At 35.9% G+C, this 204,891-nt stretch overlaps 6 protein-coding genes and 1 long non-coding RNA gene across 23 annotated transcripts; 6 read left to right on the forward strand and 1 right to left on the reverse strand.

Annotated features, from left to right (window-relative positions):
- Positions 1-1,241: 1,241 nt before the first annotated feature.
- On the forward strand, positions 1,242-57,109 carry LOC138715064 (zinc finger protein 436-like). Of its 4 annotated transcripts, none has more exons than XM_069847554.1 (11): positions 1,242-1,522; positions 2,859-2,991; positions 3,080-3,217; positions 6,062-6,135; positions 39,912-40,051; positions 40,137-40,274; positions 42,784-42,866; positions 43,988-45,141; positions 47,202-47,293; positions 47,387-47,524; positions 50,548-53,925. In XM_069847554.1, exons 5-11 carry the CDS (start codon positions 39,962-39,964, stop codon positions 51,130-51,132), a joined length of 2,280 nt encoding a protein of 759 aa, XP_069703655.1. In that variant the 5' UTR covers positions 1,242-1,522; positions 2,859-2,991; positions 3,080-3,217; positions 6,062-6,135; positions 39,912-39,961; the 3' UTR covers positions 51,133-53,925. The 4 variants fall into 4 exon arrangements, with proteins under 4 accessions (XP_069703655.1, XP_069703647.1, XP_069703674.1 ...); XM_069847546.1 differs by having other exon boundaries at positions 1,243-1,659; XM_069847573.1 differs by lacking the exon at positions 50,548-53,925 and adding an exon at positions 54,950-57,109 and having other exon boundaries at positions 1,244-1,659.
- A 2,584-nt stretch (positions 57,110-59,693) lies between these two features.
- On the forward strand, positions 59,694-90,125 carry LOC138715082 (uncharacterized). 6 transcript variants are annotated; one of them, XM_069847630.1, is made up of 8 exons: positions 59,694-59,969; positions 60,640-60,727; positions 60,829-60,964; positions 62,735-62,776; positions 62,901-63,038; positions 76,058-76,195; positions 77,491-77,567; positions 87,092-90,125. In XM_069847630.1, the coding sequence occupies exons 3-8, from the start codon at positions 60,905-60,907 to the stop codon at positions 87,744-87,746; spliced, it is 1,110 nt and encodes a 369-aa protein (XP_069703731.1). In that variant the 5' UTR covers positions 59,694-59,969; positions 60,640-60,727; positions 60,829-60,904; the 3' UTR covers positions 87,747-90,125. The 6 variants fall into 6 exon arrangements, with proteins under 6 accessions (XP_069703731.1, XP_069703696.1, XP_069703688.1 ...); XM_069847595.1 differs by lacking the exons at positions 76,058-76,195; positions 77,491-77,567; positions 87,092-90,125 and adding an exon at positions 70,208-72,150 and having other exon boundaries at positions 59,694-59,964; XM_069847587.1 differs by lacking the exons at positions 76,058-76,195; positions 77,491-77,567; positions 87,092-90,125 and adding an exon at positions 70,208-72,150 and having other exon boundaries at positions 59,695-59,969.
- A 3,377-nt stretch (positions 90,126-93,502) lies between these two features.
- On the forward strand, positions 93,503-122,255 carry LOC138715112 (zinc finger protein 83-like). Of its 3 annotated transcripts, XM_069847650.1 has the most exons (8): positions 93,720-94,104; positions 94,581-94,703; positions 97,158-97,237; positions 108,494-108,573; positions 108,770-108,808; positions 111,530-111,652; positions 113,454-113,533; positions 117,157-122,255. In XM_069847650.1, exons 4-8 carry the CDS (start codon positions 108,499-108,501, stop codon positions 118,553-118,555), a joined length of 1,716 nt encoding a protein of 571 aa, XP_069703751.1. In that variant the 5' UTR covers positions 93,720-94,104; positions 94,581-94,703; positions 97,158-97,237; positions 108,494-108,498; the 3' UTR covers positions 118,556-122,255. The 3 variants fall into 3 exon arrangements, with proteins under 3 accessions (XP_069703760.1, XP_069703751.1, XP_069703743.1); XM_069847642.1 differs by lacking the exons at positions 93,720-94,104; positions 94,581-94,703; positions 97,158-97,237 and adding an exon at positions 106,401-106,747; XM_069847659.1 differs by lacking the exons at positions 108,494-108,573; positions 108,770-108,808; positions 111,530-111,652; positions 113,454-113,533; positions 117,157-122,255 and adding an exon at positions 100,072-104,940 and having other exon boundaries at positions 93,503-94,104.
- A 2,299-nt stretch (positions 122,256-124,554) lies between these two features.
- On the forward strand, positions 124,555-135,739 carry LOC138715128 (zinc finger protein 888-like). Its single transcript, XM_069847671.1, has 5 exons — positions 124,555-124,829; positions 126,892-126,980; positions 127,071-127,208; positions 128,561-128,640; positions 133,376-135,739. The coding sequence occupies exons 2-5, from the start codon at positions 126,894-126,896 to the stop codon at positions 134,616-134,618; spliced, it is 1,548 nt and encodes a 515-aa protein (XP_069703772.1). The 5' UTR covers positions 124,555-124,829; positions 126,892-126,893; the 3' UTR covers positions 134,619-135,739.
- Positions 135,740-142,034: 6,295 nt separating this feature from the next.
- LOC138715137 (ankyrin repeat and death domain-containing protein 1A-like) lies at positions 142,035-148,504 on the forward strand. 2 transcript variants are annotated; one of them, XM_069847691.1, is made up of 7 exons: positions 142,035-142,303; positions 142,393-142,480; positions 144,490-144,763; positions 145,065-145,127; positions 146,927-147,001; positions 147,221-147,325; positions 147,691-148,504. In XM_069847691.1, exons 3-7 carry the CDS (start codon positions 144,491-144,493, stop codon positions 148,213-148,215), a joined length of 1,041 nt encoding a protein of 346 aa, XP_069703792.1. In that variant the 5' UTR covers positions 142,035-142,303; positions 142,393-142,480; position 144,490; the 3' UTR covers positions 148,216-148,504. The 2 variants fall into 2 exon arrangements, with proteins under 2 accessions (XP_069703792.1, XP_069703783.1); XM_069847682.1 differs by having other exon boundaries at positions 142,035-142,480.
- Positions 148,505-153,819: 5,315 nt separating this feature from the next.
- On the forward strand, positions 153,820-178,449 carry LOC138715146 (uncharacterized). Of its 4 annotated transcripts, none has more exons than XR_011336168.1 (7): positions 153,820-154,066; positions 154,651-154,749; positions 155,099-155,227; positions 165,493-165,560; positions 165,720-165,901; positions 174,037-174,134; positions 178,283-178,449. It is a non-coding gene; the product is annotated as an uncharacterized lncRNA (long non-coding RNA). The 4 variants fall into 4 exon arrangements; XR_011336169.1 differs by having other exon boundaries at positions 153,820-153,960; XR_011336173.1 differs by lacking the exon at positions 153,820-154,066 and adding an exon at positions 154,124-154,187.
- Positions 178,450-179,075: 626 nt separating this feature from the next.
- Positions 179,076-196,151, reverse strand: LOC138715159 (protein starmaker-like). 3 transcript variants are annotated; one of them, XR_011336175.1, is made up of 5 exons: positions 195,866-196,104; positions 191,407-191,627; positions 189,939-190,091; positions 186,375-186,521; positions 179,076-179,206 (listed from the first exon to the last, which is right to left on the reverse strand). XR_011336175.1 is itself a non-coding variant. In XM_069847721.1 (4 exons), the coding sequence occupies exon 4, from the start codon at positions 183,839-183,841 to the stop codon at positions 183,170-183,172; it is 672 nt and encodes a 223-aa protein (XP_069703822.1). In that variant the 5' UTR covers positions 183,842-186,521; positions 189,939-190,091; positions 191,407-191,627; positions 195,866-196,151; the 3' UTR covers positions 180,272-183,169. The 3 variants fall into 3 exon arrangements, 1 of the variants encoding a protein (XP_069703822.1); XR_011336176.1 differs by having other exon boundaries at positions 179,082-179,206; positions 186,421-186,521; positions 195,866-196,102; XM_069847721.1 differs by lacking the exon at positions 179,076-179,206 and having other exon boundaries at positions 180,272-186,521; positions 195,866-196,151.
- Positions 196,152-204,891: the final 8,740 nt, after the last annotated feature.

The raw sequence follows: 204,891 nt of genomic DNA on the forward strand, positions 1-204,891 counted from the left end.
CTCAGTTTATTATAGAAGGAACAGATTCTAAGAAGTGAAGAGTACTTTTCGTTTGGCTGTGTTTACTTCTTTAAAATTTAAAAGCAATTCTAATCTAACATTTTTTTTTTAACATTGTTAATGAGCCAAATACAAAAACGTCAAAATTTATGGCGTTGGAAACAACAGGATGGTCAGCTGGTAATGTAGGCCTTATAATATATCTAGCCTTTGTTATTTAAATCTTTCAAATTTCTCCACTAAGATCCTGATATGACATGCAGCATGTGTCAGCACCATGATACACGAGACTTGCATAAGTCAGACACTGAGTCTCACTGCATGTCTTGAAGGAAGTCTCATGATGTGTAGCCTGCTTAAGACACGTCTGCGGAACTACTGAGGTATTGAGACAGATGTGGAATGAGGAAAAATAAATCTACGTTATGTAATCTCGAGCAACGGGTAGCAAATGAAGCAAGAGGAGCTGAGGTAGGAAAACTCGCGCTTGAATCGAGTTATCTTTTTGTGTCCGGCGTGTTATAATGTTAAATGTGATGTTTTATTTAACGACGCTCGCAACTGCAGAAGTTATATCAGCGTCGCCGGATGTGCCGGAATTTTGTCCCGCAGGAGTTCTTTTACATGCCAGTAAATCTACTGACATGAGCCTTTCGCATTTAAGCACACTTAAATGCCATCAACCTGGCCCGGGATCGAACCCGCAACCTTTGGCATAGAAGGCCAGCGCTATACCAACTCGCCAACTAGGTCGACTCAATCAAAGGATCGTTGATTAAACAGAAAATAGAGACCATACCTGCATTTCTTTTTGCAATTTAGCAGTAACAACTCAACAAAAAAAGACGGTAAAAATAAAGTCAGGAGCATGGCTTACTTGCTAGTAATTGCAAGTGTCCAACATGTGGGAAAACGATTAAATTAACGGAACGCAAAAAATAATAGTAATGGATACATTGGCTGTGGAAAGATAAGGACAGTGACAATGCGAATCTTGTGAGTCGTTCAATAAGGAATGGAATCTGGTTGTCATTTCAAACTACGATGTCCAAACCTATTTTATCGACGTAATAGGCCTACTGGTTTACGAAAGTTCCTCATCACATGATAGGTACTGAACAAAGCAAATAAGGCCTTGGTATCGAATGCGTATTACTGATGTGTGAGAGAAACTGTTAATTTTATCAGAGAGGAGTGAGCCCTGCGTAATTTTGAATCTCGCGCGGCTTTTCAGCTGTCATGTCGGGAGTGAAACAGGGGCGTGTGCAGTGAGAGCAAGAGCACCAGCTAGCAGGAGAGAGAGATACTACCGAAAGTGGTTGTAGCCTTTAGGGGAATTGGGCGCAGAATCATAATATTTTCAGTTTATACCGAAAATTCATATATGTTTTGGAAAAAGAGTAGATTTGTCTGTGTTTGTAGAATGTGCATTATCATGCTTACGTAAATACACATACATTTTTCAGTGCCAATTTATTTTGTGTGCACGAGGTTACAATTTTGGAGGAAGAGAGGAAACACGGTAACCGTGTTCTGAAGTTTATCACATTTTATTAGAACTTATAACCAAAATCACAAAAGTATATTTGAGTTCGCTCTACCATAAGTCATAATGTGTCAGAGTGTCTGTGATTGTTGGATGGAAGTTCCAAATCGAAGGTATTAGAAACGTATTATAATGTTCTGTCTTAATACTGTAGTGCACTGTCAATGTACAGATGTATTGTATTGTCTTGTCTTTTAGTAATAATTGAATTTACAGAACGTTCATTAGAGGCTTTGGGTCTGTTTACTTATGCATAGAGGCCACCGGCGTGATTCAGTCGGTTTAGGCGCGTGCCTGCAGGTCTGAAGTTGCGCTCCGGCACGGGTTCGATCCCCGCTTGGACTGATAACCTGGTTGGGTTTTTTCCGAGGTTTTCCCCAACCGTAAGGTAATCTGTGGCGAATCCTCGGCCTCATCTCGCCAAATACCATCTGGCTGTCACCAAATTTCATCGAAGCTAAATAACCTAGTAGTTTATGCTCGCGTCGTTAAATAACCAACTGAAAAAAAAGAAAAAAAAAACCTACGCATAGAAAGAAATCCAACTTAACAAATAATCCGATGGGATTTTTAAAGTCTTGAACAAACAACACTTTAGCACGAGTACGGCCATTGATGTAGTTACGTAATCAGAGTAATTAAAAATATTATTTTCACATTCGCTGATTGATAATTTGTCATTGGTTCCGAGGGTTGCGGGTTCAAACCCAGCGGAGGGCATGGCTTCGTTTGGAAGGGAAATAAAGCTGGCAATATAGTGTTTACGATTTACGGTACGTACTACCTACTGCCACTATCACCACCACTACTTCTAGGCTACTACTACTACTACTACTACTACTACTACTACTACTACTACTACTACTACTGCTGCTGCTGCTGCCGTCGCTGGCTAGCTCAGCAGTTTTCTGCTTGCATTCATTGGGCAGTTAAATAATCTACACTATATAGAACATTGTTCCTAAATTGATATTAGAGGAGAAAACTTCGCTCTGGCACCGGGGATCGAACACGGGCCTTTGGTTCTACGTACAAAGCGCTCTAACCATTGAGCTACGCCGAAGTTCAATCCACAGCACTGGATCGAATCCCTCTCCTCCAGTGTTTTTCCCTTTGTAGCCTGACTCCAATTTCGACAATTAAATAAAGAATATGTCTTCTATATACAGAATTCCTGGCAACCTTAATTAATTGCAGTCTTATCTCTATGTACGAGAAATGTCATACTTACTGAACTGTAAGGCTTGGCTACTAGTATATTGTCACAAAGAAAACTGTCCAGCAAGCTTAATTCATGTTGTATTTGTTGCAGCTGTTACTTGTAGATGGATAGATTTTGGGCATGGATGTGAATTGTCATGGATGAGATTAAGAAAGAAGACCCAGTGGACACTTTTACTCCACAGTTTGGTGATACAAATGGAGAAGACAAATTCCTCTGTAAGGTAAACATCTACTTTTTTTGCATTCATACGAAACCTTATGTATTTATATTTGGGAATATGGAACTTTTTTGTTTTATTTTATTCACAGGAAGAGAATTTGTTGAAAATAGAAGTTGATGACATCAAACTGGAACCTTCTGAGCCAACCTTTGACTTCGTATCAGATGTGAAATACGAAGAAAATGATGCCCTTGCTACATTTCCAGTAGTGAAGTCCGAAGTTGAGGTAAATTACATTTCTTTACAAGTGGTTTGCATTGTCTTTGGTTCTCGCACACTATTTAAAGTATTGCCAGCCATGTACCTCAATTGGTAATAAGTCAGGCTTGTAATCCAATGCTACACTTAGGCCGTGTCTCAAAGCTACATTTTCAGCTGAAGTGAACTAGATTGTTGACTCAATAGCCGGATGTGACGTCAGAAGTTATGATCCAAAGCTACATAGTGAATAGCAATCAAGTCCGTAGTAGCTAGTAAACGAAAATGCTTGCTTGATTGTGACTTGTTCACTAAACAAACATGGATACCTCATCAGCAATTGGGGTTATGAAATCTGAAAATGCTTTGGAAGTGAAATAATGTAAATATAATGTAGAATAACACGTTAACTTTGAACACTGACATTGTTAGTACCTTCTGTACAATGTGTTAAACATTATTGTAATATATTAAGCCCTTATATTTTCCACATAATTCGTAATGAAACTGCATTAGGACACTGCCTTCTTAATTTAGTACTGCACCGTGATGCCATGATTTTTAGAAAAATAGTCTATAAAGAAGGCCATGTTTCAAGCATACATGTTCAAAGCTCCCTGGTGTGTAGTTTACAAGTCACCTAGTTGCTACTCATTAGTGTGTAGTATGGACTTGAGCTTTGAGACACAGTCTAAGTGTGGTGCACTAACCTATGGTTGGGATAAATGTATTTTATACTATAAGGACTTTAAGCCAATCGTCTCATTTGACAAGCTGCGGTTGCACGAGATATACCACACAAAAATATATTAGTAAGACATTTTAATCAGTAAGCACATACTTTGGGCTATAACCTCTGATAAAATGTGCATAAAAATCTTGTATGATTACTTTTTCATCAAGTTTTTTTACAACACTGAGCAAGTCGTACAAAAAACTGGGCATTCATTCCAAGCGCAGAGAATCTAAGTAACTTAAATATGAAACCAAAATGTATTTAAACAAAATATTATATTAGAAAAGTAAGCTAAATAAAGCTAATGGATTCATACCCCATTTCCATTGAGTTAAAGGATGTTTTACTTCAATAATACACATTATACCTTAATTTCCCCATTCATGGGATAAATTGAGTATAGTTAAACTTAGGGTTATTATTATGATAAGAAGAGGTCAGCATATTTGAAAATGCAATAGAACATTCTACAACGTTACAGTGCAAACATATAAAAACTGACTGGAAAGTGTTATTATGATAACAGGTTATGGGTCTCTAAACTTAAAGAAGACCTTTTATACCCAAATTACCTCAACCCACTCTGTATGTGCGGGAACACTGTGATTACAGGCCAGCATACACTTGGGTTTCGCCATATACGGAAACTAGGAATGCCTATCATAATATTTTACAATTCATTTTGTTTTTAATGATCTTGTAAGCCAATTACTACTCTTACTTATATCGTTATTTTGAGATAATCAACCTTTATGGCTTAACAAAATGTACAGAAAACAAGTTACATATCACTGTGTTTTATTAAATAAAAAAATTAATAAAAAGTAAATATATAAAAAACAGTGATATGTAACTTGTTTTTTGTACATTTTTTTAAGCCATAAAGATTGATTATTTCAAAATAACGATATAAGTAAGACATATCATAATACGTTTCTGTATTTAAGAGAGTTCGAGTACATTTTTAATTATACCTTTAGCTTTTGCCATTATCATTAATATACATCAAATTATATAACCCAATTCATTTCTAAAGAATGAACTGGGAGTATTTGTGTTTTAGTATTCGAGGAATTACTTCTGTGGCCGGGAGGAATTATTTGTTTATATTTCTTCTAAAATAGGTAATGTTGCTCATTTAACAATTTGCTTGATTATTTCCAAAAATAGCCGCACTTAAACCCTTTCAAGACCAGAACCCAAACTGTGTAGAAGGGACTATGTAAACATAAGAACTTTTTCATGTCAAAATAAATGAGAAATGTAAATTATTAGGAATGCAAAAGGTCTTAAACATTTATAGGACTGTTTACCTGGTGCTTAAATTTTTAAAAGGAAAGGGCATCAGTATGTGATAAAATGGCTAAAATACAAGTTAGACCTTTTTAATAGGGAAGCATGGAAAGTAAACATGTGATGGTTTTTAAGGAATACAGTATTAAATAGTCTTGAGTCCTTTATTCTGTGTGTGCTCGATTCAAAAAGTACTTAGGACATTTGGTAACGCTCTATAAATCCAGTCAGGAGTCTTATTTTACTTTAGCCGTTTTACCAGATTGTAGACAATTGTTTCCGCTTTCAGAATATATAAAAATCTCATTTTCACAAAAAATTGACTTAAGACCTTTTTCCTCCTGGGCACAGACTTGTAAATTATCAATGAAAGAACTGTTAATAAATTATATCATTTTTCTCTCACCATCACTTTGACAGCTTTCCTTTCTGATCTCCTTCATCCTATACTAACCCATTATGAATTTCGATGCATTCTGGAAGTAGATGTTCCTATGCTGAATACATGTTAAGTTTATTATTCTCCACATAATTCTATAATTAACTATGTTGTTGGTCATTCTGCCAGCTGTGTTTTAATATGTAATCTTTTTCAAATTATTTTCCTCTTTTCGAAATATTGTGTTGTCAGTTCCATATATGTGATATTTCAAATCTTCACTTTTGTTGTTTTCTTGCACTGTTGTAAATGTAGAAACAGTAAACATTTCGAAATCACATTCTCTAGTACTGCTTGTCGAATGAAATAAAAACAAACTTAGTGTCTGGCAGTATGACACATTACAGAACTCTGCAATCTTGTCACACAACGTGAAAGTCTTCAGGGACATTTATGTTTTCCAGGAGGAATCGTGGGACGTGGATGAAGTAAAAGAGCTGCCAGACGAGACGAAATATGATGAATGGACTGGTGATAGGTAGGTAAGAATAAAGGTCTTTAAACTTACTTTTATTTCTTCTTTTTAAAACTAAAGAAAGTTGTGATGTGTTATTTCAGTTGTCTTTTTAGAAGAATACATTGGAATGATAAGTTTTGAACTATTGACGGGTGGATAATTGCAAGTGGTTCAGAATGTTATCTCAAATTTTTTTTTAATTAACTTATTTATTCAGTCTGGCCCAAATTGGGCTTGCCATTTCACACTGAATAACTGACAGTTTATCAATTCATATAAAAATTTGTGACTGAATAATTTACAAATTTTGATTTTAATAAATACAAATTATGGAATACGTCATAAATTTCTCGTCTCAAGTTTCGCCTAGCAATCTTGAATACCATACAAATGATTTCATAATATAGCAACTGAATGCTTTATAATACATGTTAAAATTTTTTTCTCTAAATCTTCTCTAATTTATAAGTTCACTTCCATTCAACAGAAAAGTTTAGAAATGGTACCATGGGGACCAAAAAAGAATCAGATCCTTTTGATAAAATTTGGATTATTCTTGTCTAAAAAGTATGATATTGTAAGTTCGTATGTCATTTTCTTCTTTGTCGACTTGCTGGTTGTCCACTTGATATTTCGAATCGAAAGTAGCATAATTTGAGCTTCAGCTCTTGGTCGATTAATTGGATAATGTCAATTCGATGACTGCTACCATTTTATCAGTAACACAGTGGATCTTCTCGTGAACCTCTAGCTGTTTTTCGAAGAGCACTGGACAGCATTGTTCATATGGTGTTGTGTCTTTTGATTCTCAGCAGTTTTCCCCCGAGGACAACTTAGTATTCTTTAATTTCCATATGCGTATTTTTTACTTTTTCGGCATGAATAATAACCTGGCTACTGGGTTGCATATCTGAGCGATGTTTATAATAATCAGCATCCACAGTCAAGAAAGTCACATTCCTTCCGCATGTCTTCTCCTGAGTAACCAATATCTTCTGTCATACATGAAATAGGAATTATATTGCATTTTTGGCTACAATATTTCGGATCTTACTGCACTGGAAAATTGTTCATTGTTTCTCAAAGATAAGAATGATACTCTAATATTAACTTTTAACTTACTAGCTCCATTTCACATACACGCCAAAAAAAGATAATGGTTTGATCTGCATTTATTTATTAGCGGAAAGAACTTTCTAGTGATTTAATCAATTATTTAGCATCTCAAGAATGTTGTTATATTTTCATTGTGTAAAGTGTTGTAGTACTCTTCAGCAGTGGCGTCACTAGAAGCTTGGAAGCTCCTGCAAAATTTTTAAGGTGCCCCCCCCCCTCCACCACCACTTTTGGGTTCTACAAAGTGACACCCTTAAGCTACATGTTTTATAATACCGGTACCTGAATCTATACTATGCTTATTAGAAATACGTAACTCTTAATACAATTGAAATACAAAATAAACATTTAGACTTTATTTCTAGTTAAATTTTATGAGTATATGTAAGCATTTTTCGTACCTTAAAACTCGTTCCTTCTTGATTTGACCTCGACAGAGTTGTCTATTACTTCTTCTAAATCTATTTTCCTAGCAACGGACTGCTCAGTGGGCAGAAGTGCTAAACCTTTCCAATTTTCCTGATCTGTGGTGCTTCTCAGATGACTTTTTATTATTATGAGTTTGGAAAATGAAAACTCCGCACTGGCACTTACCAGGAAAAGTGAGAAACAACATCAAAGCTGGACAGGCTTCTGGGAAACTGGATGAAAGGATGTGATTTTTCACTACTGATATATGAAGAGATGCTAGTTCACTTTATGTTGTCACTTTTGAGATCTCATTACTCAATACTAATCACATATAGAAATTTTTCGCGGTAATGCCGAGGAAATGTCTTTGCTATACGTGTCTCCAAACTCTTAGCACAATGCAGGAGATCAGTATTACTTAAATTTTGTATTATATTGTTAATTCAAGTCATAAATCTTAGTGTCAGTCTATTACTTATCAAAGCATTGCATACACAGAAATTAATGCCACGTATTTAATATATTTGTCCCGCGCTGTGGCGTCGCGGTCTAAGGCATCCTGCCTAGGACACACGTTACGGAATGCGCGCTGGTTCGAGTCCTCATGGGGGAAGAAATTTTCTCATGAAATTTCGGCCAGTGTATGGGACCGGTGCCCACCCAGCATCGTGATGCACTTGGGGAGCTACGATAGGCACCGAAATCCGGTTGCGAATACCAGCTATAACGGCTGGGGGGATCATTGTGCTAACCACACGATACCTCCATTCTGATTGGATGATCGTCCACCTCTGCTTCGGCATGTGGGCGTGAGGCCAGCAGCCGGCTGGTCGGTCTATGCCCTTCACGGGCTGTAGCGCCACGGATTATTATTGTTATTATTATTATTTAATATATTTAATGATTCCTACTGTAACAAACAAAAGAAATAGATAAAATTATGATGAAGAAGAAAATAATGACTACAAATAATAACGGGTGGACCCACTGCTCCTTGTAGGCCCTTGGACATTCGCCAGTTCAGTCACCCTGTAGTTTCGCCCCTACTTTTCAGATTTCAGAATATTAAACTATCAATTTACAGGTCTGTGCTGCAGCATTGCGAAGGGGTTGTCAGAAGCAATGAGACTAACCCATGTGAGGAGTCTCTAGATCATTGTGACATGGTGATGCAAACAGAAACAGAGTCGAAGCAAATGCATCAGGATTCTGGGTTAGGAGATAACCCTTCAACATCGAGAAAATTGAATTGTGAATTTTGCAACAAAGATTTCACTGCACCACATCTCCTGAAACAACACAAATGTAATCACTCGCTACAACAAACTTTCAAATGTGATATTTGTGCGAAAACTTTTGCAAAAATGGAATATCTTCGAACTCACGCATTGATTCACACAGACACAAAGAATTTCAAGTGCGACATTTGTCAGAAGTGTTTCAGACACAAGCATCATCTTTTAAACCATATATCATCTCATACGGGTGATAAGACGTTCAAGTGCGACTTTTGTGATAGATGTTTTAGGCGAAAAGAACATCTACAAACACATTCATTGATTCACACAGGAGATAAGCCTTTCAAATGTGATATTTGTGGGAAGGGTTTTGCACGGCTTGATTACTTTAAAAAACACACACCAACTCATACAGGTGAAAGGAATTTCAAATGCGACATTTGTGGAAAGCATTTTAGACAAAAGTCATATTTAACAAACCATACTTTAACTCACACTCCTTTCCAATGCAAATTATGTGGGCAGAGTTTTCAATATCTTTATCGCCTTGAAGAACATGCTTCTACCCATACTGATGCCAAGCGCATCACATAGATATTTTGTGTAGGCCTAAGATTTTTGTGTAATTACATAAGCTCTCTCAGCTTGCAGTATTTGTAGGTGAAACATTTGTATTAATATAATTATCATTGCTTTTTTTTAGTCCGAACATCAACTTCTTTCAAGGAAGAGACTGTTTATCTCTTCTCCAGTCAACCCATTTTTGTAACATAGAAGGGCAAGAAGGGTTTGTCACACTATATTATTTTAATACATCGACATAAGGAAAACACTGTACAGAATATTAAACTAGTTTAATAGTAATATATAATACAGAGCGTTCGCCTACGGGTGGGGCCAGGAAAGCGGCCTGCCTGTGGTGTTGCTTGCGGGAATCATCTATCCGTAAGCTTCCGCTTTCTATACTATACTCTGTAGAGTTTTAATTTTAAAAGTTTAGCAGCAGTAAAGACTGATGTTTTTTAAACACTACCTTCCTGTGAAACACGTCTTAGAGATGTATTAGGAGAGCGTGTAAATGATGCACTGATTTCATCAATTTTTTCTCCCGTCAATACTCTTCGTTTTCGCTTAGGAATTGTAGCATTTATCGACCCTGTTGTCCTTAATTTGTTAGCAAGACGTCTAACAGTTTCTCTACCCGGAATTGGAGCACCCGAATATTTCACTTCAAATTGCCTACGCACCTCTCTACATGACTCTGTTTTCACATATGCATCATACATAAAAACTCTCTGTTCAAGCGTGAATTCTGCGTTTTGCATTGTTAACAAATTTTACACACACGCTGAATATTTATGCAACTGTGTCAAGAAACTGCACTGTACGTGTTAAATACTGCAACATCTGGCTCAGAACTGATAACTTGTCGATGTTTATGTCCTTGATTGTCAAGCGTGTCTCAACAACTGCGCGCACAAAGCGGCGTATCAATACATGCCGCTTTCCTGGCCCCACCCGTAGGCGAACGCTCTGTAGTATAATCATATACAAGGTGTTTCAAAAGTGACGCATAATTATAATTAAAATTAAATGACGGGATTTTGGGCACAAAACTCAGTCACGTCAAATCTGTTGAATACATCGTTAAATGAAATAGTACACCTGGTCAGAGATACAAACTCATATTATTATTATTATTATTATTATTATTATTATTATTATTATTATTATTATTATTATTATTATTATTGTTATTATTATTATTATTATTGTTATTATTATTATTATTATTATTATTATCATTACTACTACTACTACTACTACTACTACTACTACTACTACTACTACTACTACCACCACCACCACCACCATCATCATCATCATCATCATCATCATCATCATCAGTTATGAAAGTTCTTGGCTGCTGAGTTTACATTATAATATCACTGCTCCCTATCCTGACAAACAATTTTCTGGTTGTTATAAATTTCTAAAATTTAAGGTGCTCATTCAAATATTCAAATACCTAAGCCTAGATCTTCCCAGTGGTTTATTCCCTAAAGGAATTTTTGTAAATACCCTTTTTACTCTATCTTCTAAAGCTCTTAGCAAATGTCCATTCCACCGCAGACGTCTAACTTTAATTCTGGCTCCAATATCAGCTTCATTCTATAAACCATAAATTTATTTATTGTGTAGTTTCCTCCATTACAAATGTCTGCATCTCGAACTGCTTCCAGTATTTTTTTCATAATTTTTCGACAAAAAATTGTCAATTTATTCTCATCTGTTTTTGTGTGTGTCCATATTTCAGATGCATAGACTATAACAAGCATAATTGAAGAATTGTATACATACAATTTTGCTTTTTTTTTTTTTTTTATTTTAATTAATTTATGTATCAGATAATGCATAATTTCACTTATTTGCTTTCTGTTTATGGACATTAATTTCTCATTTTACATTATTATCATAAGTAATTAATATTCCTAAATAGTTAAACTCATTAAGTCGTTTACTATACATATTATCTGCAAGTATAAATATCAATTAACTTAAGAAGTAACTGAATATCGTGAAACAATAGGACACTAAGAAGAAAGATATTTCATGTCAGTGTTTCCTGAGTGAAAAAAGGATATAATGATCAGTAAAATACGTTATTTTGTTGTTTTCTAATGCCAGGCATTTGACAGTAAAATCATCTGACCTCTTGCACTCCAATATTTTTCAAAGATATTGTCATGGTCAGCCACTGAAGCACAGATTTTGAGAGATCAGTAAAATATAAATAAAGAAAACAAGAAGCGATGAACTTTATGTAAATGCATGTGCTGTAATGACGATTTTCGATTAGATGACTAGAAAATAAAATCAACATGTAGACATCATCTTCCCATTGGAAACCATGAGCTACTATGCTATTTTTAATTTGGTTAATACACCTTATACGAAGTTTTCCTCTGAGAAGGCTTTACTGCTTGATCAAAATAGGTCCATGAAATGTGCAGAGAGAACAGTTGAAGATGAAGTTATATATTCAATCGACTTAGAAAAAGCAATCAGTTTGCCACAAAGTGAAATGCTTAAATCAGTGATATTTTCTCAATGGCTGATTGTACAATGACATCAAAAACTTTTTCCTTACATTTTTATTGTACCTTGTTTTTTGACTATAAGTCTACTATATACAGTCGCGAAGCTCAATATGTAGTAAAAATGCAAACATGGGTAGTTGCCCACCACTAGGATCGCTATTATCACCTCATCATCGCAGATCTCTCTCCTAGTAGACGACAAAATATGTTACATTTTCGTTGTTTTCTTTTGGAAAAATTAACACCTTCCTTCCATTATTGAAATATTAAATGCATAAAGTTAATTTATTATTCTAATGAAGTATATTAAATTCCACCATAAACTCGAAGATACCTGCAAGAAATAGGTTAATATTATTTTTGTTTGTGCAAAACGAACTGAAATTTACTATAATCGCTTCACTCATTCAAGATTATAGCTATAATTAACTATGAAACCAATAAATATTAATTTTCATTTCCCTTTACAACAATAATAATGGAAATATGAATTAATGGAGTAACTTACGTGTACCGGTACTTGTAGTGTAGGCTTACGTAGTTAACAAAGTGGTATGAGGTTAAGCAATAATAATCACACCAGAATTGGAAATAAAACGTGATCAATAAATTTTATTGTAACAGACTTTTTCTACGTCTCTAGTAAAGTAACGAATAAAAATAACAACAAAATTAACAGCTATAATTAAAAACATATCCTTTGAAAAAAAAAAAGTAGGCCTTAGCAATAATAATCCCACCAGAATTGAAAATAAAACGTGATCAATAAATTTCATTAAAGCAAACTTAATTTTTCTACGTATCTAGTAAAATATTATTATTCCAATTATTGTATTTTAGCCATTAACATTTTCATTACAACCAATAACGAACATTTCACAAGCATCAATGTGAAATACGCAACGAGCTAGCACTCGATGGAAATACGACACAGTCCAAAGTCGACCGTGGACAGTCTATTGTTTCTAGTTGCTAACCGCTTGGAGCGCTTTATCACGAGATTTGCAAAAAATCACCTCAAGCTTCGCGACTGTATATAGTAGACTGTGACTATACCATGCAGGTTTTGTTTAATGGTAAGTTTTAGTTGCCATGGTAATATTTTACACTGCATAGGTACAATGAGAACATAAATGCAAGGAAAAAAGTTTGTGATGTCACTTTATATAATATAATGGAAGTTATGTTTCTGTAGGTAAACAACATGAGGTTACAGTTTTCCATTGGTATATGCTGATATAATAGAGATACACTACTTTGAGTGTGGGCACTCATTTGTGAGTGTAGTAGATTCATTCCATCTTCAAGTGTGGATGATAATTGTCAAGACTGAGAAACGTGAAAACGCTTTATGATTTTTCAGATTTCAAAACTGTTGTTCAGGATGCAAATTCAGGCAGAGTGAATATTCTTGAACTGCAATTGAAAGAATTTTTATTTTGAAATGATGATTCATCTCTTCATAAAATCAATAGGAACCATTCTAAAAGTGCTTATATAGATGATATGGTTCAAGTACAAGCTCAAAAAACATCAATTCTATTGTTGTACAAGGAAGACTTTAATGGTCCCCAGTTACCGCTTAATAGATTTACTTCAAAAATTGCAAAATCAAGCACAACATCTCCAAACAGAGTTGAAAAAAAACGGAAGGTATTCCAGTATCGAGATGTTACAAACTAATTTGAAAATTACTTGAAGCTGATAATGCTCAAAATACCAAGAAATAGACTTCGGTTTTCGAAAGAATTACTAGTTTCTGAAAAAATGGAGGTGATTAATGACTGCATTGACATATTATTGATTGTGTATTGAGAGTAATGCAGTATATTGTGTAAGTTATAAAGAATTAAATAAAACTTTTTTTCTTTCAGTAATTGAAGACGATGATTAGGGACTGCACTGGTTGTTAGGAAGTAATGCAGTATATTATGTATGTGACAAAATTAATAAAACTTGCTTCTCTCAATATTATTGTTATTTTGAACCTACCAACCATCATTACGATATATTTAAGCTTATATGTTCATTAATTACTCCATAGATGAAACGGAAAAATGTTTTTTTTTAATAATTAATAATCTATTTATTTAATCTGGCAGAGCTAAGGCCAGTAGGCCTTCTCTTCCGCCCAGCCAGACTCTAATTCTGATTAAATACATTTGCTTACATAGTTATTACATTAATATCTAGATCATAAAACAACATGAAAGTAAATAATGAAAATTGGATAACTAATGTTGGTGTGACAATAATAAACATTGGTAAGAAATGGTTATAATAATAATAATAATAATAATAATAATAATAATAATAATAATAATAATAATGAGATAATTTAGATATTTATCTGTGATATATATAACCATCAAACATTGAGAAACCTGAAACAGCTATTATTGTTAACAAGAATTGTTGGAAAAATATCTCGTTAGCCTATTCTTAAATTGGTTTGATATCTGACAGTCCCTGACATTACTCGGCAGGGAATTCCAAAATCGAGGAACAGCCACAGTGAAAGAAGATGAGTATGAGGATGTTCGGTGGGAGGGAATGGATAATATTGAGGAGTGTTGTGATCGCGTGTCTAGGTTATGATGGGTGGATAAATTTTGAAAACGAGACGCAAGATAGACAGGAGTGGAGAAATGCAAAATGTGAAAGAGAAGGGAAAGACAGTGGATTTTCCTACGATCTTCTAGAGGGAGCCAGGACAACATTTCGAGGGATGGTGTTACGTGATCAGCCTGGCGAATATTACAGACGAAACGGACGCACATATTATGAACACATTGTAGTCTCTGCGCCGAAGTAACGCTTAGGTCAGTAAGCAGAATATCACAGTAATCGAAGTGGGGCATCACGAGTGTTTGCACTAACATTTTTTTCATGGAAAAGGGTAGAAAATTCTTCAATCGTCTAAACGAGTGGATTAATGAGAATACTTTTTTGCAGGTTTCTGCAACTTGAATGTTCCAATTTAAACTTTTATCCATATAAATACCTAGATTGTTTACTGATTCACTGAACGGAATTTCGGTGCCATGTATTTTAATTGGGGACAAATTTGGTATGGTAATAGTGCTTAACAAGCGTGAATGGCCGACAATGATTGACTGTGATTTTTCTGGATTTAGTTGAAGTCGGTAGTAGTTACCACCCACTTTTTGGCTTCATAAATTTATTAATTTAAATACAAAATAAAGGAGTAACTACATTTTTTTTAACTAAAGGGCACTATGATCATATATTTTTGAAACAAAAATAAAACAGGACATAAAATGCATATACAGATAAAAAAAATTCAATATGTCGCCAGAAACAATGGGATCATTCAGTTATATGTAAAAGTGCAATTACCCGAAGACACTACATTATCAGTTACCCCTCTGTGCTTAGTAGGACTGTATAAAGGCAGCATGTTAAGAAACTATGGCAATAAATATTTAGATTGGTATAAACGACAGACATCGTTCCTTGATACCTTCTGTCGTATCTGTAACAAATCCATATTTATCCATCAGTGTTCATGTGATATGTTTTAAAGTATAAAATACGATGCATAATGACCTCCATAGACTGGACAAAAAGTGGATATGAACTAAGACATTCGGTAACCTGTTTCGCAGTGCACGGATTCCATTATAAAGTATGTTCAGCAAAGAGTTATCACTAGACCTCGGATTTTAGGTAAAAGCCTATTTTGTTCCTCATGATATATACAAAAGAAAAGTTGTATATATACGAATTACGGAAATATATGTTCGAAAATGGTGGTCCTATACAACCTAAAAATACCTAATTTCACGTTAGAAACTATTTTTACCTAATTTTACATTTTCCAATTTCTACAGTTGGTAATATGGAAACGCTGTGTAATTCTGTGTGCCAGTTGTGCATTGACAACAATTGCAGCATAGTTCGTCTCTGTTCATTACAGTGTGAGATTTCAGAGCGAAGACATTGTATTTAGTGGAAAGCAAGCATTTGGAGGACATCAAGAACTTTGTTTTGAAACTGGGGGAGGATGCAGTGAGCATTACTTCAGCTAAAAAACTTCTGCAGGACCCAACAATTGCCCGGTATATTGCATTCATCAAATCACATTATGTATTTCCGGTCCCCATTATTAATGCTCTAGAGTCTTCAGGCAAACCGGTCTACACGCAACTGGGATTGATTGAAGAGGTGACAGAAAAAATCAACTTGGTTCCTGGTTATGTTGGTGAAAAAGTTTCTGAAAAACACAAATCAGTGCTTCAAAAAAAGCCAGGACTGACAGTTCTCCGCACAGTTGCTGACATCTTGGCTGGCAAAACACCTGAACATGAATGTGCTGTTCCCTTGCATCTAATACAACATTTAGATTGCTCTGGTGTCATCAGTTGATGTGGAACGCTCATTTTCAGCATATAAAATGCTGTTATGTGAGAAGCGATGCAGTTTCTCAATAGAAAACTTAGGCTCTAATTATGGACATGTACAATGAAATAATGTCAAATGTTTCGGCTGATTTGTAATGGGAAATGAAATGTCATTTTTTGTTCACCTATTTTTGTAATTTTAGAACCTATTTTGATTTGTGATAGAACCTATTTTAGGTACCTAATTTAAGATTTTTAGGACCTAAAAGTCCGAGGTCTAGTTATCACGAACCAAACTCAGAATGTGTATGTGATTAGTGCGGAAAACCGTGTGGTAGATATCATGTTCTACAGTGTAGCAACAGAAACATATCTTTGACCACGCTGAGCACAGAGTTATAAACGCACTCTTGCACATTGTGCGATTTTCCTATTATTATAAAATACGATGCATATGATTAAGGTGCATATTATGGGGAAAAATCTCTTTACGTACGTACATAATTATTGTCACTAGAATAGGATCTTATCGAAATATTAGTTTCGGGAATGGTAAACTTTAGCAGTCCCTGCTTACGTCGTTCTTGCACGCATGCAAGTACAACGGGATTCAAAAGCACTGCCATAATAAAATAAGGCTGACGGTTTTATGTATGCAATTGACGGCGTAGTTTACGAAGCCGACACTAGAGTCGCATGAACGTCTGTCACTTTAACTTCTCCTTTAAATGTCAGTCGACAGTTCGAACCCCAAAATTAAATTATTCTCTATTATAGATATAATACAATTGCTCGAAATATCTAAAAAAAAAAATGTATACACAATGAACCTCTCCCTTTGAATCTCAGTTTACAGTTTGAACCCAGTGACGGCTATATTTTCCGAGTTTGGGCCTCGAAAATTAATTACTTTTATTGGAGGTATAATTCAATTGCTGTAAAAATCTAAAACCTTGTATACACAATGAATCTCGCCCTTTAAATCTATAATTTTAACCCAGTAACGACATTATTTCCTGAGTTGTAGCCCCGAAATTTGAAGTTTTATATTAATAATAAGATTTATTAAACACAATGTTACAGTTTAGTCAAAAGTTGTCTTCTTTTGCGTAGAACGTTAGTGTGTTTGTCCTTGCTTGGCAGGTGAGTATATGGTACTGACTGCAGCTGTGCCCACAGAGGATGCAGATGCACTGCTCTGAGGCCGAGTGGGGAGTTATAATTTATTAATAGCAATAAGAACGATTTTCAAGAAAAATGTCAAAAATAGCACAAACAACGAGTCTGTAACACACAATATCACTACACACTTCTCATCTTCTGCTCTTTAATATTATAATTATGTTGGCTCCGAAAAGAGCCTTGTTTCTGCTGCATTGGATTACACAGGGTAGAAAGCTGTAATTTGATCCAGCAACTACCAAGGTAAAGCAGTAGTTACCAGTACACAGACTAGTAATATTGGTCAATTTCACCAGTTCATAAGTGATTCTGTTTCTTAAATTAGTTTATTATACTAGTATTCAACGGGAATATTGCTACAAGACTCTAAAGATTGGTGGTTTCTATATCATCAGTAAAGCGCAGACCTCGTTGCCTTTTCATTGCCTGCTGCCGCGATACAAGTTGTCTGCACAAGGGCTATACCGAGAGTCTGACATCACGTCCACATCACTCGCGATGGGTATGGCGTACAGCAGTCGGTCGGGCACCTGTAGACCGTGCAGAGTTGTAAACAAGAGTGCCAGTAATGTCAGACGTAAAGAAACAGAAGTTGTTACAATATGTGGAGGAATTTGGCCGTGAGTATTTCACTATACAAGGAGTAAATATATTTTGCAAAGTATGCCATATACAGTTTAAAGGCCACAGAAAAATTTTCATCCAGAAGCACTGTAAGTCTAAGCAATATAAAGTATAACGTTGTTTGGCAGACATGATACACCATCGAGTTCAAATTCATATAAGCCTACTCAGGGAGAGTTTTGTAATGACCTCTGCAATATGATGGTAAGTTGCAATATTCCGTTACACAAGTTACAAAATGCTACTTTCAAATCATTTCTGCAGAAATATACTGGGCGAAACGTTCCATGCGAGTCAACTCTACGCAAAAGATATTTATCTCCGTGCTATGATCATGTCATCAACGGCATTAGGAAATCTGTCGCAAATAATAAAATATGGGTTTATATAGACGAAACAGCAGATGTGGAAGGAAGGTCTATTGGCAATGTTATTGTTGGAATATTATCTCCAGACAAACCTTCACAAAAATACTTGTTAACAACCGAGGTGCTTACTGCAGTAAACAGTTCCACAATTGATACTCTCTTTGAGACTGCTATGAATCTTTTGTGACCTGATGGAATACAAAGAGAAAATGTCCTTCTTTTTGTGACCGATGCTGCAGCATACATGTTAAAAGCAGCCAAATCCAGACTAGATATCCAAACCTACTACATTTAACTTGCTTGGCCCATGGTCTGCATAGGGTAGCTGAAGAAATTAGATCGTTATTCCCTGATATTGACAGCTTAATCTCCAACGGAAAGAAAATCTTTTTGAAGTCCCCGTCTCGAAAACAGTAATTCAAAGATATCACACTAGGAATTTCTTTGCCACCACAGCCCATTTTAACTCGGTGGGTAACTTGGTTGAAGGCGGCATTGTACTATTGTGAACACTATAAGGAAGTCCGTGGTGTAATACAAACATTTGATGATGAAGCGAGTACGTCAATAAAGGTTGCAAAGTCGTTGTTTTCGGAAGCACTATGAAGATCTGTTGTACATAAAAGATGTTTACAAAGATATTCCCACAACAATAAAACAACTAGAATCGTCAACCCTCGAAATGTCCAGTGGCCTCCAACTCATAGAACATTTCTGCGTTGTTTGGGTAAAGGGAGATAAGTCATAAAATTGAAAATGAAAATTAAACTTGGAACCCTTATTACAAATAATTTTCTACACAAATAAAACACATCAACTGCTAGCATTCTTTGATTTTTGCACACCCACTTGTATAATTTAACTTGTGTGTTCATCTGGGGAACAAAATTCCACCTAGACAAAAAAATAACATACCCCTTTACCCGAACACCACAGATTTTGTACCAAAGTCTGTGTGAAGCAAAACCACATCCAAGTTTGGAACCAGTTAAGACGAAATTTGGGACTGTGTTGAAAAAGAACTGGATTTTCAGCAATGTGTGCAATAAGAGATATTTTGTCGGTGAATGGCAAGCCCTCAGATGATACGTGTGACAGCTCATATTTTCGTTTCGCACCACTCACGTCTTGCGATGTGGAACGCACATTGTCTCAGTTCAAAATGTTTCTAAGTGATATGCGAAGAGGTTTTTCTTTCGACACTTTACGAAAATGTATTGTTCTATATTGTAATGGAAGTGTGGACGCATCAATAGGTGAATCATAAATGAAAACTGTTGTACAGTATTGCATTCTATTAATAATATAATGTTATTAAAGTTCTAAGGATGTGTTACAATGCATTTATTTACAACAACGCTGTCATGTAAAGAAGGTGCAACTTTGTCCTTCACCGCACTGAGCCTGTACAACGGAGGAACGTCCGTTTCTTCCCCTCCCATCACACATCAAGCTAGGCATACACCACACTATCCAAGCGCAGGTAACTTATGAACGTGGGCAACGAAGACCGTGCTTTAATTATCAGTTACCAGTGACAACCTTTCTCAGATAATCAAAATATAATATTGTAGTTATTTTTTTTTAATATGTGGTTTACTGTTTCCGATGGAAGTTGAAGAAGTTGTTGTGAGAAGAGATAAAACTATATCGAGAAAAAAACAATTATTCCTTTATGAGAGCACTGTTTGAATATAATGAACGGTTTAGGTAAAGTGCCTAAAAGCTTGAAGAGTTGTTAAATATAGTCGGACCTGCCATAATAAGACAAACAAATAGAAGTCATGCATTATCAACAAAGCTTCAAATACAAATTGCTCTACAAATTGGGATGTTGATTATTTTCCAATGCCATCAGATCTTTCTGTCCTAGGCCAACAACACTTGCAGAATTTTTTCCTAATAATCTAATACCAATTCATCAACTGCAGTAATTTTTGCTGGCTTTCCTCCGACACTGCCAGTTGTTCTGACACTGTCAACTTTAGCCTACAAATTAAATATAAAACTACACTAGTTTATGAATAGATCAAATGTAAAACTGGAAAAAAAATAGCGAATTTTTCATCAAGTCATATTAAGTGGCAATCATGACGGCAGTAGACCCACTAGCCACATAATACGTTCATATTATGATACTAACTGTGAACTTGAATTTGTACTTATCAAAGTTCAACACAACTTGAACCTTCTCCACATTGGTAGCCATTTTCACATTTTCTGCTGCCAACACCATTACTTGCAGTTATTACGTGAAGTAAAAAAAAAAATCACTTTAACATGGAGAGTTACTTCACCATTTGCCACCTGGAAAAGAGAAGACTACAGCCACAATAATTTATTACTAAAATTTGAAATCAGGACAATACAAATGGAACAGTCTGTATTTTTCCTTTTCTAATTCAGAATCTTTAGATACTTGACAACTTAGACAAGTATCTACATTTAATTACAGAATCGGTCGGAGCTAAAAGGAACTAAGTCAAAATATGCAGTTTTTGGTTATGCGACAATTTGAACAACGGATGTCATGCGCATCGAACGGTGGAAGAAGGAACTAAGTCAGACTTTTAAATATTCTTTTGTCTTCTATAACATAAAAATATTAATATAAAAATAAAAATATATATACATTTGTGTTACTAGTGGAACGTTTTTTGCTTCTCCTGAAAAGTTGTGAAAAGTGACTTAGTTCCTTTTAGCTCCGACTGAATTATTTATCCTGTTTGGCCAAAGAAGGATGCATGAATATATATATATATATATATATATATATATATATATATATATAAAATAGGAATCATTTCTTTAGTTTCGTTGGTTTCCTTGACAACAAAGCCACCTACGCTTTTCGATTTATTTCGGTTTAATACTTTCAATTTATAGACCTTGTGTAAGTACCACATTGGCAGCTATCAGACAACTGTGGACAAATGAAATTGAATTTTACATCGCATTCGTACAAATTGGTTCTTTAACTGCATAATGTTTGAAGAAATTTATTATTCTAACTCTTTTATGCTTGTTATTATTTGCAAATGATATCAAACTTGGGTCTTATACTTATAATTTGCGTTCTGATGTTGTCTTCAGACCTCTGACTGGTATTGCTTAGCAACGAATTTCATACTTTTAATTCATGATTGGTATTCATGTTTTAAATCGCTTTCTTCTTTTAATGGACAATAAATTAGAGTGGAAGCGATATAACCCTCCGCATTTAAAGAAGGTATAGATTACACGAAAATAAACAAATACATCTATTATACTTTTTGAGATTAAGTGTGTGGTTAATTACATACGTAATTGCATCGAAAGTTTAAGCACGCTGGATACATCGTAATGCCCAAGCGCGTGATCGATCGTCATTTGTTTGATGTGTCAGCTGTTTTACAAAAACAGCGAGCTCAATTACGCACTATATGTTGAAAAGGCGTGTTGTAACACATGATATTTTGTATTTTCCTGGAAGCCATTATTACCATTCTTCATTAACAACCAGAATATTAACTTTTCATGCGTCTTATTAAGAAAACTCTTTAATGTTTATAGCTATGGCCTACAGACCAACATGCTAACATGACGATGAGAACACAATTACTTTCCATCGTTAATCTCCGTATTCAGATCGTTCAATACGTGTTGAAAATTGCATGAAAACAGGGATCGGGGAAATCGTATTCAATACGGAAACTGTATTCAAATCGATCTGAATATTCCAGGAAAACAGTAATTTTAACTAACACTTCCATGAATACTAACTTTACCATTTACACTGTTAACTAGCAATTTCGCAAACACTGATTTACTATTTACAATATCTTTATTGATGTTTAAGTGAGGGGTTTGGACTTTTTCCATTGCTGGTTGTCACAATCAAAAATTAAGACACAACGTTTCGAAGGGTGGTTCTCCCTTCGTCTTCAGGTGGAAGGAAGGAGAGAAAGGAAAAAAACCTACTGTTGGGATCGTTACGTACAGCTATTCTGTATGACTGAATTGGCATTTTCACAAAAAATCACTTTACTATTTACAATATTTTGATACGTATGTTTGCTATTTTCAACTAACATTTTCAAAATCACTGAATTTACTATCTACAATATTTAGGCTTAATATCCTGACAGAAACCAAGCGTAGAACGGCACTGGGGCAAGACGACCTTGAATACCGGTACCAACTCATGTGGAGCAAGAACAGCTGATCACGATTGCTGCGTCTAGTTTTGTCAGTCAGGCAACAAATTGTAATACGTTTTATTTAATTTACACGAAAATAGTTCATTTTATCGAAATACGACAAAGGAAAAAAAATATTCTTTACTAGCCGTACCCGTGCGCTCCGCTGCACCCGTTAGAAATAAATATAAAGTAATTACATAATTAAAATAGGACATTTGATCCAGGGAACATTCGTGTTTGATATAAGGATAAATCGTTTATTATGTTACTTAATTTAAATTGTATTTGCATAATTAAAATGCGATCATTTTGATCCAGAGACCACCTCATTTGGTCATAAAAATTATTTTATGAAATACAGAAAACGAATGTACAGAATAGCCTATCAAGTTTTCTGTGCATAAGAAGCTATTTTCATCTTACCTGTCCTCGATTCACTCAGAAGTTACTGTAATAACATTACAGAATTATGTCCATCTAGAGAAACTACACTTTCCAATGGTGAATTAATAATTAATTATACAAATCGGTTAATTTAGCTTCCGATATCACTTCATACCAACACAGAAACATTATCTGTAGGCTATCTTTCATAGCTTTCGATTGTTGCTGTCCAAGGCCCCTTATAGACGAAGTCATTTGTTTTTTAATTCATTACACGGCCTTAGATGGCAGTTATTTTAATTTTAAAACTCATTTATCTAATTAAATATCAGTCCTATCAAAATTTTGTAGAGAATAAAACTTAACGAAAATCATTTTTAAAGAAACTTTTGTTATGTAACATTTTTCACAAACATCAATAATAAGCGAGATATTTCGATTTATTTAATTCAGGCCCCTTATAACCCCCCTTTTAAATAAAGTATTTTGAATGCCATATAGCCTAAAATCCAAGTTACAACGAACTTAATTTATATTCCAATTTTCATATAAATCGGTTCAGCCATTATCAAATGAAAAGGTAACAAACATACAGACAGACATACAAACAAAAATTTCAAAAATGCGATTTTCGGTTTTAGGGTGGTTAATTATATATGTTAGGACCAATTATTTTTGGAAAATCGAAAATTACCAGAAAAATTTCGGCTACAGATTTATTATTAGTATAGATATAGATGAACAATTCGCTCTGCAAATTAGAAGGTTTATTTCACTTCCACGCTGTATAAAGGATGAAAGGGAACTTATTACAAGATAATAGATGAAGTCAATGCGAACAAGTTTTTTCAAATAGTTTTTTTTATACGTCCAATAGTTCTGTAACGTGTTGCAACGCACCTTGAGGTCATTACTCAGACGTGGGGGTGAGTGTAACTCCAATCATTCACTCTGCAAGACTAGCGAGAGGAGAATGTAAACAAAAACGCTTCATTAGATACCTGAAGTACTTACTTAATTACTTACTTACTGGCTTTTAAGGAACCCGGAGGTTCATTGCCGCTCTCACATAAGCCCGCCATTGGTCCCTATCCTGAGCAAGATTAATCCAGTCTCTACCATCATATCCTACCTCCCTCAAATCCATTTTAATATTATCTTCCCACCTACGTCTCGGCCTCCCCAAAGGTCTTTTTCCCTCCGGCCTCCCAACTAACACTCTATATGCATTTCTGGATTCGCCCCTACGTGCTACATGTCCTGCCCATCTCAAACGTCTGGATTTTATGTTCCTAATTATGTCAGGTGAAGTATACAATGCGTGCAGCTCTGCGTTGTGTAACTTTCTCCATTCTCCTGTAACTTCATCCCGCTTAGCCCCAAATATTTTCCTAAGAACCTTATTTTCAGACACCCTTAATCTCTGTTCCTCTCTCAAAGTGAGAGTCCAAGTTTCACAACCATACAGAACAACCGGTAATATAACTGTTTTACAAATTCTAACTTTCAGATTTTTTGACAGAAGACTAGATGACAAAAGCTTCTCAACCGAATAATAACACGCATTTCCCATATTTATTCTGTGTTTAATTTCCTCCCGAGTGTCATTTATATTTGTTACTGTTGCTCCAAGATATTTGAATTTTTCCACGTCTTCGAAAGATAAATCTCCAATTTTTATAGTTCCATTTCGTACAATATTCTGGTCACGAGACATAATCATATACTTAGTCTTTTCGGGAAGTACTAGTACAAAAAATATACTTTTTACAATCGCTTTGTAACCTAGCGTGGCATTTAAAACTCTTTGACACGCGGCAGTTTAAAGGCAACCAGGAGCATTTAAAAATGTCAGAACATAATTATATACCTATATATAATACCATTCAGAATTTAATACGGAATTTTAGTTTAAGAAAACCTCAAAAATGGTTTTTGGTCAATTTTAACAAAGTAGGCCTAAGTTATATAACTTAGCACATTGATATTTAAATAACGTTGAATGATTCCTATTTCTAACAAAAAAAAAATCCAAAAGTAAGCACATGCATCATTCTTTGTTACACCTGCTCGCCACGTTGAGGCACAGGATAAGAGCAGGGACCTGAAACAAAAGAAACAAACAAAAAGGACAAAAATTAGAAACAGTTCAGGTAAGGAAGTGAAAAATCTTCATCAATTCAATACTGTATCACACTTACCATGATTTCATATCTTCATTTCATCTCCCTCTTTCAGCGATTCTAACGAATTGTCAATTATTTCTCAAAAGCGACAAAAATACGGTTCACAATTCAACATAGGCCTAATAAACTTTTAAAAATGTTACATACTGTAAAGCGATAGTTAAATTCAAATCCATGCTTAGTGAATGAAGGAGAAATTAAAAACAAAATGTCGTCATATCCTATCAGTACAATATAAAACAAATGAAATCCCTAATTAATCAGAAACAGTTGAAGTCGAATAATTTTAATATGTAAACAAACTCAGAAACCTAACTCTTATCTCTCCATTGTAAAAGAATTTCAAACAAAATCATAAAAATCGCAAATTTTAATGAGTGTTAACTAATGTTATCATATTCATTTTCTCCATCTAGATAAATGCCTAATAGAGCTTTCTAAAGTGAATTTAGGGTCATTAAGCTCTCCCCATCACGCATTTCAGCGACAATAGTGACAAAACCGTGTAGTATTGAAAAATAATACACATATAACGCACAATGTATTGACCGCATGCTGAAAAAAACACACATACAGAAATCTAATTTTATACAAAATGGCTTATACTAAGTACTCACGCTATACTGCAAAAGAAAAACATAAATAACAAGCAATAAACACAGAGAATGACAAACACACAATTCAAATCTCTAGTTCAATAACCTTTCCGCTTACAGAGGCCAAACATACATAGGCCTAATAAAATCTAACTACACAAAACATAAAATCAGAAAAGGATACGCTGGCCTTTATGATGCGAAGATCTGATGATATCAGCACGTAAGTCGACTGCAGAATGGTAATCCATGTGGTATAATCCAATAATCCAGTAATCCAGAGGGCAAATGGTAATCCATGCGATATAATCCAATAATCCAGTAATCCAGAGGGGCACACTTCGCTATCACACGAGTAAAATTCACTGATCACATTAGTACAATTCATTAATCACACGAGTATTTGAATTTTAAAAATGCCTGCGTTACCTATGTATAAAAAATAAAAAATTGGAAAAAATCCTACATTTTAAAAATATCTGATTGGATGTTCCACAAAAATTTTGTGATTATAATTCAAAACATTATATTTCAATCAGAAAACAATGTAAACTTCGTAAAATACAAAACTATCCTATACGCATATTAGAATATAGTAGAATCACACAGGCTAAAAATATCCTAGAAATCCGCCATGTAACCACTACAAATATCCATATCGATTAAAGTTAAACCCAATAAACAAATTAAAAATTTTAAAGCTACATTACTAAAGAATTTATATTTTCAGAATTATGACAATTTATCCTACGTCACAGCTCTTGCGTAGAGGGATTCAAATTTTCCAAAAATAATTTCAGCTAAATGTAATTTTGAAAGTAAGCAAGATTTATATTATTACAGGTAAAATATACTCCCGTATATTAAACAATTCAGTTATTTAAATAAGTATTATAAACAATTATTTATAAATTTAATAAAAATATTTTTATTTTATTATATTCTCTCCACAATTAATCCTTCATTTATATAGAAATTTAGAGAGGAAGTATAATATTTCTAGCATGAATGCAGGATCTCAACAAAGCCGTGTCCTATTTATTAAATTACAAATAATTAGCACATATCTGCATTATTGCAGCACCCCAAAAAAGGGCGTGTTCTAATTATTAAATTTTAACTAATTAACAATTAACTGCATGATTGCAGAACCCCTATAAGGGCGTATTCTAATTATTACATGTAACTAATTAACACTTAACTGCAAGATTGCAGAACCCCAATGAGGACGTGTTCTGATTATTAAATTTTAACTAATTAACACTTAACTGCAAGACTGCAGAACCACAATGAGGGCGTGTTCTAATTATTAAATTTTCACTAATTAACATCTAACTGCATCATTGCAGAAAACCAACATGGGCGTGTTCTAATTATTAAATTTTAACTAATTAATACTTAACTGCATGATTGCAGAACCCCAATAAGGGCGTTTTCTAATTATTAAATATTAACTAATTAACACTCAACTGCATGATTGCAGAACCCAAATAAGGGCGTGTTCTAATTATTAAATTTTAACTAATTAACACTTAACTGCATGATTGCAGAACCCCAATAAGGGCGTGTTCTAATTATTAAATTTTAACTAATTAACACTTAACTGCATGATGGCAGAACCCCAATAAGAGCGTGTTTTAATTATTAAATTTTAACTAATTAACACTTAACTGCATGATGGCAGAACCCCAATAAGGGCGTGTTCTAATTATTAAATTTTAACTAATTAACACTCAACTGCATGATTGCAGAACCCCAATAAGGGCGTGTTCTAATTATTAAATTTTAACTAATTAACACTCAACTGCATGATTGCAGAACCCCAATAAGGGCGTGTTCTAATTATTAAATTTTAACTAATTAACACTCACCTGCATGATTGCAGAACCCCAATAAGGGCGTGTTCTAATTATTAAATTTTAACTAATTAACACTTAACTGCATGATTGCAGAACCCCAATAAGGGCGTGTTCTAATTATTAAATTTTAACTAATTAACACTTAACTGCATGATGGCAGTACCCCAATAAGAGCGTGTTTTAATTATTAAATTTTAACTAATTAACACTTAACTGCATGATGGCAGAACCCCAATAAGGGCGTGTTCTAATTATTAAATTTTAACTAATTAACACTCAACTGCATGATTGCAGAACCCCAATAAGGGCGTGTTCTAATTATTAAATTTTAACTAATTAACACTCAACTGCATGATTGCAGAACCCCAATAAGGGCGTGTTCTAATTATTAAATTTTAACTAATTAACACTCAACTGCATGATTGCAGAACCCCAATAAGGGCGTGTTCTAATTATTAAATTTTAACTAATTAACATTTAACTGCATGATTGCAGAACCCCAATAAGGGCGTGTTCTAATTATTAAATTTTAACTAATTAACACTCAACTGCATGATTGCAGAACCCCAATAAGGGCGTGTTCTAATTATTAAATTTTAACTAATTAACACTTAACTGCATGATTGCAGAACCCCAATAAGGGCGTGATCTAATTATTAAATTTTAATAAATTAACACTTAACTGCAAGATTGCAGAACCCCAATAAAGGCGTCTTCTAATTAAGAAAATTGAACTAATTAACACTTAACTGCACGATGACAGATCCCCAATGAGGGCGTGTTCTAATTATGAAATTTCAACTAATTAACACTTAACTGCATGATTGCAGAACCCCAATAAGGGCGTGTTCTAATTATTAAATTTTAACTAATTAACACTCAACTGCATGATTGCAGAACCCAAATAAGGGCGTGTTCTAATTATTAAATTTCAACTAATTAACACTCAACTGCAAGATTGCAGAACCCCAATAAAGGCGTCTTCTAATTAAGAAATTTGAACTAATTAACACTTAACTGCATGATTGCAGAACCCCAATAAGGGCGTGATCTAATTATTAAATTTTCACTAATTAACACTTAACTGCATGATTGCAGAACCCCAATAAAGGCGTGTTCTAATTATTAAATTGTAACTAATTAACACATCATCTGCATGTTTGGAGAAATCGAAAAGTGCGTGTTCTAATTATCATAATTTAACTAATTAACACTTAACTGCAAGATTGCAGAACCCCAATGAGGGCGTATTATAATTATCAAATATTAAATAATTAAAACTTAACTGCATGATGGCAGAACCCCAATAAGGGCGTGTTCTAATCAGGGGCGTATTTTGCGGGCTACCGGGGCTACTGGCGGTAGCCCAAGGAAATTACAAAAGAAAAAGTTTATAATATAACATAATGTAATAATTTTGTAGTATTAGTTTTACTACAGTAATTAAAATTAAAGTAATTCTTAGATATATTTTGTGTAATAATAGGGTCAGCGGTAGCCCAAACCCTTTAACCAGTATACGCCACTGGTTCTAATTATTAAATTTTAACTAATTAACACATCATCTGCATATTTGGAGAAATCGAAAAGGGCCTGTACTAATTTCCTATAATTTAATTAATTAACACTTAATTGCAAAATTGCAGAACCCCAATGAGGGCGTGTTCTAATTATTAAATTTTAACTAATTAACACTTAACTGCATGATTGCAGAACCCCAATAAGGGCGTGTTCTAATTATTAAATTTAAACTAATTAACACATAACTGCATGATTGCAGAACCCCAATAAGGGCGTGTTCTAATAATTAAATTTTAACTAATTAACACTTAACTGCATGATGACAGAACCCCAATCAAGGCGTGTTCTAATTATTAAATTTTAACTACTTAACACTTAACTGCAATATGGCAGAACCCCAATAAGGGCGTGTTCTAATTATTAAATTTTGACTAATTAACACTTAACTGCAAAATTGCAGAACCCCAATAAAGGCGTGTTCTAATTATTAAATTTTAACTAATTAACACTTAACTGCGTGATTTCAGAACCCCAATAAGGGCGTGATCTAATTATTAAATTTTAACTAATTAACACTTAACTGTAAGATTGCAAAACCCCAATAAAGGCTTCTTCTAATTATGAAATTTCAACTAATTAACACTTAACTGCATGATGGCAGAACCCCAATAAGGGCGTGATATAATTATTATATTTTCACTAATTAACACTTAACTGCATGATTGCAGAACCTCAATAAAGGCGTGTTCTAATTATTAAATTGTAACTAATTAACACATCATCTGCATGTTTGGAGAAACCGAAAAGTGCGTGTTCTAATTATCATAATTTAACTAATTAACACTTAACTGCAATATTGCAGAACACCAATGAGGGCGAGTTATAATTATCAAATATTAAATAATTAGCACTTAACTGCATGATGGCAGAACCCCAATAAGGGCGTGTTCTAATTATTAAATTTTAACTAATTAACACATCATCTGCATATTTGGAGAAATCGAAAAGGCCGTGTAGTAATTTCCTATAATGTAATTAATTAACACTTAACTGCAAAATTGCAGAACTCCAATGAGGGAGTGTTTTAATTATTAAATGTTAACTAATTAACACTTAACTGCATGATTGCAGAACCCCAATAAGGGCGTGTCCTAATTATTAAATTTTAACTAATTAACACTTAACTGCATGATTGCAGAACCCCAATAAATGCGTGTTCTAATTATTAAATTTTAACTAATTAACACTTAACTGCATGATGGCAGAACCCCAATAAGGGCGTGTTCTAATTATTAAATTTTAACTAATTAACTCTTAACTGCATGATTGCAGAACCCCAATAAGGGCGTGTTCTAATTATTAAATTTTAACTAATGAACACTCAACTGCTTGATTGCAGCACCCCAATAAGGGCGTGTTCTAATTATTAAATTTAAACTAAATAACACATAACTGCATGATTGCAGAACCCCAATAAGGGCGTGTTCTAATAATTAAATTTTAACTAATTAACACTTAACTGCATGATGACAGAACCCCAATCAAGGCGTGTTCTAATTATTAAATTTTAACTACTTAACACTTAACTGCAATATGGCAGAACCCCAATAAGGGCGTGTTCTAATTATTAAATTTTGACTAATTAACACTTAACTGCAAAATTGCAGAACCCCAATAAAGGCGTGTTCTAATTATTAAATTTTAACTAATTAACACTTAACTGCGTGATTTCAGAACCCCAATAAGGGCGTGATCTAATTATTAAATTTTAACTAATTAACACTTAACTGTAAGATTGCAAAACCCCAATAAAGGCTTCTTCTAATTGTGAAATTTCAACTAATTAACACTTAACTGCATGATGGCAGAACCCCAATAAGGGCGTGATATAATTATTATATTTTCACTAATTAACACTTAACTGCATGATTGCAGAACCTCAATAAAGGCGTGTTCTAATTATTAAATTGTAACTAATTAACACATCATCTGCATGTTTGGAGAAACCGAAAAGTGCGTGTTCTAATTATCATAATTTAACTAATTAACACTTAACTGCAATATTGCAGAACACCAATGAGGGCGAGTTATAATTATCAAATATTAAATAATTAGCACTTAACTGCATGATGGCAGAACCCCAATAAGGGCGTGTTATAATTATTAAATTTTAACTAATTAACACATCATCTGCATATTTGGAGAAATCGAAAAGGCCGTGTAGTAATTTCCTATAATGTAATTAATTAACACTTAACTGCAAAATTGCAGAACTCCAATGAGTGAGTGTTTTAATTATTAAATGTTAACTAATTAACACTTAACTGCATGATTGCAGAACCCCAATAAGGGCGTGTTCTAATTATTAAATTTTAACTAATTAACACTTAACTGCATGATTGCAGAACCCCAATAAATGCGTGTTCTAATTATTAAATTTTAACTAATTAACACTTAACTGCATGATGGCAGAACCCCAATAAGGGCGTGTTCTATTTATTAAATTTTAACTAATTAACTCTTAACTGCATGATTGCAGAACCCCAATAAGGGCGTGTTCTAATTATTAAATTTTAACTAATGAACACTCAACTGCTTGATTGCAGCATCCCAATAAGGGCGTGTTCTAATTATTCAATTTTAACTAATTAACACTTAACTACATGATTGCAGAATCCCAGTAAGGGCGTGATCTAATTATTAAATTTTAACTAATTAACAGTTAACTGCAAGATTGCAGAACCCCAATAAGGGCGTGTTCTAATTATTCAATTTTAACTAATTAACACTTAACTGCATGATTGCAGAACCCCAATAAGGGCGTGTTCTAATTATTCAATTTTAACTAATTAACACTTAACTACATGATTGCAGAATCCCAGTAAGGGCGTGATCCAATTATTAAATTTTAACTAATTAACACTTAACTGCAAGATTGCAGAACCCCAACAAAGGCGTCTTCTAATTATGAAATTTCAACTAACTAACACTTAACTGCATGATGGCAGAACCCCAATGAGGGCGTGTTCTAATTATGAAATTTCAACTAATTAACACTTAACTGCATGATTGCAGAACTCCAATGAGGGCGTGTTCTAATTATGAAATTTTAACTAATTAACACTTAACTGCATGATTGCAGAACCCCAATAATTGCGTGTTCTAATTATGAAATTTTAACTAATTAACACTTTACCGCATGATTGCAGAACCCCAATAAGGGCGTGATCTAATTATTAAATTTTCACTAATTAACACTTAACTGCATGATTGCAGAACCCCAATAAAGGCGTGTTCCAATTATTAAATTATAACTAATTAATACATCATCTGCATGTTTGGAGAAATCGAAAAGTGCGTGTTCTAATTATCATAATTTAACTAATTAACACTTAACTCAAGATTGCAGAACCCCAATGAGGGCGTGTATAATTATCAAATATTAAATAATTAGCACTTATCTGCATGATGGCAGAACCCCAATAAGGGTGTTTTCTAATTATTAAATTTTAACTAATTAACACATCATCTGCATATTTGGAGAAATCGAAAAGGGCGTGTACTAATTTCCTATAATTTAATTAATTAACACTTAACTGCAAAATTGCAGAACCAAATGAGGGCGTGTTCTAATTATTATATATTAACTAATTAGCACTTAACTGCATTATTGTAGGACCCCCAATAAGGGCGTGTTATAATTATTACATTTTAACTAATTAACACTTAACTGCATGATTGCAGAACCCCAATAAGGGCGTGTTATAATTATTAAATTTTAACTAATTAACACTTAACTGCATGATTGCAAAACACCAATAAGGGCGTGTTCTAATTATTAAATTTTAACTAATTAACACTTAACTGCATGATTACAGAACCCCAATAAGGGCGTGTTCTAATTATTAAATTTAAACTAATTAACATTTAACTGCATGATGGCAGAACCCCAATAAGGGCGTGTTCTAATTATTAAATTTTAACTAATTAACACTCACCTGCATGATTGCAGAACCCTAATAAGGGCGTGATCTAATTATTAAATTTTAACTAATTAACACTTAACTGCAAGATTGCAGAACCCCAATAAGAGCGTGTTCTAATTATTAAATTTATCTAATTAACACTCAACTGCATGATGGCAGAACCCCAATGAAGGCGTGTTCTAATTATTAAATTTTAACTAATTAACACTTAACTGCATGATGGCAGAACCCCAATAAAAGGGTGTTCTAATTATTAAATTTTAACTAATTAACACTTAACTGCATGATTACAGAACCCCAATAAGAGCGTGTTCTAATTATTAAATTTAAACTAATTAACATTTAACTGCATGATGGCAGAACCCCAATAAGGGCGTGTTCTAATTATTAAATTTTAACTAATTAACACTCACCTGCATGATTGCAGAACCCTAATAAGGGCGTGATCTAATTATTAAATTTTAACTAATTAACACTTAACTGCAAGATTGCAGAACCCCAATAACAGCGTGTTCTAATTATTAAATTTATCTAATTAACACTCAACTGCATGATGGCAGAACCCCAATGAAGGCGTGTTCTAATTATTAAATTTTAACTAATTAACACTTAACTGCATGATGGCAGAACTCCAATAAAAGGGTGTTCTAATTATTAAATTTTAACTAATTAACACTTAACTGCATGATTGCAGAACCCCTATAAGGGCGTGTTCAAATTATTAAATTTTAACTATTTAACACTTAACTGCATGATTGCAGAACCCCAATAAGGGCGTGTTATAATAATTAAATTTTAACTAATTAACACTTAACTGCATGATTGCAGAACCCCAATAAGGGCGTGATCTAATTATTAAATTTTAACTAATTAACACTTAACTGCAAGATTGCAGAACCCCAATAAAGGCGTGTTCTAATTATTAAATTTTCACTAATTAACACTTAACTGCATGATTGCAGAACCCCAATAAAGCGTGTTCTAATTATTAAATTGTAACTGTTTAACACATCATCTGCATGTTTGGATAAATCGAAAAGTGCGTGTTCTAATTATCATAATTTAACTAATTAACACTTAACTGCAAGATTGCAGAACCCCAATGAGGGCGTGTATAATTATCAAATATTAACTAATTAACACTTAACTGCATGATTGCAGAACCCCTATAAAGGCGACTTCTAATTATTAAATTTTAACTAAATAACAAGGGCGTATTCTAATTATTAAATTTTAACTAATTAACACATCATCTGCATATTTGGAGAAATCGAAAAGGGCGTGTACTAATTTCCTATAATTTAATTAATTAACACTTAACTGCAAAATTGCAGAACCCAATGAGGGCGTTTTCTGATTATTAAATTTTAACTAATTAATACTTAACTGCATAATTGTAGGACCCCCAATAAGGGCGTGTTATAATTATTAAATTTTAACTAATTAACACTTAACTGCATGATTGCAGAACCCCAATAAGGGCGTGTTCTAATTATTAAATTTTAACTAATTAACACTTAACTGCATGATTGCAAAACCGCAATAAGAGCGTGTTCTAATTATTAAATTTTAACTAATTAACACTTAACTGCATGATGGCCGAACCCCAATAAGGGCGTGCTCTAATTATTAAATTTTAACTAATTAACACTCACCTGCAAGATTGCAGAACCCCAATAAGGGCGTGATCTAATTATTGAATTTTAACTAATTAACACTTAACTGCAAGATTGCAGAACCCCAATAAGAGCGTGTTCTAATTATTAAATTTTAACTGATTAACACTCAACTGCATGATGGCAGAACCCCAATAAGGGCGTGTTCTAATTATTAAATTTTAACTAATTATCACTTAACTGCATGATGGCAGAACCCCAATAAGGGCGTGTTCTAATTATTAAATTTTAACTAATTAACACTTAACTGCATGATTGCAGAACCTCAATAAAGGCATATTGTAATTATTAAATTTTAACTAATTAACACATTAACTGCATGTTTGCGGAAATCGAAAAGGGCGTGTTCTAATTATTATGATTTAACTAATTAACACTTAACTGCATGATAGCAGAACCCCAATATGGGCGTGTTCTAATTATTATATTTTAACTAACTAATAATTAACTGCATGATTGCAGAACCCCAATAAGGGCGAGTTCTAATTATTAAATTTCAACTAATTAACACTGAACTGCATGATTGTAGAACCCCAATAAGGGCGTGTTCTAATTATTAAATTTGAACTAATTAACAGTTATCTGGTCGACATGGTTGGCGTGTTGGTATAGCTGTTGCCTTCTGTGCCCAAGGTAACGAGTTCGATCCGGGTGCAGGTCGATGGCATATAAATGTGCTTAAATGCGACAAGCTTATGTCAGTAGTGTTACTGCCATGTAAAATAACTCCTACGGGATAGATTTGCGACGCATCCGGCGATGCTGATATAACCTCTGCAGTTGCGAGCGTCGTTAAATAAAACATATCATTTTAACACTTTTCTGCATGACTGCAGAATCCCAATAAGGGCGAGTTTTAATTATTAAATTTCTACTAATTTACACATATGAACTTCGTTATTCCAGGATCCCTTTATGAAGTGTTTTAATTATTATAATAATACGTGGTTTGTTGCAGTAGACCTAGTTAAGAAGTTTATCTTCTTCATGATTGCATTCCTACTGAAGTGTGTTTCGTCGTATTGTTAAATAATTAAATATTTCTAGTGCATTTTGAATGCTTAGAGAGTAGTTTTTCTCATCATTCATAATGTGTGTATTGTAATAAATTAGTGTAATGAATTTGACTTCTTTTTGTGTTTGTGTGTTACTGTTTATTATTTTATTATAAAATAAGTATTTCTTCTGCTTGATACAGTCTCAGAGAGTATTTTTTCCGCATCATGCAGGTTTTCTGTAATGTTTGTTTTGTGATAAATTATTGTAATGAATTTGACTTCTTTTTGTGTTTGTGTGTTATTGTTTATTATTTTATTATAAAATAAATATTTCTTCTGCAAGATTCAGGCTCAGAGAGTATTTTTTCCGCATCATGCAGGTTTTCTGTAATGTTTGTTTTGTGATAAATTAGTGTAATGAATTTGACTTCTTTTTGTGTTTGTGTGTTATTGTTTATTATTTTATTATAAAATAAGTATTTCTTCTGCATGATGCAGGCTCAGAGATTATTTTTTCCGCATCATGCAGGTTTTCTGTAATGTTTGTTTTGTGATAAATTATTGTAATGTATTTGACTTCTTTTTGTGTTTGTGTGTTATTGTTTATTATTTTATTATAAAATAAGTATTTCTTCTGCAAGATGCAGGCTCAGAGAGTATTTTTTCCGCATCATGCAGGTTTTCTGTAATGTTTGTTTTGTGATAAATTATTGTAATGAATTTGACTTCTTTTTGTGTTTGTGTGTTATTGTTTATTATTTTATTATAAAATAAGTATTTCTTCTGCATGATGCAGGCTCAGAGAGTATTTTTTCCGCATCATGCAGGTTTTCTGTAATGTTTGTTTTGTGATAAATTATTGTAATGAATTTGACTTCTTTGTGTGTGTGTGCGTGTGTGTGTGTGTGCGTGTGTGTGTGTGTGTATTATTGTTTATTACATTATTATAAAATAAGTATTTCTTCTACATGATGCAGACTCAGATTGTACTTTTCCGCATTCATGCAGGTTTTCGGTAATGTGTGTGTGTTGTGATAAATTAGTGTAATGAGTATGACTTGTTTTTGTGTTTGTGTGTCAGTGTTTATTACTTTATTATGTTTAAGTTCCACTTTTTTTTTACTAAGTTACTATTGGATTACATTCGTTTTTTTTTGGTCTGTGTATTTTATAGTATTTAGTTTAACGTTGTAAGGATTAAGGTCAATTAATGTGTGTACCGTTGATCTAAATGCTACAATATGTGTGTTGTAGATAGTCGTTTGATGTACTGTATAGGTGTGATATTTGTTATTATTATTCTGTATGACGAAGCCTGTGACATTTGTGAATGTTTTTCTGTTCTTAAAGATTATTGTTATTATTATTATTATTATTATTATTATTATTATTATTATTATTAGGCTGTGTAATTACATATGGCACCTACGTAGTTTAATACACTGAGAATTGCCATGCAAACCGGTTCTAGGTAGTGACGTCCCGTTTGTTTAATGATGGTAGTGCACCGAACATTCTATTTTCAAAGACAACGGTACTTCATAAAAAAAAATGATCCTACGCATGCGCTACACGGACAGCTACGTTCCTGTTCTTGAGTATACAAGTAAATACGGAATCCATTTTTTGTAGTACTTTCTAGAGATTTCATAAACTTATCTGCAAACATACTTTAAATTCGAATGATTTCTGCAAAAGAAAACATGTAAATTATGTCCGCATACCTAATATTATGATTTTATTTTCGACACAACAATGACAATAATGCTACAGTAAAAGTTATCCGAAGTTGTCTCTAGATAGCAAGGCCTAAGATCATTTCAATATAGAATTAAAAAATAACTATTTAAAAGTATTTTAATGTAGAAAATTAAATAAAAATGCAATTAATAAATCAAAATAGAACAATAACACTATATTTGTACCTGAATTTGCACCGACGCTAGGCAAGCACGAATAATCTTGAGCTCCGTAATAACACATCCACACTCGAACACCGTACGCGGAAAACTGGAAGAGAAATGGCGCTATCTTCAAATTTACGTAAACCGAATTTGTTAATTAAAATAAGTATAAAATATATAATGTTTAATGATATTTCATAACAAAATAATTTCGATTTTATTTGTGGATTAATTGCAATAGTAAAAATTATTTACTGCAGTTTCGATGCATAGAAATGTATTATACCTACTATGTAATGAGCATGAGGAGCGGTACGAAACAAGGCGCGAGTTGCTATGCAGTACGAAATAATTCCCCGCGCGTACATATAGGGTAATATAACACTAAAATTCCATTGTTATTTTTATGCGTGCAAGAACGACCTAAGCAGGGACCGCTAAAGTTTATATTGTCCAAGTTTCTAGTCGGAAATTCGCTCATTTAACCAGTCTCAGTGGCTGTGACCAATAGAATGAAAGTAAAAAGTATTTAGCGTAGCTTCTTCTGTAATATTTTATAGTCTTAGTAGCGCACCGTAATTTTAAATATGTGTTGTGTTTAACCCATGTTTTGTGTGAAACAATTTTCATTATTCCTATACCCTGTAATATATTTATATTTAAGGGGAATGTGTTTGATGTGAGTAATGTTTCTGCTGACCTTAATATTTTATGCTTTCTCGCACGCTAATTAGAAATTGTAGTTGCAATTTAATACCTCTTTTACAGTGTTAAATATTAATCGAAGTAACTATATGGTTTCCCAGTATACTTTGTCCTTTCATATTAGGTAGCATTTATTTACATATTCACAGGTATGTTAAACAGCACTTTAAATACGATTTAAGTGCGTTAAAATACTTAGAATGACCTCCTAGGAGGGTAAAGTAAAGTTGGGGGTCCCATGTTGTAGATTTATGGTAGGTACAACATTTCTGTTCCTGATAGAATGCTTCCGAAGAATAATTTGTTGGTGATTTGTTACCTACATTGAATTTAGATCCCGTGTAGGCTCTAATATTTGCGGTAATTTACTACTTAGTGTCATACTACTACCATACACTACTGGTAATAATAATAATAATAATAATAATAATAATAATAATAATAATAATAATCCATTGTTTGTTGCAAGTTTACTACACTACCAGCAGACCTATAAGGCAACCTGAGTAGTGTTACCGAACAAGAGTGCCCACAGGATCCAATCTCAGTGGTAGTAAGATGATTAGAAAATTAGAGGAAATTGATGGACAAGGAGAGAGAAAACTGAACATGAAAAATAACTAGGCCTAAAGCAGTCCCTTTTGTTGAATTGTTTACCGAAGGTTTGAGAAACATATATCGAGCACGTAGAGAATAAAAAAAAAATAAAAATCTCACTGACTCCCCCCGTGGGCCCCCTTGTTACCGAACGTCAGTAATTTTACGAAATAAATTTCAAAATATAATTCTGAACTGCGAATAAAACTTTAGTTTTCTTCCATATATTTTATTCAGAAATGAACGCTCTTCAGCAATACCTTGGAAATTTAGAAACACTTTAGCAAGTGAGCAATTTTGAAGTAATCCTCGACTGAATTTCCGGAAGTAAAACAACGTTGATTTTGAAATTGTGGGTTAGACACTTTTGACTCCATGCTACTCGACCTTTTAGTGTCAGAGTTTATATCAGCCACAGTTTCAAAATTTTTTCATCTGAAAATAAGCTGTGTAGTGAAGACCTAAGAATTTCTTTCACTCATTTATCAACAAATATATGGGGAGTGTATTAGTTTTTATAACTACATATAAATGTCGTTAAAAAAAACTTGCACGCTTCTATATATAGTGCTGGCACTCAAATTCATCATGGTGCTGGTTAGGCATTTGTCTCATTGGCCCTAATCTCATGAAAAAGTGTTCCTCCATGAAGATCCAAACCTGTGCTCATTCTGTAATTCTGATCCAAGACATGATGCCTTAGACCACGCAGTGCCATGAGACAGTAGTGGCAATAATAATATTTAGTAATAAGTTAATAGCTAATAATCATTTGTCATGAATGATGTTATGTCTTGCAGTTCTGCTGTTAGTTTCTGGCTGATAAATTGTGACTTGGCTGTATGTTGTCATGGAAGGGATTAAAAAGGAAGTCGAGATGGAACCACTTGATCCACAGTTCGATGATGGGAGTGGAGAAGAAGAAAAGAATATGTCGACGGTAAAAATGAAATTTGAATTTGTTTTACTTAAAAGAGCTATGTTCGGAAATGTATCTCGTAGTTATTTGTAATATTTTTTTACAGGAAGAAATTTCGTTGAATGTGGATGGTAGTGGAGTCAAAGTGGAACTTTTAGAATCCATCAGTGGTCTTGCATCAGACTTGAAATATGAAGAAAGCGAAGTTTCTCCCATATTTCCAACAGTTAAGTCTGAAATTCAGGTAAGTTTTCTTAATTTGGAAATGATGTGTATTGTCTTGCGTCTTTACGCACTAATATTTTATGTAGCCAGTAATACAATGCGGTCGCTTCATGCTTGAGCCGAAGAACATGGAAAGATCCCAACCACTGATTGTTTCAATGCTTGAAGGCAGTGCGGGCCTGTATGTTACTAGTCATTGCCACAGCTTAGTATAGTCTGCGATGTTAGTGATAGAAGATATGTGTGCTTGTGTACTTCTTTTAAATAAGTTTGAAGTGTGTGTGTTATGCATTAAATTAGTCGTTTAGATAATTGAAATGCCGGCTGAAAAGTTTACTATACAACAGCGAATATTTATGTACGAAACTTACGTCAAAACAGATTCATGCCGACAAGTGTGTAGGTAATTTGTAGAGAAATTCCCCGATATTTGACCTCCAAGTAGAGGCACAGTACGAAACCCTGTCATGAAAGTAAGAGAAATGGAATCGCTGAACTCTAAAATTCATAGGCCAAAACGAAGGGTTCTAACAGAAGCAAAACTTCAAGATGTTGATGCATCAATTGAACGTTCTCCAAATAAATCTTTACGGTGTGTTGCACAAGAAGTAGGCATATCAAAACTTCAGCCCAAACAGCTACTAAACTTTTAAAATTTAAACCTTATAGACTAGTTGAAGAATTACGGCCACATGAGAACAAATGTGAAAGTGAAAGTCGAGTGAATTTCGGGAATGTCTGAATGCTAATGGACACTACTGTAACACAGGTTAGTGAAATAAAATGATTGTGTGCTTATATGAGTGCAGTCCGTCAGAGATTACGGATCTAAAATGCTGTGTGTCACTTCGTGCTCTACAGGCTTGCTCCCACCTGCATTCTTTGGACTAAGCGTGATGCGACTGCACTGTGTTATCACCTAATCTTTTGAACATTCTACACACCAAAATTTGCTTCATTTTATTAATGTTTTATTTCCATTAACGATACTCGATAGTCAAAAGACTGCTTCTAGAGCTTGTAAATTAGTTATTTTAAACATTTGTATTCTAATACTGCTGAAGTTAATTTAATGAAAGTTCACACCATAATGTAAAGCAGTTTAAGAATCATTTAATGTATATAACGAACAATATTTTTTTTTCACAGGTTTATTTATTTAAAAAATTCAGTGGCTAAGTTTTGAATGGTTTGTTTGTTAGTTTGTTTGCGTATATTTATGCGGACTTTCCTCATAAATCATTTCATATACCTCAGTGAAACTCATACAGTAGGCTACAATTTTAAGTAGAAATCCTACGATTTATAGCTAACATTATAAATTAAAATCATTCAGTTTTTAATTTTAAAATTATTATTTTATTACAAAATGTTAATGATCCCTGAACAAGAAATTATAATTATTTTTCCTTCAACTAATGTGTATTTCATCAAATTACAGGTTTATGTTATAAAAAATGTTGTTTACCACAAAATATAAAAATGTTACAGTCATAAGTCAAACAGTAGTCGAACGAAGTGTACATAAATGTATGATAGTGAACACAAAATCAGAATTCGCCCCCCCCCCCCAAATCCTTGTTCCCATAAATAAACCTATGAAAAAGATATTGCTTACTATATGGGTAATTCCTGTGTTATGGCAAAGTTTCATTTCATTATCTTTAGTAGTATTAAAATTCCAAAGATTCAAAATATTCTAATTCAAACCCACTTTAAGTAGCCCTCTAACTACTCAATGTCCTTAAACCACTCAATCTAGAAGCAAGACATCCTTATGGAGGATACGTGATTATGTAATTTCCTATAAAGCATAACATGTCGTAAGGTTAGGGTACATAGTTTTGAGTCATTGTTAACTGTTGAAAAATATATATATTTCTTCATGCATGATTATACTTTTTTACACTTATATATCATTACAGAACTGTTATGTTACTTAAATACACTACTATATATTTAATGTTACTATGTTGGTATTTTACCTCAAGAATTCAGATGATGACCACACCACACTGAAACTAGTCAATAAAAGTAAACTACCAACATAGTTTAACATAAACACAGTGAAGTAGTTGTTTAAGTAACTTAACAGTTCTGTAGTGATATAAATCTTGGTTACAGATCTTGTATTATATCTCTGCCTCTGTGTTTGTGGGGAGGGGGGGGGAAGAGAGAGGGAGAGAAGTTCGCAATGCTTTTTAATGCTCTGACACCCATGACTAAGTAAACAATATGAAATTATTTACCAGTCACTCACTGGCAGAGATATAATAAAAGAATTATATCAATGTGGAAGCTATGGTATTGTATCTCATGCTTTTTCTCATTTATATATCTCTGTTGTTGATATATCTCCATATTCTTACTCTTGGTACTGACATTTTTATGTATGACATTTTTTAATTCTTGCACCATGTCACAAATGCAAAAATAGCCAATGCTTCAAGCTAAAAAAGGGAGCAGATTATTTTCAATCCATGGCCATGAGGTTTCTCTGGCTCTAAAGTTACATTTTTATATTTCAGGAAAAATGTTGGCAGGTGGATACTATAAAAGATGAAGAAGTGATGACAGATACAATGAAAGAGGACGTTGAGCTGGCTGACAGGTGAAAATACTGGTTTTACGTCTTCCTTTTTAGTTTTATTTATTGATCTATAAGGCTGAGAAATGATCCAAAAGTATAACCGTTTTAATTTAGGTACAGTACCATATTTATATGTTGTGGCAGTTATACCATCTACGTGCAACCTCCAAACTGTTTGGAAGCCACACCTCCTGCCTCTTTGGCTGCTCTATATGACCTAGCAGGGAGGATTGTCAGACAACTCCACCGACTATATTTTTTATTGGGTTATTTTACGACGCTGTATCAACATCTAGGTTATTTAGCGTCTGAATGAAATGAAGGTGATAATGCTGGTGAAATGAGTCTGGAGTCCAGCACCGAAAGTTACCCAGCATTTGCTCGTATTGGGTTGAGGGAAAACCCCGAAAAAACCTTCCACCGACTATATCCCCTCTTTGCCATTTAGGGGACGCTTATGAATGCCATTGCAGGTCAACATGCTTAAATGATATTTCCTCCGTTTTTGATGGAACAGTCATACCGCTGTGACTCGGTCCCCAGAGTCTCGATTTGTTAAGAACAGGTTGTACCACAGAAAAGTGAGGATGTGACTTGAATACAACAGGTTATGAAATGTACTTCATTACCCACAAGTGGGATATGGATATTCACTTTAAATTTTAATATTAATAACAGTCATGTTGTTGAAGTGTAGAGTGGCATGATGTTTTATTTATATGAAGAGTTCGCGGGAAAAACGATGAATGTCACAGTTTTGTTAAGGTTGATGTCATTATCTAATTCAATGGATGACTACGAAATTTAATGTTGTTCTTATGAAAAGTGGTAAAAAGGAGAATTATCACCACGAATACAGTAATCCTTTCCTTTATTTTCTATAGAAACATCACTATATCTTGCAGTTATAGACTCAATTAGATCATTATCTAATCCTTAACAGAAGTGTGACATTCGTTTTTCCCGCGAACTCTTCATATGTATTCCTTTTGTGTCTGGTTTCTTAAAAAAAAATGATAGTTTTTTTTTTCTCCATTTTCATATCAATGGTAGCCAATTAACAACTCATCAGGATTTCATTTCCCTTTATCTGAAATGTGCTAGTAAACTACAAATTTGTGAACAAAAACTGTGGATTCCAGGTCCATGCAGCAGCATCAGAATGGAGATTTCAGAAGCCATGACGAGAGTGACGCATGTGAGAATCCTGAACATCCTTCTGACATGGTGGTGGATAGAGAAACACATTCAATGAACATACATCCGGGTGTTGAAATTCGGGATGAAACTGTAACAATTTTTAAGTGCGAATTTTGCACCAAAGACTTCCTTACGTCACAGCTTCTGACGAGGCATTCATTAACTCACATAGGTGATAAGCCTTTCAAATGCGACATTTGTGAGATGAGTTTTAGACAAAGACATCATCTTATAAGGCATAATTTAACTCATACAGGCGATAAACCTTTCAAATGTGATAAGTGTGAGAAGACGTTTGCACGACTTGATTATCTTACCCATCATGCATTGTTACATACAGGATTTAAGGCTTTTAAATGCGAGATTTGTGACAAAGGCTTCAACACTCGACGAGATATTGATGGTCATATAGCTGTACACAAAGGTGAGAGGCCATTCAAGTGCAATATTTGTCAGAAGAGTTTTGTACGACGTCGTCAATGTCGGCAGCATGAAGAAACCCATATACATGATAAAACTTTCAAATGTGGAACTTGTGAGAAAAGCTTTACAAGACTTGATTATCTTCGACAGCATGAATTGTGTCACACAGATAATAAGTCCTTCAAATGCGAGACTTGTGACAAGAGTTTTGCAACTCTTCGTTATCTTAGACAACACGCATCAACTCACACAAAAGATAAGTGTTACAGGTGTGAAACTTGCGACAAAACATATGTACGGCTTGAACACCTCCGACTGCACATTCTAAGTCACACCGGTGATAAACCTTTCAAATGCCAGTCTTGTGAGAAGAGTTTCGTACGTCAAGATTATCTCCTACGACACATACTGATTCACACAGGTGATAAACCGTACAAATGCGAAACTTGTGAGAAGGGTTTTGGAAGACTTAGTCATCTTCAACAACACTTGCTAATACACACGCGTGACAAACCCTTCAAATGCGAAACTTGTGAGAAGAGTTTCGCAAGACGTGGTTCTCTTCGGCAGCATGTATTAACACACACTCGTGATAAGATTTTCAAATGTGAAAATTGTGAGAAGAGTTTTGTTCGGCTTGATTCTCTTAGAAATCACGCTTTAACTCATGCAGGTAATTTTTCTCCAATAATCTTTTTCGATTCTTCACATCTTCAAATATCATAAGTGCCAGCATGTAACACATCATATTTCTTTTAGTACCCCCAATGTTTCAGCTATTTTTAATTCTGCTATTTTAATGCCAGGCCTAAGACTCGCGTTACAGAATGCGCGCTGGTTCGAGTCCTCATGGGTTAAGAAATTTTCTCATGAAATTTCGGCCAGTGTATGGGACTGGTGCTCACCCAGCATCGTGATGCACTTGGGGAGATACGATAGGTAGCGGAATCTGGTTGCGAATACCAGCTATAACAGCTGGGGGGATCATCGTGCTAACCACACGATACTTCCATTCTGGTTGGATGATCGTCCACCTCTGCTTCGGCATGTGGGCGTGAGGCCAGCAGCCGGCTTGTCGTTCTAGGCCCTTCACGGGCTGTAGCGCCACGGATTATTATTATTATTATTATTATTATTATTATTATTATTTTAATGCCAGACAAACAGTATTAATTCTTTGATGCTGTTTGAGCAGAAAAATTGTCAGATGTGTCCGAGCTAGCTGGCATATATGATAAAACTGGTTTACAGTATTAGAAAGAAATTTTGTCACACAGATATTTTAAAAATCCCAGAAAGGAAGCAGTGCGCATGATCAGAGGACGAACGACCTGGTTCACAAGAGAACGACTAGTTGAGGTAATAAAATTTGTTTTGTTTCGTTGTATGTCTGATTATGCGCACTGCCTCCTTTATGGGGCTTACAAAAGTATCTGTGCGACAAAACTTTTTTCTAAGACTACATATTCTCATCTAAGTAGATAACTTTGTTTTGTCTGTCTATGATACATTATAAATTACTACATTGGACTATAGTGGACTTTATGTTGTCAGCAAATAGCTGGATACATTAAGAAGATTGATTGATACATTATAAATTACCATTTTGTGGTAGTATGATTAGGCTATTCAGTTGCATTTCTCAAGTACTGGTGTAATATGGAGCATTTAAGGAATTTCTTTTTCGAGTGTAATGAATAATATAATACTAATAATAATAATAATAATAATAATAATAATAATTTATTTTATTTTATTTTACCTGGCAGAGTTAAGGCCTTAAGACCTTCTCTTCCACTCAACCAGATCTACAATTAATACAAGTGCATAAATAATAGTGTGTGTGTGTGTTTTTTTTTTTTTGCCTACCCAGCATGTTTTCCATGAAATGTTCGAAAATATACAACAGGTTTTGTTTTCAGACATGGAACTGGTTATCATTGCGTTCAGCCACCAGCTTAACTCAGTTGGCTGAGGCACTTGCCTGTCGATTTGAAGTTGCGCTTGGGCGCGGGTTTGATTCCCGCTTGGACTGATTACCTTGTTGGATTTTTTCCAGCCAGTAGGGTGGGCTTTGGACACCTGCATTTGTTTACATGCAGAATCTTCTTATATGGAATAAGGATTACAGTGCAGGTTGTTTTTTTTTTTAAGATAAGCAATATTCTTTCTCGTGCCATTGTCCTAACTACCTAATCACTGTTGTGAAGAGCTGAAAGAGTGTTTATCATTGGCAATGTATTTCGAACCACTAATTTCTTAATTAAATTTTATTAACTTTGTTCAACAGTTCACATATTAGTTTGTTTATATTTTGTGTGTTCAGTTTTACATTGCTTCAGAATACGAGACCAGTATATTTTTATTGGGTCTTTTTTTATTATTTATTTGAAATTTTGTACTTGTACCAGTATGTTTGACATGTATTTCTGTCATTTTGAAGATCTGATATCTTTTTGGGAATTCGTGTAATGAAAGAGAAAGCCTTGTAATATGACAATTCTTTTAAAAGTAACTCTGTCTTATCAAAGAACTTTGGTATAGATATGATGAGTGGTCATTGAATAATAAATGAGTTGAACAGAACTTAAATTCTTAAACGTTATAAAGAAAAAATTCTTTGTATGGTTTATAACTCTGTAATTGGCATTTCAAACTTCCATTCTTTTCTGTCTTCTGTGTGTTGTAAGCTTATATTGGGAGAGTTACACTTTCTGTTGGACATTTTTTCAGCTTTGGATATGATAAAAATGGAACCTGATACCGACCCATTAGCTCCAGAGCACAATGACAGCAATGCAGAAGACAGACAGACCCTGTCCGAGGTAAATGAATAAATTGTAGCATTTCTACACGTGCATGAAAAAATCTAGATATAACAATGTACAGTTTCCAATTATTTCATGTTTCATATACAGGAAGGAAATTTCTTGGAAGTAAATGTAAATGAAATCAAGATTGAACCTTCTGACCTGGGCTATGGTGATGCTTTAGATGTCAAATGTGAGGATAAAGAAGATTGCAAACCATTTCCAGCGACTGAATTTGAAGATGAGGTGAGTTGTTTTCATTTAGATTTGGCTCTCTGACTCATTGATCCACAGAATGAATTGTCATTGAAATTGTCTTGTGACTATAATAAAAAGCGGAACTCGGTATGTGAAATTTAACAAAAAGTGAACCAAGACAGAAGAAGGTATTGTCTGAGAAACAGAGAATGACCCTGGGTTTTTCCTGATACGTATGACATGATACACCATCAAGATTTACCTTATTTTCTTACACCAGGAGAGACACTTGCGCCTTATTTATACAAAGTTCTGCAATTCTGTAAACAGAGTGCTTGTAATTATGTCTTAAATGCAAAAGGGATTAGTGTGCCTGTTACATACTAGAGCAGGTGAAATACGTGTGGCTGATATTGCTTTGCACTATGTATGTTGCTTAATGCTCTTCCTTTTAATGTCGGAAGTGTAGTTATAAAATAATTGTGCTTTCAACACTAATTCCTTAGATACTTTAGTTCTGATACCTGTAGGCAAAAAGGTTGTAACATGCATTTTTTTCTAAAAGTGTAATTTTTTCATGCACGATTATGTGCATCATAGAAAGTATGTCTATTGAATTCACGTCGACAAACCTGATATTTTGCTAGTCACATCTGAGTTATCAATACTTGTGCGATCTGTAGCTATGTTTGATGTTGCATGCTTGAAACTGAGTCCAAAGTTTTGTATTGATTGAAATAAAGATACAAAACGAAAATAGAAGATGTCAGAGTGGAAGAGGAACCAAAACAAACGAAAAAGAAATACAGGACAGCCATTTAGGACTCATGGAAACAAACCAATATTGGGAGAATTACCCTGTGATGAGTTGGGCACATAAATATGTTGTAAGGTTATAAATAAATAGGTTGGATTGTACAGTGTCTGTCTTTTGGATTATTATCAATCAATAAATCAATTTTCTTAATGTATCCAGCTGTTTGCTGACAACATAAAGTCCACTAAAGTCCACTGTAGTCTATTCAGTTGTTTTTCACGAGAAATGGGGGGTATTTTGATTAGTGTTCATTATAGATGCCAGTTACTAGTAGCCAGAGTTGGGGTGTAGTCAATATATACTGCAGGGCTGTGTCTTCTGCAACTGGTACTGATGAATTTAATTTACTTCTTTTGTGGTTTATGGATGGACAGTATAGAAGAATGTGTTCCAGATCTCCATCATGAATATTACACCACAGACAAGTAGGATTATCAAAAATATGAAATCGGTGTAGGTACAATTGAGTGACAATGTGACCTGTTCTGGCTCTTGTTAAAAATGTTTGAACATGTCTGGGCAAGATTTTGTACACTTTCAGGTCATTTGATTTCCTTTGTACAGACTGTAAAATTTTTCCTTTGTCAGAAGGGAGCCAATTGTTGATCCATAGGTTTGTGGGTACTCACCTTGTGTTGAGGGGGCTTAAACTTGTTGTTTAAGCTAACAAGTAACAAAGAGATACCCACATAAGCTTCATTAACAACAAAGCAGTCTCACTATATTTTTCACTGCTTATGATTCATGGAGTCCCTCAGTGTAAAATTCTCCGGAGGTAAAATAGTCCCTCAATCGGATCTCCGGGTAGGGTCTGCACTAAGAGATGCTAAGAATCGTACTGAAGTACTTATTTGGAACACCAAAAGTCACACCGTCCAGTCAATCAGAGCCAAGTTTTTTGGATTATTATGACACATAACAAATAACAGTATATATAGTAAACATTAACAAAACAATAAAAATTAACCCAAATAATGAATAATAAACTTAAGTATCGTTTGTTACTCACGAGATGAATAGCAGGAGATGAAGTAGCAGGGGGAAAGACATTAGTGATATGAATGCTTACATTATGTGACGTAGTACTGATACTACGGCGGCCGGGTAGCTCAGTTGGTAGAGCAGCTGGCTACAGACTGGAAGGTCCGTGGTTCGATCCCAGGTGGTGACAGGATTTTTTCTCGTTGCCAAACTTTCAGAACGGCCCCAAGGTTCACTCAGCCTCCTATAAAAATTGAGTACCGGGTCTTTCCCGGTGGTAAAAGGCGGTCAGAGCGTGGTGCCGACCACACCACCTCAGTCTAGTGCTGAGGTCATGGAAAGCATGGAGCTCTACCTCCATGCCCCCCAAGTGCCTTCATGGCAAGTTACGGGGATACCTTTACCTTTTAGTACTGATACTACTACTTCTGTTTTGCAGTATTGGGCGACTTACCCATAATGCAACCACATAAAAATTGGTTCTTCTGTCTATGGTAGGGTCTTCCTAAATCCCTCCTTCCGTGGGTTAACAATGTATTGCTTTTAAAGGTAGCTGTTTCCTAGATATTCTTAGAACATGTCGGTTCCATTTCAATTGATCATTTTTTATGCCATTATAATTGTGTCATGTCTTCTACTTTCCATTGATCAGCAAATCAAATGAAGTAACGACTCTATTCATTAAAAATTATGCAGTCTTCAGTTGTTGGTGATAGCTCTTGTGCTCAGAAAGGAAGAAGTTAAGCTATTAATTACAATTCATAATAGATTAAGCAATTAGTCCACACCTGTGGAGTAACGGGCAGCGCGTCTGGCCGCGAAACCAGGTGGCCCGGGTTCGAATCCCGGTTGGGGCAAGTTACCTGGTTGAGGTTTTTTCTGGGGTTTTTCCTCAACCCAACACGAGCAAATGCTGGGTAACTTTCGGTGCTGGACCCCGGACTCATTTCACCGGCATTATCACCTTCACTTCATTCAGACACTAAATAACCTGAGATGTTGATACAGCGTCGTAAAATAACCCAATTAAGCAATTATTAATAGTTATTTTATTAAAATAAGTAGTATTCTTTAATTTCCATATCTATATCCCGTAATTTCCATATCCACATTCTTACTAATGTTTTTGGCATGAGTGATAATTGGGATGCTTATCTCAGTGATGTTTATGCTAACACCCACAGTCAAGAATGCCATATTCCTTCTGCTTGTCTTCTCCTGAGTAACTAATAATACTAGGCCTACATAAGCTTTGAATTCCTTACAATTTCAGGTAGCCACATGCAAATGCGGCCATCAGTGTAGAAGTTTAACTATGGAGGATAACAAAATCCTGTTCTACAAATTTTACCAGATGGATTACAATGAACAAACTCACCACCTAGCTCATGAATGTGTGGAGCTGGTAGATATCAGGAGAAGGAGTATCCCTGAGGAGACTTCTAGAAGACATTGCTCTTTCAAGTATTTTGTAAGACTGAGTGCAAAAAAAATTCAAGTGTGTCGACAAACATTGTGCAGAGTGTATGAAATTACACCCAGACGTTTGCAAAAGCTTCAAGAAAAGATTAAGTATGGTAAACCTCTAGATGATGGTAGAGGAAAGCATGAAAACCGTCCGAATAAACTTAAAGATAATATTAAAGATGCCATAAAGAGACATATAAATCAGCTACCAAAGCAAGAAAGTCATTACGCTAGGAACAAAAGTGCGAAGATGTGTTTGAGACCAGATTTAAATATTAGCAAGTTGTATCAACTCTTTAAAGAAGCAAATCCAGAATTCGAATGTAGTGAATGGGCATACAGAGACACTTTTAAAAGCGAATTTAATTTGTCGTTTGGTCTGCCACACTGAGATTTCTGTGGTTATTGTGATAAACTATGCTCATTTATGTGCCTGTGAAACATAGAAGATAAATCGAGACCGTACACATCATCATTTGTAAGCAGGATGGTCATAAACAGCTGCAAAGATATGCAAACAATGCAAAGGTCAATATAGATTATGTAGTTCTTTGCATTGACATGCAGCAGGTTCTTTAGTGTCCTACTGTCTGTCGTTAAACTCTGTACTGTCAGTGACAACTTTCAGTACCGGTATACAATCAAGCTGTACATCACATTGGTAACGATTGTTCCATGTTTGTGTGGTCAGAAACTGTAGCCAAACAGGGATCAAGGGAGGTAACTTCATTCTTATTGAAATAAGTTAGGCCCGTAACACACTTGAGGAATTTTTGCTAGCGAGAAATGTGTTGCGAGAAAATTAAAAGATTGATAACATGGATTCAAATGGACATCCACACAGTGGAAGAGATTCTCGTTCGAGGCAAAAACCTCGCGCGAGTTTCTCGCTGGAATCGGTAGCTCAGCAAATTTTCTTGACACATTTATCAAAGATGTTTGACATTTGTACTCTTTATGACGATTGAAGGTAGAAAAAGATATCACAGGTGGCGATGAATTGTATTGTTTTTTTATTTTGAAAATGAGGAAAGATGGCTGATAATTGCAGTTAGAAACTTATCGAATTTCTACGATGTCACCCGTAGGCCTATTTATATGATACACGGAATGAAAACGATAAAAACACGAAACTTAAAGAAGAAACCTGGAGACAAATATCAGATTATCTGAACATAAATAGGGCTATATTTTATTTTGATGAAATTTAATAGTATTAATTAAACATTTGAAATAATGTATCTATAGGCCTATGTCTTAATAGTTTACATAATTTTAATCAGAACATAGCAAAGAATCCTCTATCATATCATGAATGGCAAAAAACTGTGGTCCATTGAACCTGAAATAACACCTAAACGTATCATCATTCCAATCGAAACCAGTGTCCAAAACTCGCCCTTATTTTCGTAAGATACAATGTGATTTTCAGATATTTCTGGCTTTAATTTAGGCCTACTTCTTTTCATTAACATAATATGTTCATGTAACTCCATTTTCTCATCATCTGAATACTCAGATTCAACATAGCGTTCGTACGTAATTTGTAAAGTACGACAATATACTTACAGGTTATATATATTTAAGTACGACAATATACGTAAGTACATAACCTATAATATTTTCCCCAACGAGTGATTACTATAATCAGAAAAACGCTTTCTGCTTGAAGGCAGTGCATAGATGATCATTGTGAGATGTGATCTGTGATAACGAGAACTCGCCAAGTGTGTGGAGGAAGGCTCTTCTCCTCTTTCGCGCAACACATTTCTCGCTAGCGAAAACTCTTCAAGTGTGTTACGAGCCTTACAGGCAGAACCTACAAACCAGAATAATAATTGGAAAGTAAAATAACATTGTATTAGTATCTCCTGAGCCTTAATGACTTCATTTTCGTTGAGCAAAAATGTTTAGTCACACAACATGGTTTCTTATGCTGTGACAGGGATTTTGATCTCATCGAAAGAAACAAGAAAATCAATATGGTGTATGAATCATTTGAGTGGGTTCGAGTAATTACAACCACTCAACTGAATAATATTTTGTTCTTACGTTCATGAGTCAGGAAGATTCCCAGATATTAGTATTACTGAAACAGACCTTTGAAAACTATTATCGTTTAAACTGACAGATTATATTACATTCAAAATGTTATCAGATTTTCCTACAGTTCTACATTGTCGATACAGTCATAATATCTTACAGCTATGGCATTCAAAGAACGTGGTCACACTTTTCTGAAGGGGAACTAGAGTAACACTTGCACTATAGTTCCAAGTTTAAACAATCTGCCGAGTGTGTATGAAAAGGAACAGAGTGTATACATGGAAAAGAAACGGGATCTCATTACTATGTATCAATAGATTCCAGAAAGGTACGAGGGTTTTATGAAAACTGAAAAACAGATAAGTGATATTTGCTGTGGTGAAACATATAAAATATCAGAAAATACTGTTGATTTATAGTTTTCAGAAGTAATTGATTAATTTTGGTAATTATAATATTTTTTATTGATTTCTTTGGAAAGAAAATAAAAACAAACTGCATAAAATAGTCAAAAGGTTGTAAATTACAATGTAAGCATCTGTTACAACCTTTTTGCACTGGGAAACACTTAGGTTTGTTTGTTTTATAAAATGAAGTACTTCCTGCAATTTTTTTTTCCTCCATTTCAACATATTGTTGTACATGTACTATGGAATACAAGGAAAAACATAAAATATTTTGAAGTAAAATTGTAATCTGCTCTAAAATGTTGAAACCTATTTGTCAATTTTAACAATTTTTTGACCAGGGGCGTTAGAACCCCTAAATATGACCATACTCAAGTGTTCTTAGAACTTAACTCACATTGTTTTCGAATATTAATGTTAAGAATGACGAGTGGATTACTTATTTAACCTTCTATTCTGATTGTGCCTGCTTGGATTCTTTTATTTCTGCAATAAATATTTTGTACAGTAATGTCAAAATAGCTAAGTATGTAATGTATTTCAGACCTTACAGAATACTGTTTTTTTGCAAACCAAAGTCAAAAGATGTAAGTCAAAAGGCAAAGCAATAGCGTTTGTGGAGGTGTATCAAACTCTACAATTTGGAATTTCTTACGCCTTTTGACTTTGCTTTTGCAATATTTCTGACAAGATTACCATTCCATGACTTCTTCGTCGTGCTGATGAAAACTGAATAGTTCGAAATCAGACATTCGCAAACTGGGTAAAAGAATATCGTCCCATTTTGTGTATCACAGGTCAAAGCCTTTGAAAGATCTAGAGATTGCAAAGAATAATACCAAATGCAATCAAAGGATTAAACCTTTGGCAAAGATCTGTGAAAACACAAACTTGTATTTTCAAGAGTGTAAACTCTATTTGTTGTTTTGCGTTTTCTCTGTTTCGGCTTCAATTCGCCTCTTCAATTAGAGAAGTGTCATGACAAAAATCTGTCGATCACTACTCTAGGACAGAGTGGAGAAGGAAAAATCTCTAACGAGAAATTCCAAATTGTAGAAACTGTTTTTTAGTTGGTTATTTAATGACGCTATATCAATTACTAGGTTATTAAGTGTCGATAATACTGTTTTTGGGAAAGTATACATAATAAACTGCTGTACCTTCCTTTCTACAAATCAGTCTATTACTCCTCGGTAGACATTCTTTAATGCAGTACATAATATTTCCAACTGATATCTTTTGCCCCGAACTTGTCTCGTGTTCACTATTCCTTCCAGTGCATCCTCCAGAAAGCTGTTTCTTCTCAGCCAGTGACCTAAACAATTCCTTTTTTTCTTTCTGATCAGTTTCAGCATTATTATTTCTTCACCAAGTCTTTCTAGTATGGCTTCATTTCATATTTTGTCTGTCTATTTCATACTCTCCATTCTTTTTCATATCCACATTTCAAATGGTTCTATTCGTTTCTCTTCACTTCGTCGTAATGTCCATGTTTCTGCCCATAAAATGCCACACTCCACACAAACCACTTGTAGTCTCTTCCTTGGTTATTTTTCCAGAGGTCTGCAGAAGATGCTCCTTTTCTTTTAAAAGCTTCCATTCTTCATTTCTATCCTCCTTTTGACTTCCTGGCAGCAGTTCATGTTACTACTCATAGTACACCCCAAGTATTTGAACCTGTCCACTTGTATATTTGAAAGAAATTGATTTGTTTTTGATAGTACTGTTTGTGAATGTAAAACTATGAACTTACAGGTCCATGCAGTGCCTTGCCAAGAAGACACTAGAGGCCATGAGAAGAATGACGCACGTTAGAATTCTGTACATCATTGTAACTTGGTGATTCACACTCAGTCACATTCTAAGCTAAGGCATCAAGATTCTGGATTTGGACATAGCCCTTCAGCCCAGAAAAATGTTAAATGTAAATTTTACACAAAAAGGCAAGATAAAATTAATCACTAATGTACTCACTTGAGAGGAAGACTTTTTAAACATCTTTTCAAATATGTCATTTGCTGGAAAACTTTTGCAAGAATTCATTACCTTCCAATTCACACCTTAACTCAGAAAGGCACTAAGACTTTCAAGTGTGATATTTGTGAGAAGTGTTTTACATAAGATTTGCAACTTAGAAAGTATATTGTTGATTTTATGAAACCTCCTGTGTGACAATACAGACATAATATTTTTAGAAGGAAGAAAAAAGCAATTAAGTGTTAGTAGGCCTACATAAGAATATTACATAATTCCATAGAAAACGTTGGTGAATATGATGGACAGCAATGACATCAGTGTAGGCCTATTGATATTTAATTCATTTTTTCTTCCTCCTGGAAAATTATGGTCTGTACTATTACATAGGAGGTTTTGTAAAATCAACGACGGTATGTGAGCTCGCATGCAATAGACTTTCATGTACTATATTTGTGAGAAGATTTCCGTAGGACTTCATTATATTCGATAGTACAACATCTGATAAGTTCTCAAATACGAAACTTATTAATTATCTTCGACAACACATAATAACTCACACAATCAATAAGCTATGAAATGCAAGATTTGTGAGAAGAACATTGCAAAAACTCGTAATCTTAAAAATAAATATGCATCAACCCACAAAGATGTTATACAGGTGCAAGAGTCACCTTTGATAAAATGTATTGAATGATGACAGATACATTCTTTGAAATTGCAGTATTTTTATGAAGCTCTTTCATGGTTAGAATGTCTTCCACCTAATACTATAAACATACAAGTTAGGATCTGTTAAACTTTCATAATTCATGCGAAAAATACCCCAAGAAATAACAGTGTTAAATATGATATTAAAGTGTATAATTATTTTACATAGAAATAATTTTTTTTTTTTAATTATGGTTTATTTAACGACGCAACTGCAGTCGTTATATCAGCGTTGCCGATGTGCCGGAATTTTGTCCCGCAGGAATTCTTTTACATGCCAATAAATCTACTGACATGAGTCTGACGCATTTAAGCACACTTAAATGCCATCGACCTCAGCCGGCATCGAACCCGCAACCTTGAGCATAGAAAGCCAGTGATATACCAACTACGCTACCGAGGGCGACTGCATAGAAATATGTTTTTGTCAAAAAAGTCTTGTGTTTAAGGATATAAAGTATTACATATTGATTCATTGAGAGCTTAAGTCTTTTTAAGTCATGATACAACGAGTTGTTTCAAACTGCATTCTTAATTTTGGTCGTCAACAAAAGACACTATACAACTTGCTGCTTTTTCTTTTTCTTCTGCTTCTTCAAATTTTAACCTTGTCAATTGCATGCTTAGTGCTAAAAGGTAAATTAATACTACTGTAGAATTCGAAGCAACCGTATTGGAAGGTGAAAAAGGATTTTCTGCAACATCATTAAGAATAGAAACATTTAAAAATTCGTATTGGAGGGATTCGCTGCAAGTGTACTCTTTGCAATGAAAACTTGAAGTTTGAGATTACTTGCTCGTCATCTTATTTTTTTATGTTGAAATACGGCGATCTTCTCACTAATATGGAGGTAACTCGGGAATTGATCGTCACTTAAAAAAATGCAACTCCTCCTTGCTCTCCATGTATTCTCCTTGGCTTCCCCTTTTTGTATTCCCCATGTTATCGTTGTTTTCCTTTTAATTTTCTTGTATTTGCCTTGTTATCCTTTTATTCACCTCGTTCTCCTTATATTCCCCTTGTTTTCTTTGTATTCACTTTAATTATTTACCTTGCCTTCTCCTTGTTCTCTTTGTATTCACCTTGATCACCTTGTCTTCCCTTTAATTATCTTGTCTTCACTTTCTCCTTGAATTCCCTAGTTATCCTTGTTGTCCTTGTATTCACCTTGATCATCTTGTCTTCCCTTGTATTCTTTTTGTTGACCTTGTATTGACCTTGAGCATCTTGTCTTCTTGTTCTTCTTTTATTCCCCTTGTTCTTCTTGTATCTCCCTTGTTCTTGTATTTCCATTGTTCTGATTGTGTTCCCTTTGTCTTCCACTTGTTCTCTTTGCATTCTCCTTGCTCTTCTTTTATTCCACCTGGTCTCCTTGTCTTCCCCTTGTTCTCCTTAAATCTCTCTTTTTCTTCTTGTCTTCCACAGGCTGGCGTCATATTTCACACGTTGTTTATCAACAAACCTTTCTACATCAAGGTATGAAGCATCGTAAAGTTAAATATGCATCTCTTGACAGGTGATCAAACTCTTATGTAGTTCCACGTAAAGATATACAGCATAGTGAGCATATACACCTGCAGATTTTTTTTTGTGTTCCTTTCAAAGAGTTTGTATGTGTGTTGGGGGAGTATTTTGACGAAATGTTAATTTTGTTATTATATTCTGCAGTTCATCTTGCTGAATTTAGGTTATATATATTTTAGTTATATTTGTGTTCAATTTTATGCAAGTGATTATAAAATTAAGTTACATATTATATTTACTCTAAATAATTTCATATAATAAGCTAATAACTTCTTCTCGTTTCTGATTACAACAATGTGTCATTCACATAGCAATACTCTGTACGAAATATGTGCAGAACTATATATGCGCGTATGAACATGAATTCGTTAAATACATACCATAATAACTACAGTAGGCAGTTAAGGAAAAAAGTAAAAATATACTAGGCAAAGTGTCTCCTAATTAAATATGACAGGAAAGGCCAGTGATGGAAATACTATCTCTGTGGCATTATGATTAGCATTTTTCCTTTCACCATTGTGACTTGGGTTTTATCTCTGTCTGAATCAAGGTGAAATTTGTGAACGACAAAGCTAGTGTTGACGGGATTTCTTGACATTGTTTCTCCCATCACTATTCCATTAACTATCCACTAGTCCACTGCTGTAGAGTAGAGTAATGGTTAGCTTGCTTGACCGTGAAACGAGTGAGCCCGAGTTAAAATTCTGGTAAGGACAAGTTACCTGGTTAAGATATTATACGGGGTTTTCCCTCGAATCATTAAGATCGAAGTCTGGGTAACTTTCGGCACTGAGCCCTGCACTCATTTCGCAGATATCACTTTCATCTCACTCAGACGCTAAATAACTATAACAGTTGATGAATCATCGTAAAATAACCAATTAAAAAAAAGTCCACTATATTCTTTGGCCTTGCAAGGTTCAGGGCCAGGTCTCCAGAACGAATAAAAAAAAATGGATAGAAAAATAAACAAGTTGTATACAGTGTTTTTAGTAGATAATTTTAAAAAAGGAAACTGGAGGAAGCAGTAGCCTAATGGATTTACAACATCTATGAATGGATTCATGGGTGTAAAGTTAGAAATTCTTTTATTTTCCATGCCTTCTTTTCAGGCATGATTTGCCTAATACCAGGAATAAAATATCTTGGACATCTCAAAGCACATAATAAATAGCACGACAAGAATAAAACACACATCCACTGTAGCCTATATTGAAAGTTTCTGCATCTATATAATGATGTTATGCATGTCTGCAGGATGCGATTCAGTGGGGGTGATGGGGGGTGGATTTCCCCCTCTATTCGAAAGTTATCCCCCCTCATAAATTTATATTAACATCCCTACCAGGGATAACTTCTATCCCTCCTCACAAAATATAATTGTTTTAATATGAGTATACTTTGTAAAGTACAGTATAAAGTAAGCAAAGAAAATAATATAGATGTATTATAATCACTGGCAAGTGAACAATCAATAACTTAGGAATTACACATCTTATCTTAAGCTGCTCATGGATATAATTATTATTATTATGATCAGGATGCAAGACAAGCAACTCAGTACGACCAAGCGTTGAGCCGTAACAAATGAGGATAATAATAATTTTATGTATGGTATTCTCTATCTAGGATTCTATCCCCCCTCATCAGAAATCTTAATATGCACCCTGCATGTCTGTAATAGCAAAGCAGAACAGAAGACATACTGTATCTATTAGTAGATTATAGATTGCATTGAGGTTTGTTGTACATTTGAATTTGCATTAAAGGAACCCAAAGGTACTGAGATAATTCAGAATCTTAACGTTTCCTTGGGTCATGTCGATTTTTTAGCACTTTCACAACAACGTAAAAAAAATTCAAAACAAATTACTGCTACGGTACTGGCTTATACTGTATGCAACAAGTGTGCTGCTAGAAAATATCGAAGGAAATGAAGGGTGCTGGCTGTGATGTTATCATGCCAGATTTAACTAGAAATAACTCTTAACAGTAGGCCTACTACCGTTAGTGATAGTATTTTGGTACCTACGATACGAGAAGAAATGTATTCTTTGTAAAAGATTTTGGGGATTTGTCAATCCGAAGGAACAGAATCCCATAGCCAGTTCATCTTTCATTTTGAGAGTAATTTAGAATTACTGCAAAACGTATGATGATATATCTCTGTACTGAATGGTGGAGGAGGTAGGGTTTACGCAAGAAATAACTGTCCGAATCTTAATTTGGTGATGGAAATAGCACCATCGCAAAAACTGAAAATATGACATTTAGACTATTTATCTGAAACTTGTATGTCCCTCCCTCCACCCCACCCCTTCAGGATTCCATTTGTTGAGTGATCCTAGTGCAGTGATTTCTATATTCGATAACTACAATTCGTCACAAGCTCTTGGCGGAGTAGTAACGGTATTGGTTGAGGAAGAATGGTAGAATAAGGAAAGCATATAGTTAATTTGTTTTATTCGCATCTTTCCTTTTAAAATACTGTGTACTTCGTAGCGTGCTATGCTATAATTGCTCACTGTGTAGTGTGCTATGCTATAATTGCTCACGTGTAAGGTATTATATTTACTACACTTTATTAATTCAATAATTGGTATATCCAATAGTTTGACAACGTTTAAACGAAATTTATTTAGATTTGCTTGTATTATATGGGTACCTGCATAATAAATCGTACCGATGTGGATTCTGTTACGAACATAACCTCAGTTCTGCTATTCCTTCTGAGTATGCCTATTTTTGTATTCTTATAAATGATGTAGTGGATTTTAGAGGTTTTTAGCCATTTCTTTATTAAATAGACGAAATAATAATGTGTAAGAAAGTGGTTATAAGCGGAATGTTCTTAAGTTGATGGACGTTAGGCCTACCCTAGTGTCATTCAATTTCGAAATTACTCAGTACACTTGCATTAAAATGTGTATAAATATATTTAACTAAAACCTCAATCTAATACTATGTAATTCTAATACAAATAACCGCTACACAAATGTAGGTATGGTGAGGTCAGTCCCTAAAAACTGGACTTCAGTTTTTAAACATAGGCCCTAAAACTAGAAATGTTCTGTACATGTGGTACTTCAGTTCTGAAATCGTAGTTTATAATAACTGGTATTTTAGTCCTGCACTGCTCTTATAATCTATCATGAGTACGATATCAATTGTAATATGTCTATGTATTTTGGAACCCGAGTCGTTGCTTACTTTTCACAATTTCTTTTTTCAGTTGTCATAGATGTGATCGAAAGGAAGGAACCTGGGTGAAACGGACCAATTAACTCAATAATTCAGAAACCAGAAAAACCCTGTGTTTGGTAAGCGAGAAGGCCTACGTCTTACTTTTTAGAATTGAATTATGATAGAAAGGATTTCTTTCGGAAATCTACATAATCATTATTTCATATTTGAAACACAGGAAGATGATTCATTGGAAGTAGATTTAAGTGGACAAGGTGGAGCCTCCCAGCTTGAGCAGTGGTGACGTAACACACATGAAATGTGAAGAAAACGTCGATATAAAGTCATTTACAGTGATGAAATTTGAAGTTGAGGTGAGTTAATGTTTATTTTGATGTAGCTTTCGGTAATTATATTTTTTTCTCTGCCAAATTTATATGGGAACGGCCAAGGTATGTGACAAGATTAGTGGGTTAAGAGGATGTATAAGTAACTAGCCTACTAATCTTGTCACAGACCTCGTCTCATGTCACTTAATTATCTTACAGTTACTTAGGCCTGTATTTCCTTTCAACTACGGTAACTCACAAACCTTGTCACATACCGGTACCCCTGCCACTTGAAGGATAGTTAAGTGACATGAGGGCGAGCTTTTTTATTTTTCGTGTTTTACATTTTTGTTTTCTTTGTTAATTTCCTAGGAGACGACGTTGCATATAGACCACGGTTAAACGAAATATTTTCCTTGGACCAAAAATACAAGATGCGTTGCTCGTTTCACCTTATTATGAATAAGTTAAGTGTCGGGGAAAGTGTCTTATTTTAGGCTATAATTCAGATCTTGTTCAATATTTAATAAGATGTTTAGGAGTCCACACCTGTGGAGTAACGGTTAGCGCGTCTAGCCGCGAAACCAGGTGGCCCGGGTTCGATTTCCGGTCGGGGCAAGTTACCTGGTTGAGGTTTTTTCCGAGGTTTTTCCTCAACCCAATATGAGCAAATGCTGGGTAACTTTCGGTGTTGGATCCCGGACTCATTTCACCAGCATTATCACCTTCATCTCATTCAGACGCTAAATAACCTAAGCTGTTGATAAAGCGTCGTAAAATAACCTACTAAAATAAAAAATAAAAAGGTGTTTAGGATTAGTGTAAAACTGGTCTATGTGCAACGACATCTCCTAGCAAATTACCTTTTATTTTTCAACATGTTGTAAAACCTCTAAGATTGGGGATTTTGAAGAAAAAAAAATAATTCTATAAATATGTCATAGAAGAAAATAATTACCTGGTTTTCTTTGTGACAAACTGTTGTACCCTATTTCCTACGCAAAAGGAAGAAACAATATTTTTTTTTTTCCGTGTACTTTTTGGTCACAAAATATCATAGTTCTTGTTTATGTTGAAATTGACGACAAATAGTATGAGGAGTCATGCAATACTATGGTCGCATTCAGGATGCCAGAGCCACAATATTTGAAGAATACCAAGTGTTTTGTTGACTTCTGTTGCACGAAAGTGCCTTTAAGTACAGTCTCATGTTGCTTCTTTACCAGTGCAACTATTCTCCTGCAGCAGAATTCATATGTTGTGTTTACATATAATCCATAAGTAGTATGCAGTGCAGCACTTTCTGTGCTGCATAACCTGAGAGCTGCAGAAGTTACGACACCAGGTTGCATACCTTTTAGCATACAAGGCGTTGTTTTTGCAGTTGTAATTTAGCTACAGAGTTTTATATGGCCTATGTTGATTGATCATACACTTTGTTGGTATGTTCGTGATACGTTATTTCTTTTTGTAAATGGTCTTCCTGTAAGCACTCTACAGTCTAAATTAGTACTCTGTGCTGATGACACAAATATGTTTTTGTTTATATTTTAACATCTTCAAAATATGTTGCAATCTCATCCTTTCTTACAAAATAACAAATAATGAAGTGTATTTTTTTTATTATTATATATCATATAAGTTGTAAGATAATATTTCCATTTGCTGTCTTCTTTTCCTTTCATGGGTACCGAATACAAGATTAACAGTGCCACATATAACTAACCAGTGAGTGTCTTTGTAGCTGAGTGACAGCAGTAAATGATCATGGAAGTAATTAAAGAGGAATACAACGCAGACCCTTTGGCTCCACAGGTTGATGACGGAAATGGAGAAAAGAGAAATCTCTTCATGATGGTAAGTGTGTAATCTATGTATTCTTACGTTTCTGTGCGTCCATAACGAAAATTGACTTCCTTTTTCTTAGAAAACGATAGTTTCGCGAATTGTAGCTTAATTGTTTGTAATAATTTGTTAACAGGAAGAGAATATTTTGGAAATAGATGTCAACGAAATCAAAGTGGAACCTTCTGAGGAGATTTATGATCATGTAACAGACATAAAATGCGAAGAAAATGATGTTCCCATGATGTTCTCAAAGTCGAAACCTGAAAATGAGGTGAGTTGTTTTGCTGTTCATGTAGTCTGCATACTTATTGTTTTTCTTTTTGTTATGTTACGACAGTGATGCCAAAGAAAGTGCATTTTCCTTACAAATATTTTCTATGCGAATATTTTCAAAATTTTCAATACACTAACTTCAGTAACACGTATTTACGATATATTAGATTTACGAAAACATTGTTTCAATACCTATAAGACTACTAAATAAACATCTGAAAAAATCACTTTTCTGTAAAAAAAAGTTGAGAAAAATATTCCTTTTGAATAAAAAAGCAAACTTGTGAAATATGAGCATTAAAATTACATTCTTATACTTCTTAGAAAAAATTAACATGGATACAGTTTTAAAAAGTTCTGTTCCTTCCGTCCATTGAATCAGTGCTGGCCATTCCTGCATATAGCTCGACCAAGCAGCATATACTACCTCACTCGTCTGTCTCTTTCGTTTCCATTGTAAAGCGCTCAGGCTCTCCTGAGCTCTAAAGCGCGTGCTTGCACCTATCGGCATCAGTTGACATGACTGTGTTACGATATTAAATGTTTACTTGAATTTTCTAGTCATGAAGAAATTCTAATATCCCATTGTTTTTAATTATTTTAAAGAAGTATTATCATACCTGTATGAATACAGATGTCAGAATCAGAAGTAATGGTAAATGTTGAGAATTACACTTCATAGATCTGTAATATTTTCTTCAAGTTGTAATTGTTTACTTTTGCGCTCCTTGTCCCATATACTATACTTTCGAAGCAATATCAAATATAATTGAATCGGTCGGAGCGAAAAGGAACTAAGTCAAAATATGCAGTTTTTGAGTTATGCACAATTTGAACAATGGATGTCATGCGCATCGAATGGTGGAAGAAGGAACTAGGTCAGATTTTTAAATGTTCTTTGGTCGTCTATAATATAAAAATATATAGATTTATGTTATTAGTGGAATTTTTTTGCTTCTCCTGAAAAGTTGTAAAAAGTGACTTTGTTCCTTTTAGCTCCGACTGAGCCAATTATGTTGGTGATTTAATTTTTCCAGATTACAGTTAGAATATGTTAGGAGAAAATCCACAAACGATTAGGGAAAACACGGAAATTTTACTGGAAACAAGTAAAGAGATAGGTTTGGAAGTAAATCCCGAAAAGACAAAGTATATGATTATGTCTTGTGACGAGAATATTGTACGAAATGGAAATATAAAAATTGGAAATTTATCCTTCGAAGAAGTGAAGAAGTTCAAATATCTTGGAGCAACAGTAACAAATATAAATGATACTCTGGAGGAAATTAAACACAGAATAAATATGGGAAATGCCTGTTATTATTCTGTTGAGAAGCTTTTATCATCCAGTCTGCTATCAAAAAATATAAAAGTTAGAATTTATAAAACAGTTATATTACCGGTTGTTCTGTATGGTTGTGAAACTTGGACTCTCACTTTGAGAGAGAAACATAGGTTAAGGGTTTTTGAGAATAAGGTTCTCAGGAAAATATTTGGGGCTAAGAGAGATGAAGTTACAGGAGAATGGAGAAAGTTACACAACACAGAACTGCACGCATTGTATTCTTCACCTGACATAATTAGGAACATTACATCCAGACGTTTGAGATGGGCAGGACATGTAGCACATATGGGCGAATCCAGAAATGCATATAGACAGTGGCGTATACTGGTTAAAGGGTTTGGGCTACCACTGACTCTATTATTACATAAAATATATTTTAAAATCCCTATAATAAAATTCCTTACATATTTATGTGAATTCCAGACGTCTTGATTGGGACGAAAATACGTTGATGACTTCGTCCTTGAAACTACAGTTGGGCCACTTGCAAAGTTTCTGTACAAATGACTTTTCAATGGATATTAGTGCCAAACCGGATAAACGTTCTTGTGTATGAGTTGATCTACAGTAGGATTTTATTCTCTTCAACGCAGAAAATGTTCTTTCTACCGATGCTGACATAGCTGGTATTGTCACAATGTTGCCAATTTAAGGACTTCAGGAATAACTTGGTTCAGCTACTTTTCATATATGGCAGATAATATTTCATGGATAGGTTTGTTCGAAAAATCAAAGACTTCTGCTGAATATATTACACTTAATTCATTTTTCAAACGTACTTGATCAAAGTGACTGTTATAGGACTGAAATAATTTGTTTAGTGCCTCATTCGGGAAGTTTTCTCTATAAGCAGAAAATTTTTGAGATTCTAGAAGATGTGTGAACTGAAGCTTTCCATAATCAGAAAATCTGTCAGTAATTTCCATGTGCATACGATCTAGTATGCTGCCTGTATTTCAATTCATCATCTCCTTTTCTTCGCTTTAATGGCGGTTCCATTGTATTGGCTGAAGAATTTTCATTTTCCATATTACTCCATATGGACGGAAACCCACTACGTCTGAACTCTGATATAGTATTTTTTTTTTTTAACTTTGATACCTCTTGCAAGTAGTATGCTACGTCTAGACTTTTTGTCTGAAGAATATTGTAGAGCACATCTGTATGTGCGAACACTCTAGCATAGACTTCAAGAAGAAATATATTCTGAAACTGTGTGAAAAAATTCAAATATCCTTGAGCCTGCACATTTACAGCATCATCCCAGTTTTCTTCAGAGTCATTACAAATGATATTTTTAAAGAAAGCAGTCCGTTTTTCTCTGTATTCCTTTACTGTATTTACAAGCCGAGATGTAAAATTCAATCTAGTTGGTGCTACTTTTGGGAGTTTCTTGTTCATAAATTCCTTGAGTTTTCTGATCTTTTAGGAGATGATGAGAAAAATGCAGCTAAACCCGACAGTGTTTTGAAAAAAAAATGCGGCATTCTGGAATAGATGAAGTAGTTTGTTGCAAAAATAAATTGAGAACATGGCTGTAACAATGGACAAATAGTGCGTGAGGATACTTTTCTTGAACTTTTGTTTTTAAGCCATTAATATTTCCCGCCATAACTGAAGCACCATCGTATGCCTGTGCAATTAACTTATTGCCGACATTGTATTCTGCTATAACACCTTCCACACGCTGAAACAAAGCAGCAGCAGTTTTGTCCGAACTGACATTTGTGAATCCTATAAACCGTTCTTGAACATTGGCAGTACTGTCGACGTATCTTAAAACAGTGGACAATTGACTCTGATTAGAGCAGTAACTTGTTTCATCAACAACAATGGCCACAAAAGGTTTTATGTTCTTTATCATAACCCCACTTATAGCAAATATTAAGTCATTCTGAATTGCGAGAGAAGTACCACGAAATACTGTTGAACTCTCAAGATGATTGGCCAGTAAATGGTCAAATTCACTTAAGGAACTTAAATATTCAATATAATTTCCTATATTGTCTGATTCCACACTCTCGTTATGACCCCGAAAAGCCAATTCTTGTTTTCCTAGAAAGCAGACTGCGTTAATAAGATGCAGTAAAATCTCCCGATTTTTTTTTTCACAAGAGCATTGTGTTGGTTGATATGTAGAGCTTTTCGCTTATCTAGCTGTAAATCAATTCTTGTCTTCCCAAAGTTTGCAAAGTTCATGCTACTACAAATATGAGCTTTTGATTTGTCGTATTCTAGGACTGCCGTTCGAAAGGAGTACATATTAGAAAGCCCCTCTTTTGACCACACGTTAGTTTCGCGGCTAAATAACAAACATGGCCAGCAAAATAGTTTAGACAGTTTAGAAGTACCACACAACCAATTCCACTTACCATATGATGTTGAAGTGAAATGGCGTGTGTACTCTCGCTGTTTTTCTTTTACGTCCATGGACAAATTTAGCTCTGGAGTTGGTCTTTCCATTTTCACAATTTCAACTTTCTCGTTGTTATGTACGACGGTTAAAAGGCACTTTTAATAAACCTTCTATTACACAGTCATTTTCAACACAAACCTCTCCAGAAACTTGTTCTGCCATATTTTTCACAATATCACTTAACTGGGAAATTAAAAACTTAATAATTCACAATTAATATAACTCTTAGACACTCGAACAAATCACAGATTTAAAATAATGCACTGCAAGAACACAATCACATTCAATTGCTAGCGTACTAAGCGTACTGCTGCTTCGCGCCTGCGAAGAAACCGATCACGAGAGCAGCAACTCGCCCAGCCTACAGTGCACGATGGAAACAGAAGGGAGAAGGGGGAACGGGCAGTTGTGCGAAGGACAGCGTAAGCGAAACGGTCACAGGCTACCTCACGTAGCAAGCGGTTTCTCCAGTGATGCCGCCTTGACAACTTGTTTCTTTTCGAGAGCAGAGAGCGCATATAAATCTAACAATTACTTTAATTTTAATTACTATGGTAAAACTAATAATACAAAATTATTACATTATGATATATTATAAACTTTTTCTTTTGTAATTTCCTTGGGCTACCGCCGGTAGCCCCGGTAGTCCGCAAAATACGCCCCTGCATATAGAGTGTTAGTTGGGAGGCCGAAGGGAAAAAGACCTCTAGGGAGGCTGAGATGTAGATGGGAAGATCATATTAAAATAGATTTGAGGGAGGTGGGATATGATGGTAGAGACCTGATTAATCTTGCTCTGGATAGGGACCAATGGCGGGCTTATGTGAGGGCGACAATGAACCTCCGGGTTCCTTAAAAGCCAGTAAGTAAGTAAGTACAGTTAGATATTGATTTCTTGCTTTATGGAATTAATTTCATAGAGGAATGCTTGCTGCCCATTTTAAATAGGACTTAAAGTTATGCCTACCCTCCCCGCCCCTCCCCCTCCCTCACACATGCGCGCGCACGGACGCACACACAGTAGATGTATCTTCAGTTGTCCCTGAAAAGAATTGCTGTAAATTTTAATATTTCAGTCCCTACCACCTCAATTGTCTTTCTCCTTCTATCCATTCTTATTCTCGTCATTACTATTCCAGCTCCATATAGATTTGCTTACCTGATTTCTTCATGATATTTACTTCATGCTTAAATTCCTGTGATTTTGAGTAGTCAAGTGTTATTTATATGTGATAAAAACATATAAGCCTATATGGTATGTCTTTTTCTTCCATGTGTCTTCTACTGCCATCAAGCATCTCCACACTGTTTAGTATCACAAAGTCAAACAATATGCTTTGTAATAATGGTGATCCAGGTGGCCCGGGTTCGAATCTCAGTCGGGGCAAGTTACCTGGTTGAGGTTTTTTCTGAGGTTTTCCCTCAACCCAATACGAGCAAATGCTGGGTAACTTTCGGTGCTGGACCCCGGACTCATTTCACCGGCATTATCACCTTCATTTCATTCAGACGCTAAATAACGTAGATGTTGATACAGCGTCGTAAAATAACCCATTAAAATAAATAAATAATGGTGATCAAATACAGTAGTTACATTTACTATGATATGGTTACTGATGTACTTATAAACTTACTCAATCTGAAGTATTGACACAAGGAAACTTAAGTAGTTGAATAACTCGAGCCAATTTGTAACAGGTCACGTGTGATAAATGACAGAAGTTGATGGTAGTGGCAATAATTATGATGATAATGATTATGGTAGTTATTACGATGTTGATGGTATTACTGATGACAGCAATAAAAATAAAGGTGGCTAATGTAACTTTAAATTCCAATTGCTTTTGAGCTAATTTAATGTGATTTTGTAAGAACTTCCTCTTTAGGTTCTGCATTGTATATAATCACCAACATTTTTTTCACTTAAGTAATCTCTGAATCTCACAACCGGAGAAAAAAATGTTTTTAATTCACTAATATAACCAGTTCCGAAATGAAATAGAGCAGTGTGGACCTTTTTTTTTTTTTGTAGGTTATTTTAGGATGCTTTATCAATGTCTCAGGTTATTTAGCGTCTGAATGAGATGAAGGTGATAATGCCGGTGAAATGAGTCCGAGGCATTTGCTCATATTGGGTTGAAGGAAAACCCCCGGATAAAACCTCAACCAGGTAACTTGGCCCGACCGGGAATCGAACCCAGGCCACCTGGTTTCGCGGCTAGATGTGCTAACCGTTATTCCACAGGTGTAGTGTGGACCTATATGATCTTAAGAGGTATACCATGTATTCATTTCAAAACTTCCAACCTTGAATTACAGGGGACACGATTTTAAAGAAAAACCCATCAATTTAGTTTTCTAGGAAGAAATTCAAACCCACTGATGAAATTTTTTATCTTATCTCCCCACGCCTTCACTTCCAATCCCTGCTCTCAAATATCAAACTGCATCCCCAATTTCCAGACATTATTAGGATAACTTAGTCTGGGTCAACAGATGAGTCGGGTCATTTTCAAAACTATGCTTTCCATACAAAAAATAAGCAACATCATAAATATAGTGCCATCTTTTGCTGAACATTGCAACTTCTTTTATGTATTCAACGCCAAAGTTTGTGGTTGCTGCTTGTGTTACAGTTGTGGAAAATAAAAGAAAGAAGAGTGGTTAAAGGTAAGGGCTGTTGGTTTCATGTGTGGAAAATAAATCTTCGAAATCTTCAGTTATTTTACAATATATAGTGGATCCCGGCCCACTGTGGACTGAACGGTAACGAGAAAGCAGATATGTTAGGAAAGAAAGGAACTAAAATCAACTTAAAAACAAATTTCAAGTTCCCATATGAATCAATAAAACGAGTCATAAAAAGAATAAGTAACAGCGAACAGGCAAAACATCAAAATTCAAAATGGAAAGAATCTTTCAAAGATCCAAAACTAATTCCTGATCTACCTCGAAAATCTGCCGTGGCCATGTTTAGATTGATTGCCTCAGTAAACACCTCCATCGTATTGGAGTACTGAATTCACCTAAATGCTTACTGTGCACCAGAGAAGAGGACATGGAGATGGAGCACCTGGCTAATTGTGAAACTCTTAGGAAATTTGTGGACCTTCCATCAAAATATTGGGAAGCAAGAAGGATGATGACTTCATTGTTAAATCCAGAGCATTAGATACACACACAATATATGGTGTGCAGGATTTGCTCTACTGTGCTTAAAAACAAGTGCAATTCTTGTGAAAAGGTTATGGCATTGCAACATCTATATCGCGTGTGTCAATGCTACCAACGTATGTTTCTAAACTTCACTACGTTTAGCATGATTAGGGTTAGTAAATTACCAGTGAATTGGGTCAATTCCTCTACAAGAGTTTTAAGTCTCTTTACATATTTTCTTTTGTCACAGATGCCTAATAACGCTCACAGAAACCGCAAGTATCGTGTATGGACTGAAGACGAAATGCAGAAAGCCATTAAGGCATTCCGGGAGGGGAGGAGTCAACGCCGTGCCGCAGAATTGTATGGAGTTCCTCACTCGTGTCTACAACGCCGATTGCGAAGTGGTCAAGACAAGCCATTAAAAAATAAAGGTGGCCAGACAACGTTCACCAAAGAACAAGAACAAGCACTTGTTTCCAGACTGTTAAAGTTCAGTGCTTGTGGCTTTGGTATGGACTCTATCACTGTGCGCAGGGTAGCGTTTGATTTTGCCGAGTCAAATAAAATCAAACACAATTTTTCAAAGGTGAAGCAGATGGCTGGGAATGATTGGTTAATCGGTTTCCGCAAACGAAATCCAGTAGTGACATTAAGGAAGCCAGAAGGTCTCTCACTCCTTCATTTCAAGGGCCTTAATAGACAGGATGCGACTGATTATTTTAATCTTTTGAAAGAAACTTTGGAGACATGTGACTTAGTTAATAAACCTCATCTAATATATAATGCACATGAAACAAGTTGTCAGATGAACAATAAGCCAACAAGAAAACTTTTTGCTGAAAAAGGCACCAGGACAGTGTATTTACAAACTTGTGTTGAGAGTGGGGAGGTCGTCACCATACTGGCTTGTACAAATGCAACAGGAAATTTTATTCCACCAATGGCAATTTTTAAAGGGAAAAAATTCCACAAAGAATTTGCAGATGGTTTCCCGAATGGATCATTGGTAACAATGTCTGAATCTGGATGGATTAACGATGAGAAGTTCTTGTGTTGGCTGCATCACTTCCAAACTCACCGGGTTCCAGGAACATGTATGTTGCTTGTAGATGGCCATGCGTCCCATAAGAGTTTGTCTGCACTGCAGTTTTGTGAAGAACACGACATCCATATGGTGTGTCTACCAAGTCACACTGCTCATAGGCTCCACCCCTTAGATAGACCGTTTTTCAAACATCTGAAGTCATATTACGATGACGAATGTAATAAATTCTTGTGTAACACAGAGGAGGAAAGAAAGATAAGTAAACTTTCCTTTGGAAGAATTTTTAAGGAAGCTTGGCTGAAATCAACAACACCGGCAAATGCTGAGGCTGGGTTCAGGTCAACAGGAGTCTATCCCCTGAATGGAAATGCAGTTTCGGAACACGACTATCTACCTGGGAAATATCTGGTGAGTCGATCTGAAGCATCAACTTCAGAAGAACAAAGCACAGCTATGGAGTATGGGGCTGATGTTCCTGAACTCCACTCAGGACATACATCAACATCCAGTGTGACCTTTCTTCTGCCTTCTCCAATAAAAAGAGGTCAGCAAAAGGAGTCAACAAGGAAACAGAAGGCAGTTCTTTTAACTTCTGCACAGAATACTGAAGAAAGAGAAACACTGGAGCGGAAACGAAGACCTGCAAATGAAAGAAAAGAGAGCAGTCTCTTGCCTAAGGTAAACAGGCGTAGAGGTGCAAGAAAACGATTGTTGGCAGAGTCGTCATCTTCTGAGAATGAGAATAAGGACGAAGGTCAGGAGGAAGAGGAAAATAACAGCATGTGTGGATTCTGTTTGGTAAAGTATAGCGATCCTCGCTCAAAAAAACTAGGTGACTGGGTACAATGTCAAGGAAATGGGAAAGAGTGGTATCACGAAGACTGTGTTGGTGCCAAAGGAAAGAAGAAGTTTATTTGTGGAAAATGCAGGTTGTTTGACTAAACTTCAGATGCTTAAAAGTCTGTAAAAAATGACCCCAATCATCCTGTTGGGTTGCCTGATTCAGACTGACTTCATTGGATGAACAGAGACATGCAGTGCATTTAAATAAACATAAATATTATATATATCATTGTTGTTAATCAAAATATAACTAGTGGTATGTGTTACTTCAAGACCACTATAAAGAGAGATATATTCTCAGAGATTCCCGTACATTTTCCCGAATCTGCATTCCCGAACATCCATTTTCCCGAATACAAAATTCCTGAATCACATTCCCGACAGACATTTTTCTGATTTCTTTCATTTTCATTTTCCTGAGTACAAAATTCCCTAATACACATTTCCGATTTCTTTAATTTCCATTTTCCCGATAATACAGTAGTGTATATTACCCTAAATCATATATACCCAGATTGCTCGGCATTATAGGTTTCGACGGTAACAACTTTTGTCAAGTTTACTATGCTGCCATCTAGTTGTTACATAAGGAGTCACGTCATAACTCCCATTTGAATTGCATTAGCAACTGTACTGCCATTTCGTGTTAGTTTATGGCACACGGGTGGCGATCCTGGCGGTTCTCTTCAAAGTGCAACTGATTTTAACATAAGAATGAGCAATCTACCAGATGTTTCAGACCACCCGTATCAGCCTTTTTTCTCGAAAACTATATGATACTGGTTGTTCATAAAAAAATTTTGATAACCAAAACCTATGTAAGGAATCGATTAGTGGCAGTATCATTTCCCATAACAAACCGGAAGTAGGTGTACTTGTGGTCAACTTTGAAATTTCAAATGACAACATGGGTCATTGAAGGTGCCATTGGAAACTACTTTTAAAAAGAAACAACTTTTACTGAAACTTTTTTTTTCTAACTATTATTGTTTACTCAAAATGCAACAAAAATGGTATTTTCTGAGAAATGTTGTAAGATCAGAACATTGTTTAGCACAGGGTGGCGGACATTTTGAACACTTACTATGAAGAGTGTAGGTACATTAACAACATTTAACATTTCTCAGAATGTACCATTTTTGTTGCTTTGTAAGTAAACAATAAAAGTTAAAAAAAAAAAGTTTCAGTAAAAGTTCTTTCTTTTTAAAAGTAGTTTCCAATGGCTCCTTCAATGATCCATGTTCTCATTTGAAATTTCAAGGTTGATCACAGGTACCCCTACTTCCGGTTTGTTACGGGAAATGATACTGCCACCAATCGATTCTTTACATAGGTTTCAGTTATCAAAATTTTTTTATGAACAACCATATCATATAGTTTTCGAGAAAAAAGGCTGATGCGGGTGGTCTGAAACACCCTGTATATGTGATCTGGGATATTACCACACAAATGTATGTAATATAATTATGATATAATTAATTACACTTTCTCTTTACAAAGTGAAATAATGTCCAAGTTTCCTCAGCAGTGAGGGGAGTGAGACGGTATGCAAAGATATGGAATACCGCCACTGGTTTCTACGGCCAGAAAACATACCATTAGTAAAAATGACATACCATCACTGAAAAAATGTGGACCATAAAAATTGTTTATACATTCTTTACAGCAAAGAGTGCTATCTGTTTGCCTCTTAGATCTAAACCATACCCTTCTGGAACTGTATTCAACTCGTATTTAGACACGTCATTTATTTGATAAGTCAACCTCTGGAACGCTTAACAATGGTAGCATTTTAAGTATAGAAGGCTGTGATCTGGACCTTGAGGTGGCCATTGTTGCCAATTTATGACTGTGTCATCAGATTTTATTCTTTTAAAATATTTATCAGTGACAAATATGTTGTTGTTTTCTAATGCCAGGCGTTTGACAATAAAGTCATTTGACCTCTTGCACTCCAATATTTTTCAAAGATATTATCATGGCCAGCCACTGAAGCACAGATTTTGAGGTGTTCCGAATCCATTTCTTGGTTTGAGTTGCACAATGGGCAGTTAGGGGACTGATATATTCCAATTCTATGCAGGTGTTTGGCCAAACAATCATGGCCTGTTGCCAATCTAAATGCAGCTACAGACGATTTGCGTGGTAAATCGGGAATTAACTGTGGATTTTGATGCAGGGAGTTCCATTTTTTCCCTTGGGATTGTGTTATCAAATTTTGTTTGTTGAAGTCTAAGTATGTAGATTTAATAAATCTTTTCACAGAGTAATACGTGGATTTAGTAACAGGTCTGTAAGTAGCAGTGCTGCCCTTCTTTGCTAATGCATCCACATTCTCGTTTCCCAGGATTCCACAATTGGATGGTATCCATTGGAATACAATTCTTTTATTGAGTGATATTAATTGAGAGAGCATTTTAGTTATTTCTGCTGTTTGAGATGAAGGTGTGTGTTTAGAGACTATTGATAGAATAGCTGCTTTGGAGTCTGACAATATAACTGCATTTCTAAATTTATTGATGTGGCATAGAAGATTCCTGAGACTTTCACTTATTGCAATGATTTCTCCATCAAAACTTGTTGTTCCATACCCAAGAGATCTATAAAGTGAGAAGAGACAGCACGTAACACCTGCACCGGCACCTTGTTCTCTGGAGATCAAGGATCCGTCAGTGTCATATTTTGTTTTTGTTCTGTTTTTGTTGTGTCACAAGCACATGTTTAGAAACTTGTCATTTAACGTTTACAAAAGGTGCTCAATGTGTCCCCCTCCATTGTTTACACATGCCTGAGCACGGTGTACACAGGACTGGCGAGTTCGCTCAAACACCATGTTGTCATCACGGATCAATTAGCATGCATTTTCAACAAGTTGCAATAGCTCCTCTGCTTCATTCGCTGGTGTTGCATAGACGACAGCCTTCAAGTGACCCCAAAGGTAAAAATCTAATGGGATGAACTGGGTGGCCAAGGCACTGGACCACCGCGTCCAATCAAAAGAAAAACAATGTACCTACTACTGTCTTGTCACTGTGTTGTTTGTAATCAAACACTGGTACAACATCAAAACAAAAACAACACAATAATATGGTCAGATACTTACGAAAACAAACGTCACTATTACTCCAGTAAATAAGCATTTTCTGTCAAATTTTCATATAAGGAATTGTTCCTATTTTTGATCCAGGAGCACGCACGTTCACAATCTTTCAAACATACTTATGACTCACCTATATACAGTATCATGTACGTGTACGTTTTATATTAAAACTCTTTCCAGCTTCTACCTACGCTATGTATAATTCTGATCTATAGTCTTCGTGTGGAGACTTTAACTGTTCTTACAATTTATTTTCAGCATCTTCAGTTTTACTTGATTAATTTGAATATATATTTCCGTCTAAATGACTTATCAAAGCACATTAACAAATTATAATAGGCCATATTTCTTTTTGTAAAAACTTTGATAAGTCATTTAGACGGAAATATATATTTCAATTAATCAAGTATTATAGGAGACTTATCAGAATACCAGCACAATGATCTTCAGTTTTATTAATGTATTTTCTTTTCTCCCTATGTTTCACTCTTGTAAAATGATTTTGGGAGAGCTATGGCATAATACCATAGTTGGGTTTCCTTTCGGACTTTGTTCTTCAAGTTTTACTTTATTTACTTACAAATGCCTTTTAAGGAACTCGGAGGTTCATTGCCACCTTCACACAAGCCTGCCATCAGTCCCTATCCTGAGCAAGATCAATCCAGTCTCCACCATCACATCCTACCTCCCTCAAATCCATTTTATATTATCCCCCCACTTACGTCTCGGCCTCCTCAAAGGTCTTTTTCCCTGCAGCCTTCCAACTAACACACTATGTGCATTTCTGGATGTAATTCGTTATTTCTAAATATTGGTCATAGATAATGTCTTTGCAATAGGTATTTTAAAACTATAATCATTTTTAAGGTAATTAAGTTATTAAAATTCGATCAATGGAGATTATTTTTATAATCTTAGATGGTCACTTTATGCTCTCCATACAGTACAATGAGGAGATAATCCCTTAATATCTTGGTCATTATAAAATGGTAAACTTATGTAGAGCCCTCTGTGTTCATTACGATTTTATTCTTACATGTTGAATTTCTGGAATAGTAACTCATGTGCAACAAAATATATTTTACACGTTTATTATATTTGGTACACAGGTGGGGAACTTCTTGGAAGTGAATCTGAACAAAATCAAGGTGGAACATTCAGACCAGAGTTATGACGATGTATCAAGCATCAAGTTTGAAGAAAATGGTGGTCCCACTTCATTATCAGTTTTAAAATTAGAAGTGGAGGTGAGTTGGTATCCTGGGTGTTTGGGAACTTGCTCATCAGGAAGCAAGAATACCATATTTAAAACGCTCAGTTGCTAGCTTTAATTATTTTACTTTCATAATTCTTTTACTCCCTCTTTATTTATATTTTCTTTAAACCCATGGTGTTTTTTCTAAACACGATCAATAGAATATTGTCTAATTTATGTCACCAAAATCATGAGAGATAGGAGAAGAAAATATTTGGTGTTTAACAGAAAAGTTCCTCAATGAATTTCTGTATATTCGTGTTTTTTAAACTCCTAATGTGTAACAAATTCCTGAAGTTATTTAATTTTAAGTTTAAAAAATTCAAATTAAATACTGTTCCTATTCTTAAAGGAAAGGTTTCATAAAATACTTTTTTGAAAATGCAAAAGGCACCTCAGTTGCTAGAGTAATTGACTCTGGACTAGTATATCATGGGTTCAATTCCAGATGCCAGCGATCAGAGTGTGGTGTCCATACTAAATCATTCTAGTGCCAAGGTCATGAAAGCATGTACAGTTTTACCTCCTTGCACCTCTTGTGCTTACCTGATATGAAAAAAAAGCATACTTTTACCAAGAAAGACAAAGAATTTCAGATTAAATTATAGCCTGACAGGTAAATCAGTGAACATTACAGCAACTTTTGATTTCTGCATAAAGTCCATCTTATTACTGATAACTGTTAGAAAACAGCCGAAACCTATTTTCCGTTCACAGGTAATAGCTGATGAATGTCTGCAAATTGCTAGAACACTGCTGGAATTTACCTGCTTCAGAATTAAAGAAAATGAGTTCTGATTTTACTGTAAAGAATAATGTATGGAAGTTTTCCTCTAATTGAAAGCCTCAATGCATGTAGCTCATAAAATACAGAATTGCAGTAATTTGTAAGTTTTGGTGAAATAGAGCATAATAACAATACATTATGTTCTCTAAAAATATTACTTTCAAGAAAAGAAACTAATAGAGTTAGTGTCTGGAACTGTGTCTTTTAAATAGTGATTTCAGAAGCTGACCGAAGCATTATCTGCAGTCGGTATTTTTTTTTTAAGTATCATCTTCTATTTAAAACATCATTGTCTAATTCTGATTGGCTGATCGGCCTTTGCCCTTCATGGGCTGTTACATCACAGAACTATTTCACAACATAAAAAAGAAGAGATAGAGGCAAGGAAATCTTTCCCATTGTTATCAGTGTGTTATTAAAATCAGAAATTGGCTCGATATTTATCAATAATGAACCAGTTCTTTTTAACTTACTCTATGTAAAAGGAATTTTATTTTCAGGATCAATCATGCAATGTGGAATGTGTGAAGGAGGAGACTGCAGGTATAACGATAGAAGAAAATGATGCATTGGATCAGTGAGTATAGTAGTATAGTGTAAGGGCTCATTCACATGAAAATTAAACATAACGTAAGCGTTAACTTAACGTTACAGTAAAATCAAGACGTCATACCATCATTCACGATGGGAACATAAACATAACTGCAAACATACTTGGTAACCATGGAAACATAATAATGACGCCATTTCTTCATATTCTGTTGTATACTTCAGTGCTCCACGATTGTGTTCTGTTTGCAAATCATGTAAGCATAAGCATGAAAGTTTGGAGTTTGCAAACTTCCATGTTAACATCTTACGGTAATGTTTATGTCATTGCTTATGTGAATCATTGTGAATGATCCCATTTGGTAGCCTGGGCGCAAACTTCTGTGTTTATGTTAAGGTTTTGTTTAATTTTCATTGTGAATGGGCCTTAAGAGTTTCCATCTTTGTTGAATTACAAGGAGACAGATTATGACAGGACTTGTGTTAACTCATTTTTATGCTTGTAAGCAGAACAGGTTTAATTTATAATTATTTTTAAGTACTCTGTGATATCGTTTTATTATTTAAAGTGTTGGAGATTGTATTATACAGGGTGATTCACGAGGAAAGGTAAAAAATTTAGGATACGATATCTTAGGCCATTTTGAGTGAACGTAGGTCCGTTTTCGAACAATGACAGAGCTAGATGCATTTTTTTATTTTTGGTAAAACGTCACGCCCCAATGTGAATCAGACGTTACCATATGGGCTGATGTGAGATGTGAGACAAGGTCACCGATCGCAATGAATGACGTAACATTGGAATCTGCATTGTGAGTGATGTAGATAAGAGAAGTTCATCTCACAAACCGGATGGTGGGGCATTACAAATGGCCAATCGCCTGCCCTTGTCTGATGTAATGACACAGAACCAGCACATAACGCAAATACACTATCACTTATCAGTACACAGCAGTTCAGTCAGCTACCTGCAGTACAGTAGTTATACAGATACAGTTATCGGAAGTGTTAAGTTGTCTTTTTCAAGATGCCTTATAAATTTTCGACTACAGAATACGCCGATATTGTGTATGTTTATGGTTTGTGTGATGTAAGTTCCTTGCATACCGTCGCTGAATATGAACGATGCTTTCCGAACAGAAGGGTACCATATCGAAGAGTACTTACTGTCTATGGGGTTGGATGAAAGACTTGGTATAGCAAAGGAAGGTGGAAACGAGAGAGGCGCTAATCGACCATATTTTGGATGCTGCACACCGCATAAAGAATGGCCACGAGCGAGAGCGCGATTCACATCCGAGCGCAACAGTGTGTTGAAGCAGAAGGAAGTACTTTTGAAAATGTGCGAAAACATCGACTCCGATGTCTGGAATATTAGAAATGTATGCATACGTAAATATAAACTCTAAATTTGACCGTTATCTGTCTCTAAATGCGAGTTAGTACAATTGAATCTCAGAAGTTTTTGTGAAATCAAGGAGCCATATCTCCGTAATCGTTCCAAAACAGACCCATATTCATATGAACTTTTTGACTCAGAATAACTTCAGAATTCACATCCTAAATTTTTTGCCTTTCCTCGTGAATCACTCTGTAGAAATGTCATAAAATTGTACTATTCATAAATAATAATAATATAATAATAATAATAATAATAATAATAATAATAATAATAATAATAATAATAACAACTTCAAATCCCTATAACATACAGAATTTGAAGTATATTACAAACTTTGAGAATATAACTTATTTAAAGCATACAAATTGTATGTAGTATTCCTGTTAAATGATTGTATTCGTAATATAAAGCTAATATATAAATAGATCCTCCTGTGCGTGAAACTATGTTTCTAGAAAACAAAAATAAGGAATCATAAATCCGTTGGAATAAAAAGGTTTGGTTTTTTTTTTCAGATTATTCTTCACACTTCAGTTTTTATGCTCAACATAATTATTTCTTCAGTTCATATACATTCTTGTAAAAAATACTATTTATTACGTTATGCATTTTATACACTATTTTCTTTATAATAATACGGTAGCAATATTCACTTACCCATCCGTTTAACATTCACTCACTCTTCTATCAACTGCTCACTCTCCACATACAAAGACACAACGCACATTATTACGAAACCTCTATAAGACAAGCGTTAAACATATTTACACAGAATATCAAAAGTCACTAAATGAAGAAATTTGGAAAACGATCCTCTCATACTTCACTATTGCGACAACTATTGTAGTGATAACAGCAAACACTTACATTAACAATCAATAATGTGTCCTAAAGGTACAGTCACACATCGCTACTTTTGCAGCGCTGCAGTACAAAAAACTGGGTAACTCTTGTACTGCGACGTGTGAACAACGGTGCAACCTGAAAAGTAGCAGCTGCCGAACCTGCTGCCCGCTACTTTCCCATGCTGCGCGCAACTTAAAAGTAGCGACGTGTGAACAGGGTTCTCAGGGTTGTAGCCGCAGCATTTTTGATATCGGTTTTGTTGAAACTTTTGCTGCGGTTGCAACCAGTGTTACCATCCAAATGTGCCAATCATACTTTTATTGCTTGGATATATTTTAATGTTAAATGTGATGAAAATAAATTATTTGTAACAGTTATTAAATACACAACACAGCCTGAGCATAATTGCTGACGATATAATTCATTTTTTAAATTTTCCGTAGTGTAGTTCCAACATTGATTACATGAATATACTGTTGGTTATCATTTAAGTATATAGACTTTTTAAAAGCTTTATAGTAAAATTAATGTCAATTTCTGAATACTGGATACGACAGAAAAGCAAATAATAGATAAGGAAGCTTTCGCATGAGTTTCTTAATAATACGAACATAACCACAAAATGTATATTGAGAAGTCAACACGGAGATGGAAACCTGCAGCTTGACTGCGGCTGCAAAAGTAGCGACTTGTGTGTGAACAGACTCGCAACCTCCAGTTGCAACTTTTGCAGCACTCGGGTTGCACAGCACGAAAAGTAGCATGCAGCATGCTACTTTTGGCTTACGTGTGAACACGACACGCAACTTTTGCAGCTGCAGTACAAAAGTAGCGACGTGTGACCGTACCTTAAGATCCTTGTATTTACAGGTCCATGCAGCCGCAAAATGAAATTAACTTAGAAGAGAAGGGCTTCAAGTGCGACATTTGTGAGAAACTTTTAAACCAAGCATAGTCTTCTAATACACAAAACAACGCACACAGGGGAGAGGCCCTACAAATGTAATATGTGTGAAAGGAGTTTCAGACAACGACCACATCTCATAGAACACAAAGTAACTCATACTGGCGAGAAAGCTTTCAAATGCGACATTTGTGAGAAGTTTACTAGGAGACAGACTCTTGCTTCTCACACATTAATACACACAGGAGAGAAGAGATATGATGTGACATTTGCAACAGGCGTTTCAGACAAAAACAGCTCCTGGTTTCACATTCATCAGTACACATGAGAGAAGCGTTTCAAATGCCAAATTTGTGAGAAGAGTTTCAGGCAATGACCAACCCTTACAGCACACATTAGGTTCGTTCCAACAAGCGGTTCATGGATCAGTTCATGTACGGTTCCTGTACCATCTTATGCGCATGTGCTAGTTAAACATCTGCTATGGGATTGAAACTGGACTGGACGCTGTTGGAACGCTTTCGCGGATCGTTATGTACTAAATCCAGAGATGCTATAACTGTGATCATCTTTGCTAAGAACGGGATGCTTATTATTATCATTTCGCAGCTAATTCTAATTGCAGAAAATAAAATTTCTATCATTTTCTATTAAAAGATGACAAAAAATATGGAAGGCAAGAATTCCGCTAATTCAATGTTGTGTACTGTGGGACTCTCATTTAAAAATAGTTCTTTTTTTTAATTATTAATTTATGTACGTTATTTATTATACTTTTAATCAAAGCTGCATGTTGAAATTGTAATTAACTATTTCAATACCCAAATAATTTCCATTCCCTTTCTTTTTGGCGAAAATATAAATTAAATCTCTAGTTTTATTATTCATCTGTACTGTCACTTTTCATCTTTAATCTCATTGATGTGAACAGTCGATCATGTCTTTCTTCAGTATCCAGGAGACGTTGGTGAGCTAATGCACATGCTCGTCTCGTGTACACTTCCGTACATGCCTCAATCCGCGGACTATTTCTGACCGTTCCGAACCCGTGTCAAAAGCTTGTTGGAACACCCGACTGCAGTACATGTTTCTAGTTCAGGACTGGTTCGGATTGTGTTGGAATGCTTTTTCTGTACTGCGCATGCTCACGATGGTTACGGACGGTTCCTGACTGTTGTTGGAACGAACCTATTGTTACCCACTCATGCAAGAAACAACCTTACAAATGTGGGTTTTGTGACAAGAGCTATACCCAGCGACAATCACTCAGTTCTCATACAGGCCAGAAGCCTTACAAGTGCAACATGTGTGATCGATGTTTTACCCATCGTGAGTCTCTTGTTTCACACATTCTAACCCATAATCACGGGAAGTCGTACAAATGCGACGTTTGTGGGAAGCGTTTTGCATTGCCTCACTATCTGCAAAGACTCAGCATCCCCATATATAAATATAAATCCCACAAGGGTAGCTGCCCTTCAGTAAGGGTTGCCAGAAGACACAGCATACTAAACAAATAAAATAAAAATAAACATTTGTGTTATCAGTATTTACGATTTTCATTTTCAAATGGAAGCTACCCTCGGGAAAGTAGCCTACTTTTATTCAATAATTACTAGTAATCAGATAGAATATAAGGCAATCTAGGTGTACAGGTGATTACGTAAAATCTGAACAGAATATTTCATTACGTCTATAGCAATAATTTTCAAAATTTTTAAAGGAATTCCAAAAGACTTCAAACATTCAACTGAGAATTTTGGAATTGTTCCCCTTGCTCCGAACAATAGGCCAAATACTTCAGTCCGTCCTTGTATATGATAATAATCCCTAAAGTATTGAATTGTAGAGTCATAGATGGTCTTCTTTTCTTCATGTACTGCTACAGGTTGTTCAACTGCAGTTTCAAAGTGCATGGTGGAATCGATGATAATTGCTCTGTCATTCCTTCTATCAATGGCAATGATGTCAACTCGTCGAGAACTTCCATCTTTTGCAAGGCAGTGGACTTCTTGGTGAACCTCGTAGAAGGAAGGAAGGAAGGAAGATTTTTAGCAATAAGTTCTCGTATTGCATGGTGTCTAGTATTCCGGATGAGAGTTGCATGTTGGCAGAATCCCAGGATGTGGGGTAAGGTTTCTATCTCAGTGCATTTTCTGCACTGGAAGCCATCCTGAGACCGACCTGGCATGGCACTCACGTTTCCACTCGGATACTGAGAGACCATCCCTTGTTTTTATCCAACTGTTAGCTGGCGTGTATTTTCGTCAAATAATGCCACACCTCTGCCTTTCTGTTTGAGTGTGCACCATTTTTTGTATTCCTCATCTCTTAATATATTTCTCAGCGTTGTACTAGTTATTTTTTTAGTCTCTGCAAGCAGTTGTCCTCTTTTTTATGCTCAATTTATTAAGACAGTTATTAGCCTCGACTTCTAGATTTCTTGATGCATTAACATGACAGTTATTGATTGTTTGCAATGTAAGGCAGTAATTATACCGTTGAATGTGGGCTCGAAATAATCCCAAGCCTTTAACTTTAGGGGAACTGTATATCATGTGATATGGTATGTCATGCGGCAGATCTAAAATTTGTTTCAAAGAAGATGTCAGAAGCATATCAGTATCCTTTAAAAATACTTTAGGCATCTTATCCTTACCTGATTTAGTTTATACAGGATCTGGCAGTTGGTTCTGATGAATTTCAGCATGCTGTTGTAAGGTTGACTATAAAGTATTTGAATACCATAATAATAAAGATTATGTTTTCAAGAATGCAATTTATTGGCATATTTTTATTTTTTTGAAATGATACTCTCGGTATCTTATGCTTTGTTGCAATCTTACCCGCAAATTGTTCATGATACATAGCAATAAATGGCATTTAAATGTGCTTAAATACGACAGGCTCATGTCAGTAGATTTACTGGCATGTAAAAGAAGAACTACGGGACAAAATTCCGGCACATCCGGCAACGCTGATATAACCTCTGCAGTTGCGAGCGTTGTTAAATAAAACATAACATTTACATAGCAATAATCCTGAGACTTCTGCCTGTATCGTACTCTTCAGATCCTGGACACAGTGTGGTCTGGTTTGAAACATCCTTTCTTTGAATTATGACCACAGGTAAAAATCATCAACTGCTGTAAGGTCTAAGGATTGAGGTGACCAGTTGATATCACCAAAGCAAGAAATTATGTGTCAAATCTTGTGGGGTTTTGTTTAACTGTAAGGAGTAGCATAACTACTTATCGATACAAAATAGTTGATTGCAAAAACAATTCATGCTTTGTCTCTGTTATCTTCATCGTCATTGGATACCGAAGATATACATTCATAGTTAGAAGAAGAGAAAAAAGTCTTTCGATTCTGTTTGGTAATTTTTAATGTACTGATTAAATTAGCTGCTGAAAGTGTACATTTTCTCAGTGTAGAAAAAAGAAAATAAAGATGTTTCGTATGCATTTAACTTAGTGACCACAATTTTTTTAATGAGAAAAAAAAAGCATTTTTTATTTGTTTCCTTTTCTGTTACGTAACTAGTGACCACAGACCAGGGATTAATTACGCAAACCATCTACAAAATTTGAATTAACATTTGGTTCAGAGTAACCATTTCATACTAGACATTGCCTGCCGACATTTGTCGTGTTTCCAAGTCCTAAAATAGAACTTGACTTCTACAAGTCCTTATGAAAATGAAGTTCCCTGATTTGTTATCTCACGCCCAGAAAGTTTGAATTTTCGTAGGTAATGTGAAAAAGTGTTTTTACATTGAAATTTCGGGGGGGGGGGGGGAAAGAACATCATATTGTTACAAACAGACGGATATTCAGCTTCACTTCTGAGAATCACCTCTTCCAATTGCAACCAGACTATTAAAAGCATTTGCTAGCACATTGACAATTCCACTTATCACACACTCCTTCATAACTTTTTTTTATGTAATAATAGAAACATAGGACAACATTACAATAGTTTTGTTAAATGTACCATTGCAACTTTTCAATAAACTTTCAATGTTAACCTACCTCATGTATTTATTTCTTTAAGCCAACTCCCATAAAAGTTTGCCCACCACTGTTCTGAACAGAAGATATACATGATTTTAGTAGTACTACTGGGATCATACGAAAAAATTTATCAGAATAGAGTATTCTCAAATCATAAATAGTCTCCTTTTCAGATATAGTTAACCAGTCAATACTGTGATGATAACGATGTTAATATTGATTATTATGATGATATCTTCAGCCTTAGTTTAGTACAGGACTTCCCAAACTTTTTGAGACTATGTCTTCCTTCACATGTTACATTTTCCTTATAGTGCCCCGCCCCTGCACAAAAAAAAAAAACAAATTCGATTTGGTAATATTTTTTTTAAAGAATGTAATGTGTGTATTTATTCACACTGCAATGGGTATATACCCGGTGGCAGTGGTAACTAATTACACTCAATAATGACAATAATAAACTTATTAATTAAAATAATACTAATAATTAATATTAACAATAATTTATAACAATAATAATAATAACAGGGAATATCCTAAATTAAATGAAGCACGATCACTTAAAATAACATTTAAAATAAATCTAATTTGTATCTTAAACCTAAGTTCGAACTAAAACCCACGAGTATGATACGTTCATATCTGCACAAGTACCTTTCAACACTACACTCATTTCGCTGTCAACTCACTCACTGCACTGGAACTACGACACATTTCACTGATTCTATCCTGATTTCACTAACACTTCAAAAACATTTCACTGTTCAAATACTTTGCACTGCCACTATAAACTATAAAGCTTCCCTGACAGGAACACGTTTCACTTACACAGCACACTTCACTGACACAACACAAATTCTTCACTGATACAACACTTCAATAACAAAATATCATTTACACCCTTTAAATACTGTGTATAATTATCGTCTATTAGTAAGGTCCTTAAGCCTATTTTTAAATACATGTTTGGTTGTTGGTAAAACCTTTAGTAGGTCTGCAGGTAAAGCATTCCAGTCCCTGATAGTACGATTGAGAAAAGAAAACTTTCCAGTGTCCGTCCTCTGTCTTTTTTCCCTCAATTTATATGAGTGGTCGTTCCTTGAATAGTAATTTGGCTGCTGCAACCTATTTTTTATTTCTCTCCAGGCAGGCTCACCTCTATATGTTTTACATTACTAGTTTGTATTCTTTCGAATTGAAAGTACAACATTAGAATAAAATAGATATGTACACGTACTGTAAAGTTGCGTGTTGCACTTCATTATAAGTACAGTCTTAGAAAAAAGTTTTATCGCACAGATGCTTTATAAAGTACCAGAAAGGAGGCAGTGCGCATGATCAGACATACAATGAAACAAAACTAAATTTATTCCTCAATTATCATTCTGTTATTAACCAGGTCGCTCGTCCTCTGATCATGCGCACTGCTTCCTTTCTGGGAAGTATAAAGTGTTTGTGCGATGAAACCTTTTTTCTAAGACTGTACAGTAGTAGCAAAAAAAAAAAAAAAACGGACCAACCCTTGTAGCTAATTTCAGAGCCTTGTTCACCCAGAGCACGATAGACTGGTAACTAAGACTTTCGTGGTTCGAATACTGTCTGGAAGGGAAACTTTTTTTTTGTTCCTTATTCAAATTTATCCCCAGTACTTTTCGATCACTGGTAAAATTCATGTTCTGGGAATAATAAGTTAATTAAGTAGCACAACATCGCTGCAATCGAAGTAATGGCATAATACTGGGTGTTCATTTCAAAGTGTGTCATGACGTCACTGTTGATGAGTCAGTGATTTGAAGCGAGTTTCAGCTTTTGTGTCAGAGAAGTTGCCTATTAATCAAGGCGTTCAATCTGAACTTGAGAACGTGTATGGTAAACTTGAACGTCGTAGAAACAGATGGCGGCCTGTACAGTCTGTGTGCTACCATAACCTCTTTCGAACTGTGTTTTGCGCGGCCAAGTCGTACACAGGGTATTTGTTATCATCGGTTGCGTACGGAAACATTCCACAACACAAATCAAATGCTCCGTGTCCATGTTGACCGTCGAAGTTAATGTCAACAAATACATAAGTAATCGTCTTAACCCTCTCCACATATCCCGACAGTACGAAAAAAACTCACCTCAGTACGTGTTTCCAAACAGTTCACATTCCTGCCACTACAGGCATAACCGTACGTATCGGTAAGTACTCTTTTGAATGAACGCCGTAGTTGCTAGGGAACTTCTCTGGCACATAAGTAAGACACCTCTGCAGAAGTGTAGGAAGATTGAATTCTCTAGGCTCATCGACTAGCCACATGACGGCATACAGTGAGCCATGACACACTTTGAACTGAACACCCAGTAGTTTCCAGTTATGTCACTACATATCTATGTACTTACAGGTCTGTGCACCCATACTGTGAAGAAAGTGTGCGTAGCCAAGATGTTGGCATGTCCGAGGAGCCCATGCAACACTCTGACATAGGGACCAACACGAAAACAAATGAGAATCAAACGCATGAAGTTTGTGGATGTGGAGAAAACCCTAGCACACAGAAGGAAGCCAACATCTTGGAGCAACGGGACAGTTTAACAGAACAGTTACATATTAATTCCGTGTTGCAAACAGACTCCGAAGTGTGTGGAAAAGAATCTAATGGTTCCAAATGTTCGAAATATTCTATCTTGCGAGACAAATTCTTTTCACTAAAGTCAGAGTTGAAAGACAGACGCTTAGTTGTATTAGCTCTTGTGAATGATGGTTATTCTGCCAGAGAAGCATCTCGTGTAACAGGTGTTCCAATCTCTACAGGGTGTCGGTGGACTAAACTTTTCCGAGAAACTTCACAGGTTGCGAAGAAGCATTCTAAGGGTCGCCCACGCATCTCCACAAAGGAGCAAGATAAGGCTCTTCTATCACGCGTTGAAGACAACCCTTCACAGCATGCTGCTGATCTCAAGGTTGCGGCTTCATTTCCAGGAAGTCTACAGACAATTCGCAACCGTCGTAAAGAAGCTAGAGTTAAGGGTCGCTATGTAGCAAAGAAGAACTGTTGACAGCAAATCTGTCTGTCAGCTGAAAACATACACAGAAGAGTGTGGGACTTTGGACTGCACAAGGGTTATTTCGTTTACAAAGTCAGTAGTGCCTGCTGAGTCCTTCGTAGTATATACTGTTTTCGCTGTAAGAAAAATCCTAATGTAAACATAATCACTTTGCTGTCATATCTGTGATTGGCTCCCAGTCGAAACACTCACATGACGCAGGAAAATATAGTTCGTATTTGGCAACCACAATCTTGTATTATTTGAAAATAAAAAATTGAATTCTAGTTGTTCAATACAATGAAACATTTAACTTCACTCATGTGTAAAACGCTATGTAAAAGAAAAGCTACTTTTATATTTTGTTATGTACTATGAACGCGGATGAATACCAACAGAAATACCGAGGTAGTCTGTTTTTGTAACAAGCTGGCGTCACTTGAGCTCGTAGTTGTTCACGTAAGCTAGTATTGAAGTATGGCTTCGGTATCCTCAACTGTCCATTATGAGGACATAAGACTTAAAAATAATTTAATTGTAGTAATTATAAAGTAAATGTTTCCCAAACAAATGAATGCATAGTAGTGAGGTTAGGCCTACTTGACGAGTAACGGAAATTATTTAACATGAAACAGAATGTACAACACTTACTGAGAATCTATGGCGCCAAACAGCGGCCAATGAAGCCTCACTTCAGTCACGTGCTATTGTTTACATTAGGATTTTTCTTACAGCGAAAAGATTATAGTATTTACTAAGCTTGCATTTGGATTCAAAGGTTACAAGCCCAAACCTAAAAAGGGTAATAAAAATTCAGAGCATGCCCAATGGCATTATGTACAATACGCGATTGGGCCAGGAGGAATTTCATCCAACGTAAAATTCGTCCAGTGGTCTTTCTGGTCATTGTCACTTTGTCCAAAACAGTAAAGACCAGCAAAATCTTAGTCCAGTTTTGTCCATGAAGGTATTCGTTCAAGGGAATTGATTCATTTACATTTTGATTAAATGAAGTGAAACAACATGATTATGGCTGACATTTGTAGTTTGTGTTACTTTAATGATTTTTTTTTTTCTCATAGGTAGTCGTTATGCACCTCGCCACACATTACTTACTGGGTGACATAATTTTTTTTTCCTCTTTAATACATTATGGAAATACATAATACCCTAGATCATAAATACCCCAGATAGGTCGGCCTTATAGGTTTTGAAGTTAACAACTTTTCTCAGGTTTACTACGCTGCCATCTAGTTGTTACATAAGGAGTCACGTCATAATTCCTATTTGAATTACATTAGCGACTGTACTGCCATCTCGTGCTCGTTTACGGTAGACGGTTGGCGATCCTGGCGGTTGTTCTCTTCAAAGTGCAAACGATCTTAACATAGCGATGATCTATCTGTTATATATATATATATATGATCTAAGATAATACATACATTAAATAGTATTGAATATGTTAAATGAATTTACCCCAGTGTTCAGGGGTTCAAAATCTTTGCTTATCTTTTTTTTTTTTTTTTTTTACACCACCATCACTTTAGGATATTTTCACTACTCGTCGAATGGAAATGATACATGTAACCGTAATTTTCTTAGATTTAACGTCTTTTCGTACATTGTATTAATCATGGCATTTTTACTGTACAATTTAAAAACAATTATTATTCCCAGGGATCCAATTTGCAAGAATGTTGTTAACAGAGTAACAAATAACAACGATGTTCATGGAAGTGCTAGTATAGCTAAATTTCAAAATGTAAGTAAGAAACGTATTGCTAAAGAACGTTTAAGTAATTTTGTAATTTATTATTCATAATTAATTGTGTAATATGATTTATGAAACAACCTATACCAGAAATAACAAATTGCATAATCATAAAATACCAGTACCATCTTGTTTACACATATTGTTAAAGGTAAACAATTTTTTTAATTGACGAAACTGCTTGACGAAAATGTCTTGGACCAAATATCCATGGTCTATTTATTATTTTGGACGTCTTACGATTTGTCCAAATCGTCTTTTGACAAAATATCTTTGGACAGGATATTCTGCAAGCATCTCATTGCTTTATGACACATGAATGAATCAAATCATGCCCCTTCCCTTATTGTGGGAGGTCTCTATGAACAGTTCATCGGCAATTTCTTGTAGGTCTTAGATGTAGAACTACTCTTTTGTATTCAGCACTATATTTAAAACTTCACATATTCTGTCCTGAAGAGCATCAAGAGTTCTAGAGTGAATCTCGTAAAGTTTATTGGCCCAGTGCCATAAGAAAAGATCACAAGTATAAGATCTGGGCTTCTAGCATGCCGCTCTGTTGGTCCATGACATGATTTTTTAAAATTGCATATGGCGGTCACAGCCCTCAGGAAAGATTTGCTGGACGGCTTCTACGGACGAAATTAATATATATATATATATATATATATTTTTTTTTTTTTCAAAACTCTCTCAGTGGCATAGCGTGTTGACCTGCTTTCTCTGGATGCCTGACAGATGGACTTCTTAGGGCTTCTTCCAAACATACCCTAAACAATATAGCATCATCATCAGTTAGAACTACAACCCCGGGGTGGGTTTTGGCCTCCTTAACAGCAGCCTTCCATCTTACTGTGTCCTTTACCATGTTAATCCATCCTCTCACTCCCATAATTTCAAGATCTTTGGATACCCCATCCATCCACCTTAACTTTGGTCTACCCTTTCTCCTCCTGTTATATTATAGTCTACCCTTTAACATTTTAATAGGAGTGCGTGTTTCAGGCATCCTGTTTACATGTCCTAGCCATCTCAGTCTTTGAGCTTTCATAAATTTTACAACATCTTGACCTCCTATCAGGTTAAGAAGTTCATTGTTGGAGCGTATCCTCCATCCTTGATGATCACTGACTGGGCCAAAGATTCTACACAGAATCTTCTGTTCAAAACTTCTTAAAGAGTTCTCGTCTTTCTTTGTAAATGTCCATGTCTCTGAAAAACAATATAGCAACATTTTCTGTATATCACGGCATTGACGGTCGACCCAAGTGTTTGTTGCATATTCAACACACAATCTGTTCTCATTAGTTTACAGGGGCAGTTTCTGAAGGTTTTGGGGTTGAGAGTCGGATTTATTCTATTTTTAGCCCTCCTCCAATGCTGAACTCGACATAATTCGTGATGTAATGTTTAACTTACCACAACTAATAGCAACTAAGTCTTAACATTACAATTAGACAACATTAGACGTAAGTGCTAATGGCTAGTTCTGTTTTGAATGGATAAAGTCATGATCTCCATGAACTAACAAGGAGAGAACACGCTCTGTATATCACCGAATTAAATCAGATTTTGTGACATGAAAGTACAAGACACACTGTTTAGAGTCATACCTGGTATGGGTGGCCAATGACCCCTCCTTTTGGAAATATTGGCTATTGTGTGTGACATACTTCCGTTACATGCCTAATAGGGAAGCATTAGACTGTGTAACGGCGTAGCTCATGTGGTTGGATGCTGAGTTGTCATCCAGGCAACCCGAGTTCGAATCCTAATGCCTTCTCATTTTTTAAAGCTTGATATTATTATTATTATTATTATTATTATTATTATTATTATTATTATTATTATTATTATTATTTTTATTTTTATTTTTATTCACTTTCAGTTGTCAGTTTCTATATTCAAAGCCATGTTGAAATATGCGTGGTATGCATCAAAATTAATAAACCAATGAGAAGTGTTTGTGAATGTGAAGGATATGTGTGTAACTGTGGACAACCTTCTTTCATTTGCTGTGCATGGTGCAGGAAATATGTATGTTTCATGTCTTTTTATGACATCATAATGAATCGGGTACAAAATGAAATGGAATAACTGCTACAGAAATAGAACAGACACCAGTGACACATCTTACCTTCCGACGTGAGCAGTATTTCATTGTTTATCCTTTTCAATACAATGTTAGTTAATTAGTAATTTGTTTAAAACATGATGAAGCATTCAATACATTGAGAAATATGATATAGGTATGTAAATAGATAACTGTGATCACAATATTAATCACTATTAAAAGAAGAAAATATAGGACCAGTTAAGATTCGAACTCAAGTTGCCTGGATAACAACTCAGCATCCAACCATATGGGCTACGCTGTTACACAGTGTAATGCTTCCCTACTGAGCACCTAACGGGAGTATGTCACAAACAATAGCCAATATTTTCAAAATTAGGGGTCATTGGCTACCCATACCAGGTATGACTTTAAACAGTGCGTCTTGTACTTTCATCTCACACAATCTTATTCCATTCGGTGATATACAGAGCATGTCCTCTCATTGTTAGTTCATGGAAATCATGACTTTATCCATTCAGAACAGAACTAGCCATTAGCACTTATGCAACGTTGTCTAATAAAATTGTAATGTTAAGACTTAGTTGCTATTAGTTGTGGTAAGTTAAACATTACATGTGTCCTGACAAAAAATGAAGCTCTGAAGAAGATGAAATGTATGAATTAAGTCGCGTGAAAAACATTATAGTTGTTCAACTTCGTCAAAAGCTATGAGTACTTTATAGTGGACAGGTACTGAGACACAAGAGAGATGAAGAACCTCGTCTGAAACATTAATAAATTAGCACGGATAATGATTGACCTTTAATTTAATATTTGTCTTCTGTGATGTTATGTTTTATTGTCATCTGGGTAATTGAGGACCGTTTTTGCAAAACTTGCTAACTGCAAAATTTTCAAAATTGAGATTTTGGTGGATTAGTTAGCATAAGACAGGCCTCTACATGATGCTAAAGGCTTCTTAGGAAAATCTTATTATTTCCTTCACAGTAATGTGTCAAACCGTGATCGTTTTTTCAAAACATGCTTTCTGCTACGTGAGAGCTATACCAAAACTTGCAGTTATTTCAGTTTTTTGTGTTTCCTATAAAATTTAGTTTTTACAGTGAGCAAGTTTTGCAAAAACGGTCCTCAATTGTTCTCAGGCTAATGATAGCTTTCAACAGACTCTGAATTTAATAACTAAAATAATACTTTTATCTGTAAGTAAAATAAAAATAAACTTCAGTGGACAAAATTGTTTTTAATAGAAAAGAATGGGGACATTTTTCTTCTTCTTTTTCTTCTGGAACAATAATTGAAAATGAGGAATTGACCCAGGAAATAAGGAACGTCTGGCCATTCTATAAAAAACACACACACAGACACATATGTACATACATATATGCACACACTCACACAAGACATACACATGCATATGGCTATTGTTTCTTGCTAGTTTTCGCATTTTAATACTTTAACAGTTAACTTAAGTATTCCCTATTTAAGACATTTAAGCTTTAAATTATGATGGTCGTTAATTAAGAAAATTTGGTGCAAAATCAGTATAGAAAATGTTAAATGTTATGTTTTATTTAATGACGCTCACAACTGCCGAGGTTATATCAGCATCGCCTGTGTGCTAGAATTTTGTCCCACACGAGTTCTTTTACATGCCTGTAAATCTACTGACATGAGCCTGTCGCACTTAAGCACACTTAAATGCCATCGACCTGGCCCGGGATCGAACCCGCAACATTGGGCATAGAATTCCAGCGCTATACCAACTGCGCCAACCAGGCCGACATCAGTACAGATTCGAGCCTTACATCTGAGATTGGTTTCTAACAATTGGGGTCGAATGACTAGTCTCAATGATCTGATTAATTTCTCCTACTTTGTCTTGTAATGAAATTGTGACATATGATTTTCAAAGAGGAGCAATGAAAACTCAGTCAATCACAGAAGCAGTGGCAAATGCTTGAAATACATTTATATGAATTTTATTTCTTTTCGACATCAGATAACTCAATTCCTCGAATTTATGAAAATGTGTGGTATAGAAGTCATATTAATGAACACACTATCTTCATATAGTGACAAAATGTTTTGTTTAATATACTAGTGTAAAAGAAACTATCTACTAAGAATTTTATTATTATTATTACTACTGTTATTATTATTATTATTATTATTATTATTATTATTATTATTATTATTATTATTATTATAACAACAACTTCGGACTCACTGCAATTGGATTACTATATACATTGTTCATTTCACAGATTAGGCCTAATTCATGTCTTCTGACAGGAAGAATTTAGTAAATCCCTTCATACTTTCAGTCTCTTTCCTTTCGTGGAACATGTAGTAACTACACCAGTCTTGATTATATTGTTGAATGACTGTTATTTTCTGTCAAATATACAGATTTTAGTTTTATTTCAGTTATCATGGATGTGATTAAAACAGAATCTGATATCGACCCACTGGCTGTAGAGTGTGATGATAGAATTTGGGAAGAGGAAAAGTCGCTATGTATGGTAATCGAATGAATGTTTGTTCTTTGATTCCATGATGTTCAGAGGAAAATGTGGTAATTTGCTACGAGACGTCGTTGCATGTAGACCACTTGTACACTAAACCTAAAATTTGTTTTTGCAAGATATACTAAAACCCTAAACTAACCTAACCTAACCTAACCTAACCTAACCTTTTCCTTAATCTATGACAGGTTACGTTACGTGAGGTTAGGTTAGTGTTTTAGTATACGTTGTATACACTAAGGTTAGGTTTAGAGTAAAATTGGTCTATATGCAACGGCATTTCCTAGCAAATTACCGAAAATGTAAATAGATTGTATGATATGATTTATGTGAAGGGACATCATAACTTGTATTGTAGTTGTTGACATTAAAATATTAGATATCAAAGATTCCATGATAAACTAAGAATTTGTCCCTCTGGAATCGTGCAAGTGATATAGTTTAATTTTACCCGTTTTACATTTTATACACAGAAAGGAAATTCCTTGAATGAAATCAAGATTGAACCTTCCGAGCTGAGCAATGATTTCATATCAGACATAAAGTATGAAGATGAAGTTCCCGTTACATTTCCACTGTTGGAGCCTGATATGAAGGTAAGTTTACTTTTAATATTGCCCTCTTTTTCTCGCACAAGAACTCAGATTATTTCAGAATATATAGTTTCATTGGATTATACCCCACACTGTTACCACAGTTGTGATGTCCAGAAATGCGATGATATTAACTTAGATCGAAATAAATTTGAAGGTAGAATGGACCATGATGTTCAATCTTCATCATCGTCATTGATGATGATAATAGTATATTAGGCCTGTAACAAGAAAATTGCTAGACTCCAGAATACAAATAAGCAAACTGTTGTGGTTGTTTAAAAATATGTTGAAATGAGTAGTAATGTGTTTGATCAGCAGTTAATAGAGACAAATATTTTCCCTGTACCAAAAAAAAATTGGCAGTAAAGTCAACTCTGCATGGACACAAGACACCCATTGGTCTTTGATACGTTTCTCTTTATGGTAGTTTATTTCCCAAACTTGAATTCATTAATTTCCACAAAGTGATATCCATCACTTACCTTAATATTCGAATCATGCATGATTACTTAACAAACGTTTCTGTATACTTGGCTATAATTTCAACCAATGTTACAGCATGGTATTTAGTTACTTATATTTTAGATAATTCCCTAGAAAATATATATTTTTTTTCATTCATGTTTATTTAAAATGAATGAAATCGGGGTGACCCAGAATGCTGCAACATAACTAAAAAAAAAAAAAACAAACAAACAGACATGGCTCAGGCTTTAGGCTTGTTTACTCACTGATACGGATCTGTACTTGGACGTGGATTTAATTCTCATTTGGTCTCTTATTACTTGGCATTGTTTTACCCAACTATAAGAAGAATATCAGGTAATCCTATGGTGAGTCCTCGGCCACATCTCGCGAAATTCCATGTCTCTGTCACCAATTCCATCAGTGCTAAATAGTCTAATAGTTGATTCAGGATAGTAAAATAGAAGACTAAAAATAGACTGGAATTATTAAATTCTTTGAATTGTGTAAAACGTCTTTATTCTTGGTTTTTAATTTTTATGTTAGATAAGAATGGCGTTAAGGATTAAATAAATATTTCCACAGGCAAGATGAATACATCCTATCCAATAATTACATACTGAAGTGAGACTGACCATATAGAATGATACAATGAAAGAAGGGGAAATGGGAGAATAAAATAATTGAAGGATATGTGATTGTGTGTCCTTAGAAGGGAATATGGGGTGTGAGAAAGAATATGTGAGTCCCAAGCCTGTTGCCCACTTGTCTCAGTCTATTTTACACTGTTCCTTTGAAGTAACTATGTGGAAACCTTGCCTAAAGGCCACATATCTCACTTTCTTCACACTGTCCTAAGTAAAGGATTTAAGTAAGTTTTGCTGAAAGACATACAGTAGCCGAAAAAATCGTTAACTAACAACACTGTTAAATTTAACGTATGCATAATTAAGTCATAGACATCCAAAAGAGAAACTACCATCACATTCCACAGTAGCCCCAATTCAGCAGTTGAGTTGAGGTAGCAAAAAGCAACAGGTTTTTTAACATAAAAACGGATGTGTCGACACCCACCATAGGCAGAACCTGTTGGTAAAGCTTATCCTCACAATCCATCAAGAACTGTATCACTTCTTGGAGCTTTTCTTTTAATGGCTGGTGTCCACACCTGTGGAGTAACGGTTAGCGCATCTGGCCGCGAAACCAGGTGGTCCGGGTTCGATTCCTCGGCGGGGCAAGTTACCTGGTTGAGGTTTTTTCCGGCGTTTTCCCTCAACCCAATATAAGCAAATGCTGGGTAACTTTCGGTGCTGGACCCCGGACTCATTTCACCGGCATTATCACCTTCATCCCATTCAGACGCCAAATAACCTTAGATGTTAATAAAGCATCGTAAAATAACCTACTAAAATAAAATAAAAATTTAATGGCTGGTAAACAATACATTACAAATATGCATAAATGGCGATATCAGAGTGCGAAACAAAAAGAAAAGATAATAATAATAATGATGATCATATAGTAATAATTTATGTACATAGTTCTGTTTTGAGTCGACCTGGTTGGCGAGTTGGTATAGCGCTGGCTTTCTATGCCCAAGGTTGCGGGTTCGATCCCGGGCCAGGTCGATGGCATTTAAGTGTGCTTAAATGCGACAGGCTCATGTCAGTAGATTTACTAGCATGTAATAGAACTCCTGCGGGACAAAATTCTGGCACATCCGGCGATGTTGAAATAACCTCTGCAGTTGCGAGCGTCGTTAAATAAACCATAACATTAACATTCTGTTTTGAACATGGGATATGATTTGAAGAGACTTCTCAAGTTAATTGTCTTCTATATTTCGCTATAATATAATAATGAGTTTGGTTTTCAGCCATGGTTTCATATTGCATGAATTTGAGTGCTGTTGTCTCAATTCATGAACTATTTCTTTAACTCTTCTTCGTATTATATTTACTATAGGGAAATGGCATTTTTCTTTTTCAGGAAGAGCCATGGAATGAGGATGCAATAAAAGAAGAGTCAATGGCAGACATAATTGAAAAAGATGTTGACTTAACACAAAGGTGAGAATAGTACAAGGCGTCTATTAGCAATGAAAGTAACCAAAAAGTAGGCCTAACTAATTTAAGCAATTGGTAACGAAAGTAATGAAACGAATTTCAAACACTGGAATGATCGTGGGTAACGAAATTACGACTATTATTCTGCTTCACTTATTAAAACCTTGGCACCAATGCCTGAGTTGTGGTGGTCAGTAGTCATCGATTGCATATGCAAGTCTGATACAGTCTAGAATGCTGGGAGAGAAGTTGACTGCTCATTCATTGAACTGAAGATGAGAGACTTCAAAAACAAGTATGAGGATAGATTTTAAGGTGACTAAAATATTACTTACTCACTCACTCACTCACTGATTTACTTACTTTTAAGGAACCCGGAGGTTCATTGCCGCCATCACATAAGCCCGCCATTGGTCCCTATCCTGAGCAAGATTAATCCAGTCTCTATCATCATATCCCACCTCCCTCAAATCCATTTTAATATTATCCTCCCATCTACGTCTCGGCCTCCCCAAAGATCTTTTTCCCTCCGGCCTCCCAACTAACACTCTATATGCATTTGTGGATTCGCCCATACGTGGTACATTCCCTGCCCATCTCAAACGTCTGGATTTGATCAATGAAATATTATTAATTTTTTTTTCATTGTGCTTATAGGTAATTATTAAGTTGCGGTAATTAAGATGTAACTAATTTTTGTTTTATATTTTCGAAGAAACCCTGATATTGGTAATAGATCTTGTCCCTTTCTTCATTTATGATATATTCAATTCAATTCAATTTATTTGGCCATTAGAAATACACTTTTAGGCTTCGTCAGAATACATTGAAAAACATATAAATACATAAGAAAAAACGCTAATAAAAGAAACAGTAAAATTTAAATAACACAATGAAAACATGAAATAATTTGAAACTTTTAAATTGAAGAAATTAACTAAATTACAATTAAACTTATTTATTAAAATACAATTTCAGACAAATTCGTGTTGAAAAACTCAACAACAGAATAAAAAGGATTATTTAACAACCAATTGTAGGAGATGTAAAGTCATTTTCATCTGGGGTCCACTCAGTGTCTTGTCATGAATACTGGATCTTTCCTAGCCTTAGGCGATCAAAGCATGGTGCCAACCATATCATTTCAGTCTGGTGCTGAAGTCGTGAAAGCATGGTACTCTACCTCCATGCGCCTTCATGACGTGTAAATAGGATATGTTTTACTCTTCTAAAAAGAGGAACTTGACGAAGTTGAACAGAAACACATGCCGGTTTTCAAGATGAAATAAAATATAAATCACTTATTACCAATGAACTTTTAATACAAAAGAAACTATTTACAAAGAATGGAGATTTATGCTTAATACAAAATTATAGTCACACATTTTTAGTTTACCGTTTTACTACAATTACAGTCTTTCAAATGCTTTCTATTAGTTTGAAACCACTGCTGGAACAGATTCCGAAAGATTAGCATTGCATTCTGACGTCTGTTTACTTGTAGATTTTGAACTTCTCATGTTTTACATAGCTTGAGATCGGTCAATGTTGCCGGTTTCGTAGAGTATAGGGTGCAACGTTTTGAAATAGGCCCAAAAAAATTAGCAGAGAAAAATCAGAAGAACAGGATGGCTAATTAAAATATCCAAACCATGAACTAACATGACCAACTGATTGCAAAAATGTATCAAAATCCTCGCATAGCTACCACGGAAGAACTCAAGATGGAGCCAGTACTAGACTGCATTGCTAATTAGGACAGAAATGGAGAAAACGTGTCAACAGAATGGCAACCCTACAATACCTGGACTGAGGAAGCAGATATGTGGGATCCATGTATGAAATGGAATGTTACTTGGTTAGAAAATTATATGATGATATACGGCAATTAAATAGACTTATTGTTAATTTAGGATCTTAGTTTTCAGGAATAAGGTTGTAATTAGATTGAATTTAGTAATAATAATCTCTGCATTTTTATACGATAAAAGTGTCGCTACTCACCAAAATTCACGAGTTAAATAAATTTATAATAGCAATCGAGTTTGGCATATATTGGCAACTTCTTCTTCATGGAAACATAGTTTCAAGTTTGTTTCCACTGTTTATTATTATTATTATTATTATTATTATTATTATTATTATTATTAGTCCACACCTGTGGAGTAACGGTCAGTACATCTGGCTGCGAAACCAGGTGGCCCGGGTTCGAATCCCGGTCGGGGCAAGTTACCTGGTTGAGATTTTTTCCGGGGTTTTCCCTCAACCCAATACGAGCAAATGCTGGGTAACTTTAGGTGCTGGACCCCGGACTCATTTCACCGGCATTATCACCTTCATATCATTCAGACGCTAAATAACCTAGATGTTGATACAGCGTCGTAAAATAACCCAATAAAAATTATTATTATTATTATTATTATTATTATTATTATTATTATTATTATTATTACTATTATTATTATTATTATTATTATTATTATTATTATTATTATTATTATTATTATACTTGCATTTTGGATGCGAATAAAGGATTTTATGTACAAGGTAGGTATGTACACTAAATGAAATGTTACTCTTTTTAATCTCCAAGAGATTTCATACTAAATTTGAAAAATAACATAGCCTAACCTCTGGAATCTGTCTGCATCAACTCACTAGCCACATCGAATGTTCTTGTGATGGTATGATGATGATTCAATCTGTATTTTTCGGATGAATGAAGAGTTTTGTGTAAAGAAAATTATTTACCTCGCAGTACACACAATTACATACTTGATTGTGTTATATGTGCCTGTGGTCTGAAGTATTGTGAACAACAATGTATGGATTTACAGGTGTATGCAACTTCAATCCAAAGAAGACGTCAGAAATCAAGAGATTGACGCATGCAGGAATTCAGGACAGCAATTTGACATAGTCACACACTCACAAGAACATACAGAACACTCGTTTGAGAACTGTGGATTTCGGAATGACCCTTCACCTCAAAAGGACTTGGAATATGAATCCTTTGTCAGTGAACTGAATTCATCACAACATATAAAGCAACATGTCTGCATTCCTTCGGGGCAGGAACCTTTCAAATGTGGCATTTGTGCGAAAGATTTGGCAAGACTTGATATTTCTCAAGAGAATAGATCAGCTTACGCAGATCATAATAATTTCAGATGTAAAGTTTGTTGTAAAACTTTTGCAAGTCTTCATAGTCTTAGAACGCATGCATCAACTCACTCAGATGATAAATCTTTGGACTGTGAAATTTGTGGTAAGAGCTTTTCTCGACTGGATAATCTTCGTGCACATAAATCAATTCATACGGGTTACAAACCTTTCAAGTGCGACTTTTGTGATATGAGTTTCAGACATCTTCAGCATCTTAAAAATCACGGAACAGTTCACACAGGGATGAAGCCTTTCAAGTGCAAAATTTGTAATAAAACCTTTGCAAGACTAAATTATCTTCGTCAGCATACTTCAACCCACACGGGCGACAAGCCTTTCAAATGCAACATTTGTGAGAAGTATTTTAGACAACTTGGTCATCTCCGAATACACACATTAACTCACACAGGAAATAAGAATTTCAAATGCACCATTTGTGGTCGGACATTTTCGCGTCTTGGTTACCTTAAAAACCATGCATCAACTCATACAGGTGATAGGCCTTTCGAATGCAACATTTGTTCAAAGTCTTTTACTAGATTACATAATCTGAAAAGTCATATACTCACTCATTCAGGAGACAACCTTGTCAAATGTCCAATTTGTGGGAAGAGATTTACCGCAAATGATATTACACATCATATGAGTGAGCACAATGGAGAAGACACGTATAAATGCAATGCTTGTTCCAAAACTTTATGCAGTAAGAAGAGCTTAGAGTATCATATCATGCAGGCGCACATGGAGGACAAACCTTTTAAATGCGAATTCTGTGATAAGGGTTTCTTACAAGCTAGCAGTTTGAAAGATCACTTACGCATTCATACAAAGGACACGCCTTTCGTATGCGATTTCTGTGGTAAGGGATTCACAACTCAAGGTAATTTGAAAGCACATACTGCTATTCATACAGGTCAGAAACCCTTCGTATGTGATCTCTGTGGTAAGGGTTTCAGATTGCCGAGTCGTTTAAAAGAACACACGCTCTCACACACAGGGCAGAAGCCCTTCAAATGCATCACTTGTGGTAGGGCCTTTTTAAGGCCAAGTCGTTTAAAAGACCATGAACGAATTCACAATGGGGAGTAACCATTAAAAAATTAGATGCTTCTAGAGTCAACGGCAATTCGGAAGGCGGTAGTCTGCTAGCGTTTGCGTCGAGAGAGACAGATAGAGAGAGCAAGGCAGCATACAACATTGCACATCGTACTTCATGCGCACGTGCAATGCAAATAGCGCAGGAGAGAATTTAAATTATCGAAACACAATAATGATCTTAGCCATTGATTGCTGTAAGTATATCAAACAAACCCTCTTTACTTCACTAACAATATTTTTTAGACTGTTCCCAATCTCACACCACATGCTTCTGCAGTCATTCCTTGCGCATCAAGATGGCTGGCAGCGTTCTGCTCATCAATGTTTTTAAAATAATTATACACCTTAAACACTATTTTCCACGCCTGCCTGTGCAATATTTGTCTTTTTACAGTCTCTTCTTCCATTTATTTATCTTACACTTACTTACTGGCTTTTAAGGATCCCAGAGGTTCATTGCCGCCCTCACATAAGCCCGCCGTTGGTCCCTATCCTGAGCAAGATTAATCCAGTCTCTATCATCATATCCCACCTCCCTCAAATCCATTTTAATATTATCTTCCCATCTACGTCTCGGCCTCCCCCCCAAGGGGTCTTTTCCTCTCTGGCCTCCCAACTAACACTCTATATGCATTTCTGGATTCGCCCATACGTGCTACATGCCCTGCCCATCTCAAACGTCTGGATTTAATGTTCCTAATTATGTCAGGTGAAGGATACAATGCGTGCTGTTCTGCGTTGTGTTACTATCTCCATTCTCCTGTAACTTCATCCCTCTTAGCCCCAAATATTTTCCTAAGCACCTTATTCTCAAAAACCCTTATCTTACACACACACAGAAAATATTAGTTTTACTTATTCAATGTATTGAAACATTCACTCGTGAACAAACTCGGGAAGTACTTGTTACAAACTGATTCCGATTGGTTCTACTGGACAAGCTTGTGACGTCACATACCAGAAATGCTACGGCGCTTACAGCAGCTGACTACCTTCCGAAATGCCATCTAGTCTAGTGGTTATCAATGCTGAGATCATCTCATATAAATTGTATTATATTTTACATGATGGTGATTTATTGAACATTTCATCAATCAGAAACTGTAATATATATTGTTGAAATAATGTGGGCTTCTTGTGTTTCCAAATAAAAACCTACACACAACTATAAAATAAGCAAAAGAAAGCTTGATATCCCAGGTGAGAGTTCATAGTGAAACGCATCTGCATTAACAAAGATGAACGCTTTAAGAATGGGTGTTAGCAAGTTTTATGGCAATTGCTTCCCCCTTCCAGAGTCATAGTTCTTTCTTCATTACGAATGTTACATTTATCTTAGTCTTAAATGTTTCATATGATTATGCTATGATATTTATTCATGTCTGTATTGGCCCATCGGGGGGGAAAACCACTGTCCTCTAAATTCTGCCACTGTCTACCATAGGTAAATATTAGTGGCGAAGCTAAAGTGTAAATACTGAATAGGCTAAAAAAAATCTGCTTGCCTTATATCTTTTTATACAGCAGATGTTTCTCGGCTTTTCTGTCAACATTTTTTGTTACAGGCCCTACACGAAGGTGATTACCACTCATTTTAACCTCCAAACAGAATTCGGGTATAACAATATAATTTAATCGTCTTAGGCCATCCTGTTAGCCAAGAATATTTCTTATACATGAAAATTTAAAATTTCTGTTTTGTCTTCCTCTATCCGCTATCTTAATATGTAAATGTGGTGTCGATCTCCTATCTTCGTAAGCACATTTCGTTTCATACACCCCATCCAACTTGAAAATGGTTTCTCTTTTAATTCTACAAATAATGACTTTAATGTTCTCTCAACATGAGCCATTTTACACAAAATTAGTATGTAACACAAACATGCATGCAGTTTTTAATATACTAACGCTCAGCAATGCAGCGCATTTAATGAAAACCCTGCCCCGCATCCTGCTACTGAGTCATAGTGAATCAATACCCCTTTCTCCCAGGCCACCCTCAAGCTTGTGAGTGCCACTGCCTGTGAGTGAGGCCGTCGCACGTTGCTACAAGGCTTCTGCCACAAGCCTCTCACAGTGGAATGACTGCCAACAGTGAATTTAATATATGGAAGAATCAGAATGAAACCAGGTGTTACGATACATCGTTATTACGAACTTACACTATTACTATATATATAATAACTGGAAATTTTTGAGTAGGCTAAGTCTCAAAAGCCTCTTAAGGGCTTCGCCACTGGTAAATATGGGCCTGAAGATAGCCACTGCTGTCTTTGTTGGAGACTTAGAAATCCTATTTTTAATGTTTACAATTTCATTTCATATTTCATTTCCATTAACTATATTATTATTATTATTAATATTATTATTATTATATTGTGTAAATTATATAATAAATTAAGGAAAGGTGTTTAGCTTGAATTTTAATGGATATTCAATGGTTAATAGTAATCACGTCAGTTAGAAGTTTTGTGGGCTATAAACAATAACTTAAGCAACGAAAGGTTAGGAAGTTGGAGTCGAGAATGGAGGCTGTGTTGGGCGTAGATTTGAATCCCATTTAGGTTGATTTCTTTTTCAAAGTTTTCCTAGCTGTCGAATGTTCGATATCCATTGATGAATCATCGAACCCAGCTTACGATCACCAATTTATTCTACTGACAAGCACATTGTGCCTTCAGGCTGTGGTGCATTTACAACATAAGAAACAAGAACCTGGTATCTATTGTAATCACTCACAATAGATAGTTCAGTACTTATTGTAATACCTAAAATAAAATAAATGTTTTTTTTTATATAAATATAGTTTATTTCTTATCACACAAACTTTTTTTATTAATGGTGGGTACTTGACTGTTCGTCGTTCATCCATATGAAGCGAATTATATAGACAAATTTATCGATAGAGTCATTGCCTAGGGTGTGCCATAGGAGGCTAGTCTACGCTACACCTGCGATGAGATGAGATGTTGATGGAGATTTTTTGGGATGCCACAAGGGAACCGGAGCTCCCTGTAAAAACCCCTGTGTTACCTGGGCTACGAGCTTGCCCAACAAAAGTTATAAATCAGGATGTATTGGGGATTGAAATGGGTCCACAAGATATCATACAAACGTAAATTTAATATCATCATCATCATCATCATCATCATTTTAAGGTTTAGACTATTAAGTCAGTTCCAGCTTCACATCTCTTCCAGGTTTCTCTCTCTGTCTAATTATTGGTCTGAGGGGTAGTAATCTAGTGCTTATTTTGGGATCACTTCCCACGCATTCTGTCTGTGATTTATCCGATCATCCCTGTATTGGATTAGTTTGTAATACCCTCTACATTCAGGTAATTTCTTATATCAGTATTTGAAACTTGATTAAACAATCTACAGTCTTTCACAGTTCTTAGGATACTCATTTCGGCTGCTTCTATTATTCGTAGTTCTCATATATTTACGACCCATGATTTGCTTCCATAAAGTAATGTTGGTGCAGTCATCACATTGTAAAACTTACGTTGTGTGTCCTTCCTAGTTTTAAAATTGATATATATTTTTTAATTTTGATGCACTGTCCACAGCTTGCCTGGCTCATCTCTCAGCCATTCCTAGAACTAGAGAAAATGTTCTAATTTTGACAGTTTTGCCATCAGGAACCTCGATGAAAAAACAGACTTTATAAACATACTGATATATAGATATTATGTTATTATTTGGGGGGTCATGACATAGCACTGACGATCTGTTAGATCTTTTGTATTAATTTCCCATCTACTCATCTAGACGCAGTGTCAGTTCACACCAGCTAATTACTCTAAGGTTCACTGAATATCTGTGTTTCCAGCAGACAACCCCTCTCGTCCCTAGTCCAATCACGTCCGTATATTATGAGCTGGTAGATATTAACATGGGGGAATGAAAGTACTCCGAAAAAACAAACTGGAATCTTATCCGTCATGAATGTCCATTATGGACTTGTAATGAAGAATCCTAGCCTAACCGAGACTCTGCATAACAGGCTGATGATCTAGATCATGCAGCCACCTCGATACACAGTTAAGGGGACACTCAACTTAAAAATTGGAGAAAAAGTGTCATAGAAATGAAAAATTATATTTCTACACTAATTTACGTGACAGAACTAAATCAATACGCACAATTCTTCCCCTATTCATTGAGAAGTCACAGTTAAATGCACAAAGCCAAAAAATAAAAAATGATAATTAAAAGTGATATTTCAATTAATGATTGATTAAAAATTGAAATATTTTTTTATTTTGAAAAGTATTGGATCTAATGAGCTGAGATTTTGTATGTTACTTTCCATGTGTACGGTATATTAAACTTTTTCTCCAAATTTGAAAAAGATTGGTCAAATAGGAAAAAAGTTCCAAAATATAGTTGAGTGTCCCCTTAAGTAAATTTGACTAGTTGTTGACCACTTTCATAAGCTGCTTTGGATCTCGACAGAAAATTAACAATTTCCTACAGTTTTTATTAAGATTTCTCCAGGGCACCACATAATCATTTGTTTCATGGGTGCAGACTCTACAGTGGACAGTTTAGTTGGGTGGCTTGCAGACCCGTTTTTACGCATGAGCCCAGGGCTGCAAAATTTTGAAAATGAAAAAGAAATCGAGCTGGAAATAAATGTGGGATATAGTCCTACTTCGTAGATGCCTGCTTTATGTAGTAGCATTATGTTAAATTGTTACATGCCACTTTCTTTTACAGTTTGACTGCTAAATGTTTAAGTTTAGGGTGCGCAAAATTATTCATATTGTTGTAAAATTATGATTGTATATGAACGATGATTGTGTAACAAATTTGGGAATAATTGCATTTGAATTTGGCATGTGAAAAATCGCCAGATTTCTCCCTAAAATATTCGACATCACTAAAAAAAAAGTCACTAATCCCAAATATGAATTTTAGTCGCTAATGTTTCTCAAATATTCTAGATTTATCGACTTTTTCCCCATATTGGCCACTGGTGAGATCTTACATCGACTCACTGCAATAGGATCTCTAAACGGATTCAAAATAAATTTCCGTTTTCGAAATTATACACGTATGTGCTTTGTGTATTCCGTACAATAGAGATATCGTATGTAAAAGGATTTAAGATGTTTGTTCACTTTAGAAAAGCATGTACATTCGAGGGGACTGTTGATTTAATAAACACATTTTAAAACGAAGAAGTTGACATTAACTTGATTTGTTGGATTTTTATCAGAAGAATCGAATTTTGGAATGATAGGTATCCCCTTCTTATTAGCTTTTATTTGTTGACTCGATACCGTTTCTTAGTTGTTTTGTTTTCATTTATGTTGTATATTATACTTCAGTGTGTTTAATCGAATTCATAGTTTTTTTTTCTGAGTTCATCTTTATAATAGATTCAGAGGTTTTGAGTGAAATTCACATGAAAAATTCTTTGTCTTATCCAGGGTGCGAATTAAGATTTCTAATGAGGGGGAATAGAATCCTAGATAGAGAATACCATACATAAAATTATTATTATCCTTATTTTATACGGCTCAACGCTTGGTCGCACTGAGTTGCTTGTCTTGCATCTTGATTATAATAATAATTATATCCATGAGCAGGCTTAAGATAAGATGTGTAATTCCTAAGTTATTGATTGTTGTCAGCTTGCTGGTGATGATAATACATCAATATTATTTTCTTTGCTTATTTTATACTTTATGAAGTACATGTACGGTACTCATATTAAAACAATTATATTTTGTAAGGAGGGATAGAAGTTATCCCTGGCAGGGATGTTAATATGAATTTATGAGAGGGGGATAACTTTCCAGCGGGGTGGGGGAGAATCTCCCCATCCCCACCCGTTAATTCGCACCCTGGTCTTGTCGTCTTAACGTGATTCTTGGTGTAAAGTACAAATATTCATAGATTCAAGATGTAACTTATCTTCATTGCATTCAAATAAATTACCCTGATGACTAAAGAAGCAACTTCTAGATTATTTTGTCCAAGGGCCATTCATTCTTTGTTGAGAATCAGTCGACAATTTGCGCCAAAAATTCAAGGAATAACTTCTTTTCAGTGCATTAAAATACATTACCCTGGGCAGTGGTTTTAAGGTTCTGGTCCTCGTTCTTACCTTGTCTTAAGTTCCGATTTTCGTAAATAGAAATGCAATATCAAAAATACACGAATGACTTTATGTGATTTTGTGTAAAATTAGTTATTTACGCCGACATCTTACACCGTAGATTTTTTAAAATATCTTACTGTTTAAAATTATAATAAGTGTCTTCTATGTGTTGTGTAGGAAACGAAAATTTATACTTATTTTCTGCGTATGTATAAATGATTTCATTAATGTCCGTATTGAGTAATATTGAAGGCAGTGAACTAGAAATTGTAATATAATTGGCAGTATGACAAAATAACTGAATTTTTGTGAAACATTTGTCATGTGTCTATACCTAATAAAAAGTTTGTTTCATTTTGGTGACACCGATTTTTTTTTAATCAGGAAAGGAATACTCCAGTCTAACCTTATTTTTAGGTTGCTCCTTTGGAACTTACCTAGTCATCCCTTTGTATGTTTACATATTTTATGTGAATAGGCTATATCTTATGTTACTCATTCAGTACAGAACGGATAGCCTATGCTTAATTATTTGATGCTAAGTGGTACACAGAAGCGAATAAGCAGTGGCGTATACTGGTTAAAGGGTTTGGGCTACCGCTGACCCTATTATTACACAAAATATATCTAACAATTACTTTAATTTTAATTACTATGGTAAAACTAATAATACAAAATTATTACATTATGTTATATTATAAACTTTCTCTTTTGTAATTTCCTTGGGCTACCGCCGGTAGCCCGCAAAATACGTCCCTGCGAATAAGTAATCTTGCTATTACGCAGGAAATAGGCTACTCACGAGTGTAATTCTGATTTTGTCTTGTTGTGGAAATACTGTTACATGTCGTGGTATAACTAAATTTTAGATTTTCTTTGCAGTTGCAATGGATATGATTAAAACAGAACCTGATGTAACCATCTGCGACAGTAATGAAGAAGAGGAAAACACGCTATCGACAGTAAGTATATTGGGATATCCAAGTTATAACTATAATAGTTACAGGAGTGAAATTGTTAGTAATTCCTAAACAATTACAGTTCACTTTTGTCACTAACCTGGAAAAATAGCAGTTTCTCAATTACTGAAATGCCTCATTAGTTTGCTGTTATTGTGTTGTTTATATTTGTGTTAAAAATAAATCTTTGTTTTTATAGGTGTGGCGGGAAAGGGACATCACTTTTGTTTCTGTTATGGTCAGTATTAGATTTCTGTGATTTTTTTTTCTTTCGAGTTACGGCAATTTTCATATACTATACAGCCCTACTCTAATATTGCCTGTTAGGTTACTCACAAATAGTCAGTTTCTAATTAGACAATTTTTTGAAATACACGCATTTTGTATTGTATAATTATTACCTGCATGACATTAGTTGAGTGTCACAAGTGTAATCTGAGTATTACATGTTATTTACACTCAATTTTAAGCTTATTTTCAGTATTTGCTCATAAAGTCAGGAATGTGCTTCATTTTTTCACATTTTGTTTCAAAGTTTCATTGCCTGTCATTCAGGACCCATGGTTCTGATAATTTCCTTACAGCTTTGATAATATATCATTTTAAAACACTCAAACATTTCTAAATTTCTTCAGATATTTTAATTGTAATTATTCTTTTTCCATATTCATAACTGAGCTCTGTATTTGCCCCTTTAGTTCATTGTACTTTGTTAATAGTTTTATTAATTGTAATTAGATATTAATTGATATTATTGTTACATGGGAAAGGCTGCTATATATACAGTAAGCCACCGGCATAGCTCAGGCATTAGTGCATTTGACTGCTGGTTCATAGTTGTGCTCAGGCATAAATTTGATTTCCGCATGAGCTGATTATTATCTGGTTGTATTTTTTCCGAGGTTTTCCCCAACCATAAGGTGAATGTCAGGTAATCTATGGCGAATCCTCACCCTCAGCTTGCCAAATACCATCTGGCTATCACCAAATTCCATTGACGTTATATAGCAAAGTAGTTGATGAAACGTCGTTAAATAACCAAGTAAAAAAAAAACATATACACTATCGGTCGGAAGTTTTTGATAAGCTATGAAAACAACTGTATACTTTATGTCAGTGTACAAATACATCGGAAAAACTAAATAGACCAACAAAATTAATATTTTCTCTCTCTAGCATTATGATATGATAGAATATTCAAAACGAAATCCTGTTTTAACCACAAATCCATAGTTGTGGCAGTATATACATAGTATTGTTCTGGTAGTTGCACACTGAGCATTTTGGTAAGTCTAGCGCAGTATTGGATTTTTCCTGGTATAATTTTTGGGATGAAATATCGAGCTGAGTGAGAACACATGCTTTCTTAAGACTATGGGCTTTCTTTTCATATATCACAATATACATTTTTTTTTTAAATTCCGATAAACTGCTTTTGAAAAAGTGATGTACACAGGCGTGAAAGGGTTAATACTACATTGAAAAAATGATACAAAGCATTAATTATACATAAGTCATCTTCTTCTGATGACGTTACTGTATCTGAGTAGAGTATATTTCACATCACTAGTAAGAAAATCTGTTTCTCTTCGTTTAGGTATCTTTTGTCACTGTGATGGTTAGAAATTCTAGGTCACTAAATCTTTCTTGAAAAATATGCGGGTTGAATTTCCTTTTCTGTATTGCAACTATTTTACCTTCAACCAGTTTAGTGTCCCTCCATCCTCATACTTGTTCTTATTAGTTATCAGTCGACCAGAAAAGCTCTTAAAATCAAAGAAATCAGCGAAGTCCATTTCAACTACCCTATAGAAAGGGTTTTATATTTTGGTTGTATGTTTTTATTATTTTTAAAATGACCAGCCTCATGGTCTAGTGGTCAGAGCTTCTGGCTATAGTTCATGAGGTCCCGGGTTCGATTCCCGGTTAGAGCACAAGAATTTTTCCTTAAAGGGGATTATTCCTGTGTTCGTCCATGGTCTGGAATTTAGGTTAAGTTTAGATTTAAGACCTCTTCTGTCACCACATTATCATAATCATCCTATCACATCATCGGGGTAATGTAACTCCGCCTTCCAGGCGCCCCAACCTCAGAAGTGGCTTACAACTAAGCCATGGCCAGGAGAGAAGACCAGAAATGTCGAAAAGACAACCTGGTGGCATTGGATAAAAAAAAACATATGAAGGGTGGAGGAGAAAAAACGAGGAATGTCCATTTTTAGTGATTTTATTATATATAGTGCATCCAATAGGTGGCAACTGGAACTACAGAACTGTGTAGTCAAGAAAAATTTAGACTTGGAAATGTTCATCAGGTAACGTTAGACATTTGGTACACTGGTTAGAAACCAGGAATAAGTTATTGAGGTATTAAAACTTATTTTTCTTGGTAATGATGTTTTGTGACATTATCTGTTTTTTCCCGACACCCTTAATAAAAGTTTCTTTGTAAAGATTTCTATATCTTCTTAAATATTTCCGGTCCTGTTATGCTCAACTAACTTTTGTATTGCAAAGTACATGCTTTTATTTTATTTTTTAGAAAGAGGTAAATTGGCTGGCGATATACTTGAATTCAAGGAAAGGTTTAGGAACTTTTAAAAGGAAATAATAAATTTGAATAGGATTAAAAGTCTATTGATTGTACAAAGGCGTGACTAATTATTTATTATTCCATCATAACTGAGTTACTGGTGTGACAATCATTTTCTCTATAGAGTACTGTGTATTGTTAGAAGAAAATTCTTCTAGCAGGTAAATAGCCACTATAAATTATTCAGCTAGAGAGGACAAACTTGCAACCCCTTCCATTTTTATGCGATTGTCATTTGAATTTCATGCTTACCAAAATGTTCATATTACAACTAAGTAGCTCCGGTTTCAAGTAGATTCCTCCTGTCCCTCTCAAATGTCTATGTGATAAAATATAAATAATTAATTTATTATTTTGAATGCACAGGAAGAGGATGTAAACGATATCAAGGTGGAACCTTTCGACCAGAATTGTGATGATGTACCAAATATCAAACATGAAGGAAATGAAGATCCCATTTCATGTACAGAGTTTAAGTTTGAAGCTGAGGTGAGAGTTTCTTATTTTGATATTTAGCTTTCATTGTTCTTTACTACTATTATTATTATTATTATTATTACTATTATTATTATTACTATTATTATTACTATTATTATTATTATTACTATTATTATTACTATTATTATTATTATTATTATTATTATTATTATTATTATTATTATTATTATTATTATTATTTGTCCATTTTTTTACTCTTGCATTTGGTCAATTGATTAAGGTAGACTATTCCATTATTTCAATTATCTTATTGTACTAATTTATGATTTTATAATTTTTATTTGATCTATGATTGATGTGGACTATTATATTGTTTGTATTTTCATCTCATTCCCATTTTCTATCATTCATTCTCATCATCATTTGTTGTTTTGTTCTGTTTTGTATCGTGCTAAACTTTAATTGGCCTTGTGCTGTTGTTTTGCACGTTAATATTCTAAATAAATAAATAAAAATAAATAAATAAATTATTATTATTATTATTATTATTATTATTATGCTGAGACAGCAGGAAACAGTATTTTTGTGCACTTCTGTTACGTGTAATATATTATAAATAAAAATAATGAATTTGTAATTTTTTAAAGTGCCACTACTTTGAAGGTTTGTTATTTGTTGTTTAACCATGTGCAATTACTCGCTCAATTGAGATAGGCGATCAGATACGGCCAAAATATGTTGTGATATAATCTTACTGAAGTTAAGCATTAATTATGTAATGCCCTTAATAGTAGCAACTTAAAAAAACTGGTTACATTTCTACTTATTGTAAAGAGTAAACGGGAAGAAAAGATGAAGACCGGTATTGTAAGGAATTAGTATTGCTACGTATAGGTTTTTAAATAGTTAAAATAACATACAGGATTTACAAGCCTGTATCTTTAAATATAAGGAACATGTTAGGAAGAGTGATTGCACGAGTGAATAATATTATATCTATCAGAAAATAATTCCAGGAATGATTATCTTCAAAACCACCATAAAAATCTAATGCATAATATATTTTTTTTTTTAATCCAATGCCACCAGGTTGTCTTTTCGACATTTCTGGTCTTCTCTCCTGGCTGTAGCTTAGTTGTAACCCACTTCTGAGGTTGGGGTGCCTGGAAGACGGAGTTACATTACTCCGCTGATGTGATAGGATGATTATGATAATGTGGTGCCAGGAGAGGTCTTAAATCTAAACTTAACCTAAATTCCAGACCATGGACGAACACAGGAATAATCCCCTTTAAGGAAAAATTCCTGTGCTCTAACCGGGAATCGAACCCGGGACCTCATGAACTATAGCCAGAAGCTCTGACCACTAATGCATAATGCATAATATATTGTTATTAATAGTTCATTAGAATTTAGTGATATTATGCAAAGTTAAGACAGACCCTAGAAACTGGATTGAAGGCTACATGGGCTGTTACTAATAGATTGTGATTTACTTGAAACATACATAGCACATACATACGCATAAATGACTAATTAATGAATTCATCCTGGGATTATGTGACACTTGGCTTGCTTTATAGCTGCAGAAATCTCTGAAGGAACTCAATCAGTTAATGGGTTAAGATATGAATTTGAGCACAAGTCCACATGTTAAAATGTTACAACTCGCTATGCCAGTGACCTGCTAGTTTTTTTTTTTTTTTTTTGGTAGTAGAATAGAATACTTTAGTTGTGTACCTATCTGTATATCTCGTATAATTTTTAGTTCGCATATCCCAGTTATATGAAAATTAACAGTGCCCATTCTTTGTGACATTTACCATTTGTTGATGGATATTTTATTTTTCAGGAGGAATTGTTAAACGAGAATGAAGTAAAAGAGGACTTGATGTCTGACATGGCAAAAGATGGAGAAAACTTGACAGACAGGTGAGAGTGTCTTAAGTGATCTATCATTTTGTTTATGTTTATTCAATTATTCTTTAGAAAGTAACTTCGAAATGACATCTCTGCTTTTCTCTTTATTGCTAACATGAATTCAAATTAATAATTTTATTAGTATTGATTGATTTCTGATAAGCGAAGCGACTTTTTTTTTTCCTAAGTTACACCTCCAGTAACTGTGTTCCTCTGACTCACGATTTCATTAACTTGTGATTTAAACTTCCATGTCTGCTTCTGTTAATTCTATATCATTCATTTTATGGGAATTTAACGCTAAGAGATACCTTGGAATTCATCATATGTGTTAAAATTTATAGTAAATTGTCTTTGTTTCTCTTGTACCATTTTTGAGATTTGGAAATTTATTGTGGATTAATTGTGATATTAAGGCAGTAAAAATTGGAATAATGAAAGATAACATCCTGTTCTCATATTTTCCAATCCAAAATTTTATTTTTAGTATTTTAATAATATATCATTATACTTAATTCGATGTCTGACACTTTCGTTTCACTGATGTGAACTAGTCTTATTCTCCTAAGCTACATTCGAACATAAGTTTGAATCTTATTAGGGAGACTACATTACTTTGTTCATATTGGAGTGAAACATCTCAAACAGCAGAAATAACTAAAATGCTCTCTCAATTAATATCAATAAAAGAATTGTATTCCGATGGATACCATCCCATTGTGGAATCCTGGGAAACGAGAATGCGGATGCACTAGCAAAGAAGGACAGCACTGCTACTTACAGACCTGTTACTAAATCTACATATTACTCTGTGAAAATATTTATTAAATCTACATACTTAGACTTCAACAAACAAAATTTGATAACACAATCCCAAGGGAAAAAATGGAACTCTCTGCATCATAATCCACAGTTAATTCCCGATTTACCACGAAAATCATCTGTAGCTGCATTTAGATTGGCAAAAGGCCATGACTGTTCGGCTAAGCACCTGCATAGAATTGGAATATATCAGTCCCCTAACTGCCCATTGTGCAACTCAAACCAAGAAATGGATTCGGAACACCTCAAAATCTGTGCTTCAGTGGCTAGTCATGATAATATCTTTGAAAAATATTGGAGTGCAAGAGGTCAAATGACTTTATTGTCAAACGCCTGGTATTAGTAAACAACAACAACATTACTTTGTTCATTTTTTTTAACGTTGTCCCCATTTGTATTACGAAAACCATGTAATCCCATTAGAAATTCTCAGACTCATTTTACTAAAGTATATTATCTTGCTGTCACCAATCCCATCTATGCTAATTAGTATTGTTGCTGTTTAATCAACTGTACGAAGACAGGTCTGAACCTCACAAGTGACACCAACAAGGCATCACTCATGAAGCAACTAAGCCAGGAGATAATTGGGTAGGATGGCTAGTTCCTTTCCTTCTCTATTGCATATACTGCTGACTAGCTACATGTTACATTAATCAGACTTCAGATGCATATAAACAATTGTTCTTCCTCTGACACATATTAGCCAGAATTTCAGTCAGAGTTATAATAAGCATTGATCGGTCAGCACGTCTGGCCGCGAAACCAGGTGACCCGGGTTCGAATCCCAGTCGGGGCAAGTTACCTGGTTGAGGTTTTTTCCGGGGTTTTCCCTCAACCCAATACGAGCAAATGCTGGGTAACTTTCGGTGCTGGACCCCAGACTCATTTTACCGGCATTATCACCTTCATTTCATTCAGATGCTAAATAACCTAGATGTTGAGACAACGTCGTAAAATAACCCAATAAAATAAAACATAAGCATTGATAACTGTTAAAAAGTTTGTAAATGTTTTATTGTAAGTTCTTTGGTAGGAAGTTTGTCACAGCCATTAGGATTCACGTAATAAAGGCAGAAATCAAGTGACCTCAAAAAAGAGAGAGTGAACTACAGGTGTGTCATAATTCTGCTGATACTTCTTTTCCCTTGGCCAAAGAAAGTATAAGACGTCATTTATCAGTAGAATGGAATAGTGATAGTGATAGTGATAGATTTATTGATATTAGTTCAGAAAAGTACATACTTAATAATTTAAAAAAATTATCTGTATACAAAAGTAGTTATACATAATAAATATACAATTTCCTAAACTAATTAATTTATCGCAAATCTCAATAATTTATTGATTCAAACTTGCACTCAGTAGAATGAAATAGATGTCATGATAATTTCAAACATCAGCATTCCTATTTGGACAACTCTTTCTTTAACATCATAATTTCGCAATTAGAGTGATTCATTATTATTCCCTCCTGCAGTATTTCATTATTCAATGAACATTTATGCTATGGTACCGGTACATGTATGCGGTAACTGACCAGAAACAAAGAGTCTGAACTTTCAGCATAGTTAGGACGATTCTTCTTTATCCTCTCCCTTTCTTCAGCTCTGTGAGTCTTGTGGTCTGTATAGGTGTATAAATGACTTAACCTTGAGGGGACTGAGCTAAAACTCTTTGTCACAGTGATTATTGTTTTTTAGACATTAATAATACACGTACCTAATTCAGATGTAGGATGAAACCTGCTCTCACTACAGGTTACATGCTGGAAGCATTTGCTTTCGAAGAATCTGTAATGTGGAGTGATGAAATGATGTCTTGTTTGACAATTTACATTTTCTAGGGGGTTAATATTAATTCTCCCTTTGAGTTATAGTAATTTTGTTGTCTTGACTCTTATGGAACTGAGAGTCTAGTGACGTGTTGTGAAAGCAATGCTGAATCTCATAAAACGACATACGACAATGCATATTATTGGAATTGTATGGGTCGCTCTCTGTTCAGAAATGTAGGCATATACTACACATCATACCAAATTTATATTGCCCAATAAAGAAATTATTTTAAAATTATAATTATTGATATAAATAATAATAATTTATTTTTACAAAGTTCTACAATTGAATGTTCTCTTAATTTACTGATTTTACTTCTCCAAAATTATCTATCACTAGCATCTTCATTAATTTTCTCAAATTAATATAATCCATTCTTCATATAACCCCATCCATCAATCACTCCCTCCCTTCTTTTACCTTTTACTTACCATCCTTTCTCTAATTTGAAATTTTTTTGGTCTCCATAACACTGTAGTCTCCTATGTATGCTTTGTTTTTAGGGTTTCAATTTGTCCATGAGATGGCATGAAGGTAGTTAATGGGTGTGAATATGCAGTACTTCAGTTCTTGAATAACTAAAGTGATAAAACTTTGGGGCAAGCTCATCAAAGAAATTGGAGGTTATATGGAGAATTAACAATTATTCATTTCATTCTTGGTGCACAATTTGGATTTCCTGTTAATACATATTTTCGGTAGATAAAATATGAACAATGGTTATTTCTTAATCTTGAAATTTGTTACAAGAAAGATCACTGTACTGTATATTTATCAGTACATTACTAGCTTCAGTTTTCTTTATAGTGATGGCACTGTGACATTATGAGCTACAATAATAGTAATATCTTAATAGAAGAAATAATTTATAGTGAATAAATTTACACCAACATCAAATGTGGATTGCCTGCTTCAATGTGTGGATCGTAATAATAGTCTTCTAAGTTATTTAACCAGAAATATATCCTTTTACAGAATTATGCAGCAGGTTGTTCAAGATGGCATGAAAAACCCTGGGATTGAAGCATGCAATAAGTCCTTGCAGAACTGTAGAGTAGATGTGCTTCCACAAAACCATGAAAAGCAAGTGAGTGATGCTATTATTTCAACCCAGATAGACCTACGGTGCGAATTTTGTGGTGAAAAATTTATTGGACTGCAAATTTTGAATCAACACAAAAAACTTCTTCATTCAGAACAGAAGACTTACAAATGCGACATTTGTGACCAGAGTTTCGTGCAACTTCATCATCTTCGCCAGCATTTTTCAGCTCACGAAAGCAATAAGCCTTTCAAATGCGAAACCTGTGATAAAACTTTCTCAAGACAAGATCACCTGCAATATCACTCACTAATTCACACAGGGGATAAACCTTTCAAATGTAAAATTTGTGATAAATGTTTTACACGGCCTGGGTATCTTCAGAAACACACTTTAATTCACTCAAGTGATAAACCTTTCAAATGCAATCTTTGTGATAAAAGTTTCCCGCGAATTGATTATCTTTTGTCACACACAGTCAGTCACACGGATGATAAACCTTTCAAGTGTAAGATCTGTGACAAGAGTTTCGCACGAATGGGTAATCTTCGACAGCATGAGGTAACCCACACAGATGACAGGCCTTTCAAATGCGAGTTTTGTGAGAAGGGTTTTAAATATCGTTCAGACCTTCGACATCACGTATCGTCTCACACAGGTCATAAGCCCTTCGAATGCAAATTTTGTGACAAGCGATATGCACGACAGATTCATCTTCGACAGCATATTTTGACTCACGCAGTTGATAAGCCATTCAAGTGCAATGTTTGTGACAAGAGTTTTGGGTATCCTCACCACCTTCGAAATCACACATTAACTCACTCAGGCAACAGACCTTTCGAATGTAACATTTGCATGAAATCTTTCACACAGTCCGGGCATCGGAAGCTGCATATGCGCATCCATTCAGGGGAGGAACTCTTCAAGTGTGATATTTGTAGTAAGAAATTTGCAGAAGATTCTGCGCTTACTCGTCATATGAGGGGACATAATGAAGAAACTGCCTTTAAATGTGACATTTGCTCGATGACTTTCTGGCGTAAGAGTGCTTTACGGTATCACATATTGATGCATACGGACGAGAAACCATACAAATGCGACGTCTGTAGTAAGGGTTTCCGACAACCCAGCAGTTTGAAAACGCACCAACTTATCCACAAAGGGGAGAAGCCCTACAGTTGTGACTTATGTGGTAGGGTCTTCCGACATCTGTTTCAATTGAGAAGACACTTACACACCGACGGTCCAGAGATTGCCTGGAATTGTGACGTTTGTGGTAAAATATTTAGGACCTCTAAATGCCTAAAACATCATATGACAACTCACGATTAAGAGACTCACTTCTGGCTTATAGTATGTATAGTATCTTTAACCTTTAAGTTAACACTATGCTTATTACCACATTTTTCGTTCCTGAGGTCTTGAACATCAAATGTTAAGTTAGACCTTTATTACTACTTATTGGGTTTTAAGGAACCCGGAGGTTCATTGCCGTCCTCACATAAGCCAGCCATTGATCCCTATCCTAAGCAAGATTAATCTAGTCTCTACAATCATATCCCACCTCCCTCAAATCGATTTTAATATTATCTTCCCATCTACGTCTCGGCCTCCCCAAAGGTCTTTTTCCCGCCGGCCTCCCAACTAACACTCTATATGCATTTCTGGATTCGCCCATACGTGCTACATGTCCTGCCCATCTCAAGCGTCTGGATTTAATGTTCCTAATTATGTCAGGTGAAGAATACAATGCGTGCAGCTCTGCGTTGTGTAACTTTCTCCATTCTCCTGTAACTTCATCCCTCTTAGCCCCAAATATTTTCCTAAGAACCTTATTCTCAAACACCCTTAATCTCTGTTCCTCTCTCAAAGTGAGACTCCAAGCTTCACAACCATACAGAACAACCGGCAATATAGCTGTTTTATAAATTCTAACTTTCAGATTTTTTGACAGCAGACTGGATGACAAAGCTTCTCAACCGAATAATAACAGGCATTTCCCATATTTATTCTGTGTTTAATTTCCTCCTGAGTGTCATTTAAGACCTATATTACACTATCAAATTTCTGTGTTACAGAAGATTGATGGAATATGTATGATAAAATCTTTTACAGTGTAATATAGCATCTTTGATCACATCTAGCTGTGACATACTGTACTCCAACCACGAGAAAGTCTCTGCGGAATGAGACGAAGCGGGGTAATGCTGTGAATGAATGTTGATGTCATAAGGTCACACACGTGGGTACTCGTATCTCTATTGGCTAGTTCTCACAGCACAATCCATAACATTTATATACACATATTTATACTACCCTAGTTACAAAATTAGATCACTGTTAATCTCCTGGTTTTTTAATCCCTCCAAACAGGAAATAACATATGCAGGAGAGCGCATGGTTTTTAAACTGACGTTATAACGGTAATATTATCTATCTACTTTGTTCCAAATAGATGACGCAATAGTAAAACATTCCTTTCACGGTTGATCTCCAGGTTGGAGAACAGTAGTTATGTGATAAAAGTTATGGTCATCATCATACCTTTGATAAAATTTGTAATTGAGAAGAAAGAAAATGGCGCCATTAAGTTCACATGGTCTGTGAAAACCACAAAACTTTTAATATCACATTATGAGTCACATGAAATGTTTCATAATCCATTATTAAATACTTAGTATATATAGGATTTCACATCTTCATACTGAAGTTCTCTCAGTAGAGTTTGATGGATTTCTTTCGTATCTTTTTCTCTCTACCCCAATCTCTAACCCAAATCGTCAGCTTAAAGTGTAAATGTACTAACTAACAAAAGGGAAATTTTACAGGGGAAACAAAAAACAATATAAATTAACTCTGAAACTTAACCACCTCTACTTTGGATTTGGTCCTCAAGTATCAGAGTTAATTTATACTCAGTCTTTTGTTTCTCCTGTAAAATTTCCTTTTTGTCATTTAGCAGATTTGCTCTAAACCGACGAAATATATTTTTTCTTTGATTTCTCCTTTAGTATTAATGCAATAACCATTGCTACATATTTTACAGTTACAACAAGCATAGACCTGTTGTGGATCCATTATTAGAACTGTGATGAAAGATATGATCAAAGTTTTGACATAGTGTAATATAGTCAAAATTTTACATTTGATCAAAAATTTTATCATATTCTGTGACACAGAAATTTGATAGTGTAATATAGGCCATGATTTTTAGCCTTCAACAGGGATTGTATTATTTAGAAGCAGACTTTTTGGTATTCCAATGTGGGTTGCAATTTAACATCGTCAGTGTTTCAGAACTAGCTGCCATAACTGATAGCTGGATTCATAATTCTGTGGACTTGGGTTTGAGCCATGGCATATCCCCTATTTATGACTTTTGTTGCGTAAAGGGTTGCCAGATTGTACGTTTTCTCCGTATTGCTACTTTCTTTTTTACCTTAAAATACATCTTCCTTAATTTAAGGGTTATCTACGTTTCTCTCTTCCGCAATATAATTATTTTCGTCAGCCTAAATGGCACAGTCGATAGACTGCTGGCCTTCTGTGCCCGAGGTTGCAACTTCGATCCCGGCCCAGGCCAGTGGCATTTGAAGGGTACAGGGAAAGAACGAGCTTAGTCCACTTCAGCAAACTGTTTGGAGAGCAATTTAAAGTCTGTCTTTAGCATATGCTTTTCCATTATGCCAAATTTAAAATCTGTCATAGCAGAACAAAGCTGGTTCTTTCATTTAAGTGAGCTTAATTGCGACAGGCTCTTGTCAGTAGATTTATTTACTAGCATCGTGTGGGACAAAATTCCGCCACACTGGCGATGCTGATATAACTTTGGTAGTTGCACGTGTCGTTAAATAAAACATAATTTACAATATAATTATTTTCAACATTGAGTCTATTGGGTCTATATGCAGACATTTATTTTTATAATGCTTCATGTTTTCACTATATAAAGAAATTGTTATAAAAAAACTAGACCTACTGTTTTGTTAAGAATGGTAGTGACCTTTTATCTTAAACAATAAACAATCAATTTAATTTTATGCTATTAAATCATTGGGAAGTTTCCAAACATTTTCTTTATTTTTTGTGAAAATCTTCCTTTTTTTTTCCTAAAACAAATCTGGCAGTCTTAGTTGGGCAAGCCCGTGATCCATATAACATTGAGGTTTTCTCTGGGAAGTGCGTTCCCCTATGGCATCCCAACAAATCTCCATCTTATCTCATTGCAGATGTATCATAGACTAGCCTCCAATGGCATTCCCTTGGCAATGACTGTGGGTAAATTGGTCTGTACAACTAGCCTCATATGAATGAATGACGAACAGCTAAGTACACGCCATTAGATAAAAAAAAAGTTTCGAAACCACGCATATTTCAAAATCATGACAAATTAATCTGACCTGAAGGGTCACCTACTCTGTTGGAACCATCATGATCATCTAATCTAAACAGATGCCTTAATAAAAATTTATTAGATAAAAAATGCTTGTAAAGCAAATGGAAAAACAAATTGAAGATATTGTGCAGCACATTTAATCGATTAATGAACTTTTACGCAAATCTGTAGCAACTACATTCACATTACTGACTGGACATGATTGCCTTGATAAAAATTTATGCAGAATTAATACTGCATGTCCTTTCTGTAATCTTAATGAAGACGTAGATCAAGATCATCTTTTCTGTCTAATTTTGATTAAATTTTTCATCTTCCTGTTAAAATATTGGAGTCAAGAGAGCAAATGACATCATCTACTGCTCAATATTAGATATCAGTCAGTAATTGACCTTTTATTTTATACCTGTTTAATCATAATGTAATTTTATTTGATCTTCCTTATTTTGGGACAAGCAGTTTAACTGAACAGCAGCTCAAGAAATGGATAATATACAGACGTGGACAAATTATTAACAAAATTGACAATTTTTATGATAATTCTGTTCACAAAATTTGACTTTTCAATTTAGATTACGGTTGACAATTTTGCGTATTTCTATCATTACAATAGACAGAAATATGCAAAAATGTCAACTTTAGTTTCAATTGAAGAGTTAAATTTTGTAAAAATATATAATAAAAATCTTCAATTTTGCTAATAATTTATAAATTAGCAAAAATGTCAACTATAGTCTAAATTGAAGAGTCAAATTTTGTAAAACTATAAAATAAAATCTTCAGTTTTGCTAATAATTTGAAAATATCCAAAATGTCAACTGTATTCCAAATTGAAGAATCGAATTTTGTAAAAATATATAATAAAAACCTTCAGTTTTGCTAATATTTTGTAAATATGCAAAAATATCCAATGTAGTCCAAATTGAAGCGTTAAATTTTCTAAAAATATACAATACAAATCTTCAATTTTGCTAATAATTTGGAAATACGCAAAAATGTCAACTGTAGTCTAAATTGAAGACTCATATTTTGTAAAAATATATTGTAAAAATTTTCAATTTTGCTAATAATTTGTCCACGTCTGTAACTATATTACTGTAGCACATTTATGTAATCAAGCAAATAAATACTGGAGGGAATTTATTTAAATTTACATAAAACAACATGTAAAAATAGCAACTTAGATCCTCAAGCAAAACTCTCCTGCAGGTGTGAATTAAGTTGAAAGATCATATTCAAAACATGGCACCAGTATTCAGTAGTATATGTTAGCCAAGAAGAGTTTGAATTGTTACACAGTCTAGTATATACAGTCACGAAGTTCAATACATAGGGAATATGCATTCATAGGTAGTTGCTAACCACTAAGATCGCTACTATCGCCTCATTACAGACAATGTGAAATAGTACTGACACAGTCTATTGTTCATAGTACCCTCAACAACTCAAGCTTTGCGAGTGTATATACTAGACTGTGGTATTATCTAGTTTGTTTTCATACTCCACCCATCCATAATTTGTTAGCGCTATTGTGACATTAATCGCAGAGCCAATCAGAATCGACATTCACGCGCTATTGTAATAAATGGAGTGGGTATTCAAGAGCAGATAATGTGAACCTTAACATTATGATGATACAACGATTTCTCCTTTTAGATTTAATATTGCCGACTATGTTGAAATGCTGCTATTTATTCTGCAAGCCTTTGCATCAACAAAATGTCATCTACACCTTCTAAATCTTGACATATAGCCACAATTTGTAGAATTTCTTCCATTCTTTTATAAACCAGAAATATACACAATAATGACGACATAATAAAAATAAAGAAATGAACAAGAGAAACAAGTGAGTGCAACAAACAAATTTACCAGACAAATGTTAGTGCATAAACTCTACTTTAATACCATATGTTGATAAACATTAGCCGATGTAAATGTAGAGTTAACAAATTACGGACATGTGAAATGTGAAAACTGTCTATTAAGTAGAACTAAAAATAATATTTTTGTTACTACATAAAGTGTTGTTTCATTTGCAAGCATTCATGTTACAAGATGTATTCTACATTGCTTATGTAGATATCTCTGATGCAGCCCCTCTGCTTTTTTAATCACATTCCGTCTTCCTATCCCATTTTGTGGAGCTAAAGTTGGTAGCAAAGTCCAGTTTTGCAAGCCAGCTATAACTGATGAGAAGAGGGGGATTCAGTGCTAGCCACTATAAAGCTAAGTGTGTGTACTGGTTGAATGATCGTTCACCTCAACAGTCGGCTGGTAGGCCTTTGACCCTTTAAAGGCTGTCGCACACGGAATTATTATTATTATTATTATTATTATTATTATTATTATTATTATTATTATTATTATGTAACACAGCAGGAAGGAATAACATTTTTAATAATACAGTGCATGAATTCTTAGTCACAATGTCTTTATACATGATCTGCCAGTAACAGGAATTAAGTTCACAAGAAACATTACATTTATAAGAGACTACTCTGAAATTTCAGAAGTTAATGGAGACATGGAAAGCAGTCTTTTGTAGTTTTAGAATTAGATCTATATAGTAAAGGAAAAAACAGTATATTGAAAGTATAGGCCTATCTCTAGTAGTGTCCTAGCACAAAATATAAATTGAAATCTAGATGCAATATTATTTGAAGTACCTATGTTACAGTGTGTAGGCTACATTAAGGTAAGAGTAATGAGAGGTGAGAAATTAAACACATCTATATGACTACTTTTAAAGTAATATGAATGAAGTTGTTGGAATAACCAACTTTTCCATTTCATTAGGTATAATATTATTTTAAATTCGTTTTTTGGCTTGTCATAGCATTCTATACCAAAAACTTTATTTTATACTGGTACTGGTATTGGTACCTACTGAATGTTAGAATAATGGAATGATTTTGTCAGCCGAAATTGCATAAAAATAAGCCGTTGAAGCTAGTTTGTATCTCCATATTTAAAATAACGAAGAACGCAATTTTAGTCCTAGAAAACATAATACATTTAGTTAATATATTTAATATAAATATGAGTAGTCCATTAATCACTCTCTGTTCACTTAACAATGTGCATTAAAGTCACTGCAATATGATCGCAAGACCATGGATAAATATATAATAAATATATATTTATTCATGGCAAGACACTGAAGATTATTGTTTTATAGTTACAGTTGTGATAATTTCTTCGTAGTAGGTACAGTAATAGGGCTAGATTATGTCTGAATTTGGTTTATATTATTCTTGGTTAAAATATTTTATAACTTCGATAGTGTTTTATTATTGAAACATGTAGGCCAATTATATTTGTGACATTTTCTGTATCTGTCTTATGTTTTCGTATCTAGTGCATATCAGAACATGTAGACAAATTACCAGTATATTTGTGATAATATAGCTACTTATTTTATTATTTTATTTGTACATTGGAACTTATATTTTCTCTGCAGTACCGGTATGGTACGCAGAAATTTCCATGTCATATTAAGGTCAATAAAGAAATTCACATGGATTTCGCATAACATTCCAGTGAGCAACAATGATTAATATAGAAGCAGGAAACAAGTGGACAAGAAGTGTTGTTGGACATAACGTATCTGTTTTGCATTAATTAATTTTCTTTATAAATTATTACTGCATTTGTTAAACACATCATTGTTGTAAGTAATTCTTTCTGTAAATATAATAATTTTTCTAAGTTAGTTTAGTTAATTTGGAATAAATTAGCAACTTACCGGTAAATGTTATTTTAGAATTATTGATTTAAGTTTTTCGCTGCCGTTTAGATAGTAATTTAAGTATTATTTTCTCTATGTACGAGTACTTCATGTGATGTATTTTGTCACAGATTTCAGTGGTGAGAGTTGCTGTATGTAAGCCTATACTAACGCCACTACTACCTAGCATGATTTCTGATTCTTCGGGTTAATGTACTGCATGAAGGGCCTCCATCCGTTAAAAATAGGCTGGCGTGAAATAGTGGGAGTAAAAAGGGTTTTCAGGGCTGATATATAATGAATATGAATGAGGCCTGAGCTTATCAGATACCCCTTTGGGGATGGGACCTAGCTCATTAGGGCTGAGGCAGTATGACCCACATGTCAGCATCGTATTCACGAATGCCATCCAGGCCCCTGTAGGACTTTGGCTTACATAGGGCGCACAGTAAGTCACTGTAAGTCTAAGTGCATGCATCCATTCTAGATCCAGCCCTCAAAGGTCAAGGCACGCCAGCTGGCAATGAAAAGCATATATATTATTTTAATGTACCAAAGTACATATGATATTTCCATGCAGATATTCTGCGTCATCATACGATGAAAGAGTAATGGAACGGAGAAAAATTCTCTCCGGCGCTGGGATTTGAACCCGGATTTTCAGCTCTACGTGCTGATGCTTTATCCACTAAGCCACACCGGATACCACCCCGGCGTCGGACAGAATCGTCTCAGATTAAGCTCCAACTCTTGGGTTCCCTCTAGTGGCCGCCCTCTGCACTACGTCATAGATGTCTATGAACATAGGACCGAAGTCCACACATGTGCTGAGGTGCACTCGTTATGAGTGACTAGTTGGCCGGGATCCGACGGAATAAGCGCCGTCTTAAATCACGAAGTGATTTACGCATATCATATATATGGTATCCGGTGTGGCTTAGTGGCTAAAGCATTAGCACGTAGAGCTGAAAACCCGGGTTCAAATCCCAGCGCCGGAGAGAATTTTTCTCCATTCCATTACTCTTTCATCGTATGATGACGCAGAATATCTGCATGGAAATATCATATGTACTTAGGTACATTAAAATAATATATATGATATGCGTAAATCACTTCGTGATTTAAGACGGCGCTTATTCCGTCGGATCCCGGCCAACTAGTCACTCATAACGAGTGCATCTCAGCACATGTGTGGACTTCGGTCCTATGTTCATAGACATCTATGACGTAGTGCAGAGGCGGCCACTAGAGGGAACCCAAGAGTTGGAGCTTAATCTGAGACGATTCTGTCTGACGCCGGGATGGTATCCGGTGTGGCTTAGTGGATAAAGCATCAGCACGTAGAGCGGAAAACCCGGGTTCAAATCCCGGCACTGGAGAGAATTTTTCTCCGTTCCATTACTCTTTCATCGAATGAAAAGCAGTTTGTGTTCTGTGTTTTTACGTAGAAAGGACCTCACACCTCTAGATTTTAGCACTAAATGTATCATGACAGAACTGTTATTATCTTGCAGAAATCATAATGTCAGATTTCCTTGTCAGTTATGGATGCAATTCAAACAGAATCTGGTATTGACCAAATGGCTGCACAGCACGATGACAGAAATGAAGAGGACAAGCCTCTGTGTAAGGTAAGTGGTTACATTGAACAAAATTGTTTTCTTCATAAGTCATTTTTGTGACGAAGTAGAATTTACTTATTTTTTGTATTTGACACACAGGAAGAAAATTTCTTGGAAATCTATGTGAATGAGATCAAAGTGGAACCTCCTGATCTTAACTGTTATCACGGCTCACACATTAAATGTGAAGAAAATGAAGATCCTATTTCAATCCCTGTGCAGAAATTTGAAACTGAGGTAAGTTGCGTTGATTTTGATGTGGTTTCAATTGTTCTGTCTGTGGCTTAAGGGGGTTAGTTGTAAAAGTTGTACAAATATTTGCACATTTTATTTTGTCATAGCTTAGGTTATAATATGCATAACTACATGATTTTTTTTTTTTTTGTACTCTGTAAATACAGTTAGTTCTATAAGCTCTGATGCATTGCTTTACTTTGAAAAATCAATCAATCTTCTTAATGTATCTAGCTGTTTGCTGACAACATAAAGTCCACTATAGTCCACCGTAGTCTATTCAGTTGTTTTTCACGAGAAATGAGGGGTATTTTGATAGGTGTTCATTATAGATGCCCGTTGCTAGTAGCCAGAGTTGGGGTGTAGTCAATATATACTGCAGGGCTGTGTCTTCTGCAACTGGTACTGATGATTTTAATTTACTTCTTTTGTGGTTTATGGATGGACAGTATAGGAGAATGTGTTCCAGATCTTCATCATGATTATTACACCACAGACAAGTAGGATTATCAGAAATGTGAAATCGGTGTAGGTATAATTGTGTGACAATGTGACCTGTTCTGGCTCTTGTTAAAAATGTTTGAACATGTCTGGACAAGTTTTTGTACATTTCCAGGTCATTTGGTTTCTTTAGTACAGACTGTAAAATTTTTCCTTTGTCAGAAGAGAGCCAATTGCTGATCCATAGGTTTATAAAATGAGACTTTACTGAAGCAAAAGCACTGGATAGAGATATCACTTGAAGAGGTCTTGGTTGCAAATATGTTGCCTGTTTTGCAATATTATCGACTTTCTCGCTTCCAGGTATACCACAATGACTAGGTATCCATTGAAATGTTATTTCCTTTTGGAGTTCTTTTAGTTTACTTAGTTGTTTCTGAATTGGAATAATTCTATGTGCATATAGGTTTGGTACATATTTAATTATATTAAATATAGCCCCCTTCGAGTTGGTAAGTATGCAATTAGATTTTTCAGAAATTTGAGTACCACACTGAAGAGCAGCATCAATAGCTAGCAATTCAGTGTCAAGACTGGAGGAGGATGAACATGGTATGAAATAACTTTCTTGATATTTTGGAATATAATACCCTGCTCCTGATGTCCCATTATTAGGATTCAGAGATCCATCTGTATAAATTTGAAGGTGATCCTTATATGTACTGCAGAGTAGTTCCATGGAATCTAACTTAAAAATGTATGGAGGATCATTTTTGGATTGGTGATGGCATAGTGGATTATCCTGTTATAAATATTCGTGTATCCATTTCCATGGCGATGACATAACTTTGACCTACTTCTACACTACATGTTATATAATCATAATGAGTGAGACTTGAACTTTTCATCTTCAGGAAGAGTCATGCAATGTAGACATCATGAAGGAGGAAATGATTCCAGGCAAGGTGGAAGCAGATGACAGTTGGACTGAAAGGTAAAGCTGGTGTTGTATATGAGCCTTTTGTTAGATTTTATTTTTCTTCTTTATGGCAGAATATTAAGTTATCATGATTCGTTCTGAGTATTTTAACGTTATTTAAAGAAAAGGTAAAGAAGTGAAATTATATATTTTTTTCATGCATAATGGAGAATATATTTATATTTTAGATAGGTATGTGATTATTTATCTAGCATTGATATGTTATACATACTATACTAATCAGAGCAACATACTTACTTACTTACAAATGGCTTTTAAGGAACCCGAAGATTCATTGCCGCCCTCACATAAGCCCGCCAGCGGTCCCTATCCTGAGCAAGATTAATCCAGTCTCTATCATCATACCCCACCTCCCTCAAATCCATTTTAATATTATCCTCCCATCTACGTCTCGGCCTCCCTAAAGGTCTTTTTCCCTCCGATCTCCCAACTAACACTCTATATGCATTTCTGGATTCGCCCATACGTGCTACATGCCCTGCCCATCTCAAACGTCTGGATTTAATGTTCCTAATTATGTCAGGTGAAGAATACAATGCGTGCAGTTCTGTGTTCTGTAACTTTCTCCATTCTCCTGTAACTTCATCCCGCTTAGCCCCAAATATTTTCCTAAGCACCTTATTCTCAAACACCCTGAACCTACGTTCCTCTCTCAGAGTGAGAGTCCAAGTTTCACAACCATACAGAAGAACCGGTAATATAACTGTTTTATAAATCCTAACTTTCAGATTTTTGGACAGCAGACTGGATGATAAGAGCTTCTCAACCGAATAATAACACGCATTTCCCATATTTATTCTGCGTTTAATTTCCTCCCGAGTGTCATTTATATTTGTTACTGTTGCTCCAAGATATTTTAATTTTTCCACCTCTTCGAAGGATAAATCTCCAATTTTTATATTTCCATTTCGTACAATATTCTGGTCACGAGACAGAGCAACATACAAAAAATAATAATTAGCATTGAATTCACTGCCATACGAGAGACTCATTTGAGATACATATGGATTTCGAACACTTTTAAACCTCTGTGTTTATTTGGAAGTAATGTAGGCATGTTTCTTTAATTCACCCAGTTCAGGGTAGGTAAAATTTATCAGTCATGCCTATGTGAATATAACGCCCTAATATCAAGAGATTTAAAGAAATTTCTGCATAACGATTTTGTTGAACATATTGAAAGAATGATCTAAAGAATACACAGAAATTGTGTTAGACAGATTTTCACTCAGGAGCACTTCAATAGGTACTTTAAGTGTTAATATATGAGACACATATCCAGTCTTCATTGTCTTGTGACGAGAGAAATGCTAATGATGTAATAATGAAAATAATAATAATAATAATAATAATAATAATAATAATAATAATAACAACAAAAGAATGGTAATAATAATAATGTCTGCAGTAACAGTTTATCACTATTATTGTTTTCAAGAGTTTCATATTGGTTGTTAAAAATGTTGAAAACTTTATGTAGGCCTAATACCCAGCACATGTCATTTATAGAGTAGTTGCATTTTAGATTCTGATGACGATCTAATGAGGTGAATGTTACTTATGTCTCAACCACTATAGGAACTTGATAAAATACGAGGAGGATCCAGGAAATAACGACCGTTCGCGCATACCCGCCACGCAGCTGTCTCCCCTTCCTTGTTTGAAGGTCAACTGGCTTCCTTAACATGTGTTCTCATAATGTTGTGAGTACTGGTTGCAACAAGTCGCCATTGTGCATTTTGTGTTACTTCAAAATGAACGACGTGATTGATAATCCTGCCGACTGTGAGGTGAGGAGTGTGATTCGATTTTTGAATGCCCGACATTTGAAACCTGCAGAAATTTACCGGCAATTGAAAGAAGTGTATGGTGATACTGTAATGAATGAAAGAAATGTGAGAAAATGGTGCGAAATGTTCAACAATGGGCGAACAAATGTCCACGATGAAACTCGACCCGGACGCCCATCACTCATCACAGAAGACCTGAAGACTAAAGTGAACACAGAATCTTGCAAGACAGGCGCACATCACTCGACGAATTGCATATTGCCTTTCCTGACATTTCTCGTTCTTTGCTTGGTGAAATTGTGTCGCAACATCTTGGCTACCACAAAATCTGTGCACGATGGGTTCCACGGCAACTGAGTGACCAACACAAAACTCAGAGAATGGCCTCAGCATTGACATTCTTGATGCGATATCACACAGATGGAGACGCATTTTTTGATCAAATTGTGACTGGTGATGAGACCTGGGTGTCTCACAACACCTCAGAGACCAAGCGCCAATCACGTCATGGCATCATCCCTCATCATCCAAGAAACCGAGAAAATTCAAACAGACTCTCTCAACACAAAAAGTCATGGCTACTGTCTTTTGGGATTGCAAAGGTGTTCTTTTGCTGGATATCATGCCAAAAGGCACTACGATCAATGCAAATCGTTATTGTGAGACTTTACGAAAACTACGGCGAGCCATCCAAAACAAGAGGCGAGGAATGCTTTTGAGAGGAGTTGTGCTTCTTCACGACAACGCCCGCCCACACACTGCTGCTTCAACTCGAGAATTGCTGGATCAATTCGGTTGGGAAATCTTTGATCATCCGCACTATAGTCCAGACCTTTCTCCTAGCGATTTTCACCTTTTCACTAAGCTGAAAGACTTTCTGGGTGGTACGCGTTTTGGAAGTGATGAAGAGTTGAAGAAGACAGTGAACACCTGGCTTAATGAACTGGCGGCAGAGGAGTATAACACGGGAATTCTAAAGCTAGTGAACAGATACGACAAATGTTTAAATGTAGGTGGTGATTATGTAGAGAAGTAAAGGAAGCTTCAGTTATGTAATAGACTTTGTTTTTTTCAAATAAATATATATTTTTTTAATTATTACAACAAAACGGTCGTTATTTCCTGGATCCCACTCGTATCTTGAAAATGCTTTGGATTTATGGTATTGATTAGTAGAAATTGATGTGATCACTTGGAGAGCTGTATGTCCACCCAACCAGCCCTAAATACGTACCTTACTTATATACGAAAATCGTCGTGGGTGAATGAAGAATACGGCCATTTTTCCTTAATGTAAACGTGGGTTTCAGTGTCGCCAACATAGTAATAACACTACACACCTAATCATACCTAACCTAACCTGTCACATAATACACACCTAATCTAACCTAACATAACCTGTCACATAATACTATACACCTGTGAGTAACATTCCTCACATTTAGTATCATTTCATTTGCATATATTGCCGGCCCTGCTACTCGTGTCGGTAGCCATCTAGTGCAGGTGGATCGTAATTCCAGGAAGAAAATATGGCGACTTTCATAATAATTACATTTAGTTCGTTCAGTGTATGTTTAGTGATATATTAAATGTGTTAATGTGGTATTATACATATAGTGCAATAAGAATTGAAATGTGTTGTGGCTGTGATAAAAGTATTGAAAATTGCTATGATGTACCGAAGTAATATGATATTTGCATGCAGGAATTCTGCGTTACCATATGATGAAGGATGGGTAGAACGGAGAAAAATTCTCTCTGGCACTGGGACTCGAATCCGGGGTTTTCAGCATCAGCACGTAGAGCTGAAAACCCGGATTCAAGTCCCGGTGCCGGAGAGAATTTTTCTCAGTTCTACCCATCCTTCATCATATTGAAAATTGGTTTATACCACCACATTGGCAGTGATAAAAGTGTGCAATATTCGTTCAGTGGCCGGTGGATACTCTACCTTGACCTCTAATGATAGTATGAGATGCACTCTATACTGTTTTCGCTGTAAGAAAAATCCTAATGTAAACACAAGCACGCTGCTGTCATCTCCGTTATTGGTTCCCAGTCGAAACACTCGCATGACGCAGGAAAATATAGTTCGTATTTGGAAACCATAATCTCGTGTTATTTGAAAATAAAAAATTGAATTCTAGTTGTTAAATACGATGAAACATTCAACTTCACTCATATGTAAAACGCTGTATAAAAGAAAAGCTACTTTTATATTTTGTTATGTACTATAAACGTAGATGAATACCAACAGTAATACCGAGGTAGTCTGTTCTTGTAACAAGCTGGCGTCGCTTGAGGTCGTAGTATGGCTTCTGCATCCTCGGTGTGTGTGGTTATTAATCATAAGAGTGGAAACCCTCTCAAAAGCGGAGAAAAACAAATAGCCTTATATGTATATAATAAGTTGAGTTGAATCCAACGTTATCTATTCAGAACAAGTCAATCAGACTGCATGTTCCAGCTGGAAGGGATAACTGATGCTGTTGTGGACCGTCTCGTCATAAATCCTGCCGACGATAGTTCTGACGACTCCGATTTGGAATGAATATCTCCTTCGCCAGCAGCGATTGACCTTATACCTAAGTTTAAAATAATTTAATTACAGTAATTATAACGTAAATGTTACCTAAGGAAACGAATGCATAGTAGTGAGGTTAGGCCTACTTGACGAGTAACTGGAAATGTTTAACATGAAACAGAATGTACAACAGTAGGCGGGAACACGTACTGAGAATCTATGGCGCCAAACAGCGGCCAATGAAGCCTCACTTCAGTCACGTGCTATTGTTTACATTAGGATTTTTCTTACAGCGAAAAGATTATAGTAATTAGTAAATCATTTACAAAACATTAGAAAAGGATTCTGTTTCTCATTGTGTGAACTATGACAATAGCTTTGGGATTTGTGATTGTAGTTGTATGTTTAACAGGTCTGTAGAGCTACTTTATGAAGAAGATGTGAGAAGCGAAGAGAATGAATTATGCAAGAAGTCCATAGAACAGTCAGATAATATGATCACGTACATGCGAACACAACTTCAAACACAACAGAATTTTGGTTTCCAAGCTAACCTTTCAGCTGAGAGAGATTTAATGTGCGACCCTGGGAGCAAAGTTTGTTCCTCACCACAACTTTCGAAAGAACACAGACTTGTTCATTCAGTACAGAAGCCTTTCAAATGCGAAATTTGTCAGAAAAGTTTTACACGACTTCAACAACTTCGACGACATGCAGTAAGTCACAAAATCGACAAGCCTTTCAAATGCGATATTTGTGAGAAGAATTTTGGACATCAGTTAGAACTTAAAAAGCACGCATTAACTCACACAGAAGATAAGCCTTTCAAATGTAATTTGTGTGACAAAAGTTTTACACGAATTGATAACCTTCGAACACATGCAACAACCCACACTGGCCTTAAGCCTTTCAAATGCGACATGTGTGATATGAGTTTCGCGCGACCTTTCTATCTTCGAATACACTCATTAACCCACACAGATAACAAACCTTTTAAATGCAACATCTGTGAGAAGAGTTTTGCACAACTGCATCGTCTTCAAAGACATACAGAAACCCACAAAGACGACAAGCCTTTCAAATGTAACGTCTGTGGAAAAAATTTTAGACTGCAACAACATCTTAAAAATCACGCAATAACTCACACAGGTGGCAAGGATTTCAAGTGCGAATTTTGTGGTAAGAGTTTCTCACGGCTAGACAATCTTCGAACACATGAAGCAACTCACAGCGGCCAAAAACCTTTCAAATGTGGCATATGCGGAAAAAACTTCTTACGAGTTGATAATCTTCGAACTCACTCATTATTGCATACAGATGATAGACCTTTCAAGTGCAAATATTGTGATAAAAGCTTTACAAGACCTGCACATCTCCGAAGACACAGTTTAAGTCACACGGGTGATAGGCCTTTCAAATGCGAAGTATGTGATAAGAGTTTTACACATGTTGAATATCTTCAGTCACATGCTGCAAGTCACAGAGTTGATAAACCTTTCAAATGCGAGATGTGTGACAAGAGTTTTGCACGATTGAGTAATCTTCAACAACACACAGTAAGTCACACAGATAGTAAACCGTTCAATTGTCAGTTTTGTGGGAGGACTTTTAAATATCATTCAAATCTTCGCTATCACTTGTCAAGTCACATATAAGCCTTTTGAATTCCAGCTTGTCCATATGCAGTATGCTCGTTGGAGGGATGTCATAATTTCCGCTTTGTCATCCTCCAACTTCTTTCGAGCAAAGTGAAACTGTACCCTTTAATATGCAACTTAGTTCGTGGAGGTCGCAGCTTTTTAGCTGCCCAGAACAATACGAGCCATTTGCCCATAAGCAACGTTGCCTGGTTGTAATGTTACTGTTCAGTCACTCTCACTTTTGCAAAGGTAATATATTACATGCACCCAGAGAAAATAGACTGTGTCCCAAAAGTCATGGCGGGGTTTCAGAAGATTATATTTTTTGAGTGAATAAAAGTGTAAGTAAATAATTGATTAACTAGCGGACTTACTCGTGTTAATTATGTAAGTCTGTGCGGCTTACAGCTGTTTCGGTCCTTCATCACACCATCCTCAGAGCCTACTAGACCTCAGCGTCATCTCGAACTTCTCTGCCTGTTATGTGGGTGTGTTTGATTGTTGAAAGGTGTTGAAAAGTGGAGTCAAATAGTGTGTGTGTACTGAAATTGATCTGTGTGTTGAGAATTTGATCGGGGTGTGTTTTAGTGTGTTTGTATATTTCGTATTGTTCTAGTGTGTTGAGTTTTTGGTTCTAGGGTTGTATGTGTAGGATTTCCATGTCCGCATTTATGTTATGTAACTTATGTTATGGGACTTAGGAATTTGACACTGCCATAACAGAAGCTGTGTATAAAAACAACTAAATAACTTAATCAGTTAGCCATGTTTAGAAATTAGCAGGCTTTGATAATTTGTAAAACAGGAGATAATAATTTACGGTTGCTAAGTGAAAGTCTGTTGTTCTCTTGTTTTACAAATCGTCAAATCCTGCTAATTTCTAAATATGGCCCACTGATTAAGTTATTTTTTTTACTTGGTTATTTAATGACGCTGTATCAACTACGAGGTTATTTGAATGGGTTATTTATGAAAGGGTCTAAGTCTTGAATACTAAATTGTTAGCAGTTTAAGAAAAACTGCTTACTGGCCGAAATTTTTTAATTAAGGCTGAAATAAAACTTGTATCATAAATTCTACTAAGCATTATAGAGTGTGAAACTTAGTCCTCTTCAAATCTAAATCGATATATATATATATATATATATATATATATATATATATATATATATATATATATATATATCCAAAGAGCAGTATTACATTACAAACTCATTTTCACAAAATTAGCGACTTAGGCCCTTTCATAAATAACCCATTCATTTAGCGTCAATGAGATTGGTGATGGTCAGATGATATTTGGCAAGATGAGGCCGAGGATTCGCCACAGATTACCTGACATTTGCTTTACAGTTGGGGAAAACGTCGGAAAAAAACCGAACTAGGTAATCAGCCCAAGCGGGAATCGAACCCACGCCTGAGCGCAACTCTGGATTGGTAGGCAAGCGCCTTAGCCGACAGAGCTACGCCGATGGCTATGAAGTTATTTTTTCATTGTTTTTATATATAGGTTTCCTTATGGTGATGTTAAATCCCCTTGTCCTATACCCAAAAAAATACACGAGATATATATATACAGGGTGTAACAGGACCTCACCGACAAACTTTGAAGAATGATAGGTCACACAGAGAGGATCATTTTTTGTTAAGGAACATATGCTCGATGACATTGTAAATAAATTTGAATTTGAATTTGAATTTGACATGTCCTTTAGCAACAAAGCATCCAAAAGATAGATGTGCTGTATTTTTTTTTATGGAAGTGAAATTAATTTTCCAAGCATGTTGTGACAATATATAACAGCTGTTAAAAGTACATACCCTGTTACAGTACCTCATTACATTTTTGACACCTTAGCAGCATTCGTCATACAACTCTGTTAAGCATGGCAGTGTTGTGTTGGATTGTTGGATGGTAAGACGGATTGAAAATGCACCAGAACAATAACAAACTACAGCAGTGTAACTGAGATGATATGGTCTTAAAGTGCAAACTTATGCAACATACGTGATGTGGAATGCACTTTTTTAATTAGGTTATTTTACGACGCTGTATCAACATGTAGGTTATTTAGCGTCTGAATGAAATGAAGGTGATAATGCCGGTGAAATGAGTCCGGGGTCCAGCACCGAAAGTTACCCAGCATTTGCTCATATTGGGTTGAGGGAAAACCCCGGAAAAAACCTCAAACAGGTAACTTGCCCCGACCGGGATTCGAACCTGGGCCACATGGTTTCGCGGCCAGACGCTCTGACCGTTACTCCACAGGTGTGGATGGAATGCACTTCTAAATAGGATGAGTAACCCATGAAGGATGTGTCATCGAGCAAAAATGATCCTCTCTATGTGATCTATCACTCCTCAAAGTTTGTCGGTGAGGTCCTGTTACACCCTGTATATGTCTGTGTGCGTTTTATATTTTTAACTTGTGATCTTTCAGTAAGGTATAATTTATTCGATTATATGGAATTTCTCGGATACCATACTGATGTTTTTTTTTTTTTTTTTTTTTTTTTTTTGTAGAACCATTATGTTCCAACTACAAACTAAGAAAATGTGTAAATGTAGTTTCTGAATTTGACTATATGGGCAGTACTATCACTTTCGTTTTATTTCAGCCAATAGGTGACAGTTTCCAAATGAAATGGGTATAAAAGAAAATGATGACGTTATATGTTTATAAGAGTTGGTCATGTAAATGCAAGATAAGGTCAATACACTTACCAAATGAACAAAGAATGAATGACGAGTGCGAATATTTGCGTTTGCTGTTATCTGCAGTACTGTCTGATGAAGATAAATTATTGGAAATGCAATAGTTATGTTAGGCATTTTAACAGAAAGAAAGTTACGAAATAAAAAATGATGATGGCTGATTTCATTATTCAAAAGTCGCAGTCGATATTGAGGCAGTGACTTGCTTCGTTTATGTTGAATTGAATCGGGACGGTTTCAGAACTTTGTCGAGTATCAGCAAGAGATTTCGAAATGTTTCTATGCAAAATAAAGCTAAATTTCGAGAAGTATTACTTTTTTTTTTTTTTTTTTTTTTTTTTTTTTTTTTTTTTTTTTTTTGAAAGACTAGGAATTACTCTTTGATTTCTGGTAACAGAGGATTCGTACACATGTTTGATGTATTTATTCAGTGTTGAAACACCTGATTTCAAGGATTGTATCAGTTGTTTTCTTGGAGTGAACTTATCCAGCACAAATGCCGTAAGTATATTTGTACGTGAACTATGCTGATTCATATTATACTTCATCACTTTCCACTAATTTCTGTCGTTCCCTCCAGAAAGATATCAATACTGAATCAATTTTCCCTTTTATTTCAGTCCTCTACTATAAACCACAAATATGTATTCATTGGAAAACAATAAACAAACAAATAAAAAATAATAATTTGCTTCATTTGCGAAAGGTGTTCGACTACTACTCGTATAATAATAATAATAATAATAATAATAATAATAATAATAATAATAATAATACGGTAATTATGAAATATGATCATGTGAGCCCATTTTGCAGGCAAATATTTTCTCAAGCATGTTTTCTAACATTATTGTGATAACGTGAATGCTTTGGATTCCAGAAAATTTTCTGGTCTCTGTGTACTTGGATTAGATTAATGATAACTTCTGTCCACTCTAATTTCCACAGTTGATGGATAAAAGGTATTTGTTACTCTAGTCCACAGCAAAAGCGGATTCTCTTTGATACAACAGCAAAATAATAGTGGATCACAACTAACTGCAAATGAACAGCTGGTTCACATTTACTGTGCTGTCCATATTAACTAAATAGAGTCCGCAAACGCATTCATTTTTTGTTTTTTTTCATTTGCTGAGAAGAAAGATTGGCGACTGAAAAAAAAGGAAAGAATCCATTATATGTGATAAGTTTTACAGTAATCACTAAGGTTTTGTTATGGAAGTGAAAAAATTGCAATTAGAATCTTACAAAGTAATAATGAAAGTGAAAACAGTGAACCAGTAGCAAACGTGTTAAAAGGAAAAAGGTAAAAAAGAACGTTTGAAGAAGTGTAAATAGCGCAAAATGGGACAACAAATAACTTTAAAAGAAATATAATACTATAATTAATGCATCTACATCAGCTGTAAACATGCAAACTATACTTAAATGTGATCAATGTTAAAGAAAGACAATGTTATAAAGAATTTTGTAGTTATTTTAATAAACATTTTATTAATAATAAGTTTGGTTATATTTATAATGTGACAGGCTGTGATATGAAAAAGATTTAAAATTCCTATAACTCTCAAAAACCTATCAAGAAAAGTCCGTAGGCCTATATCCCTTCTCCTTTACCGAAGAACATACTCCTGTTCCACCAGCAGCAGACAATACATTTTCTATGACAGAGCCCTCTTTTCCCCATTGACTTTGTCTGTGAAAATGCTTGCGGTGAACATGAGAGATTCAACATTCTATGCACTACCCCAAACTATAGAACGAGAAGCTCTCTTCTGAAAGATATTAAGTTGACCACAGTCAGAGCCTTCTTCAGTTACAAGCTGGGGCCATATGTCGGCAACATTGTAATTACGAGTAACTGTCAAGCGGAGGCCTACGATACAGAACATGTGTTTATGCTATGTAAATTATTATTACAATATAAGACGTGTGTGTTGATGGAATTATTTTCGCAGTCATACCAAATGTTAATTGTTGATGTATTATAAACTAAGTGCGTGTTGGCGATAAAAGCAAGACAATAAATGAAAATATGGTTGCAGTCTTTGGCAATTTTTACTGTTATTGATAATGACAAAGTGATTGACAATTCTTCTAAATATTAAATATTCGGAATATGTATGATAAGAACTTTCTTGTGTTATATTTTAACGTACCTTGTTAACATGTTTCGACTTATTTTCGGTCATCTTCGGAACTGGTCGTTATTGTTCGTCTTGGCGCCTCTTGTTTCCTGTGTGGGTGCGTTCGTAGTGTAGAGTCAAAGAGTGTATGTGTTTTGAAATTGAGTTGTGTGTTGAGAATATCGTTGGGGTGTGTTTTCGTGTGTCTGTATATTTCATATTGTTCTAGTGTGTTGAGTTTCTGGCTTTTTGGTTGGATGTGCAGTATTTCCATGTCTGTGTTCATGTCTCTGTAAGTGTGGTTGGCATTTGTGATGTGTTCTGCATATGTGGAGGTGTTTTCATACATATTCCGAAGTGATACAGTGTTAAAAGTTGTGTAATCAAGATGTATTAAATATTCTATAAACTACATTTTTATATTTTTAATCCATGCTATCAATCTTTGAATTTTCTCGCAACATATTTCTCGCTAGCAAAAACTCTTCAAATGTGTTACGGGCCTTAAGAAAGCACAAACAAATTTCCAAACATTTTCAAGGACATCATCATCTTTCAATTTGTGCGAAGAAGAGATTCTGTGAACTAACAACACAATTTATTATTGAGTTTTTTTTTTTTTTTTTTTTTTTTTTTTTTTTTTTTTTTTTTTTTTTTCACATTCAGCAATTTATTGATAAAGTACCAAAACAAATATGTTCTCTGGCTTTTCATATTTAGTGTAAATTCAAATAATGCACAAGTATTGTTCATGTCAAGCTGTCAAAACAATTGGGCACGGAGACATTAATGTAGATGTTTAGAAAGTCGGAGGTTGTGGAAAAGTGCATGTTATTCACTTAAAAAAGATTTTGGTGTTTTGTGTTTCTTGTAGAAATTTGCATTGTATTGGCCAAGACGCTTGATGAATGGATTTCACTTGAATTTGCACTGTTATAAAACTTCGTAACTTGTTCACGTAATGGGTCTTTCAGAAATGTCATGTCCAAATCAAAGTATATTTGTGCATTAGTTGTGTACCAGTCTGAATTATGTATTATTTGGAGCACTTTATTTTGAACAATTTGAAGAGATTGAAACACTGTTTTTGGAATATAACACCAAGCTGGGGCAACGTAAGATAGGATCGGTAAAATCAGCATTTTGTAGAGCATAACTTTTCTTCTTAGACTGAGAACAGGAGATTTGAACAGGGGCTAAAGATGAGATATTCTAAGAGAGCTCTTAGTTGTTACATATTTTATGTGCTTGTGCCATAACAATTTATCAAGAGTAATACCAAGATATTTTACATGGTCATTGTATTGAATTTCTTGATTGCATATTTTTATTTTGTCACGAGGTCTTTTTAAACACTTGGAGAAAATTATTGACTGACATTTTTCTGGATTTAAAGAAATACACCATTCTTTAAGCCATTCCTCTAATAGAAGTACATGGTTTTGAACTGCAGAGACAGCATATTGAGGACTGAATTTAACACGTCTTGGGTTTCTGTCATCATGGAGAATTGCTCCAAATCAACAGACATAATACGATTCGTTCTCTCATCGCAGCTTCAATCCGTCAGAATGCTTCCTATGAGGTTTATGAGGAGATTGATTGCATCTCTTCTGATGGCTCTACTATACGTGCTGATATCATAATTGATCGGCAGAAGGATCCCACAATTCGTTTCGAGATGCATGAGCAACAGCCACAAGAGGTATGTCGTGAAAAACAAGTCATATATGAGCCTTGTTGTCAGCATCTCGGAGCACAATACCACATCACACATTGGACAGTTTTTGGGCTCATGTTCGGTGCCCTTGGCACGATCCCATGAGAAACTTTAAAGCAACTTAATTTAAAATTTCTGATGCAATGATTGATACCATAGGATCTCACGTGTTAAAATCATCATTTATCTTAATGTTTTTTTTTCTTTCCAAGTGTCACAAAATTGTTTTTTAATTATTATTCTTTATGAATTGATTAGTAGGACCATCTATCGAACCCTTATTTTGGGGCGGCTTTTGATTATACAAATTATCTATACCTGTGTCATCAGCATGCAGAAGTGATTTAGTTTTGAGAGTAGTCGGAATGTCTGAAGTGTAGAGACAGTACAATACGAGTATATGACCAAGTATAGAGCCTTTTGGAAATTATGGAGTTATTCTTGTGAATCTGGAGTATTTTGCCACTTTGGCAGTAGATGTCTCTAATTCAAGGTAGTGCTCTGCCATCTATTACAAAGACATTAAACGATGTGGGGGTGTGGGTTCGCTATCTCGTGGAAGAAAAAACCGATGTGCGTCTATACCATAGACAAATAATTATACTCTATTTATTAGTCAATGATGTGCATTGCCAATATAAGACCAGACAATAATAGATCTAAAATATTATCTCTAATAGCGTCTCCTATAACTTTTAATGTCAGTCACTTTCGATTAATGAAAAATAATCGCATTTCAGTCTTTTCACTTATCTAGTTTTCTTCCATTTTACCCTTATCGAAATTCCTTTACATTTTTAGCGTTGGCAGCATTGTATCTAAGTTTTCTGTTTACGTAGCATAGTCCTCTACTCCTCTTGTTACGTAGCAATTTTAGTGAAATCGAAGTATCAGTTATCGGTCTGTCTCCGTGAAGTGCAGGCGTGTTCACTGTCATCGTTTATCATCCACAACTCATTCATGTTTTTTTTTTAAATAGTTAGTCACCGTTCGGTGTGGTACTTCGGTGCTATTTATTCAGTACATAAGAGAATACAATTTTACATTAGAGAATTTAGCTGGCTACATGGGATCATTGAATTGAACCCGAGGCCAAGAAAGAGAACGAAGAAGAAGAAGAAATTGAAGTATACGTTGCGTAAGCAACGATACGTTGTTATTCGTTCACAAATAGAACTAGTGTTTTGTTTATTTTTCTTTGTGACATTATTCGCTTGTGTTTTTCAGTGATACGTGGATTTGGATCGTAGAAATAATTTTGTTAAACCGTTTTGCCTTAGTAGCTGCTGTACTTCGTATCTTCCTAACCTTCCAAGTAAGTATTTCGTCGATTAATAATATTAATGATTATTGCCGTTTTCAGACAAAATATTTCGTGGATTATAAGATTGAAGTGGACGGAATGGTATTTAATAATTACATGCATTGTAACGTTAAAGGCAGGATTTTAATTAGGGACAGTGGAGAGGGTGCTAAAATGAGACATGCTTGCAAGAACACGACACTGCTTAAATCACGGCTGTTTACAGTAGTCTGTACTGTGAATCTGAGAGGATAAATCCAATGGATGGATAACTAACGGAAGCTGTGATCGGACTGATGCATTTGAAATCTTTATTAGACCTACGGTACTTGATTTTCATGATGACAGGAAATTGCTAATACAACAACAAAGAACTGTTAAATAGTTCATTATTTTCAATCATTTATGCGAAATGGTATAACCTGTAAATTGCATTCACCACCAATATTTTATAATTGGCATAATGTAAGTTGCCAATATTCTCCGATAAATCATATATTTTACTAACACATACTAAATATAAAACAACATGAAATTACACTGTATTTCAATTTGCCACCTTATCCTACATTGCATTTGCAGCACTGCAGAATATAATTTCTTGAGGAGGGTCCCGAAATCTTGCACTGCAGTCTGAGGCTTATTGTCCTTATCACTTCTATTATGTGATGATTGGGTAGCCAACGGCTGCACTATGAAATGAACCTGGGCTATGTTATGGATGATGAAGATATGAGAATTGATTATCCGCTGTTGCATTGCACAATTACCGTCAGTTTTGTGTTATTTAGTTTCCAGAGAGGAATATTAAATGAAATTAGAACATCGCACAATTCTTTGAAAAAAATTCTGATGATTTAGGCCCACTGTGACTTTCTGCAGTGTGTGTTAACATTATTGACTATGGTGATTATTTCTTTTCAACATCATTCTCGATAGCAAGTTTGCTATTTGCTGCTAGGATGAAAAGTGTGGAAATAAAAATCATCATGGAATGGAGAATATAGTTATCTGTACAGAATTTATAAAAATATAAATTTATTTTTATAGTATCGCATCTGACTGAATCCTGGAAAATCCTGAAACTTTATGAAGGTTGTGTATTCTATTTGTAAAGTAAGGAACAGCTGATTGGTTTCTGTAGCTTTCTCTCTCTAAAGCCTTGGCACTCTTCAAAAGTTCAAACTTACTGTCTGTTCTTGAATTGCTCTTCCTTGATAAATATATGCCATCCTACCTTTGCTGTAAATGAGGACGGCAAATGAACTACAAAATGAAATAAAACGCAATTATATCAAAGTTAATTCAAAACAAAAATTAAAATTAATATCAAAAATCGTAAAAATTGCCAAGAATGTACTACCGTACCAAAATTGAAAAAATTAACCTAAAAACGAAACAAATCCAAATATGACGAAATTAATCTCAAAACTGTGAGTCTTACAACCAGAAATCAATCATTAGGATTTATTAACAATGTTTGCAACTTCTTAGATTAAAGGTAACGTGCTAGAAACGTCAGGCTGTGCTGATTATGGTATTGTTCTAACCTGCTGAGATTCCTCCAACATGGGTAAATGAGCAACTGTTGTTTTCCGCAGTCATGAACTTTTAAATTTGTTGCAACTCTCTATAATTATGTCATATTTGTACTGAATTGCAAACAAAAGAAAATCAGTAATAAATGTTAAAGTAACTAGATGCGATTTATCTAAAAGTAGAAACGTATCTAATCTGTTCCCAATTCTACGATATTCTGAGGATAGCCCTAGACATTACTCAGTACAGTGAAGCTGTATTATTATTCTGATCCAATATTTTGAGAACGAATTTTTACGGATTCGGTAAAATATTTGACCAAAGCGAAGTACTTGGACAGAAATTACCTTGAAAGCTACATTGCCACTCATTCATTACAGTTTGTGTAAGATCATTGCAGTACGTGTTAACAGAAGAAGGTCAGCAGTGACTTCTCAATAGTATTTCAAGGTTTCACTATTTTCTTGCTTTCTGGTGTGCAGGATGGCAAAACCCAACCCAATCCCCGATCTCAAGCAGCGAGTGAAGACCCTGGAGGGACAGGTTAGACTGCTCCTTCCTCTCATAGAGGAGGTGAGGGTCCTCAAGGAGAGGTTGGACTCGCGGTCCCTGCATGGCCTGGAGGCAAGGAAGGAAGAGGAAAAAGTAAGGAGCAGCAGCGACCTTAAGGAGCTGAAGGAGGAATTGAAGCTGAGAGAGAGGGAATTAAGAGAAACACAAGCTGAACTGGAAAAGCTGAAAGAAGAATCGGAAAGGGTAAGAGTTCCACTGTTGCCATATTTACAGTTACTGTTGAACGCCTTAGATTGGGTCACAGTAAGGCTTTATTCCACAGAACAATTTGCTCGTGCCAGGCATTCACAAAATGGGTGATGAGGGAAATTGAAAAAGAGTTAAGACCAATTTGCACCATGTACAAAATGCGAAGATAGAATCAGAAATGTCGTGTTGTTTAGTACAGTACATTCAGTAGTTGGTTGTGAGTTATTCTGTTTCTCATCGCACTGCCACCTTACTGACTGGGCTACATCTGAACCTGATTCCTTTGTGGTTACAGGAGAAAGCAGAACTGAGGCAGAAATATGAAGGAGAGCACCAGTTGCGGCTCCAGCAGGAACAGGTAAGTGATGAGCTGTTACCATGGTTACAGATACAGTAATTGGGTAGTTGAGGGTACATTAAAGGTTGGAGCAGTAAGCACGAAAAACTTCAAATTGGCAGACATGCAGATGCTAAGGTGTGTTCAAATGGGCACTTAATTGAATGATAAATTAATATGGGTACTCCATTATGTATCACAACGTAGTGACAGTAACTGTACTGGCAATATCTGAAAGACGAAAAGGGCGATAGCTAAGTGACAGGAAGCCGAGGACAGTGAACACATGTGCCTTCAGTGCAGGCACAAGCGGTGATATAGGCAGCTGTCTACAAACCACATTTGATAGGACGCATGTGCGGCATGATGTGTTGTCCTTGTGCTGTTTAATTGGGTCCTCCAATGCTAGTTCCTTAAAAAGCAAAGGTTATGTCCTCCGAGCTCAAGATGAAAAGAAATAATTGACTACTACTGCTAAAGATAAAATGTGAGAGAACTGTTATTAAGATATTCCACTTTTATAAACTGTTAAGAACTAAAAGAAGAGATAGGACCGTGTAAATGTTTATGAGCTAGCGAATTTTCCAGCCAGATATTCATTCTGGAAAAGCATCAAGGTACGACAGAAGAAGCTAGGAAGTAGCTTCAAAAACAGCAACATGTAAATCATGCTTAAGTGACAGGAGTCCAAGGACAGTGACTAGTTTAGAGTCGATTAGATGAGGAGAAAGCTAGTTATGAAAATGTGGATTACATATCAAGGCGGGCAGGTCTAGACCAGTGGTTCTCAAAGTATTGGTCGCGACGGCTTGGGTTGTCATGTAAAGAGCAGAGGAATGGATTATGAAATAAAACAACAATGCCTTATTAACATACATTTATGTTGTATGTGAGGAAAACTTGGTGAAAAAATTAACGACGATTTTTAAACGCAACCAAACCCAAACTTTAAATTCCCGAACATTTCATAAATTCGCGTTGTACCACTTTACCTCTCTACGGCTCATTTAATTCAATAGAATTGATCAAATTTCTTTTTGTGGAGTGATGTCAACCAGAAATCAAGTTTCCTTGCAAATCTGTTGGTTCTAGCTTGGGCTGTTATTACAGTATGTTTACATCTTGGTCTTGCAAACCACAATTCGAAGTGTTTGAATTTTGAAAAATATATCAATAAGGAAAGCTAATCTAAGAAGCAAAATAGAATAAATTGGAAAGTAGGTTTGCATATTCCGATTTGTCATCTTGCAGGTACAGTATATTAGAAGTTGGCTGCTATCGACTGGTTTTCAGTAAAGTCATATATTTTTCGATTTTATACGGATTTATATTTTTTGAGGGAGGTACATACACGGTGGGGTAGGGGGAGGGTTGCAAAGAAAAGTCTCGCCAAGAAATGGGCAGCATCTTCACAAAGTTTGACGGACGCTGGTCTAGGGCTTATGAAAGTCTGTTATTATGGGTAGTTAGATGATCCACGGCCCATTTTTGTTAGGGTTTATCACTAAAACACAAATTACAGTTTGTTCTGTGATCCATTTCTTAAAACTTCATCATGAAAATGAAGATCATGTTTTTGCAGATGAATTTATTTGAGGGCTCATGACATTTTTTTTAACTATTTAGGGAAAACCATAGGCAAAATGAGAGGTTTTATTTGAAAACCTCTGTCCAAACATTATACGTTGGTAGCTGTTGTCTCACTTCCTGATGCTGTATACCGGCCATCAGTTTGATTCCTTCATGAAACCTGTTGCTTCAAGTCAGACTATCACCTAACTAGCTGAGCTTTGTGTAATCCAGAATTGTTTATATTACAGAGTTACCAGGAGCAGCTGGGGAAGCTGAGACAAGAAATGCAGGCTGAGAGGGAGATGAGGCGCCAGCTGGAAGAAGTAAGTGTGAGTCGTTGCCATGGTTACAGTTACGAGGGAGTGTACGAGCTCCATTCAGTCATTGCACATATTAATAATGATCAAAGCAATTTATATTATTATTATTATTATTATTATTACTATTATAAAATCATCATTATCATCATCACAGTAGTCATGTTTCTAGTCAAGTTATTGACATCTGAGGTTCTTCTCAACCAGATTTGTTTTTAATTACAGAGTAACGTGGAAGCACTGCAAACTCTCCAACAAGAACTGCAAGTGAAGGGGGAGGAACTGAAGAAGCTGGCAGATGAACTGCAAGCGGAGCGCCAGAAGACAGCAGTAAGTGTGGGCTGTTGCCATGGTTACAGTTACTGAGCAATGATTGATACAAACTGTTACAACACAGATTACGACCAGCTGTAGTTGGAGAGCAAACTTAATTTCAGTTTTCAGACTAGAACTGCTACTACTACTACTGCTACTGCTACTGCTACTGCTACTATTATTAGTAATAGTATTGACATTATTGTAGTTATGCCTACTCTTACTACTACTGACATTACCGTAGTTATGGCTACTGTCACTACTACTGACATTACAGTTATGGCTACTGTCACTGCTACTGCCATCAGCTTCACTCAGCCTAGTGAACTGTCACCTAGCTGACTGAGCTTCCTCTAACCAGATTGTTTTGTCTGCTGCAGGAGCTCAGAGCTGCGGCTGAGGTCAGGCCCAACCTGGAGCAGAAGGACAGCGATGGCAGGACTGAGCTACACCGGGCAGCGGAGTGGGGGGACACACACAGGGTGCAGCTGCTCCTGGATGCAGGCAGCCTGGTGAACGCCGTGGATCATGATGGCCGCACGCCCTTGTGGCTGGCTGCAGAGCAAGGCCGCCAGGATGCGTGCAGGGCGCTGCTGGCTGCCGGGGCATGGCCGAACGTGAAGGACCGACCATCTGGCCACTCTGCTCTGCATATGGCTGCATTCTGGGGGCACCCTGCAGTGTGTGAGCTGCTGCTGGCAGCTGGGGCGCGGCCCAACGAGCCTGCTGATGCAAACCAGTGGACTGCACTGCACCGTGCAGCATATCATGGCCACGCCCCAGTGGTGCAGCTGCTGTTGCAGCATGGCGCTGAGCGGGGGGCGAGGGATAAGAATGGACAGACGGCCCTGGACCTGGCGCGTCAGCACAAGCACAAAGAAGTGGTGGCCATGCTGCGGTGCTGAGCAGGCGCAGTGCTGCCAACACGACAGCAATAACATTATACCACAGTAACCAGCGGGAATGTGTTGTGTTGGCATCACTGCTCTGCATGTAATGCTGTTACTTCATTGCTCTAGGCTGTCGTTACTCTCGTGTTGTGTGGCTTGTTGTGGTCAGAGCTTGACACGCCACTGACGCTTTCTCAATATTATTATTATTATTATTATTATTATTGTCAATATTTGATTGTCTTTGTATTTATTGTTCAAATTACTATACAAAATATTCAAATAAAAATATGGGAAAATTGTTTATGTTGGTATCATTGTCCGTGTAAAACATACAGGATTGTTGTTATTGGGTGATTGTGATACGCCACTGATCCTTCAGCATCTCAACCAGACTATTTCGAGCACAGTAAGTGTGTTGGCTCACACTGTCTGTTGACATTGATACGCCACTGACTGCCGCTAGTATTCTTGCTGTTTACATGCACATCAATACTATGGCCATTTTTATGTCTAATATTTATTCACAATATCTATGAGAAGATAACCATTTCCGTTGGCATTACTGCTCTTCCACCAACTCTACATCTACGCCTAGAAAGTTCTCTTAATTACGTCCATAAATACGCCACTGATAACTTGAAAAACTGAAGTAGGGTTTACGGTCATGTACTCTGTGGTCGCCATATTGTACAAGAGGTAAGTGTGAAATTAAACAGAATTTATATCTCACGATAGACTACGAGAAGAAAACTTGCAAACAAATATAGACCTATGGAAAATAGGCGTAGGCCTGTAGGCTACACCCTTGACTACGGAATCAGACATTTACAATTAATATAGAGGGCATCGGACACCCCTAACATTTTTTGCCATTCATTCACTCTACATGGCCTACATAATTAACGTCAGTCGTAAATGAGCCTGAGTTACTCTTTCAATTCACCTCCAGTGACGAGGTCAGAATGTAGTACTGACGATAGTTTCTCTCTCTACATTTTGTTTTCGTGTACGCCTCAATCGGTGTGGCCCTACGTTATACGACAATGAATCTGGAAGTGAAAAATTACGGCCTCCAAGAAATTTATTCGAGCAGCAAGTTAGGGCCTACTCCCGAAATATTAGGACTACGTTAAACATAGACTTACCTAGCTTATATATTTTCAAGTTCAATTTCCACTTTGTAATTTGGTAGGCCTGCAACTTTGGTCTGTGTTATCTCACCAAAGAGTTCCATTACTTACTGGCTTTTAAGGAACCCGGAGGTTCATTGCCAACCTCACATAAGCCCGCCATCGGTCCCTATCCTGTGCAAGATTAATCCAGTCTCTACCATCATATCCCATGACCCTCAAATCCGTTTTAATATTATCTTCCCATCTACGTCTCGGACTCCCCAAAGGTCTTTTTCTCTCCGGCCTCCCAACTAACACTCTATATACATTTCTGTAGTCGCCCATACGTGCTACATGCTCTGCCCATCTCAAACGTCTGGATTTAATGTTCCTAATTATGTCAGGTGGAGAATACAATTCGTACAGTTCTGTGTTGTGTAACTTTCTCCATTCTTCTGTAATTCCATCCCGCTTAGCCCCAAATAGCCTATATTCCTAAGCACCTTATTCTCGAACATCCTTAACCTCTATTCCCCTCTCAAAGTGAAAGTCCAAGTTTTACAACGATACAGAACAAACCCTAATAGTCTATACAGGTTATCCAATACATTAAATTTTTATGGCAAATGAATCTCTTAATATTGCACTCAGTTTCCTAATATTGATTGTTATCCATCACCAGACTAAACGCCATGTCTCTGTATTTCTGTAATGTATGTTGATATACAATACAGCGTCTACAAAACTTAGAAAATGCGTGTGTATGATGACAGGAAAACTTGTTTAATTGAATCAGAAAACTAAATGAATCAAAATGTACAGACAACCAAAATTTGTATCAATTCAAGCAGTGACGTAATTAGGATGTAAACATTTACTAAAACCCTGCTACTGCAAAGTTATAAAATCACTTTATGTATTGACGCATAACACGGTCCACATTATTTTGGGTCGTTAATAAGCTGTACTCGTACGATCCTCAAAAGTCGCTTGCCATATGGGAAAAGCCAGCCTTTGGGCAATTTCCCCGCACTACAGATGTGGTGAAGAAGTTGCCTAATAACACGGCGGTATTGAAGTAGTTGAAGTTAATTATTCACAGAGTCTGATTGTGTGACGATATTTGTCGGCTGTTTTCTCATGAAGACAGGGGCTGGCATGGTTCGTATGAACGTCTGGAATTATTTATTCTGGCTTTAGTTAAGCAGGATTTGTGTGATTATTAAATATAATTCAATCGACCCCGACCCAATTTTTTAGTCTCTTAAATTAAGACAAGTCATTCTGCCTAAGGTATTTCCGTGGTTTTGCTAAGACACTAAGACAAATGAGGGGTTCGGGAGTAAAAACATGGTAAGTAACTTTTATTGTTTTGAAATTATAGCTAGACATACATTTATACACGACTCAGTTTTTATTGTTATGCATACCAGGAAAGTAAAATCTGTATACTTCACCCACTTGTTGAGATGTTGGAAAACTAACTACTGCATTAGACGCAGAATGTAAGATACCATATTATACGCTACATATTTACATACTTACTTACTTACTGGCTTTTAAGGAACCCGGAGGTTCATTGTCGCCCTCACATAACCCGCCATTGGTCCCTATCCTGGGCAAGATTAACCCAGTCTCTATCATCATATCCCACCTCCCTCAAATCCATTTTAATATCTTCCCATCTACGTCTCGGCCTCCCCAAAGGTCTTTTTCCCTCCGGCCTCCCAACTAACACTCTATATGTATTTCTGGATTCGCCCATACGTGCTACATATCCTGCCCATCTCAAACGTCTGGATTTTATGTTCCTAATTATGTCAGGTGAAGAATATAATGCTTGCAGCTCTGCGTTGTGTAACTTTCTCCATTCTCCTGTAACTTCATCCCTCTTAGCCCCAAATATTTTCCTAAGAACCTTATTCTCAAATACCCTTCATCTCTGTTCCTCTCTCAAAGTGAGAGTCGAAGTTTCACAGCCATACAGAACAACCGGTAACATAACTGTTTTATAAATTCTAACTTTCAGATTTTTTGACAAAAGACTGGATGACAAACGCTTCTCAACCGAATAATAACACGCATTTCCCACATTTATTCTGCGTTTAATTTCCTCCCGAGTGTCATTTATATTTGTTACTGTTGCTCCAAGATATTTGAATTTTTCCACCTCTTCGAAAGATAAATCTCCAATTTTTATAGTTCCATTATACGCTACATATCTAATTTTAACCAAAATGTCAGTTACCATGTTTTACGCCCGAGCCCATCAAATGTCGGAATGAGCCACTGACCTGCATGCCCTTCTTTGTAAAGTTTCCGTAATTTTTGCGATAAATTCTGGACATAAATGCGCTGGCTCAGCGTTGCAAACTACCCGTTACATGGGCGAGGTTACTAGGCATTACTCGCACTGCAAAAGTATCTACAGAGAACTTTTAAATTTACAGGTTTAGAACTCTTCTGGCAGCATTGACTTACCTTCGCCATCGAACATCACACGAGCGAGTTTTACCGACTCCACTTGCACTGGGAAAGGACAAAGTTCCTTTCAATATGCAGGATTACAGGATATAGAGAGTGGATTAATCTTGCCGAGGAAAATGACCGATGGCGGGCTTATGTGAGGTCGGCAATGAACCTCCGGATTCTCTAAAAGCCATTTCTAATTAAGCCAATCTACCGATTGCAGTGACTGTGTATTTACCCCTCTGAATTTTAGGGGGTTACCCCTTATAATTCCATTGTTGTTCTTAAGCACATCTCGACACCCCTTACTTCTGAATGGTCTCTCTGTCTACCTCCACTCATCCATGTACACTTTTCTGATTGGTTTTCGTCCAGCGAGCCCCGCTGTTGGAGCGGAGTGTGTTACAAGACACCAATCACAAACGCCTACTTTCATACCTACGAGAAACTATTGTGAAAATACCCCCTTTTTTCTCCGTTTTGCATGTGTTTGCTCAAAATAGGCTATCATGAACTATCATGCAATTGTATTCTGTGCAATAAGGATATGATAATTGACTTCAAATCCTGAATGAAACTCTGAGAATACAATGAATAACGATAAACATAGAAATCAATTCTACTATAATCTTTCAGTATTTTTCACATCGTGTTGAACGTAGGCTATAAAATACCGGACTGGAATAGGGGTATGATAGTTTGCTCCAACTCCTGAATGAAACTCTGAGAATACAATGAATAACAATAAACACAGAAATAAATTCTGCTATAATCTTTCAGTATTTTTCACATCGTGTTGAACGTATAAAATACCGATGCTGGTAACCAGGAATAGGGGTATGACAGTTGGCTCCAACTCCTGAATGAAACTCTGAGAATACAATGAATAACAATAAACACAGAAATCAATTTTGCTATAATCTTTCAGTATTTTTCACATCGTGTTGAACGTATAAAATACCGATGCTGGTAACCAGGAATAGCATAGGGCCTACTTAACGAAAATTCATCCCGAATTCTCAACATTTTCTGTTGTTAAATTTAATTAAAAAATGATACATCTGCTTATAAGTTATAGGCCTATTTAAATTGATTCTATATAGACGCTATATTTCTTTTTGTAATTTTTATTTTATTTCATTCCTACTTGTTTTTTTTTCTTCATATATTTCTGTGCATTTACTTTTCTAGGCCCTATTTCTTGAAGCCTATGTAGAGTTTAGATGGAACAACATCGGAATACGAACTTTGCTCATAGTCTTCCAGTGTTCCTAATTGTTTATGTTCCTTATAAGTTAGTACTTAAGGCCGTAATGTAACGACTATATAAGCATAATATCAAATAGGTACTTATATTCACAGTGGAAATTCAACGCTAGCGGTATGACCTACAAATGTAGCTTGGAGCCCTGTATCAAGAACAGTGTTCTGTCTTGTGCTGTAAACCTATGATAGGGGATCATAGCTTTATTTGCCTCCCGAGAAAGCCATGCTGCGGATTTTATCTCCTTTAAAATCCGTTGCTCTCGGCGGGGTTGGAACCCGCACCCAGCTCCTAACACGGTGATGACGTTCCACTGTTATTATCAGCAATAAAAGTAACAATGTCCGCCATATTGTTTATTTTCCACGCGTAAGCCTGGTGTTAGGCTGACAACTGCAGAGGAGTATATTCTGCAATGCCATGTCGACGCAATTGCGCATTTTATTCCTCTTCACTGCATCAGCGTGCGGGATGAGTTGCTCATTTGTCTTGTTTCCTTCCGGGCTGGGGAGTTTCTAGATCCCAGGGCGGTAGTCGAATGTGGCAACTTTAATTGAGGCAGATATTATAGTTTTCTATTGCATTACTGCAACTTGTTCATACGCCTATATGATATCTGAAAGGCAATTGTATGTAACATTAATTATTACAAAGAAACAATAAGGCCTACACCTTTGAAACTCCTTTCTAACTCTGAATTATAGTATACCAAAATGTGTTTATTTTTGTCTAGAACTGTACTTGGTACAATTAGTAAACAAGACCAAAAAAAAAAAAAAAATCCTAGTGAAGGTACATTCTGATTGGCTGAACTACGTCCAACACACAACAGCCCTCTGTCTGTGGTGGTTGGAACTTGAACTCGGTTTAGTTGAGTGTAGACATGAGTACTTGGGTGTTGTGTTTGTTGCGGTGTGTCACAATTCAAGATTTCTTTTTCTGTAAATCATACAATTCAAGTGGTTTACAAACCCGTAGAGGACGATGTGTTACGACAGAAGTAAGAAACTGATTTAAAGTGAGTTCTGAATTACAACTTATAGATGTAATAAACAAGAGAACGTAGTTCGCATTTGAGCCTAAGTTACTATGTGAATTTCAGCTTTGCTGTCCGTGTGCTGTAACAGGCTTTAATTTGGGTCCGGAATTACATTAATAAATGTTTGAGAGCACTCGAAAATTAAAGTGCGATATTGCTTGCGATGAAATTTGATATGAGAGCTAAATAGGCCTAGAATTTTAATTTCCACGTTTAAAATATATAAATATAATTTAGTCACGTTTGAGAACACTCGAAAATTAAAGTGCGATATTGCTTGCGATGAAATTTGATATCAGAGCTAAATGGGCCTAGAATTTTAATTTCCACGTTTAAAATATAGGCTATAAATATAATTTAGTCAATTGGCGTCTATGAATATAAAGTTAACGCATCTTACCACTAATACATTACAACTGAACGATCTATAATATACTGTGTAATTGTATATCTACTAAGGGAGTTTACATTAATTACACTGGGGAAGCCTTACACTGAACATGCTAAGATTTTCGTTCTGCATTTGTCTTAATGTGGTCGATAATGCATCTTGTTTTGTGCAGGAATGTCTGTGAAGGAGAAGAGTTCACCAGGGCAGCGGAAAGTTCAGTCGTCCCAAGGCAGAAAATTTGAGACTGCTTTCGTTTCTTCTTCAATACAAGGTGAGCCTCTGTCTATGAAATCACAGATATTTCACAGAGTAGGCTATGTCTGCTATCTGGCCGTGGAACCAGGAAAGTGAGAGACGTAGTTAGCAGTGTTGGAATTATGTTTTGAAAAGATGTAGATCTACACAAGTTACGTGTCCATATCTTGGTAATTCTTTAGGTCAAGTTTTAGTACCCTACTGCCACTTCCAACGGACTCCTAACGAATATTCACACGTTTATCACTGGGATTGTGGCGCTGGAAATCAATTTAGAACACTTTTATCTCAGCCACGACACATTTGAATTTTTATTGTACAATTTAAATGCAATTATCACTACAATGACACAATAATTCTTGCAGGTAAAACAGAGTCGCACCCACTTCACTTCCACTAGACGGACTCAGAATTCCAGCAGACGATATGGTACAGGTGTAGCAGGGATGCCAATATCTGCAAACGAAATGAAACTGTGAGGAATGTTACAACAGGTGTGTAGCACGTTAAGTTAGGTTAGGTTAGGTTTTGTTAGGTGTGTAAGATAATATGAATGGTTACCACGGTTGGCGACACCGCTATCATTCTCCCACTCCACCTCAAATAACGTCACAACGACGAAATATGGCCGCCTTCTTCCTTCAATTACGACGATTTTCCTATATAAGTAAGGAACCTATTTAGGGCGGGTTGAGTGGGACCACAGCTCTCCCAGTGATCACATCGAGTTTCTACTACTCCACACTACAAAACTAAGGTTTTTTCAATGTTTGTTTTTAATTTCCTATACTGGCAGTACTTTAATAAAACTTCACCATTATTTACTTTAGTGATACTATAGTTCGTTGTATTCTTCACCTAACCTAATTCGAAACATAAAATCCAGACTTATAAATGGACAGGTCATGTAGCACGCATGGGTGAATCCAAAAATGAATATAGTGCGTCATGGTGGAAGTACAAAGGTAAGGTGGTGCGCAGGTTTCGTTCCCTCTCACTCATAAACATGACGTCATGCTGGGACTAGACACCGGCAAATCAGACAAGACTCACGACCGTAACTGCTTGCTGTTAGGCTTGGGTTCCAGTGACGCTACAAAACAAGTTAACTTTTAAGACTGAACCCATTCAGCCCGGGTTTTATGGGTTCACTCCAGGCGGGACTCAAGAAAGCCTGCCTGTTTGCTCGTATTATAAGGTAGAGTGACTTGCATTCATGGAAGCCAGTCTGCGCTGGTTAAGATGAAACAGTACTAGTTTGAAATCTAAGTTTGTTGGCTATTTAGTCACTTCAAAAAAATCTTGATTTTATGGTCCAACACGGCAGAAAATTCTTGATTAAAGGAATATAGTGTTACAATTTTATTGCACTACAGAATTTCATAAAATAATAAGATAAATATTATAGCCTACATTTCATTTTTTTGCAAAGTGTATCTAACTCAAGAAATAATGGCAGATAATTCTTGATTAAAGAAACACAGTTTTACGATTTATTGCGCTCCAGAATTCATAAAATAATAAGACAATATTAAACATTTCATATGCCTTCAAAATGTATCTGACTCAACAAAATAGTAACATTTCGTAACTTGACTAGTTGGGAAGGGAGGGGAGGAGAGGAGAGAAGGAATTATTTTGAAAAGATATTGGTGACAATTACTATGAATATCAACAACTATTACTATAGAAAAATATTCCATTTTAACTTTTTCCTTATTAACAATTAAAAGCCTCATGAATATCTGTGAAATGTATGAAAGTTTTTTGTTCTTCAGAATATGTTGTTGTTATCTAATGCCGGGCTTTGGCAATGAAGCCATTAGCGTTCTTGCTCTCCAATATTTCTCTGTTGTGGATCCATCAGGTAGAACTTCACAGGTTTGTAGATGATCTTCAGTCATTTCTTCTTCTTTTGTTCTTCAGAATATTGATTTGCTATTTAACTTCTGATGGACAGATTTCTTTTTATTTATGAAGCTGAAAGTTTGAATGGTTTGCATTAAATTTATATTAGGGCCTAATACGATGAAAAGGAAAGTGCAAGTAATTTATAATAACTGTTGGAATTTAATGGATATTATCAGGGAAAGGATTTATATGTAAATACATATTTACTTATAAAGCTAATATAATTTATATTTTGCATTATCTTTATGTTTCACAATGTGTAGGGTTGAAAAATCCTACTTTTATTTTCCATATTTTTCCATATTTTAGAGTTTAGTACATATTTTCGTTAATTTCCATATATTTTCCATATTTCATATAAAACAGTCCATATTATATTAGGTTTAACAATAAAACAAAACAAAATTCCATTAACTTTTAAAAATACATTTCAACAATAGAGATTTAAACACATGTTCAGTAATCCCTTTAACATCAGAGTTATTTGAAAATTAGCAGTCCTATCAACAATGGGAAAGTAAGTTACAAAACTGTATTAATTTAATTTAAAATTTTTAACAGACTTCAGTTGTGCAGCTCAACAGTTAAATGCCAGTCAGAGTACACATAGGTTCAGTTTTGTAAATCATACTATAAAGACGGTAAATATGCCAAAAGTACGTCATTCAGTCAATTTAAAATCAAAACTAACAAGTTACATTTCAGAATTTAAAGAAGATGGTTTATCAACTGACAATAAAATATTATTTTGTAATTTGTGTCAGTGTGCAGTATCATCTACACAAAAGTTCCTGGTGCAACAACACATTACAACTAGTAAACATCAGGCCAACAAACAACTAAATTCCAAGCAGAGACAATTGTTTTTAACACAACCAACAACATCGAATGTAAGATCTGAGTTTAACATCGACCTGTGCCGTTCTCTCATCTCTGCTGATATTCCTCTCTACAAACTAAAGAATAAGGTCTTCAGGGAATTCCTTGAAAAATATACTCAACATACAATCCCGGATGAGTCAACACTTAGGAAGACGTATGCTCCATCCATCTACGATGAGACAATACAGAAGATAAGAGATGAAATTAAAGATAGTTCAATTTGGGTTTCCATTGATGAGACTCCCGACAAAGAAGGTAGACTTGTTGGTAATGTAGTTATCGGTTTGTTAAGTGAACAATATTCTGAACGAATTCTTTTACATTGTGATGTTCTAGAAAAGTGCAATAACAAAACTATAGTTAAACTGTTCAACGAAGCTATGGGTATCCTGTGGCCAAAGGGTATTATGTACGATAATGTGTTATTCTTTATTAGCGATGCTGCCCCTTATATGGTCAAAGCTGGACAAGCATTATCTGTTGTATATCCTAAATTGACTCATTTTACTTGTGTGGCGCATGCATTTTATCGTGTGGCAGAAGTGGTCAGAGACAATTTCCCTAAAGTAGATTTGTTGATTTCATCAGTGAAAAAAGTATTTCTCAAAGCTCCCAGTAGAGTTAACGTGTTGAAAGAAATGTACCCTGAAATTCCATTGCCACCAAAGCCAATTTTAACTAGATGGGGTACATGGCTAGAAACAGTTGAATATTATGCCGAACATATAGACTCTATTAACAATGTTCTCCTTGCATTGGACTCTGAAGATGCAGTCTCAATTGATACTGCGAAAACAGTTACCTGTGACATAAGTGTGAAGAATGACTTAGCTCACATTCAGCATACATTTTCATGCATCATAAAAACGCTCAAAAGTCTCCAAAATAGGCACCTTTCACTATCTGAAAGTTTTGAAATTATAAATAGTACTGTGGAACAACTGAATCGTGGTAGAGGTAAAGTTGCAGATGCAGTAAGAGCTAAGGTGGACACTGTACTTTCAAAAAACCCTGGATATGAAGAACTACAAAAGGTTGTTGCTGTGATGAGTGGTGAATCAACAGTGAAGATTAACTTGGACTTATCCCCAGCAGACATTGTGAAATTGAATTATGTACCAGTTACTTCTTGTGACGTCGAACGCTCTTTTAGTCAGTATAAATCTATCCTCAGAGACAATAGAAGAAGATTCACTTTTCAGCACTTGAAAGAAATGTTTGTAACCTATTGTTATGGTAACAGACAATAAAAATTGTGTTTTGTTGAAACTACATTGGAAGATAAGGTACGTCCATTATATTTTTTGTTTAGTTTGATTAAAATGTACCAATATTTAACGTACATAGTCATTTTTTTATAATTTTAAGTCCATATTTAATTCCATATTTTGGTAAAAATCCATATTTAATTCCATATTTTGATAAAAATAACTACATATATATTTACATATTTCATATATTTTTAGTCCATATAAATCCGTTCCCTGGATATTATGTTGACGAGAAACAGTTTTCTTTGTCTTTATTAACGGTACATTTCAGAAGACAACAAATTAAGTTCTCAGTAGTTTGTCTATATCTGTAGGCTTCTTGTCAGGTTTGAATGACTTCGTTGATATTTATCATGCATCTGAAAACAGCACAGTCTGGCGCAGGTCGGCGGAACCCAACAGTCCCTTTGGGTCACTCTTAGGACTGTTTGGGAGTCACGTGCAACCACACTGCCTGCCTGCTTGTGAGGGAAGGTTGCAGGCGGGCGAACGATACTAAGGCCGGGTGCACACAGAATCAGACGCGGCGCGACGCGACATTTTGTCTCGTGGTACTTGTCTCCCATTGATTTCTTATGGTGCGATGCACACAGAATCAAACGCGGCGCGACGGTCGCGAGGAGACACAAGGAGACACGAAGAGACAACTTCGAATGACTGCTAGAAGTTCGTCGCGAGGAGACCGTCTGATAGCTGCAGTGTACTGCGCATGCGTTAGTAGTGGCTATGATTGCACGCTTTCCTTATCTACAAAAAATACTATTGTTGTGTAGTGCACATTATTCATAATGGAGCTCGATGCGGATAAATTAGTTGATTTAGTACAGAAAAGATACGTTCTGTACAATTTTTGAAACAATATCACGACAATAATGTGGTTTCTAAAAATATGTGAAACATTGCAAATGAGATGAAAGCACCAGGTGAATAATAATTTATAATAATAACACTGCGTAACAAATGTTAACATTTTTTTTTTGCGCTAGGCATGTGATATATGTTTTCTATATAATTTGAGCCTCCTGAATACGAATATGACAATAAAAACAGTTGTTGGTTACGGTTTTTGAGAAATGTTGGAATTTATATCTATTCAAAATATTGTTTTATATAATGACAATAAGGCTAAATATTCACTGTTCAGAAGATTACAGCTTTCTTTTTCTGCATTTTATTTTACACTGGGCATCAGGTACATCACGAGCTGAAATCCAACAATAGTCTGCTAGCATATTGGTACTCCATTGTCCTTGGTATCTTTTTTCCATAGTTGAAATTTCTTGATGGAAGCGCTCATCATGCTCATCACTGAAATCGCACAATTCTCGGGGAAAAAAAAGTCAAGATGTGAGTGAAGGAAGTGAATTTTCAGGGAAATTTTACAACCCCTAGTTTAATACGCCAACAGTAAATTTTTCACTAGTTCTTCATAGTTCTCACTTCTACAGTTATCCAGAAAATTAATTCAACCTCCTTGAATGCTATCCAGACGGCTGTCTCTTTTCCTTCCTGCAAAGATTCGAAGTGATTGTCCTTCATTATTTCTCTAATTTGTGGTCCATTGAGAACTCCCTCCTTTATTTTTGAATCACTAATAGCAGGAAATGTTAAGGAACGCGCGCTGGTCCGAGTCCTCATGGGGGAAGAAATTTTCTCATGAAATTTCGGCCAGTGTATGGGATTGGTGCCCACCTAGCATCGTGATGCACTTGGGAAGCTACGATAGGTAGCGAAAACCGGTTGCGAAAGCCAGATATAACGACTGGGGGGATCATCGTGCTAATCACACGATATCTCCATTCTAGTTGGATGATCGTCCACCTATGTTTTGGCATGTGGACGTGAGGCCAGCAGCCGGCTGGTCGGTCTTGGCTCTTCACGGGGTGTAGCGCCACGGATTATTAATAGCAGGAAATTTTTCCTGGATATTTTTAAATGCTTCAGTTTTATAATTTATCCCTTTAACAAAATTCTTCATTAACTCTAGCTTATTGTGTAAAAGGGGTAAAATTACTTCGCTTTGATGTACAAGGGGTTGATGTATAATATTTTTCTTCCTTGGCTCTAGTGATTGTCGTTTTATTTTATAATGCTTATCTCGAGCGCGAGTCCACACCTGTGGAGTAACGGTCAGCGCGTCTGACCGCGAAACCAGGTGGCCCGGGTTCGAATCCCGGTCGGGGCAAGTTATCTGCTTGAGGTTTTTTCCGGGGGTTTCCCTCAACTCAATACGAGCAAATGCTGAGTAACTTTCGGTGCTGGACCCCGGACTCATTTCATCGGCATTATCACCTTCATTTCATTCAGACGCTAAATAACCCAGATGTTGAAAAAGCATCGTAAAATAACCCAATAAAATAAAAATAAAATATCTCGAGCGCGACTGTCCAATTCGTACGGAAAGCAGCAAAATTTTTTGTAGCCTAATTGCATTCCAAAAAGCAATGCTACAACCTTCAAATCCGCACATATAAACCATTCGTACTTTGAATATTATCATTAAAGCACACTTTAAAGAAATACACGTCTTACACAGAATAGTAACACCACAGAAATATCCTGGTAAACTGAAGCGTTTTCATACGGCGAACCTGTTTCTTCCCCTCCAAATGGAACCGAAAAGGGCAATAAAACAATTTCCGCTTCTAGAAGTTGTTTTAATAAGAAAGAAGTGCGCACAAACGTGCAATTTAGATTGGTATGAGTTACTTTTCTTTACTATATTCCATTAGTGACGTCGTTCTATTCACACATTTACTAAAATGATATTTTGGACACACTTCGTAGCACAGTTTGCATACGCATTCGGGGGAAGGTTCGTGGTACTCTGATCTTCTGCACAGTTTGTGGTGAAAACCATGAACTGCTAACCTTGTTATGGCGCTTCGTAAATTGTTGTTCGGTGGTTTTGACATGGTGATATATTGCAAAATATAAACTACAGTAATGTAATTATAGCTCACCGTGAAAGAAATGCACATCTCAAGTAAAATCAGGTAAACTCAAGTGAATTTATATCGCGAACCTGTTTCCTCCCTCGAAATAGACTCGTAGAAGGGCAACAAAATAATTTCCCTTTCTACAAATGCTTCTAACATGGTGCCCTACTTATACTAATATTGTTTTCACATAATGGGTCTTCACATTTGTAAAACAAAATAGTTACACACGCAATACGGTGATTTTTTAAATAAAATGCAAAGAAAATTAATTATATTGTGCATCTCGAAAACCTGAAGTGATGGAACATTTTGCTTGTTATTTATTAATTCAGGAGGTCGAAATTAGTAAGAATTTGTTAGTTTTATGTCTGGCGCAAAATGACTGTTGACCAGTGTAATTTGTAGTAAGCCTAATTCTCTGCTCTATACTATCACTCATTATTGATTTAATATATTATTTTTCTTTATTGTGAGTCGTGAAGTAGTCATAAACATAAAAAATTACGTTTGTGCAGTACATTTTAATTTTAAGACTCTTTCAATCGTATAGATTTTTAGGAGCTTGCGTCCTTAGGAAATAATAAGCAAATACAATGGAATTTTTCATATAGATAGACCTCTATTATTGACGCCATTTTCTAGCCTAGGCCAGTTTTCCAAACCCACACAGCCAGCAAATCAGTTGTCGCGAGCAGACAGTTTTAAGCTGTCGCGAGGCGTTGTAAAGCAAAACGTAGTGTCGCGCCGCGCCTTGTCGCGTCGCGTCTGATTCTGTGTGCACGCGGCCTAAGCGCAAGCCCGCTCACGGATGTAAACAGTCATGGGCAAGCCTGAAAGAGAATTTGCCTGTCTCTGGCTGGGACTAAGCTCAAGCCTTGTCTTCTGTGGCTTCATAATGTGAAGTCTTAAATTTGAGATGGCTCTGGACGTAATAATACAGATTGAAGGAATCGTTGATAAAATAGATATTTTCACGGGATATTATAATTATCAGCAATGATATGCTGATGATACGGTACATCAATAACTCTGTGCACTGAAGGCGAAAATGAATTGGACAACCGTAAAAAAAAAAAAAAAAAAAGCAATCGCACAGTTAAAAAATTGGTGTATTACAAACAAATTAATTATAAACACCAGTAAAACTTGATTTCTAAAATTTACTAGTATACCAGCAAGTATTATATTAATTTTTTTTATTCCGTTCTTTTTCATTTTATTTCGGTTTCTATTATTTTATTTCGGTTTTTATTACCGTACTTAGTCTTTTATTATTTTCTCTTGTATTATTTTATTTCGTTTTATAATATTATTTTTGTTGTATTAGGCTATGCCGGTATGATCTAGGACTATACTTAGTACGCATGTAGAAAATTGAGATTTCCAGACATACACGTTGAAGGAAGTTTATTTAAACACTGAGATTGCAAATGAAAGGAGTGAGGCCAGTAAGTTTGATAATTTTGAACAAATATCTAATACCAGGCAATATTTTGGGATCGAGTCGCAAAGAGACTAGATAGCCTACTTAGATTTTATGTAGCTAGACCTATAATTTTAAGGGGCAGAGAGATAATGGATCTAACATTCAGTTTGGTCATTTTCACTCGAAACGCTCGTCAATAAACTATCTCGTGAAATCCTATCAAACCTAATCAGTGACAGGGGCTACATGTTACTAATCCCGCTCGTGAACCCTTACCTGTCCTTGCCACTGACAGTGGGCCTACTTGTCACTATGAATGATGAGAAGGAAGGGGCAGAGAAGGAAGTTAGTTTTTTCCTGGTAAGAAAGACACAAGTAAATGCAAGACCCAGTATCCATTTTTGTATAAATTTTAGAACAGTTTTTCAGAACTACAGGTATTTTTTTTTTATTTTCCTTCATAATATAGGTTATGACAGACCTACCGTGCCTGCTCTTTTACCTGCATAATCCTCTTATTCTTCAAAGCAGGACTATATACTAAGCTCTTAAACAGAACAAATCCAAAGCAACAGGTTCTGACGACATTAGTATCGCAATGATAAACTTATTGACGTAATCTTACCAACGCTGACATACATTTTCAACGCTTTGCTGACGACATCCATTTTTCCTAAAGCTTGGAAAAATGCCTTTGTGCGCCCTATACCCAAAGTTAAAACGCCGACTACTCCCAACAACTATCGACCTATTAGTATTCTACCTACCTTATCGAAGGCGTTAGAGAGGATAGTACACAGACAACTCATTGACTACCTAAACAGATATGAACTCTTGGACACACATCAGTCAGCTTTTAGGACTCGACACAGTACAGCAACTGCACTGTTGGAAGTAACGGAAGACATCCGAAAAGCTATGGACGAACGTAAAATTACAATACTGACACTACTTGATTCAGCAAAGCGTTTGACACTGTAAATATCGATTTACTGACGAGAAAATTACGATCACTCCAACTATCAGAAAACACAGTTACTTGGTTCTCCTCTTATCTCAGCGAACGTCAGCAGTGTGTTTCCATTGGAAGTCGAACTTCCTCATGGTGTATCATAGATTCTGGAATCCCACAGGGATCTGTTCTATCACCACTACTATTCATTATTTACGTAAATGACATCCCTTCGACTCTACTGCACTGTAAGCATCACCTTTATGCAGACGATTTACAAATCTATATCCATACAACCCCTGACTCACTCAATGACGCAATACACAATCTTAACGAGGACCTTCAATCCATATCTGCATGGGCCAGAAAGTTTGGTTTGACTCTCAATGCAAGAAAATCACAAGCAATCCTAGTGGGACACCAACGTCTATTATGCAACATTACTCCTGCTCTTCCAGTCAAGTTAAACGACACAATAATCCCTTTTGCTTCCTGTGTTAAAAACCTTGGAGTTTACTTTGACACGCATTTAAACTGGAATTATCAAGTAACCCATATTACCAAAAAAGTGCTTTCCATACTACATTCCTTAAACAGCATCCGAAAATTCCTCCCGCTATCACTCAAGAAAATACTAGTGAAAGCACTAGTAATGCCCCACTTCGATTATTGTGATTTTCTACTGACCGACCTCAATGGCAACCAGTCGCAAAGATTACAACGTGTTCATAATTCTTGTGTTCGCTTCGTCTGCGATGTCCGTCGCGCTGACCACATTACCCCATCCTTCCAAACTCTAAACTGGCTACGGCTTAACGAACGTAGAAATTTTCATTCTCTTGTCCTCCTTTTCCAAGTCCTTCACACCTCTACACCTACCTACCTTGCCTCCCGTTTCAGTTACCTGTCATCATATCATAATCTCTTGACACGCACGCAAAATAGCCTCATACTAGCCATACCAACACATAAGACTTCATCGTATTCATCATCATACACAATCTCGCTTTTGCACTTGTGGAATACCCTACCCAGTGACATCAGAGACTGTCGGAATTTAGTAGCGTTCAAAAGCAAAATTATTAAGCATTTTCTTACTGCGTAGAGTAGGTTTAATTTTTACTTAGTTATTAAAAAAGTTTTCTCTCTTCTTAATTTTTACAATGAACTGTCTAGCTTTTATTAGTCTGTTAATTCTTTTAGTACTTTGATTTTTATTGTATTTATAAATTCAATATTAATTGTAATTGTATTCTTTATATTGTAGTTGTAATCCCCTGGTAGAGGGGAAGAGAAGGCCTGATGGAGGGGTTTTCTTGCTATCTGCCTTCCTTTGGTAACATTATAGTAAAGATTTATTCTTTCCATTTTTCAGTGATCAGTGCTTCAGTGTACGTATGGAGAGTGCCTACCTACGGACCGAATAGCTGTGCTGTTACTTGGGTAAGTGTTGCTGTCAAAAATTTTATGCACATTTGGGTTATAGTGTAGGAAGCTTCCTGCATGTTTTAATGCACGTGTTTTTATGTGGGTAGGCCAGACTACCAAGTAGTATTCCAAGATTTCTTTACTCATGACTCGTTTTTATTATTCATGTTGCAGATCACCTTCACTCCACTCTCGGGTGCAGCAAGCAGACTGAACTGATGTACAACCTGGTGAGAGTCTGCTGCATGTTGGTGCCCATACAAGCATTTGACTGCCTGACCAACGCTGCACAGTGCATCATGTGAACCACAGCTTTACCATGATTGGAGGATTCCTACATCGTAGCGCACAATGCTGTGAGTACTGCAGTTCCTTACAGAAAGTTACTTGTGTGTACTATTGGAATCTTTGTTGCAGCTGAGTAACTTCAGTTCACCTGTTTTATTTTCTTACCTCTAAGACAGTGATGTCAAAGCAAGTGCAGGGCCTTAACTTCAATATTTGCCACAACTCTGTGAGCATGCTCATAAATATAACTAGGTCTGAGAAGCATAGACTACTTATGCAAATTAAGCTTTCAGGAATAACTCCCTGTAAAGTTAATTTGAATAATTTCGAGGGAAAAACTGTTCTGGGGCCGGGTATCGAACCCGGGACCTTTGGTTAAACGTACCAACGCTCTCCCACTGAGTTACCCGGGAACTCTACCCGACACCGATCCAATTTTTCCCTCTATATCCACAGACCTCAAAGTGGGCTGACAACAGTCAAGCAACCAACATTTGAGTGCACACTAACTCTGTGTGACTTTAAATTGTGGTTTTCTGTTACGTACAGTGACGTGTATTATGCAAATTAAGCTTTCAGGAATAACTCCCTGTAAAGTTAATTTGAATAATTTCGAGGGAAAAACTGTTCCAGGGCCTGGTATCGAACTACTTAGACTACTTAGTTCATCAGAGGCTATCCACAGTGCACTACAGATAAATGATGGAGAATAATTGTGGGAATGTTACAAGGGAACTGGAGTACCCAGAGAAAACCTTTGTGTTACCTGGACCACATGCTTGCTCAACATAAGTTTTATAGCCTAAATTCAGGGTTGAGCAGGAACATTTCCTATTTCTATAAATATCCTAACAAGATTAAGTTTTAAAGTTTCTTATTAAATATCTTAGTCTTACTTATCCATGTAGCACGTATGGGCGAATCCAGAAATGCATATAGAGTGTTAGTTGGGAGGCCCGAGGGAAAAAGACCTTTAGGGAGGCCGAGACGTAGATGGGAAGTTAATATTAAAATGGATTTGAGGGAGGTGGGATATGATGATAAAGAATAGATTAATCTTGCTCAGGATAGGGACCGATGGCGGGCTTATGTGAGGGTGGCAATGAACCTCTGAGTTCCTTAAAAGCCAGTAAGTAAGTAAGTCTTACTTATCAGTAGGAGAATGCTTTTTTATTGTACCTTAATATATTACAAATTTTTTGGACAACGTTTTCGCTACATTTAGCATCATTAGGTCCATATTGTGTTTATAAATTGAACACGTCTGGTAAATAAAATTAAAATATACAGGATGTTTCCGGGCTAGTGTTACAAACTTTCAGGGATGATGGAGAAGGGCACATGTATCAATTTGAGATCAGGAACCCTTGTCCGGAAATGACTGAGTCGAAAGTTGTAAGCAAAAATAGTGTGTGAAAATTGAATTGTAATTTGGCACATGCCCTCCTTCCCTTAACCTTTGGAACACTCGTGTAAAGATGATATGGGCCGGATGTCTCCTATGTGGGTACTTTTTCCGATACAATCTGTGAGCTTGTCTACTGTTCCCATTGGCTCATCTGTATTCGAAAATCAGGTCTGCATATTCCACTTTCGTGTACTCCTCCATGTCACTAGGACCGATCGACTGGACACTGCAACTTGTACACATACAGTACACTGCTGTCTACAGACGTGCATATCAGGACCGACCATGTCCGTTACACATTACGCTATCTGCATTGCTTTAGTGTAGTTTCCTGTCCCCTCAGACAACGCACTGAATGGAATACTATAAGTAGATAATGTAAAGAATGTCAGATGAATACAGTGTCTGTAAGATGTACAGATAAATACACACAAATAAGGTGTACAGAGGAATAAAATTATTTCATTTCCACAGAACCATTTTTGCTTGTAACTTTCCGGACCAGGGTTCCTTATCTCAAATTGATACATGTGCCCTTCCTCATCATCCCTGGAAGTTTGTAACACTAGCCCGGAAACAACCTGTAGGCCTATATCATAAAAGATATTAAAAGTTAAAGGTTAAAATAAATTGACTTGTGTATTAGTCAGCCCTTTGCACTTATTGGTTTGAATTTGTAAATTGTGGAAAGTACGATCTGTAATTGATTACATTAAATCATGGTATGTCGTTTTTTTTCACATTACTTGTACATAAAATGTTAAAATTACATAAATACAATAAAAGTCTGTAGTGTACACTTAGTGGCAAAAAGAATGGGCCGACTCTTGGTTGATAGAAATGCTAAGTTCTACCGCGCGGTTCACTCGTGTAAATGTAACCCAGCGCAAGGCATTGCTGTGGTGTCTCTTCATTGAGTCATCCGTCTATAATGTAATAATGTGTGGCCCAGTGGTAAGAAGTCTGACATCCATGACAGAGGTGAGTTTGCCTCCTGGTGCGGTAAAATTATTTTTTATTTTAACTTTTACTTAATTTATTAGTTTAAATGTGAAATGACATTTGTTAACAAACTTAGTTATGCCTGCCTTGTAAAAATATTATTGCCCATCACCTGTGTGCTATTAATAGGTGAAACCTGGCCTGTATAAACAAAAATACTTGTTTCACATCCTAGAAAAACGGACGCATATCAAACACAAATAAATAATTAAATCAACAAAAACAAACAATTTGTTAATATGTTAACAAAAGAAGGCTGTGGTGGGGACTAGCATCTTGTCCACAAACCGCCTGCGTCAACATCTGCTCTCATTCTGCGCGGCATGGAGTCCACAAGATTATGGAACAGGTCTAAATTCTTGGCCATCTTCTCCCACGCATCTAGAACTCTGTCCCATAATTCTTCAGGTGTCCGAACGGGTGGTTGTTCTGCCCAATTAGAGCGTAGGATCCTTTTGACTGCAGCCCACAAGTTTTGAAACTGATTCATATCTGGTGAATTTGGAGGCCAGTCGACTGGGTCGACATCACGCCTCCTCGTAAACCATCTTTGAATCCGGTTGGCGGTGTGTATCAGATGATTATCCTGCTGGAAGAAAAGTGTTCCTTCTGGATATCGTTTTTGGGCGAAAGGGATCATTACATTTGCCAAAATGTGTTCGTAGACTTCTGCCGTAAACAGACCATGGATGCGTTCCAGAAGTCCTGCCGCATCATATGACATCCACCCCCAACATGCGACCCTCACGCGAAGCGTATCGGTGGTCATTCATACAATAAACTAGGGCAGTACTGTCATTGTTATTGGAGACAATTACCTCATTGGAGAAAATGACATTTCTCCAATCAAAGTCCTGTCGGAGAGTAGCATACGCAGAATAACCTATGTGAACCAGGCCAATGAGTTATTGTTTCTGTGCCATCTTCAAGCGTAATGACGAGACAGAACGTTATATTAACAGAAAGCAGTATTGCTTGAAAGAGAGAGGGAGGTTTATTATTATTAGAGTTTGGGCGTATTCTAAGAGATATCGCCACATAATTATAGCTTTGCGAGACACATATGATGGCAAATTTGTAATAAAAAAAAAAAGAAGATTTGGGAGATTCGAACCTAGAGCTACTATGGTACTAACTTGTTCAATATACCAATGCCGTAACAACTTACGCTACTGCAACTGTTTATATCAGTTCGGCATAATACATGGTTTTCCTGTTCATATTCGCTCCAGTTTATTTTGTATTTATCAATTTTATTACTATTTCACTTTCAAGGGTCTTGATGTATCTAGAATCAACCCGCCATTCGATTTTATTACATATTTTAGCCTCTTAAACAAAATACAGCAAATTTAAATGGTTCAATTATGTGTTACCTAGTGAACTACGGCTTTGACGAGACAAGCATGCGCGATGTATGTCTCTGGAACTTAGAAATTGTCGGCCGGCCCATTCTTTTTGCCGCTAAGTGTACATATGACATATTGACATTCATGGTTACAAGAAAGATTATACTTTGACAATTAAGAATTTTGAAACTGTGAGTGGTCTTTGGCACTTACTGGGCAGAAGTGAGTGCATGAGTAACATAAATACTCGCTGTTGCGGAGAAAACTGAGAAATACCTTCCATTTGCATGATAGTATAAAATACAATTTTTTCCATACCTGCCGCATGATCCAGCAGAAAGCTTAAACTTCTTTCAATACTGACTGTGTACATTCAGTTGTCTTGTTCGCTTGTGTTATTGTATCAGGTTTTGATCTTTGCATAAATAATGGGGCATGTAAAGGAAATGTGTAACACAACTGTGGGACAAAGTGCCACTTAGTGGTAAGGAAATAAAATAAGTGTTCTAAAATTATTAATTGAAGACCTAACTTTCTAAAGAGGATAAGCGCCCGCCAATTTTTTAAATTTAATTTTATTCAGTCTAAGATGTACATCCATATGCTCATGTGCATACTAAATAGGCTCTTGTCATAGCTCGACTGACTCATTTGTTTGCCAAAAGATGGTGCTCGAAGATCTCAACATGCATTTGGCAGTGTGTTATAATCAATATCTCAGAAACTTGTTTTTGACGCTTATCCTCTTTAGGTACTTTTTATTAACAGGATTACAATGTAAACTACATCTTCTGTGTCCAAAGTGTTTAACTTATCTTCTTCCTCTATTCTTTTCTTGCCTCCCAATCCCGTTCTTCCAAGCCTCTCTCCTTCATTCCACTTCTTATATCGTCCATCCAGGTTTTCCTTGGTCTTCCCCTCTTTCCTCTTCCTGGCGGAATCCATTCCAAAATCTGTCTGGGCAATCTTATTTCTGGCATTCTACGTATGTGGCCATACCATTCTAATTGCTTGTAGCTAACGAATCTAACACTGTACTATTAACTCCCATTTCTTGTCTAATGGTGGTTTCGAATTTTTTCCAATTTAGAATGTCCAGTAGAGAGGAGTTTCAACCTCAGATTCCTGTTTAAATGCCACGTTTCTGCCCCATATGTTATAGTACTCCTTGTTATAGATTTATAGATGTGGAGTTTTGTTTCAGTTGTTATTGTCTTATCCACCAAACCCCATTTAACATAACTATTGCCGATTTACCTTTCTGAATTCTATATTTTATGTCACTTTCCTGGCTGTATGTTGAGTTAATTTTTACCCCCAAATATTCACACTCCTCACATCCTTTGATACATGCCAGGTAGTTGTCATTAATTACAAAATGATAATTCCTGTTTCTTCATCGATAATTGCCGATATTTTATTTTCAACTGAAAGTGCATCCTTTTACTGTAGTGGTTCCCTTTCCCTCCTGATCACATATCTGCAACACCCTCATAAAATTACGATTTCATAAGTTGAAAAAACTCTGATTTTTATATTTATTTTTGGCTAGGTTGCTACTTTACTGGGCTCCCTGATAGGAAATACGAGATAATGACAGAATTAACGCTATCCTCTAGGAACTTCTTTATGTACCAAAAAAATATTAAGTCTCTGTGGATTTTATATATTCCGTCGGATCCCGGCCAACTAGTCACTCATTACGAGTGCACCTCAGCACATGTGTGGACTTTGGTCCGAGGTTCATAGATATCTATGATGTAGTGCAGAGGGCGGCCAATAGAGGGAACCCAAGAGTTGGAACTTAAAACTGAGACGATTCTTCCGACGCCGGGGTGGAATCCGGTGTGGCTTAGTGGATAAAGCGTCGGCACGTAGAGCTGAAAACCCGGGTTCAAATCCTGGCGCCGGAGAGAATTTTTCTCAGTTCCATTAAGTTACTCTTTCATAGTCTGTGGATTTTGTCATTTTATCATTTCTAACCACTGTGTAAGCAGATGACAATATCTTTAGCACAGTAAGCTACCCTTACCGAAGTTTGGTGGCACCTCTGAGAGCCATGGCGCACACTTTGGAAACTGCTGTTTTAGTGGGAAATACATAATCTCTTATACTTAGGAGTGAGTGTGTGTATTCGAGAACTTAAAGTTTTATTTTTTCCAATTAAAATGTATTAATTTTCAATCCAGAGAGGGGAAGCAGAGTGCTAACAGTTGGCTTCTTTTTCACTGATTGGAGGAGTGATCAGAAATGAGGGGAAGTTACCATACAGTTCTTCAAGAAATGCAGTCACTCCAATAACACTAGACAGCAATCCACATTATAATAAGAGTAGCACATTTAATAGAAAATGTAGTAGAGAAACAGAATAGGCCTACTTCTTCCATTCTATTGGGCACAGGCAATGTTACATGTCTAGAGGAGTCTGTGTCACTACACTGCACTCTAGCATTAGAATTGTAATTTTAAGTGATATGGCTGGCCACAAAGTCATTTATGAGAGTCCACACCTGTGGGGTAACGGTCAGTGTGTCTGGTCGCGAAACCAGGTGGCCCGGGTTTCGAATCCCAGTTGGGGCAAGTTACCTGGTTGAGATTTTTTCCGGGGTTTTCCCTCAACCCAATACGAGCAAATGCTTGGTAACTTTTGGTGCTGGACCCCGGACTCATTTCATAGGCATTATCACATTCATCTCATTCAGATGCTAAATAACCTGAGATGTTGATACAGCGTCGTAAAATAACCCAATAATAAAATAAATCATTGATGAGTTGTTCAGTTTGAGAGTACTTAAACCCTATATTAATTACATGGTCACGTCAATCATGTCCATTATTATAACGATTGATAACACTGCGTTTTTAATAAGGCATGCTTTATGATGCAGTAGGCAATCACATTCACTGATCAGTTATCTTAGACCTGCTTGTATGTTTATTTCATTTTTTCGTCATGGATATTTGCTGATTTTGACTCGGTATTTTGTAAATAATGCGCCGTAGCATCGCGGTCTAAGGCATCCTGCCTAGGACTCGCGTTACGGAATGCGCGCTGGTTCGAGTCCTCATGGGGGAAGAAATTTTCTCATGAAATTTCGGCCAGTGTATGAGACCGGTGCCCACCCAGCATCGTGATGCACTTGGGGAGCTACGATAGGTAGTGAAATCCGGTTGCAAATGCCAGCTATAACGGCTAACCACACGATACTTCCATTCTGGCTGGATGATCGTCCACCTCTGTTTCGGCATGTGGGCGTGAGGCCAGCAGTCAGCTGGTCGGTCTAGGCCCTTCACGGGCGGTAGCGCCACGGATTATTATTATTATTTTGTAAATAATGGATTCAGATGTTTCAGTAGAAGAGGCGCATTATGTAGCATGGGATAGTAGGTATTTGTTGATACCATGTTCTCTTCTGAAGCTTTAACTGCAGTAACACGCGTGAATCACATACTAGAAGGAAGCATCTGTACATACTGTACACCTTTGCCTAACCTGCTCAAAAGATCAGCTGCCCAATTGTCAGTCTCACCCATGTACCAATACAAGGCATACAAATTTTATCTAAAATGGAGAGGATTCTATAATTAGTGTATATTCAAAGTAAATAGTAATGATCGCAAATTGTGAACTTGTTTGAAAACTACTCTAAAATACAACATAAAGTAATTCCAAGAGTTGAAGAACTTCACTTAACAATAGTAATATGCGTTACTAGAGCGGTATGTTGAAGTTTTCATGTTCGAGGAAAACTTTGAAAAAGCAAAACGTAGTTGAGCTTTTTTAATTTCCGAGAATTGAAAGAAAACATACCGCTCGTGTATCGTACATTATTTTGTGCGAAGATCGTTTATTACATACCTGAAAGAGGAATTTCTAATTAGTTGCAATGAAATCTCCATCTTGGTTTCTGTTCAATGACGGCAATTTTGGAAAACAAAAATATCTATCTTCAACATTGTTGCTTTAAAATGTTTTCTGTGTGTACTATACTCCAGCAGGCCGTGATATGCGTCTGTCTTTTTTTTCACTCAGTCTGTAAATGCGAATTTAAAACAAATGGCTTCCTTAATGTTACATGCATCACGAAATGCAGTAACTTTAGTGGAGTTGTAGAGTTTACTTAATTTTTGCAAATATTTAAAAACAATAAACAGTGCAATTTAGGTGAAATTGCAGTGGTAAGTTTCCAATTTATAATTATTACTATATTGAACGTCTCTAAAAATATGTTAAAAGCCTAAAGCAGTAAAATGAATGTGTCACTTAAGCGGTAAGAAGAGGGAAATTGTTATGTGTGTTCAGTTGGGAATACTGAATGTGGAATTTTAGACTTTCCGCGGATTGGTTTTGTGCAGAAACCAAGCAAATACGTACGATCTCGCACAAAATAATTTTAATTGCCTGTTGTAACTCTGGTGTAATGAAAACTGTTTATTTTTGCAGCTAGAAGAAAATGATCGTCTGTCGGAGAAAAGGGATGTGAAGCTGGTGTCAGCGGCTTGGGTTTGAATTGGAGATCTTCACAAATTACAGCAACACAGGCAAGTGTCTTGTTGAAATATTAAGATCACGTGATACACATGACGGTTATTGAAAAGTAGCTAAACTTTTACTTTTCCATTACACAAAGAATTGAGAAAGAAGTATTGTGATGCTACTGCATTTGTAGATTTTAACAGAAACACACTTTTAAATATCCCTCATGTTAGCTGCTGGTGTGCACCAGTTTCTCCTAATCTGATGTTCGAGATTTGTTTATAGTCATTGTCTATGAGTCAGTTTATCTAAAAATGATACTTATGAGATACAACATAGACATAGTCATGCACGCCTATTTTCACACATCTTCCATCCTGTCACAACCCTATTCCAGACTACACGCCAGTGCAAAATAGTATCAGTTATCTATTAATTCTGGTTGTTACACATTTCCTATGAAGGTTTGGAAGGTGTCATGTTACACAAAAGTCACTTGCCAAAGGAGGGAAATATTTTTAAATGACAAATGCAGGACTGTGACGGGATCACAACAGACACAACAAGGACACAAAAGCAACAACACAAGGATTTTGAATAGGACGAAAACAAGGACCATAAATAACACGATGTAGACCACAAGAAGCATGACGATAAGGACCACGACAAGCAATGACAAGGTTAACAAGGATCATGATAAGTATCACGACAAGGACCACAGTAAGAATCACAAGGACCATGTTCAGAATCACAAGAACGACAGTAAGAATTATGACAAGGACCACGATAAGAATCACAAGGACAACAATAAGAATCACGACAGAGACCGCAATAAGAATCACGACAAAACCCACAAAAAGAATCACAAGGATCACAATAAGAATCACGACAAAGCCACAAAAAGAATCACAAGGAAAACAATAAGAATCACGACGAAGCCCACAAAAAGAATCACAAGGACCACAATAAGAATCACGACAAAGCACACAAAAAGAATCACAAGGATCACAATAAGAATCACAAGGATCACAATAAGAATCACGACAAAGCCACAAAAAGAATCACAAGGACTACAATAAGAATCACAAGGATCACAATAAGAATCACGACAAAGCCACAAAAAGAATCACAAGGACCAGAATAAGAATCACTACAAGGACCGCAATAAGAATCACAAGGACCACAATAAGAATCACGACAAGGACCACAAAAAGAATCACAAGGATCACAATAAGAATCACGACAAAGCCACAAAAAGAGTCACTACAAGGACCGCAATAAGAATCACAAGGACCACAATAAGAATCACGACAGGGACCACAAAAAGAATTACAAGGATCACAATAAGAATCACGACAAAGCCACAATAAGAATCACGACGAAGCCCACAAAAAGAATCACAAGGACCACAATAAGAATCACGACAAGGACCAAAATAAGAATCACGACAAGGATCACAATAAGAATCACGACAAAGCCACAAAAAGAATCACAAGGACCACAATAAGAATCACGACAGAGACCACGATAATAATCACGACAAAGCCCACAAAAAGAATCATAAGGCCCACAATAAGAATCACGACAGAGACCACAAAAAGAATCACAACAAGGATCACATCTTGAGCACTAATTGTTAGGGAAACAAGTGAAAAGGGGGTTGGGGAAAATGCGAGAATAGAATCAATGTTATCTAATCTAGCCTGTCAAAACTGGCTGTTTCTAGAACACTTTGTTTAACACCAATTCTGTGTTCTTAGAGTTATTCACTAAATTAGAACTATTCTGAGTAAAAAATACTGTATTTTAGTGTACATAAATACATGCTCTAATTCATGACATATTTGGGAGGAATAAGAGTGTCATTGCATCATGTGTATAATATAATTCACTAACAAGTAGTGCCTGCCTCATTGGCTCTAATATCCCACCTTTGGATGGTCCAGATAATCTTCTACGGTTGTCTTCTGCCTGCTTATTCGTGTGTGTTGCCCCTCCTGCTTGGTCGCCCCTTTCCAAACTTTTTGATTTTCTACCATGTGATACACTTCTACTCCTCCATGCTTGTTGTGGTGATGCTGATCTGTTTCTATATGTCAAATTTTTTCTTCGATCTTATTCATTATTATCGTTCATTATATCTTCTATGCTGTGCCGAGTGAAGAATTCCAAATCAAATATGTTCCCATTTATCCTCAATTTATCTTTTATCATTACTGCTCTTAGATCTTTTTTCTGTGTGTCTTTCAGTATCGGTACTAATTTCTTTCTAATATCCCTAATTTCTTTTGTGTAGTCATTATCAATGTTTATCCTTGATCCCCATTGTTGCTGAGCATTAGTAATAATGTGTTCTTTGACAAAGTAGCTGTTGAATTTCACAACAATCGGGCGATTCCTCTCTTGACTGACTCTATATGCATTATTTATAGCATTTTCTCCCAAATTTAGCCCAAAATATTTTGTAAGGAACTCCAGCACCAAATAACACGTATCTATAGCTCTTCCATAATAGTGTTCCTCCATTCCGTAAATTACAATGTTATTTACTTTACTTTCACTTTCCATTCTACTTACTGCAGCCTTTAATATGCATTGCTCTTTAATTACATTTCTCAATTTGTTTTCCACCTCCGTGTGTCTACATCAGTAGCTACCTTTCTTAGGAGAACACTTACATTTTCGTGGTCCTCTCTCATTTCCTTCATATAGTCCTTCAATTCCTTCTTGAATCCCTCATTGCTGCTGTCTCTTGAGTCCATGTTGCTCGGTCCCGGATTTAGTTCAACGTTTCCAATAATTAGTAGAACTGCTAACACTGCCACTGCTATAATTTTGCTGTAACCTACTGCACTCACAGCACTTACACAGCTTATAAACCTCCTTTGCTGCCTAGCATTGAAGCAACCAATGTGTAACCTGTAGGTATTCAGGTCAACTCCCATACTTGCTTATATTGCAACCTAGTTGTGAGAGCTTCCACCAACACGTCTGTCCTCTTCACTTGCTGTCTATGAATGCCTGCCTCATTGGCAGTTGAGTATTGGAAATTTTGCAATAGACTCAACAAGCTGAGTCATACTTGTATGTCTTGTACGCAAACACTTCTAGAGTCGAATGCTGAGCCATTATATGTGGTACCTGATACAAAATTGCAAAATATGCATGGGCACATTCAGTGTAAAGGGGAATCAGAGAGCAGAATGGGTGGCGAGAGTATTCCTCGCCACCAGTGAATAGGGATTATAAAGAATGGACACTTCGTGTCGGTACCTTTGATGTAGCTGGACTGATTTCAATGACCTTCAAGCCAGCTAAAGCGCGAGATTCTGCCTTCTCCCTAGAGTTGGTGCTGACATCACACCAGCTAGCAGTCGACACAGTGGAAATATAACACATATAATTAATACATCTAGGTACATTATGTACTCAAATAAAATAAATTGGATCCATAAAATAATAAATCCGTCATTAACTGTAATGTTTAGACTCTAGAGTTCCTTTATAATGAGAGTTGAGATGTTGACCCCAACAACAATTAAAATATGTAATAATTTGATAGCGCTGAAAATGGAAAAACGAAACTCTTATGGGAAGTAAAACCATATACCTATATTATGTTATATACAAATATTAAACCAATTCGATACTTAATTTTATAATGTATTATATTATTTTATAATATAATTTATTATATCTGCAATATAAAAAATTATTATTACAACTAGTTTGTCACTGAGAAATAAGGAAAAGCTGTTAACTTGAATTTATTTGAAGCAAAGTGTTACTGGATTATGCAATAAGGTAGGCGATGTTTGGATCCTGTGTCTCAACTCTATTCTCAATTATTATCTTAGTGTATGCTCGATTACACTAACCTCTAGTGCTTGAAAGTGGAACTAAATGCTGGTGCACAGAGAAAACACAGAAAAATTTGCTGTGTCCATTCTTTATAATCCCTATTTGCTGTTGCCACTGCTCACATGCCATAAGTCTGTAAATCAAACTAATAAAAACTCTAGTTTATAGTCCCAGTTAATAAAAAGTATCCTGGAAATACAGTTCAATTTCAGGGAGTAGAAGTGAAATTTCTTGTACATTTTATTTTCTATGCAAAATGTCATTTGGCCAAATGTGTGCAAGCTGATTTCTATTTTTGTACTATGTTAAATGAAGTAGGTTTCTGATCAGTTTTTGTAATCTTTCTTTCCAGGTTTGCTGCATCCTCTACATGACTTCAGTGTAAGCAGGATTCCACTGCAGGCTTAGAAGATAATATAATTTTTCTGAGTGCATAATATGGAGTTACAGTGAAAGTAAATCTGTAAAAGTTTAAAAACGTGTATGGAATTTACTGTAATAAATTGTGATTATTGTAAAGACTAGGTTTATTTGTGGATTAGAATATATATACATCCTATACCCTCCCTCTAAACAAATTTGAATTTTCCCGCCAAAAAAGATAGAATATATACACTTTATGGACCTTTTATAGTGGGTGCTGGCAGTGCTTGTGGAGAGCAAATGAAGCCATTTATTTTCTAAGTGCTGCTTATATAGGCTACAGTGGAGAACCCTGGTGGGCAAACTGTACACTACCAAATCTTCCTGAATTTATTCTAAGTCCTGTGTTCAAGGAGGGCAAATATTTGTGAACTTATGCTACACTGCAGAACTCTAGTGTGCTGAGTATACCAGAGTTCTGCAGTGTAGCATAAGTTCACAAATATTTGCCCTCCTTGAACACAGGACTTAGAATAAATTCAGGAAGATTTGGTAGTGTATAGTTTGTCCACCAGGGTTCTCTACTGTAGGCTATATAAGCAGCACTTAGAAAATAAATGGCTTCATTTGCTCTGCACAAGCACTGCCAGCAGCCACTATAAAAAGGCCTATAAAGCGTATATATTCTATCTTTTTTGGCGGGAAAATTTTTTTCAAACGAAAAGGGGTCCCTTTAGGAAAGGTAACAGTTCCAGGAGAAAAACATAACATAATACACATATTCTGTCATGAGAATTTTTAATTAAGCAGCACAATTCATGTTACATATTCACATTACAAAGATATACAGTACATCAACTATAATCTTATTAGTAGCTTGCTAAAATATTCAGTTTCTTGGAGTTCTGTTTTCCTGTAACAGAATTCAACATTGAAACAGCTATTAGATACAACAATAAACATTACAACACTTAACATTCTGATAAATTATATTGCAGTTTTCATTTCATAACATTGTTATATCACTAAGCAGAACTACACACAACAAATCATAACATTTTATCCCTGCACATTTATTTCATATGTAGATGAAAAATCATTGAAGATATTTTGGTTTGCATAGCTTAACGGTTCAAATTAATTTTTCTAATTCATAAATTGGTACCACAAGTGGACTGTGGCAACAGCTGATTACTCAGTTCGAGTTTGCAAGTTCAGTAACAACTCACAAACATCAAAGTAGATATCAAGAGCATTTGGAAGTGTTCACTCAAAGCTGTGGAAATTAACCTTGTCTCTGGCATACAAAATCTAAGTATGATAGCAACAGAAAAGAAGTCATCTACAAGTGATTGAAAAATATAAACCCATCAATCCCAAAAGCAACAGAAGAGGACTAATCGACCGCCAAACTTCACACAAGAACCCTAGGAGGGGCAGAGCTTACGAGGAATGATAATTCCCAACCCCAGATTGGCCAATCTACCAACCAATCCCATATCACCTGAGACAGCCTAACATCTATATAACCCACGACTTTTCTGTCCAGACAACTTCCCTAAAGTTGGCTGCAGAGATAGCAGTTGAAAGCTTGGAACATTCCAAAATTTTAACTCAGCTGATATCCCACAAAAACATTAGCAAACCAATGCCGAGAAAGCCTCAAATCATACAAACAGAAGAGTAGTTATCTTTCTTTTTAGTTGGTTATTTTACACAGCTTTATCAACTGTTATGGTTATGTAGCATCTGAGTGAAATGAAGGCAATAATACTATAGATGAGTCCAGGGTCCAGCACCAAAAGTTATCCAGCATTTGCTCTTAATCAGCGAGATCTAAACTGGAGACACAACGCAATGCTTTAAAAGTGTGACAGGAGTGCTGAGCTCCTGAGCTTATTGCTATCTCTAAAGGTAAGCATTCACTACATCATATCGCACTCATCAGACAAATCGCACACAACAGATATTTTAAGTGCAGTGCAGTGTAACAGCTTCACCTCATCAGATTCCCCTATCAGCTGTTTAAAACATGACATCATACAATACTGACATTACTGAAAGCAGAGGAGTTGAGGTTAGGTCTATTAATTACGTCTGTTAGCGAATAAGAATTTGTAATTGCTTCATGCATCTTAATTGAAGAGGAAGAAACGAAAGAAATATTGGTTACATAATATATTTGCAAGATACAACTTCATTACTGTAATGGGAACATCTCAAATTATATAATTCTTCGCAATTTTCTACATGCAAAATAAGTTTTCCATCTGCCATTTTGGCACAACACTGAACATGGCACAACATAATAGTAACAGTTGAGCAATTAAAATTGATTTATTAAAGAAGGCCATGATCGCACACATCGGAAAAGTTGCCCATCTGAGAAATGTGGACGGATTTGCCGCAAGGCAATGCATCCGATACAATGTAGTGAACACCATTAAATAACAATTACAGCAAAGATAGTCTTTTTCTGATCCGTGCAATTTGTCTGATGCATGCAATACGATGTAGTGAACGCTTACCTTAACATGACATGTGTTGTCCTTGTCTCCCTTACAGTAAATGCTTCGTAAACAATATCACTATTTTTATTGCTTATTGCGCATGTACAACATGAACCTCACGAAAGAACAATTGAAACACATTACTTAGAAAGAGAGCAGTACCCTATCCAATACAGCATCTACAGCCATGCTTTCAGACAGGAATGAGCATTGCAGTGGGTCTCCAGTTTACTATAGAGCTCACTGCTCTTAATGGGTTAAGGGAAAATCCCAGAAAAAATCTCAAGCAGGTAACTTGTCCCAACCAGGATTTGAACCCAGGTCTGTTAGTTTCACAGTCAGACGTGCTAACCATTACTCCACAGCAGTGGACAGTAATCACTTTATTAATTTTGTATTTTTTTTTATTTTATTGGGTTATTTTACAACGCTGTATCAACATCTAGGTTATTTAGCATCTGAATGAAATGAAGGTGATAATGCCAGTGAAATGAGTCCGGGGTCCAGCACCGAAATTTACCCAGCATTTGCTCATATTGGGTTGAAGGAAAACCCCAGAAAAAACCTCAACCAGGTAACTTGTCCCGACCAGGATTCGAACCCAGGCCACCTGGTTTCACAGCCAGACACACTGACCATTACTCCACAAGTGTGGACTATTAATTTTGTAACCACTTATCAAAAGGAATTAAACAATAAAAAATTGAAGGCAGAAACTGACAAGATACACACACTGTGTTGCAGTTGCATCTACTGGATTTCTTGTATGAACAAGAGACCCCAAGACCATCTACATCTAACATGAGCAAGGAAGAATTGAACCATAAACTGCTAGGACGTCATTCACCGATGACATGCTCATCATGCAAGTATCTATGGCATGTGGATGATAAGGGGGCATTCGATTTCACTGTGCTCAACAAATTGTTACAATTTATTGTTGTGTGTGTAGCTACATTAACACGAAAACAAGCAAAGTCTATAGACTAAAACATTGACAACACAGTTTCAACTAGCGAGATATGCTGTACACAAGAACAATATTACAGATTAAAAAGACCAAGTGGACAGTAATGGCCTGCTCATACTTAAGCATGCATCTCAACATCTTTATTGGTTATATAATAATAATCCATGGCACTACAGCCCATGAAGGGCCTAGACCAACCAGCCGGCTGCTGGCCTCACACCCACATGCCGAAACAGAGGTGGACGATCATCCGACCAGAATGGAGGTATCATGTGGTTAGCACGATGATCCCCCCAGCCATTATAGCTGGCATTCACAACCGAATTTCGCTACCTATCATAGCTCCCCAATTGCATCACGATGCCAGTTTCATACACTGGCCGAAATTTCATGAGAAAATTTTTCCCCCATGAGGAATTGAACCAGTGCACATTCCGTAACACGAGTCCTAGGCGGGATGCATTAGACCTCGATGCCATGGCACAGGACTCTTTATTGTTTAGGATTGTGAAAAACGGATTAATTTGGTTTCTTTATGACAAATACCACAAATATGTTTGTAATATTAACATACAGGATAATGTTTCGAGGGAAATACGTAACACACTAGGAAATATTACAGGTGAAAAAATTAATTCATTTTATTTAGCCACACCATGCTGCACCAACTACATCGCTCTAATGAGAGGAGAGCAGACCAGAGAAGATATTATTCCAGCGCAACATGATGCAATGCATAGGTGTGAGCAGGCCATGAACGTATCAGTAAATTCACTTCCTCTGGAGGGACTTCACCTCGAGAAGACTTCGGAACACATACACGTCACCTCAAATATTTCATGAAGCTCCTGATCAGTCAGATTGCCATGTACTGCTTTTAAAGACCTTGTGATGAAGACTACATTTACCTGCTACATGGGGAAAATATTATTTTGAAATTACAAATGTAGGACCATAACAAGGGCAATAAAAACCACGGTAAGGATCATGATATTGATCAAGATAGGAATCACAACATAGACCATGATGCTTGTCAATCCGTCATGGTCATTGTCTTTGTAGTCTTTATCATAGCCCTTATGGTGATTCTTGTCTCTGTCATGGTCCCCATCATTGTCCTTGGTGTCTTTGTCGTCATTCTTATCATGGTTATTATTTTGTCATTGTCCCTATCATAGTCCATTGTTTTATATGCGATCCTTCTTGTCTTTGTCACAGTCTCTATCATAGTCCTTATTGTGCTCTTGGTTCTTAAGATTCTTATCATAGTCCGTCTTTGTCCTTTTTGTGGTCCCTACTGTGATCCTAATCGTGGTGCTTGTTGTGGTCCATGCCATGATCCTTATGATATTTGCCTTTGTCCTTACTGTGGCCCTTGTTCTTATCACGATCCTACTCATGGTCTTTTTTTGTGGTTGTTCCTCCCTTTGCCATGATTTATATCGTGATCATGCCTTTCTCTGTCCTCATGGTGCTTGTCATGGTCTATGTTGTCATCCTTATCATGGTAATTCCTGTCTTTCTCCTTGTCATGGTCCTCATCATAGTCATTCTTGTCTTTCTGCTTGTGGTCTTTGCCATGTGAATTCTTACTGTGATCCTTGTTGTCTTTGTCGTGACCCTTATCATGGTCATTTCCATCTTTGTCCTTGTCGCGATTCTTATCATGGTCATTCCTCTCTTTCTCTTTGTCGTGGTCCTTGTTGTGTTTGTCATGTGAATCCTTATTGTGATTCCTGTTGTCTTTGTCGTGACCCTTATCATGGTCATTTCCGTCTTTGTCCTTGTCACGATTCTTATCATGGTCATTCCTCTCTTTCTTTTTGCCGTGGTCCTTGTTGCGTTTGTCATGTGAATTCTTATTGTGATTCCTGTCGTCTTTGTCGTGACCCTTATCATGGTCATTTCCGTCTTTGTCCTTGTCACGATTCTTATCATGGTCATTCCTCTCTTTCTCTTTGCCGTGGTCCTTGTTGTGTTTGTCATGTGAATCCTTATTGTGATTCCTGTAGTCTTTGTTGTGGCTCTTATCATGGTCATTCCTGTCTTTCTCCTTGTCATGGTCCATATCATGATCCTTATCCTTATGGTGTTTGTTGTGGTTCTATTTGTTATCTTGACCCTTATGGACCTTGTCTTTGTCATAGCCCTTATCATGGTCGTGATCCTTATTGTGGTTCTTGCCATAGTTCATATCACAGTCATTGTCCTTGTATCTGTCATGGTCCTACATTCGTCATTTCAAAATAATACTGTTTCCCTCTTTAGCAAGGGAGTTATGTGTCACACAATACCTCCCACATCTTAATAAAAGATAAGAGATAGAGATAATTTGTAGAAACAAAAGCCGCCCTAAATAAGGGTTCGATAGATCGGCCTACTTAAAGACACATACCAGGAATATACACTGGCAAGTAATTTGGAATAGGGCTGCGAGAAGAGTGGGAGTTGGGAGAAAATAAGCAAGCCTGACCAGATGTCTTCCTGCATGGCTATAACATTCACATATTCAAGGACTTAATGAAGACCAGTTTCATCAATCCCTATTGATATTAACGATTATTATTAAATCTCTTATTCATTTAACATTCCATTTTTGTGCAATTATTAGGTCCAACAAGTTGCTAAAAATTTTTAGTATCACAGCAAGATAATATATTTTTGAGCACAATTACTCTAACAAAAATACTCAAAAAGTGAACATTATAACAAAACAATTGAGCTGAGATCTAATTATTATGTTAGTTCATCCAAAAACAAATGTACTAGGTCAGAAATTGTATTAAAATGGCAAATAAAATCTAAGTAAAGTACTTAAAACTGGGCTTTTTCTAAGTGTATTAGGATTATTCTGGTTTTATTTTTTAAGTAGTACCAGTAATTTCAATTTTGCAATTTTTAACAGAAGAAAAAAAAAAGAAACTTGCTACATACCATTATGACGTTAAAGCACTGTATTAATGTATTATATTATATAGAGAGCAATGTCGTCATAATTTTCATTTTATATAAAAAAAAGAGTAGGGGCCTACTTCAGTGCTTATAAAGCTTAAAATTTTCTTATCACACTTTCTGCACACAGACCGAAAAAGCATGTAAAGTATTACAGCATTAATTTAGTATTTCTTGGATGACACTAAAAAAACAAACACGAAATTCGTAGTTGTTCTTCAGTTAAAATACAGTGAAGACAAATTTAGAATTGGCCTAGCCTACTTGAAAGTTGCAATCAACAGTACTTTCCTCAAGACAAAATAAATCGATCTTGGAATACTTTATGTTCCAAATGATACATTATTATTGTTTACGTCCTACCAGCCAAATTGTATGTTACTAGATCTTATCACTCTCTCATATTTTAGTCACTACAATGTGAAATGTAAATGAAAACAGAAATTTATAAATTAACAGTATATGGACAGAATGCATTCAAAACCAAGAATCACGTCTCATTATTTCCAATCCAATGCAACAACTGCTTAAGGCCTAAGGCTCTATGCTTCAAGCTTATTCCATGTACAGCCATTTAAAGCAACTATAAGCTGAATAATGTGTAAAGATTCTGCTGCCATTACAGTTCACAATATATATGCTATTCGGCAGGATGCAGAACACCCAAAATATTTTTATAAATTGCCTATGGCATTTTAGGTGGAACTGTATGCATAATCAAAAGAAATTCCAAAACCTGAACGAAATATTTGTAAGATTTATCATTAACTGAGATGGACAGTTTTTCAGTGGACTTTTTCAATATGTAATGCACAATCTATTAATGAGGGGCATAGTTACTCCATGCTTTCGGTTTGTAATGATGGAGCATTCATGAACAATTCCTGCAATATAATAAAATTTCAAACTTAGAAGATTTATGACTGAATTTTGTGGAAGATAAAAGAAACCACTGCCCATAGTTTTAGAAAGTGGAAGTATTGTGAATGCTCTCTGGAATCTTGCATCCAATCATAAGTCATAATGTAACAGTTCTTTAGGTCCCTGTGATGGTGGCCGAGTGGTCTACACAATCAGCCTGTCATGCAGTCTGGGTTCGAGCCTAGTATCTTCCACTGAAAAATGGATAGTGACACTTAGGGCAGACAAGGGTATTTTCTGAGTGTTCTCCAGTTTTCTCATGTCAGACATAAATGTCATTCCATTACAATTTTATAGAATTGCACAGATGCCAGCTGATAATGCGTAAAGGGACCTGATCTGGAGACAATCAGAGTAGCCTTTCTCGAAACCAAATACACATCTAATTAATCCTATGCAGTTACTTGATGTAAATTGGGAATACGCCTAGATGGAGGGTTAGCACAGACATCAGCAAGATTACAAAACTATCAGTAGTAGTAACAGCTCATTACGTAACAAAAGACTACATACATTAAAGAAACGAAATACATTTAACAGACTAAGAATTTGTTAACATCTGTTAAATCATCTATTTTTCAAACTTTGATGAAACTGGCCACCATTATAAATAATTTGAAAATTTCACAGAAAGGATAACCTAACCACTGAGTCCTATTAATTTATCTTATCTGCATATTCAATCTAATCTGAATTTCTATCTAATTTGTCTATTCTGTTCAACCCACCTATCTATTTCAATTCATTAGATCATAATATGGGGTACACTCCAACCTTAAACAATTCCTGTTTGCAAATCTTCACTTCTTCAAAGCAGTCCTGTTCATCAGTCTCAGGAAAAGCTGTGGTCCTCGCCTGGCCCGTGAAGAAAGGATCTGAAGAGAAGTTCGAAAGAGTATCAGCTCAATGTTAGGTGAAACATAATTATCTATTTTATAATTCCTGTTTATGCTTCATCATTTGCAGCAAGAGATATTCACGAAGTACATGTTTCCAACAATCCTGGTATGAGAAAGAGGTTTTCAGCATGCTGTTTGGTATCAATAAGGGACAAGCTTTTACAGTCTCAAATGCAGGATGTTCCACACAATACAGGACATCTGGGAACTGGGCTGTCCCTCGATACTTAAACACAGGGGATCCTGAACCAACAAACATGCTGAAGGCTGAATGGGTAAAGTCTCTAAGAGTGCTTCTCAAATACCTGGGGACCTCTGAGAATAACTTGATGGTGTTTGAGTAAAGGGATGTAAGTTATAAAAATGAGTTCTGAGTTAAATGAAAATTAAACATCGGACTCTTATTGGAAATAATTTCCTACACAAATAAAATACATCAAATGCTAGTATTCTTTAGTTTCTTACACACCCACTTGATTTAACTTGTGTATTTCCCTAGACAACAAAACTCCATTTGCACAAAAAATGACTTAGCCCCCTTTACCTGAACATCACTGAACTGCTCTTGAACCTATATAGCGAGCTCTGTGGAAGTAAACAGAATTTCCCTTCTGAACAAAAGTCACGTTTCTCTTTTACTGCAGATGGTTCCCTCATGGTGCCCAAGTAGTTCATTATTTTTATGTCTCTTATGTTGATTATTTAACGATGCTGGATCAACTACTAGGTTATTTACCATCGATGGGATTTGTGGTAATACTATTAAGATTTTTTTTTTTACATGTTCCATATTCTAACTGTGAAGCAATGTACAAATACCGTGGAATGTAAAAATACAATATCCCAGGCTGGTCGAAGAATGCAGAATTGTTCTAGAAACCCTATTAAGAAATACAGTAGAACCTCTATTATCCGTGGTAATGAAGGGAGTGGACTGAGCGGTTAATCGAAAAAATCGGATAACCCGTACCATAAAATATTTTCGTAAATGAAGTGAATAATACTTGCACTTTCGTTATTTTCTCCGTAGTCTTGTTTAACACGCTAGGTAGTGAATCAGAAGTTCACTAATTTAAGTTCTGTTGACGACGACGGGTTTTTAAGGAGCAAGCAAACTCCTTGTAATGGCTGTCAGCGGAAGGATAGGAATAGCAGAGGTCTCATATTGTAGATTTACATATTCTACACACTTTACCCTTGATTTTTTATTAAATCGCGCACAGTTGTAACAGTCTCGTATTCTGATGCGAGATGAGCCACAGTTTCTCTTTCCAAACCACTCAATTATTTATACTTTTTTCGATACTAGCACAACATGTTTTGTTTTGACATTCATGGAATACATTTTATACAGAAGTTGTACAATACGACAACTCGAACAGTAGACAAAAGTGTGCAAGTGTAAAAGCTTTAAAAAAAAAAAAGCAATGAAGGAAAGACAGTCGGATAATCCGCCAATCAGTTAATAGGGTGACGGATAATCGGGGTTCTACTGTAATGAAGTACAACTAATACGAATTCCAGGAAAGAGGGTGTACAATAATGGGCAAACTGATTTAATGGCGAAGAATGAAACTACGAACAGTCATAGATGAGTAGTAAATTCACATCCTAAAATGCAACCCCAGGAGACACAATTGGAGGACCTCTTTTTTTTTAATTGGTTATTTTACAATGCTTTACCAACTGTTACAGTTATTTAGCGTCTGAGTGACATGGTGATAATGCCAGCGAAATGAATCCAGGGTCCAGTGCCAAAAATTACCCAGCATTTGCTCTTAATAGGTTGATGGAAAACTCCGGAAAAACCCTCAACCAGGATTTGAACCCAGGTCCACTCATTTCACGGTCAGGTATGCTACCGTTACTTCACAGCGGTGGGCCTGGAGAACTTCTTACTGGAAGGAGAAGTCAGATACTTAACCCAGGAGAAGGTGCATAATATACTTTATAACATGAGGCGGTACATGCTGTCAAGAAGACCACGCTACTGAAGATATGTTATTAAGCTCAACTTATTGATTTTTGCTTGAGTATTTTGTTTCGTGATATTATTTTTATTATAGACAGTACAAGATTTTTTTTAATAATACAACCTTGTAAGATTTTATTACATTTTCATATTGCAATTCTTTTCTGTTTCAGAAGTTAATTACAGTATTTATTTTATCTTTAATGCAATAATGTAAATTGCAGCAACACAATGGTTGAATTAAATCTTTAATAGAAACGAGGTTGGGTTTTTCCGAGGTTTTTCCCAATCAAAAGGCAAATGCCGCGTAATCTTTTGGCGAATCCTCGGACCTCACCTCATCTCACTACATCTCGCCAAAATATTGTAAAAAATTGCACAAAATTGTAAAAATTGTAGAAAATTACTAATTGTAATTGTAATATTGTAAAATTTTGACTTGTTCCACATCTTAAAGCTTCATTGCTCATGAAAGATCTATGGAATAAAATAAATGAATGAATAAAAAGGAAAATATCACAGTGATTTTAGTTATAAAAATAAAGTAACACACAAGAATAATTCCGCAGAAATGAATATTATGATATTAAATGTAGGGAATATGAAATAATATGTTTTAAAATTCATAATAAATCCAGTCTAATATTACGAGAGTAATGTTAACAGAACTAATAAAGATACACAAATAATATGTCAATATTTTATGAATAATGCAGAATCATATAAACGCAAAACAGAAAAACAAGCTGTTATTTATATAACATGAGGATTGTCTGACAACACAGAAAGAATGAGTGCGTAACTGTATATGCACAGCTGTGAGTGTTACAAGTACCCAAAATGTAAACAATGCTCTAAGATTATGATGGAGTGGGAAAGTTAAATACCAACTGAGTTAAGCACACCTTACTGGGATACGGGGGAATGCATGTTCATGTTGCAACAGGAACGCACATGTCAAAGACATCGAACTATAAAAATAACATCTGTTCGAAATAGAGCACAACTTTGATTATTTCAGGTACACAAATTGTCAACAAGGTACTAATTTGGGATATGAAAGAGTGAGGTGGTCAGAGGTTTCCTGCAATTGAAGTAGTGCAAATTTGAAACAAAGTGCGGATTTTCCCCACTATGCGCCTTCTCCCAGATTAACAGGGCAATGGTCTACCAAAATGCAAGGAGTGAGGCATCATGCAAAGGGCCACATGCCACCAAAAATTCCGCCAGGGAGCAGGGCGAAACTTCAAATATGAAATCTTATGCCTTTGCAGCAGATAAGCAGACTCATTATATTCCCCCATACATGTGGTGGGGGGGGGGGGAGGCATCGACAAGAGCATAGCTATACTTTTCTGTTAGTTTGGCTGGTACTTGACTGCTCATGAAAGAGTGTAGCCACTGCAAGTTTCCATGCTCACCAGTTTATGCACGTTTGCTGGCAAGGGCTGTGCCCTGGAGTTTCGTGTTTCCTACCCAAGCGCCACATGACTGCCATCAAGAACTGCCATCTTATCTTCTGTGTGAGTTGCTCCACAGAATTTAACACCTACTCCACAGTTGTTCCAAAATGTCTGAAACAAGACAAATGACAACCGATTTAAATTAACGGTAAGATATGCAATAGCAAGGTATGGGAACTGTAATAGATGTAGTACATGTTCAAGAATGTAAATCCACTACCTATGTTTAAAGATATTTTAGTACTATTATTGTATTTTTAAGTTGTATCACTACAATTGCATTATTACTGCTAATTTACTATGTTTAACTATTAAAATTACCGTATTTCGTATTGGTAAGATGAAATAAAGTGATAATGGAAAAATAATTAAATGAAAGAAAGAAAAGTTGATGAAAATTGTGCATCATGCAATTTGTTCATAAATTCTAATTAATACATCTAACTACATATATGAAACGTGCATTTCCATAACGTCGTAAGTGTCGAAACCGGGAGAATTTTTTTTTCACAAATATCAGTTGTAGTGCCCTGTTTGACAATATTACGAAAGGTTATGAAGAAAGTGCTGCTCCGAGTAATGAAGTAGCGCACTTTCAGGTTGTGCAAGTTACAACGTTGTATGTACCGGTACTGTATAAAACTATTTTTGCTCCTACTGTAAACTTTACAAATTGGCACTTACAACGTTCTGGAAATGCACGCTTCATATATTGATTTATATCTCTCTATCAGTGGTCTGCGGATCCTTGGGATCTGATAGTGATTCATAAGAGATTCGTGAAATGAAGATGTGTTTTATTTAAGCTTAATTTTATCACGTTTTCTGATTTTTCTGAGCTTACTGGAATATTTTCTATTTATTCCACCCCTTCAGACACAGAGTTTAACACGAATTCAATCAGATGAAGTACTTTAGAATTGCATATTTTGCCTATCCATGTAACATTTTTAGCTTTTTAAATTGAAAACATTATTACAAAAAACAGCCCTAGTAATTTTTAATGAAATTGAGTTAAGGACACATTTGCTACTATTTCAAATGTTTATAGACTCCAAAAACGACCCATGTCAGGTGCAATAGCCACAAGAATAAACACCAGTTGTACAGAAACAGCTGACGTGTTGTTCTATTTATTTTTATTCTTCTCCTGAAAATTAGTAATTTTGACAAGGGTTGTTTTTGTAATAATGTCTTCAATTCTATTACTCCCAGTCTTCGGGGTCAAAGTTTAATATTCTTCACTGTTGAGAATAAGTGTCAAGCAACGGAAAAGAAACTAAACTTCTGTTCTTGCAGAAGTTGACAATCAATGTAATTCGATGCATTTCCCACTCTCAGTGACATTTAGCAACAAATGATCTCTCATTCAATATTGTTGGAATTTTTTTTATTAATGGCAGGTACTTCACCATTTGTCACTCACCTGTATGAAGCAGTTGCGTAGACCAATTTGCCAACAGTCACTGCGCAAGGTGCACCACAGAAGGCTGGTCTACGCTACACCCACGACGAGACAAGATGAAAATGGAGATTTGTTGGGATGCCGCAAGGAAACCAGAGCAGCTTGTTATGGACATTAAGAACTGCTATCCTATCTTCTGACCAAGTTGCTCCAGGGATGGAATGCCTACTTGGTACTTGGCCCTGAATACATAACACAAGACATGACAATCTTGATACCAGTATGCTTCATTAAAAGTATCGACAAATCTTGCAATAGGGAAACTGCATTGATTTACAGATTTGATTTTTTATTCAAAAATGTCCTATTCCTTTAATGCAGACAGATGCATTACACCTTCAAGAATGTAAATGAAAAAGGTTTGAAGTCTATTATTTATTTATTTCTTTGTGTATTATGATCTTAAATTGTATCAGGCCTACTGTTATTTCTTTACCACTGCTAACTTAGCACGTTCAAATATAGAGATTATTCAGTATCAGTGAGATTTAACACGATCATATTAGAGTAATACCGGTAGTTAAATAAAACAAAAGCATTCAGGGGAGCAAAATATGATCAATCCGAATATGAACAAGATAATAATAATATTAATAATAATAAATAGAGAATGGAATTACGAAAATTTGTAACATTATTCACTACTACCAAGTTTGAAATGAAGAAAAGAACCAAACTTGGATTAAAAATCATCCATCGATAACACGTCCATATGTTTTAACAGAATCTTAAAATGATAGAAATTCATCAAATCCATGGCGGACTGTTTTTATGCAATTCAAGACCACACTATATTACCAATTGAAGAGTCCACTGCAAGAATGATGGATGTCACTTTCTTGTCGAAAATGAACCAAGACTGCCAATGCATAGCTTAAGACATATAGAATGTACATAGAGAGTTATATGGCATTAACACTGATAGTCATTGTCCAGTAATGATCGGAAAATCACAGTTAAGCTTTGAGCGCTAAGCATTTCAAACTTTCAATTGCTTCTCCTGCAAAATGTATTCCAAGTGACATCCATCATTCTTGCAGTGGACTCTTCAATTGCAAATTATAGAAAATACAAAATTGAGGATAAAATTGAAAGCGATTTCTGGGGAAAATTAAAAACTTCAATAATTGATGATGTAGACAGATCGATAATTATTTGAATCATTTTAATGACTTCCAGGTTTTGAAATCTCAATATCCGAGCATTTCCAGATGGCTGGAAAACACCCACCTGGGGTAGCATTTATAACAGTGGTCAGCAAATTAGTACATTTAGTACTTGTAGAACTCGACTTCTCAAACCCCACCCTCTAGTTCACCGTACAGGCAAGATTGGTTGATGTTTAGCATACGAGGTAAATGAGCTAAGTAGGTTTGCTGCGATCAGTGAAGAACGGCTGAAAATATATATAATGCCAACCACTGTACTAAATGTACCATATTTGCCGACCGCTGTATTTAATGTTCGCCATTCTGTTTGAAGACAGCAGATAATTTTGATGGGGTAAAGCAGAGAATGGTCCCGCACCGTGGCATCGTGGTCTAAGGCATCCCACCTAGGACTCGCGTTACAGAATGCGCGCTGGTTCGAGTCCCCATGGGGGAAGAAATTTTCTCATGAAATTTCAGCCAGCATATGGGACCGGTGCCTACCCAGCATCGTGATGCACTTGGGGAGCTACGATAGGTAGCAAAATCCAGTTGCGAATACCAGCTATAACAGCTGGGGGGATCATCGTGCTAACCACACGATACCTACATTCTGGTTGGATGATCGTCCACCTCTGCTTCGGGATGTGGGCGTGAGGCCAGCAGCCGGCTGGTCAGTCTAGACCCTTCACGGGCTGTAGCGCCACGGATTATTATTAAAGCAGAAAATGTCACAGGCAAAGCTGAACAGCAGCCGGTCAGAGTCGACGAAGATGTTAAAGACCTGAGCAGAGTGAGTGCGGAGAAGGGGTACTGCAGTCCTGGCTAGGCAAAGGATGCAAGCCCTTGTGCTGTGAGAGTAACACACTAGTAAACTCGCCCTAAACTGTGAAGTACCCAGACGACACACCAAAACCAAGGCTCCATTTTCTTTAGGCTTTAATTTGAAAAATTACTAAATTTATGTGGGGGAAGATGTAGATCTGTGGCCTATTTCTGTTAAGACTCATTCCGACAATTGTCTCAGCACCTTAAAGAAATTACGGAAAACCACAAGCGGGATAAGCTTTCTCAGTTTAGGAAATTGGCCAATCAAATGTGAGACGATTCTAATAAAATTTGCCCAATGGAACCTGAGGACATGAAGTGGAGAACAGTGGGGTATTTTACCATGGCAGAAAAGGAATATGTGTTCCTGGCTTTAACATTTGTTACAGTGGGACCCAGCATGTTTACCATTCTTATCTGAATAGGCGATTCAGTTGCTAATGGCAACATCCATCATGGTAGATACCAGGCTATCCCAGTTAACAGTCCAGCCCCGTCAACTGTCCCTGGAGTTTCGGGGGTGTCTAGGGTTAAGGACAGGATGCTTGGTGTGTACTTAATAGTTCAGATTGTACCAAGTTCACCATGAGATAGCAAGTTGAGGTAATTCTGGCATAAGACTTGCTGAGGATGGGTCCTGAACAAGAGACTCGGACAAGAAATAGTTGCTCCTGATCCTGTATTTCAGGTTAAGAGAGACAGAGTTCAGTTCCGTCAGCCCAAACAGGATGAGAGACAGGTTGAAAGTAAGGACCAATTCTGGCTTAAGATGGGCTGGGGGTTGGATTAGATCAGGAGCCTCGAACAAGCAATAAGTGCTTATCCCTAGTCAAGTCATTCCTGTTGCTGTATTCCAAGTCACAAGTAACAGCGTTCAGATCCGTCAGTTCAAAATGGGAGCTAAGCTACAGGATCCACGCTAGTTCAATAAATCAGTGAATAAAATTCTAGCGTTTTCGTTTTTTTTATTTTAGTAGGTTATTTTACGACGCTTTATCAACATCTTAGCAGATTGCTCCACAAACATGGAATAAAAGCAATCCACAAACCTCCGCCGAAAATCAGGAATAAGCTCAGATCAGTAAAAGACGATCTAGGCCTCAGAGTACCAGGGATCTACCGCATCCCGTGTGAATGTGATGCGGGTTACATTGGACAGACTGCAAGCACAATAGCGACGTGTCTTTCGGAACATCAAAGAAGCATCAGATTAATGCAGCCCGAAAAATCCGGATTGGCTGAACATTGCATTGAAAAAAGCCACAGGGCTAATTTCAATAACACCGAGGTCCTGGCGAAGTGTGCGGGCTATTGGGATAGAAGAGTAAAAGAAACCCTGGCCATAGCGGCGGAACGCGGTAACCTGAACCGGGACTCGGGTCTCCAACTAAGCACGGCATGGGCACCGGCTATTAAATATCTCACCGCCTGGACGACGGCCGTCATCAGCGGAGGACATATGAGAACTCGTCCGCCGAGCCCACCATGAGACCCAAGGTCATTCAGCCGGAAAGCACAAAGCAAGAAGACACGTCGGCCGCGTTCTCGCCGCGGTCCGCACTAATAACAGCCAATCGGCGCACAGCTCCTCGGCTGACTCCCTCTGGCACTATAAATTAAGGAGCTGGGTACCCTGAGATATTATTTAACCCTGAAGATGAGGAAGATGAACATCCTCGAAACGTCGGTGGATCACCAACTTATGACCTGGCTGGAAGCCAGAGAAAATTTCGAACATCTAGGTTATTTAGCGACTGAATGAGATGGTGATAATGCCGGTGAAATGAGTCCGGGGCCCAGCACGGAAAGTTACCCAGCATTTGTTCTTATTGGGTTGGGGGAAAACCCCAGAAAAAACCTCAACCAGGTAACTTGCCCCGACCTGGAATCTAACCCGAGCCACCTGGTTTCGCGGCCAGTCGCGCTAACCGTTAATCCACAGGTGTGAACGGCTTTTTCGTGAAAGACACTATATCCTCTGGTCAAAAAGATATAATAGAAATGGAGTAGGTAAATATTAATATTTTACCATGGACGGGACCAAATTCGGCTTAACTACACATTACCATGGATCACTATAGCTGTTCCCAAACTCGAAAGGGTTAATGGGAAGGTTAACAGTTGCTTCGGATGAGTTGAGGGTTCGTTGGTTAAACTATAGAACTCTTTGTATCAGAGTTAGGAGCCTCATGCAAGTCGCTGTCCTCGTCGATCCCACTGCCGTATTATGGAATGCAAAGCCGCGCGAATTCTGCACATTATAATAACACAGAATGGAGTGAGGCGGACCTCGTGGAAAACCTGGCATGTAACACCCAAAACTTAGCTAATCTTTTCGTTCCCTGATACTGTTATCCGTATTTCTCTAGTGGCCCTTCCAAATAAACGTATTTACATCAAATATAAATCGAGATAAAACTATAAATTAGAGTACCCGTACGTACAATCTTTCTTCCTCCGCAGTAGACGAAGAACTTTCTCGAACCACTGCTAAACCAAGAGTGAACGTCATCAGGAAGACCAGAACAACATGGCGGATTATGGTTACTTAGCTCGTTGGTAAACGGCAATGACCAATGAGTCAAAGAGCTATTTCGATATCTGCATATGACAAAATCGGCGATGTCACCGCGCGATCTATGCAACTCATATCACAGATCAAAATAACAAGCGTCTGAGACAGAAATTAACCAACGCCACCTATTGTAGGAAGAGTTCTATGAGCTCACTGGCGTAGCATGAGATGATGAGATGCAGTTCCGATTTCTGTCACCACTGACATTTACTTCTCATTTCGGTTAAAGGTACAGAAGATAATAAAACGTCACGACTGTAGCACCAAATACCACAAGCATTGCTTTTGCTAACTGCCCTCTAATAACAACAAAAACACTAATAATAATAATAATAATAATAATAATAATAATAATAATAATAATAATAATAATAATAATAATAATAATAATAATAAGTTAGTGGGGTTTAAAAAAGGCGCGTCAGCGACTATGGCTATTTGCGCCCTTATCTAAAATCCTTCACAGAACAATATTAATAATAATAATAATAATAATAATAATAATAATAATAATAATAATAATACTTACTTTACTTACTTACTGGCTTTTAAGGAACCCGTAGTTTCATTGCCGCCCTCACATAAGCCCGCCATTGGTCCCTATCCTGAGCAAGATTAATCCAGTCTCTACCATCATATCCTACCTCCCTCAAATCCATTTTAATATTATCTTCCCATCTACGTCTCGGCCTCCCCAAAGGTCTTTTTCCCTCCGGCCTCCCAAATAACACTCTATATGCATTTCTGGATTCGCCCATACGTGCTACATGTCCTGCCCATCTCAAACGTCTGGATTTTATGTTCCTAATTATGTCAGGTGAAGTATACAATGCGTGCAGCTCTGCGTTGTGTAACTTTCTCCATTCTCCTGTAACTTCATCCCTCTCAGCCCCAAATATTTTCCTAAGAACCTTATTCTCAATCACCCTTAATCTCTGTTCCTCTCTCAAAGTGAGAGTCCAAGTTTCACAACCATACAGAACAACCGGTAATATAACTGTTCTATAAATTCTAACTTTCAGACTTTTTGACAGAAGACTAGATGACAAAAGCTTCTCAACCGAATAATAACAGGCATTTAATAATAATAATAATAATAATAATAATAATAATAATAATAATAATAATAATAATGCTGTAATATGTAGCTAGTCGGCGATGTATGGATTGGAGGGGAAAAGGAACTGGCCACCCTATCCCATTATCTCCTGGCCTAGTTGCCTCATAGGTGCAGCCTTCTTCGTACCAGTATCACTTGTGAGGTTCAGACCTGTATTCGGACAGTTCACTAAACGACAACAATACCGTAATAATAATAATAATAATAATAATAATAATAATAATAATAATAATACTGTTGGTATAATGGCTACGGTACCTGTGATATGGATCAGGCTGAGAAACATGAGATGTAATTCCAATTTTTTCCACTAATGTCAATAACATTCTTTTACAATTTCGATGATCTCTTGATCGTAAGTATTGAGATGGAAGCCTTCTAATGTGCAGAGAATTCCTATACAGGCCGGTTCCATTCCAGCCTCTATTTAACAAATCTTGTTGGCAGTCATACATCAGTAGACAAATAGGTCTGTTCATGCTGCACAATTTTAATGAAAACACGTGTGACTGAAGCCCCTAATCATTCTTTTCTTCGATGTCGCGTACCTCATAAACAACTCGTCAGAGAATATGGATTGTTTCACGAAAAATTATCTTCATTGTTATATCGATGGCTCACAACCAGACTGTTCCAAGTCCATTTTACTATTTTTTTTTTCAGGAGAGCTATTTTAAGTTCCTGGCATTCAAAGCTTCATGAAACAATTTGGAATAGCTTCATAGCAACCTTATGGAGAGGAATATTTACAATTTTGTTCGATTCATATATGCAGACAAGAACTGGAACACAAATTTTAAGTGCTATCACTCAATTATCAATTTTCTTTCGAGGGGGGGGGGTGAGCAGTTTCCATCTACTAACTCTTACGACACCACTGGCGCCAACCGTGTTTTTTTTTTTAAGTTTACCTGTCAGAGGCCATTTACCGAAGTTATCTTTGTTTCCTGTTTTCTTTCATTTGTTTCCTTTTACTTAAACTAATACAAACACAACACCCATACCTGAGGCGGAACTCGAACCCACAACCCTTTTGACGAAGCGGTAGAGATAGTCCGTGCCTCTAGCGCTTGCACCACCCAGGCCGGTGTGTTAGAGAATCTATTGCCAAACAGGGATACACGAAATATGATGAATCTATCGCAACTGCCACTATTTCTTCATTTACTAGGAGAAACTCTTCCCAGAAAGTCAATTTTAGACGAAAATAACTATTGTCAGGGATTTAATTTTTGTGACTAACTTTACCTCCAGTTCATAAAGAAGAATTCAGAGATGTCGAGAATGCCTCCATTCGACGCTTGGTTGCCGAAATATTGGTGGTTTAAGTGGAGAATAATGGGGTCAGACTGCACATTTTTTTAGTTTTCTGGGGATGAAGACTCAACAGTACTGGAGGCTCTACACAGATACAAGAAATATGCCGAATCAGTCACAGTGATCTGCTATTTCATCATTTATTGATATAATTTCTCTCCAGAAATTCGATTTTGACTGATTTTCAGATAATTCTGTGCTCTTTAAGGCTAAACCATCGTGAGTTGAGAGGAACCCATGGTGTCATGGACAGAGGTCGACAACCCATACGCCATGCTGTTGTCTGTGTCCACGCAGCTGTGTTCCACCCGAGATTGCGGTACAAATGTTGGTGGATGGGAGGTCTAAACTCTTTCCTCTTTTGGGGTGAATTTCGTCAATTATTGTGAATTTCGTGAATTTTTGTGAATTTCGTTGCCCTCACAACGTAGAGAGGAATTAAAAAGTTCCAAGAACAACTCTCTTCGATGCCTGGTTACCGAGATATTGACTTTGGGGTCAAATCGCCCATTTTTTAGTAGTCTGATGTTGAAGTGCTAACCATACTAGAGGCTACATTACGACACGGGGATATGGGAAATATGTGTATTGGTCAAAAGTGCCGCTATATCTTCATTTATTGAGAGAAATTCTCTCCGGGATTCGATTTTGATTGATTTTCAGATATTTCTGGGCTCTTTCAGGCTAAATCATTGTGAGTTGAGAGGAGCCCTTGGTGTAATGGATAGAGGTCGAGAAGCCATACGCACAGGATTGCCAGATTTTAGATCTACCAAGGAGGGACATCCTTCTTCCATCACATACAGTACTTACGTTTTTTCTTAAAAGAAGAGTGATATGAATGTGGGCAGAGTTGACATTTTCGTGACAGAAAATAGTTATTAAAAATGATTCCTTTGTATGCAGTTGAAGAAACTAATAATATGAATATCAAAATTGCAATTTTAATAAAATAAATATTGTAGGGACATGTTTGAAAGCGCAAAACAATATTTATCTGGCTCTAAGTTACATCACATTTGTCTGGCGTCTTTCTGAAGGACTTATGACAATGATATGTTATGCCAAATTATTATTAACTCAATAACTTAATAGAAGTTCTGTCTCATAGATTTCCCCAGCTATTTATCTGTAAAGCACAAATTCCATAAGATAGCATCACATGTGACAAAATATTTAAATTTCAATGTTTTTCATTGATTACAATGACATAAAATTTACTGATAGCTAAATTCATATTTATTTTGTGACTTAACATATTACCGCTCTAAACCCATCATTTAACATACAGTATATATTTTCAGAGCTTATATACATATTTATCACTGTACTTTAGCATTTTCAACAAACTTTTTTTCCATTCTCTGTGCCATGCATTTCAGATGAACGCCTCTTTTTAAATGTTCAGAAATATTATATCCACAACTGAATTCGGTGTCACAAACCTTACACTTGTCAAAATATTAGTTATTTTTCAATGTGCAAACCTACATTGTTAAACAAATTAATTTAAATTTAATGTAATTATTATTTAGGCCAAGTAGAAAATAATTACTAGGTGACGATAAAATTATACAACTGATGTTAATTTTCTAATGGAGGGACTTTTTGCATCCCACCTGGCATCGAAGCGGGACTCGGGATTTTTATATGAAAATCGGGACATGTCCCGCCAAATCGGGACATCTGGCAACTCTGCATACGCCATGTTATTGTCTGCGTCCATGCTGCTGCGTTCCATCCGAGATATTGCGGTACAAATGTTGATGGAGGGGAATTCTTACCTCTTTTTGGGTGAAAATCAACTTTTGTCGGGGAAAGGATTGTTGTGAATTCTGTTGCCCTCACAACGTAGAGAGGAATTCAAAAGTGCCAGGAACAACTCTTTTCGGTGACTATTTACCGAGATATTGTCGGTTTAAGGGGATCAAATCGCCCATTTTTTGGTTTTCTGATGTTGGAGTGCCAACCATATCAGAGGCTCCATTGCGACACAGGGATATAGGAACTATGTCGTATCGGTCACAAGTACTGGTATATTATCTTCATTTATTGAGAGAAATTCTCTTCAGAAATTCGATTTTGTTTCACTTTCAGATATTTGTGGGCTCTTTCAGGCTAAATCAGTGGTTGTCAGCACTCGCCAAAATGTGCAACGGGTACGCAGTGCCATCTCATGTACACTGTCGTGCATTAGGGAGAGATAGAGAGCATACCCGCTAGCAGCTACGCAGTGCACTATGGTGCGCTGTGTTTTCAGCGGGTAAGAGATGCTAGCCCCAGCGTGCTCTGTGCTGAAGACCCCTGGGCTAAACCATTGTGAGTTGAGAGGAGCTCTTGGTGTGATGGATAGAGGTGGAGAACCCATAGGCCATGTTATTGTCTGCGGACATAAAAAAGCTTTCAGAGCCAATATCTTTGAAAATTATTTTTCCAAAGAAGAGTCTATGTCCCTGGCTCAGTATATTAAAAAAAGAGGATAAGTTCCATTGTAATTTTATTTAGGACCTGGCTTCCCCCATAGACGTGCACAATGTATATTACATTACCGGTACTACCTGCATAGAAAAGGCCTGTTTTCTACGGTTTTTCTCTTTGGCATCTACATCCTTTTTATATAGTAGAGGTGGCAGCAGTAGCAGTAGCAGTAGCAGTACTGGTAGCAGCAGCAGCAGCAGTAGCAGTACTGGTAGCAGCAGCAGCAGTAGCAGTAACAGTAGCAGTAGCAGTAGCAGTAGCAGCAGTAGCAGTACTGGTAGCAGCAGCAGCAGTAGCAGTAACAGTAGCAGTAGCAGCAGCAGCAGCAGCAGCAGCAGTAGGAGTAGCAGTAGCAGTAGTCTAATGTTCAATTGCTTGGATATATTCCATTTGCTTTCTTGCTTCCCAATAAAGTCCAGTCAGCGTTCTTGTAGATGACGTCTTGATAGCTAAACAACTCGAAAGGTGATCCTTATTCATTGTAGAATTGTCTTCACGACACAGGATACAATATGGAGAGTTGAAGATTCCAATTTTATAAAGGTGTGCAGCTAAATAGTCGTGACCTGTTAACAATCTAAATGTTGCTACAGCATCATGTCTTGGATGTTCAGGAATTAAGTATTTATTTTGCAATATAGCAGTCCATGATTTGTCATTACTTTGAATTTTGAAGTGCTTCAACAGTTCTTTCTGGAAGTTTGTTTTAATTATAATTTTTGCAGAATGATGGGGTGAAGTTTTATTTGCTTTCTGTAAAATTTTGGTGCTCTTTTTACTAAAAAAAAATCAACAATATCATTACTGTGCATCCCGCAATGAGAGGATATTCATTGAAGATGGATACCGGTAATTTTATTTTGTTTGAACAATAATCTGATAATCTTTTTTATTTCTAACACTTTACTGGAGATTGGAGATTAGTATAGCTGCGATTGCTTGTATAGCCGAAGTTGAATCACTTAAAATAACTGCGCACTGAAATGAATTTATTCTGTAGAGAAGGTGTGTTAGTGCCATCTCTATTGCCTAAATTTCACCATCAAAATGTGTGGAGTTTTTCCCAACTGCTATATAGGAGGTAAATAATTTTGAGTAAATTTCAGCTACAGCTCCATCCTCTACTTCCAGTCTGGATCCATCTGTATAAACATGTAGCCATTGTGGTTCAGGGTATAGACTGTGAATGGTTTTCATTGTAATTTGTTTTAATTCAATAGGAGTCTTATTTATTTTTAGGACGTGTTCAATGGAATTTGTGTAATGCATGATATTGGCAAGAGAAGTTTTCCTGGCTTTTGATTTGAATTATATTATTCTTATAGCTTGATTGCTTTCTGTATGAAGCCATGTTGGGTTCTGATCATAAGCTCAATACAATTTTAACATCCTTTTTATATTCAGTGTTCAATTATTGGATATTCAAGTCTCTATACAAACGTGGGCACACGAAAATAGCTTACCTCGAAAACAGGACTGATGCAGACTTCGCTCTTGATAGACTGGAAGGCTGCTCCCACTTTTCAGAATCGCAACAAATAGAATTTTCCCTTCACCACGTACTTGAATGGAAGATAGCAGAAGCTGATATGTGTAATTGAATGGAATGAAATGGAATATAAAAGAAATCTTCGACAGGAATAATTTCCTATATATTCATACCTTCTACACAATTGATGAATTGAAGGGTTTTTTGGGAAAACAACCATAGTACAAAAACATAAATTTTCAGGAGAAACATAAAACTACCTGGAATGGGTGTTGTTGACACTTGAAGCATGAAATTCATCATGCCACTTTTTAAGTGTTTAGAAACTTGGGAAAACTGAAGTACATTTATAACTTAAATTGCCTCATAGAAATACATGTGTAAATGTAGGTAACTGTGGACAATGGTTGTTTAAAGAAAAAATACTCTGTTGTGACTCAAGTGTGCCTCTTGGGTAAACTGAAGTACATTTATAACTTAAATTGCCTCATAGAAATACATGTGTAAATGTAGGTAACTGTGGACAATGGTTGTTTAAAGAAAAAATACTCTGTTGTGACTCAAGTGTGCCTCTTGGGTAAACTGAAGTACATTTATAACTTAAATTGCCTCATAGAAATACATGTGTAAATGTAGGTAACTGTGGACAATGGTTGTTTTAAGAAAAAATACTCTGTTGTGGCTGAACTTTGCCTCTCCTTTACCTTCTTTTTCTTTATATTATCCTGTTTCGTCTCCTTTCGTTGTTTATATTTCTTCCTTGGGTTACTTCTGCACCTAAAGATGAGTCTATAACTAATAAAACAATTCACGTGCTAAAGTATTTTTCTTTGAGGTGGCGTTTGCCGCGTAAGTGAGAAGCAGTAACTTACTGCCAATCTACTACAGTTTAAAATTATACGGATAAATGTTTCAAGATGATAGGATGGGATATTTGAAGAGTCCACTGCAAGAATGATGGATGTCATTTGGAATACATTTCGCAGGAGAAGCAATTGAATGTTTGAAATGCTTAGCGCTCAAAGCTTAACTGTGATTTTCCGATCATTACTGGACAATGACTATCAGTGTTAATGCCATATAACTCTGTATGTACATTCTATATGTCTTAAGCTATGCATTGACAGTCTTGGTTCAATTTCGACAAGAAAGTGACATCCATCATTCTTGCAGTGGACTCTTCATTTGTAAATGATACCATTGTCCTGGACAATGGCTGTTTTCACAAAAAAAAAAAAGTCTTTGGACTATGGTTGTTTTATGAAAACCACTGAAAATTTCCACTCCTATAACATAGTACTATTGCTTTTTTTTTTTTTTCCACTAACTAGTTCAGTAGATGACCGCTACAATATGCTCACCACATGCTTAATATCTCAAATTTGCATTTTTTGGATTATGATTCTTTTTTTAAAAAACCTTCAATTGTACATGCTTCTAAGTTATTGGACTATTCTACTTTATATGAAATGTACAATTTTGTATAGCTCAACTAAAATATGCTTGTAAATTGAATTAATCTATTTACTATGTAGGTATTGTATATTTTTGTATGGCTTAAATGATGAATTGTATATGCTGTAAATAAAATAGCAGTCTGTATAGCTCAACTGATGAATTGTTTATGCTTATAAATTGAAGTAATTTGCATATCAGTTTTTGTATATCTCATTTGATTGAATTGTTTATACTTTTAAATTAAATTAACTTACTTCCTATGTATTACCCTAGATCATATATGTAACAGATAGGTCGGCCTTATAGGCTTTGACGTTAACAACTTTTGTCAGGTTTACTACGCTGCCATCTAGTTGTTACATAAGGAGTCACGTCATAAGTCCCATTTGAATTGCATTAGCGACTGTACTGCCATCTCATGTTCGTTTACGATGGACGGGTGGCGATCCTGGCGGTTGTTCTCTTCAAAGTGCTGCCGATTTTAACATAGCGATAATTTATCTGTTACATATATGATCTAGGGTATTACATTTTTATATCTCTACTGGTGAATAATTGTTTAGGTTTGTAAATTGAATCATCTGTAGATATTTTTTGTAGCACCAATAATGTAACTCAGACTCGCTAGCCTGCTGATCTGGAGCTGTGCTCAGGCTTGGGTTAGATCCCTGTTTGTTCTGATTATCTGGTTGGTTTTTCTCGAGGTTTTTCCCAATCATAAGGCAAATGCCAGATAATCTATGGCGAATCCTCAGCCTCACTTCATCTCGCCAAAAAATTGTAGTCTTGTAAAATTTTGACTTGTTCCAGATCTTAAATCTTCAATGCTAATGTAAGATCTATGGAATACAATAAATTAAATGACAAAAAAAAATGAAATTTCTTTCTTTTAGTTATTTAGTTCTTTCCTTTCTGCATCTACACTTAAATGTGCTCCATTTTAAACAGTAACCATTTAAATGCTTCAGTTTCATTCGGTTTGACTCCAATAGGTGAGATCTCAAGAAGTGCCTTTGCTTCAGTTCCATTCCAT

The sequence above is a fragment of the Periplaneta americana genome, chromosome 2 (assembly GCF_040183065.1).
Source record: "Periplaneta americana isolate PAMFEO1 chromosome 2, P.americana_PAMFEO1_priV1, whole genome shotgun sequence".
Lineage (NCBI taxonomy): Eukaryota > Metazoa > Arthropoda > Insecta > Blattodea > Blattidae > Periplaneta > Periplaneta americana.

What these genes read in the sequence shown, in the direction of transcription:
- LOC138715082 (XM_069847595.1), top strand. Translation starts at nt 60,905, where the DNA reads ATGAAATGTGAAGAAAACGTCGATATAAAGTCATTTACAGTGATGAAA. An exon ending in TGATGAAATTTGAAGTTGAG is followed by an intron (nt 60,965 to 62,734) that starts GTGAGTTAATGT and finishes TTGGCTCCACAG; the next exon opens with GTTGATGACGGAAATGGAGA. An exon ending in AGTCGAAACCTGAAAATGAG is followed by an intron (nt 63,039 to 70,207) that starts GTGAGTTGTTTT and finishes CTTTTGTCACAG; the next exon opens with ATGCCTAATAACGCTCACAG.
- LOC138715128 (XM_069847671.1), top strand. Translation starts at nt 126,894, where the DNA reads ATGGATGCAATTCAAACAGAATCTGGTATTGACCAAATGGCTGCACAG. An exon ending in AGGACAAGCCTCTGTGTAAG is followed by an intron (nt 126,981 to 127,070) that starts GTAAGTGGTTAC and finishes TTTGACACACAG; the next exon opens with GAAGAAAATTTCTTGGAAAT. An exon ending in GATGACAGTTGGACTGAAAG is followed by an intron (nt 128,641 to 133,375) that starts GTAAAGCTGGTG and finishes TATGTTTAACAG; the next exon opens with GTCTGTAGAGCTACTTTATG.
- LOC138715064 (XM_069847554.1), top strand. Translation starts at nt 39,962, where the DNA reads ATGGAAGGGATTAAAAAGGAAGTCGAGATGGAACCACTTGATCCACAG. An exon ending in CAGTTAAGTCTGAAATTCAG is followed by an intron (nt 40,275 to 42,783) that starts GTAAGTTTTCTT and finishes TTTATATTTCAG; the next exon opens with GAAAAATGTTGGCAGGTGGA. An exon ending in ACAGACAGACCCTGTCCGAG is followed by an intron (nt 47,294 to 47,386) that starts GTAAATGAATAA and finishes TTTCATATACAG; the next exon opens with GAAGGAAATTTCTTGGAAGT.
- LOC138715137 (XM_069847682.1), top strand. Translation starts at nt 144,491, where the DNA reads ATGGCAAAACCCAACCCAATCCCCGATCTCAAGCAGCGAGTGAAGACC. An exon ending in TGAAAGAAGAATCGGAAAGG is followed by an intron (nt 144,764 to 145,064) that starts GTAAGAGTTCCA and finishes TTGTGGTTACAG; the next exon opens with GAGAAAGCAGAACTGAGGCA. An exon ending in TGAGGCGCCAGCTGGAAGAA is followed by an intron (nt 147,002 to 147,220) that starts GTAAGTGTGAGT and finishes TTTTAATTACAG; the next exon opens with AGTAACGTGGAAGCACTGCA.
- LOC138715159 (XM_069847721.1), bottom strand. Translation starts at nt 183,841, where the DNA reads ATGGACCATGACAAGGAGAAAGACAGGAATGACCATGATAAGAGCCAC.
- LOC138715112 (XM_069847642.1), top strand. An exon ending in AGGAAAACACGCTATCGACA is followed by an intron (nt 108,574 to 108,769) that starts GTAAGTATATTG and finishes TTGTTTTTATAG; the next exon opens with GTGTGGCGGGAAAGGGACAT. An exon ending in AGTTTAAGTTTGAAGCTGAG is followed by an intron (nt 111,653 to 113,453) that starts GTGAGAGTTTCT and finishes TTTATTTTTCAG; the next exon opens with GAGGAATTGTTAAACGAGAA.